The sequence below is a fragment of the Microtus pennsylvanicus genome, chromosome 4 (assembly GCF_037038515.1).
Source record: "Microtus pennsylvanicus isolate mMicPen1 chromosome 4, mMicPen1.hap1, whole genome shotgun sequence".
NCBI classification, from domain to species: domain Eukaryota; kingdom Metazoa; phylum Chordata; class Mammalia; order Rodentia; family Cricetidae; genus Microtus; species Microtus pennsylvanicus.
In genome coordinates this window covers 45,428,350-45,716,707 of record NC_134582.1, presented here as the reverse complement: position 1 = coordinate 45,716,707, position 288,358 = coordinate 45,428,350, and the positions used below count along the sequence as shown (strand labels likewise).

The 288,358-nt window shown below is 41.7% G+C and overlaps 2 protein-coding genes, 1 long non-coding RNA gene, 2 other non-coding genes and 1 pseudogene across 16 annotated transcripts; all 6 read left to right on the top strand.

The window, feature by feature from the left end:
• The first annotated feature begins 25,031 nt into the window (after positions 1-25,031).
• Positions 25,032-25,098, top strand: LOC142849109 (small nucleolar RNA SNORD63). Its single transcript, XR_012910513.1, has one exon. It is a non-coding gene; the product is annotated as a small nucleolar RNA SNORD63 (small nucleolar RNA).
• A 1,565-nt stretch (positions 25,099-26,663) lies between these two features.
• Positions 26,664-26,728, top strand: LOC142849110 (small nucleolar RNA SNORD63). Its single transcript, XR_012910514.1, has one exon. It is a non-coding gene; the product is annotated as a small nucleolar RNA SNORD63 (small nucleolar RNA).
• A 5,568-nt stretch (positions 26,729-32,296) lies between these two features.
• On the top strand, positions 32,297-33,711 carry LOC142848669 (uncharacterized). Its single transcript, XR_012910447.1, has 3 exons — positions 32,297-32,391; positions 33,123-33,217; positions 33,619-33,711. It is a non-coding gene; the product is annotated as an uncharacterized LOC142848669 (long non-coding RNA).
• Positions 33,712-80,611: 46,900 nt separating this feature from the next.
• Positions 80,612-287,663, top strand: LOC142847796 (protocadherin alpha-7). Of its 12 annotated transcripts, none has more exons than XM_075968847.1 (4): positions 80,612-83,134; positions 251,461-251,519; positions 255,326-255,414; positions 284,982-287,663. In XM_075968847.1, the coding sequence occupies exons 1-4, from the start codon at positions 80,747-80,749 to the stop codon at positions 285,290-285,292; spliced, it is 2,847 nt and encodes a 948-aa protein (XP_075824962.1). In that variant the 5' UTR covers positions 80,612-80,746; the 3' UTR covers positions 285,293-287,663. The 12 variants fall into 12 exon arrangements, with proteins under 12 accessions (XP_075824962.1, XP_075824965.1, XP_075824963.1 ...); XM_075968850.1 differs by lacking the exon at positions 80,612-83,134 and adding an exon at positions 95,981-98,512; XM_075968848.1 differs by lacking the exon at positions 80,612-83,134 and adding an exon at positions 102,603-105,123.
• On the top strand, positions 89,798-92,514 carry LOC142848529 (protocadherin alpha-2-like). Its single transcript, XM_075970777.1, has 2 exons — positions 89,798-92,295; positions 92,491-92,514. Exons 1-2 carry the CDS (start codon positions 89,905-89,907, stop codon positions 92,512-92,514), a joined length of 2,415 nt encoding a protein of 804 aa, XP_075826892.1. The 5' UTR covers positions 89,798-89,904.
• LOC142848528 (protocadherin alpha-12-like) lies at positions 161,291-169,803 on the top strand (annotated as a pseudogene).
• Positions 287,664-288,358: the final 695 nt, after the last annotated feature.

Below are 288,358 nucleotides of genomic sequence, written 5' to 3'. Positions count from 1 at the left end.
CAGTTAGTCTAGCAGAATGGGCGAACTCCAGTGTTACGAGGCAAGCTCAGGGACGTTCTTAAAGCCTGAAAGAAACTAACCAATTGACAATAAAGTAAAACATCTCGCAGACATGACCATATATATATTATATATTCAACCCCGTAGTTGCTCTAGGTTTATGTCATGTTGACATCTGAAGACAAGTATGACAATGCCTCATTCATGTAAGCAAGCACTCAACATCTGAATTATTCTCTTTTCTTTCTACACCACCCTGGTACTGGGGATTAAATTTGGGACTTCATGCATGTCAGAAAGTACTCTACCACTGAGCTATAGGTTTCAGACTGATAGGTTTGCTATTAACCTTCCTTGGTCATTAGTGAAGACTGTAAATCACCTTTAAGCACTGCTGAAAAAAACACATCAGAATCCCAGGGATCTTTGGGATTATGATCAAGTATCTAAATCAGGTATGGTGGTGCACACCTATAATCCCAGCATGAGAATGCTGAGGTTATACTGAACCTCTTAGCAAGTTCTAGCCTGGGATAGACATCAAGACCTTGTTTCAAAAATAACAGCTAACATTTATGTCATTAGTGTCTCAGGATGAAAAGACAAAGAACATGGCTGAAAAAGAATACTTGTAAAAATAATGTCTGAAAACCTCCTGACTTTGATGAGGCATATAAATCTACAGACACAAGAGGATAAATCAAAAGAAATTGATACTAAACCTCTGAAAACTAAGATCAGTATTGTGAGTGGTGGTAATGGAAAGATGGCATATGCAACAGGAAAACTAGAATGTCATTGGGCTTCCCTGTCAGTTGTTAGAAAGAATTGTCAGCCTGGATGGCGTGTAGCCATGATGTGGGTAAGAATGAAGGGCAAGGCAGGGAGCTCTCAAGTGAAAGAAAACTTGCTTCCAGCCTACCTACTCCCAAAGAATGGTTAAGAAATGTTCTCCAGCCAGGCGGTGGTGACGCACGCCTTTAATCCCAGCACTCGGGAGGCAGAGGCAGGCGGATCTCTGTGAGTTCGAGGCCAACCTGGTCTACATGAGCTAGTTCCAGGACAAGCACCAAAGCTACAGAGAAACCCTGTCTCGAAAATCAAAAAAAAAAAAAAAAAAAAAGAAAAGAAAAAAAAAGAAAGAAATGTTCTCCAAGCAATCAAGTGGCAAATAAGGAAAGCAAACACAGGTTTCAAAAATCTGTGATTCAAGCCTAAGGCCTTACACAGAGGGTAGGCAGTGTTCTACCAATGAGCTATGCCCCCAGCTGAATTAAGATTTCTGTGTGACAGGGTAAAAGGACCACAGTAGCATTGTGACAAAAGGAACAGCTGAAGAAAAAACTACAGAAAAATACATTGAAGACACAGTAAGTGCCACCGCTCTAGAGGTGGAGGTAGCTTTTAGAATGAACCTGAAAATGAGGTGGACCCATGTCTAAAACAACAGTCAACTTTATTTAGAACATCAATCTTTTTATACTCTGAGGGTTAAGAGAAACTGCATGAATATAGTTCTCATGCTTTCAAGCTGTATATACACAATCGCAAGGAGAAGCCACACATGGCAAAACCAAGTTTTTCCATAGAGAGATGTAAAGGCGTGCTGGCTAGTTTTATGTCAACTTGTCATAAGCTGAAGTCATTTGAAAGGAGGGAATCTCAGTTAATATGTCTGCTCTTTTCTGAAAGAAATGGAGGTGGAGTGGATGTGGGGAGGAGAGGGGCGGGAGTGACTGGGAGGACAGGAGGGAGGGGAAACTGCAGTCAAGATGTAAAATAAGGAAAGAAAGAAAGAAAGAAAGAAAGAAAGAAAGAAAGAAAGAAAGAGAAACAATGCACCCTGAAGATCAATCTGGAGGCAAGCCTGGAAAGTATTTTCTTAATTAGTGACTGACGGGAGGGAGGGCCCAACCCATTGTGGGTGGTGCCACCCCTGGACTGGTAGACCTGGGTTCTATAAAAAAAGCAGGTTGAGCCGGGCGGTGGTGGCGCACGTCTTTAATCCCAGCACTCGGGAGGCAGAGGCAGGCGGATCTCTGTGAGTTCGAGACCAGCCTGGTCTACAGAGCTAGTTCCAGGACAGGCTCCAAAACCACAGAGAAACCCTGTCTCGAAAAACAAAACAAAACAAACAAACAAAAAAAAAGCAGGTTGAGTAAACCATGAGGAATAAAACAGTTAGCAACACTCCTCCATGGCCCCTGCATCAGCTCCTACCTCCAGGTTCCTGCCCTGCTTGAGTTCCTTTGATGATGAACTGGTATATGAAACTGTGAGTGAGCCGGGCAGTGGTGGTGCACGCCTTTAATCCCAGCACTCGGGAGGCAGAGGCAGGCGGATCTCTGTGAGTTCGAGACCAGCCTGGTCTACAGAGCTAGTTCCAGGACAGGCTCCAAAACCACAGAGAAGCCCTGTCTCGAAAAACCAAAAAAAAAAAAAAAAAAGAAACTGTGAGTGAAATAAACCTTTTCCTCGCCAACTTGCATTTAGTCTTGGTGTTTCGTCACAACAGCAATGCTGACTAAGACAAAGGATAGTTTAAACATTTAATTGGTTAACAACCACAAGCAATCACGAATTATCTGAAGTAAATTCACTTCTATCCACCATACCTTGGAGGAGCACGAAAACGCAGTCCAAGAACAATTCGGTATTTTGAAGAAACTGAGGTCACAGACTCTTGTTTTCTCAAAGTGTTCTCACGAGCACTCAGGATTCTTACACGACTCCATTCCTGAATTGTGTCCCAACAATTCTTAGAAAATAGAATTCTAAGACAATATTGAGGCAACACGAAGGTAAAGAAGCTAAAACACAGAAACAAAGATCAGAACAGAAACCAAACTATAGCCTTTATTTATTTCATCTGTTCTCTTCAAACACCTTCTATCAAATTCTTTTTGCTCTCTTTTTTTTTGAGACAAGGTTTCTCTGTGTAAGGCCCTGGCTGTCCTGGAACTCCCTTTGTAGACCAGGATGGTCTCTGCTTCCCCAGGCTGTGATTACAAAAACATGCCAACATGCTGACTTTTTTTTTTTAAAAAAAGAGAACTCTTTATTTTTTTAAAGATTTTATTTATTTATTATGTAGACAACATTCTACCTCCATGTATGCCTGCAGGCCAGAAGAGGGCGCCAGATCTCATTACAAATGGTTGTGAGCCACCATGTGGTTGCTGGGAATTGAACTCAGGTCCTCTGGAAGAACAGTCAATGCTCTTAACCACTGAGCCATCTCTCCAGCCCACGTGCTGACTTTTTATTTAAGTGCTGGGAATTGAACTCAGGTCCTACTGCTTGCATATCAAGTACTTTACCAATTGAACTGTCTCCCTAGCTTTTATTCTTTATTTAATTTGGAGAGAACGTCTCATGTAGCTAGAGCTGATCAAGAACTCCTGTTTCACTCTGATACGTGACTATACTTATGCCACCAGCTTAACTTCATATTTGTTTTGTTTTAAATCTTTTAGAACTTTAAATTTCATGTGTATCAGTCTTTTGCTTGCATGTACATGTGTGTACCATGTGCATGCCTAGTGACCATAAAGAAGAGATCCCCTGGAACTGGAGTAACAGTTGATTGTGAACCATGTGGTAGATGGGAACCAAACATGGCTTCTTTGTGATGGATCATCCTGACTCCATCTTAAGGTTTGTCTTGGGGCATTTTATTGCTGTTATAAGGAAAACATTTAACTGGGTTGACTCACTTACAGTTTCAGAGGTTCAGTCTATTGTCATCATAATGATACACAGTAACGTGCAGGCAGACATGGTGCTGTAGCTCAGAGTTTTACATCTTGCAAGCAACAGGAAGCCACTGCTACACCGAGGGAAGTTTGAGCAAAAGAGATGTCAAAGCCCACCTCACAGTGGCATATTTCCTCCAACAAGGCCACACCTTCTAATAGTGCCATTTCCTTTGGGGACCATTTTCTTTCAAACCATCACAAGGTCAGGATAAGTTTATTTCTGTTCACTGTAATACCCAAGTTTGACTCTGCTTTCACCTATTTCTGGATTTTGAGATGCTCTGCAACCCACTCTATGAGTCTGACTCATCCTTTCCAAGGATCCTAAGCTCTGCCCTGATGAGACATTCTGCCAAGGAATCTTGAGATATTATGCCAAGATGATCTAGCAAATAATCTTATTGCTGTCTACTTCTGTAATTTGCTTGCCAAGTCCTTGTGCTACTTAATTCCTCTGAAAATCCCAACTTTGCACCTTTTTCACTATAAAAGGAGGCCTGAAAATTTCACCCTCACAGATCTTTCAAATCCAGATTTGGAGAGTCAGTCCTATGCATAGTAAATAAAGGCTTCATTGGCCTTAATTTGGGTGGAGACCATCTTTCTATCTCTGTGAAATCAACACTTTGCAGAAGAGGTAATTGCTCATAACTAGTGAGCCATTGTTCTAACCCCTGGATTTGTTTTTGTAATGAATGTCTCATTGTTCTCAAAGGTGACCTTTGGTGAATATTTATTTTTGTATTCAGAAAATGTGCTATTATTTTTAACTCTTTTCTTTTTTTTTAAAGATTTTATTTATTATGTCTAGTGTTCTGCCTGCAAGTACACCTACAGGCCAGAAGAGGGCACCAGATCTCATAGATGGTTGTGAGCCACCATGTGGTTGCTGGGACTTGAACTTAGGACCTCTGAAAAAGCAGTCAGTGCTCTTACCCTCTAAGTCATCTCTCCAGCCCCCTTTTATTTTTTCTATAGATTTTTTTTCTGGATATACTAATGTCAAAATCATTAATTCTAAGAAGTCTTTCAGAAGCTGATGACTTATGGTAAGCAAGCTTATTAAGAAGTACAGCATGGCATAAGAACAGACGGGAGGACCAATGGAACTGAATAGAAGACCTGGATATCAATCCACACATCTTCAAATACCTGATTTTTGACAAAGAAGCAAAAAATATCAAACAGAAAAGAGAAAGCATATTTAACAAGTGGTGATGGCATAACTGGATATCAACATGTAGAAGAATGAAAATAGACCCAAATCTATCACCTTGCACAAAACTCAAGTCCAAATGGATCAAAGGCCTCAACATAAAGCCAGCCACACTGAACCTCATAGAAGAGAAAGTGGGAAGTACACTTGAAGGCATTGGCACAGGGAACCACTTCCTAAATAGAACCCCAGCAGCACAGACACTGAGAGAAACAATTAATAAATAGGACCTCCTGAAACTGAAAAGCTTCTGTAAAGCAAAAGACATGGCCAACAAGAAAAAACGACAGCCTACAGAATGGGAAAAGATCTTCACTAACCCCACATCAGAGAGAGGTCTGATCTCCAAAATATACAAAGAATTCAGGATATTGGACACAAAAAGATCACATAATTCAATAAAAAAATGGAGTACAGACCTAAATAGAGAACTCTCAACAGAGGAATCTAAAATGACGGAAAGACACTTAAGAAAATGCTCAACATCCTTATTCATCAGAGAAATGCAAATCAAAACAACTCTGAGACTACGTCTTACACCTGTAAGAATGGCCAAGATCAAAACACTGATGACAACTTATGCTGGAGAGGTTATGGGGTAAAGGGAACACTTCTGCATTGTTGGTGGGAATGCTGGTACAACCCCTTTGGATGTCAGTGTGGCAATTTCTCAGAAAATTAGGAAACAACCTTCCTCAAGACCCAGTGATACCACTTTTGGATATATTTCCAAAGGATGCTCAATCGTGCCACAAGGACACGTGCTCAACTATGTTCACAGCAGCTTTGTTTGTCATAGCCAGAACCTGGAAACAACCTAAATGCCCCTTGACTGAAGAATGGATGAGGAAAATGTGGTACACAATGTACACAATGGAGTATACACAGCAGAAAAAAGATATCTTGAATTTTGCAGGAAAATGGATGGAGCTAGAAAACATTATTTTGAGTGAAGTAACCCAGACCCAGAAAGACAATTATCACATGTACTCACTCATAGGTAGTTTTTAAACATAAAGCAAAGAAAATCAGCCTACAAACCACAATCCCAGAGAACTTAGACAACAATGAGAACACTAAGGGAGACTTACATGGATCCAATCTACATGGGAAGTAGAAAAAGACAAGGTCTCCTGATTAAATTGGGAGCATGGGGACCTTGGGGGAGGGTTAAAGGGGGAAGGAGAGAGGCAGGGAGGGGAGCAGAGAAAAATGTAGAGCTCAATAAAAATAAAAAAAAGAAGCACAGCAACCTATATGCGATTTGCAGGGGCAAATGGTCAAGGTCAGTAGAGACAATGTTGGAGAACACAGGATACCTCAGACAGATCTGCCTTGGGATTAATAACCACAGCTCTGGCAGAAGAGTCGGATCCCCTGAACCTGCAACCCTGACTCCTCCAAGGCACTGGCTCAAGCCTTACACCTGCCTTGCCAAGTCCACTTCTGAACAAGGACACAGACCTAAAGTTCCCTCTGTCATTTCATCAGGGCCTCTGACAAAGTCTTGAGTCACTCTGGCTCCCCATAAAACATATAAAACATAAAACAAAATATTGGCATAATTTCTTGTATCTTATCAGATCATAAAGAATAAAACTAGAAATCAAAGGCATGAGAATGTACAAAAAAGACACAATCAATCAAGAGATTGAAAAATGTGTTTTTAAATGATTAGTGGTCATTGATAAATATCAGGGGAAGTTAAAAGCTATAGTCAAAAGAAAATGAAAACACTATTCACTGGAATCTGTGTAATGTAGTAAAGGCAAGTCTAACAGGAATTTTTTGGGTTGTTTGCTTTTTTGAGATAGGGTATCGCTCTTTAGCCCACATTGGTGTGGAATTCATTATATTGTCTGGGTTGTCCTCCCTCAGCCTCCCACGTTCTGGGATTACTGAAAACTATTGTGCCTAACTAAGAGGGAAGTTTATAACTGCTAGTGTTTACACTTTAAAAAAAATCTGAGCTCTCTCAAAAAACCTAATACTTAGGGAGTAGACTAGAAAGTTAAAATTAGTAAAGCAAAGGTATTGATTATTCAAATGAAGTGGAAATAGGGAAATGTAAAGAAAAAGAAAAGCACCGAGACAGGAAAGAGGGTAAAATATGAGATAAAGGTATAAGAAACAGCAGCAGCTATTCAGTAGTGGCACACACCTTTAATCCTAGCACTTTTTTTAAATATTTATTTATTTATTATGTATACAATATTCTGTCTGTGTGTATGTCTGCAGGCCAGAAGAGGGCACCAGACCTCATTACAGATGGTTGTGAGCCACCATGTGGTTGCTGGGAATTGAACTCAGGACCTTTGGAAGAGCAGGCAATGCTCTTAACCACTGAGCCATCTCTCCAGCCCTAATCCTAGCACTTGGGAGGCAGAGGCAGGCAGATTTTTTTGACTTTGAGGACAGCCTGTTCTACAAGAGTTTTAGGACAGTCAGGGCTGTTTACACAGAGAAACTCTGTCAAGAAAAACAAAAAAGAAAAAAATAGCAAGGGAAAACACTGTAAAATAAAGGAGAAAGATTCTCTCCAGCCCATGTTATTGTCCTGCTGAGGAGGAAAAGGAAAGGAACACTTCACTTTCTTTCTTTTTTTTTTTTTTTTTTTTGGTTTTTCGAGACAGGGTTTCTCTGTGGTTTTTGGAGCCTGTCCTGGAACTAGCTCTGTAGACCAGGCTGGTCTCGAGCTCACAGAGATCCGCCTGCCTCTGCCTCCCGGGTGCGGGATTAAAGGCGTGCGCCACCGCCCGGCAACACTTCACTTTCTATAATTTATCTTTTCTTGGTGTAGGAGGCAGCTATTTTCTTTCTGAAGTCCAAACAAGTTACACCACAGAGAGCTGTTTGCAGACCTATTTTTTTTTTCTGCTGGGTAATGGCACTGACTAATGTCAATGTTATCTGTATGTCAGTATGAAGAGTTTAAAATCTTCCTTCTAACTGCTCCTACCAGCTGAGTCTGAGCACTCTTGGTGGAAAGCATGCTTGTACCAGAAGTTATTTGCATGTGTGGAGCTTCCAGAGCCGTGACTGGGTCCCTAAAATTGCTCTGGCAGTCTGAGAATGCAAAGAAGTCATATGAAAGCAATCTGCCTTGGCAGGGCAAGGCATAGGGCACTGCGAGACACTTTGGCTCCCGGTTGATCCTTGTCATGGGAGGCGTTACAACAACTCGCAGGGTGAACAGAATCTCTATGTCTTCCCCTGCTAGATCATACAACCGTAACCCCCAAGTATTGTCTGTTAACAGTTAACTCTTTTTCCCTCCTTAGTGAAGGTGATTGTGATTTCAGATTCTCCTGGTGTGGTACGGGTGAAAGAGACTAAGTTCTTTTTGCTAACCCCCAACCAGGAGACACTGACATTGGTTTCACATCCCCAGGCAGCACAATAAAATACTTCAGCCTCCCCCCCTCCCCCACTGTCGACTTCGCTTACCCCGGGACAAATATACCATTCTGAATATCTGCATGCAGGATAAGAGTTTCGGGGGGGGGGGGCGGGGGGGGGCTGGAGAGATGGCTCAGCGGTTAAGAGCACTGATTGCTCTTCCAGAGGACCCGGGTTCAATTTCCAGCACCCACATGGCAGCTCACAACTGTCTGAAAATGCAGTTCCATGAGATCTGACACCTTCACACCAATGCACATAAAATAAAGTTAAATAAATCATAAAAAAAGAGTTTCCGGGGGTTCATTCAGTATTCTCCCAAGAGTCTTTTGCTAAAACACACAGGTCAAAAGTTAGCTGGGGCCGGGCGGTGGTGGCACACGCCTTTAATCCCAGCACTTGGGAGGCAGAGGCAGGCGGATCTCTGTGAGTTCGAGACCAGCCTGGTCTACAAGAGCTAGTTCCAGGACAGGCTCCAAAACCACAGAGAAACCCTGTCTCGAAAAACCAAAAAAAAAAAAAAGTTAGCTGGGGGAACCAGGTATCCAGGGGATGAACTCCAGTGACTAGCCTTAAGGCTTGCCCAGTCTTCAAAGTTAGTCAGGTTCCAGGTTAAGTCCTGAGGTGTATGGGAGTTTTTAGTACTATATGTGTACAGAAACATCAGGGCAAAAAATCAAGCCTGGCAGAATCAGGCCTACTTGACTAATCTCAGTTTTAGAGGATTTGGGGTATGCTGAAGCTTCCATTTGGAAGGTCCTGGGTTATCCTGTGGAGGTGCTGGCTTGACGTGAGATGCGTGGATCCAGGCTGCAATACCGTCCACTTTGAGGGCAGTAGGTGTCGTAAGAAGCATGGTGCAGGGTCCCTTCCAGCGAGGCTCAAGGTTCTGGGACCGGTGTCTCTGAACGTACACAGAATCGCCAACCTGGAACGGGTGCGAGATCTCTGGGTGCTCGGGCTGGTAGGCAGCAGCCAAGGGGAAGTCTGCTTCCGACTGTCTGTTAACCATCTCTGTCCGCCCTCCAGGAGGTAGCCCAGGTAGGCTACTTGCTTCTTGCAGATCTGTGCCTTTTTAGCCCTGTAGCCCAGTTTACCTAATCTGGTGAGTAGGGCTGAGTCCCTCTGAGGCATTCCTGCTCAGTCTCTGTGGACCAGCAGGAGGTCATCTGCCTATTGGAATAAGATTACCTCTGGATTGGTGGTGCAGAAGGACCCTTAGGACTTGGAGTGGGGCCCAGGGCCCTGGCAAGGGGGGCTACCCCGGCTGGCAATACTCAATCCAGTATTGATGCTACTGCTCTGGTGCAGACTTCCAAAATTCCACAGCACTTTGAAGAATTAAGAACAGCTACAGACGAGGACTTAAGGGCCCTAGAACAATCTATCTCCAAGCTTGAAATTTCAATAACCTCACTTTTTTTCTTTTTTTTCCTTTTTTTTTTCGAGACAGGGTTTCTCTGTGGCTTTGGAGCCTGTCCTGCAACTAGCTCTGTAGACCAGGCTGGTCTCGAACTCACAGAGATCCGCCTGCCTCTGCCTCCCGAGTGCTGGGATTAAAGGCGTGCGCCACCATCGCCCGGCAACCTCACTTTCCAAAGTAGTGTTACAAAATAGGGGTGGGTTAGACTTGCTATTTCTTCAAGAAGGAGGACTCTGTGCTGCCCTAAGAGAACAATGTTATTTTTACATAGATCACTCTGGGGTAATTAAGGATTCGATGGCTAAGCTCAGAGACAGGTTAGACAAGAGATGGAGAGACAGGGAGACACAACAAGGTTGTTTTGAAGACTGGTTCATTCGTTCCCTCTGGTTCATGACACTCATTTCTACCATCACTGGTCCCTTGATCATTCTGTTACTCATCTTAACCTTTGGGCTCTGTATCCTCAATCGACTCCTGATGTTCATTCACAAGCTTTGGTGTTGAGCCAGCAATATCATGCTCTTAGGGAAAATCCCTAAGAATCCCAAGATTGGGATTCAATCAAATCAGAGGCGGGGATGAAAGACTTTGTGGCACCTCAGCATTACTACATCCCCCCTCCCTGGGAACCAGGACCCTGGGAACCAACCACACGTGCACTGGAGCTTTGAGTACTTTCCATCCCCTTTCTTCAATAGACCCAGACTCTGGAACTTGGGTGCGAAAACTGGCCAGATCCTGGTGCAGGGCCTCATCGAATAGAGTTGGCGAATTCTTGAATCCCTGGGGTAGTCTCATCCAGGTGAGCTGACCAGAATCTCCCAAATCGGGATCCTTCCATTCAAAGGCAAACAATGGCTGGCTCTGAGGGCTAAGTCTCAGACAGAAAAAAGCGTCTTTTAAATCAAGTACTGTGTACCACACAGGGGTCGAAGGCAGGACACGTAAGAGATTATAAGGGTTGGGCACCGTAGGATGAATGTCTAGAGTGCGGTGATTGATTTCCCTTAAATATAGGACTTGTCTGTAGTCCCCTGTGTCTGGCTTTTTTACTGGGAGGAGAGGGGCTTTCCAAGGGGAATGGCAGGCCTTTAAGATGCCCAGTGTTAAAAGTCTCTGAATGTGGGGCCTGATTCCTTCTCAGGCCTCGCAGCTCATGGGGTACTGTTTTATGGAAACTGGCGTGGCCGATGGTTTTAATTCTATTGTCAGGGGAGGCTGATTGCTTGCCAGCCCCATACCTGCTGTTTCTGCCCAGGCCTGGGGGAAATCATGGAGCCATTCGTCGTCGATGGGCAGCTCTGAGGGAGGGGGCAGTTCAAACAGCCTATGTTTATCCTCTAATCTTAAAGTTAGAATTTGAAGAGCCTGGCCAGTATTGCCAGTGACTGACTGCTTTCATAGGTTTGGGTATGTTGTATCTTTATTTTCATTGAATTCGAGGAAGACTTTAATTTCTATCTTTAGTTCTTCCTTGACACAGAGGTGGTTCAGTAGTTGGCTGTTCAGTTTCCATGAGTTTGTAGGCTTTCTGGGGGTGGTATTGTTGTTAAATTCTAACTTTATTCCATGGTGATCCTATAAGACACAGGTGGTTACTACAATTTTTTTTGTATCTGTGGATGTTTTGTTACTGAGGAATGTGATCAATTTTCAAGAAGGTTCCATGAGATGCTGAGAAGAAGGTATATTCTTTCCTATTTGGGTGGAATGTTCTATAGATGTCTGTTAAGTCCATTTGATTCATTACATCTGTTAGTTCTCTTATTTCTGTCAAGTTTCTGTCTGGTTAACCTGTCCATTGGTGAAAGTGGAGTGTTGAAATCTCCTACTATTAGTGTGTGTGGTTTGATGTGTGCTTTGAGTTTTAGTAATGTTTCTTTTACATAAGTGGGTGCTTTTATATTAGTGGCATAGATATTCAGGATTGAGACTTCATCCTGATGAATTACTCCTGTTATGAATATAAAGTGGCCTTCTCCATCTCTTCTGATTGATTTTAGTTTGAAATCAATTTTGTTAGATACAGTATAGCCACAAGTATAGTATGCTTGTTTTTTTTAGGTCCGTTTGATTGAAAATCCTTTTCCCAACTCTTTACTATGAGGTAATGTCTGTCTTTGAGGTTGAGGTGTCTTTCTTGTAAACAGCAGAATGCTGGATCCTGTTTTCATATCCATTCTCTTAACCTGTGCCTTTTTATGGGTGAATTGAGTCCATTGATATTAAGCGATATTAATGACCAGTGGTTGTTAACTCCAGTTATTATTTCTTTTTGGTGGTAATGTTTGTGTGTTTTCCTTCTTTGAGTTGTGCTGGTGGAGGGTTGTCAGATGTCTGTGCTATTGTGGGTATTGTCTTGGGTTGAGGCTTTCCTTCTAGTACTTTCTGTAAGGCTGGGTTTGTGGCAATGTATTGTTTAAATCTGCTTTTGTCCTGGAATATCTTGTTTTCTCCATTGATGGTGAATGCAAGCTTTGCAGGGTATAGTAGTCTGGGCTTGCATCCATGGTCTCCTAGTGTTGGCAGCACATTGATCCAGGACCTTCTGGCTTTCATGGTTTCCACAGAGAAGTCAGGTGTAATTCTGATAGGTTTCCCTTTATATGTTACTTGACCTTTTTCCTTTGCAGCTCTTAATATTCCTGCTTTATTCTGTATGTTTTGATTATTATATGGCAAGGGGATTTTTTTGATCTAGTCTATACAGAATTGGTGTTCTGTATGCTTCTTGTACCTTCATAGGAATATCCTTCTTTAGGTTGGGAAAGTTTTCTTCTATAATTTTGTTGAATATATTTTCTGAGCCTTTGAGCAGTAATTCTTCTCCTTCTTCTACCCCTATTATTCTTAGGTTTGGTCTTTTCATGGTGTCCCAGATTTCCTGGATGTTTTGTGTTAAGAATTTGTTGGATTTGCTGTTTTCTTTGATCAGTGAGTTTATTTCCTCAAAAGTATCTTCAGCATCTGAGATTCTTTCTTCTATCTTTTGTATTCTGTTGGTAATACTTGTCTCTGTATTTCCTGTTTATTTACCCAGATTTTCCATATCCAGCCATCCCTTGGTTTGTGTTTTCTTTATTATCTCCATTTTATTCTTCTAGTCTTGAACTGTTTCCTTTACCTGCTTAATTGCTTTTTTTTATATTCTTGGGCATCTTTGAGGGATTTATTAATTTCTTCTAGCTTTTTGTTTGTCTTCTCTTCCATTTCTTTAGGGGAGTTTTTCACTTCCTGTTTAAGGGTCTCTATTATTTTCATAATGTTACGTTTAAAGTCAATTTCTTCTACTTCTTCTGGATTAGGATGTTCAAATCTTCCTGTTGCATGATTGCTGGATTCTGGTGTTATCGTGTTGCTTTTCAGGTTGTTGGAGGAATTCTTGCATTGGCGCCTGCTCATCTCTTCCTTAAAATTCAGCTAGGAGTCTTGGTGTCTTGGCCCAATCTTTGCTGTGGTGACTGTGTACTTGGCGGGGGGGGGTGGTATTCCTGACCTGCCCTCTCTTGGGTCCCCTCAGCACTGGAGTTGTCTCTCAGATCCCCTCCTCCCTGAAGCAGGCTGTGATGGTGAATCTAAGGACCCGGAGATGGAAAGGAGTTCTTGGGGGCAAGATGGGATGGGGTAAAATAGAGAAAGCCAATAGCCAGGGAGACGCCCCACTGAATGGCCAGAAACATTTAGGGAATTGGAGGGGGCCTGTACTCCATTCCTGGAGCATCCGGCAGGCTGGGCAGATACACACTTACCCCTCAGGACGGATCGTCTCAATACAGTAGCAGGGCCTCTTGCTGGCCAAAGACCTCGCAGACCCAGGTCCTATTTTTTGATCCAGGAATATCAGAACAGGATTATTTGCAAGGTCAGTCCTTCTAAAGTACCCTTTGGATGACCCTGATATGTCTATGTGTGCTCCTACCTGTGGTGACACTTACGTATCTATGTGTGCTCCTACCTGTGGTGACTCTATGTGTCTATGTGTGCTCCTACCTGTGGTGACTCTATGTGTCTATGTGTGCTCCTACCAATGGTGACTCTATGTGTCCATGTGTGCTCCTACCTGTGGTGACCCTGTGTGTCTATGTGTGCTCCTACCTGTGGTGACTCTATGTGTCCATGTGTGCTCCTACCTGTGGTGACTCTATGTGTCCATGTGTGCTCCTACCTGTGATGACCTGTGTGTCCATGTGTGCTCCTACCTGTGGTGACCTGTGTGTCCATGTGTGCTCCTACCTGTGGTGACTCTATGTGTCTATGTGTGCTCCTACCTGTGGTGACTCTATGTGTCCATGTGTGCTCCTACCTGTGGTGACGCTGTGTGTCCATGTGTGCTCCTACCTGTGGTGATCCTGTGTGTCCATGTGTGCTCCTACCTGTGGTGACCTGTGTGTCCATGTGTGCTCCTACCTGTGGTGACCTGTGTGTCCATGTGTGCTCCTACCTGTGGTGACCCTGTGTGTCCATGTGTGCTCCTACCTGTGGTGACCCTGTGTGTCCATGTGTGCTCCTACCTGTGGTGACCTGTGAGTCCATGTGTGCTCCTACCTGTGGTGACTCTATGTGTCCATGTATGCTCCTACCTGTGGTGACCTGTGTGTCCATGTGTGCTCCTACCTGTGGTGACCTGTGTGTCCATGTGTGCTCCTACCTGTGGTGACCTGTGTGTCTATGTGTGCTCCTACCTGTGGTGACCTGTGTGTCTATGTGTGCTCCTACCTGTGGTGACCCTGTATGTCCATGTGTGCTCCTACCTGTGGTGACCCTGTGTGTCCATGTGTGCTCCTACCTGTGGTGACCCTGTGTGTCCATGTGTGCTCCTACCTGTGGTGACTCTATGTGTCTATGTGTGCTCCTACCTGTGGTGACCCTGTGTGTCTATGTGTGCTCCTACCTGTGGTGACCTGTGTGTCTATGTGTGCTCCTACCTGTGGTGACCCTGTGTGTCTATGTGTGCTCCTACCTGTGGTGACCTGTGTGTCCATGTGTGCTCCTACCTGTGGTGACCTGTGAGTCCATGTGTGCTCCTACCTGTGGTGACTCTATGTGTCTATGTGTGCTCCTACCTGAGGTGACCTGTGTGTCCATGTGTGCTCCTACCTGTGGTGACCCTGTGTGTCCATGTGTGCTCCTACCTGTGGTGACTCTATGTGTCTATGTGTGCTCCTACCTGTGGTGACCCTGTGTGTCTATGTGTGCTCCTACCTGTGGTGACTCTATGTGTCCATGTGTGCTCCTACCTGTGATGACCTGTGTGTCCATGTGTGCTTCTACCTGTGGTGACCCTGTATGTCCATGTGTGCTCCTACCTGTGGTGACCTGTGTGTCCATGTGTGCTCCTACCTGTGGTGACCCTGTGTGTCTATGTGTGCTCCTACCTGTGGTGACCCTGTGTGTCCATGTGTGCTCCTACCTGTGGTGACCCTGTGTGTCCATGTGTGCTCCTACCTGTGGTGACCTGTGTGTCCATGTGTGCTCCTACCTGTGGTGACCTGTGAGTCCATGTGTGCTCCTACCTGTGGTGACTCTATGTGTCTATGTGTGCTCCTACCTGAGGTGACCTGTGTGTCCATGTGTGCTCCTACCTGTGGTGACCCTGTGTGTCCATGTGTGCTCCTACCTGTGGTGACTCTATGTGTCTATGTGTGCTCCTACCTGTGGTGACCCTGTGTGTCTATGTGTGCTCCTACCTGTGGTGACTCTATGTGTCCATGTGTGCTCCTACCTGTGATGACCTGTGTGTCCATGTGTGCTTCTACCTGTGGTGACCCTGTATGTCCATGTGTGCTCCTACCTGTGGTGACCTGTGTGTCCATGTGTGCTCCTACCTGTGGTGACCCTGTGTGTCTATGTGTGCTCCTACCTGTGGTGACCCTGTGTGTCCATGTGTGCTCCTACCTGTGGTGACCTGTGTGTCCATGTGTGCTCCTACCTGTGGTGACCCTGTATGTCCATGTGTGCTCCTACCTGTGGTGACCTGTGTGTCCATGTGTGCTCCTACCTGTGGTGACCTGTGTGTCCATGTGTGCTCCTACCTGTGGTGACTCTATGTGTCCATGTGTGCTCCTACCTGTGGTGACCTGTGTGTCCATGTGTGCTCTTACCTGTGGTGACCTGTGTGTCCATGTGTGCTCCTACCTGTGGTGACCTGTGTGTCCATGTGTGCTCCTACCTGTGGTGACCCTGTATGTCCATGTGTGCTCCTACCTGTGGTGACCTGTGTGTCCATGTGTGCTCCTACCTGTGGTGACCTGTGAGTCCATGTGTGCTCCTACCTGTGGTGACTCTATGTGTCCATGTGTGCTCCTACCTGTGATGACCTGTGTGTCCATGTGTGCTTCTACCTGTGGTGACCCTGTATGTCCATGTGTGCTCCTACCTGTGGTGACCTGTGTGTCCATGTGTGCTCCTACCTGTGGTGACCCTGTGTGTCTATGTGTGCTCCTACCTGTGGTGACCCTGTGTGTCCATGTGTGCTCCTACCTGTGGTGACCCTGTGTGTCCATGTGTGCTCCTACCTGTGGTGACCCTGTGTGTCCATGTGTGCTCCTACCTGTGGTGACCTGTGAGTCCATGTGTGCTCCTACCTGTGGTGACTCTATGTGTCTATGTGTGCTCCTACCTGAGGTGACCTGTGTGTCCATGTGTGCTCCTACCTGTGGTGACCCTGTGTGTCCATGTGTGCTCCTACCTGTGGTGACTCTATGTGTCTATGTGTGCTCCTACCTGTGGTGACCCTGTGTGTCTATGTGTGCTCCTACCTGTGGTGACTCTATGTGTCCATGTGTGCTCCTACCTGTGATGACCTGTGTGTCCATGTGTGCTTCTACCTGTGGTGACCCTGTATGTCCATGTGTGCTCCTACCTGTGGTGACCTGTGTGTCCATGTGTGCTCCTACCTGTGGTGACCCTGTGTGTCTATGTGTGCTCCTACCTGTGGTGACCCTGTGTGTCCATGTGTGCTCCTACCTGTGGTGACCTGTGTGTCCATGTGTGCTCCTACCTGTGGTGACCTGTGTGTCCATGTGTGCTCCTACCTGTGGTGACTCTATGTGTCCATGTGTGCTCCTACCTGTGGTGACCTGTGTGTCCATGTGTGCTCCTACCTGTGGTGACCTGTGTGTCCATGTGTGCTCCTACCTGTGGTGACTCTATGTGTCCATGTGTGCTCCTACCTGTGGTGACCTGTGTGTCCATGTGTGCTCCTACCTGTGGTGACCTGTGTGTCCATGTGTGCTCCTACCTGTGGTGACTCTATGTGTCCATGTGTGCTCCTACCTGTGGTGACCTGTGTGTCTATGTGTGCTCCTACCTGTGGTGACCCTGTGTGTCCATGTGTGCTCCTACCTGTGGTGACCCTGTATGTCCATGTGTGCTCCTACCTGTGGTGACCTGTGTGTCCATGTGTGCTCCTACCTGTGGTGACCTGTGTGTCCATGTGTGCTCCTACCTGTGGTGACTCTATGTGTCCATGTGTGCTCCTACCTGTGGTGACCTGTGTGTCCATGTGTGCTCCTACCTGTGGTGACCTGTGTGTCCATGTGTGCTCCTACCTGTGGTGACCTGTGTGTCCATGTGTGCTCTTACCTGTGGTGACCCTGTATGTCCATGTGTGCTCCTACCTGTGGTGACCTGTGTGTCCATGTGTGCTCCTACCTGTGGTGACCTGTGAGTCCATGTGTGCGCCTACCTGTGGTGACTCTATGTGTCTATGTGTGCTCCTACCTGTGGTGACTCTATGTGTCTATGTGTGCTCCTACCTGTGGTGACCCTGTGTGTCCATGTGTGCTCCTACCTGTGGTGACCTGTGTGTCCATGTGTGCTCCTACCTGTGGTGACCCTGTGTGTCCATGTGTTCTCCTACCTGTGGTGACCCTGTGTGTCCATGTGTGCTCCTACCTGTGGTGACCTGTGTGTCTATGTGTGCTCCTACCTGTGGTGACTCTATGTGTCCATGTGTGCTCTTACCTGTGGTGACCCTGTGTGTCCATGTGTGCTCCTACCTGTGGTGACCTGTATGTCCATGTGTGCTCCTACCTGTGGTGACCCTGTGTGTCTGTCTATGTGTGCTCCTACCTGTGGTGACCCTGTGTGTCTGTTTATGTGTGCTCCTACCTGTGGTGACCCTGTGTGTCTATGTGTGCTCCTACCTGTGGTGACCCTGTGTGTCTGTCTATGTGTGCTCCTACCTGTGGTGACTCTATGTGTCTATGTGTGCTCCTACCTGTGGTGACAGCTAATGTGTCTATGTGTGCTCCTACCTGTGGTGACAGCTGGTGTGTACACGTTGTCTCCTACATAGCTCAGGTTCTGAAGTGTGGAGCAGAGTCACTAACATTTTTCCTTACTCAGACAGCTCTTGTCAACCCCTGTTAGTCTCATTTTCTTTCCTTCTGACTTTTTCATCAAGAGCAGCAGCCTCCTTGTTCCCATAACCTTTCTTCTCTACAAGGCCCTCCCAGCCCCAAGGAGGCCTGTAGCCAAGAGAGTTGCCAGACAAGTTTGGATCCCCAATGAGGAGGAGACTGTTCCACCTGCTCTGCTGCTAAAACTCCAAGCACCCTCACCATGCTCTCTACAAAGAGACTTTCAGACCTAGGAAGGACCAGCCTGGGCACTGGAGCACCTTCTCTCTGGCTTCCAGGACAATCTATCATTGTTAGGCCTTGGGTTATGGAAGTTCTCCTGCTGAGTTCTCCAGTTTACCCCTACTTCTGGGTTTAGGGCTTTTTGTTTGTTTCTTGGAGACAGAGTTTATTTCCAGACAGGGTTCCTTTATTAACCAATGGCAATAAAACGTATTCACAGCAGACAGAGGGGAATCCCACACTGGTAGACCTTGAACTCAGAGATCCAACTGCTTCTGCATCCCCAGTGCTGGGATTAAAGCTGTGCGCCACCTTGGCTGGCCTGGTTGAGGCTCTTTCAATGAAGCAAGTCATGTGGAACAAATCACAGGTCCAGGCAGAGGAGCAGCTTATTCATTTCTCCTCCTCTATGCTGACATTATGAGGAGATAGGAGAGAACTCCCCAATTCACTGACATCCTGAGGCTGGAAAGGCACCATCCAAATCCATAGTATTTGTTATGAGCTGCCATCTTCCATACGTTCAGCTATTTGGTGGATACTTATATCTACTAGCCCAAAGTCAGTTTCTTTCGTCCTTCCTGTCTGTCTTTCTTATTTGTTTCTGGGACAGAGTTTCTCTGGGCAGCCCTGGCTGGATTTGAACTCACAGAGATCTGCCTGCCTCTGCTTCCCGAGTGCTGGGATTAAAGGTGTGTGCCTTTAAGTTTAATTTAAATTGTGCTAGCAATTCTTGGTTTGTTTGTTTGTTTTTCCAAAGACAGTTTCTTAAGCAGTTTATAGATTTTAATAAGAGAACTTTTGGTGCCTTTAATTCTGGGAGGAGCAACTTTGGCCGATGGAAACTCAACTTTGCTGTCCATACTCTTCCCTTTGCTATGCAGCCGTTCCTCCAAGGTTAAAACCTTTCATCTTGGAGGACAATTTCTGAAGATATAGGATGCAAAATAGAAAACTGCTTAGAAGAGACATAGACCAGTTTGGAAGAAGCAGAGAGAAGCTGAGCTGCCTGTAAGAAGCTCAGACCAGCTGAGGCACCTGGGAAGGAAACTCTCCAATTTGTGGAGCTGCCTGCAGGCTGTGCTGTGTGCTCCAGGTCTTCTGCTTTTGTGAGCTGTCACCCATGCTGAAGTGGACTTTGGTGACGTAGATGTCTTTCCCTCAGTTGTATTCTAAATGTCACTTTTTTTTCTTTAATTTTTTTTGAGTCCTCCATCTATCTTATATAACTCTGTTCCCTGTTGGGGCCAGCCCCCACAGAAATGCCTTTCTTCAGAGTAGAGGCATGGGGATTTAGAAATATAGTAAAGAATATGAAGATGCGAATGAAAACAATAATATGGAGAAACATATAGGACAGTATCAGAAGCAAATTCCAGTGAGTACAGAAAATTTGCTGGCGTTTAATTTCCAACTGCTTAAAATACCCCTGGCCCCAAAAGGTAGAAGAAAGGCAAATGATTTCATTAACATAACCAGTTGAAATTCCTGGGCTACAATCGTAGTTAAACATTCTGTTGCTAAACAAAGCAAGCGGCCAAGTCACTCTTAAGCCCTAGACTCGTGCCTCAGACTTGTGCTCTAGACCAGCCACTCTGCAGATAAACCACTCCCTGGGTAGAATCCCAAGTTATTTCCATAAAGGGAACTGGAACTTAGTTGGACCCTTAGACTTTTGTTTTGGGTAGGAACAAACTAAGTCCCCAGTCCAGGAGCAGGAGGTACAGCAATTTGCCACACCTGTTGACAACAACCTTGAGGAAGCAGGACTCCAGTTCACAACTGGGGGGGGGGGCTGGCTTTGTACGGGGTAAAAGCACAACAACCTCGAAGGAATGAGAAACAAATTCCAAATCTCTGACCTTTGGCCTTTTTGGGCCTCCACAGTTTCCAAACTGAAGGAAAATACAGAGCAAGACTGACTCACACCTGTGCAGTGATGGCATTTTCCCTGCAACCTGAAACCTAGCTGTCAAAGGTAATCAAAGCAGCTTCTTTTTTTTTTGATGTATTATACTTCTTTTTTGTCTCATCAGAAGGCAGCCAAGTTGATGGGTTAGTAAGCATCTCAGAGAACAAAACCTACTAATTTAATACTCTCTATGTTTCACGAGGGAAGCTCAGGAAAGGGCATGAGAGGAACCAAGCTCTCAGGTGCTGTGTGGGCAGCACACGTAGGAACTGCCTCCTGAAATCTCTTACAGGAAAATGAAAAACTAAGAACCACCAAAGTGACAAATTCCTACAGCACACCACATGTTTTATTTCCTGAAGATGGGAGGTGCCACCACACGACATTTATCGTTGAGGACATTGAATAAAACGTCATCTCCATCACCAGCTTACAGAGACGTTGCTGTAAAAACCTAAAAGTAACCATGGATGGTGGTGAATGTCTGTAATCCAAGCACCTTGGAGGCTGGGGCATGATGATTCAAGTTTAGGGCCAGTTTGGGATACGTAATATAGCCCTGCTTCAAAAATATTTGTAGTTCTTACAATCCACAAGTTATAGTCTTGGACCCTAGCGTCCAATCACCAAGGAGGAGGAGGAGTCGCCCCAAGAGACCATCTCTCCCATCACAGCTGATGTAAAAGCATGAGGATTTTTTTTTTTGGTTTTTCGAGACAGGGTTTCTCTGTGGCTTTGGAGCCTGTCCTGGAACTAGCTCTGTAGACCAGACTGGTCTCGAACTCACAGAGATCCTCCTGCCTCTGCCTCCCGAGTGCTGGGATTAAAGGCATGTGCCACCATCGCCTGAAGCATGAGGATTTTATTAATTCTGTCATGACAGGGTCTTCCAGCAGTCGGGAAGCTAGAAGACCCCAAATGTCTGGTACAGGCTATTTTTAAAGGGAAAAACCACAGAAAGAAGGGGTGTCTGGGGGTTGTTCTTTAATATTATGATTGGCTTATTAAAAAATGCTGTTACCAATATTTGGCTGGAGAGTGGTTGCCAGATCAGATGAGGTAAGGGGAAACTTCTGAGGGTCTCTTTGCTCCTTCCCAGAGACTAAGTCAAAACAACAGTAACTGAGTCAACACCTAAGGGTTATCTTGCCCCTATTCAGGGAGATGGAAAGTTCCCAATATCACAGTATGTACACGCATAGCTGTTATGTCCTTGGTTCCCAGGGGAGGAGGGGAAGTACTGAGAGTTGTCAGAAATTGCTTTAGAATTGTCTTAAAGTTCTACAATAGTTATAAATCCTGTGTTTTATATCACAGATTAAATTTACTTTCAACCTTTTTAAAATGTTCTGTAGGGCTGGGGTATAAGCGCAGAGGCCTCTTAGTTACCTACATAGTAACCCCTGAATTACACTGTGGTTACCCTACAAATTTTAGACATTTTTTACTACTTTTTAAATTCGGCAACCTAATGTTACTGCTATTAAGAGTGGAGAAGGCCAGTATTACACTGCTCATCTCTTTATAGGGGAATACATAGGGAAAGATCAGATTTGCTTAGGGTGTATAATGCAGGTTCTGGATATGACAGACTGACTTGCCGGGCAGTGGTGGCACACGCCTTTAATCCCAGCACTCGGGAGGTAGAAGCAGGGTGATCTCTGTGAGTTCAAAGATAGCCTGGTCTACAAGAGCTAGTCCCAGGACAGGCTCCAAAGCCACAGAGAAACCCTGTCTTGAAAACAAAAAACAAAACAAACAACAAACCAAAAATTGTGAGGTTCACCAGATGAATATTAGATAAATGCGGAGGGAAACTAGTGGATAGTCAGGACTGTTTACTAATATAACTTAAAGGTTAGTAAACTTGAAGGTTGCATGCATCAAGTTAAGGGTAGTATAGTCTTGAGGTGCCTGGGAAGATGTTTATTCAATGAGCAGGATGCATTGTTGGTTTTCTTATTTTGGTTCCCAGCACCTACACAAAACAGCACTTTTGTTTATCTCTGGTTCACAGACTCTGACACCCTCCTGTCTTCTGTAGACAACTGCACATGTGCAGTAAACATTGCATTCATTATGGTATCACAACACTTCTGTTTGGTTTTTTGAGAAACAAATTAGATTTAGATTGTGTAGATCTGGCTGTTCTGGAACTCATGCAGTAGACCAGGTTGGTCTCGAACTCAGATCCACCTGCCCTCTATCCCCTGAGTGCTGGGATTAAAGGCGTGCACCACCACTATCATTTTATCTCTGGTTGCTGTTGCTTCTTTTGGGGTGGGGAACAGGGATAGTTTTGGAGAAGTTTGAGTGGGGCATTATCTAAGTCTCTGGGGTAAAGACCTGGGGAAGGGCTATAATAGGTGAGCACAGGCCAGGCATGGTGTCACACAGTTTTAATCCCAGCACTCAGGAGGCAGGGACACGTGAGATGAGCCTAGAGATGATAGATTTGGATTGGTGGTTTAAAGGGAGGTTAAAGAAAGGAAGCATTGCCAGTTGTATGTGGCTCACACCTTTAATATCCTTTAATATAGCACTTGGGAGGCAGAGGCAGGTAGATCTGAGTTCTGAGGCCACCTTGCTTTACATAGTGAGTGCTACATAGTGAGAACCTATTTTGAACCACCCAAGCAGAAATTTGGTAGTCCTAGAGTTTTAGATTGTCATTATAGAATTATGCCAGTGCAGTATCCCCATAAAGGTATTTGAGTTAATTAAATTGAAATTTAAACTTTTACTCATTTTACTATATAAAGTTCTTAGTAATTAGTTTCATGCTGCTAGTGATTGCGGAATTGATACTGTTTTTGTTGACAGAATTCTGCCAAATATTAATGTTACTTAATTTCATTTTTCTGATACATCACTAAAGTTTTCAAAGAAATTGCCAATACTCTTTCAAGCAATAGCTAACTATTTATAGATAGTGTGTTGATGAATAAGTATTTAATATTTAATGTCTATGGTACTTTGCCCTGGGAAAAATGTGATTAAGGACTCAGTTTCTCTTAGGCTGTGTATCGTATTGGTCTTTGACTAGAGCATAAGAGTAGATAAGTTATATCAAGATATTGCATACAAGTATTCAATATGTTTGCCATATTCAATTTCAGTATCCTTGACTGCAGAGATTTGACCCCAAGCTATAGGATTTGGAACGTATTGGATATTAGTTGTTACCTATTCTCTGGATGTAATGGCAGTACAAATCAGATGTCTTGAGTCAAACAAAGTCTCCTGCCACTCAGACTGGCCTTGAACTCACTACCTCTGAAGATGACTGTGTGAGTTCCTGAGGGCTTGGGCAGTGCCAGCACAGCCAGTGCGCATCGCTCCTGCTTTTTCTAGTAAGAGCAGAGGTAACACTAGTTCCTGGAACTCAGTCTGGGTATGTTAAGAGGTTGAGAACATACATTCTTTCTGTTTTTGGTTTGGTGTGGTCGTCATCCCCTCCCACACGCACACACACCCTGATTCTCTCTATAACAGTCCTGGCTGTTCTAAGGCTTTTTTGCAGACCAGGCTGGACTCAAATGATCAGATCCATCAGTCTCTGCCTCCCGAGTGCTGGGTTAAAGCATGCACTCCAGGGCTGGAGAGATGGCTCAGAGGTTAAGAGCACTGGCTGCTCTTCCAAAGGTCCTGAGTTCAATTCCCAGCAACCACATGATGGTTCACAACCATCTATAATGAGATCTGGTGCCCTCTTCTGGTCTGGTGGCATACATGCAGACAGAACACTGTATACATAATAAATAAATAAATCTTTAAAAAGAAAAAAAAAGCATGCACTCCAACCGCCCTTGGTGATTTCTTTTTTAGAGATTATTTTAATGTATGTGGAGATGATGGGAGAAGGTGGGTGCCCCTTCCAGTGAAAGCTAGAAGAGAGTATCAGATTCCCCAAAACTGTAACTATGGGCAGTTGTTAGCTACCCAACATAGGTGCTAGGAATTTAATTCAAGTCCTGTTAAAATAGGAAGCACACTTGAACTATTGAATGCGCACACATGGGCTATTTTAACTCTGTGAAAGACAACCACAAACACAGTATGTTTCTTAGAGATCTTTTTTGCTGCTATAAATTTGTCACATAGTAATGTCATCAGCTTTTCTGCCCCAGTCTTCATTGATAATGTGTATAGACCCCATTAAAGTAGATTTTAGTGTATTTCCACTGCATCACAGGATTTTAGTAAGGCTGATTTGCTGTGCTCCTTAGGTCTTATCCTAGTGGTGTGGTCTTAACCTTAATTGGAATCATAAAGATTAATTTGTAGTGAAATATTTTCTGTGTAGACAGACATCAACTTGCCATTTCTTACAACGGATGCTTCTGAACCCAAGCATCTGAATAGGATGCTAACTCGAACTGAGTTAGATCACATCGTCGCAGATGTAATCGTCAAAAGTATGGCTCTATGCCAGAAAGCTCTGCAAGATGCTAAAGTCAGCAAGCGTGACATAAGAGAAGTGATTCTGGTTGGTGGCATGATGAGGATGCCCAAGGTATGGACTCACGCTATAGTCTTTATAAGGGGGGGATCAATACATAATGCATTTTAATTAAAAGATGCAAAAAAGGGTATCAGGAAGAACATTAAACCCATTCTCGTAAAGATGATGTTGTCAAGCCTTGATGGTGGTCATTTCCCCAGGAGATGTTTTTTGGGGAACGTCTTCCCTGCATAGTGCTTGGGGCTTTTAGCATTTCTTTAACAAAGATCTTTGCAGTAATGCATTTTATTAATCAGCACATCATTCTGAAATCGGATGTGTAGAAATACTGAGCACAGACTGTTGAAGGTGCACTTGTTCCTTGGAGGCAGGTAGATTTACCTTGGGTTCAAGTTAATGGTGGAATTACTGCTTTTGGTGGCTTGTGTTGCTTGTGCGTGGTTTTGCTGCTCTGTTTTACCACTGGGATACTGGAAAATGGGTCTAGAATAAAGTTAGACCTAGAACTCGGGTTCTAGAGGACACATTGATATTAACAAATTATTCCAAGATGCTGTGTACTTTTTTGTTAACTCTTAGCACACAGGGTCAAAAACTATCCCATGGAATTGGTATTATTGCTTCCTTCAAATCGGCCTTTGATTAATTATGTCAAAATGTAGGCAGTATTTATAATCCCTTGTCTTGTGCTGTTTCCAGTGATGAATGTCACCTGGAAGACAGATAATAGAAGCAAATGCTTCTAAACTAAGTGGACAAAGTGAGTTGTCACGTGACCAAGAAGTCAGTCAGCATTGTTAGAGCTGAGTCCATCTGACTTGCAGTTGGCTGGCACTTTAGTGCTCTGTCTCAGTTCATCAGTGGCCCTGGGTTTTGGCTAAGAGGATCTTCTTTCTCCATAGATTCAGCAGACTGTGCAAGATATTTTTTTGGTTTTTTGAGACAGGGTTTCTCTGTGGTTTTGGAGCCTGTCCTGGAACTAGCTCTTGTAGACCAGGCTGGTCTCGAACTCACAGAGATCCGCCTGCCTCTGCCTCCCGAGTGTTGGGATTAAAGGCATGCACCACCACCGCCCAACTGTGCAAGATATTTTTTAAAAAATATTTATTTATTTACTTATTATACATACAATATTCTGTGTGTATGCCTGAAGGCCAGAGGAAGGCACCAGATCTCATTACAGATGGTTGTGAGCCACCATGTGGTTGCTGGGAATTGAACTCAGGACTTTTGGAAGAGCAGGCAATGCTCTTAACCACTGAGCCATCTCTCCAGTCCCTGTGCAAGACATTTTTAATCGGAACACCACTATTCCAGCCAAAAATAGCCAGGTAAGTTATCCTTCCTAACAAGTTTTATGTTCTATGAGTGTGTAATTGCAGCCACTTTATGAACTTTTAAAACGTTTTTCTAAATGCACACTAGCTGACCAGATGGTGAGATTACCGTGTTTTTTGTGATTTTTGTTTTCTTGCAGTTTCTGGAAAAGTTCTTAGATATCATTTGGCAGTTGTGATCAAGGGAAAGACAATGCAGTCTCCTAAAAGGGCTGTCGTCGTTTGCCATTGAATTCTCTGTGGTTTTTTTTTATTTTTATTTTTTATCAGAAACAAATAAAAAAGGTCTGGTGGCTAGCAACTTGGGAACTAGGCTTGACTTCAGTGTGAATGGTGTGGGCTGGGTTGTGTATTACCAAGCAGGGATATACGGGCATGGCTTAGCAGGGTCTTAGATGAAGAATTACTTGTGCCTGGTTGGATTGTCCCAAAACTTGGGAAGTTGAGGCATGAAAAAATGCGAGTATGAGAACTACCTGGATCATGTAGTGTGCTGTTTTCTCAAATGCTGTTTCCAGACTCAAATCAGTCTTGAGTTTTTCTAGAATCTCTCTCTTTGGTGTTTGTGCAGTGATGTGTGTTTCAACACATCATACAAAAGTATGTGATGACATCTCAGGACTGAGCGCATGGTACATCGCCTGTCTCTGGTCTTACAACCCTGGACTGGCCTCAAACTTCCAATCTTAAAGCTTCATCTCGTTCAACGGTCTTGTTTTTTTTTTTTTTTTCTTAAATGTGTAGCCCAGGCTGGCCTCGAACTCGTGATCCTCCTGCCTCTGCCTCCTTCAGCAAATCCTACCGGCGTGCGCCACCACAACCGGCCAACGGTCTTGTTTAGCTGAGACAATAGCTGCTGTGTGCCTTTATTTTTTTTCTTTTTCTTTTTTTAAATATTTATTTATTTAGTATACAATGTTTTGTCTGTATGCCAACAGGCCAGAAGAGGGCGCCAGACCTCATTACAGATGGTTGTGAGCCACCATGTGGTTGCTGGGAATTGAACTCAGGACCTTTGGAAGAGCAGGCAATGCTCTTAACCACTGAGCCATCTCTCCAGCCCCTGCTGTGTGCCTTTAATACTCATCCTATTCACCTGTGTTTGCAGCGCTAAACGTTTGTTCTGAGAGTAGTGTATGCTAGGAATGATCCAGTATTAGAATGTGACTGTCTCTAGTTAGCCTTTTTCTGTATAATACATGGCGGGGGAAGGAATGATAAATACAGTGAGTTATGTATGATGGATGAGCTGTGTTGAACAGAGCAAACTGTTACCTAATATGAAATCTCAGTGATCACAAATATTTTCTCAACAGATGACATCTGAACAGGAAGGTTCAGGAAGTTCTGGTACTGGGGAACAGCAGGAAGACCAGAAGGAGGAGAAACAGTAACAGTGGCAGCAGCGCACTGAGAAGCCAGGAGTGAAGGGACTTGGGTCTTTTACTGTGCTTTTTGAGTTACACTGTTTTGTATAACTTTTTCAATAAATGTCCTATGTGTATATGGGGTGACTTTGCAAGACAAAGCTACCTGTGCCGTGCATGGTCTGTAGGTACAGAAGCTAAGTCAGTGAGTAACACTGTTAGCCATGGCTTAAATAGACACAGGATAATGAATGATGAAGTCGTTTGTGGTCCTAAATCACACCTTCCAAGCTACCCTCTTGGATGGCCTGTGTCTGGCATCTATACCCTTGATGATTGTTATTTTTAACTATTCTGGAGGTGTTTTTTTTTTAAATAAAACTCTAAAAGCATCTTGATTTCTTTTGTGAATGGCAGTAGCTTCAGGACTGTGACTGTGCTACCAAGTTTTCAGGGAGAAATGAAAATGTCTAACCCTGGCTACGTTTGGACACATTGAAGATATGGAAAGGATAATAAAATACTGGCATGTATGCGAGATGTAGAAGCTCACTCAGGAAGCCAGGCAGGGCTACACAGTGAGACTCTCAAAGTGCTGGCTGGCAGACACAAATGTAAAGAAAATGACCCAACTAAGTGCTGTTTCCAGCTCCAACAAAATTGAAAAGTAGAGCTGGGTGTTTTTTTTGTCTGCTTTTGTTTTTATTTATTTTTTTTTTTGGTTTTTCGAGACAGGGTTTCTCTGGTTTTGGAGCCTGTCCTGGAACTAGCTCTTGTAGACCAGGCTAGTCTCGAACTCACAGAGATCCGCCTGCCTCTGCCTCCCAAGTGCTGGGATTAAAGGCGTGCGCCACCACCGCCCGGTTGCTTTTGTTTTTATTAAGGAATATATTTTTCTCCACTCCTTTCCTCTTCCCTCATCTTGTACCCTCTCCCTTGGTTTCCATGCTCCCAATTTACTCAGAAGATATAGATTAGACCCATATATGTCTCTCTTAGGGTCCTCTCTGCTATCTAGGTTCTCTGGGATTGTGAATTTCTAGGTCCATCCATTTTTCTGCAAAATTCACGATGTCGTCATTTTTTTCTGCTGTGTAGTACTTCATTGTGTAAATGTGCCACATTTTCCTCATCCATTCATCATCCGTGGGGCATTTAGGTTATTTCCAAGTTCTGGCTATGACAAACAAAGCTGCTATGAACATGGTTGAGCACATGTCCTTGTGGTAAGATTGAGCGTCCTTTGGGTATATACCCAAAGGTGATATGCCGTTCTGGTTTTTTAAATGTGTCCTTTGCTTTACAGAAGCTTCTCAGTTTCAGGAGGTTCCACATGGATGTTGGTGACAGACTCTAGGTCCTCTGATAAGAACAAACATTCTTAACCAGCCCCTAGGTTGTACTTTGTTTTAAACTGTGTTGGTTATCATTTTATGAGGCTGTCATTTTGTTCACTGGCTACTTTGCCAGAGGACTTAGGTTTTGATTCCCATCAGCCACACAGAAGCTCAGGACCATTTGTAACTTCAGTTCCAGATCAGAAACCTTAGACATCAGGAATGCATGTAGCACACTTCCATACAGGCAAAACACACTGTGGAGATTAAACCTACAGTGGAGTGGGTGCAACTTTAACCCAGAAAAGTCAAGGTTTTGACAGTCTTGCTATGTATTCTGGCAAATTAAGCTGGCCTAAAACTTGAAACACTCCTGATCGCTACGATTATAAGCATGTATCACCACCTGGTTTTATTGTCATTGGTGGCTTCAAGACACTGGAAAGTACATCTGCCAGCACATAAAGGTGTTGTATGTCTGTTGCTAAGGATCAAACCCAGAACTCTGCTGGGAGCAAGTTCTATTGACAGCCCAAGACAACAGATTTTTGTTGGTGTGTGTTTTGTTTGGGGGGACAGCTGTGCAGTGAAGGGTGACCTAGAATTTCTGACCATACACCCTTAATCTCACAAGTGTATATATGGTGCTGGAGATAGATCCAGCCTCATGTAGTGTTTTGAGACAGGGTTTCTCTATGTAACAGTCCTGGCTGTCCAGGAACTTAGTCTGGCCTCTAACTCACAAGAGAGGGTCTGACATCTGAAAGCCTCCTGGTCCTTTCTCCCCTTGTCCCTCTATACATCTGTTGTTGGAACAGGATCTCATCCTCATTCCAGGCTCACCTTGAACTCTTGTTGTTGCTGTGTTTTTGTTTATCAAGACAGTTTCTCTGTGTAGCCCTAGCTATTCTGGAACTTGCTCTGTAGACCAAACTGGCCACAAACTCAGAGTTGTCTTTGCCTCCCTAGTGCTGGGATTAAAGGAGTATGCCACCATTGCCTGGTCTCTTATTACTACCAGTATTAGAGAGATGAAATACCCTAAAGTGTTGAGAACTTAGTAATAGCTCAAGTTCACACAGCTACAGGGGACATGACCAGGACCTGAACTCAATACTTTGCTTCTCCCAGTCCAAGAGGCTGCCTAGTATACCCTCTAGTGTGGCCTCTCAACCCTAGACTTCACAGACTTCTACAAACCTGGACCTTAGTAGCCTATACTCAGTTTTGTGGCTTTGTGGGGAGGCAGCACCCTGAATAACTAGCTTAGATTTTGAAAGTGACTTTGAGAGTAGGACCTGGTAGAAGCATTCAGGTATGCCAGGAGCAGACACATGGAGGGGAGCTTTGTGCCTGCTTTGTCACATGTTTGTCTCTTGGGAAGTCCCCAGCAGCTGGGATATGGTAGGGTTCAATATTCTGCCCTAATGTGGTTTGACAGCAGCTAAAAGGCTGGAATGGGGAGATACCGAAGCTGAAATCCCTCGGTGGATCCCTCTTAGTACCTTGCATGTCCTTTACGTGCCAGGGAATGGCCGTGTCTCCGGCCTCACAATGATCTGATATTTTGGGTGTCAGGCATTAGCCATGGTCTGAGGGATTTCTTCCTTTCCTTGCCTTCAGTGGGGGGGAGGGGGCTGAACCCAAGTACTCCCTGGCAGACATTGAGTTGGCCTGGTTTGATTCCCTCTTTAGATCTGCAGCGTCTCTCTCCTGAAGTAGCAAGCAGTTTCTTCTTTCTCACAGCCCTGCTCCCGTGTCCTGGGACTTCCCTTCTCTCCTTGCCCTCTCCTCTCTGACCAGCATCATTACAGAATCTCTCAGAGATTCCTAAGGGTCCTATTTTTTTTGTCATGCTGTGATTCAAACCTAGGGCTCACAGCTGCTAGGCAAGCACAGTGTCACTGAGCTATTCTCCACTCACCCGGTGTTTATATAATAGAACCAACAATTTGTTCATTACAAGGGGAAACGGTGAAGTCCATTTTATTCCTCCCCAGCTTGTGGAGCTAAAAAGTAGGTAATCTGAGCCCATCTTGTTATGGTAAAAATAAAATGCTGTGGTTCCCCAGGGGGCAGCAGTGGGCAGCCAGCCTTAAGGGGCAGTGTGTCCCAGGTATGGAGCCTCACAGCAGGTCAGCCAGTCCTACAGAAACAGACAGGCAGGCCATGCAGACAAAGTGGGTATTTATTTAGTAGGTAATGGAGGGAGAAGGGGAGAAAAGGGAAGAGCAGAGAGAGGAAGAGAAAGACAGGGAGAGACAGAAACAGAGGGGAGGAGAGAAGCTAGCTCTTCTGGACAGGGACAGAAAGGAAGGAGCTCAGGCTGGAAGGGGAAAGAAGATTGCTTGACTTGGCAGATGGGGTGTGGGGGTGGGGGAATAGGGCGGGACTCTTGTCTTAAAGGGACAGGACAGGCCATTACATATCTTCTTTCCCATCCAAATTGCCACCTAACCCAGCTCTACTTCAGTTGCCAAAGCCAATAATGGTACACAGTGTATGGAGCCCATAAAATATACTCAGGAAATAAAACTAAAACAAAAAAGTTAAATCTATAGATTCAGAATTGTAAAATAGAGAATCTAAAAAAAAATATAAAGGGACATTCCTATTTATTAGGCTTCTTTGAGTCAGGGTCTCATATAACCCAAACTGCTTGTAACTTTCAACTTAGCCAAGTATGTCTGAACTGCGGTTGCTCTTGGGCTCCAGAGTGCTGGGATTATAGGCATACACTGCCACAAGTGGTGTGATGATGCATTTCAATCTCACCCCCACCCCCACCCCCACCGCCCTCTCCACTTCTCCCAAGGGAAAAGCTAATGGAGTTGTCCAGGAAGAAGATAATCAGGTTGGCCATTAAAGTCACAACTGCACGAGTGGTGTAGGAAGTTCTTTCTATGTAGTCACCTTGTTTCAGTATCAATTGTTTTAGCAGAGCCTAATTCATAGCATGCATGTTTACCAAAGTGAAGCATTAGCAAAAAGGAAAAGCATTTTTGTTATTGTTTAGACAAGATCCCACATAGTCAACCAGCCTTGAACTATGTAAAACATGTGGTCAAGAATGACCTTGAACTCCTGATGCTCTAAGTATAATCTGATGCCTCCAAGGGCATATGCACCCCCACTCCACGTATACATAATTAAAGTTAATAATCTTTTTGAGACAGGGTCTTTCTTTGTAGCCCTGGCTGTCCCGAAACTCACTTTGTAGACCAGGCTGACCTCAAAGTCAGAGAGATCCACCTGCCTCTGCCTTCCAAATGCTGGGATTAAAGGCGTGTGCCACCACTGCTTAGCAAAATATTTTTTAATAAAAATAAATCATTTTTAAAAGACCACACAGGGCTGGGTAGTGGTAGCACATGTGTTTAATCCCAGCATTTGGGAGTTTGAGGTCAGCCTCATCTACAGAGCGAGTTCTTAGAGAACTCCAAAGCTGCTCAGAGAAACCCTGTCGCAAAAACAAAAAACAAAACAAAACAAAATGGAGTCCCTCAGATTGAAGTTACATTTGACATTGATGCCAATGGTATTATACACGTTTCTGCCAAAGATAAAGGAACAGGACTTGAACAACAGAGTAAGTATTCAGACTGTATGAATGAGGTATGACGCTGAGAATGTCGTCCAGCAGTAGAGTGCCCTCCAGCATATGTGATGCCCTGGGTTTGGTTACCATCAAAGGAAAAGTAAGGTGGCTGTTATTAGGAACTACATACTCTGTTTCTATGCCTCTTCTCCCCTGGGATGGTTGCTACCACACTGCCCCCTTTTCCAGGTATCAGAGATAGGGGTGCTTCACTTGCATGGTTTTTGTTTTTCTCTTGGTTTTCTGAGACAGGGTTTCTCTGCATCCTGGAACTAGCTCTGTAGGCCAGGCAGGCCTCGAACTCAAAAATTCACCTGCTTCTGCCTCTTGAGTGCTGGGACTAAAGGTGTGCACTACTACCACCCAGCTAGATGTCTGAATTTTCATAAGTTAACATTAGGAGTGAGCAAACAGGCATCCTGGCCTTGTGGATTGCTGAAGTTTTACTAGAAAGGCAGGTCACTTGGTCTTTTTATACAACTCACTTGTAAGACAATAATGTTCAAAAGTGGAATCATTTAGATTAGTTACTATAAATAGAGGCAGCATTTATTTACTTGTTTGTTTATTGTGGGGGCTGGGTCTTATTTTGTAGCCGTGGCTGGCCTTAAGCTCAGAGTTGCCTGCTTCTTGAGTGTTGGCATTAAAGGTGTGCACCATGTAGTGTAATGTTATTAATATAGTGAAGGAAGAGAACTAAAGAATTTTTTAATTAACTCCAGTTGTGAGCCAGTCTTCTGGTGGATTAAGCAAAGATGACATTGAAAATATGGTTAAAAATGAAGAGAAGTATGCTGAGCAAGACCGGAGAAAGAAGGTGATTACTTCTGCTGAATGTGTTAAAGCTGACAGACTGGGCAGGTCACTGCTGTTAAGTTTCTCATCTTTATTGTTCCCTTTCATTAATTTATATGTTGTTTAATGTGAGATTACACCCTGTGGTCAGGATGATTTCCACAACCCTCCCATTTCTCAGCCTTCACTAGTACCTGGGACTAAGGGCACATACTGGGTTTGGAATGTTCTCTTAGTCTCCCCGCTATCAAAATTCCCAGGCCACAAAAGCCAACTCAACTCTTTCTCAGGGTCATCCCAAGTACGTCTGATCCTAGCTTTACTGTTAACGGTGTGGCAAGTAACTTACTGTCTCATGTGATATAGACCTTAATGAAACTTGTGTTGACTGGAAAGTCAGTTATGTTAAACTCATAATTAAAGGAACACGTGGAAGCAGTTATCATAGCTGAAAGAATTATTCATGACACAGAAACCAAGATGGAAGAATTCAAGGGCCAGTTACCTGCTGATGAGGTAAGTTATTAGAAACAATCAAAGAGAATATTTGCTGATACATTGAAGGTCATTTTTATTTGGGTTTGATAGTGATTTGGGTTTTTGAAAACATGAATAAAGGGCAGAGGTGGGAGAATTTGAATAGTGCACTACATGTAATGAGACAGAAGATTCTAGAAATTTTTTTGTTTTTGTCTTTTACAGTGCAACAAGCTAAAGGAAGAGATTTCCGAAATGAGAGAACTGCTTGTGCGGAAGGACAGTGAAACGGGAGAAAACATTAGACAGGCAGCATCTTCACTTCAGCAGGCATCACTGAAGCTCTTTGAGATGGCATATAAAAAGGTACAAGGGCCAGAGGGGTATTTGGTCGAGATTACTGGGAACAGAATGTTACAGGGAAAGACATAGGAAATAGCGATGGTTTACAAGGGCCGGTAGAAGGAATCATAAATGGAATGTGAGTTATGTATGAAGGATGAGGTTAGACCTAATGTAAATCTCAGTGATCGCAAATATTTTCTCAACAGATGGCTTCTGAATGGGAAGGTTCTGGAAGTTCTGGTGCTGGGGAACGGAAGGAAGATCAGAAGTAAGAGAAACAGTAACGGTGGCAAGGCATTGAGAGAGGCCAGAAGGACAACATGAAGCTTGGGAGTAAAGGGACGTCCTGAGCAGAAAAGGGTCAAACTTCAGTTTTTTCACTGTTTTAGCAGTAACCCATATAATTTCCCTAATAAATAAATGTAGTGATTATAAGCATGTATTCCCACACTTGCCTGATTTTGTTGTCACTGGTGATTGAACCTAGGGCTTCAAGCCACTAGACATACATCTGCCAGCAATAAAGGTGTTTTGTTAGTGTCCCTGTTGCTAAGGATCAAACTCAGAACTCTGCCTTGAGCAGAGTTCTATTGACAGCCCAAGACTACAGCTGTGCAGTGAAGGGTGACCTTGAATTTCTGATCTTCCATCAGTCTCACAAGTGTTCACCCCCATACCCGGTGTATGGGGTGCTGGGGATGGAGCCAGCCTCGTGTACACTAACAAGCACTTTACCAACAGAGCTGCACCTTCATTGGTCTTCCTGCTTCAACATCCCAGGTACTAATGCACACTACCCTGCTCAGAATATCAAAGCTTTGTTTAATACCTGAGACATGGTTTTCTCTGTAGCCCTAGCTCTCCTGGAACTCGCTCTGTAGACCTGGCCTCAAACTCAGGCCTGCCTGCCTCCGAACTGAGGAGCTGGGATTAAAGGCTTGAATGCTGCCTCCTTGGTTAAGGGAAAAGTTCCTAATTAGGAAAGGAATATAAAGAGGAATTAAAACCACAAGCACAGGTGATGCTTTCTGAGCCACACAGTTTGAATGGCCAGAATAAGCAGCAATCCTGTCGGTCTGTTTGGTGCTGCTGTTTGGCGCCACGTTGGGCGCCAAAATGTAGCGGCGTAAACGAATGCAGACAGTTTGTAAAAATATATATAGTTTTAATGTAGAAATAGACTTACAGAACCACCGTTCCCGCGGAGACCAGGAAAGTAGAAGAGACAGCTCGGAGCATGCTCGCCAAATTTATAGGCAGACATTAGCCCGAGGCGAACACGCCACCTAAGGGGCGGGACTTATCCCTACATCTCCCCTTTTTGTCTAAATAAGACAGAACTAAACCAAATACAACTACATACAATAACAACAAATAATAAATATAACAAACATATTGAGAACAAAAGCTTTGCTAAACATTCTATCTCAAGGAGTCCAAATAATGTAAAGAGTAACTACAATTATATAATCTTCAACTCAGTCAAAGATCTGAGAAGGGAATAAACACTACTCAACAAACGAGATATATCCAAAATGTGCAACAATTGACAGAGACAACTGACTACCTGGGCAATCACCCAAAGTCTCGTTTGCAATGTTGAGTCAACCAATTTTGGCTAAGGCCTAACATAACTGACATACCATTATTAAAGGCAAGGAACTTTTCAAAACTATCTTACCCTGTCTTGGCAGGATACGACAGTCCTGTTTTATCCATTGATGCACGCTCTGTATCTGTGTCAGTGGTTGAGGTATAGGCATATCTTTGCCCAAAGGCCAGTTCTGCCAAATAGAAAGGCTCCAGGTGGAGTGTCTTTGGTGCTCAACATTCTCTCGGGAATGGAGTGGTGTTGCCAGGAGCAATTGTGTCTCACTATCACGAAACTCTGAGTTAGATTAAAGGCCATTTTCTACAGCTCTTTGAAGAGGTTGAAGATTATCTATCTATACTGAGTATAATCTCTATACATCTAAAGAACCTGATTAGTCTGATTATAAATGACAAACTTAGATGACTATTTATCTATATAATTTTCAATATCTATCTAACTTAAAGACTAAGACAATAAACAACTGTGTAACAAATGAGGATAATGACCTCCAAATATAAACACTGTACAAATATACATTGCAATATGGTAAATATATGTCAATGCACAAACATTATATAAGTATCTTAATCAGAGGTAGAAATGTACATTGCAATATGGTAAATGTATACAATATATATATCAATACAATATATGTCAATACATAAAAATGTTTTAAACAGACATAGAAACATGCATGCATACAATAGTCAATATAATTTAACTTTGTTTCACTGGGTGGCTAGGAGAGCCCAACAATTGAGGTCTGAGAAATCTATCAGATTTCCTGATGCATCATCCTGAGACTAGTAGAGTAGGCAAAGGATTGAGTTTGCAGCGTCAAGCAATTTTATATTAGCATTAGTCTACTCAGGAGGCCAAAACCCTCATCCCCTTTTAGGACCTCAAAGACTTGACAAGTGGGAGATCTATTCCAGCCACAACACTCAACTACTTCCTAGGCAGATGAGGAATCTGTAGTTTCCTCTGTTCTATTTACAACTTTAAAATCTTCAAGTCTCTTAAGCTGTCATGGAACAGGGCACATAATAGCACCGTGGAACACTTTTCACACAGATTTGATTAACGTCTTGTTATCTTGCACAGTCCACACCTGACGCTTAACCCTAAGTATTTCAGCATCCACTTTACACTATTCCCACAATTATCAAGGTCAGGAAAATTAGCACTGAAATAACATTTTTTTTTGATTTTTTCGAGACAGGCTTTCTCTGTAGCTTTTGGTTCCTGTCCTGGAACTAGCTCTTGTAGACCAGGCTGGCCTCGAACTCACAGATATCCGCCTGCCTCTGCCTCCCGAGTGCTGGGATTAAAGGCGTGCGCCACCACTGCCCGGCTAATTATTATTTTTTTTGATTTTTTCGAGACAGGGTTTTTCTGTAGCCTTTGGTTATAAAGCTACAATATATAATTCATATTAAAACTCTGTCAAGTATCTTGCTCACAGCTGAAATCCCAGCACTTAGGAGGCTTGAGGCTGGGGGATTCTCCAAGTTTGGAGACAGCATAGATCACAGTGAGACCAGTTTTCTGTCTTAAACAGTAAACAATCCCTTTGATCAGAGCACAGGACATCAGTCCTCAAGTAAACTAAATCTGAAGTTCTTGAAGTTTTTGACTCAGAAGTTGGAGATTAGAAACAATGGTGGTAGTGGTTGTAGGTGGAAAACTCTTTGCAAGGTGGACTTAAGCCACTCCTTGGGCACTGAATGTTTGTAGTGTAGTCCTGGTTGGCCGGGAGCTCGCTCTGTAGAACAGTCTGGGCTCGAATTTATAGAGATCCACCTGTCTCTGCTCAGTGCTGGGATTGAAGGCATGTGTTACCATTGCCTGGCTCACACCGGACGTTTTAAATTATTCAAGACAGGGACTCACACAATCCAGGTTTACTCTGCAGCTTGGGCAGCCCTTGAACTGAAGATCCTCCTGCCTCATTCTTTGAAGAATAGGACCTTTAACCGTGTATCATTGTCCTACCCTCCTCTTGCTTTTGTTTGCTTGTTTAAGATGGGAGTCTTATGTTCCCCTTCCTGCTCAACTCAGCTGACCACCTCAGTACCAGAGCAGCTGTGACTGGCTGTACTCTAGCCAGAACCACAGGCATGCACCACTCAGCCAGTTTTCTTTTTCCCCAGCCTGTGATACAGTTCAAATTGAGAATTTTGTCATGCCAGACAAGTATTCTTCCACTGAGGAATATCACAGTTCAAAGCAAAATTTATTATGGGGCTCTGGTTGGAGCAGGAAAACCAAAAAGTCCAAAAACATTTAACCCTAGGAAGGGTTGCAGATAATGGATATAAAGCAGGTGTTTCCTATCATCCTCAAAGACAGGGTAATAGGCATGCATTTTACTAACATACTTAATGATGAATTGTTCACATTCAACCTCGGTGGCCAGAGGTTTTGTTCTTTTCCATACTGGGTACCTGTATGTTCAGTCCTGACACCACCGGGAGTTAGTATTAGATCCCACAAGTTCAGCATCTGTAGGTCTACTTTGGATGCCTAGTAAGAGTTCCAGGCTGAACCTGACAAATGGGACCTTCTTGCTGGGTTTGACAACTTGCTAGAGTGACACACCTTATCCATTCCAGAGGATTGTACAGCACACTGTATTGCAGCTCCTCAACCATGTTAGGCCCCTAATTTACTCAGCCTTCATATTTTATTTCAGAATAGATTCCTTGTCATACACTCATAATATCTGTCAAATTATTTTAATACACAACATATAAAGATCAGCTGCCCATCATTCGGAAGGCTGAGGCAGGAGTGTTGCCCAGATTTTGAGGTCCTATCTCAAAGATCCTGTCTTAAACAAATGAAACTACAAAAATTATGAACAATCCTTTGCAGTGGTGGTGCACGCACACCTTTAATCCCAGTAATAGAGATAGAGGCAAGCGGCTCTCTGAGTTCGAGGCCAACCTGGTCTACAGAGAAAACCCATCTCAAAAAAAAATTACGGCAGTTATAAACTCAATTAGATTGTGAATTCCATTAGAGTTACATTATTTACTCAGTTCACCTCTATTTCAAGAAAAACAAGATCTAGCACTTGCTCGGAGTTCAAATCTTTGATTACACACAATTCGTGATGTTGGGAGACAGACAACTGGAAAGCTTAACTAGTTGACAGTTCTAATGTTTCCAACATTCTCCCCACCTCCACGCTCACAGTTAACAAAATACGCATTCTCTCAGATACCTTGGGTCTCCAACCTCAGACAACCCTTCAACTCCCAGAAGTCCCAGATCCACAGTAAACCCATAGTAGCACTGAAACCCTCCTTCACCACTGCACAGCCAATGGGCTCCAGGTAAATTATTTGTGCCCAGGCCATAGGAACACTGAATACAATTCTCATATGATAAAAGCTGGAGACCACATCCATTTATCCCATAAAGAGTTGGAGGCCCCTCTTCTGAGACAGCTTATTTCTGATTGACCAGTTTTTCCTGTCAGACTTGTGAATCCATCTGTAGAACTACTACCTGTTATCTTTCTCATTCACAAGACAGGAATCCATATGACACAGAGAGAGAGACCAAAATATCTGGAGAGGAAATTGACTAGAGCCAGAAAAACTGGAGTGTGTGGAGGGCATGACCGCATGTGTGTGTTGAGGGGTGTGATCACACAGGTGTGTGGAGGGCGTGACCGTGTATGTGTATGTTCGTGTGTGTGTGTGTGTGTGTGTGTGTGTGTAGGGTGTAACCACACATGTGAGTGAGGCTAGGTACATTGGAGATAGGTTTTAGGATACATAGTTTGAGTCAGCAGTATTACAATAGAAAGGTGCTCCCTGACCAGGCTGGGACATCCAACAGGCCAGATATCCAGGTTAACTCCTTAATCTGTGACTTCTCGCTTTTAAAGCTCCAACAAGTCAGTCCCTAGTGTCACTTTGGTAAAGATCTTGACATTTAAAATCTCTCATAAACTCTTCTAGTCAGGCTTGGTGGCATCTGCTCATAAGTCCAGCGACTGTGAGGGCTGAGGCATGAACTCAAGGGTTCAAGAGTAGCCTGGGGAACATACAAATCTGAGGATTCCCTTTTAAAAGAAAATATTTTCTTTTTGTTTTTATTGATTTTTTTTGTTTGAGACAAGGTTTCTCTGTGCAACCGCCCTGCCAGTCCTAGAACTCACTGTAGACCAAGCTGACCTAGTTTTTTATTTAGTATTTTTTACATGATATTTATTGATCTCTACATTTTTCTCTGCTCCCCTCCCTGCCTCTCCCCTCTGCCTTCAACCCTCCCCAAGGTCCCCATGCTCCCAATTTACTCAGGAGATCTAATCTTTTTATACTTTCTACTTCCCATGTAGATTATATCTTTGTAAGTCTCTCTTAGTGTCCTCATTGTTGTCTAAGTTCTCTGGGATTGTGGTTTGTTACTACAATTTCTTTGTATCTATGGATGTTTGCTTTGTTGCCAATTATGTAATCAATTTTTGAGAAGGTTCTATGCGATGCTGAGAAGGTATATTCTTTTCTATTTGGGTGGAATGTTCTATAAATGTCTGTTAAGTCCATTTGGTTCATTACATCTGATAGTTCTCTCTCTCTTTTTTTTTTGGTTTTTCGAAACAGGGTTTCTCTGTGGTTTTGGAGCCTGTCCTGGAACTAGCTCTTGTAGACCAGGCTGGTCTTGAACTCACAGAGATCCGCCTGCCTCTGCCTCCCGAGTGCTGGGATTAAAGGCGTGCGCCACCACCGCCCGGCTCTGATAGTTCTCTTATTTCTCTGTCAAGTTTCTGTCTGGATGACCTGTCCATTGGTGAGAGCAGAGTGTTGAAATATCCTACTATTAGAGTGTGGGGTTTGACGTATGCTTTGAGTTCTAGTAATGTTTCTTTTACATATGTGGTTGCTTTTATATTAGGGGCATAAATATTAGGGGCAAAAATAGAGACTTTTTCCTGATGAATTGTTCTTGTTATGAGTATAAAGTGTCCATCTCCATCTCTTCTGATTGATTTTAGTTTGAAATCAATTTTGTAAGATATTAGTATAGCCACACCTGCTCTTTTCTTTGGTCAATTTGATTGTAAAACCTTTTCCCAACCCTTTACTCTTAGGTAGTGTCTGTCTTTGAGTTTGAGGTGTGTTTCTTGTAAAAAGCAGAATGTTGGATCCTGATTTCGTATCCATTCTCTTAACCTGTGCCTTTTTATAGGTGAATTGAGTTCATTGATATTAAGTGATATTAATGACCAGTGGTTGTTAACTCTGGTTATTTTTTCTGGTGGTAGAGTTTGTGTTTTTCCCTTCTTTGAGTTGTGCTGGTGGAGGGTTGTCAGATGTTTATGTTATTATGGGTGTTGTTGACTTCCTTGGTTTGTGATTTTCCTTCTATTACTTTCTGTAAGGCTGGGTTTGTGGCAATGTATTGTTTAAATCTGTTTCTGTCCTGGAATATCTTGTTTTCTCCATCAATGGTGAATGCAAGCTTTGCAGGGTATAGTAGTCTGGGCTTGCATCCATGGTCTCTTAGTATCTGCAGCACATCGATCCAAGACCTTCTGGCCTTCATGGTTTCCATTGAGAAGTCAGGTGTAATTCTGATAGGTTTCCCTTTATATGTTACTTGACCTTTTCCCCTTGCAGCTCTTAATATTTGTTCTTTATTCTGTATGTTTTATGTTTTGATTATTATATGGTAAGGGGATGCTTTTTTTTGATCCAGTCTATTTGGTGTTCTGTAAGCTTCTTGTACTTTCATAGGAGTATCCTTCTTTAGGTTGGGAAAGTTTTCTTCTACAATTTTGTTGAATATATTTTCTGGGCCTTTGAGCAGTAATTCTTCTCCTTCTTCTACCCCTATTATTCTTAGGTTTGGTCTTTTCATGGTGTCCCAGATTTCCTGGATGTTTTGTGTTAAGAATTTGTTGGATTTGTTTTGTTCTTTAATCAGTGAGTTTATTTCCTCTATAGTATCTTCAGTGTCTGAGATTCTTTCTTATATCTCTTGTATTCTGTTGGTAATACTTGTCTCTGTAGTTCTTGTTCATTTACCCCTATTTTCCATATCCAGCCTTCCCTCGGTTTGTGTTTTCTTCATTACCTCCATTTCATTTTTCAAGTCTTGAACTGTTTCCCTTACCTGTTTGGGTATCTTTGAGATATTTATTCATTTCCTCTACCTTTTTGTTTGTCATCTCCATTTCTCTATGACAGTTTTTCACCTCCTGTTTAAGGTCCTCTATTATTTTTATAAAGTTCCATTTAAAGTCCATTTATTCTATTTTTTCTGGAGTAGAGTGTTCAATTCTTCTTGTTTCGAGATCCTTGGATTCTGGTGATGTCATGTTGCCTTTCAGGTTGTTGGAAGAATTCTTGCATTGGCACCTGCCCATCTCTTCCTTCAAATGGAACCAGGAGAGTCTTGGTGTCTTGGTCCAGTCTTTGCTGTGATTGACTCTCTGGGTGGATCTCCTCAGTGCAGGAGCAGGAACTTTTCCTGTCTGGATGGAACTCCTCAGCAGTGAAACAGGGATGCCTGGTAGTCCAAGGACACCGCAGACAAAAGGGCAAGTGTGGGGGCATTTCCTTAAGTGTCTTTCAGCCATTTTAGATTCCTCTGTTGAGAGTTCTCTGTTTAAGTCTGTACTCCATTTTTTTTATTGGATTATGTGATCTTTTGGTGACCGTTTCTTGAGTTCTTTGTACATGTTGGAGATCAGACCCCTGTCTGAGGGGGTTAGTAAAGATCTTTTCCCATTCTGTAGGCTATCATTTTGTCTTGTTGACCATGTCCTTTGCTTTACAGAAGCTTTTCAGTTTCAGGAGGTCCCATTTTTAATTGTTTCTCTCAGTGTCTGTGCTGCTGGGGTTATATTTAGGAAGGGGTTCCCTGTGCCAATGCATTCAAGTATACTTCCCACTTTCTCTTCTATAAGGTTCAGTGTGGATGGGTTTGTGTTGAGGTGTTTGATCCATTTGGACTTGAGTTTTGTGCATGGTGATAGATATGGGTCTATTTTCATTTTTCTACATGTTGAAATCAAGTCATGCCAGCAGCACTTTCAAAATATGCTTTTTTCCCCATTTGAAATTTTTTGCTTTTTTTGTCAAAAATCAGGTGTTCAAAGATGTGTGGATTGATATCCGGGTCTTCTATTCAGTTCCATTGGTCCTCCTGTCTGTTCTTATGCCAATACCAGGCTGTTTTCAGTACTGTAGCTTTGTAGTAAAGTTTGAAGTCAGGGATTGTGATGCCTCCAGAAGTTCTTTATTGTACAGGATTGTTTTGGCTGTTTTGGGTTTTTTTCTTTTCCATATGAAGTTGAGCATTCTTTCGAGGTCTATGAAGAATTTTGCTGGGATTTTGATGGGCATTGTATTGAATCTGTAGCACAGATATTTCTCCAGCCCCACTGCCTCCCAAATGCTGGGATTAAAGGTGTACACCACTCCTGCACAGCTACATTCATTTTATTAATTCGTTTTATTAGTCAATTTGTTTGTCAAATAATGGAGGAATTTGACTTCTCTTTTTCTGAAGTACCAATTTCATTTGATGGTAGAGTAAGCCTGATTAACTAGCTTTTCACATTTCTGATCTGTTCTTCTCACTATTATCTTGGTTATTTATTCCCTCATGTAACTCATAGTAAACTGCTTTTGTTACTGGGTCTTAAAGCCGGAAGCCCATGCCTTCATGGGTGTTAGTTCCAACCACAGGGATTCCTTTCCATGGTTCTGGTTTCTTCCTTCCTTTGACTGTCTCTCTGTTACCCAGTCTTAGGGCCTAATGGTTTGTGCCATCATGGAGGGAAGTCATGCGGCCAGGAATCTGGGGATGCTTCTAGAAGACTCACATGATATATAACAAACCTGCTTGCACTTTCTCCCAAGGACAGTGCATGGAGGTGGTTACCTGACTCTACTGTTCTTTGTTCTGCCTTCTGCCTGTAATCTGTATAAAAGTAAGTTCTGAAGTAAACAGGGCTGGTTGGTATTTACCAACAGACCTTCTGAATCTATCCTGCATTTTCTGTCTCAATTTCTTGCAATCTGCCATCTTGTCAACCTCACACCCCCTTCCAGGTACCCTAGCTGACTTGGTTGAAGCAGGCTCCAATATCCCCCAAAGATAACAGCACCGACAAACAACAGGAAACAGTCTAGAGAGCAACATCCACATTCCCAAAAGATTGGTTGTGGATGTCTCTCATCATTTAAGAAGGGTTAATTACAAATTGTTATTGGACATAGTCAGTAAAAAGCTAAATAACAGAGTTAAATTCAAAGATCACTTTCCAATGTAAAAAAGGGCATAGCATATAGATATGGTAGTATAAGAGGCTAGATTATTGAATATACTTTTAAACAAAAATATTAATCTCAAAATACTTTACACTGGTATGGCTTCTGGTTGACTAATATAAATTTAAAGTTAATTTTGTTATACTGTGTATATGTTTCTACTCTTGTTTGGGGTATTGTGTTCATGCAACTCATTAAAAACCTGATATACCTCAGGGCAAGATTCCACCCAGCTAAATTTCCAGTTTGTGAAAAAGAATTAAAGGAAAAGCTTAGATACAGGTGTGGTGGTACATACCTTTAATCCCATCACTGGGGAGGCTGAGACTTGAGGATCTCTGAGTATAAATCCAGCCTGGTCCACAGATCAAGTTCTAGAATAGCCAAGCTTAGACAGTGAAGGTAAGTATCACACACAAACGCGAGAGAAAGAGAGAGAGAGAGAGAGAGAGAGAGAGAGAGAGAGAGAGAGAGAGAGCTGGTGATGAGGGTGAAGATGTAATTGAAAGATCTCTGAGCTCAAGACTATCCTGCTCTGCAGATCCAGTTTCAGGACAATTAATCTTAGGCGGTGAAGGTAACTATGGAAAACACAAAGCTGACACATATGTAACTAAACAAGGAGGCCATGTTCTAGTCCCAACAAGTAGCAGAAATTTGCAGCTTCGGCCATGTGGTTCTAGCTTTAGAGTCAAGGACAACGGGTTATGGAACCTTCCTCTGTGACTAAGGAAAGCTGCTGAAGCCAGGTATGAATCAGGGGTGTCCTTGAATTGAGCCCCAGAGAGGCCACTGTTTGAAACTTTGAAGGGGAAGCCTGGATTTTCTGAGATCCCAAGATGTTAGAGATGCCAGGGTTATGGGATACCTGCCGAGAAAGCTGCTAACAGGGAGTAGAACCAGCCCAAGAGAAGGAAGTATGCTGTCAGTGAGTGAGTGTGGCAGCAGCCGGGAACAGGGAACTCAGACGTTCCTCATCGCTCCTACACTTCCTGGTCATCATGTAGGGGCTATACTGCCCAATACCTCCTCTCTATTCCTATCCCACCCAGCTTACATCCAGATCCTCCCACCCCCGGTCTCCCTCCTTCCCTCCCCTCTTTGTCGGCATAACATCCCCCAGCTCAGCCTGCTCGGGCACTGGGATGAACCGGAATCGGGAGGGCAAACGGGAGGGTGGTAGTTCCTTTGTCTCCATAGCCTGCCTGCAGCAAGCAAGGTAGGCCCTTTGTTTACGAGCTACCCAAGCAGCACAGAGTTCTGATCTGGGCACCAGGAGAGTCATCATTGGGGTGAGTGAGTGCGGCAGCAGCCGGGAACAGGGAACTCAGACGTTCCTCATCCCTCCAACACTTCCTGGTCATCCTGCAGGGGCTGTACTGCCCATTACCTCCTCTGTATTCCTATCCCACCCAGCTTACAACCAGAACTCCCCCCCACCCCGTCTCCCTCCCTCCCACTCCTCTTTGTCGGCATAACATCCCCCAGCTCAGCCTGCTCGGGCGCTGGGACGAACCCGAATTGGGAGGGCAACTGGGAGGGCAGTAGTTCCTTTGTCTCCATAGTCTGCCTGCAGCAAGCAAGGTAGGCCCTTTGTTTACGAGCTACCCAAGCAACACGGAGATCCGATCTGGACACCAGGAGAGCCATCACTGGGGAGTGACATCACTGGGAAGGTACATCAGTGGGCAAGAAGACCTGATCCTGTAAAAGAAGATCCATAGGGGAGCATTCGGAGGAAGAGATGGGCAGGTGCCAATGCAAGAATTCACCCAACAATCTGAAAAACAACATGAAACCACCAGAACCCAGGGACCTCACAACAGGAGGACATGAACACGTTAATCAAGAAGTAGAAAAAACTGACTTTATGAAAGTGATAGAGGCCCTTAAACAGCATGTAAAAAACGCCCTTATAGAAATGGATGAGAAGTATAACAGAAAGCTTGAGGAATTGAGTAAATCAGTGAATGATACCCTAGGAAACCAAGGAAAAACAATCAAGCAGATAATGGAAACAGTTCAAGACTTGAAAACTGAAATGGAGGCAAAGAAGAAAACACAAACAGAGGGCTGGCCAGACATGGAAAATCTACGTAAACAAATAGAGACTACAGAAACAAGCATAACCAGCAGAATACAAGAGATAGAAGAATCTCAGATTCTGAAGATAACATAGAGAAAATAAATGCACTGATCAAAGAAAACAGCAAGTTCAACAAACTCTCATCACAAAACATTCAGGAAATATGGGACACAATAAAAAGACCAAACCTAAGAATAATTGGAGTGGAAGAAGGAGAGGAAGCACAGCTCAACGGTCCAGAAAACATACTTAATAAAATTATAGAAAAAAAAACTTTCCCAACCTAAAGAAAGATGTACCTATGAAGGCTCAAGAAGCATACAGAACACCGAATAGGCTGGATCAAAAAAAAAACATCCCCTCACCATATAATAATCAAAACACAAAGCATACAGAATAAAGAAAGAATATTAAGAGCGCAAAGGAAAAAGGCCAAGTTACTTATAAAGGTAAACCTATCAGACTTACACCTGACTTCTCTATGGAAACCATGAAAGCCAGAAGGTCCTGGATAGATGTACTGCAAAAACTAAGAGATCATGGATGCAAGCCCAGACTACTATACCCAGCCAAGCTTTCGTTCTCTATAAATGGAGAAAACAAAATTTTCCAGGATAAAAACAAATTTAAACAATATGTAGCCACAAATCCAGCCTTACAGAAAGTAATAGAAGGAAAATCACTAACCAAGGAGTCCAACAATGACCACAATAACTCAGATATCTAGAGACCCTACACCAGTGCAACTCAAAGAAGGGAAACACACAAACTCTACTACTAAAAAAGTGACCGGAGTTAACAACCACTGGTCATGAATATCACCTAATGTCAATGGGCTCAACTCACCTATAAAAAGGCACAGGCTAAGAGGTTGGATACGAAAACAGGATCCAATATTCTGCTGTTTACAAGAAACACACCTCAACCTCAAAGACTGGCACCTACTCAGAGTAAAGGGCTGGGAAAAGGCTTATTAAGCAAATGGACCTAAGAAACAAGTAGGTGTGGCCATACTAATTTCTAACAAAGTTGACTTCAAACTTAAATCAATCAGAAGAGATGGAGAGGGACATTTTATACTCATAACAGGAACAATTCATCAGGATGAAGTCTCAATCCTGAATATCTATGCCCCTAATATAAAAGCACCCACGTACGTAAAAGAAACATTACTAAAACTCAAGGCAGCCATCAAACCACACACACTAATAGTAGGAGACTTCAAACACTCCTCTCTCACCAATAGACAGGTCAATCAGACAGAACCCTAACAGAGAAATTAGAGAATTAATGGAGGTAATGAAGCAAATAGACTTAACAGACATCTATAGAATATTCCACCCAAAGAGGAAAGAATATACCTTCTTCTCTGCAGCTCATGGATCCTTCTTGAAAACTGACCACATACTCGGTAACAAAGCTAACTTACACAGTTATAAAAAAATATCAGTAACCACCTGTGTCTTATCAGATCACCATGGATTAAAGTTAGAATTCAACAACAATGCTACCCCCAGAAAGCCTACAAACTCATGGAAACTGAACAGTCAACTACTGAACCATACCTGGATTACGGAAGAAATAAAGAATGAAATTAAAGTCTTTCTTGAATTCAATGAAAATAAAGAAACAACATACTCGAACTTATGGGACACTATGAAAGCAGTCCTAAGAGGAAAGTTCATAGCACTAAGTGCCCACTTAAAGAAAACAGAGAAAGCACATATTGGAGACTTAACAGACCACCTGAAAGCTCTTGAAAAAAACGAAGCAGACTCACCTAGGAGGAGTAGAAGACTGGAAATAACCAAACTGAGGGCTGAAATCAACAAAATAGAAACATAGAAAACAATCCAAAGAATCAATGAAACAAAAAGCTGGTTCCTGGAGAAAATCAACAAGATTGATAAACCCCTATCCAAACAAATCAAACAGCAGAGAGAGAATTTGCAAATTAATAAGATCAGAAATGAAAAGGGGGACATAACCACAGACACAGAGGAAATTCAGAGAATCATTAGATCTTACTACAAAAGCCTGTATGCCACAAAACTGGAAAATGAAATGGATACTTTTTTAGATAAATACCATATACCAAAGTTAAACCAGGACCAGGTGAACAATCAAAATAGACCTGTTAGTTGCGAAGAATTAGAAGCTGCTATCAAAAACCTCCCTACCAAAAAAAGCCCAGGACCAGATGGGTTCAATGCAGAATTCTACCAGAACTTTCAAGAAGAGCTAATACCTATACTCCTTAATGTATTTCACAATATAGAAATAGAAGAGGCATTACCAAATTCCTTTTATGAAGCTACAGTTACTCTGATACCAAAACCACACAAAGACTCAACCAGGAAAGAGAATTACAGGCCAATCTCACTCATGAACATCGACGCAAAAATCCTCAACAAAATACTGGCAAATCGAATCCAAGAACACATTCAAAAAATTATCCATTATGATCAAGTAGGCTTCATCCCAGAGATGCAGGGCTGGTTCAACATTCGAAAATCTATCAATGTAATCCATCATATAAATAAACTGAAAGAAAAAAACCTTATGATCATTTCATTAGATGCTGAGAAAGCATTTGCCAAATTCAACAACCTTTTATGATAAAAGTATTGGAGAGATTAGGGATACAAGGGTCATACCTGAATATAATAAAAGCTATATACAGCAAGCCGACAGCTAACATCAAATTAAATGGAGAGAAACTCAAAGCCATCCCGCTAAACTCAGGAACACGACAAGGCTGTCCACTCTCGCCATACCTCTTCAATATAGTGCTTGAAGTTCTAGCAATAGCAATAAGACAACATAATGGGATCAAGGGGATTCGAATTGGAAAGGAAGAAGTTAAACTTTCATTATTTGCAGATGACATGATAGTGTACATAAGCGACCCCCAAAACTCCACCAAAGAACTTTTACAGCTGATTAACACCTTTGGTAATGTGGCAGGATACAAGGTCAACTCCAAAAAAATCAGTCGCCCTCTTATACACAAAGGATATGGAAGCAGAGAGGGAAATCAGAGAAGCTTCACCCTTCACGATAGCCACAAACAGCATAAAATATCTTGGGGTAAATCTAACCAAGGAAGTGAAAGATCTATTTGACAAGAACTTTAAGGCATTGAAGAAAGAAATTGAAGAGGATACCAGAAAATGGAAGGACCTCCCTTGCTCTTGGATTGGGAGGATCAACATAGTAAAAATGGCAATTCTACCAAAGGCAATATATAGATTCAATGCAATCTCCATCAAGATCCCATCAAAATTCTTCACAGATCTTGAGAGGACAATAATCAACTTTATATGGAAAAACAAAAAACCCAGGATAGCCAAAACAATCCTATACAATAAAGGATCTTCTGGAGGCATTACCATCCCTGACTTCAAACTCTATTACAGAGCTACAGTGATGAAAACAGTGTGGTACTGGCATAAAAACAGAGAAGTCGACCAATGGAATCGTATAGAAGACCTGAATTTTAAGATCACTGTAGTAATAAGAGCGGTGGGGCCGCGTCCCCAGCACCCCAGCTGCCTGTTAGCTTATGCCCCAAAATAACAACACACAAATTGTATTCATTTAAACACTGCTTGGCCCATTTCTATCTAGCCCTTACTGGCTAATTCTGATATCCCGATCAACCCATCTCTAATAAACTGTGTAGCTCCGGTCTTACCGGGAATGATTCAGCATGGCTGACCTGGCGGCTTGCTTCATCGCGTGCATCTTCCTGGGAGCAGGGAGCATGGTGTCTCTCTGAGGCGTCTGCTCCCAAGAGGAGAGATGTGGAGTCTGAGCTCACTTCCTCTTCCTCCCAGCGTTCTGTTCTGTTTACTCCTCCCACCTATCTTCTAACCAATGAGGGCCAAGTAGTTTCTTTTTATTTAACCAATGACCTTCCTCCATCAGATCACCTCATTTTCAATAAAGGAGCTAAAAGTATACAATGGAAGAAAGAAAGCATCTTCAACAAATGGTGCTGGCACAACTGGATGTCAACCTGTAGAAGAATGAAAATAGACCCATATCTATCAACATGCACAAAACTCAAGTCCAAATGGATTAAAGACCTCAATATCAGCCCGAACACACTGAACCTGATAGAAGAGAAAGTGGGAAGTACCCTACAACAGATGGGCACAGGAGATCGCTTCCTATGTATAACCCCAGCAGCACAGACATTAAGGGCAACATTGAATAAATGGGACCTACTAAAACTGAGAAGCTTCTGTAAAGCAAAGGACACTGTCACCAAGACAAAAAGGCAACCTACTGACTGGGAGAAGATCTTCACCAACCCCGCAACAGACAAAGGTCTGATCTCCAAAATATATAGAGAACTCAAGAAACTAGACTTTAAAATGCTAATTAACCCAATTGAAAAATGGGGCACTGAACTGAACAGAGAATTCTCAACAGAAGAAGTTCAAATGGCCAAAAGACACTTAAGGTCGTGCTCAACTTCCTTAGCAATCAGGGAAATGCAAATCAAAACAACTTTGAGATATCATCTTACACCTGTCAGAATGGCTAAAGTCAAAAACACCAAGGATAGCCTTTGCTGGAGAGGCTGTGGAGGACGGGGTACCCTCATCCATTGCTGGTGGCAATGCAATCTTGTGCAACCACTGTGGAAGTCAGTGTTTCGGTTTCTCAGGAAATTCGGGATCAACCTACCCCTGGACCCAGCAATACCACTCTTGGGAATATACCCAAGAGATGCTCTATCATATGACAAAAGCATTTGTTCAACTATGTTCATAGCAGTATTATTTGTAATAGCCAGAACCTGGAAACAACCTAGATGCCCTTCAATAGAAGAATGGATGAAGAAAGTATGGAATATATACACACTAGAGTAGTACGCTGTGGTAAAAAACAATGACTTCTCGAATTTTGCATGCAAATGGATGGAAATAGAAAACACTATCCTGAGTGAGGTATCCCAGACCCAAAAAGATGAACATGGGATGTACTCACTCATAATTGGTTTCTAGCCATAAATAGGGGTCACGGAGTCTACAATAGGTGAACCTAAAGAAGCTAAGTAAGAAGGTGAACCCAAGGAAAAACATATAGTTATCCTCTTGGCTAAGGGAAGTAGACAAAATTGCCGGGGAGAAAATTGGGATTTTGGGGGTGTGGTGGGATGGGGGTAAGAGGAGAGGGGGAGAGAAAAGGTAGAAGGGAAGGAGGGGGGGGACTTGGGGAAACAGGAGGATTGGGATAAAGGAAGGTTGGATAGGGGAGCACGGAACCACAATTCTTAGTTAAGGGAGCCACTTTAGGGTGGGCAAGAGACTTGACCCTAGAGGGGCTCCCAGGTGCCCAAGCTGAGGTCCCCAGTTAGTTCCGTGGGCAGTTGAGAATAGGGAACCTGAAATGACCCTATCCTATAGCAATACTGACGAATGTCTTGCATATCATCATAGAACCTTCATCTGGTGATGGATGGAGATAGAGACAGAGACCCACACTGGAGCACTGGACTGAGATCCCAAGGTCCCAATGAGGAGCAGAAGGAGGGAGAACATGAGCAAAGAAGTTGGGACCACGAGGGGTGCACCCACCCACTGAGACAGTGGAGCTGATCTACTGGGAGCTCACCAAGGCCAGCTGGACTGTTACCGAAATAGCGTGGGATAAACCTGGACTCTCTGAACATGATGAACAATGAGGGCTGATGAGACCCTAAGGACAATGGCACGGGGTTTTGATCCTACTTAATGTGCTGGCTTGGTGGGAGCCTAGCCAGTTTGGATGTTCACCTTCCTAGATATGGACGGAGGGGGGAGGACCTAGGACTTACCACTGGGCAGGGAACCCTGACTGCTCTTTGGACTGGAGAGGGAGGGGGAGAAGGGTGGGAGGAGGGGGAGAAGAGTGGGAGGAGGGGGAGGGAAATGGGAGGCTCGGAGGAGGTGGAAATTTTTTTTATTCTCCTCTTATCAATAAAAAAGAAAAAGAAAAAAAAGAAATAACAAGTTTAACTAGGAAAGAGCATTACAAAAATAAAAAAAAGGAATAATAAATTCGACTATAAGGCTTCCATGCAGTGGTAGTTGTGATACGGTGTTTGAGTGGCACTGAAAGGCTCATATATTTGAATGCTCTGTTCTTGGTTGGTGGAATGATTTGGGAAGGATTAGGAGTCGCAGCCTTATTGGAGTCACTCCACTGGGTGTGGGTTTTGAAGGTCTCAATGACTCACATTATCAATTTTGTGCTCTATGAGTCTTGCTTATAAATTGAGATATGAGTTCTCTAATGTTCCTCCTGTCATGCCTTTGCTCAATCATCCTGGACTCCAACTCTCTGAAGCCATAATCCCAATTAAAGAGTTTTTTTAAACAAGTTGTATTGACCATAACATTTTTATCACAAGAATATAAAGGTAACTAGTATGCTTTTAAATGAATGAAAATAGGTGTTGGTTAGGTGCACCTGTAATCTCAGCATTTTGGAGGATGAGAGAGAAGGATAAGAAGGTCAAAGTCAACTAGGCTATATATCAAGACCCTAATTTAAAAGAAAAAAATAAATGATTGAAATTGTATGAACATGATTCAGATGAAATGATTTACTTTTAATTATCCTCTATAATATTATATGATCACTCATAAATATTCTGTATTCTTTTATGTAATTCATAATTGAATGTCTATGTGTGTAATATCATGCATCAGATTCTTCTAAAAATATGGAAAAATCCTCTGATCAAAAATATTGTGAATATAAATAATTTGAGATGAACTGTAAGGCTAGAAATGATTTACTCAACATCAGAGAACTCATACTGGCAAAAACCACAATGACAGCAAAGAATTTGAATACAGGTTTAAATTTAACCTTTCTTTACCACACCATAATACATTTATCGTAGTGAGGAACCATACCTATCAAGAATGTGAGAAAAATGTTATCATTATTGTTGGGGACCAACAAGCCCCCGACCAAATATACTGGTCAATCTTCCCCATTCTCTCTGCAAGGACAGCTTGCTGCAAGAGCAGCCCGCTGCTGAAAGCACATTCAGTTGTGACACAGTTCTTGGAATGGCTTAGCCACAAGATGGTTCAGAAAGATACAAAACAATTACTTCCCCTTTGGCCAAGGGCGCAATAGTTCCATTCCCCTCTAACCTTACCCCTCCCTGCCAGAACCACTCTATAAGAATAAACCCCTACTTGCAATAAACGGAACCTAGACGCATCTCAGACTGACTCTGTCATTCTTTATACGCGCTTGGTTCTCTTTCTCTTTCCCCCCATTCCTACCCAGGTGATCCTGAACTCGAGGCCCACGAATTACGTGGCCTGCTGGACAGGTCAAGTGGCGCCCAACATGGTGCAGCTCGAGGATCGGTGGTCACTGGACAGCCCCCAATTGAAGAAAAAAGCGTTCCGGAACGTGCTTTGGTAGAGACGTCCTGCATCGCTCGTGCAGCGTCTTGAGGTAAGTTCGGCTGTCCTTATTAGGATGGGTAAGTCGGCTTCTAAAGAGGCCCTCTTTATAAGAGAGATAAAGAGTACATTACGGGAGAGAGGAATAAGAGTTAAGAAAAAGGACCTCCTACAATTTTTCTGTTATACCGAGGAGAAATGTCCTTGGCTGATCTTGAATGGCCCGGACATTCAGCCCCTAACATGGAATAGGGTAGGCAAAAGTATTAATGAACTTCTGAGAAAAGGTGAGGAGGTCCCTGAATCATTCTTTAGTTTTTATGGTATAATTAGAGACATTCTTAAAGATTCTGAAAAGGAGGGGAAAGTCTCACATCTCCTGGCACTGTTTGAGGATTTCCTTAACGAGGACCAGAAATCGAATGAGACTGCCCAATCAGACTTAATGACTTCCCCCAAAACCACGTTTCAAAAGCCAGACACCAAGCAGGTTGCGTCTATAGATAAATCCACCTCTCCAACACCCTCCCTCTTAGATGAAAAGATCCCCAAGAATCTTAAAAATCTCCATTTGCCCTTGAATGAGAAATCACCCGCAGAGGCTGCATCTTCGCCTTCTCTCTACCCGGTGATTCATAGTACTGATAATGATGGTGGGCTAGACACCACTGAGGAGATAGACTTGGAGGAAGAGGCTGCTGCTTATGAGAGGGAAAAGTATGATCCGCCTCTTGTAGCTCCCATAAAAGCCCAGGAAAGAAACCACAGTCCTCGGAGACTTATATGGTCTCAGCCACCTCCTTATGCACCCGTCCAAGATTATCGGGCTCAGCCATCAGCCCCTCCCTTCTCAATGACTCTACCTTCCCACACCATGGAGACTCCTGGCCTGGATAACCTGTTGGCCACTAAACGGTCCCTTGCCAGTCAAATATCCCAGTTGAGAGGCGTTATTTCCTTACAAAAAGAACTTAAAGATCTAAATACCCAGATTCAGACCCTACAAATTGATCTATTGACACCTCCTTCGCCTCCTGTGTTGTTAAGACCTCCAAATGCTGGAGCCCATCCATCCAAAACTCGTTCCACTTCTGTTAATCATCGCCTTACCTTCCCGGTCATGACTAGATCAAAGGGAACAGCAGCTAATGCCCATGATGAGTCCTGTATTATAAATACAACAGCTAATGCCCACAATGAGTCCTGTATTATAGATATTGGGGATGCTGTGGGGGAGGAAGGGTCCCAGTCTGAGGGAGAGGAAGAGGGAGAAAGTTCCCGCATCATCAAGACTCTCAAAATAAAACATTTAAAGGAGTTGTATTTTGCAGTTAAGAACTATGGCCCAGCAGCCCCATTCACCTTGTCTATTCTCGAAAACTTGGGGCAAGGAGGAAGCCTCACCCCCATAGAATGGACAAAGGTTGCCCAATCAGTACTATCCCGTGGCCAATACTTAACCTGGAAGGCGAAATTGTTAAAAAAAACTTGAGGACCAGGCAAATGTTAACAAACAAAACACGGCAACAGCCTCATGGACTCTAGACAAATTGACAGGTCGAGGGAAATATGCGGTTGAAAAGAAACAGCAGGCACTGCCCGTGGGGTTGCTCAATCAACTAACACAGGCCGCATTGGCCGCCTGGCGAGCCATTCCACCTCCCACTTCAGTGGGCACTTCCCTTTCTAAAATTATCCAAGGCACCAGCGAGCCCTATGCCCAATTTGTAGCCCGGCTCCTAGAAGCTGCAGAAAGGATCCTGGGAGAAAATTGCACTGATGATCCCATCATAAAACAGCTTGCCTTTGAAAATGCCAATTCGGCTTGTAAGGCTGCTTTAAGGGGCAAAATGAAAACCTTAGACCTCCACGGTATGATTAGGCTTTGCAATGAGGTTGATTCCTTTGAACATAAGCTTTCAAAATCCATCAGCCTAGCTATGGGCGCAGCGCTCCATCCCATGAATACCAGACAGGTTACTTCAAGATCTTGTTTTAGATGCGGAAAGCCCGGACATTTTGCAAAATATTGCACTGAGGGAGCTAATAACCCAGACCCCTCCCAAACACAAACTGTGCTTAGACCTCCCTTGCTTGGACTCTGCCCACGCTGTAAGAAAGGAAATCATTGGGTCAAGGAATGCCGCTCCAAGTATGATGTTGATGGACAGCTCCTCCCTGCGGTTCAGGGAAACGGGCAGGGGGCCCCGCTGAGGGGCCCCAACCTTTTCTCTCAACAAATCCCTCAGAGACAGACGAGTTCCCACAACCCGTTCATCCCACCGTCCGACCCAAGCCTTTGCAGAGCCACAGCAGGAAGCGCAGGGTTGGACCTCTGTTCCTCCACCACCCGAATTATAACTCCGGAGGAAGGAACTGTTATTCTGGATACTGGAGTTTGTGGTCCTCCGCCCCCAGGCATGTTTTTTCTAATCATAGGGCGAGCCTCAAGTTCTTTACAAGGACTCTCGATAATACCCACCCTGGTTGATAATGATTATCAGGGCGAAATAAAAGTTTTAGTCTCAGCCCCTAGAGGACCCCTTATGATATCACAGGGACAGCGTATAGCACAGGCACTACCCCTTCCCCTCTGCGGAGATTATCCTTCAGTTGCACAAACTCGAGGCCAGTCTCAACCAGGATCCTCAGATATATACTGGGTTCAAAAATTGACAGAGACTAGACCCACTTTGCAATTATGGCTCGATGGAAAACTCTTCCTTGGTCTGATGGATACGGGGGCAGACGCTACTGTCCTGTCTAAGACTCATTGGCTACAGAATTGGCCCTTAAGGGCTACAGCCACACACCTTCAGGGTATTGGACAAAGCCAAAACACTCTCCAAAGTTCTAAAGTTCTACAATGGAAAGACAAGGAAGGCAATACAGGCACAGTTACTCCTTTTGTTGTGGAAGGCCTACCCATTAATCTTTGGGGAAGGGACATACTTACCCAGATGGGGGTTATTATGATGAGCCCCAATGAGACTGTTACTAAGATGATGCTAAAAACAGGATTCCTACCAGGAAGGGGACTAGGGAAAGGGGAACAGGGAATGATACACCCCATCATCCCTATACAAAAGATGGATAGACAAGGACTTGGAAAGGATTCAAAAACCAGTACCCCTATTCATTCTTTTTCTTGAGGGCCATTGCTCCTCCTGCACTTCATGCTGAGAAAATAACTTGGAAGTCCAATGACCCAGTATGGATAGATCAATGGCCCCTATCTCGAGAGAAGGTTCAGGCAGCCCTACTGTTGGTGCAGGAACAGTTAGATCAAAGACACCTTGAACCATCTACCTCTCCCTGGAATACGCCAATATTTGTAATTAAGAAAAAATCAGGAAAATGGAGACTCCTTCAGGATCTCCGAGAGGTTAATAAAACCATGGTCCCTATGGGAGCAGTGCAACCTGGAATGCCCACACCTGTGGCCATTCCTCGGGGCTATAGTAAAATTATTATTGATATCAAAGATTGCTTTTTCTCCATCCCGCTTCATGATGATGATTGCAAAAGATTTGCCTTCTCCATTCCCATTACTAATCAAGTAGGGCCAAATCCTAGATATCAATGGAGAGTCCTACCTCAGGGGATGGCAAATTCACCTACCCTCTGCCAGAAATATGTCGCCCAAACCATTGACCCCTTTCGCTTGAGATTTCCTGAAACGTATATTGTACATTACATGGATGATATTTTGATAGCCACCAAGACCCCTAAAGAATCTCATACATTAGCACTAATGATAGTTCAGGCATTGCAAGAGCGAGGATTTTGCATCGCTCCAGAAAAAATTCAAACGCAGTTTCCATTTCTATTTTTGGGTTTTGAACTGTATCCTGACCTTTTATATACCCAAAAATTTCAAGTTAGAAAAGATTCCTTAAAAACATTACATGATTTTCAAAAGTTATTGGGCGATATTCAATGGTTACGGCCCTATTTACAACTCACAAAAGGTGATATTCGTCCCCTTGAAGATATTCTTGCTGGTGAATCAGATCCCTTGTCCCCTCGGATACTCACCCCAGAAGCCCTCTTAGCCCTTAAAAAGGTGGAAAATGCCATTTTAAAACAACACATAGGATATTTCTGCCCTGACCAACCCCTACAGTTAATTATTTTCCCTACAGAATTTTCCCCGACTGGCTTACTCTGGCAAAGCTCAGTTCCACTCCTCTGGGTCCATCTTCCCGTTGCCAAACGAAAAGTGCTCCCTATTTATCCCCTTTTGGTTTGTCAATTGATTATGCTGGGTTTAAAGACTGCGACCAGATGTTTTGGCAAGGAACCTGATAAAGTTATACAACCTTATGATAAAACTAATTTAGAATGGCTAGCCCTTCATCATCCTGAATGGGCTGTTCTTGTCTGCTCATACAGAGGAAATTTTGATACGCAATTGCCTAGTGATAAATTGATTCAATTCTTTTCCCATACTCCCTTTATTTTCCTTAAAAATACAAAATCAGAGCCCATCCCAAATGCATTGACAGTTTTCATTGATGGGTCAAAAAATGGACGGGCTGCATATGTTCTTGATGGCATAACAACTGCCATCGACACCCCCTTTTGTTCTGCACAATTGGTGGAATTATATGCGGCGCTAACATTGTTACAAAAATTTAAACATTGTCCTGTTAATATTTATTCTGACAGTCATTATGTGGTTAGAGCATTACAAAAGTTGGAAATGGTCCCCACTATTCAACCACAAACACCCACTTTTGATATGTTTCATAAGATACAAAAACTCATTAGACAGAGAGACCACCCCTTTTACATTGAACACATCCGTGCGCATACAGGTCTCCCAGGCCCCTTGGCTTCAGGGAATGAGTTAGCGGATGCAGCCACCAAAATACCACAAACATTTTTCTCAGAAATAAAAGGAATAGCGGCTGCACAAGAGGCCCATCGGCTCCATCATCTCAATGCTCAAACATTGCGCCATAAATTTCTTATTACAAGAGAACAAGCCAGGGAAATTGTCAAATCATGTAAAAATTGTTTGCCCTACTTACCAGACCCACATTTTGGGGTAAATCCACGAGGCCTTATGCCTGGACAACTCTGGCAAATGGATGTGACACATCTCCCTACCTTTGGGAAACTCAAATATGTCCATGTTACCGTGGATACCTTCAGTGGATTCATTGTTGCCTCCGCACATACCGGAGAGGCCACTAAGGATGTTATTAGCCACATGATGCAAGCTCTGGCTACCTTGGGTCAACCGACGTCTGTTAAAACAGATAATGGCCCTGGATACAGTAGTTCAAAATTTAAACAGTTCTGCACAGCATTGGGAATTGAGCATGTTACCGGAATCCCTTATAATCCTCAAGGACAAGGTATTGTCGAGAGAACCCACCAAACTTTAAAGAATACCATTAACAAATTAAAGGCACAAGAGATATTGTTCCCTCACAGAGGCAATCAAAAATTGGTACTTGCACAAGCCCTCTTTGTTCTAAATTTCTTAACGCTCGATGAACAAGGGAAATCGGCAGCAGACAGACACTGGCATCCCAAAACTCATCAGGGATATGCCAAAGTATTATGGAAAGACCCTATGACGGGGCTATGGAATGGACCTGACCCAGTTCTAATCTGGGGTAAAGGTTCTGCTGCCATATATGATACAAAAGAAAAAGGAGCTAGATGGCTCCCAGTCAGGCTGGTTAAACCCTTCTCTGACACCAAACAGGCCCAGGGATATACCCCCTGAGGAAATATTTTTCTGTTTATATTTGCAGAAACGCAAGGCTTGAAAATGCAAGATATATTCTCCAAAAGTATAGAGCCGCTTTATGGAGCCCTCGCCATAACCTTGATGGTCTTGATTGTTCTTTTCTGATGTTTTTGCCTTCGCTGTCACAAGCCAGGTCAGGAATGCGCTTGGTAAGGTCATACATGGTAAGGATGTTATCTTTAAGAGCGATCTGGCTTGGTTGCCTACTGTTTTTTAGCCTTAAAGCAGGTAAGACTCCCTCAAATCACATCCCTATCCCCCAAAAATGGGTAGTTATTAATCTTTCAAACGGAGAGGTTGCCGCTTCCAATTCCTCCACAAATTATCCCTTTGGAAAATGGTTCCCGGATCTGTTTGTAGACTTATGTGATATAGTAGACAGATGGACTAATCCATCCGAATGGGGATGTAACTCCCCCTGGGGCATGGCAGAGACCAGAAAGACACAGTTCTATGTTTGCCCAAAGCGCACTGGCTCCAGATATAAAGCTGAAACATGTGGAGGAGCCTCGGAGGCTTATTGCAGAGACTGGAGCTGTGCTAGTACAGGTGACATGGGTTCCTGGAAGCCCCCCATAAAGGATGATTATATCACTGTCAGTCCCCATGATCGCAGTGATCCAGGCACGTCCCGCTGTGAAAGAAATCAACCTTGCGGCGCTTGCTATGATTCCCGCTATTATCCCCAGCGAAAATATGCAAGGCCAGGGGGACGATGTAACATACTCAAAATTTCCTTTACTGAATTGGGCAAACTACGTGGCACGATCTGGACAGGGGGAAGAACTTGAGGAATCCGCCTTCATGTAAAAGGCACAGATCCAGCTGCCACTTTCATGATTCAGCTCCAAAAAATGGCACCCCCTTCCTCACCTGTGGGTCCCAATCCTGTCCTTCCAGATCAAGAAAAGAGCTATGCAGGAGCCCCAAAACCGCGCCCTGCCACTCCGACACCTCGATCGATGGTTGCTACAAAACCTCGGTCCCCTCCCTTGCCCAGTCAGGATGTAAATTCTTTAACTCCCCCGCCTGATTTAATCCCCAAAACAGCGGATAGATTGTTCAATCTTATTCAAGGAGCCTATTCTGCAATCAATATGTCCAATCCTAACCTTACAGAAGCTTGTTGGCTATGTCTATCAGCAAAACCCCCCTATTATGAAGGAGTAGCTACTACTGTCACCAAGGTGACCATACATGCTTCACCCCCTCCCCAATGCCGAGAAAATCCACACCAACTCACCTTATCTGCAGTCTCGGGATCAGGATATTGCTTGGGTCAGGTTCCCTCATATTTTTCCCAATATTGTTATGAGACAGTTTTTCCCTCTAAAAGTAACACTTATCTTGTGCCCCCTAATGGAACTTATTGGGCCTGTAACACTGGCCTAACATCATGTATATTTGCTAACAGTTTCACCCCTGAGGAATTTTGCATCTTAGTACAACTTTGGCCCCGTATTAGCTATTATTCAGAAGGCATTTTTTTGGCACAAATGTCACAAAGAATAAAAAGAGAACCTACGACTATGACCCTTGCCTTACTATTGGGGGTCGGCGGCATTGCTGCCGGAATTGGGACTGGAACAACTGCCTTATTGCAAAATAATCAATTATGGGAATTACAAAAAGCCATGACAACGGATCTCGAGGCCATCGAGAAATCCATTACTGCCTTAGAGAAGTCTTTAACTTCGCTCTCTGAGGTAGTCCTGCAGAATAGACGTGGACTAGATCTCCTATTTTTAAAGGAGGGAGGCCTTTGTGCTGCCCTACGAGAAGAATGTTGTTTTTATGCCGACCATACAGGTGTTGTCAGGGAATCTATGGAGATCTTGAGAGACAGGCTGGATAAACGTAAAAGGGACTTTGATAAAGAGAAATCATGGTTCTCTACTTGGCTGCAAGGATCCCCTTGGCTATCCACCTTACTCCCCACTGTTATAGCCCCTTTGGTAGTGTTTCTTATTCTCCTTTCCTTTGGGCCATGGGCTTTTAACCGTTTAACGCGTTTTATTAAGTCTCAAATAGATTCTGCATTAAAACCTGCTGAGGTTCATTATCATCACTTAGCTGCCAATGAAAAAGCTGCCAATGAAGAAGCTGCCAATGAAGAAGCTGCCAATGAAGAAGTTGCAGTGATCGAGCTACAGAAGACTTCCCTTCCCTCCCCTCAACCCTTTTCCCACTCCCCACTTAGATTTCATACCCCAAGCCCAGGCCCAGGATGGAAATTCTGGACAAAGTTTTAAAATTTGGCCTTATTTAGATCTGTCCCCATGGTGCTGTAACTCTAAATGTCCCATGAGGAAGAAGACTGGAAAGTCAATAACGGAAGAATTGTTTAAGCCTAGGCCCACCTAAGACAGGGCATTCTTAATGGGGAGGATGTCCCCAGGACGGGTAAAGGTCTAGCATCAGTCTTCTAACAGGCTCAGTCTCTCTCATGGCCCTGACCTTGACACCAACTATAGAGTTGCAGAACACCCACCGCCGAGGCCTTGCACGCTGAGGGCTAGTTCCCATTGCACCAGCTTAGGCTCGGATCAATTTTGTGTCTGCTTCAGCTACAGAGTCTTTGGTCTTGAAATTATCAGAGTAGCACCCAGATCCTAAATTCTAATTGGCTCATTTATTTATATAGAGAGGGGGAGATGTTGGGGACCAACAAGCCCCCGACCAAATATACTGGTCAATCTTCCCCATTCTCTCTGCAAGGACAGCTTGCTGCAAGAGCAGCCCGCTGCTGAAAGCACATTCAGTTGTGACACAGTTCTTGGAATGGCTTAGCCACAAGATGGTTCAGAAAGATACAAAACAATTACTTCCCCTTTGGCCAAGGGCGCAATAGTTCCATTCCCCTCTAACCTTACCCCTCCCTGCCAGAACCACTCTATAAGAATAAACCCCTACTTGCAATAAACGGAACCTAGACGCATCTCAGACTGACTCTGTCATTCTTTATACGCGCTTGGTTCTCTTTCTCTTTCCCCCCATTCCTACCCAGGTGATCCTGAACTCGAGGCCCACGAATTACGTGGCCTGCTGGACAGGTCACATTATAAGTAATCAGCATCTGAGGATTCATACTGGGTAAGAAATTCCATGAAAATACAGAACAAGGAAGTTATTTTCAGCTAATTAAATTTGTTCTGAAAATGAGAGAATTCATACTGTGTATTCTTATGGATGATAGCTATATGAGAAAGCCTTTATTGTATTTGAGGAGTTACTAAATATTAAAACCTTCATACCATTGAGATAAATAATGAATTTAATATGCATATATGTTAAGGATTTAGTTTTTATTATGTGAAAGAGAATTCATACTGATAAGAAGACTCATGAATATAAGGAATACAGCAAAGTTTTAATGAATTGTAGTCCATTTATTAAGCACCATAGTTTTCACACATTTGAAAAATTCCATGATTGTAAGCAATACATAACAGTCTTTATACATAATTTAGTTCTCCCCAAAACTTGATTAAATTATACTGTTGATAAAACTTTTAGTGTATTGGATATTTAACTGTCACTATTCTTTGTGGACAAGTTGCTTATAGAGAATTCATACTGCAGAGAACCTAGTGACTGTAAGAAATATAAGAAAATATTTTTACTTTATTTTGTCCTTAATATATTCCAGAGAAGTCATACTGGTGTTTTTGTATATTATTAACAAAATGGCAATAAATCCCTACTGTGATTTATCAGGTTCAGAAAATTTGAACATATATATATATATATATATATATATATATATGATATATGTTTTGAGATTTGTTATAAATAAAAGAAAATTAATAAGACTACTAGTGTATATTGACAAATGGCTAAATCAGAATATTTCTATTGTTGAAATGGTCTTTATATGTAGGAAACTCAGGACCGATTTCAGTATTTATCAGTGAATTTATACTTATACAAATTATCCATTTATTCAAAAAAGAAAGGGTAAATATTAGTATATAAAAGAGAATTCATACTGATGAAAACTCCTATAATCACTAACACAATGGAGAGATGTGTTAGCAAAAATATTTTTCTGTGATCAAATACCTGAAATAAATAAGTTAAAGAGGATAAACCTATGTGGGTTCATGATTCATGGAGTCATGGTTTTAGAGGTTTAATTCCATAGTCATCGGGTCTCTCGTGGTGTCATGTTGTTAGGAATATCTGGAAGACCAGAGGTGTTCACTTAATAGTGGACATAAATTTGAAATCATACTAGGAGCCAGGGAAATGTGTTCCATGATCATATACACAGACCCTATTTCCTTTTGCTGAGTACTACCTCTTAAAATCTTCATAACCTCCTAAAACAGTGACATTCAATGGTGCTAAAGACACCCAGTACATGGTTCCATTAGAGGCATTTCAAGTTCAAGCAGAGCAAATGATAATAAATGAACATCAATGTGCTCAATGTAAGAGAATTCATATAGGATTGAAAACATGAATGTGAAGTATTTAATTAAATAATTAACTATAGCAAAAATGCTTATAAGACCCACAGGAAGGATGTTGAGTGCCTATTACACAGCATTAGAAATTCATGACATATACTGTGTACAATAAGTTACATAGTCAAAGAAAGAAATAAACAATATACAAAAGAGAATTCATACTGTTGAAAATTCTGTGTTTATATATTCTGTGCTGTGTGATATTAAGTTAGTCATGAATTCTTTTTTTTGAGACAGGATCTCACTATGTAGACTTGGCTAATTGGAACTTGATGCTTAGGCCAGGCTGGCGTCAGACACACAGAGCTCCACCTGCCTTTGCCTCACCCGTGTCACAACTAAAGTTGTGCACCATCATGCCTAGCCGAATGTTGTGCACCATCATGCCTAGCCGAATGTTGTGCACCATCATGCCTAGCCGAATGTTGTGCACCATCATGCCTAGCCGAATGTTGTGCACCATCATGCCTCGCCGAATGTACTTTTTATGTATGTATTTGTGGAACGACATAATAGCTATCCTCAAGACTATGTGGAGAACATATAGTCTTAAGATTATATCTCTAGGTTACATCGTTTTACCATGTAAAGTTTAGACTCATGGAGGTCACTATGGAGGATATTTGACAACCTATTAACTGCCTTTCTCATTGCTATGATAAAATTCCATGACAGAAAGAAGTGGCTCACAGTTCAGACTCCAGTTCATCATAATATAGAAGTCATGCAACAGAAGTAGCTAATCATATGTCATCAAAAGTCATAACACAGGGGCAAGTGAATGCCCATGTTCAGCAAGCTTTTTTTATTTTGTGTAATTTGCTACTCAATCCCATGGTATGCTACTGTCCATATTTATGGTGGGTTTTTCCCACTTACACTAACTTAATCAAGAAAATGTCCTACAGGCATGTCTGGAGTCTCAAGTGATCTAGCAAATTTATTTCAGGTGTGATCAGAAGCTGGTTGAGTGGTTAATTGTAGATTGTATCTATCAAGTTGACAATATTATTCATCGCAGGTCTACCTTTTGTTAACATGACATACAAATACATCATACTTAAGTCATAACTTCCTCTCCTTGACCATATAGACTTAAGGCCATGTCATAATGCAAATATACATTTAGTCTAATTTTCAAATCCATGTAGTTTTTGACAGTACCAATTCTTTAAAAGGCTTGTCTCTTTTCAGACTCAAAGCAATCTCTCAAGGCCTTTATAACACAAAAGTTATAGGATATGCATGATAGCACATGCCCATTAATCCCAGCACCTGGAAACCAGAAGTAGATGATATCTAAATTCAAGGCCAACTTGGTATACAAAATGAGTTCCAGGATAGCCAGACTACGCAGAGAAACCCTGGTAAAAACAACAGCAACAATTGGGGAATAGCAAGGCAAAAAGGACCAAAGCAATACCGAAAGTCCCACCTGGAAAACACCAAATCCTTCAGCTACATACTTAGCATCCAGGGTTTGTGTTAGAATAATTTGGGCTTCAAAAACACTAGGACATCCCACCCAACCAGATGTAGTTCCTGAAGCACACACAGCCTTTAATTTAGGCATGGTCTACTCTATCCATGCAGCTTTCTCTGGCAGACATCCCATAGTCTGGTACCTTCAACTTCCTGTGATCTCCACTTCAATGTCGGCTTTGCTTTCATAGCTTCTCACAATGACCTCTCAGGGGAAAGACCCTAATAGGCTCTCAGTCTTGCTTCTTTTAATGCCTGTGAACTGATACCATGTGAATGACTCCCACACTTTTTTGCTGCCAGCATAAGATGTAGCTTGGCTACCTTGAGCTACAGTTGTTTCTACTTCTGGGTGATGACTCCAAGGGGAACACTTTTCTAGGCATCCAATTTCAAGGTATAAGAAGCCCAATCAGTTGCATTCTTAGTTCAGGTGCTCTCTTCAAATCAGTTCGTATTTTTACAACCTGAAGGCTTTGACGGATGAACTTTCCCCCTTAGCCACAGTTCCTACTGTCTCAGTGCAGGGGACAATGTTTTTTTTTTAATAGTTACAACTTCTTTTTTTTAAGGATATTTATTGGCTGAAAAGTTTAACTCTTCCTGCTTTTTTGCTCACTGACAAACCGTTTTTTTTTAAATATTTTCTGTAGCTATGTATAAGCACAACAAAAAGTAGTCATGACACAGCCTGAGTGTGGTTAACATTTCCACTACCAATAAAATTCATCCTTTATTATTAAACTCAACTACATGGAAGTTCTCAGGATATGTGCAGAAATGAAGTTAGATTCTAAACCTAAATATCACATGAATGGCTCCAGCTAGTGATAAAGTCCCTTTTCCTTATGGAAACCTTATAAGACAGTCCTTTACAGTCTGCATTTTTCTTGGCCTTCTGGTATACCTGATTTCTGTCACTAATGGTCCACAAATCTCTGCTTATTGTATTCAAATACTTCTATAATTCACAGTTCCAAATTCTTCCATACCCTCCCCCAGTTCCAATAGATTACATAATCAGGTTTATCATAGCCATGGACCCCCTTCTTAGAACCAGTTTTCTGTATTAATTATATTTTTTGTTGCTGTGATAAAATACCTTGAAAGAGCAACACAAGGAAGGAAGGTGTTCATTTTGGCTCACAAAAAATTTCATACACTTTGAAACTCAAGCTAATGAAATGGCGCTGTCCAAATTCAGTGTGGATTTTCCCACTCTAATGTGAAGATCCCTCATAGGCATCCCAAAGAATAACCTGATATAGGTAGTCCTTACATGTGTGCCTGATATCTGATAGATTGTGTCAAGGTGAAACTTTTAACCATCACAGATATGGAGTGGGTTGTAAAATTTAGAGGAAACTTGGAACTAACAGGAAATAAAATTTCTCTTTTCCATTTGATTTATTTTGCTTATTTTGTGAAAGAGGAATGAAATAAATATGTAATATTCAAGCAAAATATGAACTTCAATTTTCAACAAGTTTTTCTTTAGACTAAAGCAGTTGAAAAACATGTGAAATTTATAACTGCCAAATTTTAAATGCAGGAAAACCCATTGTATTCATTTCCTATGCAGCCTACATTTCTCTTATTCACTTCCAAGATCTCACTGAACCTTCACTAGTTCTTCACTTTACTCTTTCTTTTTACCCCTATGCATCATAAAATTGATGTGTGTGAGGCTCTGGAGAAATGGTTCGATGGCTAAAAATACTTCCTGAAGACGTAGGTTCAATACCCAGCACTCACACAACAGTTCACAACCATCTGTAACTTCAGTCATAGGAGATCCAATAACTTCTCCTAGCCTCCAAAGTCACCACGTGCATGTATGTGGTACACAGATATACATGTAGCTATATATAAAAATAAATGAAAAATATTATTTTAAAATTACATTTGGAATATCACATGTCATATCATTTAGATTTTGGGGACACTGCTTCAAGTTCATACGTACCAAAATAAAAATACAGAAGTATCAAAGGAAGTGACCTGCATGGTTTTATGTTTATGAGTGTGGATTATTTTATTAATATGTTTTAGAGTGTTAAAATAACTTTGAATTCCCATAATCTCTTGGTCATTGTCGTAGATATTTTTTGTTAAATGTGGTAAGACACCATGACCAAAGAAACTAGTAGAAATAAGAGTTTATTGGAACTTATAGCTTCAGAGGGTGAGTCCTTGAACAACCTGGCAAGGAAGCATGGCAGCAGGCAGGCAGGTACTGCACTTCTGTTGTAGCTGAGAATTCACATCTTGAGTCACAACCATGAATCAGAGAGCACTCATGTTAGCACACTAACTCCCAGAACTACATGACTCAATCAATCCTCCTGTTTCATTCTTCAAGAATGGGACTCCGTGCATACACCATGCTCAGAAGTTAAGAGTACTTTCTGATTTTACAAAGGACTCAGTTTCAGTTTTCAGAGTCCACATGGCTACTCACAAACATCTGTAACTTAAATTAAAGGGGTTCCTTGTAGCAGGACTTTCTTGGCCCCCAAGCCCCTAAATGATGACATGTAGACTTATTGCTAATTATGGTAACTTGGACATTAGCTTAGGCTTGTTCCTAACCAGTTAACCTAAATTAACTTGCTTCTATTAATCTACATTCTGTCATGTGACTTTTAAACCATTCTTCCATTTTGTATGTCTCACTGGTGTTTCTGACTCGCTTCTTCTCAGAGTCCTCTCTCTCCTCTGAAGTCTTACCTATTCTCTCTTGCCTACCGACTGGTTATTCAGCTCTTTATTAAACCAATCAAAAGGTGCCTTAGGCAGAGACATATTTTTACAGTGTACAAAAATATTATCCCACAACATTTTCCCCTTTTTGTCTAAGTAAAAGGAAGTTCTTAAACACTAACCATATATATATATATATATATATATATATATATATATATATATATCACAATTATCTGCTAAGAATTATATTAACAGTGTCTAGTACAGGGGGCTGGAGAGATGGCTCAGCGGTTAAGAGTATTGCCCGCTCTTCCGAAGGTCCTGAGTTCAATTCCCAGCAACCACATGGTGGCTCACAACAACCATCTATAATGAGGTCTAGTGCCCTCTTCAGGAATACATGCAGACAGAATATTGCATACATACATAATAAATAAATAAATATTTAAAAAAACAGTGTCTAGTCCATTAGTATTTGGAAATTTTGAAGCGACTATTATCTATTCTATCTTGATGAATCTAACATTTTATACCTAAAATCACTTTCTTAACTAGTATTACCATCCTGAAAATATCTTCTCAGCCTTAAAATATTTTCTTAGATAAACAATTTAAGCTTTTATGTCTCTCAACCTTATAATCATTTCTTTTGTAATTTTTTAAAAAAAAATTGGTAGCAAAAAACAGTATAACTATCTAGTCTTCAATCCCCATCAGAAACCTGAGAAGGATAAAATTTTACCTGAGTAACCAGGAAGAACAGAACAAACAACTTCCAAAACTATAGAAATTACAGGAACTGCTGGTTACCCAACAGTCACCCAAGTTTCCTCTGTAATGTTGGGGCATGCATCTTCAATCTACAGGCCTAGAATATCTGACAGACATTTTGGCCTAGAATATCTGACTGACTTTTCTGTGAAGCAGGAATTTTGAAGGACTGTCCTACTATGTCTTGGAAAAGAGTGACAGTTCCTTTCTTTTATGCCCTGCTTGTCCAACATGGAAAGCATACCGTCAGCAGTTTAATCAAGGGCAGTTTCTCACCCAGTGGCTAGGTTTTGTCATAAAGAATGCAAACTCCATATGGAGGTTCTTCAATGCCTATTATCCTTCTTGAAGTAGTTTGGTGTTGTCAGAAACAGATGTATTTCACTGTAATAAATAGTCTTATGTTATTTAAACATCTTAAATTCCATATTCTGTAAGTTTCTGAGATTTTTGAAGACCATATATCATCTAAAATATATCTGTTTAACCTTGAAAACATATCTAACATAACTATAAGTTTGGTTGTTATACAAACCTGTATTTTTATTATTCTAAACAATTTGAAGCAATAGCTTTCCAGGACTACAACTATACATTACATTTTTAAATGAGTTGCATAGGTACAATATTTAAACTAGAGTAGAAATATATATATATACATATATATATACAGTATGTTCTAACAAAAATAAACTTAAATTTGTATCAATACATAAAAATCTATACTAATTCAAAATATTTAAGATTAATAGTTGCTTTCTAGTTTAAAATTAGATTTAACAATCTACCCTTTTATATTATCATTTCTATATGTCTCCTTTTTTCTTTTCAGAAGAAGATCCCTGGATCTAATCTACTTTGTTTTGTTTCTTCCCTGACTATGTCCAATAACAACTTACAACTATTCCCCCTAACCAATAACAACCTCACCAAATTAGCAATAACCACCCACCCTACCTCTTGGGAATGTAACTGTCATGTTTTCTAGACTGCTTCTGGTTGTCTGGGGATGACAGAATCTTTAGGGGGACACACAAAAAAATTGAGAGTTAGATGTTGTCCAGGCTTAGTGGGATGGGAAAGTGCAGGGCTTATTTAAAGTCCTCGTTGGAGTAGTCTGTGAGACTGGACCCTCTCAACTAGAAACTTTAAAATTGTTCTAGGTAGAGATTTTGGGGGAGACCATAACAGAGGCATTCTGAGAGGCTGAATCACTTGGTATATATGCCTTTATTGACATCTGGTCCTTTTGTTATGTCTTGTAGTTTACTTGATTTTTTCCCCTTCATGTCTGTATCCAAGATTTTTCAGGTCTTCCATGTCACATATGATCTTTATTAATTTTGAAGAAATCCATAGCTTCCTCCATCCCTGCCATGAAAGAAAATGCATAACCTCTCCCCTAACGTAACACATTTTTGTACTTCCATTCTAACGTTAAGACATACTTGAAATATATAGGCTGAGTTAATTCATCAGTTTTTTTCCTACAATCCAATGTCTCTCAGAAGCTGCCTTTTTGTTCATTAGCATAATATTTAAAAAAATTCAAATTCAACAAATCACCATACAGGATCCGTATGTACTTCCCATTCATATGTGGCTTATTTTTCTTATACTACTTTACTCTTTCTTTAAGGAATTTAATATTATTTTAAACTATTTTTATGACTGTCTATATCCATTTTCTTTTTGTTCTTCAACACCTAAGTACATTCAAAACTATTTTTCATGTTTACCATTTTTTTTGGTGGTCTGTAGCCTTCCCTGACTATGTGAACCAAACCTTAAACTGCTAGGCTGTGGCTAGGCTACCTGTCAATTAGCACAAGGTTGCTTGCTAGGCCCTCTTTTTAAAATTGCTTTTATTGAGCTATATATTTTTCTCTGCTCCCCTCCCTTTCTCTTCCTTCCTCTTCTACCCTCTCCCATGGTACCCATGATCACAATTTACTCATGAGAACTTGTCTTTTTCTGCTTCCCATGTACACTATATCCATGTTTGTCTCTTAGGGTCCTCTTTGTTGTCTAGGTTCTCTGGGATTGTGAAATATAGGCTGTTTTTTCTTTGCTTTATGTCTAAAAGCCACTTATAAGTGAATACCTCTTATATTTGTCTTTCTGGGACTGGGTTACTTCACTCAATATGATGTTTTCTAGATCCATCCATTTACCCACAAAATCCAAGATGTCATTATTTTTTCTGCTGTGTAGTACTCCACTGTGTAAATGCACCACATCTTCCTTATCCATTCTTAGGTCAAGGGGCATTTAGGGTATTTCCAGATTCTCACCATGACAAATAATGTTGCTATGAACATAGTTGAGCACATATCCTTGTGGTATGATTGAAAATTCTTTGGGTATATACCCAAAAGTGGTATTGCGGGGTCCTGAGGTAAGTTGTTTCCTAATTTTCTGAGAAATCACCATACTGATATCCAAAGTGGCTGTACCAGTTTTCACTCCCATCAGCAATGCAGGAGTGTTCCCTTTACCCCACATCCTTTGCAGCCTAAGTTGCATTCCGTGTTTTTGATCTTGACCATTCTTAGGTGTAAGATGGAATCTCAGAGTTGTTTTGATTTGCATTTCTCTGATGGCTAAGGATGTTGAGTATTTCCTTAAGTGTCTTTCAGCCATTTTAGATTCCTCTGTAGAGAGTTCTCTGTTTAGATCTGTACCCTATTTTGATTGGATTATTTGTTCTCTTGATGACCAATTTCTTGAGTTCTTTGTATATTTTGAAGATCAGACCTCTGTCCAATGTGGGGTTGGTGAAGATCTTTTCCCATCCTATAGGCTGTCATTTTGTCTTGTTGACCATGTCCTTTGCTTTACAGAATTTTCTCAGTTTCAGGAGGTCCCATTTATTAATTGTTTCTCTCAGTATTTGTGCTACTAGGGTTATATTTTGGAAGTGGTCTCCTGTGCAAATGCATCCAAATGTACTTCCTACTTTCTCTTGATCTGCAGGCATTGGCATTAGCCACACCGAATTGTTCTAACTGTGCCTAACTGTCCCAGGTTTTAGAAGTTGCTGAGCCCACTTTATGGAGTCCCTGTTAATGACATTGAACTGCTTTCAGTGCTCATGGAAAGAAGACACTATCTGGCACACCGTTTTTCCCCTGTATGGTCATGGCCCATGTTGCACAGCAAATGTAGTCAAAATTTCTTAGTTCACCAGCCCCCCAATAATGACATGGAGCCTTACTAATACGAAAACTTGGCCTTTAACTTATGCTTGTTTCCAACTAACTCCTATAACTTAAATTAATTGTTTTTATTAATCTATGTTCTGTTATGTGTTTTTTAACCTTTTTTCCATTTCATATGTCCAATTTGCTTCATGTCTTCCTAGCATCTCTGTCTCTCTCTCTTCTTCTCAGAGTCCTCTCTCTCCTTGTCTATTCTCCTGCCTAGCTCTTGGTCAGTCAGCTTTTTATTAAACCAATCAAAAGGTGCCTTAGGCAGACATACATCTTTATAGTGTACAAAAAGTTTATCCCACAACAGATTCTATGCCCCTTTCTCATGTTCCAGAGCACCAGACACAAAAATGCAGTCATAACCCTCATACCAATAGAGTAAAATATTTTTTTTTAAAAAAATGTGAGTTCTCAGTTTGCTTCTCCAGTCACAATCCTGACTGTTGCCATAGTTCCTCTATCATGATGGTTATGGACTCTTATCCCTGTGGTACAGTAAACCCAAATAAACGTTTTCTCTATAAGCTGCCTTGTTCGTGGTGTTTTATCACAGCAATTGAAAGGTAACTAATACAGCTTTCTATCTTATTTTTTGAGAAAGGGTCTCTCATTGAATGGTGATTAACAATTCAGCCAGGCTGACAGGCTCATGAGTGCTAGGGAGCCTCTTGTCTCTGCCTCCTCTGTTCTGAGATCTAATCTCATGCCACCATGCTTGGATTTGTGTGGTCACTAGTCCTCTTTCTTTCATGGCTTATTGACTGAGCCAGCTTTCCATCCCTCAAACCATTTGTTTTGACTCTCTTCACATTTTCTTTGTGAATAAGATGAGGATAGTGGGAGAGTGTGAAACATCTGGTCTGTTGTGAATGTGTTCCTTAATGTTTATGTTACAAAGTTAATTTACTATGTTACAATGTTGGGTATAAGAAGAAATTCATCCACAAAGACTTTTATATAATGAATAATCAATACTATTATCTTTGAAGTGTGCTAGTTATTACAAGAACCTGCTTAAACACAACTTTTTAATTTCTGTTATCTGTCATAATATGATGCACAAAGATCCTCAAAAAAATGATAGCAACTTGGTACTTGACATTTTAGGCTCCAGAGCCAAGAGCCATGGAAATTTCATTTGCATATAAATTACCCACTGTTGGTATGATGAAACACGATGCCCAAAGGTAAGTTGGGGAGGAGAGTTCTTTTGGCTTGTGTTTCCACATTTACCCTTGCCCAGTCCTAGAAATAGTGCTGTCCACATTCAAGGTGGATCTTTCATTCTCAATTAATTCAGTTAAGAAAATCCCTCTCAGGCGTTACCATAGGCCAAACAAATCCAAACAGTTCCCCACTGAGAATCTCTGAACAAATGATTCTAGATTGTGTCAACCTGACAATTAAAACTAACCATTACAATTGTACTCTGATCAAGATGTTTTATCAATTAATGTTCTCCGTTCTCAGATGACCCTTGTGTCCAATTGACAAAAACAATCAAATAAACAAATGAATAACAAAAAAACCTAACCAGAACATCTAGCTTTTCTAATTTTTCAGTAACATTTTGCATTTTCCTTCCATATCTTGATAGATGCCTTTTATACCTCATTGCAATTCTAATTTGTATCTCTGGTAACTACTGACATTAATATTTTCTTGCATCTTTGCAATACTCATATTTTCTTTGGTAAGGTATTACTTCCTGTCATTTTTTCTAAACTCTTTTGTTAATGTTGAATTTTTCTTTTTTGTTTATTTATAAGTAGCAACTAGGTGTTAGATATCACCTTAGTATTTGAACAAGGTGTTTTAGTAGATTATCCTTTTCCCTATGGATCTCACACTTAACCCTTGCAACATCCTCCATACTCCTTTCTGTTCTCATATCACATGTACCTTTTCCATCCCTTCCTTTCCATGACATCATTTTTACACTTTCTTGTTCTCCTTTATGGTTTTGTAGGTTCTACCCATATTCATCCCCATTATGCACACAAACGACAAGCTAAGGTCTGCATATGAAAGAGAACATGGAGTTTTTGTCTTTCTGAGTTTGGGTCACTTTCCTTAATATCATACTTACCAGATCTGTCCTTTTCCTGAATTTTGTTTTAGCTTTTTTTAAAAATATTTATTTATTATGTATACAGTATTCTCAGTATTCTGTTTGCATGTATGTCTGCAGGTCAGAAGAAGGCACCAGACCTCATTACAGATGGTTGTGAGCCACCATGTGGTTGCTGGGAATTGAACTCGGGACCTTTGGAAGAGCAGGCAGTGCTTTTAACCGCTGAGCCATCTCTCCAGCCCCCAATTTTGTTTTTCTTTACAGCTAAGTAAAATCTCATAGTGTGCATGTACTTCATATTTAGTATCCATTAAATCAGTGCAGAGACACCTAGGCTGATTCTGTTTCCTAGCTATTGTAAATAGTGCAACTATCAGTGAACGTGAATTGCAAGTATGTCTGTGTTAACTTATAGGCTCCTTTGTGTATCTGCCCAGGAGTTTAGAACTTGGTCATATGGTAATTCCTCTTTAATGTTTTTGGGATGTTGCCATACTGCTATCCTTATGGCTACAAGCTAAAACAACCTAAGTGTTGTACTACTTGGTACTTCCACAAACAGTGAACAAAGGTTCCTTTTCCTCTCTCATCACCAGCATTAGTTGTAAGATTTCTTGGCAGCAACTACTCTGACAGAGGTGAGGTGGTATCTCAAAGCAGTTATAATCTGTATTTGTTTTATGGCTAGGTATACTGGACATACTTAAAGGCATTTATTAACCATTTGTGCTTCTTAAGAATTATCTGTCAATTTCATTAGCCTATTTGCCAACTAGCAGGTTTTTTTGGTGTTTAATTTTTTCAGTTGTTCATAAATTCTGGTTATTAGATCGTCTGAGTGGAGCCAATAGATTTCCCCATTCTTAACACTTTCTTCTTGCTCTGCTGATAGTTCCCTTTGTTATGTAGAAACCATTTTAATTTCATACTGCACCATACGTTAATTTTTATGCTATTTCTTGAGCTGTTGGACTTATTCCCAGAAAGTTCTTTACCATACCTATAGCCAAGTTTTCCCCTGTATTTTCCATTAGTGATTTCAATTTTCCATATTTTAAACAAAGGTCTTTGATCCACTTTGAATTAATTAATTTCATATGGGATGAAATACATGGATATTTCATTCTCCTGCAGGTGAATATCCAGTTTGTTGGCATTGCTTGCTGAATATTCTTTGATTTTGCTACCGCATGACTTTGACACCTTTGTTAAAAAAATGGTGGCCATAGATTTATCAGTTTATTTCTAGATATTCTATTTCTCTATTGGCTTACCTGTCTATTTTTATGCCAGTATTCAGCTGTTTTTGTTACTATAAGGCTGCAGTATAATTTGAGGCCCAGTATTGTGATACCTCTATCTGTGTTCCTTCTCCTTAGGATTGCTTTGATGATTTATCACCTTTTGTTGTTCCATATAAATTTCTAGATTTTCCTCCCAATTCTGAAAAGAATGGCATCAATATTTTTAATGGAAATTTCACTGAATATGTTGACTACTTTTAAGAATATAGACATTTTTGGGCTGAAAGACACTTAAGGAAATGTTCAACATCCTTAGTCATCAGAGAAATGCAAATCAAAACAACTCTGAGATTCCATCTTATACCTGTAAGAATGGCCAAGATCAAAAACACTAATGACAACTTATGCTGGAGAGGTTGTGGGGTAAAGGGAACACTTCTGCATTGCTGGTGGGAATGCAAGATGGTACAACTCCTTTGGATGTCAGTGTGGTGATTTCTCAAAAAATTAGGAAACAACCTTCCTCAATATCCAGCAATACCACTTTTGGGTATATATCCAAAGGATGCTCAATTTGACAGCTTTGTTTGTCATAGCCAGAACCTGGAAACAACCTAAATGCCCCTCGTCCAAAGAATGGATAAGGAAAATGTACATTTACACAATGGAGTACTACACAGCAGAAAAAAATAATGACATCTTAAATTTTGCAGGAAAATGGATGGAGCTAGAAAACATTATTTTGAGTGAGGTAACCCAGACACAGAAAGACAATTATCACATGTACTCACTCATATGTGATATTTAAACATAAAGTGAAGAAAGCCAGCCTACAAACCATAATCCCAGAGAACTTAGACAACAATGCAGATCCTAAGACAGACCCTCAAAATTCCCTCACCCAATAAAAAGCAGGATGCAGTTTGGAGAGAACTATGGCCAAATTCCCTAAATTATTGTTTATAAATGTTTGTTTACATTTAAAGGGGGTATGCTATATATATGAATAGTTTGCATTGGTATGGATCTTGGTCTATATATACAAATTTAAGGACAATTTTGTTATACTGTGTACATGTATTTCTGCTCATGATTAAGGTATTGTGTTTATCCAGCTCATGTAAAAATGTAATATATAATTAATAAATAAAGGTTAAAATAATCATCTATAATAGTCAAACTTTTAGTCATGTTAGTTAGATTTTCTAGATGAACAGAGATGTATTTCAGATGGATAGGCATTCTTCAAACCTTTCAGAGACTATAGAATATGGCATTTAAAACGTTTAAGAACTTAAGACTTTTCATGACAGTGAAACACATTTGCTCCTGGTAGCACCAATAACTTCAAGAGGAAGATGGGCACCAAAGAGGCTCTTTATGGAGTTTGCTAGCCATTTGGACAAGAAACTGCTCTTGCTTAGACTGCTTAATGTTATGCTGTATGAACTGTCCATATAGGACCCACAGAGAAATGACTGCTGAATTTGCCTAAAGGTGAGATGATCCTTTGGGGTTTCAGCTTCATGAAAGAGTCTGCCAGACATTCTGCAGGCCACAGAAAAAAGCAACTGATGGACTTTGCCATTACAAGGCAGAACAGTACTTCAAATTTCCTGCTTCATAGAAAACTCTGTTGGATATTATGGACCTGTAGGCTGAAGATGGATGCCCCAATGATACAGAAGAACTTTGGGTGACTTTCCAGGCAGTGAGATGTCTCTGTCAATTCTAGAGTTTTGTAAGTTGCTTACAATGCACTTCCCGTTAATGTAGGTAACATTATATCTTTCTCGATATAATGTTATATATATATATATATATATATATATAGTCTTTGATGGAGTTGAAGAATAGATGATTATAATTATAGTTTTCCTTATTTATGATAAAAGATAGAGTAGATACAAATATCGTAACTGTAATTCTTGCTTGATACCTCTTTTGTTATATGTAATTTTACTATGTTAAAGATAAAACCTATTTTATTTAAACAGAAAAGCGAAAATGGGATGGGAAGTCCTTCTGTATATGTGTTGCTTTCATTGGTTAATGAATAAAGGAGCTGCTTTTGGCCAATGGTGCTGGGCTGTAGGAGAAAACACAAGCTGAGATCACCAGACCCCCACCCAAGAACAGATCATTCAAAGGAAATTCCTGGAATTCCATGTATTGTACATAGAAATACCTGCCAGTGCACAGTCACCAGGAAACCTTAGACGAATGTTAGCCAATCAGGGGTCTTAAAACCTCAGAAACCCCTCACCCCTACCTTTACTACTATAAAACCCTATTCTAATTGAGCTTGGGGCTCTCCAGATATTCTAATTCATTGGACATGTGGAGAGACCGAGTTTGCAAAGATGATTAAAATAAAGGCTCTTTGCTTTTACATATGGGACTCGGTCTCCTTTGTTGGCTTTTGTGAGGACTCACGGATTTGGGCATAACAGAGCTTGCTTGGTGTCAGAGGGCAGAGCCAGCTACTAGTTGACCAAAATTAACTATAGAGGTTTGAAAGACTCTAGGCAGAGAGGAGAGGAGACAGGAAGTAGTAAGGCAGGTCTGAGACAGGATCTCCACCTTTTGGGTGGAGGAACATTAGAGGTAGGAAGTGATTGGTGGCTGCTACCCGCTTCTCTGGTCTTTCAGATTCTTACCCTGATATTTGACTCCCAATTTTTTATTGATAAAGATTAATTAGATTAATGTTTCACTTATTTGTGTTCCCATTTAAGGTATAAACATTACACTTTTAAACATACAGCTTCCGTTCTCTAACTCTTACTGCAGAAGTTCCTCTTTTGTGAGGCTAGGAATATAGTTCAATTTTTGAGTATTTTTAAAAATAATTTATTTTTATTTTATGTGCATTGGTGTTTTGCCTGCCTATATGTCTGTGTGAGGGAGATGGATCCCTTGGAACTGGAGTTACAGACAGTTGTGAGCTGCCATGTGGATGTTTGTAACATGAGAGGGTCTGCTTGTTGGGGTTTCTGTCCCACCCGGTACCCCACAGCTGGCAAGCCCCAAAGAAAATCACACAGAGATTTCTATAAGTTATAAAGCTGATTGGCCCATTTGCTCAGACTACTTATTAGCTCTTGTAGCTTATATTAACCCATTATTCTGATCTATTTTTGCCATATGGCTTGGTACCTTTTTTCAGCTGGGGCAGATCACATTTTGCTGCTTTGGTGGTCTGGGCAGGAGTGGGAGGAATCAGCTTCCTCCTTCCCAGAATTCTCCTGTTCTCTTTGCATCATTTCTACTTCCTGTCTGGTTTTCCTGCCTATACATCCTGCCTGGCCAATCAGCGTTTATTTAAAACATGATTGTCAGAATACAGACAATTCTCAAGCACCAGATTTTGGGAATTGAACCCAGGTCCTCTGAAAGAGCAGTCAGTGTTCTTAACTGCTGAGTCATCTCTCCAGCCCTGTACAGTACTTCTTAATCATGCTCACATTCATAGGTTCAACTACCAGAGACTAAAAGCATTGCTTACCTTTCCCCCCATAACTTTCAAGACTATTTCTGTGATGTGTTTGTTGGTTTCTTTCTGTTGCCCTATTTGAAACTCTTTCGATAATTAACTGAGATAACTGAGTTGAATGAAGAATTCTATACCCTTGAGACAATTTTCAGAGACATTAAAGCAGTTGTTATTTTACAGTTTCTTGTAACTTGGGAGAACATAGGTCTGGGGAGATCTCCATACCTTCATGCTTAGGCTTACACCAAGAAACACACACACACACACACACACACACACACACACACACACACACTCCTCTATATCAGTGGGTTCCACCTCCAGGAGAATAATCAAATGTAGATAGAAAAGTTTGTAACATTGTATCTGTGATGAACATGGGAAGGATTTGCTTTTTAAGCAATTCAGTATAACAGCTGCTTACATTTTTTAAATATATCCTTTGATATTGTGAGTAATTCAGAGGTTATATAAAGTGATTTGGAAGGCATGCATAATCATATACAAATTCTGTGCCAATTTTATAAGAAGGACTTGAGCATCTATAGATGGTAATCAACTTAAGGGAGAGGGATGTGTCCTGGAATGAGCGCTCTGTGACTCTAAAGGACTTCAGACCTATTTGATGTAGATATGTAATGGTTATAGTGTGGGTAGTGACAACTTGCAGTAAACAAAATTATATGAAAATATGAATCACTTTATGATGGTTATTTTATTTTCTATTCTAAAAATTTCTTCTGTTACCTGTATCAGTTACTTATTTGCTAAGACTTTCTATTTCATTGATGAATCATGGTATTGTAATTTCAGATATATTGGAAATAACAAAAGAAATAGCTTGGTGATGAAATAGAAAGTCTCAGAAACCTTTATTAGTGAACACCAAAGGTTCTATTATTTCAAATAACCCAGATACATTTTTTGAGACAGGGTCTCACTTATGCATCCCTGACTAGCCTGGGATTCATCAAATAGATCAGTTTGGCCTGAAGCTTACATAGACTGGTCTACACAGTGAGTTCTGAGTCAGTAAGGGCTACAAACACTGAGATCCTGCCTGAAAAAAAAGCAAATCAAAAACAATCAAAGAAAAACTAAAAAGCAAAACAAATGGGATATCATGTTGTAAAAATTAGCAAAGGTAAATTCTCAAATATCTTCACTTAACATTTACAGTATTAGAATATGAAGTTGTTCATAGTGAAGAAATATTAAGTATATTTCTAACATTTCTCTAAAATTGTCATTAATATGTATTTGGTAGCTGTACTTTTATAAATCCACATATAAATTATCATATAGTTTATAAATAAATCACCAAACTGTCTTCGGATAAAGTAGACTTTAGTGGTAAAAATGAATTTAACTTAAAACTTCAGCTACAATTATGAATATCTAGTAATTGAAATTCATGAGCCAATAAGTCTCTCTCTCTCTCTCTCTCTCTCTCTCTCTCTCTCTCTCTCTCTCTCTCTCTCTCTCTCTCTCTCTCTCTCTCTCTCTCACACACACACACACACACACACACACACACACACACACAGGTTTTCTCTATTTAGCTCTGTCTGACCTGGAACGCACTGTGTAGACCCTAGAGATCTACCTGCCTCTGCCTTCACGCTGAGTGTTGGGATTAAAGGAATGCACTATCATGCCCCACTTCCTAAATCATTTAAAATACAATGATAAAGAGACGATTAAAGCATATCTTTAATTTTCTCAAACCCAATTGTACTGCCTTTACCGTTATAGTTCAACGAAAACATTGGATTACATACTCGCAAATGACATTCAAACTGCCTTGGATCTTCATACTACGAAATCTATAAACCATTGTATTGAGTACTTTGCGAATAAATACAGAAGCTACTTTGAAAGACAAATGAATGCTTGTCAAATCCACATTGGCCACATGGTGTCGCTGTACACCATAAAGTCTTGAAGCTGGAAATGGGGGATTGATAAAACCGAAGGGAGGAAGCTTCATTTCGTCATCAGTAGAGAAAAGACAAAAATGGTGAGGAGACAAACGACTGAAACCATGAAGTTAGAAAGTATGGTCTTGGAGTGACAGTTGTACGAAAGGTACAGTGCTTTTGCGATGCTCTTTTCCAGGCTCCGAGGCCTGAGAGCCCTGCGCTTGCTGTTGCTCTCACTTCTGCTCCTCGCAGCCTGGGAGGCAGGGAGTGGCCAGCTCCACTACTCCGTCCCCGAGGAAGCCAAACACGGAACCTTCGTGGGCCGCATCGCTCAGGACCTGGGGCTGGAGCTGGCAGAGCTGGTGCCCCGCCTGTTCAGGGTGGCGTCCAAGGACCGCGGGGACCTTCTGGAGGTAAATCTGCAGAATGGCATTTTGTTTGTGAATTCTCGGATCGACCGGGAGGCTCTTTGCGGGCGGAGTGCGGAGTGTAGCATCCACCTGGAGGTGATTGTGGACCGGCCGCTGCAGGTTTTCCACGTGGATGTGAAGGTTAAGGACATTAATGATAACCCACCGGTTTTTAAAGGCTCAGAACAAAGGATATTTATTCCTGAAAATAGACAGCCAGGCTCGCGATTTCCACTAGAGGGCGCTGCGGACGCAGATATTGGCTCTAATTCTCTTCTAATTTACACACTGAGCCACACTGACTACTTTTCTTTGAAGGTAGAGACGACTGACGAACTCAGTAAATCCCTTTCTCTTGAGCTGAGAAAATCTTTGGATAGAGAAGAAACACCAGAACTTCGGTTATTACTGACAGCCACTGATGGGGGCAAGCCAGAACTGGAGGGAACAGTCCGGCTGCAGATTACTGTGCTGGACGTTAATGACAATGCCCCACTGTTTGACCAGGCCGTCTACAGAGCCCAGTTAGTAGAATCTACAGCGAATGGAACTTTAGTGACCACATTAAATGCCTCTGACGCTGATGAAGGCGTAAACGGTGAAGTTGTGTTTTCCTTTGGCAATGATGTTTCTCCTGACATTCAAGAGAAGTTCAAAGTAGATTCTATTTCTGGAGAAATTAGAGTGATTGGTGACCTGGATTATGAAAAGATAAAATCTTATGAAATTCAAGTAAAAGCAGTTGATAAAGGGACTCCCCCGATGTCAAATCACTGCAAGGTTTTGGTGAAAGTGCTGGATATAAATGATAACACTCCCAAGCTGGAGGTCACTTCCTTATCTTTGCCCATCAAAGAGGATGCTCCACTTAGCACTGTCATCGCCCTCATCAAGGTGTCCGACCTTGACTCGGGGGTCAACGGGCAGGTGACCTGCTCTCTGGCTCCTCACGTCCCCTTCAAGCTGGTGTCCACTTTCAAGAATTACTATTCGCTCGTGCTGGACAGCGCCCTGGACAGAGAGACCACTGCAGACTACAAGGTGGTGGTGACAGCCCGGGATGGGGGCTCGCCCTCGCTGTGGGCCACAGCCAGCGTGTCCGTGGAGGTGGCTGATGTGAACGACAATGCGCCCACGTTTGCGCAGCCGGAATACACGGTGTTCGTGAAGGAGAACAACCCGCCTGGTGCGCACATCTTCACGGTGTCAGCCATAGACGCGGACGCGCAGGAGAACGCGCTGGTGTCCTACTCACTGGTGGAGCGGCGGGTGGGCGAGCGCTCGCTGTCGAGCTTCGTGTCTGTGCATGCGGAGAGCGGCAAGGTGTTTGCGCTGCAGCCTCTGGACCATGAGGAGCTGGAGCTGCTACAGTTCCAGGTGAGCGCACGGGATGCTGGTGTGCCTCCCCTGGGCAGCAATGTGACTCTGCAGGTGTTTGTGCTGGATGAGAACGACAACGCACCCTCGTTGCTGGGACCTCAGGCGGGCAGCGCAGTGAGCGAACTGGTGTCACGGACAGTGGGTGCAGGACATGTGGTGACAAAGGTGCGCGCAGTAGACGCCGACTCTGGCTACAATGCTTGGCTGTCTTATGAACTGCAACCTTCAACAGGTGGCGCACGCAGCCTTTTCCGTGTGGGACTGTACACGGGTGAGGTCAGCATTACACGTTCCCTAGATGAGGCTGATGCTCCACGACAGCGTCTGTTGGTGCTGGTGAAAGACCATGGCGAGCCGGCGCTGACTGCCACTGCTACCGTGTTGGTATCCCTGGTGGAAAGCGGACAGATTCAGAAAGCCTCCTTGCCTGTATTAACCGGTTCAGTGGGCTCTCAGGCATCGCTGATGGATGTCAACGTGTACCTGATCATCGCCATCTGCGCGGTGTCCAGCCTGTTGGTGCTCACGCTGCTGCTGTACACCGCGCTGCGCTGCTCGGCCACGCCCACAGATGGAGCCTGTGCTCAGGGGAAGCCCGTGCTGGTGTGCTCCAGCGCGGTGGGCAGCTGGTCATACTCACAGCAGAGGCGGCAGAGGGTGTGCTCTGGAGAGGGTCCGCCCAAGACCGACCTCATGGCCTTCAGCCCTGGCCTCTCTCCAGGTTTGAACATATCGGAAAGAAGTGAGCAGCCAGAAGGAAATTCGGATCTTTCTGGAAATGTAAGTCCAAATTTGAGCTATGACTTCAAATTCTGTTTAGATTTAACTTCACTTTTTAAATCATTTCAATGATATTTAATATGTATTCAGGGTGTTTAATGACTTTTAACAAACCATACCTTTGCAAACACTCTCTTTGCAGTAGCATAATGAATGAAGCTAGGAAGCAACATAGATGCAAATTTTTGTATTCTTTTATTTATATGGTAGAAAGCTCTAACAATATTTCAGCATTATTAGTGTTAATTTTGGCACTATTGATGGTAGGGATAGAGCTGAGGGCCTCATGAATGCTAGCCAAACACAGCGCTGGCCACCTTTAACGTGGGCTCTCAATTCTTGTGACGTGTCTTGCTTTGCAGAAATAATTGTAGGAAAAGTTACAGAAACCATCTGCTTTCTCTCTACATTGCTAAATTTCAAAGGGGGCAAATAAAAGATAACTTGAACCACTGTGACTTAATATATATATATGTATATATATACATAATATATAAACTGTAATATGTTGTTAGTACTTTAATTTTCACAGTAAAATATCCAACTAGTTCCTGGTGCTGTTCCCTGGTTTAAAAGACTAATTATTACATGAACTTGTGTCTTACATGATCCAGTCAAGAGACACTTAGTGACCACCTCACACTTACTTTTCTTTTCTTTTAATCCTTCTGATATTTATTTTATTAGGTGAAGCTTTTTCCCTTTATAGATGAAATTGTTGAGGCCAAGAAAAATTAAATTCAGGATAATTACTATTTTTTTCAAAAATGATATAATTATCTATTACAGTCTATTGCACTTGATTAAATATTTAAAGTTGCTTTCAATGGGAGAATTTTGCAGGCATTCAATGTTAAATTCCATTTAAATTCAAAGTACAAAAGCAAGAGAAAGATGGAGTAACGTTTTCCAAACAAAATGGTTCTACATAAAAATCCCTGATGCTTGCTTTTCTAGAAATGAATATAGAAAATAAAAAAGAAAAGAAAATTCTTTACACACGTTGTTCAGAAGAGGAATAAAGACCTCTTCAAATTTGATTCATCATCATTATGTTGATCAATAATGAGTAACATATTATTATATACAGTATATTACAGAAGTTTAACAACCAGCTGACACACTTTCAATACAGGTCTCTGTGACTCTTCTAACCATATAGTCAATAGTTTGTTAAATCTGTGTGTGTGAGGGGTACATGTGTCTATGTGTGTGCGCTCTCCTGTGCACGCAGATGTGGAGGGCAGTAACTAATGTTAGGTATCTTCCTCAGTTCCTCTGTACCTTTTTTTTTTGGTTCAGGTAGTTCATTGTTTTGTCTAGACTGGCTGGGCATGAGAATGCTGGGTATCTGAACGCAGGCTCTCAGGCTTGCACAGCGAGCACTGCACCCGCTGGGCCATCTCCACAGCCTCTGGTACAATGTTTTATTTCTTCTGAAGTTACACAAGTATTAAGTGAATGCACCTTGTTGGCTAAACATTCAAATGAACACACAGAAAAAGACCCTTAAAGCTCCCCTTGTAAAAGGACAGCACCAATAGATGTGCTAACCTGGAAGGAAGAAAGCCCAACAGGTCTCAACCCTAGACAAGAACTATGGGCAACTAAGGAATACTGAGAGCAGGAGATATAGTCTTCCCCAGGGAAGAGCACATCAACTAGTGATCCAATACCAAGTGCTCAGCCCTAAAAACATATACACAAGTAACATTATACACACCGAGCATGCAGTTATTAGGTACACCTGATATATATGCCTGTGTATGTATGTATGTATACCTATATAATATACCTGATACACACACACACGTCTGTATAATATACCTGCCATATATCAGGTATACCTAAATACTACATGCTCAATCTGTAATATATATATATATATATATATATATATATATATATATATATATATATTTGTGTATATAGACAAAGAAAAAGAGCCCATAAATTTGAAGAGCAAGGGCAAGGGAGAATACATAAAAGGGTTTGGAGGGAGGAAAGGCAAGAGGAATAATACAATTATATTGAAACTTCAAAAAACACTTGTAAAACATTCTACAAATATGATAGCAAAGCTTTCTGAGATTGGGGTGATAAATTGACAGAGTATCGTTTAGAGCATTGTAAGACACAGGCCAAAGCATGTGCCTGCAACTTTCTAAATATTAATATTATTATACCAAGTCTTTGGGCAAGAATAACCACAAAATAATTTTTCGAATAATAATGCTAAAAAACACCTTTTAATTTTCTCTAAATGTGAGATAAACCTGAAGGATTACACAATTGGAGAGAATACATTCAGAAATCATACCTTAGTATGTCTCCATAGCTCTGTTCATTAACTATGTGAATATTGGCTTGAGAGAGACATTCAGTATTTACCATAATTCACTCAAGAACATGTCATATGAAGAACCCTGCAATAGAACCCAAAACACACAGCAACAGGGAGTGTATATTCAAGTAGACTGTTTACAGTAACAATTGAGTTATAAAACGTGTTGAATTTGATGTAATAAACCCTTTCGGTTTTCACTGTCAAACCATCACACCCATGAAAGAAAACATCATCCTATGTGTGACTTAAAAAAATAAAATAAAATGTGATGCATAGCCATAAACCAAGGACATTGAGCCTATAATTAGTGATCCTAGAGAGGCTAAATAAGGAGAACCCAAAGAAAAACATATAGGCATCCTCCTGAATATAGCGATGAAAGGAGACAGAGATAGAGACCCACATTGGAGCACAGGACAGAAATCTCAAGGTCCAAATCAGGAGCAGAAGGAGAGAGAGCACGAGCAAGGAACTCAGGACCCACACACTGAGACAATGGGGATGTTCTACTGGGAACTCACCAAGACCAGCTGGCCTGGGTCTGGAAAAACCTGGGATAAAACCGGACTCTCTGAACAAAGCGGACAATGAGGACTACTGAGAACTCAAGAACAATGGCAATGGGTTTCTGATCCTACTGCACGCACTGGCTTTGTGGGAGCCTAGGCAGTTTGGATGCTCAACTTACTAGACCTGGATGGAGGTGGGGGTTCCTTGGACTTCCCACAGGACAGGGAACCCTGATTGCTTTTCGGGCTGAGGGGGGGTACTTAATTGGGGGAGGGGGAGGGAAATGGGAGGCGGTGGCGGGGAAGAGACAGAAATCTTTAATAAATAAATAAATTTAAAAAAATAAAAAAATGTGATGCAGATCATGTTTAACCAATTTTCTAGAAAGAAAGCGGTACAAACGGGACCATTCCTTTTTTACGCAAATCATTCTTAAAAACCTGAGATTCTCGTGACAGCAACTCAAGCCTAAAACTAAAGGAAACCCACGGAAAATATTCTGAAAATGGAAATTAAAATGGTAAAACAGCCAGGTGGTGGTGGCACACACCATTAATCCCAGCACTCTAGAGGCAGGTGGTTCTCTGAGTTGGAGGCCAGACTAGTCTACAGAGTGAGTTCCAGGATGGCCATAGCTATACAAAGAAACCCTGTCTCAAAGAACAAACAAACAAACAAACGATAAAACATCCAGGCGTGGCGGTACACACCTTTAATCCCAGCACTCGGCACTCGGGAGGCAGAGGTGGTGGATCTCTGAGTTGGAGGCCACCCTGGTCTCCAGTGCAAGCCAAAAGCATCCAGGGCTACACAGAAAAATCCTGTCTCAAAAAAAAAAAGGAAAAAAAATTTGGGAGGGATAGAGATAATTTTTTGAAGCTAAACTAAAAAAAATTGTAAGTAGAAGATAAACAATACTGTCTTTTATTTAAGTCAGAAAAACTTGAATTGGTTGGCATTTGGGGCTACAATGTCATAACTCACTATATTAGAACATTTATATAGATTTGTGGGCTGGAGAGATGGATGAGTGGTTAAGAGATCTTGATGCTCTTCCAGAAGACCCAGGTTTGAATTCCAGTGCCTACATGGGGGTTCAAAATCATTTGTAACTCTCGTTCCAGAAGATCTGATGTCCTCTTCTAGATTGTGGGTGCTAGGCATGTCTGTGATGTACAAACATACATACAGGCAAGACACCTACATACGTAAAATAAAATTGAATAAAGGAACTAGTATTGATGGAAAATGTAGTTATCTCAGAGTGCTTTGCTTAAATATTAATCATAAAATTATAAATAGAACCCATCATTTTTTGATAATACCAATAACCTTTCAAATTTGTTTGGAAGAGCCCAGTCTGGTGGCACATACATGTCCTTGGGTTATGGGGGCATGAGGATCTGAATTTTTTTGGCTTGTTTTTTTTTGAGACAGGGTAGCTTTGGACCCTGTCCTGGAACTAGCTCTTGTAGACCAGGCTGGCCTCAAACTCATAGAGATCTGCCTGCCTCTGCCTCCCAAGTGCTGGAATTAAAGACGTGCACCACCACCGCCCATCAAGGATCTGAATTTAAAGGCCATCCTCTGCTACAGACCAAGTTTGAGGCTAGTCTGAGCTGTAGGCGAAATGAAGAAACAAAACCCAATAATAATAATAATAAACCCCAAACAAACGACCTTAATGTGTTTGGATAGGCCTTCATATGACTACATTGTGATCACAAAGTTTAAGATAGTTACATTGTAGATAAAAGATCAGAGCAACTATTCTTTCTGTGCCATGATGGTTCTTATAAAGTGTAAAAGTTTTCTAGAATAACTAATTATATTAACTTGGGGATGAATCTAAAATATTAGTCACTATTATAAAAAGATATGGGTTTAGGATTACAAAGTTTGAAAAGTGGTTGTAGTTTATGGGATTCTATTATAGAATGAAAGGAAGACCAAAATATGGAGTAGCGTTGTGAATTAATATTTAACATAAATGTGAAAGGAATTTCCGTTGATTGTTGATGTTCTTGTCTCCTCAGAATATTTCAATAGTTTTTTTCCTTTTTTCACAGCCGTTTAATAAAATGCTCAGCCGGGCGATGGTGGCACACGCCTTTAATCCCAGCACTCGGGAGGCAGAGGCAGGCGGATCTCTGTGAGTTCGAGACCAGCCTGGTCTACAGAGCTAGTTCCAGGACAGGCTCCAAAGCCACAGAGAAACCCTGTCTCGAAAAAAACCAAAATAAATAAATAAACAAATAAATAAATAAAATGCTCATTCCACTAGGCCCCTTTGTTCCTCTACATGGCTTGTCTCTATTTTCATCATATATATATGTATATATGTTATATATTACATATATGTGTATTTATATCTGATTTTATCTAACTAGCTATATAAAATCTAGAAACCATGATTAAAAGAACACATGGGATATTTTTCTCTCTGAATATATTTTTCTTTAGTTATCTCCAGTTGCATTTATTTTACTGCAAGAGTAAATAAGTGGAATAACTTTAAGACATTGGAATCAAGAAAAAGTTATTATTATTATTATTATTATTTTACTTCAAGATAGTACTTTTCTATTTAGTCTTGTCTGTCCTGAAACTCTCTTTGTAGCCCAGATTGGCCACAAACTCAAAGATCTACCTGTCTTTGCCTCCCAAATGCTGAGATTAGAGGTGTGCACTACACCCAGCTCAGAGAAAAGTTATTAAAGCATCTAGATTCAGGAAAATCTATCCGTCAATGCTGTTTTAAATGGATACTAAATTTTGCAGTTCATTTTGTTTTCTTCTAAGAAAAATAAGAGCAGTTTTTTGACATACATGAAGTAGCAAGTATGTAACTTGATATGAACTTTAATAACTGACGCATTCCTTCATTCATTTAAAAAAACCCAATACCACCTTTATTTAAGTTTAATGTTTTTGCATGTGAAGGAACTAGCTAAAAATTAATAAATAAAAGATACTTTCATGTAACTAACACTGAAACGAAATCAGTTTATTCTTTCTTGCATGAAGATTCAAATATAAAAGAAAAGAGAATAATCCTAAAATAAATTTCTCATATGACAAGCTAATGTAACCCGCAAACAATTCAAAACTCAAGATTATAAATATCAGGAGTGTATTCAAGCATATTTTCATTGAATGAAAGTACTCTTTGATTCCGGTGTGTTTGCTCTGAAGAAGTGCTAAAAAAATTTACGAAAGAACTGAAAACAAGATATCCAAAAGATATTTGTGCATTTGCATTGGTATCAGCTCTATTTACAAGAACCAAGAGCCAGAGGAATCCAAATGCCCATGGATGGTTGAAGGGACTCACGAAATGCAGCGGGTTTACACAATGTAAACATTCAGCAATAAGAAAAGAAATCCTGTAGCATGCTACAACACCGATGAGCCTTCTAAACATTATGGTTAAGTTGGAAAAGCAAGTCTCAAAACACAGCAAAAACAAAGAACTCAACCCCACAGCAACAAACCCTTACAAATCCTGTATGATTTATAAGTGGTGAAACTTATAGAAAACAGAAGTAGAATGGTAGTTACCATGGGCAAAGATGGGATAATTGGAATTGATGTCTAATAGATACAATTTTTCATCTTTACAAGAAGAAAGTTTTCAACACTGAATACACTTAGCACTACTGAAGTTTACATTTGAAGTTAATACGGTAAACGTCTCATTTACAGTTAATACGGTAAAGTTCGAATCAGATTAGCCACAGGGTGTCGCTGTCCACCAGAGAATGTTCTTCTCTAAGAAGGCAAATACCCAGAGTCTCTTTGTTACTCCAGAAAAAACGACAGGAGAAGCAGCAGGATTTAGCAGGTGTTAGACTATTTCATTTCTTTTAAACATGATCATTTAATTTGACCAACTCACGGAGGACTAGAGGTGATGCCTTCTTTGAGAGGGGGCCCAGACGTCAGGCAGTGTCTGCTGCTCTGGCTTCTGCTCCTCTCAGCCTGGGAGGCAGGGAGCGGCCAGCTCCACTACTCCATCTCCGAGGAAGCCAAACACGGAACCTTCGTGGGCCGCATCGCTCAGGACCTGGGGCTGGAGCTGGCGGAGCTGGTGCCCCGCCTGTTCAGGGTGGCATCCAAGGACCGCGGGGACCTTCTGGAGGTAAATCTGCAAAATGGCATTTTGTTTGTGAATTCTCGGATCGACCGGGAGGCACTGTGCGGGCGGAGCGCGGAGTGTAGCATCCACCTGGAGGTGATCGTGGACCGGCCACTGCAGGTCTTCCACGTGGAGGTGGAGGTAAGGGATATTAACGACAACCCGCCGCTATTTCCAACGACAGAAAAAACTATCCAATTTCATGAATCGAGACTGCTAGACTCGCGGTTTCCTTTAGAGGGAGCTTCGGATGCAGATATAGGAGTAAACGCTCTTCTGTCCTATAAGCTCAGTCCTAGCGAGTTTTTCTTTCTAGATGTACAAACAAATGATGAACTCAGCCAATCGCTGTTTCTTGTGCTGGGGAAATCTCTGGACAGAGAGGAAAATGCTGAGGTGAAATTGTTACTGGTAGCTACGGATGGAGGAAAGCCTGAACTCACAGGTTCTGTTCAGATACTCATTAAAGTGTTAGATGTGAATGACAACGAACCTACTTTCCCCAAATCCGTTTACAAAGTTCAGTTGTTAGAGAACACCGCAAACGGAACCTTGGTGGTGAAATTAAATGCGTCTGATGCAGATGAAGGACAAAACAGTGAGATTGTGTATTCACTGAGTAGTGATGTGTCTTCTACCACACGGACCAAGTTCCAAATAGACCCTACCTCGGGAGAAATCAGAACGAAGGGGGAATTAGACTACGAAGAAAGGACATCCTATGAAATTCAGGTCATTGCATCTGACAAGGGAACCCCATCAATGTCAGGACATTGTAAAATTTCAGTAAAACTCTTGGATATCAATGACAATACCCCAGAAGTCTCAATAACGTCTCTCTCACTACCAGTCCAAGAAAATGCTTCACTGGGCGCTGTTATCGCCCTCATCTCAGTGTCAGACCGTGACTCAGGAATCAACGGACAGGTGACCTGCTCCCTGACCCCTCAAGTCCCCTTCAAGCTGGTGTCCACATTCAAGAATTACTATTCGCTCGTGCTGGACAGCGCTCTGGACAGAGAGACCACTGCAGACTACAAGGTGGTGGTGACAGCCCGGGATGGCGGCTCGCCCTCGCTGTGGGCCACAGCCAGCGTGTCCGTGGAGGTGGCTGATGTGAACGACAATGCGCCCATGTTCGCGCAGCCCGAATACACGGTGTTCGTGAAGGAGAACAACCCGCCTGGTGCGCACATCTTCACGGTGTCAGCCATAGACGCAGACGCGCAGGAGAACGCGCTGGTGTCCTACTCGCTGGTAGAGAGACGGGTGGGCGAGCGCTTGCTGTCGAGCTTCGTGTCTGTGCACGCGGAGAGCGGCAAGGTGTTCGCACTGCAGCCTCTGGACCATGAGGAGCTGGAGCTGCTGCAGTTCCAGGTGAGCGCGCGGGATGCTGGTGTGCCTTCCCTGGGCAGCAATGTGACTCTGCAGGTGTTTGTGTTGGATGAGAACGACAATGCTCCCACGCTGCTGCCCCACGGAGCCGTGGGAGCGGGAGGGGCGGTGAGTGAGTTTGTGCCTAGATCAGTGGGTTCGGGTTATGTGGTCACCAAGGTGCGAGCAGTGGATGCGGACTCTGGTTACAATGCTTGGCTCTCTTATGAACTGCAGACGTCGGCAGGCAATTCCCGAAGCCTGTTCCGCGTGGGCCTATATACCGGTGAGATCAGCACCACACGCACCCTGGATGAAGCGGATGTGCTGCACCAGCGCCTGCTGGTGCTGGTGAAGGATCATGGTGAACCTGCGCTGACTGCCACAGCCACAGTGCTCGTTTCTCTGCTTGAGAACAGCCAAGCTCCAAAAACCTCATCCAAAACGTTGGTAGATGCCATTGGCCGAGAGGCGTCGCTGGTGGATGTCAACGTGTACCTGATCATCGCCATCTGCGCCGTGTCCAGCCTGTTGGTGCTCACGCTGCTGCTGTACACCGCGCTGCGCTGCTCGGCGACGCCCACTGATGGAGCCTGTGCTCCGGGGAAGCCTGTGCTGGTGTGCTCCAGCGCGGTGGGGACCTGGTCATACTCACAGCAGAGGCGGCAGAGGGTGTGCTCTGGAGAGGGTCCGCCCAAGACCGACCTCATGGCCTTCAGCCCCAGCCTATCCCAAGGTCCGGAATCAGCAGAGGAGAGACAGCCGCCCTTAGAGTCAGAATACTTAGCAAAGGTAGGCTTAAGATTTTTTTTTTATCTTGCCAAGAACGTTACTATTTTTGTATTATTCATGATTCCAGTTAAATATTTAGACCTAACGCTCCGCCTTTATTTTATATCACTGTGCTGTTGTGAGATACTTGTGCATTAGGTATCAAATTCCTGCCCGTAGAACAATTCTCTTAAATAATCTTACTTTCATTGTTAGTGTCATGACAAAATCTCTGTGTGAGCGATCAGACCTTGAATAATTGGGAAAAAAAAACACCCAGGAAAACCTGCAATTTAAATATTTATTTATTTATTATTGTGTGTGTGCATGATTCTGGTGTGTGGCTGTAGGTGTATGGAGTGAGGTCCTACAGTGTGTGGACCTCAAGGGACACTTTGTGTAGTTGGTCTCTCTACTTTTTATCTGGGCTGTCGAGAGCTAAGGCAGGTCACCAGCCTTGCAAGGCAAGACTTTTACCTGCTGAGCCAACTCATTGGCACCAAAGCGTAATAATTCAATATTACTCCTAAATGTTTTCCTTTCAAAGATGTAAAATCCCAAATTAGAAAGTTTAAAAGGGCTTTAAAATTTAGGACATTTCTAAACATAGATTTCTACCCATTGTATCAGAGTCTGTTTAGCATAATATAATCTTTACTCTGGAAATTTTCCAGATTTTCTCTTTAAAACATGAATGCCAGGCTCTATATATCATTGGCCTTTACAATACACATCAGCATCAAGGAATGCTGGGTAACTTATTTGTCCTTAATAAGGAAAATGACCAAAATTGGGCAATAAAGATGAACTATTACAAAAATCTTTGGGTTTTCAACCGAAAGAGAGAGTGTACTCAGGAAAGAACCCTTCAGATTTAGACATTTAAAGATTACACTGGGGTGGGTGTGGTGGCGGACACCTTTAATCCCATCCTTTAAGCAAGAGGCAGAGGCAGGTGGATCTCTGTGAGTTCAAGGCCAGCCTGGTCTACAGAGTGAGTTTCAGCACGGCCAAAGCTACACAGAGAGAAACCCTGTCTCAAAAAAAGAAGTAAAGAAATAAAAGAAAAGAAAGAAAAAGAAAAAACATTGTATTGGACTGGGTGTGGTGGTGTATGCCTTTAATCATAACATTTGGGAGGCAGAGGCAGGTAGATCACTGTGAGTTTCAGTCTAGGCTGACCCACATAGCAGTTTCCATGCCAACAGGACTGAAGACAAACTGGTTTGGCCAAGCAGCCACATCTTTCCCTTTTCTTTGTACAAGTGAAGGGTACTGTGACCTAGTCTTCAGGCTAGTGCTCAACGGTCATCAACCCAGGGTTAATAGGCTAACTCATGCAGGTTTCCTCCTGTGAAGATGCCGGCCACTTCTCACTCTTTGCCAGTTTACACTTTTCTTCATCCTGAGCTTACCCTGTTACCTAGTTTGTGAGCATGTTACTTGTGGAACTGGGGTTTTTCCAAAGTGCAAGGCCCAGCATGGACCATTGCATTTCCTCTGGACACCCCTACAGTGGGTGTTTAAAACAATGGAAGCAGAGGTAGGTGGATCTCTATGAGATCTGGTCTACATAGTGAGATCACATAAGGCTATACAATGAGGCCCTGTCTCAAAACAAAACAAGAACAATAAAAGCCCTATAATGGATGAGAGGCCCTAGGTTCAATCACCAGAACTGAAAAGAACAAACAAAGCATACTAAGCATTTATCTAATTCTTTATGAGCTATCACAGCAGAGTCTCTTAGAAATTATCTGTTGATTGTTAACAGTTATTATTAATATAACTCTTCACTTATCCTTATTTGAAAAGTTAATTTAAAATGTTCATTTATTTATTCAGTGTAATATTTGTAATTTATTTTATTTTAATTTAAACATAGATGATAAAATGTGAGTTAATTGAATATTGGATTTTAGTCAATGAAACACAAGAACCTGAACCTTCTATAAAATCTTTTTCTTCTAATACTTAAATTATGTGCTAAATTTCTCTTTAAACTATTCTGCCTACAAGTCAAAGTCTGGACAGTTTCTTTTTCTGCATGAATATCTAAACTTGCCGTTTCCATGAGTATTCTGGTCCAACTTTAAAATGCTTAGAGGACTCATACCTGGTGTTTATTAGTGAATTCACAGAGATCTTTAAAATATTTCATCACTGGGGACTGGAGAGATGGTTCAGTAGTTAAGAACACTGTCTGCTCTTCCAGAAGTCCTGAGTTCAATTCCCAACAACCACATGATGGCTCACAACCATCTGGAATGGGACCTGACTCCCTCTTCTGTCATGCAGACATACATGCAAGTAGAACATTCATATATATAAAATACATTTTAAAAGAACATTTCATTGCCCAGTCTTATAAATATTGCCTAGTGACTCATGTTCCAAAGTTAATTTTCTCTTTGTCTTCTTTTTTTTTAAATTGACAATGTTTTCAACTTTTCTTCCTTTTCTCTCTTAACACTTACGTTTTGTGGATGCATGTGTGTGAGTGTGCATGCACACCACGATGTGAGTGTGCAAGTCAGAAGACAAATTTCAGGAGTCATTGTGTTGCAGGGATTGAAATCATGTTGGCAGGCTTGACAGTATGTGGTTTTACCCACTGACCCATCTCTCAGATCCTGTTTGTTTGGGTTGGGTCCTGATTTTAGGCTGATCTTCAGCTCATGATCTTCCTGCCTCAGCCTCCTATGTCCTAGGATGACGGGTGTGCATCACAACCCTTAGTCACATGAAACCTTTTGAAGCTACTTGGTACAGAGAAGAGGAGGTCGCTAGAACTGTAATCATTTCATTTTATAATATACATGTAAATTGTAATGCATACACAGTGTTGAAATTTAAAAACAATGTTCTTATTGGTGCAATGTGAGTATACCAAATATCCAAACCACACAGTGTTGTCTTGCGGCAGAAAATACATCTACAAAAGAACTTCACTGAGAAAGACTAACTCTGGGCTGAGGTTACAGCTCAGTGGCAGGGCTCTTGCCTAGGTGCTTGAGGCATTGGCTTCAATCCCCAGAAAGTAAGAAAATGAATGAATGCGACCTGACATTTTTATATAAATACTAGTAAAGACAGTTAACAAAGACGCTATGCTTGAATAAAGGACCTGGGGGCGATTTACACATGTTCTAAATTAACAATTGCAAGTCAGACTATTTTTCAGTAAGTTGGTAATGCCAAAATTATATAAAACATGTATTAATAGATATTCATACATTTATTACTTATTTTCATACCTTATACCTTCATTGTCACAGATATCAAAGACTTATCTTTCATTTTTGTACTTTGAGACTGTAATTCTGAATAGGATTTTACCCTGACACCATAAGTTAAAGCCCCTTTTAATTTTAGTCTGTATGTACTTGTAATCAATGACTCATATTAAAATTCATCTTAGAAGATTGTTGTGAAAATTTAATGGGAAAACTCCGTTGAGAGCAACTGTGTGCCTATCATACAAAGAGCCCATTATTAGCAGTGAAGCCATGAATCGGAGAGATTTTATAAAAATGTAAGGCTATGTTCTGGTTAAAAACAAACTCTTTGGTGACTACTTGAAGGAAATCACAGGTCAAAACACAAAATCTGGGGACAATTCAGACATATAAGAAAATAAACACATTAATACTTACACATTTAGCCACTTGGTGTCGCTGTCCACCACAAGTTCCTTCATTAAACGCAGCTGGTTTTGCACATTCACATGATCCTTTTCGTCGCAGTCTCAGACAAAATGGTAACGGTATGGGGTTTAAGATGTGAAGAATAAAAAAACTGAGAATATTTAAGAAATTCTGGATCAGTGTGAGAGCGACCAAACGTTTGGAAGGGGCTTGCGATGGTGTTTTCTTGGAGAGAAGATCAGCGTCTGCTGCTCTGGCTTCTGCTCCTCGCAGCCTGGGAGGCAGGGAGTGGCCAGCTCCACTACTCCGTCCCCGAGGAGGCCAAACACGGAACCTTCGTGGGCCGCATCGCGCAGGACCTGGGGCTGGAGCTGGCGGAGCTGGTGCCCCGCCTGTTCAGGGTGGCATCCAAGGACCGCGGGGACCTTCTGGAGGTAAATCTGCAGAATGGCATTTTGTTTGTGAATTCTCGGATCGACCGGGAGGCGCTGTGCGGGCGGAGCGCGGAGTGTAGCATCCACCTGGAGGTGATCGTGGACCGGCCGCTGCAGGTTTTCCACGTGGAGGTTGAGGTGAGGGACATTAATGACAACCCGCCGGTATTTCCAGTGGCCACAAAGAATCTGTTTATCTATGAATCTCGTCAGCTTGGCTCTCGGTTTTCGCTAGAGGGCGCTTCAGACGCAGATATCGGAACAAATTCATTGTTGACTTACAGTCTTAACTCCAGTGAGTATTTTACTTTGGACGTCAAAAGAAAAGATGAGGAAGTTAAATCCCTGGGTCTCGTGTTGAAAAAACTTTTAAATCGAGAGGACATTCCCGAACATCATTTACTGATAACGGCAGTTGATGGCGGGAAACCGGAGCTAACTGGCACCACTCAAGTGAAGATCACTGTCCTAGACGTGAACGACAACGCCCCCGCATTTGAGAGGACGCTCTACAAAGTCAGATTATCCGAAAACGCACCAAATGGTACCTTAGTAGTGGATGTCAACGCCTCTGATTTGGATGAAGGAGTAAATAAGGACATTGTATATTCTTTCCACACGGATATGTCAGCTGAGATCCTGTCAAAATTCCACTTAGACCCGGCTAATGGACACATCACTGTGAAAGACAACATAGATTTCGAGGAAACGAAATCTTTTGAAATCCAGGTAGAGGCAGCAGACAAGGGAACCCCTCCAATGACAGATCACTGCACGGTTCTCGTTGAAATTGTGGATGTTAACGATAATGTGCCTGAATTGGTCATCAAATCACTATCAATTCCCGTGTTAGAAAATTCTGCACCTGGCACCGTGATCGCCCTGATCAGTGTGTCAGACCGTGACTCTGGAGCCAATGGGCAGGTGACCTGTTCCCTGACCCCTCAAGTCCCCTTCAAGCTGGTGTCCACCTTCAAGAATTACTATTCGCTCGTGCTGGACAGCGCTCTGGACAGAGAGACCACACCTGACTATAAGGTGGTGGTGACAGCCCGGGATGGCGGCTCGCCCTCGCTGTGGGCCACAGCCAGTGTGTCCGTGGAGGTGGCTGACGTGAACGACAATGCGCCCGCGTTCGCGCAGCCCGAATACACGGTGTTCGTGAAGGAGAACAACCCACCTGGTGCGCACATCTTCACGGTGTCGGCCACGGACGCGGATGCGCAGGAGAACGCGCTGGTGTCCTACTCGCTGGTAGAGAGACGGGTGGGCGAGCGCTCGCTGTCGAGCTTCGTGTCTGTGCACACGGAGAGCGGCAAGGTGTTTGCTCTGCAGCCTCTGGACCATGAGGAGCTGGAGCTGCTGCAGTTCCAGGTGAGCGCGCGGGATGCTGGTGTGCCTTCCCTGGGCAGCAATGTGACTCTGCAGGTGTTTGTGCTGGATGAGAACGACAACGCTCCCACGCTGCTGGGGCCTCAGGCGGGCAGCACAATGAGCGAACTGGTGTCACGGACCGTGGGTGCAGGACATGTGGTGACAAAGGTGCGCGCAGTGGATGCGGACTCTGGCTACAATGCTTGGCTGTCCTATGACCTGCAGTCGGCCACAGGCAGCGGGCGCCTTCCGTTCCGGGTGGGTCTGTACACAGGTGAAATCAGCACCACTCGTGTCCTAGACGAGACAGATGCGCCTAAACAGCGCCTACTGGTGCTGGTGAAGGACCATGGCGAGCCAGTGCTGACAGCCACAGCCACCTTGCTAGTGTCTCTGGTGGAGAGTGGGCACACGGCAAATGCCCCATCACGGACTTTGGTGAATTCTGCGGGCAGGGAGGCATCGCTGGTGGATGTCAATGTGTACCTGATCATCGCCATCTGCGCGGTGTCCAGCCTGTTGGTGCTCACGCTGCTGCTGTACACCGCGCTGCGCTGCTCGGCGACGCCCACAGAGGATTCCTGCGGTCCTGGGAAACCCGTGCTGGTTTGCTCCAGCGCAGTGGGGACCTGGTCATACTCACAGCAGAGGAGACAAAGAGTGTGCTCTGGAGAGGGTCCGCCCAAGGCCGACCTCATGGCCTTCAGCCCAAGTCTTACACCCTGCCCAGTTAATCAGGAGAAAGAGGACAAACTGGTCTCAGACATTGATTTCTCCGTCAAAGTGAGTAATTTCCCCCTCTAAATTGGTCTCGTTTTATATACATTTTAATCCTTGGAGATGGGTTAAAATTATTTTATTCACGTTCTTTCTGTTGAGCCCTTTACACTTACTAATTTTGCCACTAAAACTGTAGGTTCTTGTCTAAATTGTGTGCTGAAGTGACAAGTGTGTTTGTTGATAAATACGGTGATAGGGTTATTTTCCCGCAGTCTGTGTACAAATTGGAACCATTCTCTTCTTGTGTGAATGGCATCACGTAGAGCCCCTGGCTCCAGCTCCCTGTCACTAACCCCTGTGCAAAGCTTCAGCATCTTTTCTTCTTTTTCAAGGATTTTTAGGAAGAACTAGTAGAACAGTCACTGGCCCACTTACTGAACCATTCGTTAATCATGGTTGGTATTCAGAGATGGTCACCAGTAAGAATTTTATTTGACTTATCACTCACAGGACATTAGGATCCTTTCAACTACAAGAAGGGGCTAACGCTGAAGAAATTTTACTGGGATCATAGTTTAAAAATTATATACAGACTTGTTTTTTAACAAATTACCCAAATTGAAAATAGTTTTTTATTAGATTAAAAATATTATTTTGAAAACATTTGAATATATTGTGAGAGTATTACATTTTATTCCACAGTGATTTCAATTAAAAATTGAAATTATGTATGTGTTTGGTACATGCACATAGGTGCTCTTAACCACTAGCTATCTCGTCTCTTCATAGTGACACTTTAAGTGTTACATTAAAAATTATGATAATCAAAGTGAAACAAGGCTCTGAAAACACCTTTCATAAAAGCGCATTTCATATGTTATCCTCCTATTTTTGCCCTGAAGATTGAAACCTATCTTTAATATTGTGAAGTTATTTTCAGTTTGGGCCATGAATGTCTATCTGCTTTGCAATAAGAAACCTTCAGATAATTGATAGCAAATAAAACTTAAGTGGGACTATTCTTCAGTTATTTTTGCAATGCATATGTCCATTTCTCTTACAAAGTACTTGGACTCCCATCCAGGTCCCCTTGTTTCCAGAGAGAACTAATACTCAAATAAAACCTGATTAGCGCTTCATACATGTGATTAGTCCAACATATGAAATATGTTTTCTTTCTCTTTTCTCTTTCCCATTTCCATTTTCTCTCCCAGAATTATCCTTCTCTGCTCTTTCATTCATCACGTATCTGCCGTGGCACATCCAACCTCAATTCAATACTTTCTTTATCAGTTTGTTATCATCCTGCTGTAGGTCACAGGGTCATCCAGAGTTCCTCTTCCTTTCATCTTCTAATCCAGCTCTTCTTGAAACGCTTGATTAAAATACTTCCAAAGATACACTTTTTTGAATAATTTTGAGATAGGATTTCAAACAGTCCACTTGGACTTGAACTTCAGTGAAGATGGCTTGAATAAATTTGAAGGGTTTCCTTTTCTCTATAGCTATGTATTTGAGCTATAAAAGAGAATAATTAATTAATTTGTTGACCAATTAATTAATGCACATGTGTGTCACACATATAGAGATCAGAGGGCAAGTTGTGGGAGTTGACAACTATCTTTCCTCCATGTATTCTGGGGATCACACTCAATTGCAAGTTTTCATGGCAACTGCTTTTTACCCCCCAATTCTTTTCATTGGCTGCAAAGTGAGTATTTATTTAATATGTATTTGTTTCAAATAAGTATTGTATTAGTTATTTATCTTGCATCTGTGACAAACTCCTGATAAAATCAACTTTGAAAAGGAAAGGTTTGCTTTTGCTCGCTGTTCCAGGGTACGGTCCATCCTGACGGGGAAGTCTTGGCAGCAGGTCAGCTTGTGCCTGTGGTCAGGAAGCAGAGAGTGTTGAACACCAGTGCACAGCTCTTTCTGCTTTTGATTCAAAGCAAGAACCCAGCTGTGGGATGGTTTTGCCCACTTTCAGAATTAATCTTCTCACCTCAATTAACATACCCAGAATATCTCTCACGGATACACTCAGAGGGTGGCTGCCATTAGGGTTGTTGGAAATCAAGTTAACAATGAAGACCAACAGTCACAAATATCCATTCCTATTCTGTTGCAGCCTCAACCTACACATCTACAGGCTCTGTAAATAAAACAAAGGGAATGTACTTCTTGTGGCTTCTTCCAGGATGTTTTACATCTTTGATAATTTGAAAAAGAATCCTTTGGCCATTCAGTGAGAGTATGTTTATTTCTGTTTAGATTCAGAAATTAGTGTTTATGTGAGTGAGAGAGGAAAGGATAGAGGCTCTTCACAGAGAGGGAGGCTTAAAATTATTTTTTTGATAACTTGATTTTTTTAAAATCTAAACAAACTTGGAAGAAAGAAACTTATGAATTTAAGATGCAAAAGTAGTCTGCAGAGGCACCTCCACCATCTCCTCCTTTGCTAAGGCTGTATAAAAATAACTTTATTTGTTGGGAACTCTCCATTGTCCATTAAAACCCTGAATGAATCAAAGATCATGCCTGGCAAAATGTGGCATGAAGATTAAGGTAAAACCCAGACTTCTTAAATTGAAATATATCCTATTCAGGTCAGTGTCTTATAGATTTATATCTTCTATAGATTTCTATCTCTAGAAAATTAAAGTGTTGAGACCCATGAGTTTTAACCTTTCATTAACATATTTTATTAAGAAGATAATAAACGAACCGGGACTGGGGATGTAGTCCCCTTTCTAAAGGGCTTGTCTAGTATGCAAGAAGCACTGAGCTCTGTGCCCAGCACCCCATGAAACTTTTGGTGGTTCATGCCTGTGATATAGCACTCGGGGCAGGGGAGTCAGATATTTAGGGTCAACCATGGCTACACTGTGAGTTCAAGGATATCCTGGGGCAAATAAAACCCTGTCTCAAACATGAAGAGAAAAGAAAACCAGTTGTGTTGGGTAAATATCCGGCAAAACATCATTTGAATACCTCTGAGGTACTAAAATTAAATATAATACTTAGCATTAAAAGTATTATTTCAAAAGAGGACACACATACTTAAAGGGTTGTGAAGGAGAAATTAAAGTAACGAATGAGCCAAACAATGCAGTCTTGGTGTTGCAGATCATCAAAGAGGGTAAAATAACTGTCCAATTGCTTTAATCATAAAATGTCTCATAATTTGGGGAGCTTTTAAAATGGTTATAAAGGGTGTGAGATTGGTTTGTAGAGAGTTAAATTTATGGAAACAAATTACACAGAGACTCTTATTTTCTGAACCCATTACTTAATGGACAAAGAGGGTGTGTCTGTTTGCTAATGAATGCTTTTTCAGAGGTAAGAAATTATCCTCTTTTACTAAAATACATGAGAACAATGTGAGGAAATAGAAATCTAGGCAGTTGAACTCCAGAAAGCACCTGAAATTTACAAACTTTGAGAAGACAAAAGAGACTACCACATTTGCTCATAGGAGGTGAAGTTCCTTAGAATAAAATAATGTGGAAAGTTCTTCAACACGAACTACTTACTACCTGTTTCAAATTCCACATTAAATCTCCCATGGACATCAAGCCCTTCAGTGATTCCAGGAAGAAAGTCAATCGAACGCTAACAGACTTTGATTGCTTAAAACAGTATCTGCAAACTTCCCTTTGGATGACTTATTCTTAGAATCAGTGGTTCCGTAAATATTGCTTCTCTCAAGATTCAGAACCAACACTGCAAACCCAAGGATGAACAGAGTGTCATTAGCAATCATAACCCAGCATTTGATGGTGCACGAGGAATCTGTCATGAATTTCCCTAATCTACACCTCACCACTGCATGTGTACAAAGTTTATATTAATGACAGTTGGGTCTCTGTAAATACTTAAAACCTACATGAAAAAAGATTTCTATCGTATTAGAAGTTGATGTTCTGGTAAAACAAAAGATCACACACATTTAATCACTGGTACAGAACGCATACCTGAAAAATATAACTCTATTTTGCAAAGCGGAAAAACCTATTTGAGAGGCTGAAGGAATAAAGAAGGCAATTTTTAGTGTTGTACATTCCAGGAACTCATACTTACAGTTTGGGGCCACATGATGTCGCTCTTTACCATAAAATAAATCCGACAGGAAACAGACTAAAGGAAAAACCATTTCCATTCTTCCCGGAAAGCTGTATACACCATCCCGGATCTGGACAATGGAGGATGCAGTGGCGGTGGACTGACGGATTAGACTTCTATTTCTGAGAGGATCCCTGATCAGAACAAAGGATTGTGCACTTGAGATGGAATTTTTCTGGGGAAGTGGCCAGGAATCACGGCGCCTGCTTTTCTCTTTTTTGCTTCTTGCAATCTGGAAGGGAGGGAACAGCCAGCTCCACTACTCCATCCCCGAGGAGGCCAAACACGGAACCTTCGTGGGCCGCATCGCTCAGGACCTGGGGCTGGAGCTGGCGGAGCTGGTGCCCCGCCTGTTCAGGGTGGCGTCCAAGGACCGCGGGGACCTTCTGGAGGTAAATCTGCAAAATGGCATTTTGTTTGTGAATTCTCGGATCGACCGGGAGGCGTTGTGCGGGCGGAGCGCGGAGTGTAGCATCCACCTGGAGGTGATTGTGGACCGGCCGCTTCAGGTGTTCCACGTGGAGGTGGAGGTGAGGGACATTAACGACAATCCTCCCATATTCCCTGCGACACAAAAGAATCTGTACATTGCAGAATTAAGGCCTCTTGACACTTGGTTTCCACTAGAGGGCGCATTAGATGCAGATATTGGAACCAATGCTCTGCTGACGTACAGGCTAAGTCCCAATGACTATTTTTCTTTGGAAAAATCATCCACCGATGAACGGGTAAAAGGTCTTGGACTTGTATTACGAAAATCCTTAGACCGAGAGGAAACTCCAGAGATTTTTCTATTGCTCACAGCCACCGACGGAGGCAAACCCGAGCTGACCGGCTCTGTTGAGTTACTCGTTACAGTGCTGGACATCAACGATAATTCTCCAGTTTTTGACAGAACCCTCTACACGGTGAAGTTACCAGAAAACGTCCCAAATGGGACACTGGTAGTCAAAGTCAATGCCTCTGATTTAGACGAAGGTGTGAATGGAGATATTATGTACTCATTTTCGACTGATGTTTCACCAAACGTGAAACGCAAATTCCACATAGATCCAGTTACAGGACAGATTGCTGTAAAGGGATCCATTGATTTTGAAGAATGCAAATCCTATGAAATTCTCATAGAGGGCATTGACAAGGGACAAGTCCCGCTTTCCGGACACTGTAAAGTTATTGTAGAAGTTGAAGACATCAATGATAACGTCCCAGAGCTGGAATTCAAATCTCTTTCGCTTCCAATCCTAGAGAATGCTCCAGTGGGCACCGTCATCGCGCTCATCAGTGTGTCTGATAGGGACATTGGTGTCAATGGGCAGGTGACCTGCTCCCTGACCCCTCATGTCCCCTTCAAGCTGGTGTCCACCTTCAAGAACTACTATTCGCTCGTGTTGGACAGCGCTCTGGACAGAGAGACCACACCTGATTATAAGGTGGTGGTAACAGCCCGGGACGGCGGATCGCCCTCGCTGTGGGCCACAGCCAGCGTGTCCGTAGAGGTGGCTGACGTGAACGACAATGCACCCGCCTTTGCGCAACCCGAATACACGGTGTTCCTGAAGGAGAACAACCCGCCTGGCGCGCACATCTTCACGGTGTCGGCCACGGACGCGGATGCGCAGGAGAACGCGCTGGTGTCCTACTCGCTGGTGGAGAGGCGGGTGGGCGAGCGCTTGCTGTCGAGCTTTGTGTCTGTGCACGCGGAGAGCGGCAAGGTGTTTGCACTGCAACCTCTGGACCATGAGGAGCTGGAGCTGCTGCAGTTCCAGGTGAGCGCGCGGGATGCTGGTGTGCCTTCCCTGGGCAGCAATGTGACTCTGCAGGTGTTTGTGCTGGATGAGAACGACAATGCGCCCCTGCTGCTGGAACCCGAGGCGGGAGTGTCTGGTGGAGTGGTGAGCCGGCTGGTGTCAAGGTCTGTGGGTGCGGGCCATGTAGTGGCGAAGGTGCGCGCGGTGGATGCGGATTCTGGCTATAATGCATGGCTGTCTTATGAGCTACAGTCGCCGGCAGGCAATTCCCGTAGCCCTTTCCGGGTGGGTCTGTACACGGGCGAGATTAGTACCACGCGCATCTTGGATGAGGCGGATTCGCTGCGCCAGAACCTACTGGTGCTGGTGAAGGACCATGGTGATCCAGCAATGACTGTTACCGCCACTGTGTTGGTGACGCTGGTAGAGAATGGCCAGGTACCAAAGACTCCATCGCGAGTGTCCACGAGTGTCACAAACTCGGAGGCATCACTGGTAGATGTCAACGTGTATCTGATCATCGCCATCTGCGCGGTGTCCAGCCTGTTGGTGCTCACGCTGCTGCTGTACACCGCGCTGCGCTGCTCCACTGTTCCCAATGAGAGCGTGTGTGTGCCTGGAAAACCAGTAATGGTGTGCGCCAGCGCAGTGGGGAGCTGGTCGTACTCTCAGCAAAGAAGGCAAAGGGTGTGCTCTGGGGAGTACCCACCTAAGACTGACCTCATGGCCTTCAGCCCCAGTTTATCTGATTCAAGGGACAGAGAGGATCAATTGCAGCCCACAGGGGATTCCTCTGGAAAGGTCAGTCTTACTATCGTCTTTAATTTGAATTTTCATATGTGGTTTTTCATTTTCTTCACAGTTTTATTGATTACTGGACATGGGATTCTTGCTCGGTGGTCGTTTTCCTTCAGGACTTTGAATATATCTTCTAGCGTGTAAATTTTTCGCTGAGAAATCTTCTGATAAGCTTTATCAGTGTTCCCTTGTATATGTTCCTTGCTGCGGTCAAAATTCTCTCTTCATTGTCGACTCTTAGCAATAAGCATGTAGATGAGGCTTTACTCAGCTTCATCCTAGCTGAACTAACTTAAGGTTCTTTGTTCTGTCCATTTCATGCCCAGATTTGGAGCATTTAGGCCATACATTCTCTAAGATTTCTGCTTGTTTTCCTCTTCTCTCTGTGAATCACAGCCCACATATTGGCTCACTCTTTAGACCCCGTAAGTCTTAGTCCTTCTTCGGTCTTTAAGGTTCTGTTTTAGTTTTTACTCTCTTCCTGAGTAAATTCAAACTTTCCACTTTGAAGCTACTGCGTCTTTTCATGGTAATGTGTGCTGTTGAATTGCATTAAGGCAACGACTCCGTCTCTGTTGAAATTCTTTTCTGTTAATGTTCTATTTTCTTGAGTTCATTGGACATTTTGTGTTGGTTACTTAAACACTGTCAGAATTCACTGACCTCTATGTCTTCACACTTGCTTTTTGTAGATAGCAGAAATTCTTTTGTGTTGTCTTGTTTTTTCCCCTTGTTGTTATATGGTCTTGGCATTCCCTTATTTGTAGAAGAAAACCCAGCCACCTCTCCCAATCTCTCTGACCTACCTTTGTGCAGGTAAAGGCCCTTATTCGTCAATTGTCTAAGAACCTGGGCTCCATCCAGCCATTTGGACAGATGTATATTCTCTGTAGTTTTATGCCCAAAGTCCTAGCAGGAGCAAGCCACTGATTGCTTTTTTCCTGAGCTCATAAACGCTGCTCCCACTGGTGTGGGTTCATTGCACTGTGACTACCGTGGAGTGGCAGTGTCTCCTCTCCTCTTTCCTCTTTTCCACACAGGGTCTCACTAGAAGGCCTGGCTGCAGGGAACTCATTAAGTAGGCAAGGCTGACCTGGAAATCACAAAGATACTCCTACCCCTGCCCGCAAGGGCCGGGATTAAAGGTGTGCACCCACACCCAGGTGCAACATTGTGTTATTGTTCTGAGTCATTTCCAGGCACCTAAAATCTTGTGTGCTCTATCAGGGTGCTGATTTGGGTGAGACAGGAAAGAATTTCTTGATTTTCCCGCTGAGATGTCATGACATTGGGTCCCTGCTCCACTCTTCTCTTCTCCTCATGAGAGAAGCTGCTAGGGTAGGGCAGGTGAACTGCAGGCCCTGTGATGCATTGACTGCTACTGCTTTCTCTCACTCATCCTGCAATACGCTGGCTTACAATTGTGCTCTGAGTCGTGAGAAAGAGACCAGCCCTTCAGGTAGTGCTCTGCCCCCTGAAATGTAGGATGTAGAACACATGTCCCACTCCTTGGAGAGATGGCAGAAGCTGTTGCTTCTCCCTGAGTGAGTGGTACTGGGCTGAGAGAAAAGAATATGATGAGAAGTCCTTGCGTTTCTCATCTGCTTTGGAATGAGAGCTTTGAGCTCCTCTGGAGGGCAGAAGTGTCTTGCTTCATTTTTAGGTTTCTCTTGATTGGCACAAGGTGGTGTAGACTTGGCACAGTGTCCTTTTTTAGGCAAAGAAGGGTCTGGGATCTCATACAACCTCTTCCTACTGATGTCTGTAGCTCTAAGGTGTATCTTAAACTCATATTTTCTTTTAGTTTTCTCTTTGGTTTCCTAGAAATTATAATGCTCACTATGGACTTGTTAAAGCATAAGCCAATACTTGTAATGTACAGTAACTTTGAGTGGGCCTTGGGAAATCATACGGTTCATCTGCTCCCACTTCATGCTTTTGAATTGGATACAGATCCCAGACATAAAATGATCACTTTTGTACTGTTAATGTCCATTTATGCTCGTGTTTCTTCTTAAAAAGTTGTATTTCTTCTGAAAAAGTTCTTGAATATTTCCTTTCCTATGGTTTGATAATGAAGAAATCCCCATGTTTTGCATGTTCAGATATAGTATTTCAATTCCACCTTTGAGAAATAGTTTTGCTGGGTATTTAATGCTGAGTTGGCAGTTATTTTCCCATAACTTTCAAAATAACTTTTTAATAGTTCTTTCTTAAGAATATGACAACTGAATTTATTATTGATAGAGTGTGATTTTTCCTCTTTTTAAAGCTCTTTTTAAAATTCTTTCTTTGTTTTGAAATTGTCAATAACCTTACATTACCTGATCAGCTTTGATTTACTTTTAAAATCTTCTTTGAAGTTATCACAACATTTTGTATCTGTGAGTTGATACTTTATCAATTTAAAATTAATATTTATTAGTATACCTTCAAATATCGCTTCTACCTTGCATTACTCTCCTGGGAATCACAGCATATGTATGTTAAATCTTTTCTCCATATTCTTCATTTTACATTGAATTTGTGCTTTGAAGTAACTGATGCTCTTTGCTTCATGATTCTTATGTATGTTATTGCAACTTTTCCCTTACTTAGTCATTTTTTCTTCTCCTCTTCTTCTTCTTTGATTTTTTTTGAGACAAAGTTTTTCTGTGTAGCCCTGGCTGTCCTGAAACTTGCTCTGTAGTAGACCAGGCTGGCCTCAAACTCTGAGATCTGCCTCCTCTGTCTCTGGAGAGTTGGGGTTAAAGGTGTGGACCACATGCCTTACTATTTTCTTATTAGTCTGGGCTACCACCCATGTCATCAACTGAATTCTTCACTTCCATCAGTGCCTTTTCAGCTTTAAAGCCTTGTTTTCCTTTTTTAAAAAAATTTGTTACTTTTGTGAATTTAATTAACACAATAATTATAGTTATTCGTGACCTCTCAGGTCATTGAATCATCTGTCACCCCATGTTTTTCTTCTCATAACCTTCTTATTAGGTCCGATAATATTTAATTGAATTCTAGATTGTACATGGAAAGTTGCAGTTGTTCTGAATGATAGTTTCTTTCAGAGAAGGATAACCTACTAAAATATTTGCTTGATGTGCAATTAGGAAATATGCCTGTCATTATTGAGAACGATTGAATGGAAATAAATAGTAGTTTATTTTTCACTCCTGTGCTATCTGTAATGATGAGTGTTATGAACATTTAAGCTGTGTGTCTCCTATCATTACTTTTATTATACTTTGTCGGGCAACACAGAGTAAAGGGAATCATAGAGTGCGGGGGTAAAGGCATGCTCTACCACTCTTGACTACTACCAAAATATCCAGGAAAAGGACCAGTGAGTTGGGCCAGCCAAGACAGTATTCTTTAATAACTGACTGAAAGAATGACTTAGAAGATTTAGAGGCTCTTTCCTTCATGTCTTCTGTGGGATTTAGAATGTAGTAACTGAGAAAGAAATCCTCAAATTAAGAATCAACTACAAAATGATAAATACGGACTTGATTCCAAGAGCTACAAAGATGAGCCAAATGTTAAGAGACTTCTGTCTTCCACACATCTGTATAAAATGTAAACTCTGTTCCATATTAGCAATGCCCTTTCTCCATTGACTATACCATTGCCTTTACTGGATCCTAAATATTTTTGTGGCATGCTACTTCTCAATCAATATTAGGATTCTATTTGCTGAATAGATGTAAGATAGGTGATTATACAATTTACATCTTAATAGCAACTCGAATAATTGCTACTTGGATGCTGTATCTTGAAAATGGTGTGAAGTTGCTTACCAAATTGTATGACATCTGGACAATTAAAGTCTTCACATTAGAGCAATACAGCATAAAAATTGGTAGGTGTTGAAAAAGATTAAAGGGCTAAATACTCACAAATTTGGATAGATTTCAAAAAGGAGCCCAAGTTAGTATCATATTTAAACTCTTAATTATTTTAAAAGATAGCATCAATAAATCACCAGTATTAAACACTGAAATTTAGAAAATTTTCTTCAATTAATACTGAAGCAGTATAAGTCCATTAAGAGGATACAGAAAATTTTTAAAAAATTAGGTGATAGATGAATATGAAAACAACACTACTCAACAACTAACCATTGAAAATAATAACTATTAAAAGATTTTCTTTGATCAGTTTCAGTATAAACTCCTCTATAACAAAATAGGTAAAACAAATTACTTTGGGTGTCTTTACTGAAGATATATCGATATGTAGTGGTATAATCTTGTTGATGTTTTGCTTTAGGTTGTCTTTATAAAGTTAAGTCCAATTGGAAGACCATCAGCAGAAAATCTGGGGATTGGGAAATAATGCAATAAATGCAGAAACCCTGGTTAATAAAGTGATATTTAAATAGAGAAGAGTGTTATACGGAGGCATAGAAAACATGTAATTGAAATTGAGTAGTATTGAGAAATATTTCACTAATAAAAGGTAAGTGAATAAAACAGACCAAAATAAAATACTTACCCTTTTAGCCACATGATGTCGCTAGACACCACGATATTTTCTTCTCTTCCAACGTCAAAAGGAAACGGAGAATACGTTTTACTTAGAAAAAGGGCCTTCCATTTTCGACCTTGCTACAGAAGCTCACACACAAAAAGCGAGGATATTAAATTGGAATTAAGTTTTCAAAGGATTATCTTGGTGCTGCAATAAAGACTGGAGAAGTGGAACAAGACTGCGATGCTATATTCCCAGCAAGGAAGTCCGGGATTCCGGCGCCTGCTCATCTCCTTTGTGCTCCTCACAGCCTGGGAGGCAGGGAGCGGCCAGCTCCACTACTCCGTCCCCGAGGAGGCCAAACACGGAACCTTCGTGGGCCGCATCGCTCAGGACCTGGGGCTGGAGCTGGCAGAGCTGGTGCCCCGCCTGTTCAGAGTGGCGTCCAAGGACCGCGGGGACCTTCTGGAGGTAAATCTGCAGAATGGCATTTTGTTTGTGAATTCTCGGATCGACCGGGAGGCGTTGTGCGGGAGGAGCGCGGAGTGTAGCATCCACCTGGAGGTGATCGTGGACCGGCCGCTTCAGGTTTTCCACGTGGAGGTGGAGGTGAGGGACATTAACGACAACCCGCCTAGATTCTCCCGACCAGAACAAAGATTACTTATTTTAGAGTCAAGAATGCCAGACTCGCGGTTTCCGGTAGAGGGCGCATCTGACATGGATATAGGAGTCAATGCAGCTTTGAGCTATAAAATAAATCCTAACGAATATTTTGACTTGGATGTTAAAAGAAAGGAAGAGGAGACAAACGTTTTACAGCTAGTTTTGAAGAAACCCCTAGATAGAGAAGAAACCCAAGAGCATCGTTTGTTACTGATTGCTACCGATGGAGGGAAACCTGAACTAACAGGTACTGTACAGTTACTGATTGATGTGTTGGATGCAAATGATAACGCTCCAGAGTTTGATGAATCTATTTATAACGTTAGATTGTTGGAAAATACACCCAACGAGACATTAGTAATTAAACTCAACGCTTCAGACGCAGATGAGGGAATTAATAGTGAAATACTGTATTTCTTCAGTAATCTTGTTCTAGATGATGTAAAATCTAAATTTACAATAGATTCTACAAGCGGAGAAATAAAAGTTAAGGGGGAGCTGGATTACGAAGACCGCAAATTATATGAAATTAATATTGACGCCGTGGACAGAAGTGCATTCCCACTAGCAGGACACTGTAAAGTTATAGTGAAACTAGTGGATGTAAATGATAACGTGCCCAAAATGGCCATAACATCGCTGTTTGTGCCTATCAAAGAGGATGCTCAGTTGGGGACTGTCATTGCCCTGATTAGTGTGTCTGATCGCGACTCGGGCGCTAATGGCCAGGTGACCTGCTCTGTTATCCCGCATGCCCCCTTCAAGCTGATGTCCACCTTCAAGAATTACTATTCGCTCGTGCTGGACAGCGCCCTGGACCGCGAGACCACAGCTTACTATAAGGTGGTGGTGACAGCCCGGGACGGCGGATCGCCCTCGCTATGGGCCACAGCCAGCGTGTCCGTAGAGGTGGCTGACGTGAACGACAATGCACCCGCCTTTGCGCAACCTGAATACACGGTGTTCGTGAAAGAGAACAACCCGCCTGGCGCGCACATCTTCACGGTGTCGGCCACGGACGCGGATGCGCAGGAGAACGCGCTGGTGTCCTACTCGCTGGTAGAGAGGCGGGTGGGCGAGCGCTCGCTGTCGAGCTTCGTGTCTGTGCACGCGGAGAGCGGCAAGGTGTTTGCACTGCAGCCTCTGGACCATGAGGAGCTGGAGCTGCTGCAGTTCCAGGTGAGCGCGCGGGATGCTGGTGTGCCTTCCCTGGGCAGCAATGTGACTCTGCAGGTGTTTGTGCTGGATGAGAACGACAATGCGCCCACGTTGCTGGGGCCTCAGGGTGGCGGAGGGACCATTGAATTGTTGTCCAGGACAGTGAGTTCAGGCCACGTAGTTGCAAAGGTGCGTGCAGTGGACGCAGACTCTGGCTACAATGCGTGGTTGTCCTATGAGTTACAGCTGGCGGCGGGTGCTGCGCGCAGCCCGTTCCGCGTGGGGTTATACACTGGTGAGATCAGCACAACACGTGTTCTGGATGAATCGGACATGCCGCGCCAGCGCTTGTTGGTGCTGGTGAAGGACCACGGTGAGCCAGCACTGACCGCCACAGCCACCTTCTTGGTGTCTCTAGTGGAGAACAGCCAGACACCGAAGGTCTCATCTAGGGTTCTGGCTGGAACCTCTGGTTCAGACTCCAAACTGATGGATGTCAACGTGTACCTGATCATCGCCATCTGCGCGGTGTCCAGCCTGTTGGTGCTCACGCTGCTGCTGTACACCGCGCTGCGCTGTTCGGCGGCGCCCACAGAGGGCGTGTGTGGGCCGGGGAAGCCCGTGCTGGTGTGCTCCAGCGCGGTGGGAACCTGGTCATACTCACAGCAGAGGAGGCAGAGGGTGTGCTCTGGAGAGGGTCCGCCCAAGACCGACCTCATGGCCTTCAGCCCCAGCCTACCTCAGGGCCCCAGCTCTACAGAGAATGTGAGTTTCTTAATCAAACTGTAATTTTTCTCTTTAACTCTTCTGCATTGAATACCTGAAGGCTTTTTGAGAGAAGATTTTAGATTTAAGAGTTAAATGTTACACATACAATTAACCTAACAAATTCATAGTCTACTTTTAGCTGTGCCGTTTCCTGTTCTTTAAAGTACAATTTTTTTTAAAGTACAATTTTTTTAAAGCTATATTTTGGGGCCTGGAGAGACCCCCAGGCTTAACCCCATTGATTCAGTGGTTATGAGTACTGGGTGTGACATGAGTTCAATTCCATCTACCTACAGGATAGCTCATAACCATTTGAAACTTCAGTTCCAGGGAGCCAACACCCTTTGACTTCCATGGGCACATGGTGCACCTACATATATGCAGGCAAAACATTCACACATAAAATATTTAAAGTGATATCTTTGGACATATCTTCACACTGAATAGATTGCAGTCACTGTTATTCCATAAGAGGTTTTAGTAGTTGATGCAGCAACCTTCTATCTTAACCTAAAATAGTTTGAAGTCTTTTGTGGACATGAAGTATATGTATGTGTGTGTGGGTGTAAGGCCTGCTCATGCATTATTCTCTTGAGACGCAGTCTGTCACTGAGCCTGGAGTTAGGCTAGCAGAGAGCGACCTCCAGCAATCCCTGTGATCACCCCTGCATGGGCTGGGGCTAGTCAGGACCATATGGGACTCATGGGTTCTTGGGATTTCAATGGGGGTCATTACGCTTGCATAGCACGGATTCTTTTTGTTAAGCCATGTTTGTCTTCCTTCCTTCCTTTTTCTTTTCTTTCTTCTTCCTTCCTTCCTTTTTTCTTTTGCTCTTTATTTTTTTGAGACCGAGCTGAGCTATGTAATCCAGGCTAGCATTGATATCATAATTCTTGGCTGCCCTCAAACTCTGAATCCTCCTGTCCTAGGCTCCCTAGTGGTGGTTTACAGGTATGAGAGACTGCACTCTGCTTGTAAAATGTTTTCATGATTTCTTGTCATTTAAGCATACTCACACTTAATCTAGGGCATATCATAGCACAGAGTGTAATGCATGCTTTTAAATGTTTCTTTCTGTCAGTTTAGAGACAGGATCATACATGTAGCCCCTGTTGGCTTGGGACTATTTATGTAAACCAACTGAACTGGAACTCACATATATCTATCTTGCCTCTACCTCCCTAGAGCTGAGATTAAAGGTGTGAGCCAGAAAACCTAAGTTAAATTATTTATTCTTTATAAATAATTATTTTTAATTATTTTAATAAATAATTTTATATATAATTATTTTATGACTACATATCAATATTTTTACAACAGCCCATCAACTATGCTTTTTTCTTTCTGTTGAATTGCAACTATTTTATTTTATTTTATTTTTTATCTATTTATTTTTTTTAAATATTTATTTATTTATTATGTATACAATAGTCTGCCTGTGTGTATGTCTGCAGGCCAGAAGAGGGCACCAGACCTCATTACAGATGGTTGTGAGCCACCATGTGGTTGCCGGGAATTGAACTCAGGACCCCTGGAAGAGCAGGCAGTGCTCTCAACCACTGAGCCATCTCTCCAGCCCGCAACTATTTTATTTTTATATGAAAGTTTAATTTCTTTTTTCAGTCATATTTCTGTAGTAAACAATTAATTTAATCTTTGCCTAAATAGATTATCACCCCTATGGCTTCATAATTAAAAACTTTATTGTTAAAAATTTTATTTTATGGCTGGGCGGTGGTGGTGCACGCCTTTAATCCCAGCACTTGGGAGGCAGAGGCAGGCGGATCTCTGTGAGTTTGAGGCCAGCCTGGTCTACAAGAGCTAGTTCCAGGACAGGAACCAAAAAAGCTATGGAGAAACCCTGTCTCAAAAAATCCAAAAAAAAAGTTATTTTAGTAGTGTTTTCACTTGGATATATAGCTATTGTTTAAAATTCTTGAAACAGAAAGAATTACAGTTAAAATTTCCTTTCGATTCCCACAACAGAATATCATCTTAATAGAGAATAATTCATTTCCTCCTAAAGGTTAGCATTGGAATTTTGAGGAACAATTCAGAAACTTGGGTACAGTTTCACCTTAAATTATTTGTGTTGACAGAAAGACAATTATCACGTGTACTCACTCATAGGTGGTTTGTAAAGAAAGCCTGCCTACAAACCACAATCCCAGAGAACTTAGACAACAATACGGACACTAAGAGAGACTTACATAGATCTAATCTACATGGGAAGTAGAAAGTAGAAGAAGACAAGATCTCCTGAGTAAATTGGGAGCATGGGGACCTTGGGGGGAGGATTGATGGGAGAGGGGAGAAGCAAGGAGGGGAGCAGAGAAAAATGTAGAGCTCAATAAATATCAATAAAAAGTTATTTGTGTTGAGAAGTCCTTGTGAACCCCTCTGCTCTGAAAAAATCCCCATGCATTTGGTCAGGAAGCATAGTGTTTGTTGCTATGCATTTTCAGATTAGGAAGTAACATAAAATTACTATTATAAAAACTCTTCTCTTGGGTTTATTGTTTACAAACATAGGTAAGAGTTCTTGCCATTGCAAAATAAAAATTCTCTTGCTCCTCTTTTTTCTATTTTGGGCAAATGTGTGAGCTCAACAGGAAATAACCACTGCACACCTAATGTAGGAAATGTTAGGTCCCCTTTTCTGGCATTGCCGATGTTTAAAATTCACGTGTGCATTTCCTTCCATAGTTACCCCTTCAATCTAATCCACATGTGTGTTTCCTTCCTTCCATAGTTACCCCTTCTGTCTTTCTCTTTGGATATTTATAATTCAGTGATCAACTTTAGGGAGGTCTTAGAATTGAGAATAGCTTTTGCTACACTATTGGTTAATTGCAAATACCTATCAACTGTTAAAAATCAGGTTCAGTTTTGAAAGATAAACTTACTGCTTTATTTTTCTACAAAATTATCCATATGGTGGAGGGAGCTATTTGTTTATAAAGAGATCGACTAATCATCTTCTCATATAATCTTCTCCCTCAGCTGGAATAAACTATTTAAATAAATAAAATGAGAATCTGTAAGCTATCTGTCAGCAAAAGATCAGCATTTTTCTTTTCATATAATTTTATTTTACATAAAGAATTTCAGTAACGTTTAATCATTTTTTAAACCTGGAAACAATAAGATTATTACAACAATTCCAGTTGGATTGTACAACTAATCTTCAGAAGATTTTGAAAAGTAAATATGATGTTTTTTTTTTTATTTGTCGAGACAGGGTTTCTCTGTGGCTTTGGAGCCTGTCCTGGAGCTAGCTTTGTAGACCAGGCTGGTCTCGAACTCACAGAGATCCGCCTGCCTCTGCCTCTCAAGTGCTGTGATTAAAGGCGTGCGCCACCATCGCCTGGCTTAAATATGATGTTTAATGTTTGCTAATTTTTGCCTCTTGACGTTTCCTGTAGGAAGTAGACCTTACTTAGACTAATATATATATGTATTGGTTACTATAGAAAAGCTTTGCCAAAAAGACTAGCTCAATATATATTTAATGTGAGGATTATATTATTCTAAGTAAAAAAATGCTTTGTTTGTTATTGCTTAGCAAATGATGTTTTTGTTGGCACAAATTACCGTAAAGGAAAGTCTTGGGGACAATAGCTAATATATCTGGGTTAATTATTTGAATATAGCATCTTGCAAAAGGAAGAGCTTTGTATTATCATTGTGAGGCTTAATGTATGTCAGAATAGTGGAAAAGGGTGGGACACTGTGTTTCATTTGGAAGTCTTACTGTTGACTTGCTAAAGTCTGAAAAGAAGTTCAACCATCCCCAGTTGGCAAATTAAGGATGAAATAACGATAAAGTTTATATTTGACTGACTTTAATTATGAAGATAATATTTTTAAGGAAGAGATGAAACTATTAAAAACCCGCCTTAGGCTGGCGTTCTGCACAGTGGTAGAGCACTAACTCAAGACCTTGAATTCACTCCTCAGCCAAGAAAAACCAAGTTTAAACTAAGGTTACTTTTAGGAGGCAATTGCAAATATTTTATATGCTCTACAAAATATGATTCATACTGAAGAACTATTGAAAATAATTGCTTGGCTTATGCATTTATCATCAGCAACCTATGCCTAGAAACTAACCACATACCGAAGATGCTTTATAAAATACAAACCTTACAAAATAATAAAAAGTATTTATTAGCAAGGAGAAATTTTTGAGAAACAGAAAATGTTATGATTAAAATGAGAAGTTGGCTTATGATCAAGCTGTAAGTCTCCTAGAAGTAATTATAATATTAAATTTCTAGTTTTAGTAATTTAATGAAATTTATACTCATAATGATAAACATGGTATATGTGAAAGATAGAGAATCTGTAGGCTGACTTTGAATAAGATCAATAAGGAGGCAGAGAAATAAAAATCAAAATTACTATAGGTGATACAGAGAATGTTTATGTCATTAAAACAAAATGTTAATTTTCAAGACCTGAATCTACTAATTCTCTAATAATTGCTAGCAATGCTTTCATGTTAAACAAATTGCTTTCTAAGAGTCATATATAAATGGAATTGACAGAAACATAGAAGGGGAGATGCCGATGTGGTTTGGGGGATGTTCAGAAAGGTATCACAAGAATGAAGGGAAAGAGGCCCTCTGAAGGGAAAGAGTATAGGGTGAAATTGAGGTTTAGAGAAAAAGATGGAGTCTTTCAGAATAGCAGACAAGAGCAACAAAACATAGCAGGAATAATTTCTGGCAGAAATTAATGTGGTGAGATTGGGAAGTTATCACTATAAACTGAGCATCGATGGAGAAATGCCGTAGCGATAGGTCCACTGGCATGTTCCTGTGTCCCTGCTCTCAATTCTGAGATGCAAACATTTTGAGTTTGAGAACATCCTGGGCTTTACAGTTTAGGGTGAACCCGATCTTCAGTGAGAACACATATAAATTTAAAATCTTTCACACACTATGCATTAAAACCATGCTCAATTATCACAAGAAGGAGCCATAAGCATGTGTGATACGAGGAACAAAGTAATAATAAACATTAGCAATCTTTTAAGATTTAAAAATTTAGACATGACAAAATGTTAAAACGTTTAAAATGCTAAAAATGTTGCTTCCCCGCTAATAACTAAAGGCCATTTTCATTCTAAATTACAAAAAAAGAGAAAAACAAAGAAAAACAATACGAAAAGAATTGGCCCTGAAAATTATAAACACCCGGAGGATTTGCTATCAAGGTAAGTGAGGGTATACGAATTCGTGTCTTACCCTGTGGAGCCGCATGGTGTCGCTGTCTACCACGGAGTTACATCTAGCCAGCACACAAAGCCCTTTCCTCTGGTAGCTGAAATTTTCCATGACTGCTGAATGATGGCGAATGCAGAAGAACTGAATCGATAGACTTTGAATCATACAGAATTTTATGCACAGAAAAAAATCTTCTAATGGAAATAAAGCAGGAAGCATCTGACATGGATTTTACCACTGAAGGCAGGCTGGGAACTCGGTGTCTGCTGCTGTCACTTCTGCTCCTGGCAGCCTGGGAGGCAGGGAGCGGCCAGCTCCACTACTCCATCCCCGAGGAGGCCAAACACGGAACCTTCGTGGGCCGCATCGCTCAGGACCTGGGGCTGGAGCTGGCGGAGCTGGTGCCCCGCCTGTTCAGGGTGGCGTCCAAGGACCGCGGGGACCTTCTGGAGGTAAATCTGCAGAATGGCATTTTGTTTGTGAATTCTCGGATCGACCGGGAGGCGCTGTGCGGGCGGAGCGCGGAGTGTAGCATCCACCTGGAGGTGATCGTGGACCGGCCGCTGCAGGTTTTCCACGTGGAGGTGGAGGTGAGGGACATTAATGATAACCCTCCTGTCTTCTCTGTAAAGGAGCAAAGAATTTTAATTTATGAATCCAGGCTGCCAGATTCTTTGTTTCCACTAGAGGGCGCATCAGATGCTGATGTTGGATCAAATTCTATCTTAATCTATAAACTCAGTCCCAGCGAATACTTTGGGTTAGATGTGAAAACGAACAGTGATGGTAACAAACAAATTGGACTCTCGTTGAAAAAATCCTTGGACAGAGAGGATGCTCCTGAGCATAAGCTGCTGCTGACAGCCACGGATGGAGGCAAACCTGAGCTCACAGGCTCTGTTCAGCTGCTGGTCACTGTGCTGGATGTGAACGATAACGCCCCTATTTTCCAGCAGTCTGAGTATGAAGTGAGAATATTGGAAAACTCACACAACGGAACGACGCTTATTAGACTGAACGCTTCTGACAGGGACGAAGGAACCAATTCAGCAATTTCTTACTCTTTTAATAATCTGGTCCCGCCTATGTTTCTTGAGCAGTTTAGCATAGATACAGATACAGGAGAGATCATAATTCAAGGGAACTTGGATTTTGAACAAGTCAATGTCTACAAAATCCGCGTTGACGTGACGGACAAAGGACACCCTCCGATGGAGGGTCATTGCACTGTTCTAGTGAAGGTATTGGATGAAAATGACAATGTACCTCAGATCACATTGACTTCCTTATCGCTGCCTGTTCGAGAGGACGCTGCACTGGGTACTGCCATTGCTCTAATTAGCGTTTCGGACCTGGACTCCGGAGCTAACGGGCAGGTGACCTGCTCCCTGACCTCTCATGTCCCCTTCAAGTTGGTGTCCACCTTCAAGAATTACTATTCGCTCGTGCTGGACAGCGCTCTGGACCGCGAGACCATACCTGACTACAAGGTGGTGGTGACAGCCCGGGATGGAGGCTCGCCCTCGCTGTGGGCCACAGCCAGCGTGTCCGTGGAGGTGGCTGACGTGAACGACAATGCACCCACGTTTGCGCAGCCCGAATACACGGTGTTCGTGAAAGAGAACAACCCGCCTGGTGCGCACATCTTCACAGTGTCGGCCATGGATGCGGACGCGCAGGAGAACGCGCTGGTGTCCTACTCTCTGGTGGAGAGGCGGGTGGGTGAGCGCTTGCTGTCGAGCTTCGTGTCTGTGCACGCGGAGAGCGGCAAGGTGTTTGCTCTGCAGCCTCTGGACCATGAGGAGCTGGAGCTGCTGCAGTTCCAGGTGAGCGCGCGGGATGCTGGTGTGCCTTCCCTGGGCAGCAATGTGACTCTGCAGGTGTTTGTGCTGGATGAGAACGACAACGCACCCACGCTGCTAGGACCTTGGACGCAAGGATCCGGTAGTGTAGTGAGCGAGCTTGTGTCCCCCTCAGTGGTTCCCGGCCAAGTTGTCACTAAGGTGCGCGCGGTAGATGCGGATTCTGGCTACAATGCGTGGCTGTCTTATGAACTGCATCCTTTAACGAGTGGAACGCGGAGCCTGTTCCGGGTTGGTCTGTACACAGGCGAGATAAGTACTACACGTACCCTGGAGGAGGCGGATGGACCGCGTCATCGCCTATTAGTTCTGGTGAAGGACCATGGGGAGCCTGCGCAGACGGCCACTGCCACTGTGTTAGTATCTCTGGTTGAGAACAGCCAAACTCCAAAAGCCTCTTCGCGGGCGTCAGGCTCCACTGGCCGGGAAATTTCTTTAGTGAACGTCAATGTGTACTTGATCATTGCTATCTGCGCGGTGTCCAGCCTGCTAGTTCTAACCCTCATGATATACACTGCACTTCGGTGCTCAGTGCCGCCCACAGAGGGCGTGTGCGGGTCTGGAAAGCCTGTGCTGGTGTGCTCCAGCGCAGTGGGAACCTGGTCATACTCACAGCAGAGGAGACAGAAGGTGTGCTCTGGAGAGGGACCACCCAAAACCGACCTCATGGCCTTCAGCCCGGGTCTTCCTCCTTGTCCGGTAGTGGACGAGCGTCCGGATTTAAATGAAGAGCATTGCTCAAGAGTAAGTCCAAAATTCATATTTGTCTTTACAATTTAAATTTTGTATTGTTTTCTGTACTCAGCTTCATATTTTCTCACTCTTTAAATTTCTATTCATTTCACTGGGCTAAGTACTTTCATTTTATTATTTTCCTTATAATCTTCATTTGCATCATTATGCACACTCTGCACTCCATAGTTTTAAAAAGCAAACTCAAAATGTTGTTACACTTGTCCTTTTCTGCCACTTTGTTCAGGTTAGTGTTAATATTTTCTTAAGTAAATACATAGGGTGTTTGCGTTTTTGCATTTTAACACTGGGAATACTATTTTGAATATTTTATAGAACATTGAAATCATAATACAATTAGGTCACACATTCTTTTCTATTTGCTTTTTTGTTTTCTTGCTCTGTGTGTGTGTGTGTGTGTGTGTCTGTGTTTGATGAGACCAAGGATATGCCAGGCAAGCGCTCTGTGAATGATCTCTATAAAACTTTATCCTCCTTTGAATGAACACTCATAGTATGTTATTTTCTGTATTCTCTCCCTAGTCATTGTTATTCCTAGAGGAACTTGAGCTCTTTTATTTAAAGTTATTCTTGAACCATTTAGCAATAAAGGACAATGACTAGGTTGCATGATTCTGGAAAAGGAGATTTCATAGTCATTAATAGACTTGCTCCCTCTGTAATTATTACCCAGTTTATTAGTGGTCCAGATGCTTTAGAAACAGTAGTTGGAGGGAACTCAGACTTTAATCCAGAAAACTCACATAAAGTCAATAGTCCATTGTTGGGCTCAGTAGTTGCTCCCTTGTCTAGCAGGTATAAGGCTCTAGGTTCTATTTACTGGAGGGAAAACCACAAAGAAACAAACATAAAGGCCAATGCACTTCTGTGATGTTGCAATTCTCTTATCTTTGGAATTCATTTAATGGGTCTCTTATGGAGTACAAGCTTATTCCCTTTGTTTCTCTGTGTAATTATTTGCACTGTTTACTGGTTCTCTACAAAAAGGCAGCTAACTGTGTCTCAGCTGTGCATCTTCAAGACATCTTCCCTTGCCAAATTCCATCTATGCCTTTTATTTTTGAAGCCTTACACAGGCTGTTTATCCGTTTAGTTCTCTGTTTCAAATCTACAAAATTTAGAACATAAATAATAGAATCTGTTATGCAGATTTTTTTAAAAAATTTGTAACTTGCCGCCGGTTGGTGGTGGTGCGTGCCTTTAATCCCAGGACTCGGGACGCAGAGGCAGGCAGATCTCTATGAGTTCGAGACCAGCGTGGTCTACAAGAGCTAGTTCCAGGACAGGCTCCAAAGCCACAGAGAAACCCTGTCTCGAAAAACCAAAAAAAAAAATTATAACTTGTTACTTCTCAGGTGCTTATAATAGTGTTTGTCAAGGAGTGGCTGCTTGATTAGTGTGATTTCCATATTATTTTCATTTTGTGAAAAGTTATTTGTTTTGTTATTCTGGGAAGGTCAGAATTATCGAACTATTCTGACATACGGTTAACATTTTAGTGCCATGTCGTACTTTGAGAACAATTATTTTCCGATGTTAACTGTTCAATTAAAACTTCAGCAATAGAAAAGGTTTTCATTTCAAAGGACATTCGAGACAAAGAAGTGACTCCCCAAGATAGCCTTACCTTTTTGTATTGTGTATTTTTCCTAGAAAACAGACCATCGTAAGCTCCATATCATATTTGCTTTCACTAAAACTGGTCAGTGTCAGTAAGAGGACTAAGTTGGAGTTCGTGCTTCTATTGTCTTCATATTTTCATTCTTGAAATGGCATAAATAATTAACCCAGTTTCCTTTGTTCTTCAAAAAGAAGTGCAGACTAATTTTTTAACACATACTTTATATAGTAACAAGATGAAAAATTCTCTACACTCTCCTATCTACTTAAGAGTAACAAATTTACTTCTGGACACACTAATCAATAAACAACACAATTTGTGTCAGATGGTGATGACACACACCTTTAATCTCAGCACTGAGTTTGGGACCAGTCTGGTCTACAGAGTAAGTTTTAGGATTGCCAGGGCTACATGGAGAAACTCTGTCTTGAAAAATGAAGAAGGGGGGGAGGAGGAGGAGAAGAGGAAGGGGAAGAAGAAGAAGAAGAAGAAGAAGAAGAAGAAGAAGAAGAAGAAGAAAAACAACAACAACAACAACAAGAACAAGAAGAAGAAGAAGAAGAAGAGGAAGAAGAGAGAAGAGGAGAAGGAGAATTTGTATGGATAATTATATCTAGCAACCTGAACACCTCTCACTGTTTTAGAAGTAGAAAAAAAATATGGCCATATCCACCAAGTAAAGCATTAACAAAAGTATAGGAGGACTTCATAGACCAGTATCTGCCAAAAATCACTGAGTCAAAGCCCAACCTTCAAGAATTCCATATAAAAATAAAGATGTACTGTATATAATGTTACAGTCATAGAAAGCAGAATGTTATGAGACACAAGAAAGGTAAGTAAATCACAGCGTGGCTGAACATTACTGTCCACCCATCTCACTAGCTGAAGGGAATTTCTAGCTTATTGATGAGTTTGGTGGCTATAAATAGAGAAGGTCCCTTGGGAGAATATTGACAATAACCAGTATTTTGGGGGGAAGAAATGACTTGAAGTAAATGGGTGCACAGCAAAATTCCAATTGAATCTGAAATCAGGAACAATCCATTTGGGTTGAAGGGTGTGGTTCTCGTATGAGCTAAGACAGGAAAAGTATTATAAAGAGGATTTTCTTGGGTAACTATTAGAATAATTGTTTACTCATCTCTAAAATCATTTGAAAAGTACCAAACATTTGAGGCAATGGTAATAAAGGTTCATAAAGTCGATCATGAGGTTTAACTAAGGAATGAAGGAAGTGTAATGAGAAGCTTTTACAATAGTTAAGCAGAGTGCCGATCATTAAAAATTGATATGGTTCATTATCAAACCTGGGAAACATTAGAACACAGATGTAATTTTCTTACATGCATCTGGGAACATTGGGTGAAACATTCAAGAAAACGGCATTTGTGAAACAAACCCCAAAAGATAAAATATTCAAAGACGTTAATAATAAATTGTGGAAAGCAAGATGGGTAAGCAGCAATATTTAGCTAATATAACTGATATATATTATGAAGAAATAACCACCATAATGTTGGAGACTGAAAACAGGCATGTACTCATGAAAACAAGACGTGGAAAGAGTAAATGAACACAAGAACTATGAACTCCTATAATGGAATATATAATCATGTAAAGAGAATTTCACAATATTGTTCTGTAAGAAGTTACTTTAATACAAAATCTTGTCCCAAAGATCCCCAAACTTTCCATATTTTTATTCAATAGAGATATATGAAAATTGTTTATCAACTCTCCTTCTTGACATTAAAAAGATTTTTTAAAAGTTTGTCTTAAATTAAAGAGATCTATATGTCAAACTGCCTGGGGACAAAAGTCTTCCTAATAACAAAGAAAAGAAAATTACAGTCAAAAGGAAATAAATTCAAATGCTACTATTCAGCCAAGAATTCCATGAAGATGCATGAGAAATGTTGCTCAACATGTTGACAACAAAGAAGAAAATTTTCAATTTAAAATACACCTTCCATTGCATAACTGTAAAGTTAAATTTTGTAAATTCTACTTACTACTTCGGCCACATGATGTCGCTCTTAACCACTAAATGTCACGAAGCTAAGCCATTCATCTTCCTTCAGAAAGACTCCACTAGGCTTCACTCTTCGGTTGCTCAACAATGGCCAGCATCGTGGAATTGGAATGAAGAAATAAAAAGAAATCTCTAAAATCTTATATAATCGTCGTGAATGAGAATAAGACGTCAGTAATTTGAAATGGTAAACCTGAGAGGATACAACTGGAAGAGCCGACAATTACTCCTGCTCCTGATAATTCTGGCAGCCTGGGAGGCAGGGAGCGGCCAGCTCCACTACTCCATCCCCGAGGAGGCCAAACACGGAACCTTCGTGGGCCGCATCGCTCAGGACCTGGGGCTAGAGCTGGCGGAACTGGTGCCCCGCCTGTTCAGAGTGGCGTCCAAGGACCGCGGAGACCTTCTGGAGGTAAATCTGCAGAATGGCATTTTGTTTGTGAATTCTCGGATCGACCGGGAGGCGTTGTGCGGGAGGAGCGCGGAGTGTAGCATCCACCTGGAGGTGATCGTGGACCGGCCGCTGCAGGTTTTCCACGTAGAGGTGGAGGTGAGGGACATTAACGACAATCCTCCAGTGTTCCCAACAGCACAAAAGACTCTGTTTATCCTGGAATCCAGACTGCTTGACTCGCGATTTCCACTAGAGGGCGCGTCAGATGCAGATGTCGGTTCCAATGCTCTGCTGACTTACAGACTGAGCACCAATGAACATTTCTCTCTGGATGTACCACCCGACCACGAACAGGTGAAACTTCTCGGGCTTGTTTTGCGGAAACCATTAGACAGAGAAGACACCGCAGAGATGCGCTTATTACTCACGGCCACCGACGGAGGCAAACCCGAGCTGACCGGCACCGTTCAGTTACTCATCACAGTGCTGGACGTCAATGACAATGCTCCGGTTTTTGACAGATCTCGCTATACCGTGAAATTACCCGAGAACGTTCCAAACGGGACGTTGGTAATCAAAGTCAATGCTTCAGATTTGGACGAAGGCGCGAATGGGGACGTTATGTACTCATTCTCTAATGATATTTCCCCAGATATAAAATCCAAGTTTCACATGGATGCTGTGAGTGGAGAAATTACAGTTGTAGGAGTTATTGATTTCGAAGAAAGTAAAGCTTACAAGATTCCATTAGAGGCGCGTGATAAAGGCTTCCCACAACTACCTGGACACTGTACAGTTCTTGTGGAAGTTGTAGATGCTAACGACAACGCTCCACAGCTGACTGTCAGTTCCTTGTCGCTCCCTATATCTGAGGACAGCCAACCTGGAAGAGTTGTCACCTTAATTAGTGTATCTGACCGTGATTCTGGTGCCAACGGACAGGTAACCTGTTCTCTGACTCCTCATGTCCCCTTCAAGCTGGTGTCCACCTTCAAGAACTACTATTCGCTCGTGCTGGACAGCGCTCTGGACAGAGAGACCACACCTGACTATAAGGTGGTGGTGACCGCCCGGGATGGGGGCTCGCCCTCGCTGTGGGCCACAGCCAGCGTTTCCGTGGAGGTGGCTGACGTAAACGACAACGCGCCCGCGTTCGCGCAGCCCGAATACACGGTGTTCGTGAAGGAGAACAACCCGCCTGGTGCGCACATCTTCACGGTGTCGGCCACGGATGCGGATGCACAGGAGAACGCGCTGGTGTCCTACTCGCTGGTGGAGAGGCGGGTGGGCGAGCGCTCGCTGTCGAGCTTCGTGTCTGTGCACGCGGAGAGCGGCAAGGTGTTTGCTCTGCAACCTCTGGACCATGAGGAGCTGGAGCTACTGCAGTTCCAGGTGAGCGCGCGGGATGCTGGTGTGCCTTCCCTGGGCAGCAATGTGACTCTGCAGGTGTTTGTGCTGGACGAGAACGACAATGCACCTGCGCTTCTGGGGCCTTTGGCAAATGGGGCTGTTAGCACAGTGAACGAGGTGGTTACTCGCGCTTTAGTGCCTGGTCAAGTTGTGGCAAAAGTTCGGGCGGTAGATGCGGACTCTGGCTACAATGCTTGGCTGTCCTATGAGCTTCAGCCAGCTGCGGGTGGAGTTAGTTGTCCTTTCCGCGTTGGCCTGTATACAGGCGAAATCAGCGCTACTCGCTCCCTGGAGGAGACAGATGCATTGCGACAGTGCTTGTTAGTGTTGGTGAAGGACCATGGAGAACCTTCGCTGACCGCCACTGCCACGGTGTTGCTTTCTCTGGTAGACAGCGGCCAAACACAGAAGGTATCAGCTAAGGTGTCTGTTGGAGCCTCCAGCCTGAATCAGGGGCTAGTGGATGTCAACGTGTACCTGATCATCGCCATCTGCGCGGTGTCCAGCCTGTTGGTGCTCACCCTGCTGCTGTACACCGCGCTGCGCTGCTCGGCGGCGCCCACCAATGGAGCCTGTGCTCCGGGGAAGCCCGTGCTGGTGTGCTCCAGCGCGGTGGGGACCTGGTCATACTCACAGCAGAGGAGGCAGAGGGTGTGCTCTGGAGAGGGTCCGCCCAAGACCGACCTCATGGCCTTCAGCCCCAGCCTACCTCAGGGCCCCAGCTCTACAGACAACGTGAGTCTTAAATATTTATTTCCTCAGGCTTGAAGATAGACGTTTAGCTGTTTTTTTTTGAAGCACCACATTAATTCCAGCACCAGGGAGACTGAGGCAGGAAAACACTTGATTTTGAGTCTAGTCTGACTTACAAAGGGAGTTTCAGGCCAGTTTGGGGTTCTCTTTCATAAAGTTGATAATTTATGGTGATCTATAGTTTTGATAAATAATTTGCTAATATGAACAATGTCCTTACATAGCAGATTTCCAAAATTAGTGTTTGCATATCTAGTGCGTTATTCATTGCCCACACCTGTTAGGATAGGTGCCAGTTCCCATAGCATGATAAGCAAGTACTCTTAGTAGGTTCCATCCAATTCTATCTTTATAAATCCTATAGTAAAGTGATTTATTACATATGTAGACCCATTGCTCATTCTCTGTATTGTGCATATTCTGCCACAGTGTGTATTTCGACATTGTTGCTGTAATTTCTTTACCCTAGAAGTTGAATTATTTCTATTTCTTACTGCAACAATTTATATTCTCCAATCATATTTGTGAAGCGCTTTCTTTTTTATCTTATTCAAAGGATTGTGTTTGCCATGTTTGCAATTATTAATATTATTTTAAAATATAGTCTTAAATGGACTTACATATTGATTTATTTGACTCCTTTGTATAGGAAGTTTATTCACATTCAAAACAGAAGAATCACCTCTAGCATACAGTGAAAGTCTTCAGCTTTTACACTAAGTATTTATCTCTCTGAATTCTGGGAGGTTTTGGTTTCTGTTGTATATTCTAAAACTATTAATACATATATAATATGCCTTTCTGTTGGAGAAAAATAGCAACCAAAACCATTTCTGCAGTTTTGCAGTTCTTCTTTTGTAAATCATACGTCTTCTTTTGTTTCTTCTTCATGTAAAGTACCTACATCTAATCTCATTACTCACATTTGTCATGATTTACTAGTTCAATTGTCTCTTGTGAGCATCCATGGAGAACAGTGTTGGTTATAAAACTCATGTTATAAAAAAATCTAAACAAACAAAAAATCAAACCAAACCAAAAAATCCTTTTGCTGGGCAGTGATGGCACACACACCTTGGAATCCCAGCACTTGGGAGGCAAAGAATGGTGGATCTCTGAGTGTGAGGTCAGCCTGGTCTACAGAATGAGTTCCCAGACAGGCAGGGATACACAGAGAAATCCTATCTGAAAACAAAACAAAATCTCGTGTTGCTTTCAAATTTTCAGGTATTTGTGTAGTTAGCTCTGACTGTCAACTTTCGAAGTTGGCTCAATTCTAATACATGTCATGAGATGATTTTAGAACATCTTGTTCTTGTTTTCAGTGTAAGTGAAAGCAAAGGTGTTTGATTCATGAGCAGCTCCTGTAGGATTTACCGTAGAGCACTACCACGAGCATACCAAATTCTGCTTCTGTTTAACTATTATAGAATAATTGGGGAATACTTGTGATTGTTATAGAGTTTTAGTGCTGGTAATTTGTAGTTGTTTCATTGCTTTCTAAAGATTTGTTTTATCTGCGTATGCCATTTTAAAGCCTTAGCAGACTACTTAATAGAAATTAAAATCATTCATCTTTGGATGCAGTAGATGTTGACAGGAGTCATTTTTACTGCCACCTCTATATTCCTGAGTTACCATGAGTTTTGGTTGTGAAATCACTTATGAGAGATACAAACTTTTTCAGGTTCTTCTTTTCTGGCAATGGGATATATTTGTTGTTTGTAAAAGTTCTAAGAGAATCTGGGAGTCTATTTTCTTCCTAATATCTTTAATGGTATTTATAGAGATAGCCCTTTTTTTTTAAAAAAAAAAGTAAAACAAGGGTAAATGTAATTGCTTCATAGAAAATTCCATTATCCATCTTTTCTGATTTACTATCTTGTCTGTGCATTTTCGGCCCACTTATCATCTGAAGCTAATGAAGTATTCTTATCCCAAGGGCTAAGAAGCAGTTAAGATATCCCGTGATTACATGCTTATTGTGTCCCCAAACATCCAGATTTTTAAGAACTTAAGTAAAATGTTAGCTTTACTTAATTTTAGAAAAATGAAATGCTTTAGTTAGGAGTACATTTACCAAACAAAACAAAACAAAAAACCGCTAGAAAACTTCAATGCAATGCATCTCTTGTAGGTACTTCAAAGATTGCAGGGATAGGGAATCTAGAAAACAACAACATTTCTTGGAGATGATCAGAGATTTAGTGAAAGGCCACTAGAGGAATTCCAGCGAACATGCATCTTATTGAATGCAATGTAAGAAACACAGTGGATTCTGGGAGAACTGATTTTGGATGTAAACTTGGGTGGTAGAAGAAGACTTGGATAGAAGGTATTTAGGAAGAGACTTGGAAAGTGGTCAGAGACAACATGAAGAAGATTGACTATGATGTCTTTGATATGAGTCTGAGGTCCTTGTACTTGTTAAATAGAAATCAAACGCTAGAAGTCTCAGTAGATGTTGTAGTCATACATACAAACAGTTATGATATATAAAATGGGAAGAATCTAGGGAAACTTTAAATATTGTATGCAAGGGAAAACCAGTGATGTGTGGTTTGGGAATACAAAGGTTGAAGAATTAATAAAGTATAGAAATTGGAATGTTCAAATGTTTAGATTTGGGGGTAAGTATTGAAATTTATTTGGACATTTTTGAGACAGGGTCTTACTGTGTAGCCCAAGCTGTTGTGGAATTCCTTGAACTCACAACACCCGTCCTGACTCTGCCTCCCTAGTACTGCGATGAACAGCATCCACCACCATGCCTGGCTTTGTCATTATAGATTTAAACATGCTTCAAAAGATAAACTAGTCTAAAGACATTGAAATAGACAAGAATCACATTCAAGAACTATGAAGCAGATAAAGTCATAATTTTGGAAAATATTCATATTTTGGAGCAGCAGAAAGATCCAAATCTAGCAAAGACCAGTAATTGAAAACGTTTAGGATTTATAGTGGCCGAGAAATCCACAAAGGAAATGTAGTAAATGGCCTTTTGACACATTACACATACATTGAAGGAATGTTTAAAAAGTACATGTTTTCATTTTCCAAGATTTAGTAAGCAAAATAGTTTAAGAAGTTTTATGTTCACCGAATAAATCAATTAGAAATTTAAGAAGAACTCACAGGAACACATATGAAATTAAGAAAAATTAGAATTATATTCTAATATATAATAATGTATTAAATTGATCAGAAACGAGTGAATAAATTCCTTTCACACACACGTGAGGAAGGCAGTTTATACCTGTGATGTCCATGTTATTCCTAGCCCATAATAGATATTGCAGAGAATGTTAACATATGCTAAACTAGCATTTAAAGTATTGAGAATAAATATTTTTCCTTATGAAGAGAACTCTCACTGAAACTAACTTTCTGTAAGGAGACAGAATATAAACGTACATTCACTTGTAATGCTAAGGATCTGCTACTAAAAAACGAAAAATGAAAAGAAAATATTTAGTCATGGAGGAACCCAACGATTGCCCCGTTCGGTTAAACCTTTGGAATCATTACCCTTTGGAGCCGCATGGTGTCGCTGTCTATCAAGTTCTGACTAGCCAAGATCCCCAGCCATTCCAGCAGCAGAATGTCTCTTAAAACCCGAACAACAGCAGTTGCAGCACAACTGGATTATAGAATTCCTAACGCACAACAGTAGACCTTGATATCAAAACCGGATTTCCTCAAAAGAACAAAACGAATACCTGACATGGTGTTTTCTTGGCGAGGAGGTCCGGATTCCCGGCGGCTGCTGCTCTTGCTTTTAATCTTCACAACCTGGGAGGCAGGGAGCGGCCAGCTCCACTACTCCGTCCCCGAGGAGGCCAAACACGGAACCTTCGTGGGCCGCATCGCTCAGGACCTGGGGCTGGAGCTGGCGGAGCTGGTGCCCCGCCTGTTCAGGGTGGCATCCAAGGACCGCGGGGACCTTCTGGAGGTAAATCTGCAGAATGGCATTTTGTTTGTGAATTCTCGGATCGACCGGGAGGCGCTGTGCGGGCGGAGCGCGGAGTGTAGCATCCACCTGGAGGTGATCGTGGACCGGCCGCTGCAGGTCTTCCACGTGGAGGTGGAGGTGAGGGACATTAACGACAACCCGCCTGTGTTCCCGGTAAAAGAACAAAAGCTGCGTATTTCAGAATCCAGAATGTTAGACTCTAGGTTTCTGCTAGAGGGCGCATCTGACGCAGATATTGGTGCGAATTCAATGTTAACCTACAGACTTGACTCTAATGATTACTTCACACTAATTGTGAGTTCAAAGAATGAAGAAAACAAACAGGTTGAGTTAGTATTAAGAAAATCCTTGGACAGAGAGGATGCTCCTGAGCATAAGCTGCTGCTGACCGCCACGGATGGAGGCAAACCTGAGCTCACAGGCTCTGTTCAGCTGCTGGTCACTGTGCTGGATGTGAACGATAACGCCCCTACTTTCCAGCAGTCTGAGTATGAAGTGAGAATATTGGAAAACTCACACAACGGAACGACGGTTATTAGACTGAACGCTTCTGACAGGGACGAAGGAACCAATTCAGCAATTTCTTACTCTTTTAATAATCTGGTCCCGCCTATGTTTCTTGAGCAGTTTAGCATAGATACAGATACAGGAGAGATCATAATTCAAGGGAACTTGGATTTTGAACAAGTCAATGTCTACAAAATCCGCGTTGACGCGACGGACAAAGGACACCCTCCGATGGCGGGTCATTGCACTGTTCTAGTGAAGGTATTGGATGAAAATGACAATGTACCTCAGATCACATTGACTTCCTTATCGCTGCCTGTTCGAGAGGACGCTGCACTGGGTACTGTCATTGCTCTAATTAGCGTTTCGGACCTAGACTCCGGAGCTAACGGGCTGGTGACCTGCTCCCTGACCGCTCATGTCCCCTTCAAGTTGGTGTCCACTTTCAAGAATTACTATTCGCTCGTGCTGGACAGCGCTCTGGACCGCGAGACCATACCTGACTACAAGGTGGTGGTGACAGCCCGGGATGGGGGCTCGCCCTCACTGTGGGCCACAGCCAGCGTGTCCGTGGAGGTGGCTGATGTGAACGACAATGCACCCACGTTCGCGCAGCCCGAATACACGGTGTTCGTGAAGGAGAACAACCCGCCTGGTGCGCACATCTTCACAGTGTCGGCCATGGACGCAGATGCTCAGGAGAACGCGCTGGTGTCCTACTCGCTGGTAGAGAGACGGGTGGGCGAGCGCTTGCTGTCGAGCTTCGTGTCTGTGCACGCGGAGAGCGGCAAGGTGTTCGCACTGCAGCCTCTGGACCATGAGGAGCTGGAGCTGCTACAGTTCCAGGTGAGCGCGCGGGATGCTGGTGTGCCTTCCCTGGGCAGCAATGTGACTCTGCAGGTGTTTGTGCTGGACGAGAACGACAATGCTCCCACGCTGCTGCCCCACGGAGCTGTAAGAGCTGGCGGGTCAGTGAGCGAGCTGGTGCCTAGATCAGTGGGTTCAGGGCACATAGTCGCGAAGGTGCGAGCAGTGGATGCGGACTCTGGTTACAATGCTTGGCTGTCTTATGAGCTGCAGTCGGCGTCAGGGAGCATGCGCAGTCCCTTTCGCGTGGGTCTGTACACTGGCGAGATCAGCACAACGCGTGCCCTGGATGAGGCAGATGCCGCTCGACAGACTCTGTTGGTGCTGGTGAAGGACCATGGAGAGCCTGCACTGACAGCCACTGCAACTGTGTTAGTGTCTCTAGTGGAAAGCGGCCAGGCGCCAAAGTCCTTTTCACAGACATCCGGGCGTGCTTCAGTCTCAGAGACGTCACTGGTGGATGTCAACGTGTACCTGATCATCGCCATCTGCGCCGTGTCCAGCCTGTTGGTGCTCTCGCTGCTGCTGTACACCGCGCTGCGCTGCTCGGCCACGCCCACCAATGGAGCCTGTGCTCCGGGGAAGCCCGTGCTGGTGTGCTCCAGCGCGGTGGGGACCTGGTCATACTCACAGCAGAGGAGGCAGAGGGTGTGCTCTGGAGAGGGTCCGCCCAAGACCGACCTCATGGCCTTCAGTCCCAGTCTTCCACCGCGTCCAGGATCAGAGGCCATTGGTGAAGGGCAAGATTTAAATGTTGACCATGGTTTTCAAGTAAGTCCATTTATACTTAGAAATATTTAATATGTAGAAACTTTGTAATTATATTCATGGTAATCCACATTTGCAAGTTATTGGCAACATTCAACATTATTTTAGTTTAAAATAATTTTACCTGGTTTATTATCGTTGTTGGTTTATCGAGACAGGGTTTCTCTGTGTAACAGCCCTGTCCGTCCTGGAATTCACTCTGTAGACCAGGCTGTTGAACTCACAGAGATCCGCCTGCCTCTGCCTCCCAAGTGCTGCAATTAAAGGCGTGCTCCGTCATTGCTGCTGCTGCCTTCAATGCTGCCGCCGCCGCCACAATCATCACCAAGCTCTTGTTTAAACCTTCTATCTTGTATACTTTAATTTTTTTACATCTGAGATTTTACTTTTTTAGTTTGGCCGGATACTTTTGGGTTCCACTGACATGTCACACACAGATTACCTATATGCCGACTCTCTTCGCTTCAAATTGTCACAGTTTCTTATGTGCGGGATGCCGATTTTAGCCTTCATATGATTTTAATCTTCTAGGGCAGAACTTTAGTGAGGTCAACGGAAATGCATTCCTCCAAACATTTAAATTTCATGGTTATGTTCGGAGCTTTTAATGTAGTCTGTAGTATTATTGGAAAGGTTTGTTTTAAACACTATCATCTGTTTATACTTACATTAATTTATTTCATGGTTTATTTTTCATTTTATCTCTAGTAGTTTCAAGATATTGTAATATTTATTCCTCTTTTGAACCTTTTAGTCATAAAATGCAGAGTAATTTCCTTTCCTATGTTTAGCTTTCACTGTCTCCTTCATCTTTAATAAGCCAGACAAAAGTAAAACAATGAGAAGACAAATGTATGAGGCTGATATCGATAAACCCTCAATTTATTAATTTTAATTTTCTTTTTCTTCTTTCTTTCTTTTTTTTTTTTTACAATAGTGTCAACCATGTATCTCCAATTTACCTAAACCTCATAATCCTTTTCTCTCAGCCCCATGTTCTGGGATCTGACAAATTTCACCATTTCAGGTTTTATTTATTTATTTTACAGGTACAGAAATTTTACAATATTTTTAATAATTTAATATTTTTTGATCTTGGCTGATCCATAGCTGCTCTTCTTCTGATAAACATCGGCTAAACTTGAATCAGTGATACAGTAAACTTGTGTTAATCTTTTGTGTATGAGTTGGCGTATTTCATAAAAATGTTCCATAGTATGTTCAAGGGTTCTGTTCAAACTCTAGCACCTTTCCCCCAGACTCTACATTGAGTTTGCACTTCATATGATTTAACAAAACCTTAAATAACAAGAGTATTGTATGCAGTAATTCCAATTCCATTGTTGTAGATAGATGCATAACATATTGGAGAGATGGCTCAGTGGTTAAGAGCACTGGCTGCTCTTCCAGAGGTCCTGAGTTCAATTCCCAGCAACCATATGGTGGCTCACAACCATCTGTAATGAGATCCGGTGCCCTCTTCTGGCATGCGGGCATACATGGAGGCAGAATATTGCATACATAATAAATAATAAATAAAATCTTTAAAAAATCACTATAAAATACTCAAAATAATGAGGATTCTTTAGTTCATGTAGAAATATTTTGCTTTTTGGAAGTAAATCATTGAAAAGTCTAAGATACTTTTCTCGTCTTTAATGTGTAAGTTCTAGAACTTCTCTCTTAGCTTCTTGTGTCTGTTTCATTTGCCCCGACATTGCACACTAATTGGCCATGGAGCACATTCCTTAGAAGAGAAAGGTTAGACTTAATGGAAGTGAATCAGGGGTTTCTGGGACTCTGGATTCTTGGAGCCTGGTAGAGACATAATAGCACCATGTAATCATTTATGACTAGATTTTATCCTTCTTTCCCAAATGAAAGGTATCAGAAACAAGTTTCTTTTTATGGTTGGTTTTACATTTGTAAATAATTCCTGTCTAGGTTTATCATCTTATTTGTCTATCAAAATGCTCTACATAAACAAACTACTTTAGCTCTCAGTTTTAAGGACTTTTGGATTTCTGTATGTGTTTGTCTATTTCACTATTTGAATAGAATGTGCAGCCTTTTCTTTGTGGAAATGACTTTATTTTTCCTATTGTGTTGACATCTCCCCGACTCTCAGATGTGACTTCATCATAGCTTTTTCCTCAATTTTAATTGGTTTTACAAAGGCCAAATGGTGTTGAAGACCTTTTATATCATCTAGCACTGTATTTGATGACCGATCATTTCAATCATTATCAATAATGCCTGTGATTTTGACTTTACACCTCAAAAGGACTAACAATAGATTTAATTACTCGATTTTCATGTTTGAATGAGAGACTAGAACTCAAAAGGGGGTTTCTCTTAAGTAGAACCTATGAAGAAAGGAATCCTAGCTTTAAAGGTAGACCTCTCCCTAAATCCGGAATGAATGATACTGAAATTGAAATATACTATGGAGTGATATAATACAAGCTGGAGAAGAGAAAAAGAAGAGAGATTGCTATTTGCATATAACAGTGGTTAAAACCAATCACAATATGTAGGTGTAGGAACAAAACATGATGGTGGGAACAGTTATATAAATATTAATAAAGTGAAATATATACATATATAACATTTTCTCTCTAAGAGGGATATTTAATTAAATTATACTCTATAAATACACATTTAGAATTCAGGAAATTACTTCAGAAAACTACTTCATAAATATATTTACTGATTACTTTCATCCGGCATGAAAAAGTTTGTTTTTGATCAATACATTTCTGGCCACCTAGTTTCCCTAGGCATAGTGACCCACAGCAGTCTGTAACATCAGAATCTCAAATTTAGGAATATGGATGATTTTGACTTACAGAACAAAATGATTTTCAAATTTAATATTTGGGATTGTGTAACTGATCATTTTTAATCGCCACTCCATTTTCATCAGTATTTTAAAGTTATGTGGACAGTTTTCTCAGACACAAGAGAACTATAATTATTGTATTTTGTAGTTTTAAATATCAGTAATCTAGTAATACCTGCAGGAAGAGAAAGGTGGTTTTCTATTTCAACAATGATAAAATTTAGAGAGTAAAGTAAGATTTGGCAAAGTCTATGGTCCAATGTCTATTCGCCAAATATGTACTTACTCTTTGGGCCACCTGATGTCGCTCTTGGCCTTCTTATTCGTTCTAATTCAAGACAAGCACAGCCATCCTTTTTCCGGGAGAAAAGACGCTCCATTCTTTGTCACTCGGTGAGCAATGGTGAACTCGGGAGGGTGGAATTGAGAGAACCAGATAGATGGCTTCTCTTCATTGGAGGTAATTTAAGCGAACTGGAATTATCAAGCTCCTGAAATGCTGTATTTAGGCGGAGCAGTCCCAGAGGGCTGGAGTCTAGGGTTTTCGCTACTGCTCCTCACAGTTTGGGAGGTGGGAAGGGCCCAGCTCCACTATTCCATCCCAGAGGAAGCTAAACACGGAACCTTCGTGGGTCGCATCGCGCAGGATCTTGAACTGCAGTTGCCAGAGTTGGTGCCGGGTCTGTTTCAATTGGATTCCAAGGGCTTTGGGGACCTTCTGGAGGTAAATCTGCAGAATGGCATTTTGTTTGTGAATTCTCGGATCGACCGGGAGGCGCTTTGCGGGAGGAGCGCGGAGTGTAGCATCCACCTGGAGGTGATCGTGGACCGGCCGCTGCAGGTTTTCCACGTGGAGGTGGAGGTGAGGGACATTAATGACAATCCACCGGTGTTCCCAACCACACAAAAGACTCTGTTTATTCCGGAATCCAGACTGCTTGACTCGCGATTTCCACTAGAGGGCGCGTCAGATGCAGATGTCGGTTCCAATGCTCTGCTGACTTACAGACTGAGCACCAATGAACATTTCTCTCTGGATGTACCACCAAACCACGAACAGGTGAAACCTCTTGGGCTTGTTTTGCGGAAACCATTAGACAGAGAAGAAACTGCAGAGATGCGCTTATTGCTCACGGCCACCGACGGAGGCAAACCCGAGCTGACCGGCACCGTTCAGTTACTCATCACAGTGCTGGACGTCAATGACAATGCTCCGGTTTTCGAAAGATCTTTCTATACCGTGAAATTACCCGAGAACGTTCCAAACGGGACGTTGGTAATCAAAGTCAATGCTTCAGATTTGGACGAAGGCGCGAATGGGGACGTTATGTACTCATTCTCTAGTGATATTTCCCCAGATATAAAATCCAAGTTTCACATGGATGCTGTGAGTGGAGAAATTACAGTTGTAGGAGTTATTGATTTCGAAGAAAGTAAAGCTTACAAGATTCCATTAGAGGCACGTGATAAAGGCTTCCCACCACTGATTGGTCACTGTACAGTTCTTGTGGAAGTTATAGATGCCAACGACAACGCTCCACAGCTGACTGTCAAAACGCTTTGGCTTCCTGTTAAAGAAGACGCACAGCTGGGGAAAGTTATAGCCTTGATCAGCGTGACTGATGTAGATGCAGGTGCCAACGGGCAGGTGACCTGCTCCCTGACTCCTCATGTCCCCTTCAAGCTGGTTTCCACCTTCAAGAATTACTATTCGCTCGTGCTGGACAGCGCCCTGGACAGAGAGACCACACCTGACTATAAGGTGGTGGTGACAGCCCGGGATGGGGGCTCGCCCTCGCTGTGGGCCACAGCCAGCGTGTCCGTGGAGGTGGCTGATGTGAACGACAATGCACCCACGTTTGCACAGCCCGAATACACGGTGTTCGTGAAGGAGAACAACCCGCCTGGGGCGCACATCTTCACGGTGTCTGCCATGGACGCGGATGCGCAGGAGAACGCGCTGGTGTCCTACTCGCTGGTGGAGCGGCGGGTGGGCGAGCGCTCGCTGTCGAGCTTCGTGTCTGTGCACGCGGAGAGCGGCAAGGTGTTTGCTCTGCAGCCTCTGGACCATGAGGAGCTGGAGCTGCTGCAGTTCCAGGTGAGCGCGCGGGATGCTGGTGTGCCTTCCCTGGGCAGCAATGTGACTCTGCAGGTGTTTGTGCTGGACGAGAACGACAATGCGCCTGTATTACTTGGGTCTGGGACGGGCAGTGCAGATGGAGTATTCAATCAGTTGTTGCCCAGGTCTTTGGAGCCTGGTCACGTGGTGGCGAAGGTCCGCGCTGTTGATGCTGACTCTGGTTACAATGCTTGGCTTTCTTATGAGCTGCAGTCGTGGCCAGGCAGTACACGCAGCCCATTCCGTGTAGGCCTATACACCGGCGAGATCAGCACCACAAGGGCCCTGGACGAGGCAGATGGGACTAGACAGCGCCTGCTGGTGCTAGTAAAGGACCACGGTGAGCCTCAGTTAACTGCCACGGTCACTGTGCTGGTGTCTCTAGTGGAAAATGGCCAGGCACCAAAGACCTCTTCGAGGTCCTCTGTAGGTGCTCCTGTGCCCGAATCATCTTTAGTGGATGTCAACGTGTATCTGATCATCGCCATCTGCGCCGTGTCCAGCCTGTTGGTGCTCACGCTGCTACTGTACACCGCGCTGCGATGCTCCATGGCGCCCACGGGGGGCGCTTGCGGGCCGGGGAAGCCCGTGCTGGTGTGCTCCAGTGCAGTAGGGACCTGGTCATACTCACAGCAGAGGCGACAGAGGGTGTGCTCTGGAGAGGGTCCGCCCAAGGCTGACCTCATGGCTTTCAGCCCAGGTCTACCTCCATGTCCTGGATCTGCAGATGGATCTGGAGAACCATCTGTTTCTTTGGACTCCTATGAGAAGGTGAGTTGCTGTAGAATTGCATTTATTCGTGTACTTATTTCTTCGTGGAAGAATTTCTTACATTATTTATATACTGTTTTTCATTCTCTACAATTCTACCAGAGGTTTTAAAATTGCAGACATCTAAATTAGGACAAGACTTGTGTTTGCACACTCCTATTAGAATAAGTAGCTACACTTGTTGCTCAATGAACAGCTAATTTTAATTAAAGCATTACTATAATAACATAATTTTATTTAAAAACCATAAAGTGTGAATCAAATTGCTAATGCTGAGCTTCAACAACACTTGAAAGGTATTTGTTGTGAAAAACAAAAACTAACCAAACAAGAGTAGCCACAACAAAACAACCCACAATGGCTTAGTAGTCATTCAGTTAACATGAATATAAAATTCCAGCTGTTCTATGGATGGAGACACAAAACAACCAGGGAGTCATAGAAAACCACTTCTCTACTTAGAAACCTAATTCTAGACTTGGCATGGTTGTGCACACCTTTAATCTTAGCATAGAGGCAGAGGCAGGTGCATCTTTGTGAGTTCAAGATTAGCCTGGTTTACATAGTGAGTTCCAGAACAGTCAGGACTACACAGAGAGGCCCTGCCTCAAAAAAGTCAAAACAAACCAAACCACAATGATGACAAAAACAATCCCCCAAATCAGAAATATAATTCTATTACAAAGAGTATAAATAAGACTCTCATTTCAATGAAAGTAAAATATATCCATAAATTTCTTTTAATGTAAATATAAGAAAATGTTTACAGTGATTTCTATAATGTTAACTATTCCTCTTGTGATATTAGAGAAAACACTCTCTCCTAGTAGTTAAGAGTTTCTTTCTTCGGAAAGGGATATTTCAAATTACCTTTTTTTTTTGGTTTAGTGATTAAAAATTTGGGATGTAAAGATTTAAACCGTTAAATTCTCTTGTAATTAATAGCCTGAAAGTTAGAAAAAAATTTCCTTATGATGGATAAAAGTTTGCTTTTCTCTTATTATTCCACAAGACGAGCATCTAACGTATCTTCAATGTCCTTACATGCTATACTTAACACCATGAAACTGTAATTTGTGCCTTTTGTGTGGTTGTTCTTTAAATGTACCTTTAGCCCAAGTTATGTTTTTTAAATTTTTTTCATTTGCACTTAACAAACTAAAATCCCAGGAAGAACCAGAATAAAGGACACCTCATTTTTGGTTTCAAAATTCCATCTTAGATCAAGTGAAGCTGGTATAGGGGCCTACACTGTTAGCTGTTAGGCAAAACATGTGTTTTATCTCCACATCATTTAATTTCTCAGCCTCTTAAAAGTCTTACATCCTTGGATTCCTTATGCTTAAGTTTCCTTATGTACTCAAAGATAAATTAACCCCACAGATATTTCACAAATTCTGAAATTTGTATATGATGGCAGCCTGTAAGCTGGGAGACAATGTGGATTATTATAAAAGGCTAACTTGCTGGTTGCATCAATGTAGACATGAGTGAGAAGGAATGCATCTTAGAGTTACCAAGAACAAAGTAAGCACCGAAAGTATTAGCTCCAAAAGATAGAATTGTCTCAGATGCAAATGACACCAATTGCTCCCCTCAGTCTATACTAAGTATTCAAATAATTGAACCTGCAGGGGGTGGTGGTGCAGGTCTTTAATATCAGAACTCTGGAGGCAGAGGCAGGCAGATCTCTGTGAGTTTGAGGCCAGCCTGGTCTACAAAGTGAACTCAAGGACAGGCAGGGGTATGTAAAGAGACCCTGTCTCAACTCTTCTCTCAATGAAACAACACAAAAAGCAAACACTGAACCCAAGCCTAACGAATGCATGGAATGTGAAAAACAACTTCAACCGAAACATTTGAAGGTATAAGTCCGAATTCAAGGTAAGTTGTGTTGATGGGGATACACTGGATGACAGAAATGCAGAGACTACTTAAAAATTTGAAAAGATGGAAACGCTTTTCTTGTGGCAAACTCTGAAAGCAAGTTATGAATTTGTCAATTACTTTACTCAAAATGAGATTCTTTAGTCAATATAAGGTGTAACTGATGTAACCGATTTTCAGTTTCTTAAATACAATAATCATCCCTTTTAGTCCGTGTACTAGACAGAGTTTAGACACTGGAGAGTGACTGTTTTCCAAAGGAAATTCATGTTTTTTCCTCCTGAGGAGCCTGATTTGGTCATAAGTATCAAAAAAATAAATGCGTCCAAACTGGAGTCTGAGGATAGTTCATACTCATGAAGGGCTCATTCTCCCAAAGAAACTCCCCAGACTTTAATAATCTATAATTTACACATTGTTTTCTTACTATTGAGATAATATTATGAAGGTGGGAAAAGGCATACGGAGAGTTTGCATGGATGGGAAGCCAGGGTTGCATGGTTGCTAGGAACATGTATAAGAATGTAAGTGGGAGGATGGCTGATGGGGACGTTGGCGATCTCTACACGCTAGTGTTGACTTCGGAGTCACAAGCGTCTAACACACAACTGGATCAGTGTCTTGTAATTGCTGTCTAAATGAAATTTGCTTAACCTTAAAACAATGCCAAAAGTAATTGAACTGAGTATTACAACTTGAAGGAGCCTACACCCGTTGCACAATAAATTATCAGCCCTCTTATTATTTCATGACTCTTAAGGGCATGTTAAAATTTAGCTGATAGTTATCACGAGACCCAGGAAAGAATCACTTCTTGTGGTTTCACCTTGAAGAAAAAGTTGTACTATGGATCCCCATTAAATATTAAAACGTGTTAGAGATGTAATATGTGGCACTAAGTGTCCACAGAGATAATAATCCACAGAAATAAATCAAAGATGTAAATTAAAGAAAAATTGCGCTCATAGAAATATACTTACACATTTAGCCACTGGATGTCGCTGCCGTCCACAAAATAGTAGCTTTTAGAACAAAGACAATTCGCTGTTTCTCGAGGGTTAGGAAGTAGCTACATTCAGAAATCTCAGCGTTTCCATTTTCAAAAAAATGAGACTAGGAAATCGACCAGAAGATATTAAAACGTGTGCGCATTCCACACGCCATATTCATGGAGTTTTAAGACAAGAGAATGGTTCTGTGGTGATGTCCAGATGCTGGAGCCATGGAGCTTGGCGTCTGCTGCTCTGGCTTCTGCTCCTCGCAGCCTGGGAGGCAGGGAGCGGCCAGCTCCACTACTCCGTCCCCGAGGAAGCCAAACACGGAACCTTCGTGGGCCGCATCGCTCAGGACCTGGGGCTGGAGCTGGCGGAGCTGGTGCCCCGCCTGTTCAGGGTGGCGTCCAAGGACCGCGGGGACCTTCTGGAGGTAAATCTGCAGAATGGCATTTTGTTTGTGAATTCTCGGATCGACCGAGAGGCGCTGTGCGGGCGGAGTGCGGAGTGTGGCATCCACCTGGAGGTGATTGTGGACCGGCCGCTGCAGGTCTTCCATGTGGAGGTGGAGGTGAGGGACATTAACGACAATCCTCCAGTGTTCTCTGTAGCAGAACAAAAGATCTTGGTATTTGAATCTAGACTGCTTGATTCTCGATTTCCACTAGAAGGCGCATCTGATGCAGACGTTGGCGAGAACGCGATGCTTACTTACAAACTCAGTTCCAATGAATATTTTGTCCTTGATATTGTAAACAAAAAGGGCAAAGGCGAATTCCCAGTGCTTGTTCTTCGAAAACTGATAGATCGGGAAGAAAATCCTCAGCTAAAGTTGTTACTGACAGCAACGGATGGAGGCAAACCCGAGTTTACCGGATCCGTTTCTCTGTTGATCCAGGTGTTGGACGCTAATGATAATGCTCCCGTGTTTGACAGATCTGTTTACGAAGTTAAGATGTCTGAGAATCAAGAGAATCAAACCTTAGTAATATGGCTGAATGCTACTGATGCAGATGAAGGAGTAAACAAGGAAGTGGAGTATTCATTTAGCTCGTTGACCCCATCTAGCATAAGAAAGAAATTTCGAATAAACGAAAAAACTGGAGAGATAAAAGTAAATGGCGCTATTGACTTTGAGGATAGGAACAATTATGAAATTCATGTGGATGCTACAGATAAAGGACATCCACCTCTGGTTGCTCACTGCACTGTACTTGTGGAAATCCTGGATGAAAATGATAATTCTCCAGAAATAGTCCTTACTCCTTTGTCGCTTCCGGTGAAAGAAGACGCTCTTTTGGGTACTGTAATTGCCTTGATCAGCGTGTCAGACCAAGACTCTGGAGTCAATGGACAGGTGACCTGTTCGCTGACTCCGCATGTTCCCTTCAAGCTGGTGTCCACCTTCAAGAATTACTATTCGCTCGTGCTGGACAGCGCTCTGGACAGAGAGACCACACCTGATTATAAGGTGGTGGTGACCGCCCGAGACGGGGGCTCGCCCTCACTGTGGGCCACAGCCAGCGTGTCCGTGGAGGTGGCTGATGTGAATGACAATGCGCCCGCATTCCCGCAGTCCGAATACACGGTGTTCGTGAAGGAGAACAACCCGCCTGGCGCGCACATCTTCACGGTATCGGCCATGGACGCAGATGCGCAAGAGAACGCGCTGGTGTCCTACTCGCTGGTGGAGCGGCGGGTGGGCGAGCGCTCGCTGTCGAGCTTCGTGTCTGTGCACGCGGAGAGCGGCAAGGTGTTTGCGCTGCAGCCTCTGGACCATGAGGAGCTGGAGCTGCTGCAGTTCCAGGTGAGCGCGCGGGATGCTGGTGTGCCTTCCCTGGGCAGCAATGTGACTCTGCAGGTGTTTGTGCTGGATGAGAACGACAATGCGCCCACGGTACTGGGGCCTCAAACAATTGGAACTGCTGGCGAATTTAGTCAACTTTTGTCGCGGTCAGTGGGTGCTGGACACGTGGTGTCAAAGGTGCGCGCAGTGGATGCAGACTCTGGTTACAATGCGTGGCTGTCTTATGAGCTGCAGCCCGCTGTGGGCATGCGCAGTCCTTTCCGCGTGGGTCTGTACACGGGGGAGATCAGTACGACACGCGCCCTGGATGAAGCTGATGCGCCGCGCCAGCGCCTATTGGTGTTGGTGAAGGACCATGGTGAACCCACGTTGACTGCCACTGCCACCGTGTTGGTGTCTCTGGTGGAGAGCGGCCAGGTGCCAAAAGCTTCTTCCCAGAGCTTCTCCAACTCCTCAGACAGGGAGGCATCGCTAGTGGATGTCAACGTGTACCTGATCATCGCCATCTGCGCGGTGTCCAGCCTGTTGGTGCTCTCGCTGCTGCTGTACACCGCGCTGCGCTGCTCCACAGTGCCTATGCAAGGTGGGTGCGGGCTTGGAAAGCCGGTGCTGGTGTGCTCCAGCGCGGTGGGGACCTGGTCATACTCTCAGCAGAGACAGCAAAGGGTGTGTTCTGGAGAGGGTCTGCCCAAGACTGACCTCATGGCCTTCAGCCCCAGTCTTACACCCTACCCAGTGACCGATGTGGGAGCCGAAAACCATTCTGCTGGAGGAGACGTTTCCGGGCAGGTGGGCTATTACTTTTTTTATTTTCGTGTTTTGCTTGATAAAATAGATTTTCTCTCTCGCTTTATTCTGTGACAAATATATATCCCCGGCTATATTTTCTTTGAGTACCACTATGCCCCAAAATTTCTAGTGATGCTTTCAAGTATACTTTATTCTAGAAGTTTATTTATGATGTTTGTCTATGCAGTATGCAATACCCTGCTTGAGATGTGTAATTTTAATATAACTATTATGAACACAGAAGCTTTCACCAATAGAATTCTTGTGTTAGCTGTTACACAGAGAAACCCTACCTCAAAAAATTCAAAAAAAGGAAAAAAGAAATATGAAATTAAAAGTGTTGCTTTAGTCTAACTTAGTATTAAAATAGGAAAAATTAAATTATACTCAAAATATTTTTTCTGTGGTGTATGATTTAGTTTAATAGCCTCTATTGTTATCTTAAACAGAGTAGAGATGGGTTTTTATATATAACAAGATATACAAGATAGTTAAGTTACACGGTGCGATGACTGTTCTTGGTTGGAACATCTGGAATTACTTAAATTTTCATCAATTTGTTACACCTGTAAGAGATTTTTTTCTAAATTAAATTCTTTAAGGTAGGAAGACCCAATTTTAATCTGCATCTTTTGAGGTGGTTCTGTATACCTTTAATTGAGATCTTTTAAGGTGGGAAGAGCCACCTTTAGCTTAGGACACACCTTCTGGTGGCAGCCTATATAAAGGGTATGGAAGAAGGAAGCTTACTCTCTTTGCCTGCTTGCTCTTGCTCTCACTTCAAGTCCATTCTTTCCCTGGTGTTAGAATCGACTTCTTTAGGATTCTAGTGCATACTAACGGCCAACTGAGATAGATTTAACAACTACTGGATTCTAGGACTCCTCATTGGTAGGCAATCATATTGGACCAGCTGGACCACAGTCTATAAGCCATTCTAATAAATGTTCTATAAGTTCTGCTCCTCCTGAGAACCCTGAGTAATAGCAATGGTGACAAAAACACCCAATCAATTGTGCTTTACTGAAACTAGTGGTTATCTGATAAACAAATGGTTTCAGTTTTCAAAGTAATTCCAACATCACCAAGACAATCAGCATTTATCATTTCAGTTCTGGTCCCTAGCAATTTCTTGTCCTTTCCCATTTACTATGATTTTTTATCCAGACTGTGTTTCACACCCAAATTCCATCAAAAGTTGACATCATTAAGCAAGTTTGACAACACAAAAATCAGGGCAAAAATGCAAACACAATATTGCCTTCAATTGCCAGCTTTTCATGGCTGGTCTCAATGCCAAGTTTTAGAGATTATTGATAATAAATGCATGTTAAATTAAAAATTTATTAGCCACTATATCAAGTATACTTATGAAATATATCCCTTTTCCCGTAGTCAGAGCTCATATTAATCAAATGTTTCAGCTATCCTGAGTTTGATCTCCAATTATTTATTTTATTTTGTGTTTTTGAGGCAGAGTCTCACAATAGCCCAGGTTGGCCTATAATTACTATGTAGTTCAGGCTAGCCTCAAAGCCTCCTGCATCAGCCTCTCAGGTGCCAGGATTACAGGCATGACCTATTCATTACACCTTGCTTAGCTGCCAACTTTAAGAGGAGAACCTGTTTCTGGTTCTATCTCTCTTCTGTGTTTCTTCTCTCTCTCTCTCTCTCTCTCTCTCTCTCTCTCTCTCTCTCTCTCTCTCTTTTCCTGAACATACATATGTTTATATGTATAATATTTATAATAGTAGATATCTTTGCTTTTATATTTATTTGATATATCTAGTAGATATAAACTTACTGAGTTATTGTGTATTTTTTAGGTTGGTGACTTTGCTATTACTTTTCACTCACTTTTTCATGTTGTCATTTTTTTTACAAGATCATCTGTGAATAAACTCAGAACTAATCTAGAGTACACAACCCAAAGAAATACAGCTAACAGTTCAGTTAAAATAAATGCATAGTTAAGTCTTTCCCTTTTCTCTTAAGTACCTATTAGGATTTCCCCCATGAAACTTAAATCATGTCTTTTATTATTTCTCTCTTTTCTTTCCCCACCCTCCTCTCACATCATCTTGGTATAGTTCCTGAATTCTCAGTCCCTCTTTTGCTTGTTGAATGTAGGGATCAGGGACCTGCACCATCATACCTGGCTTGATAGTACTTGAGATGTGTTACTAGCAGATGGATTTACTGTTATAATTGTTAGATTCATGGAAACCTTGTAATGTCAAGACATTGCAAATTGCATTTTAAGTTTTTTAAAGTCAGTTTTTAGGTTAGCATTTACAGTAAGGAGCTTTGTGATGACATTGTCACACATCCGTCATTACACTCCTGCCCTTCATTCCTCTTCCTCCCACCTCTCTGTCTGTCTGGTGCCCTTCTCTGTCCATAGTTTGCCTGCCTTTTTGTTTTCTTGTTTCATGTTTTCCAGTACCTGCTCGATCTCTCACCTCTTGAGAATTTTTCTACCTCTCTCATGATCCCTTAACTAGTTCTGCAAACCCCTATGCACACAAATCTAAAAATTACTCTTTATATGTATATTGGTAACATATTCCTCCAATCCAAAATAGCGACGGACCTTCATTTAGTATGGAGTCTTTCTGAAAAACATTGCGTATTTCACTCAGTAAACGAGAGATTAAAAATTTTCACCATGATCTTTTTTCTAACTCTAATCAGATCAATAGGCTAATTTTTTCTCTTTTAAACAGTGCAATGTATTGGTTTAGGATTTGTGTCTTCAATCACAAAAACAATTGCAGACAATGAGAACTATCTTTCTTTGGTATAGATTCATAGTCATTAAGTCACTATTGGTGTGTTCAATTGAAAACTGAAGTTCATATAAAGAAAATAAACTCGATTATTTTGGGTATCCACTTACAATCACTTTTTAGTGGGGGAATATTTGAGTTTTTCAATGACTTAATATTACTGGCAAGATTCAGATGCTGATTAACTGGTTCCATATAGTCTTGAGATGATTAAAATATTTTCTTCTTTAACAAAATGCTGATGAACTTCATTGCCATTTATAAGTGTTCCATATAAATTCCAATATATTTTTGTATCTCAGGTTAAATATGATAACAAAATTGAGTGAATGAGATTTAGAATAACTTTTATATTCTAGACTCTTCACATAGTTTTCTAAGAAAATACTATAAACAGATAAATATAACTAGAACTCCTGACATTATTTTTGGATGAAAATTAATTTTTCTAAGTAAATAATAAGTATAATTGACATTGAAGTTTTTCAATATGAAAGAAATAACCTTAATCCTGAACAGATATAATGACTGAACAAAAACTTTAAAATTAGATAGCCTAAAAAATATGCTCTAAATTTCCCACAATCTGTGCTGAGTAAATTTATAAATATCAAATAAAGAATTATTCGGATAAAATAGTAAATAACTTATTAGTATTGAATTGAAATCCCATTGTGTTCCGGTGGTAACAGAAAATCTGCATCTTCAATTATTTTCTATAGAGTTAAATCAAATAATCAGAATAATTTAGTATTTTAAAAGAGTCAGCAGAACACAATTACAAAGTTATAGGAAGAGGTTGGATACACGGCGTTCGAATATGTTATATTTCTTACAAATCTCTTAAAAAGCGGTATCGCCAATAAAAATGTAATTTGTCCACATACTTTTTTACATGATAATACAGCTTGTGCAGTAGTATGTTCTTAGATGTCTATATAGAAGATGAAACTACTCTAGAAACTGTAAGTCTAAGATAAAACAACCCTTAATCAGCTACCGGCTGTTGAAATGTGAACTAACTAGAAACCTACAAAGACAAGCATTCTGAAAACCTACAAATGGCATTCCTAAGTAAGCTTAAATCGCAGAGCGCAAATGCACTTACACTTTGAGCCACAGGATGTCGTTGTTCTCCAACAAGAGCGCTAACGGAAGAAAATCAGATCATCTGCAGACCGGAAAGAAGCTGGCCCGGTGCTTTAAAGATTATAAACAGCACCTATATTGTTGCGATTATCCTGCAGCAAGAACACTACTACTACAAATAATAATAATAAAATAAAATCTCAAAGAGACTAAGTCTTTTGTCGCCATGACATACTGCCAGGGATCCTGGTGCCTGCTGCCCTCGCTTCTGCTGTTCACAATCTGGGAGGCAGGGAGTGGCCAGCTCCACTACTCCGTCCCCGAGGAGGCCAAACACGGAACCTTCGTGGGCCGCATCGCTCAGGACCTGGGGCTGGAGCTGGCGGAGCTGGTGCCCCGCCTGTTCAGGGTGGCATCCAAGGACCGCGGGGACCTTCTGGAGGTAAATTTGCAGAATGGCATTTTGTTTGTGAATTCTCGGATCGACCGGGAGGCGCTGTGCGGGCGGAGCGCGGAGTGTAGCATCCACTTGGAGGTAATCGTGGACCGGCCGCTGCAGGTTTTCCACGTGGAGGTGGAGGTGAGGGACATTAACGACAATCCTCCAGTGTTCCCAACAGCACAGAAGAGTCTCTTTGTTTCGGAAACAAGAGCTCTAGACTCTCGTTTTTCACTAGAGGGCGCTTCAGATGCAGATATTGGAACCAATGCTCTGCTGACTTACAGACTGAGTTCCAATAAGTATTTCTCTCTGGAAGTGCCAAGTACAGATGAGCAGGTTAAACCACTCGAACTAGTGTTAAAGAAACAGTTAGATAGAGAACGAGCTTCTGAGCTTCACTTAGTGGTTAAAGCAACGGATGGGGGCAAACCCGAGCTCACAGGCACCTTGGAACTACATATCACAGTGCTGGATGTAAATGACAACGCACCAGTGTTTGACAGAGCAGTCTATCGGGTGAAGCTGGTAGAAAATGCAAGAAATGGTACGCTGGTGGTTAAACTAAATGCCTCGGATTTGGACGAAGGTTCGAACAGTCATATTCTTTATTCCTTTGCAACGGATGTTTCCACTAAGACAGAAGCTACTTTTCATATTGATTCAGTCAGTGGAGAAATTAAAGTCAGTGGAAAAATAGATTTTGAAGAAGTTAGTTTATGGAAGATTCAAGCAGAAGCAGTGGACAAAGGCAGTCCTCCAATGTTTGGTCACTGCACAATCTTAATTGAAATCCTGGACATCAATGATAATGCTCCCGAGTTAATAATAACATCATTATCACTCCCTGTACGAGAGGATGCTCCATTGGGGACAGTTATTGCCCTAATCAGCGTGACAGACCGTGACTCTACTGTCAACGGGCAGGTGACCTGCTCTCTGACCCCTCATGTCCCCTTCAAGTTGGTGTCCACCTTCAAGAATTACTATTCACTTGTGCTGGACAGCGCCCTGGACAGAGAGACCACACCTGATTATAAGGTGCTGGTGACAGCTCGGGATGGGGGCTCGCCCTCTCTGTGGGCCACAGCCAGCGTGTCCGTGGAGGTGGCTGATGTGAATGACAATGCGCCCGCGTTTGCGCAGCCCGAATACACGGTGTTCGTGAAGGAGAACAACCCGCCTGGGGCGCACATCTTCACGGTGTCGGCCATGGATGCGGACGCGCAGGAGAACGCGCTGGTGGCCTACTCGCTGGTGGAGAGGCGGGTGGGCGAGCGCTCGCTGTCGAGCTTCGTGTCTGTGCACGCAGAGAGCGGCAAGGTGTTCGCCCTGCAGCCTCTGGACCATGAGGAACTGGAGCTGCTGCAGTTCCAGGTGAGCGCGCGGGATGCTGGTGTGCCTTCCCTGGGCAGCAATGTGACTCTGCAGGTGTTTGTGCTGGACGAGAACGACAATGCGCCAACGCTGCTGCCCCACGGAGCCGTGGGAGCGGGAGGGGCAGTGAGTGAGTTTGTGCCTAGATCAGTGGGTTCAGGTCACGTGATCACCAAGGTGCGAGCAGTGGATGCGGACTCTGGTTACAATGCTTGGCTCTCTTATGAACTGCAGACATCCGCAGGCAATTCCCGAAGCCTGTTCCGCGTGGGCCTATATACCGGCGAGATCAGCACCACACGCGCCCTGGATGAAGCGGATGCGCTGCACCAGCGCCTGCTGGTGCTGGTGAAGGATCATGGTGAACCTGCGCTGACTGCCACAGCCACAGTGCTCGTTTCTCTGCTTGAGAACAGCCAAGCTCCAAAAACCTCATCAAAAGCACTGGTGGATGCCATTGGCCGAGAGGCATCGCTGGTGGATGTCAACGTGTACCTGATCATCGCCATCTGCGCGGTGTCCAGCCTGTTGGTGCTCTCGCTGCTGCTGTACACCGCGCTGCGCTGCTCGGCGGCGCCCACCAATGGAGCCTGTGCTCCCGGGAAGCCCGTGCTGGTGTGCTCCAGCGCGGTGGGAACCTGGTCATACTCACAGCAGCGGCGGCAGAGGGTGTGTTCTGGAGAGGGTCCGCCCAAGACCGACCTCATGGCCTTCAGCCCCAGCCTATCCCAAGGTCCGGAATCAGCAGAGGAGAGACAGCCGCCCTTAGAGTCAGAATACTTAGCAAAGGTAAGATGGTCTTACTCTCAGCAAAGGAGGCAGAGAGTATGTTCTGGAGAAGGCCTACCAAAGACAGACCTCATAACCTTCATCCCAGTATTCCCCCTTGTTTGGTTTCTGGAGATAGTGGAGTCCAACAAGAGATCTTTGAGAATGTAAGTACCAAAATCCAGGAATACAGTCCATGCCTGGTGATGTCATGGATATTTATCAATTTACGATTCTATCTTCAGCATTAAATTTATTTGTTTAATTTCTCATGGCAACTCATTTTAAAAATACTGGAGGGACTGGAGAGATGGCTTAGAGCTTAAGAACACTGGCTGCTCTTCCAGAGGTCCTGAGTTCAATTCCCAGTACCAACATTGTGGCTCACAACCATCTATAATAGGATCTGATACCTGCGTGTAGGGATGCATGCAGAGCACTCATACAGAAAGTATAAATCAATAAAAAAGAATGCTGGAAAACTAGCCACTTCATTGCCTTTCACTCTTGTCATCATGGATATGATTTAGTGATGCTTTCAGTGTGCTATGTATATAATAACAGTAATAGTAGTAGTTGCAACACTAGTAAAAATGATTTAGAATGAGCCAATATTTTCTTTAAATTAAGCCGGTAAGAAGTCAAGGACCATAATGGGAAATACAGAGCATAGGCAAAGCTCAAATCTAATTTTCAAACCTGCAGCCATTTATTGTTCTAACAGGTGCCCTCCGCCCTTTATTATGCTTGTGTATCATTTAATTTTTGAATTTGATTTCAATTCTCAACTTATTATAAACTATGAAATTGCCTCTTACTGATGGAGATGGGCATGCTTGAAGTACCTTATTTTCGATGTGATTTTTATATTCAGTAGCATGTTTTGTGAGCTGACAGCTGAAGTGGGTAGAGTTTTAGCACTGCCTTTCAAGGGGATCTTACTTTCTACTCTCTTACTCGTCTTGCTGTATTTTCAAGGACAGTTTCTTCAAAGCCCTCGGCCGCTTCGGATAGACAGCATTTTAGATACTTCCTAACGTGATATGAATTCTCTTTATCCACCTGCCAAACTTACTGCTGTTTTCTCAAAGTTTTTAACTTATTGAGTCTTCTACTTACTTGATAAATTTCTTCCACTGTGAATTAGCATTATTTTTCTTCAATTCTTGGTCCTTGTCAAGAAGCTATGTGAAAGTATTTTAGGGAAAGGGAATCCTCACTTCTTTGTGCTTTGAGTTTGAGAGTCTTGTCATTTGTGGTGAAGTCCAGCATTATGGTCTGTGCTGGTCAAATGGCAAAAAACATGCCCTTTAATTCTACTGAAGACATAAATCATATATATTTACACACAGAAAGTAAACCATGTTATAGAAATATAAATCCATGAAGGTGTGAGCAGGCAAATCTACCTTAAATGATGAGTTGTGGAAAAATGATTTTCATGAAAATAAATATTAGAAAAATCATACAAAAGGTAACCATGAGGTATGCCCTATTTCGTGTTGCCCAATGCCTGTTTTCTTTGAGAAAGATACTGTGTAGACCTGGCTGGCGTGGAACTCACAGTGTAGAGCAGGTTGGCCTGGAAATCCCAGAGATCTTGTACCACGAATTCTAATTGATCTTAATAATAAAAACTCAGCCGGGCGGTGGTGGCGCATGCCTTTAATCCCAGCACTCGGAAGGCAGAGGCAGGCGGATCTCTGGGAGTTCGAGGCCAGCCTGGTATGCAGAGCTAGTTCCAGGACGGGAACCAAAAAGCAACGGAGAAACCCTGTCTCGAAAAATCCTAAAACAAAACAAAAAACAAAAAAAACCCCAACAACAACAACAACAAAAAAAAACAAGTCAGAGTGAGATATTAGGGGGTGAAAATGGAGAGATCAGAGAAGTATTTCAGCTAGCCATTAGAGAAACCTTTTGTCTCTACCGAATCCTGAGACCGAAGGGACAATCTTGTTTCTGTGAAGACTCAGACTGAATCTTTTCTCTATGAATCCTCAGACTGCACTTCTGCTTCTGTCTCCTCAAATCTTATATTTCTCTCTCCACCCAGCCATATCCCTCCTGTCTCTACCTCCCTAGTGCTGGGATTAAAGGTGCGGGATCCCAAGTTCTGGGACCACCTTTGTGTGAGCTCTGATTCTCTTTTAGACAGATTCAACCTGGTGTAGTTCAGGGTGGCCTTGAACTCACAGAGATCCGTCTCCCTCTGTCTCTTTGGGGTTAAAGGTGTGTGCCACCACTGCCTGGTCTCTGTGACTAAATGGTGGTTTAGCTTTGCACTCTGATCTGCAGGCAGGATCATTATTTGTTAGATTACAAACAAAATAACTCTACAGATCTGCCTGTATCTGCACCCTGAGTGAGATTAAAGGTGTTCACCACCATGCCCTGCCACACTGCCTACTTGTATAGACTATATACAATATATATAGAAAATCCTGCTTGGTGTATGTTCAACCACACTATGTGAATTATTTCAATTTGTTAGGCTTGCTATGAGGGCCTACGTACATTATTTCATTTAATTTCTACAGTAATTTATGAAGTTATTAAATTTATTTGTCTTGTCTCTCTTGAGATGGCTCATTTAAAACATTCTGGAAATCTAGCATTCTTTATTGTCTTCATTTTTGTCATCATGAATATTATTTAGTAATTCTTTCTTCATTCTATGTATAATGACAGTAGTATTACCTATGACATCTGGATTATAAAGATAGGATATGAGAATCAGAGGTATTTGTCTTGTCTAGTGGTGACATCTAAGTAGAATTTTCAGAATCCAGAGTCACTCTTGTCACCACAATGCTGACCCTTCTTCAGTAAACCTCTTTTCTGTCCAATGAAAGTGGAATATGAGGTGTGTGCACATGAGTCTTTTTTGCCTTGGTTATAAAAATTCTCCATGATTATATTAATCATCACTTTTGCATAAATGCTGTATTGAGATAGAGTTATACTTTTCTATATTGAGTGATATTTTTTAGTTGTGTTCATGAGTTAAATTAACTTGTTTTAATCAATACCACATTGAGAGAGACATTTATTCAGTGTACTAGTCAAGAACTACTATATAAGAACTATCGGTCAGTCATTCAGGAATGATGTAAATAGGAATCATTTAAAACGTGAGAAAAAATCTGGACTTTGGCCCACAATATTCCTGCAGAAGAGCAGAATACCATAAATAACTCAGTCATATATCATAAAAATGACCTCCTTTTGTTTGTGAATAATAATAGTGTTTTAGGCAAATATAAGTGGTGATGATGATAATTTGAGGATTCTAAATATGGCCAAAAGATTTGAGTACATTGAACAGCATTGTATACTTCATTAACATCTTCAAAGGAGTTGGTTTCCTATGAAAATCTTTAGATGTGTACAAGTCTTTATGGATGCAGTCTTTTTCATTGTTATTATTATCATTTTGGTTTTTCATAGCAGGCTTTCTCGGCATAACCCTAGCTGTCCTGAAACTCACTCTATAGATCAGACTGGCCTCGGACTAAGAGATCAGCTTGTTTGACAATTTTCCTCTGAAGCAGGGTCATTGTTATTTTTGATTGAAAAGCTTCTGCAAACTGAACAAATGATTGAGAGAAAATTGCTCTGTTTCCTTTAGTAAACCACAATAGGGCAGAGTTAGCATTATTTGGTAAATCCTATAATTTTGTTAGCATAGTGTTTGGAAAGCAAATTTATAAACTGAGTTTGAAATTTTTCCCAGGGTTCAGAGAATGGTTTTGAAATTCTTTTCTGTGGCTTACATTTGCAAGGAAGAATAACATCAGATATACAAAATAACACAGGTTAAGAGGACATAAAACTTTGCATTTTAATATACAATTCGTGTGGTGTGGAGGTAGAATTTACATCTAATCAAACTAAGCTGCAAAAGTAAAGCACACAGTTCATGAAATCTTCAATTGATTTTCACAAACTCAATGCTAACAATGATCTTGATATGATTTCTTGAGATTAATCTACAGCTAGATGTTGAACCCCTCCCAACAGGTAAGTTTAGAGTGAGTATAATATGTTCTCTATCAATGATTGAGATGTTTATACCTCAACAATTTTAGCCAAAATACAAAAGATGTGACATTGGTTTACACACGCAAGCAAACATTTTTGAATTGGAGTTTACTCAGGACAATTTTATACACCCCAAATTATGCATTATTGGAAATAAACACCGAAGTTAGAATATAAATATGTGATATCATCATCTCTCCTGGGTAGGATTTTTATTTTTCTTTATTTTGGAAAAGTCCACATTGTATCTCAAACACTATTTCCTATAACAGTGTGTGTATAGAGACCTATTGCTTTCTTTTGTTCACTATAAATCTGGCACACTTTGCATATTGTGTTCAGTTTATTGCTATTTTGTATAATGTATCATATTGATTTACATGATTATATTATTTTACAGGTGTATAATAGAATTCACTGTTCTTGTCATGCAGTAGTAATTCATGCCTTTAATCTTATCATTTGGGAGGCATGGGTAGGCAGATGTCTGTGAGTTCCAGGACAGCCTGGTCTATAGAGCAGGTTTCAGGACATCCAGGAATACACAGAGAAAGTCTGGCTCAAACTCCTGCGCCCTGAAAGAAGAAAAATAATTCACTGTTCTTAGAGTTGGTGGATATTTTTCTTGATTTTTTTAAACATAGAAGCCTACTTACAGTTACCTTAGAGAGTCCCAGTGCTGCGACAGCCCTGGGAGAATGGTAAGCAGAACAGTAGCAGAGTGGCATTAATGGCGTCTCTGTGTTAATAACGTGTGTATGCTTGTTTATAAACTCATGATTCAGAAAAAAGTGACAGTTTATGGCATTTTCATATGTTGTTGCAATGGTTGTAAGCTGCAGAAGAACCCTGAAAACCATTTGTCACTGAAGTAGGAGAACTACTTGATCCTGCTAGCTCGAAGTCAACTTGGGTCTTTGTTTCTCAAAGAATTCCTTTATAACAAAAATACTGTTTCTTTTCTGAATGATTTTCTGCTCCAAATTTGTGTTGTCTCATCTTATTTGCCTTCTAAATTGCCAGTATGTATAAAAAGATAGAGAAAACATAACTACATCTTCAAGAAAAGAAAATTAAAGCCTAAAGTGTTGGCATAAAGCCTTCAATGGCAGCGCGTCAGAGGCAGAGGCAGGAGGATCTCTGAGCTCAACTCCAATCTAGTCTACAAACTGAGTTCTAGGACAGCCAGCCCTACACAGAGAAATGTTGTCTTGAAAGAAAAGGGAAAAATATCCTCAATAATTCCCATTTCCCACTAAGTATTGTAGGAAATTAAATCTTCAGACTCTAAGGTCATTTGTCAGTTCAACTCTTTGAGTATCTTCTGTGTTTCAAACACAATTTCATTAAAAAAAAACCTTTTTATGACTTATAATCAAAATCCCCAAATTCTGCACTGCAGCTATTTTCCACAAATGTATTTTTATTGTGTTTTTATTTATATAAAACTAATATTGGTTACATGGAAATACCAAACTGGTGTAGAGATTTTCCTGGTAATTTTATTTATTTCAATTACTAACAATTCATTCTGTGATTTAAAAGACTGCCTTTGTCATATTATTGATGATTACAGGAGTAAATTATTGCTATCCCATTACCGACAATATGGTTTGTGTGAGAAATCATATAAGTCAAATGCAAAATTCATCTATGTCAACAGACTTTTCTTTTGTGAATTCTGTTTCCAATTATAAAACTTGAAAATATTTGTTTTCTTACTCTGCAATGAACATAAAGTCAGTAATTTGTTACAAGAAAACAATGAAATGTAGAAAGATAAAGGATCAGAGCTGAAGAAATTGGAATGATATCGTTGATAAAGGGATATTGTTGCTATGAACTTTGATAGTTTCACCAACAAGAAATGCTGAATATTTGAGATGTTGGATGTATTAAGTCTGATTTGATCATTACACAGAAGATGCATGCATCTAAACTTTATAAATCTTCTCAAGAAGATTTAATTTTTTAAAGAAATATAAGAAAATGCAAATCTACATCGCTAAGGGTACAGTGCAGAACATTGTTCTTATGGAATTTCAGAGGCTGAGACTTGCCTAGCACCAACAGACTCCAAACCACAAATAGCAACAACAAACTAGACCCAACCACTGGAAAAGCTATGTCTTTTCCATTGAATTTCCTGGCAGCCTAAGTAGTAAGAGAGGCTGTGACTAGAACAGTTCAAATCTGATAATATTTTTATGCAGTAGACAAGATGTTAAGAAAATGTTTAGGCTTTCAAGTTTACCTAAAGAAGTGAGCCCTCTTTTTCTTCAAGTATTTAGAAAAGATTACGATTTTGTAGATATTTAATCTGATGTTATTCAATAAAAGTACCGCTTTCACATACACTCCACTTTAACGTGACTTAAAATCAGAATGTTCAATAAATGTGCATTTTGGAATTGTTTTGGGCAAAGTATACAAAACGTGAAGTTCTCCAGTGGTGGATGCGCACAAGTACTCACGTTTTCAGGCACAAGGTGTCGCTCTTTACTCAGTGAAAAGAGTTCATTCATAAATTGGTCCAAAGAGTCCCGCACTCCGTGTACAAAACCGACTCCATCACGCTGAGTTCTGCTGTCAAAAGGAGCCTTTAAAATTCCTCGAGAATTCAGCGGCATTTGGATCTGAAGACAAGTGTCCGATACAGGCAGCGAAGGGGGACATTTTGGAGGCCGATTTTATATGCAATGTTAGGTTTTCAGAGAAGTGGATCCTGCACTCAGCAACCTCTGCTCTGGCTTCTGCTCCTTGCAGCCTGGGAGGTAGGGAGCGGCCAGCTCCACTACTCCATCCCTGAGGAGGCCAAACACGGAACCTTCGTGGGCCGCATCGCGCAGGACCTGGGGCTGGAGCTGGCGGAGCTGGTGCCCCGCCTGTTCAGGGTGGCGTCCAAGGACCGCGGGGACCTTCTGGAGGTAAATCTGCAGAATGGCATTTTGTTTGTGAATTCTCGGATCGACCGGGAGGCGCTGTGCGGGCGGAGCGCGGAGTGTAGCATCCACCTGGAGGTGATCGTGGACCGACCACTGCAGGTTTTCCACGTGGAGGTGGAGGTGAGGGACATTAACGACAACCCGCCAGTGTTTCCTCTTAGAGAACAAAAGCTGCTGATTTATGAATCCAAGCAACCTGACTCGCGTTTTCCGCTAGAGGGAGCATCTGATGCCGACATAGGGGAGAATGCTGTATTGGTCTACAGATTAAGTCAAAACGAGTATTTTTCTTTAGAATCACCTACCAATAGCAAGCAGACTAAAAGACCGTCACTTATATTAAAGAAGACGCTGGATCGGGAGAAAACCCCGGAACTTAATTTGCTACTGACAGCCTCAGATGGGGGAAAGCCGGAACTCACTGGTACAGTTCAGCTTTGGGTTCGTGTTTTAGATGTTAACGACAATGACCCGGAGTTCGATCATTTAGAATACAAAGTAAGAATAATGGAAAATGCTGCTAACGAAACTCTTGTCATAAAGTTAAACGCCACAGATAAAGACGAAGGTGTAAACGGGCAACTGGAGTACTCTTTGATGTCAATCAAGCCCAGTGAAAGGTCTTTATTTACACTGGATGAAAACAGCGGAGAATTAAGGGTCAACGGAACTTTAGATTATGAAGAAAACAAGTTTTATGAAATTGAAGTGTTGGCCACGGATAAGGGGACCCCCCCAATGGTAGGTCACTGTACAGTCTCGGTAGAAATCTTAGACGTCAATGACAATGCCCCTGAAGTGACACTGACTTCCCTGTCCCTCCCAGTAAGAGAGGATGCTCAGCCAAACACAGTCATTGCTTTGATTAGCGTATCCGACCTGGACTCTGGAGTTAACGGCCAAGTGACCTGCTCTCTCACACCCAGTGTCCCCTTCAAGATTGTATCCACCTTTAAGAACTATTATTCCCTGGTATTGGATAGCAGCCTGGACCGCGAGAAGGTGCCAGCCTATGATTTGCTTGTGACAGCCCGGGATGGGGGCTCACCCTCACTGTGGACCACCGTCAGCTTGTCGGTGGAGGTGGCTGATGTGAACGACAACGCGCCTGCGTTCGCGCAACCCGAATACACGGTGTTCGTGAAGGAGAACAACCCGCCTGGCGCGCACATCTTCACGGTGTCAGCCATAGACGCAGACGCGCAGGAGAACGCGCTGGTGTCCTATTCGCTAGTAGAACGGCGGGTGGGCGAGCGCTCGCTGTCGAGCTTCGTGTCTGTGCACGCGGAGAGCGGCAAGGTGTTCGCACTGCAGCCTCTGGACCATGAGGAGCTGGAGCTGCTGCAGTTCCAGGTGAGCGCGCGGGATGCTGGTGTGCCTTCCCTGGGCAGCAATGTGACTCTGCAGGTGTTTGTGCTGGACGAGAACGACAATGCTCCCACGCTGCTGCCCCACGGAGCTGTAAGAGCTGGCGGGTCAGTGAGCGAGCTGGTGCCTAGATCAGTGGGTTCAGGGCACATAGTCGCGAAGGTGCGAGCAGTAGATGCGGACTCTGGTTACAATGCTTGGCTGTCTTATGAGCTGCAGTCGGCGTCAGGGAGCATGCGCAGTCCCTTCCGCGTGGGTCTGTACACTGGAGAGATCAGCACAACGCGTGCCCTGGATGAGGCGGATGCCGCTCGACAGACTCTGTTGGTGCTGGTGAAGGACCATGGAGAGCCTGCACTGACAGCCACTGCAACTGTGTTAGTGTCTCTAGTGGAAAGCGGCCAGGCGCCAAAGTCCTTTTCACAGACATCCGGGCGTGCTTCAGTCTCAGAGACGTCACTGGTGGATGTCAACGTGTATCTGATCATCGCCATCTGCGCGGTGTCCAGCCTGTTGGTGCTCTTGCTGCTGCTGTACACCGCGCTGCGCTGCTCGGCCACGCCCACTAATGGAGCCTGTGCTCCGGGGAAGCCCGTGCTGGTGTGCTCCAGCGCGGTGGGGACCTGGTCATACTCACAGCAGAGGCGGCAGAGGGTGTGCTCTGGAGAGGGTCCGCCCAAGACCGACCTCATGGCCTTCAGTCCCTGCCTACCCCCCCACCTGGATAGAGATGAAAGGGAAAGACAGGAATCTGAATCAAATCACAGTGGACAGGTGAGTTTTTGACAAATCCCACCTTTCCGGTAAATGCATATGAAGTGCAGAATTCAGTTTTAATGGAAAAACTTAAGGCAAATATTCCACATTTTGAGTGCTGTTTCAAGGAATAACCTCTGTTAGTAAAACGCGAGATATGCATATATTCAGCCTTTAAATCGTATAATCAGGATTCTTCAGGTAAGAAGTGCCTCATTTGTTTCAAGATTTGGTTATAAAACATTAGAAGGTCCCAGGATGACTTCACCTGAAATAATCATTGTTTTACCTAAGCTAAGTGATATCAGTTCATATCTAACTCTCAGTGAAGTGGATCAACAGAGCAGGTTACTTAGATTGGCTCCTGTTTGTCTATTAGCAGTATTAAACAAATCCTCCATTCCCGATTTTTCCATGAAAACACAAGAGATTTATTAAGAAGGCTGACTTGTGCTTCCAAAGTAAACTAAGCAAATAAAATTGTTCCATCAAATCATGCACACTTGTTAGTTGCCATCTCATATGCGTATGAGCTGCTCACTTGCATCCTTTCCTGAACTTTATATTTTTCCAGAAAGGAAAAGTTAAGTCTATTGATGTGCAAGCATACTAATAATTATCATTTCATTATTTTCACCTTTTAAATCCATTGTAAACACCTCATCACTAATATCGTAATTTTGCATTTCTCTAGCCACATCTAAAGAGTCTAGTAAAGACCATTTATATCCTTGCGAATCTTCTAGCTCTGTGCTTCTTACATAAGTGCAGAAGTGAAGAGTCAGTCATACATTTGGGGCTCATTCAAAGCACTCTCTCCTAAACTGTACAATGTATCATTTGGCACAATATTCTGGAGGAATTCATATTGGAGATCATTCTTGAAACTTGGATTAAGAGCTTTTATTTTATTTTAGAAGTATTACATTTGTTTATTTATTTGTGTGTGCACATGCCATAGCATGTGGAGGGCATTTGCAGGAATCCATTCTCCCCTTCCACTGTGTGTGCTCAAGAGATTTACCACTATGTAAAAGGACCGGCAGTAAATTACTGGATTAAATATTTTGATGTGGAGGTTGGTGAGATTATAAAGTCCATGCTAACTGTATTATTATATTGATATGCTCTTAACTGTTTATATATAAGGCAATCTTTAATTACTGAATATAATTATGAAAGGTCTTTAATCCCTCCTTTCCTCACTATCACCATTATGACTTTCTGAGAACTATAAACTAAGTAACTACTAACAGGAAATGATTTAGAAGCAAAAATGTCATTATCAAATTCACACTTTTCCTTTAGTCAATAAAATTAGGACCCAGCAAAACACCCCCCAACAGTCTTTTGGATATTAGCATTCTATTGTCATGTCAAAATATTGTGGAATTTAGAGACTTCGATTCAGCATTTTAGTTTTTTGAGACAGGGTTTTTCTATGTATCAGAGACCTAGCTGTCCTGAAACTTGTTTTGTAGACCAGGCTGGCCTCGAGCTCACAGAGATCCGCCTGCCTCTGCCTCCTGAGTGCTGGGATTGAATCAGGCACCACATGCCCAGCTTGATCCAACATTTTAAATGAAACTGCTTTATTCTTGCCATTAGTCTGTTCATGTGCTTTGCTTTGAAGTGTGGGAGTCATAGCAGCTGCATTAAAAGCCATTACATTTAAGCAACAAACAGCAAGAGCGACACCTCTCACACTCATGATGAATTCTAATGTTCTCTAGGTTCGAATAAAAGAATTTTTATACAGAGTATTGTTGAGTTTCAAAACATTACTAGTTTCTTTTTATGGAATGATGGAATCCTTCACTTTCTCCAGAAGTTCCCAAGAAGAGCTATGAAGAAAAATCACATTGTCAGTTGTAAGCCATGAGAGGTCAGGGGTGGGCATACTACCTATCCTTCCTTCTCCATGGAAAAGACACATTAGAGTAGTTTGTCACACCTTATCTCAAAGAGAATTTTCTGATAAACTTTGAAAAAGAAAATATTTTAAAAACACAAAAGAACTACAACACAACAATTAAACAGCATTCACAAATCATCCATGGGAATATTTAAAAGTTGAACGAGAGCGGACCAGGAAACGGTGATCCAAACCAAGAACCCAAGGATCTTTCTTGTATTTGCATAACCAGTCACATGATGTTGGTGTACGGTCAGAGGAAGAAGAATGTTTTGGTTCGGGATCCCAGAGTCCATCCATTCACAGAACAGACCCAACTGCATAGAAACTAGAATAACCCCTGAAGCTTAGTAAATAAATACAGAAAAGACAGACTGCTTATAAAGTATCTCATGAATGCTACCTTAAAGCCGACAGTTCCAACCAAGAGGCCCCCAGTATCTAAGATGCTGTTTTCTTGGTGAAGAGGCTTGAAATTGTCTGCGGCACTCCTGCTCTTCTCCGCCCGGGAGTCAGGGAGCGGCCAGCTCCACTACTCCATCTTCTTGGAGGACAAACGCGGCACCTCCGTGGGTCGCATCGCTCAGGACCTGGGACTGGAGCTGGCGGAGCTGGTGACCCTGTTCAGGATGGCGTCCAAGGACCGCGGGGGAACTTCTGGAGGATGGTTTTTGTTTTTGTTTTTTTTCTTTTGGTTTTTCGATAAGGGTTTCTCTGTAGCTTCGGAGCCTGTCCTGGAATTAGCTCTTGTAGACCAGGCTGGCCTCAAACTCACAGAGATTCTCCTGCCTCTCTGCCTCCCAAGTGCTGGGATTAAAGGCGTGCGCTGCCACATCCAGGTCAGAATGGCATTTTGTTTGTGAATTCTCTGACCCACCAGGAGGCACTGTGCATCAGCCTGGAGGTGACTTTGGACCACCGCTGCAGGTTTTTCTTGTGGAGATGGAGGTCGTCGAGAATATCAATGATATTTCTTCCATGTTTAGAGAAAGAGAACAAAAGATGCCTATTTATTTTCTTTTTAAAAATGATTTATGTATTCTTATTTTATGTGCCTTAGTATTTTGCCTGCACATATGTCTGTGTGAGGGTGTCAGATCCCCTGGAACTGGAGTTACATAGAGTTGTGAGCTGTCATGTGGGTCCTCTAAAAAACAGCCAGTACTCTTTACTACTGAGCCCCTAAAAGTCTCCTGAATCTGCACCTCTGTGCACTCAGTTTCCTCTAGAGGGCGCTTCTGAAGCTAATATTGACATACATTGTCTTCCATATAATATAAGATTGAAGAGCATTTTACGCTTAAAATAATGATTAACAAAAAGATAAAAGAATACCGCTTGTACTGATTCTTTGGAAGTTGTTGGACAGAGAGGAAACATCAGTGCTTTCTCTGTTGTTAAGTCTTTGATGACAGTAAGCCAGAGCTAACAGGATATATTCAAATGCAAACAACCATTCTTAGCCTGGCAATATTGGCGCACACCTTAAATCACAGCTCTCTGCAGGTAGAAGCGGGAGAATCTCTGAGTTCAAGGCTAGAGTAGTCTACAGATTGAGTTTCACGGCAGCCAGGGCTACACAGAGGAACCCTGTCTCAGAAAACCAAACCAAAACCAAACAAACCAAAAATGAAAAACAACAATGAACCAACCTGGATATGAATGACTCTGCACCGGAGTTTGATAAACCCACTTGAAATGGCAAAACAACACCTGAGTAATTCAACTAACCGCTTCCGATCTAGATGAAGGCCAGAATGGAGAAATTTCCTATGGGTTCTCAATGATTCAGTCTACTAGTGAGAACTTTAAGTTTTAAATAAATCCAGACACACGCCGAAATGTGGTGGTACTTTCTTGTCATTCTCTGTCTTAGAAGATGCTCAGGTGGGAACAGTAATCACGCTGAATAGATGTGTCCGACTTTGACTCAGGTGCCAACGGGCAAGTAAATTGCTCTCTAATATTCACGTCTTTTTAAGCTGCTGTCCCACTTCAAATATTACTGTTCGACAATTCTGGGCAGTTCCCTGGAACATGAGACCACAACCGCCTATAAGATGGTGGTCACCTCCCGGGACTGGTCTCGCCCTCGCTGTGGGCCACCTCTAGCGTGTTTGCGGAGGAAGCTGAGGTGTACTACGATGCTCCCGCGTTCGCGCAGCCCCAATACAGGGCGTTCCTGAAGGGGAACAACCCGCCTGGCGCGCACATCTTCACGGTATCGACCATGGATGCGGATGCGCAGAAGAACGCGCTGGTGTCCTACTCGCTGGTAGAGAGACGGGTGGGCGAGCGCTCGCTGTCGAGCTTCGTGTCTGTGCACGCGGAGAGCGGCAAGGTGTTCGCCCTGCAACCTCTGGACCATGAGGAGCTGGAGCTGCTGCAGTTCCAGGTGAGCGCTCGGGATGCTGGTGTGCCTTCCCTGGGTAGCAATGTGACTCTGCAGCTGTTTGTGCTGGACGAGAACGACAATGCTCCCACGCTGCTGCCTCACGGAGCAGTCGGAGCCGGCGGGTCAGTGAGCAAGCTGGTGCCTAGATCAGTGGATTCAGGGCACGTAGTGGCGAAGGTGTGCGCAGTGGTTGCAGACTCTGGTTACAACGTGTAGCTGTCTTTATGAGCTGCAACTGGCCGTGGGCACACGCAGTACCTTCCACGTGGGGTCTGTATACGTGTGGGGTCAGCACCAGGCGAGTGGTGATTCACAGCATCAGTGCCTGGTGGTGATCATGAAGGACCATGCAGAACTGGCACTGACTGCTACAGTCACTGTGTTAGTGTCTATAGGAGACAGTGCCCCAGCACTAAAGACCTTGGGGTGGACCTTCGTGGGTGCTACCATGCCAGAAGCATCGCTAACGGATGTCCACGTGTACTTGACCATCGCCATCTGTGCAGTAATACCCAGCCTCTTGGTGCTCTTGATGCTGCTGTACACACATTCTGGTGCCTGTGGGCTTGGGAAACACAGGCTGCTGTGGTTCAGTGGTATGGGCAGCTGGTTGAACTTGCCACAGAGGAGATGCGGTCATGTTGTGGAGTGGTGCTTTCTAATCCAGACCATATGGCCTTCAGCTCCAACCTTCTGCTTAAATTCTTCAATCGAAGCAAGGCACTGATAGCACATCGGTACTTTTGCTTTTCTTAATAACTAGACTTTAACTATATTATTGTTTCCTTAATTTTTCTTTCTAATTTTGTGTTTTGAATCATTGACTGTCTTAGGTTCTCTGATTTCATTGTAGTTATTTAGAGTTTTTGTGTATCATCCGGTGAATAACGTATATAGACATGCAATGGAAAATTTATTTTCTTTTTGTATTTTTCTTGCTATTTTTGAATGATTAGCATTGAAAAATATTAATGTATGTATGTATATATACATATATGTACATGTATCATATATATATATAAAATCTTTGACCTAGGTCAGAATTACAGAATTATATGCATATTACAAGAGTAGGTCAAATATATACATATATATATATGATCAACTAAGGAATATATATATATACACACATATATATATAATCTACTGTTAGGAAAATAGCCTTATCAATAACTATACTAATCTTTTGAAGCAAGTTTTATTAAATACTGGTCAGAAAGATGGACACTGGCCAAGTCCATACCGGGGATACCCAGAGAATGGTGCCTAACTACGTTGGACAGGGGTTTATAAAGGAAAACCCCATAACGCTACACACTTCCCGCCTTCACCCAATCAGGGGCAAGCATATATCCTGACATAATTGCTGTCTACCTGTCTCCTGCTTATTTGTGATCAAGAATATCTTGTGAATTTGGAACAATCAACTTTATTTACCGAAGAGAAAACATGAGGCTTGTTATATTACATAAACAGACTCCAGCATTCCAGGAAGTGGTCTGTCTTTGGGCAAGTAGGGCTTATAGGTTAGAGGCCCTACAGGGACTGAGTACTAGAGTCTAGGCAACATTTTCTTCAGGAATAGATAACATATCAACAGTAAGGTTTCACAGATGGAATATAAGTATGAACAAAGGAGTGTTCTCTTGAGAATGTGACCTTGAAAGATCAGTGGTTGGAAGATTACAAGATGGGAAAACTTGTAGAGGACCTTCCGCAAACACTTAAGTATCAAGCAAATAAACAATCCCCCAAGACAGGGTTTCTCTGTGTAGCTCTAGCTGTTCTGGAACTTGCTCTGTAGCCCAGGCTGGCCTTGAACTCAGAGATCTGCCTGTCTCTGCCTCCATCTAAAAGCTGGTTTTAAAGTCAGGAACAGCTAAAACTTGCTGAGCAATGGAGATTTAAATAATTGTGGTAGACATGGATAGAGAGAACCACATGCTAATCCAGGCTAGTGAAGAGAACCATTCAGATAATGATTGACTCAATATAAATGATAAAGCCAGTCGTGGTGGATAACACTTTTACCTCCTGGAACTCCCCAGGCAGAGGCAGGAGGATCTCTGTGAGTTCAAGGTCAGGCTGGCCTACTTAATGAGCTCCTGGACAACCAGAGCTACCTATATAGAGAGACCTTGTCTCGAAAAAAAAATGGGTATAAATGATAAGAGAAAGAAAAATGAAGTAGAATAAGACTGAAAAGCCCAATACCGATTTATTGATTAATTTAGTGGTTTACTTAAAGCACTGCTTACTGCTTGTTTGCCAAGCATCTGTTACCCAGAACAGAAAGCCCCGAAGAAATGGCTGAAACAATAGGTGTTTCCGTTAACAATCTGCTGGCTGCCACGTATGCTTCTGTGAAGTCTCACTTGCTTATTTGCCCTCCTTTGTGGGTTTGGAGTATAAAATAAGAATGCAAACTGGACCCGTGACCAAGGCATTTTGGGAACTATCCTGGCTTTTGCCACATTGCTATCTCTCATTGGTGTGGGAATGCTTATGCTAGGAAGACTCTCACAACAAAAGTTCAGTGACATCTATATATTTAGGTTGGTGTACTGGGGAAATGGCTTGTATGTGTTTGAGCAAGTAGGAATTGAAAGGGATACTTAAGAACCTGTTCCTAACCAAAGAACCTTTGTACTGGAATAGCATTGTGATTCAAAAGATGATTCTAGAACTCATAGTGGGTGGTTATACACACACACTGAGGACTGATTCCTCCAGAAAAACATACATTCATGAAAGGACAGAAATCACCGGGACAGATGGAAAAAGGAAATACTGAAGAAATTGAAGAATTAGATTTAATATTGAAGAAAAGGATTTTGATAGGCACACATGCTAATTTCTAACAGTGCTGTAACAAATAATCACAGATTGGGATGAGACATTTGTTTGTCTCACAAGTTTTGAGGCCAGAAGTCCACAGTGAAGACATAAAGCATTTGTAAGAATTGAGGAACTGTTTCCATTTCAAGAGTAAAGCATGTTAGAGATAATGGAGCAGGAGAGAAAAAAAATCTATTCTTTGATTCTATTGGTTTCTGGTGGTTGTTGACATTCCTTGGATCTGACTACCTCACTTTCAATTTCTGTCCTTAAAGTCATATTGCTTTCTCTTCTTCATGTTTTCTTACCCATGTTTTTGTATAATAAGGACACATATAATAATAACCCTTATGACCGACCTGGAGTCTCAGGATAAATTATTCTTAATTTAATTACATTAGTTACTATGTAGAGTTATTTCCATGAGTCTTAAGATATGGGTGTATCTTTTGAGGTACCATGATTCAATGGTAGTCTTAGAAAGATGAAAAGTAGATAATGCCTCTGCCATCAAGGCTGGGTCCTGGAAATCTCACCGGGGGCAATGTGAGATTAAGAAAAACAGACACAAAGTAGAAGCCAAAATGGGGTGAGGTGGGCTGTATGCTTGGATGAAGACATGGCAGCCCCCTCACCAATACTCAGACTTTTACTTTATCCTGGGAAAAGAAAGGAGTGATTAGGTAATCTTATTGGGGAATCTCATGTTGGGTGATAAATATGTAGTCTTCTGGAGCAAGGAAATTGTGAGTGGAGCCTTCTTCATGGCTGCCTTCTTAGTGAAAAGGGCAACTCTTACACAAGCATCCTGCTTCAGCAAACATCCTAGTCTCAGGCATGGAGGAAGCATGCCATTCCCTTAGCTGTGAGACCTGTAGACATGGCTGTACTCTTGTCTAGAATGCACTCCCAGGACTTCAGCTGATCTTTGCAAGGTAACCAAGATTGAAATTCAGAGTGTGATATATCAAGTAAATGTTAGGAGTTAGAAGTGAAGAAAAGAAGAGGGATAGAATATTTTTTTCTACAAGTTAGAGGTGTTTGAACATTGTAGCTGTGTGAAGAAGGAACAATGGAAGGCAACATTAGAGATAAGGAGCATGGAAAAGAAGATGGTGATAATAAGACTAAGAGAGGAAAACAAAAATATTATTGTCAGAGCACAGGGCTAGCCAACATTTAAGGGGCAGATGGCAGAGTGGTTAAGAGCACTTATTACTCTCATAGAGGATTCATAGTGGCTGCCAATCACCTAGGGAACTTAACGCCCTCCTCTGGCCTCCATGGACACCAGGCACACTCATGTACACATGCCCACATGAAGACAAAATACACACATTAAATAAAATAAATAAATCGATAAATGAATAGATATTGTAAATAAGTGATGCTGTAGGAAGAAAGTCCTTGATGTCATGCTTGATGATTCATCTTAATGGAAAAAACATCAAGTCACATGGTAGGAATGAAGTTGAGAAGTTGAGAAACAAAAGAAAATATGAAAAAGATATCTGTAGGTAAGAAGAGTACATTTGAGTGTCCAGTTAGGTAAAGGGGAATGCCAATATCTAGAGTCACCATAGATAATAAACAGCTTTATACTGAAGACCAATAGGAAGAAGAAATAGCGAACTGTGTTGGAAACTGAAGAGGATGTTTGAGAAGTGAGATAAACAGAAGGTTGATTCTAGGGTGTCTACAGGGCATACTGCGAATGGTTGACTTTGTGAAGAGGTAGGTGATGTGTTATGTGTACAACTTTAGACATGAATCAGGAGGAGCATGTAGTAGAAATGATGGAACAGAAGAGGGTTGTGTGGGCAAGAGAATACAATGCTCCACATGGACTTCACAGGTGAGTGGAGGTAGAGAAATGAATCCAATGGTCATTCACTATATAATTATTTACAGAGTAGGCAATGTAATACTTGGCTATACAATTTATAATATAAAATTGGAGTCATATATAATTTGCGTTTATTTTAAGGTTTTGTTGTTTTCGTATTTTATGTATAAGAGTGCTCTGTTTTTCTGTATGCCTGAACACCAGAAGAGGGCATTAAATCCCTTTATAGATGTTTGTAAGCCAACATGTTGCCAGGAATTGAACTCAGGACCTCTAGGAGAGCAGTAAGTGCTCTTAACTGCTGAGCTATCTCTCAAATCCCTACATTTATATCATATAAAATATATCTTTCATTGTACTCTTTGGCCTGGAACTTTATGGCTTGGTTTAGCATTAATTTTAATTGTTCTTAATAATAATAACTTGGAGTCAGCTATTGGGGGGAGGAAGCTGAAGGATCAGAGAAGCAGAGTCATAAAGTTCCAGTCCAAACCACTAGACCTCTTACCTCTACCAATGCTCAATCTTGTCTTCTGACTGTTGTCAGACTGCAATGGGCTCCTGTCTCCTCCTGCCTTATATTCCTCTCTCTGTCCAACCACATCACTCCTTTTATCCCAGCACTAGGGAGGTGGAGACAGCTCTGTTTCTCTCTTGGACAAATTCAACCTTGTATATTCCGGGGTCCCTTGAACTAACAGAGATCCCTCTGCCTTTGTCTCCTGGAATTAAAGCTATGTGCCACCACTGGTGGTGTCTAGTGACTTCGTTCTGCACTCTGATCTTCAGGAAAGCCTTATTTGTTAAAGCACAAACAACATATTACTACAACTCTGTAGCTATACTAACAGATAACAGGAATACTCTTTTGCTAATACTGTATTAGCATCATCGTCCAGCTACTGTCACGTACTTGGAAAAATTAGAGTTAAACAATACCAGGGTTTCTTCTACTGCTGATGGAATTAAGACATTGTAGGAAAAAATATTATCCCACTGGTAGTAGCTTAAATTATACTAAATAATAAGGTGTTAGTTCTTGGTACGTTCTCTACAAGGTGAACTGAAAACAGCAAAACATTGTTTTAGATAGATTGTTGTGTGTTTATGCACACACAAACATACTACACATAGATGCATCCTTTAAAGCACAAACATTTCATCCACTCTTGGACCTACTGAACACGGTGTATTGTTTGAAATCTGGTATGTAGCTGCCCATGTGTTTAATGTGATTGTTATGTTTCCATTTGGAATCAATGACTGTTAATGGGAGAAGATCTTAAAAGATGAGAGGAAAATGAAATTGCCAACAAAACTCGCAGGACTGTGAGAACTAGAGATCAAAGCCAAATTATAATGTTCACTGATTTAAAATTTCATGCACACATGTTTAAGTTTTTGGAACACTGCAAGACGTATACCAATTGTTAATTGCACCTGATGCTAATAGAGGAAATCATTTACTGTTCCTGGAAGAACAAATATTTAACTCCTAAATACATACTTGCCATGGAAAATTCAGAAAGTGTAAGGAAGTCAAGGCTTCTATCAATGGAAAATATGAAGCCCCCGTGATCGCTGCACTTACACATTCATGCCTCATGATGTCGCTCTTCACTGAGAACTTTTCTTTTGGCAAAGAGTCACTTCCTTCAGAGAACTCGTTGTGAATTCTTCAGTACTAGGACGTCGTCAAACCAGTTTTTGAGAGGCAGTTTCAGGTAAGGTATTCTGTATAACGTAGCTTTCACTGCATCTTTCTGGGTGTACCATGTTGTTATCCTGGCGAAGAAACCCAGGATCCCGGTGCCTCCTGCTCTGGCTACTTCTCGCAACCTGGGAGACTGGGAACAGCCAGCTGCACTACTCGGTTCCGGAAGAGGCCAAACATGGAACCTTCGTGGGCCGCATCGCTCAGGACCTGGGGCTGGAGCTGGCGGAGCTGGTGCCCCGCCTGTTCAGGGTGGCGTCCAAGGACCGCGGGGACCTTCTGGAGGTAAATCTGCAGAATGGCATTTTGTTTGTGAATTCTCGGATCGACCGGGAGGCGCTGTGCGGGCGGAGCGCGGAGTGTAGCATTCACCTGGAGGTGATCGTGGACCGGCCGCTGCAGGTTTTCCACGTGGAGGTGGAGGTGAGGGACATTAATGACAATCCGCCTGTGTTCCCCGAAACCAACAAAAGCATCGTGATTGCAGAATTAAGACCTCCAGAAACTCGATTTCCACTAGATGGCGCATCGGATGCAGATATCGGAGTCAATTCCGCCTTGACCTACCGATTGGATCCCAGTGATTATTTCGCTTTGGACACGCAGAACAATCGTGAGCGAACTTCTTCATTATCACTTGTGTTAAAGAAATCATTAGACCGAGAAGAAATTAAGGAGCATAGATTACTACTAACAGCTAGTGATGGAGGCAAACCGGAGCTGACTGGCACAGTTCAGCTGCTGATCACCGTCCTCGATGTGAATGACAATACTCCAGAGTTTGATCGGTTCATTTATAAAGTTAGAGTGTTAGAGAATGCACGTAACGGAACACTGGTGATTAACTTAAACGCCACAGATCCCGACGAGGGTACAAATGGAGATATAATTTATTCCTTCAGACGGCCTGTATCCCCTGCGGTGGGGTATGCATTTTATATAGATCCCAGCAGCGGAGAAGTTAGGACTAAAGGCCAATTAGATTACGAAGAAAATAAATTATATGAGATACCCGTGGAGGCAGTGGACAAAGGGAATATCCCAATGACGGGCCATTGTACCCTTCTGGTGGATGTACTAGATGTAAATGACAATGCCCCAGAGGTCACGATTACTTCCCTGTCACTCCCAGTCAGAGAAGATGCCCAGCCAAGCACTGTCATAGCTCTGGTCAGTGTATCCGACCGTGACTCTGGTGACAATGGGCGGGTGACCTGCTTCCTGACACCTCATGTCCCCTTCAAGCTGGTGTCCACTTTCAGGAATTACTATTCGCTCGTGCTGGACAGCGCCCTGGACAGAGAGACCACACCTGACTATAAGGTGGTGGTGACAGCCCGGGATGGGGGCTCACCCTCACTGTGGACCACCGCCAGCGTGTCCGTGGAGGTGGCTGACGTGAATGACAACGCGCCCGCGTTCGCGCAGCCAGAATACACGGTGTTCGTGAAGGAGAACAACCCGCCTGGCGCGCACATCTTCACGGTGTCGGCCACGGATGCGGATGCGCAGGAGAACGCGCTGGTGTCCTACTCGCTGGTGGAGCGGCGGGTGGGCGAGCGCTCGCTGTCGAGCTTCGTGTCTGTGCACGCGGAGAGCGGCAAGGTGTTCGCCCTGCAGCCTCTGGACCATGAGGAGCTGGAGCTGCTACAGTTCCAGGTGAGCGCTCGGGATGCTGGTGTGCCTTCCCTGGGCAGCAATGTGACTCTGCAGGTGTTTGTGCTGGACGAGAACGACAATGCGCCAACGCTTCTGCCCCACGGAACTGTTGGAGCCAGTGGGTCAGTGAGCGAGCTTGTGCCTAGATCAGTGGGTTCAGGGCACGTAGTCGCGAAGGTGCGCGCTGTAGATGCGGACTCTGGTTACAACGCATGGCTGTCTTATGAGCTGCAGTCGGCGTCAGGGAGCATGCGCAGCCCGTTTCGCGTGGGTCTGTACACTGGCGAAATCAGCACAACGCGCTCCCTGGACGAAGCAGATGTGCAGCGCCAGCGTCTGTTGGTGCTGGTTAAAGATCATGGTGAACCCGCATTGACTGCTACGGCCACGGTGCTGGTGTCTCTGGTGGAGAATGGTCAGGCACCCAAAATCTCTTCCCTCGCTTCCGAGAGCACTGCGTCGTCTGAGGCATCGCTTGTAACAGTCAACGTGTACCTGATCATCGCCATCTGCGCGGTGTCCAGCCTGCTGGTGCTCACGCTGCTGCTGTACACCGCATTGCGCTGCTCGGCGGCGCCCACTAATGGAGCCTGTGCTCCGGGGAAGCCCGTGCTGGTGTGCTCCAGCGCGGTGGGGACCTGGTCATACTCACAGCAGAGGAGGCAGAGGGTGTGCTCTGGAGAGGGTCCGCCCAAGACCGACCTCATGGCCTTCAGCCCCAGTCTCCCTCCTGTGCTAGGCTCTGCAGAGGAGACATGCCAGAGAGAAAGGCAGGTAGAAAATTTGAAAGAGGTAAGTTCATAATATAAAGCATTAATTTCACTTATCTTCCTTCCTTTTTTTTCTTTCTTTTTTTTTTGGTTCTTCGAGACAGGGTGTCTCTGTAGCTTTGGAGTCTGTCCTGGAACTAGCTCTTGTATACCATGCTGGCCTCGAACTCACAGAGATCTGCCTGCCTCTGCCTCTGCTGGGATTAAAGGCACCACCGGGCTCCTTCCTTTATTTGTGAGACAGGGTTTCTCTGTGTGTCTCTGGCTGTACTGGAACTCACTCTGTAGACCAGCCTGGCCTCGAAATCACAGAGTTCGCCTGCCTCTGCCTCTTTCTCTGCCTTCTGAGTGCTGGAGGCACTGGGCCTACTCCAGAGGTGTGGGCCGCCATCACCCCGCCTATTTTTAACCTTTCTAATAGTTGCTCATTTATGATGTCTTTCCTCTCAGTCTTTAGTCCAATTAAAATATTTCATTACTGGCATTGGATTGGACACTAAGTATTGAAACATTGTCAGAAACCATACTGAAATGTCTCAATCTGGAAAAAAAAATGTTCTTCTTGTGTTTCTTTTTCTTTTTTCTTTTTGGTACACTTAATAGCTCAATATGTTTATTTTAGCATTTTAAATAAAATGGAATGTCTGGAAATATTTTACAAAATACAGTGATACAAAAATACTAAATCATTTAAGTTTTAGTCTTAATGTGTTGAGATAGCCACATATTTGGTTATTTTGAAAGAGTTCATAACTTTTCACTTCTGGATGCCTTTTGTTTTCTTGAGATAGGATCTTGCCAGAAAGCCAAAGTTGGGCTCTCGTTCTTGGTCCTTGTCTGTGCTCCTGGGTGCAATTTCCGGTGCAATCCACCACATCTGGAAACAAATACCTTTCTCCCCCTCACAGTGCATTCTATTGATCGATTGAGTGATTGATTGTGACAGGTTGTCCCCGTGTAACTGTGGCTGGTCTGGAACTATGTAGACTAGGTTGGCCTGGAACTCACAGAGATTCACCTGCCTTTGCCTCCTGAGTGTTGGGATTAAAGAGACATACGCCAGCATAGCCTATTTGTTTTTTTTTTTTAAAAGGACTTTTCTAGTTGGTTTTTCATTTGTCATCCTCCAGAGTCCTTGGTGCTCAGCTCTCTATGAGAAGCACTTAGTGAATTTAATTTTCAATTTCAGTATATCAAAAACTTGAGCATAAATATTTATAGTTACTTGACCCTGACATTCATTAATTTATTATTTAAACTCTGGCCTGTGTTTTTACTGAAAAAAAACCCACCATTTATTGCGTTTCCAAAAATTATTTTATTTTCTTATGGGTTTTGCCAGATTATGTCCATGGCTCACATGCATTTCATGTCTGAAGTAACCAGAAGAGGGCATCAGAGCCCCCAGACTTGGAGTTAGAGGAGGTTGTGAGCCTCCATGTGGGTGCTGGGAACTGAACCCAGGTCCTCTGGAAGGGCAGCCAGTGTCTTAACAACTGAGTCATCACTCCATTGTGCTGTTTTTAAATTTAATATTAATTTTTTGTGTGTTTTAATTTTGATAAACTTCTATGTATAAGTATTATTGCTAACCATTTAACACATTTCCCTCTAGTTTCTATGAATTGACTTGTTTTGCAATAATAATAATAAGCATTAAAAATTATGTATTAAAATATGCCTCTCATTTTTTTCTTTTATGGATTTTAAGGTCTATAGGTTCAATTTAAAAGGTTCTTAAATGTTGGAAAGAAATTCATTGGATTGGAGATGCGGCTCAGTGGATGGATATAGTGTATGACACGCTCAGCTTCCTATCACCAGTGCCAGAAAAATACAATATTTTACCAATTAAATAGTTATTCAGTGTCCTATATGCCAGGCATACTCTAGATGTTAGCAGTTTTTCAGTGAAGTTCATTGTTTTGTGTAACTACAAATATGCGTTCGGTATTATTTTCCCTGTGCCTGAAGGTTTTCTCTAATACTTACTGTAGTGTTTGTACTCGGCCAATGAATTCACTCAGAGTGTCCTGAGAAAAATATTTATTACCACTCATTTATGAGAAAATATCTTTACCAGGTGTAGTTGAGCAGAGCACATATATATGTATATATATGTGTGTGTGTGTATAATATACATAATATACATATATATATATATATATACATACACACATATTTCTATTTTTCACATTGTCTCTTGGCTTGTGCGACTTTGGGTGAGAAAATTGCTGCCATGTCCCTGTATATGCATATTATTTCTGGATTCCTAGGGTTATTTTCCAAAGTGTCTTTTTAAGATCACTGAAGTCTAAATATTTACTGTATACTCCTTAATATGGTTTTCTCTATTTTTCGGGGGGAGGTTGTTGATGGTCTAGGATCTGTGGACTTATCATTTTCACCAAATCTGGGAAACTTCAGCCATATTTCTTCCAATATTTTCCCCTCTTCCGTCCTTTGTGGGACTCCAATTGCACAGTGCACATATGTTGGACTACTTGATATTGTTTTGTAGGTGTCTGAAGCTTTGTTCACTTTCCCTGTTCCTCACTTTGGAGAGCTTTGATTAGTATATCTTCAAATTCACAGATCTTTCTCTTTGTATTGCTATTGCTATTCATCTTAATCAGTATATTTTTGCATTTCATACACTGTATCTTGTATTCATGTAAGATTCTATTTGAATATTTTCAGTTTTATGATATTTACCTCCATATCTTCATATGTTCATTTTTTGATCTCTATGCTTTAAACAAAATATTGCTATTGTATGTGTATTTGTGTGCATGGTGTGTGTGTGTGTGTGTGTGTGTGTGTGTGTGTGTGTGTGTGTGTGATTGTTCCATAGCGTACATGTAAGGATTAAAGGACAACTTTTCTGGAGTTAATTCTCTCTTTACATTCTTTTTTGTTTGTTTGTTTTGTTTTTTCAAGACAAGGTTTCTCTTTGTAATGACTGTTTTGGAACTTGCTTTGTATACCAGGCTAGCCTTGAACACCACAGAGATCCCCCTACCCTCTGCCTCCTGAGTGCTGGGATTAAAGGTGTGCACCACCACTGCCTGGCATCTCCTTCCATTCTTTAGGCAGACTATAGGGATCAAACTCATGTTGCCAGAGTTGAACCAAATTGCCCTTTCCTACCAAGTCGTCTCGCTGGCCCTGCCTCTGTTCTTGAGTATATGTGTATTTTCATAATAAATGTTTAATTCTCTTATTTTGAGACAGGATTTCTCTGTGTAGCCCTGGCTGTCCTGGAACTCACTCTGTGAACCAGACTGGCCTTGAACTTAGAAACACACCAGCCTCTGTCTCCTGAGTGCTGGGATTTAAAGTTTGTGCCACTGTTGCCCTAAAGCCTTAACACTGTTGTCTGCCTATCTAACATTTTGTCATTACTTGGTCTGCTTCTTCTGTTGTTTTCTTTCCTGCATGAATTTTATTTTCTTCTTTGTGTAACCCGCCTATTGGTGGCTGTTATATCTAGGATCCCAAATATAGTGGCATCTCGAGACCTAGGATAGGAATGCCACAGTGTATCTTATAATTGTCACTAAGCATTCTTCAAACCACAGCACAGCTATTCATAACGAAGAACTACCATCTCAAAGTGTCAATCATGCTGCTTTAAAGAATGCTGGACTTGGTGCTTTATTAATCCTTTATTAATCCAACATTCTACTGAAGACATTGTCCAGTGCTCTGTGTTTTAGGTTGTCTGTCTTCCTTGACTAGTGGAAGCTTGAAACATTCCCAGCCTATGTGAGTTCTCTAAATTATTTTACTTAGACATTTTCAGTTATTGTTTCCATGGCTTTGTGGAGTTTTACCCACCACACATACATATTAATATTCAACCAAAGATTAGATTAGACCCCACTGCTGATGCTCAGAGCTCATTCCTATGCAGTTTTTAGTTCTGTACTCTTCTCTGCAAATTCTATTTTCTGGACATTTGTACATTTGTACTTGGACTTCTGCCTCTCCTTCATAGTGAGGCTACTGGGCTTTGTTATTTTTCTTCTTATGTAGCAAGAACTGTCCAGTATTAGAAACAAAACCAATACTTAAATTTCTACAATTAGAAGGAGGAAGATAATAGGTAATCATTGAATCATATCATCAAAACCAGGAAAGTTAGAAAAGGGAATAGCAAAGTAAAATAGTAAGTTTTGAATAAAATGGGAAAATGTGATCAAACATATTGGACATTGTACTAAACATAAATGATATAAATTTTACATGGAAATAAAGTTATCTCATTAAACTTAGAAAACAATAAATTCACTCACATATTTTTTTTACTAAGAATTGTATTTCATGTAATGAATAAACATTGAAAGTATAGATATAGACAAAAATATCTGAACAGATTCTGATTTTAAGATAACTTCACTGTCTTTAATAGAAAGAATTTAAAAGAAAAAATATGGTAAAGAGCTATTATGCAATGATATATAACAATTTATTAATTTGATAGTTATCCCAATACATACATATATACATTCATGTATACATATATTTCCCATTATAACAAAATCTACTAAATCTATAATTTGCCTATATATGTATGATTTCAGGGCTGAGCATTTGGTTTTGGATAACTAATTTGGGGGAAGATTATTTTCACCACTCTCAATATTTCTTAATTGATTATAGTTCCTCATCTAGGGTTGAGGCCCCATAAGATTTCCCCCTCCATGTTAGCATGTTTATTAATGAAGTTCTTGTTCAGGTCTTGTTTAGGCAGCTATGTTGATAAGATTTCATGAGAGACCTTCTCTGATGTTTCTAGAAGACAAAATCCTACAGCAAACTTCTGTTCCTCTGGCTTTAACAATCTTTCTGCCCCTTCTTCAGGTAGGATCTCTGAGCCTTAGATATAGGAGTTGTGTATCAGTTGGATCTGGACACCACATAGTCACTTGCTATCTGCATTTTGATTGGTTGCAGTTTTCTGTACCGTACCATATCTGTTTAAAGAAGCCATTTCTTTGATGAGGGCTAAGACCTATATACCTTATCTGTGAGTATGAATATAAATATAATGTAGTTGTGAATTATGCTTGTTTAGTGAAATGACAGTTGTATGTTGGAGGAGGCTGCTTATTTCCTCCTCCAACTGCTCAAAGCCAAAATAATCACACAGAAAGCTATATTAATTAAATCACTGTCTAGCCCATTAGTTCTAGATTTTTATTGGCTAACTCTTATATATTAATTTAAGCCATTTCTATTCATCTGTGTATTGCCACATGGCTGTGGTTTACTGGCTAAAGTTCCATCATCTGTCTCCAGTGGGGCTACATGGCTTCTCTCTGACTCTGCCCTTTTTCCCCAGCATTCAGTTTAGTTTTCCCTGCTTATCTCTGTTCCCCTATAGCTCTGCTAGAGGCCCAAAGCAGTTTCTTTATTAACCAATTGTAATCACAGCATACAGAGGGAAATCCCACATCACCTCCCCTTTTCTGTTTAAATAAAAAAGGAAGATTTTAACTTTAATATAGTAAAATTACATATAACAAAATAGGTATCAAGCAAGAATTATAGTTACAATATTTATATCTACTTTATCTCTTATCATAACTAAGGAAAACTATTATTACTATCTATCCTTCAACTCCATCAAAGATTCCAGAAGGATATAATATTGTCTAAGTAAACAGGAAGTGCATTATAAACAACTTCCAAGACTCTAGAATTGACAGAGATATCTCACTGCCTGGACAGTCACCCACAGTTCTTCTGTGTCATTGGGGCATCCATCTTTAGCCTACAAGCCCATATTATCCTGCAGACTTTTCCATGAAGCAGAAAATTTCAAAGACAGTTCTTTCTATATTGACAGTTTGTCGGTCATTTTCTTCTGAGTCCTTCAGAATGTCTAGCAGACTCTTTCATGAAGCAGAAACTCTGAAGGATCTTCTCACCTTTAGGCAAGTTCAGTAGTCATTTCTCTGTTGGTCCTGCATGTCCAGTTAAGTAGTCTAGGCAAGAGCAGTTTCTTGCCCAAATGGTTAGCAAACTCCATAAAGAGCCTCTTCAATGCTCATCTTTCTCTTGAAGTAACTGGTGCTGTGAGGAGCAGATCTGTCTCTGTCATGAAAAGTCCTAATTTCTTAAAACATTTTAAATGCCATATTCTGTAGTCTTTGAAAGGTGTGAAGACTACCTATCTATCTGAAATATATCTCTGTACATCTAGAAAATCTAAATAACATGACTACAAGATTGACTATTAGAGATGGTTACCTATTAACCAGTATTTCTTAATTATACATTACATTTTTAAATGAGCTGCACAAACACTATACCTTAATAAAGAGCAGAAATGTACATATAATAATTGACCTTAAGTTTGTATCAATAAACCAAGATCTATACCAATGCAAATCTCTATAGCATATCCCCCTTTAAATGTAAAAGAACATTTATAAACAATATTTGGGAAAATGGGCACAGTTATTTTCCAAACTGTTTCCTGCTGTTTATTGGGCAAACTATTTTTGGGGGTGTTCATGGCAGCCTTTCAGGGTGTCTTGGTGCATCAAACCATATTAGTCTGGAAGCAATCCACAAGTTCTTATCCTCTGTGGAAACAAAAGAAAAACCTCTTTTCCAAAGCAACATAAACTTAGACTCAAATTTTAAAGTCAAGATACCTTTATGTTGGTGTAGCTTAGTAGCCTGTACAATGAAATGTCTTTCTGTATTTAGCTCCTTCACAGTAAAAAAAATCAAAGAAGATACAATAATATACAAAATCCAGACTCTCTGAGTATAGTCCTCTTTATATGGCTTGTTTTTACTCTATTAGTTTTTAATATTTTATTATCTTTACTCCTTTAATCTATGACTGTCTGTACTCTATCTATTTAAAGACTGTTTTTTAAACAATTTACTTCTTTTATAACTCTTTATACTCTTTTTCTTCTCTCTCCCAAGCCTATGTACATTTATCCAACATTGTGACCCATTTAGAAGTCTTTTATGTCTGAATATGTCCTATTGTGTATCTGTAATTCTTTACTGTCCAGGAGCACTTGGTAAAATGCTAAGCCCTTCTTATGAACTTAAGAGGCTGCATTACGAGGGGAAATACTGCATTTCCTGCTTGCCCCACTCAGTCCAGCATGGTAGAGCTGCCTCTGAGAGACATGCTCATAACACCATTTTTAGGTACACAGCCAGTCTATGTTCCCATTAAGCAAGTTGTAGCAGTCCGCTCACAGACCCCACTCAAATGCTCTGTAGCTGGACCTCCAGAAAGTCAGAGTTTATGCTGGCAGCCCAGCCCAGAAAGTTGGCATTTCAAAACCACTGCTTTTTTCCTGCTACTGCTGAATCAGGAAAACCTCTCTTAAAGGAGCCATGCCTCTGCCTGTTTCTAGCAAACCAACCAAGAAAATGCCACTACCAAACCAAGTTTAACTCTGTTCTTTTGTGTCCAGGATTCCCCTTCAAGCCCTCCCAGGTTCTACATGGATTTTAGCTAGCCATGTTGGTGCCAATTTGTTGGAGGAGGCTGCTTGTTTTGTTCCCAGAAGCTCGGCAGCTCAGACCCAAAATAGCCACATGGAAACTATATCAATTAAATCACTTCTTGGCCCATTAGCTTCTTATTGGCTAACTCTTGCATGTTAATTTAACCTATTTCTATTAATCTAGGTATCACTACTTGGCTGTGGCTTACTGGCTAATGTTCGAGCATCTGTCTCCAGCAGAGCTACATGGCTTCTCTCTGGCTCCACCCTTCTTTTTCCCCGGCATTCAGTTTAGTTTTCCCCCACCTAGCTCTGTTCCCCTATAGCTTTGCTATAGGCCCAAAGCAGTTCCTCTATTAACCAATGGTAATCACAGCATACAGAGGGCAGTCCCACATCGGTTGTAGGTTCTTCTCCAAAATCCATGATTTCAGTAGACACCAGGCATGGTTTCTCTATTGTTGAGTGGGTCTTAATTCCAATTAGAAAGTGATTGGTTACTGCCAAGTATGTTTACCACCTTTGCAGTTTTAGGGATATTGCACCATGATGGTCATTGTTTTAATTCACAGGCATAATTTCTGGGTAAGGACTATTGGTTCCTTCCCACCTTGGAAGCTTGCATGGCACCTTCTGGTACATGAAAGCTAATCCTCAGGGAGGAGGCTTTTAAGTCAGAGCCAGTTCAGATCCTCCAGGCCCTGTATACAAAGTATGTGGTGTCTTCAGCAGTAAGAGCTTATGTTTAACCCCTGGGAGGCAACCAAGGGCAGCAATAATAGTCTATGTTTGAAATTCTCTTGGAAAACCTTGACCAAAAACTTAAAAGGGAGTATCTCTTGCTTAATGCTGGAAATTTTTTAAGCAAGTCTATGGCATTTGGGAGGAGCATTGCCAGCCCAGATGAGAAAATGTCATTTAAATTGTATTTGTGTGTTTTTATACAGGCTTATATATTTAGATGTAATTTTAGGCATCTAGAGAATAATGTGATTCCTTATGACTCAGACATCCTTACTGTTATTTTGCTCTTCTTCTGTATTAATCTCCTTCCCCTTCCCTAATTAAAGACCCCATTTCCTACTTATCCCTCTATATAACTTGTACCCTGATATCTTCCCCTCTATTGCTTCTCATGGTCACTTTTTACTTTCCTGGTTTCTGCAGCTACTCCAGCATTATATGCTCATATCTGAAGATTTAGAGCTAGGAACTTCAGATGAGAGAGAATATTTTATGTCTGCTTGGTTCTGGATCTGGGTTTGGAAATAAGGGATTTTTTTCAATGAGGGATTAACTAGATAAGACCAGTGAACATGTTTATGGGAGAAGGTAGGTAGACTTCTCTTTCCCATCTGCCTGTTTTCAGATAACTGACACAGGGAATTAATATTAATTGCAAATCTTGGTAAAAAGACTAAGGCTTATTATTTGCTAACTCTTAGATTTATGTTAACCCATATTTCTTATCTATGCTTTGCCATGTGGCTTGGTATCTTTTCTCAGTACCACAGGTCCATCTTGCTTCTCTCTGCATTTGCTAGATATTTCTGATTCTACCCTTATTCTTCCCATAATTCTCAGTTTGGCTCTCCAATCTAACTTTATCCCATTCAGCTATTTTATTAAACCAATCACAGCAACATATATTCACACAGGGCAGTTATCTTGATTATTTTAATTGAGGTGGGAAGATCTACCCAGTGTGAGCAGCACCATTCTGTCACAGGAGATTATGAATTATCTGAATGGAGAGAGCAAGCTGAGCACTAGCAAGTCTTCTGACTGGGGATGTAACAAGACCATCTGCTTCAAGCTCCTGCTGCCTTGACTTTGCTGCCATGATGGTCTTTATACAGAGTCCCAGAGTCCCTGCACATCCTTTTTAAAATTTTATGTTTTCTTTAACTGGTTTGTTCCCCTACTTTGTCTTCCGGACATGATGATCGCTCTTCAATTTATTGGTGAGGTTTCTTCTAATTTTTTGTTTAAATTTCTGAAGTTTTCACCACATTTTCTTTCATTTTGGTTTTTCTTTATATATTTTATCTCTCTATTGAAATTCTATTTTTATATATTGAATTGTTTTCATTGTTTAATTAAGTTCTTAGTTTTGTCATGGTCTTCATGCTGGAATTTATTTGCAACTTCTTTGAGTTCATCTTTATTATAATTTTTAAAAAATGTTTTGTGCACTATCTAAACCACTTTTGGGGGCAATCATTGCTATGGGAGAACAAATTGTTCACAGAGACCTGTTGTGTTTTAGTAATGGGACCTAGGTATTTGGAGTTAGATCATTGGTAGTGTTTCTTGGTAAGGACATCTTTTCTTCCCTTCATTGACTGGGCATTTTGATTTCTGTTTCCCATAACCCAGACTTTCCAGGTTGTACACCAGAAGTATGGAGTATAGGGCTCAGTTTTGAACAATTCACTATTGATGTTCCAATGTGGTATAAAAAGTAGTCCTAACCCAGCTTGAGCTAAGTTAAGTTTCTAAGCCCAGTAACCGATCTGTAAAATTGGAAGATTTTCACAGGCAATCTTCAGGAGTATTTATTGGGAGGTGCTTAGGACTTCTCAGGCAGATGGTGCTGGTAAAATTAGTGATGCAAGACTAGGATTTATACCTGGATTTTGGTGGCAACTGGGAGGGTGAGGAAATAGGCGGAATTGACAGTGTGAGTCTAGGGTACTTAACTGAAGAGTAGGAGCCAGAGGGAAGTTCCAAGGAAGATTTGGGACACATGGTTCTAGGCAGGCTGTAGGAGTGAGGGTAGTTGATGATGTGAGTCTAGGATCCCTACATAGAGAGAGCTATACAGAGGGCTGGAAGAAAGGATCAGTTTGAGTTGGCAGTAAAAGTCTAGGGTCCTTTATTGGAAAGGGGCAGCTCTCACGCCACCAGGGTATTTGGAGTTGACTGTGTGAGTCTATCATCCCTGCCTAGAGACAGTCTGTGATGGCTGTGATGGCTGGAGTTTGCAGATTGAGTATTGTTTCCCTGAAGAAGGGAAACTGGGAAGTAGGCACAGGACATATGATCAAGCAGAATATTGGGGTGGGTGGAATTACTAATGTAATTCTGTAATCTACCTAGAGATGGGTAGCTAGAGGGCAGGCTGAGGTGTCAGCTGCACGGGTCTAGAGTCAACTGCCTAGAGAGGCTGGTGGCCAGGGGAACTAGGGCGTTGATGGGTGGTGGTGACAGCATTGGTTAAGGGTCCTTGCCTAGAGGTGGGGTGAAAGGGCCCAGAGAAGGGTGGATGGAATTGGTGGTATGAGTTTAGCAGCTCTGCCTAAAGACAGCAGCAAGATCTCATGTAGCAGGGATGATATTCAGATTATTCAATTTTTAACTTAATTTTAGTATGAATAATTCATGTCTTTCTAGGAACTGTTCTATTTTGAATAAATTATAAACTTTTGGAGCATGGGATTGATTGTTAATAGTATTATTTTATTAGAATTTTACTAAAATTGTCAGTAGTGGTGACTCTTTTCAAATACTAATTTTGTCTTTTTGTTTGGCTAGAAGTTTATAAAAGTCTTTATTGACATTTAAAAAAAAGCAGCTCTTGGGTTTAACCATTTCTTTTGTCATTTTTATGTTTTCAACTTGATTGATATTTGCTCTGTTTTTATATTTTTCTTATTTATAATTTTTGTTACATGTTTTTGTGTGTCCTGGGAATTAAATTTAGATTGTAAGCTTGGTGGCAGGTGCCTTACCTACTGAGCCATCTCACTAGCCTCTGTTTTCTTATTGCTTCTCTCTTTGCCTTTGTCCTAAATGACTGTTATTTCTTCATTGTTTCCTAAAAGAGAAGTTTATTCATTTTAGATTTTTTTTACAATATACAAATATAAAGCTACAAGTAACCTTCCAATTACTATTATCTGTGCACCCTGTGAATATTGTGTGTAGCGAGTCTTTCTCTGTCTCACCAACTAATTCCCAAATGATGACACAGAGACTTATCATTAATTATGAAAACTTGACTGATAGCTTAGGCTTGTTTTTAACTAGCTCTCATAACTTAATTTTTTTTTGAGACAGGGTTTCTCTGTAGGTTTTTTTTTTGGAGCCTGTCCTGGAACTAGCTCTTGTAGACCAGGCTGGCCTCGAACTCACAGAGATCCGCCTGCCTCTGCCTCCCGAGTGCTGGGATTAAAGGCATGCGCCACCACCGCCCAGCTCTTATAACTTAAATTAACCCATTTCTATTTATCTATGTGCTGCTCTAGGCTCGGTTAACTCTTTCCTGCTTCCTTTGTGTTTCCTCATGACTCTGCCTTTCTTTTTCCCAGAGCTCTCTGTCCAGAATTTCTACTTATACCTCCTGTCTAGATATTGCCCATTTAGCATTTTATTAAACCAATCACAATGACACATCTTCACACAGTGTAAAGATATATTGCACAACATTTTCCTCATTTTGTATAAATAAAAAGGAAAGGTTTTTTTTTAACTCTAACACATTAAAACTAGACACAATAAGAACAATTATCAGATAAGGATTACAAGAACAATTATCAGGTAAGATTTACATTCACAATGTCTATATCTACTCTTTTCCCTTCAGAAAGAGATTCTGAATCTAATATCTGTTGTTTAGCTTTTTCCTGACTATGAGCAATAACAACTTGTAACCAACCCCCCAAAATGATGATGAACATCCATAACCCATTGAATGACCAAAAACTATCCACCCCACCTCTTGGGAATATTGACATCATGTTTGCTAGACTGCTTACTGTCATCTGGGGTGATGATATTTTTGGGGAACCATGAGAAAATTGGAATAATAGTCATGTCCTAGAAAAACTAGCCATAATATTTGTTGTCTAGTCTCTGTGCAATGGGAAAGTATAAGACTTCTCTGTAGTCCTGGCTAGAGTAGCCTATGGAGTCAGCAGCCTTGAAGCTGCTCTGGATGTAAAACCCTGAGGAAATTGCACAGAGGCACTTGGAGAGGCTGAATCACCTGGGTCACCTGTTTTCATTGATGTCTGGTCCCCTTGCTCTGAAAACACATAAATTTTCAAAGGTTACATACATATCTAGATTAAAACAAGTGGAATGTTCAGTGTGTACAGATCAGTTAAAGGTGATTTTCTTTGCTCTATATTTGAGCAGGTAAAAGGCATCCTGTCAACTTTAGAAGTCTATCGGGACTATATAACCAAACTGCAATACAAATCTTTAGCCATGCCACATGAAAGGATGGCATGTAATAATAAGTCATGAGAATTCTGTAGCCAACAGGATTTATCATGTCTCATCTCATCTCCAAGCTGTTCACATCCAGAGGGATCAGCTTATGCATTACCTGCCCTAGTCTTTCTTTGTTCCTCCCACATGTCTGTAGCCAAGATACTTCAGAGGTCTTCCCCAGTCAAATCTGATCTCTCTTAACCTGGAAGAAATACATAACCTTTCATTTCCTATAGAAACAAAAGCATAACCTCTTCCCCAATGTAATAAATTTTTTCACTTCCATTTTAAAGTTAAGACATTCCTAAAGTATATTGGATGGTTTAATTCAGCAGTTCCTTCCACAATCCAAATTAATAAGGCACCATACAAGGTCCAAACATCCTGGGTTATAATAGTTCCCTACCTTATGTGACTAATTCTTTTTATTACTTTTTTCTCTTTAAAGATTTTATTATTTTTAAGTATTTTTATAATTGTCTATACCCTTTTTTCTTAGCACATTTTCAAACACACTGCAACCCATTGAGAAGTTTTTTTCCATTTGAACCTGCTATATTAAATATTTGTAACCTTTTCTGTCAGCATGAGCAAAGCCTTAAACTACCAAGCACCTTAGCTCATGGTGTCCTGGCAGCTCAAGCCTGCAGGCAGTGGGCAGGATGACTCTGTACCACAGCCCTCATGAGACTTTAGGACTAGGAAACAGTGCTTGGTTCCATCTTTGTGTGTTTGGAACTTTTTTTTTAAAAATAAAGCTTTCTCAGGTCTTATGTTGAAATACATGTCCAGACGTTGGACACCATATGTAGCTAGTCTTTCTTTGTCCCACCAGACAGCTCCCAAATCATGACATAGAGACTTAGTATTATTTATGAAAGCTTGGTCACTAGCTTAGGTTTGTTTTTAGCTAGCTTTTATAACTTAACCCATTTCTATTTATCTATGTGCTGCCCAGGCTCATTTACCTCATCTATGTATTGCCCATCCTGCTTTCCTGCTTCCTCTGCCTCCTGAGTGCTGGGATTAAAGTTGTGCACCACCACCACCCAGCCATTTAGCTTTTTTATTAAACCAATCATAGTGACATATCTTCACACAGAATAAAGGAATATTTCATAACAATTTTGATAGTCTGTGCTTTTATTTTTACTTAGTTTATGTGTTTTATATAAATTTCCCTCACTCATGTTATTTTGAAATAGGTTTTTTGATTTCTGAGTATTTGGAAATTTTCACAACAATACTGAGTTTCGCTTTAATTTCTTTTTTGGAGAACATGCTTTATATGATTTCTGTTTTTCTCATTTCTGAGGTATTTTTAACCACTTGGAGTATGGTTCATCTAGTTAAAGTTCCACGTGAACTTGAGAAGACTGTGTTTTCTGGTGTTTGTGAATTACCTATTCAATAATCTTCAATTAGATCCAGTTGATTGATCTAGCTATTTAGGCCAACTTATAAGTTTTCTGCCTGCTTGACTTATCATTTACTGAGAAGTGGTTTGGAAATCTCCAAGTATAGTTACATAACCCCCCTGCCCCAAATTAAAAGCCTCTTTTAATTTGACTCTCCAGTTTTTGGTGTTTTAAATGTATGATTCTTAAAAATGTGTGAGTGTGTGTGTGAGTGAGTGTGTGTATGTACACCCATGTGGGTATGTGTGTCAGGGGCCATGAGAGATGCAGTAGGTGTTAACAAGTGCTCAAAAGGCCAACCTACCAGATGAATGATTCTCTGATAGGAAGCCCCACCTGGCTAAGTCATGGAGTTAATAGTTGTGGAAACCAGTTGCTCCTGTCTGTAATTTCTCTCACGAGTCACTCCATTTCTCCCCTAAGAACTTTATTTCTTCCCTAAAAATAGCTTTGTGTGTTTTTCCACTGTTTGTGTCTTTACCTCATGAAAAAATATTCCATCTACGGGGCACATATATCTGTGGGTGGTCAGGAAGATGACTTTTCATTTGGCTGTATAATTTTGATATATAGGATACATACTGGGACATGCTTCATAACTGGATCTATTTTTCCCACAAGGAATGTGAGCTCTTAAAAGCCTGCCTTGTTCTTTTGCTCAGACTACTGCACACAATTTGCTCACTTTCACCTCAAAGCAAGTTCAAGCTAGACTAAAGACATTTTGTAAATAGATCATACATTTGAAACCTTACAGCTATGTACATGGTCACAACCACAGATGTCCAATCAATGCTAATAAGGAAAGCATACCTTTCTCCTCTGTTAACATGCTCCTCTGTTAACAAAAGACCCATGTCTCAAAGCTTATCCCACTGTGCCCCCCCCCCCCCACACTCTGGTCATAGTCTCACTTGGACTAACCTTGGACCCTTGTGTTTCCATGGCAATGGCTCAATTCTGTATTGCCTGCCCTAGGAATGTGCTCTTAACCAATGAAAAACAACTCTTGTAATTTTTTTTTATCACTCCTGAAGGAGAAGAGTTTTGAGAATAGAGGGAAAAGAAGCTAGGAGAAGAGCTAGGAGGAATTAGAGATAGGAAAAGAGAATTAGAATAGAAGCAGAAGAATAAAGAGGGAACAATAAAAGGACATGCCAAGAAGAAGACTTGTGTGAGCCAATTCATTCCTTTGACCTCAGATGTTTTAGGTTTCCCTCACTGGCTGTAGCATCTTGACTGAACCCTGAAGGAATCTAGGGGGCTGGCACCCAAAGGACCCATTACTTGACATATATGCAAGTGTATATGCAAGTGAATGCAGATGCCCACAGAGGCCAGATGTGTCAGATCCTCTGGAGCTACAATTAAAGGCAGTTGTAAGCTGCCTAAGCTGAAAACCAAACTCAGGTCTTCTACAAAAGTAGTATGTGCTCTTACCTGCTAATCCATCTCTCCAGCTTCATTTGTGATATAGTCTTAGAAATTATCTCTTTTGGAATATAAAACGGAATTTTTTAAAAAATATTTATTATGTATACAATGTTCTGTCTGTGTGTATGCCTGCATGCCAGAAGAGGGCACCAGACCTCATTACAGATGGTTGTGGGAATTGAATTCAGGACCTTTGGAAGAGCAGGCAATGCTCTTAACCACTGAGCCATCTCTCCAGCACTCTAAAATGAAATTTAAAAAACAAATCAATTAAGAAATACACACATATGAAAGCCATATAGAGTTATGGTATTATAAAGGGAGAAAAAGAAATTGGCTTTTTTTACCATTATTTTGTGTACTTTATCAATAATAATTTTCTTAATTCTAAGCTGGATTTCTGTGGTAGTAATATACTATTCAGTCTGTTTTCGGGGATTATGCTAATATATCTTTTTCAAACTCTATAACTTGTCATAGTTCTCATATTTAAGATTTGGGTTTTTTTTGAGACATAGTCTCACTATGGTTGATCTGAAGCTCAATATATAGACCATGCTGGTATCAAACTCACAGACATACATCTGACTGTGCCTTTCAAGTAATGGGATTGAAAGTGTCCATCACTAACTTGGCCAAGGCTGGATTCTTGTAGGTAACATACATGTTGTAGTTTGGATGTGAAATGTCCCCCATAGGCTTATATGCTTTGATACTTGGTCACAAGTTGGTGATGCTGCTTGGAAAGGCTGTAGAACCTCTAGGAGATAGAGCTTTGTTAGAGGAAAGAGACCATTGAGAAGTGATCTTGAGGTTATAGTCCTGTCCAATTTTCTGTTTCTTGATGGGACAAGCAATGTGACCAGCCAGTCCTGCCACAATAGAATGTATCTCTACAAAGCATATGCCAAAAGCATACCCTTATCCTTTATGTTGCCGATTGCCAAATATTTCTCTACAGCAATGAGAAAAGCAGCTGATGCAGAAAATTGGAGGTGGAATATTCCTTTTCACTGTGTGAATATATGCCACTATGTTTGATTTAATAAAGGAGTCGACTAAGTAATAGCTGAATAGAATAAGTCTAGGTGGAAGAGCCAAACTTTGAGTGCTAGGAGGAAGAAGGACAGAGTCTGGAGAGTTGACTGAGACACAGAGAGTAGGAGGATGGAGATGCCATATTGAGAAAAGGTACCAAGCCACATGGCAAAGCATAGATAAGGAATATGGATTAATTTAAAATATAAGAGCTAGTTAGTAACAAACGAGCTATTGGCTAAGCAGTTACAATTAATATTAAACTTCAGAGTGGTTATTAAAGTGAATATTAAACTTCATGAATGGATCGGGAGACAGAAACTTTTGACAACAAATGGTGTTCGATGTGGGGCATTCAATTTAGGCATGCATGCCTAGAATATCTGACAGACTTTTCTCAGAAGAAGGAATTTTTGACGGACTGTCCTACCCTGTCTTGTCAAAGTTTGGCAGTCATTTTTCTTTGTGTCCTACTTGTCCAGTTTAAACAGTATGCTGTCAACAATTAATGCAAGGACAATTTGCATTTCTTGCTCAAATGGCTAGATTTTGCCACAAAAAGAAAGTTCCATATGGAGTTTCTTCAGTACCAATCATCATTTTTGGGGGAATTTTTTTGTTCCAAACATTTGACATAGCTTTGAAGATGATGTTTTTCTTAGCTTTCCCATGTATGAAAAAGCTATCATTAAAGTATGACATGGAGATAGAGAGATGATTCAGTGGATAAGAGCACTCACTTCTCTTCTATAGGACTCAGATTCAATTTCCATTACCTACATGGAGGCTTCAACGATCTGTAACTCCAATTCGAAGGAGTTCAATACTATCTTTTGGCCTCTATGGGCATCTGCATGTAAACAGTGCATAGTTAAGTCTCCAAGCAAAACACCATACATGTTAAACTGTATGACCTGTTTGCAGAAATTAACTGATTTCAACAGAGACCTCTCAATGGAAGATTCACAAATAATTGAAGGACATTTAAGGAATTACTCAACATCCTTAGTCATCAGGAAAATGCAAATCAAAATGACTCTGAGATACCATATTATACTTATCAGAATGACTAATATCAGAAACACTGATGACAGTTTATGTTGGAGAGGTTGTAGAGTTATGGGAATATTCCTCCACTGCCGGTGGGAGTGCAAACCTGTACAGTCACTTTGGAAATCAATGTGACAATTTCTTAGAAAACCGGGAGTCAATCTATCTCCAGACTGAGAATTACTACTCTTTGGCATATACCCAAAGGATGATCGATTATTCCACAGAAACACTTTCTCAACTATGTTCATAGCAGCATTATTTGTAATAGCCAGAACCCAGAAACAACCTAGTTCCCCCTTAATGGAAGAATGGATAAAGAAAATGTGGTACATTTACACAATAGAATATTATTCAACTGTAAAAAAAAACAATGACATCATGAAATTTGCAGTCAAATAGATGAAACTAGAAATCATCATGAGTGAGATAACCTAGACCCAGAAAGATAAATACAGTATGCACTCATTTATAAGTGGATACTAGATGTAAAGCAAATGATAATCAGACTATATTCCACAGCTCCAGAGAACTTAGGTAACAAGAAGAACCTGAAGAGGGACAGGTGGATCTCCCTGGAAAGAGGAAATAGATGATATCTCCTGGGGAAATGGGGTAGGGGATGGAGGGGAGGGGAGAGAAATATGAGGGAATGGGGTGGTTGCACTGGGAAAGGGATGGAGTGGGAGAGCAATGAAAAAGATATCTTGATAGAGGGAGCCATTATGGCGTTAGGGAGAAACCTGGTGCTAGGGAAATTCCCAGGAATCCACAAGGATGATCCCAGCTAAGACTCTTAGCAATAGTGGAGAGAGTGCCTGAACTGGCTTTCCCTGTAATCAAATTGGTGACTACCCTAACTGTCATCACAGAACCTTCATCCAGTAACTGGCAGAAGAAGATCTATAGCCAAGCACCAGGCTGAACTCAGGGAGTCCAGTCTAAGAGAGAGAGGAGGGATTATATGAGCAAAGAGGGTCAAGCTCATAATGGAGAATTCCACAGAGACAGCTGAACTGGGTTTGGGGAGCTCATTAAACATCCCTTTAGATTGGTGCCACCAGGAACAAATGTCAAGAAAAGCCTTAATTATTAAAACATTTTAAATGTCATTTTAAGTCTTTGAAGTATTTGAAAATTATATCTGTCTAAAATAGATCTCTGTATGATCTTGAAAATATAGCTAACATGACTAAAAGTTTGATAGTTATGAGTGACTATTAACCTGTATTTCTTAATTATGTTAAATAGTTTGTAAAGATAACTTTCAAGGATTAGAAATTTACATTATATTATTAAATAATCTGCATAGGTACAATAGCTTAAATAAGAGTAGAAACACATATTCAGTATGTTCTAACAAAAATAACCTTAAGTTTGTATCAATATACAAAAATGCATACCAAGGTAAAATACTTAAAACTAGCAATTGCTTTTTTTTAAAGTTTAAAAGTAGATTTAATTATCTACCCTTTTATTCTGTCATTTTTACACCCCCTTTTTCTTTTCAGAATGAGATTCTTGAATCTAATTTTTTTGTTTGACTTTTTTCCTGACCATACTGATAACAACTTGTAACCAACCCCCCTAAATGCTAACAAATAACCATCCCTCAGTGAAAGATCAAAAACCACCTATCCCCACCTCTTGGGAATGTGAGTGTTGTATTTTGTAGATTGCTTCCTCTTGTTTGGAGGCAATGGCATCTCCAGTGGACCCTGATAAAATTGAAATAGTAGTCAAGTTCTTGGAGAGCTAGCTGTATCATTTTTTGTCAGTCTCTGTGTAATCAGAAAGTATAGGGCTTATCTGAAGTCCTGACGGAAATAGCACAGAATAATAGACCATCTCAGTTAGCCACCTTGAAATTGTTCTGAGCAGTCTGTAGTTCAAAGTTTGTAGTTCTTTGGGTGGTGTTTATCAGCTTAGAGGCATTACCACATACAGGTAGAATTGTCATTGTGTGGTACCATCATCCTTTTGGAGACATCAGAGATTGCTGTTAGGAATGTTTATCACTAAAAGCAGAAAAAACATTAAATGTCATATGCTGTAAATCTTAGAGAAGTTAAAGGACTATGATTTATTAAATACATCCAAAATGCTCAGTTTTTAAAATTTGACAAAAAGGGAGAAATGTGGAATATCCCTTTACATTGTGTAAATGTCGCTATGATTGGATTAATAAAGAAGCTGACTGGACATTAGATGAACAGAAAAAGGCCAGGTGGGAGAGCTGAACTGAGAATGCTGGGGAGAAGAAGGGCAGAGTCTGAAGAGTCACCAGCAGACACAGAGGAAAGCAATACGGGCATGCCATATCGAGAAAAAGGTGCCAAGTCCATGGCACAGCATAGCAAGGAAATATCAGTTAATTTAAAATGTAAGAGTTAGTAAGTAACAAGCCTGAACTATTGGCCAAGCATTTATAATTAATATTGTGTCTCCGTGTCAATTATTTGGAAACTGGCAGGTGGAAAATAGTCCTCCAACAATTGGTGTTAGAAGTGGGGTCATTATTATGATAAAGATGGACCATGTGTTTTTTTAAGCATTTGGAATTGGTTTATCAGTGGAATGTGGAAGATTTTGGAGCTTTTGGCTAGAAAACGTCTAGAACACTATGAGTAGAGATTAATCTGGAATTCTTTTGGGAATGTGGAAGATCAGAAGATCAAGAGAAACACAGACAGTGGCAGCACAGCTCATGAAGTTTCAAAGCAGGACAAGGATGTTGTTGGGAACTGGACTAGTTTATATTCAGTTTACATTCTGAGAAAAATCTGACTGCAGTCTGCCAATGTCCTTAGAACCCCAAAGAATGGAATTTAAAAATAGTAGTGTTGCCCCAAGATAGTTTATGCTATTTGTGGCTATTGTGAAAGGTGACATTTCTCTGATTTCCCTCTCAGCTTCTTTATTCTTTGTGTATAGGAGGGCTACTGATTTTTTTTGAGTTGATCTTGTATCCTGTCACATCACTGAAGGTATTTATCAGCTGTAAGAGTTCTCTGGTAGAGTTTTTAGGGTCACTTATGTACCCTATCACATGATTGCATTGGACCTCAGAAAAGACTTTGGAATTTTGAACAGTGTTGGGATTGTTAAGACTATGGGGGCTTGGAAGTTGGACTAAATGCATAGCATGAGGGGCCCATGAGCCTACAGAGGTCAGCAGCAGAAGGCTGTGGGTTGAATGTGCAATGTTCTCCATCAGTCTTTTTGTTTCAGGATTGGTTCCTGGGGGTGAAATTTGGAAAGGTTGTAGCACCTGTAGGGAGCAGGCTTTTGCTGGAAGGAGCTGCTCACTGGAGGTGGGCCTTGAAGCTTTGTAGCTCAGCTCTGCTTCCTGTTCTCTGTCTACTCACAGTCAAGAAGCACAAAGAGATGCTCATTCTTTCTCCTCATTCAGCCCAGGACCCTGTCCCAATGGAACAGTGCTTCCCATATTCAGAATGAGCCTTCCCACCTCAGTTAAACATCTCTGGAAATGCCTTTACAGGCACTTCATAAGCCCAGAAGGTTTATCTCATGGATGATTCTAAATTTAGTCAAGTTCACAGTCAAGGTTAACTCCCACAAGGACTTTATGACAGAGTAGCCAATCCTTGGTTGAATTGGCGCCATTCATTTTTGCCTATCCAACAACTAGAATCGTCTCCTGTATTACTATCATTATCTGAAAAGAAATGGAACAGGAGTGGATCTGGGGGAGAGGGGAGGGGAGACTAGGAGGAGTGGAGAGATGGGAAACTGCAAACCATATGTATTGTAGGAGAGAGTAATAACTAAGAAAGAATAATAACTAAGAAAGAATTATGTTCTAATATAGATACATTGTCTTATCCCCGGGAAATATAGTAGTATCCCTTGTCCATGGCTTCATTTTATGTTGTCTTAACAGCCCCTGGTGAATAAATATCAAATAGAAAATTCCAGAAATAAATAATCTATAACTTCCTAACTATTTCCCATTCTGAGTAGTGTAACTAATTCTTGCACCGTTCTGCTCTATCTTGTCTTGCTCATAAAGCATAATTTTGTCCATTTGTTCCCAGTATCTAATATTGGCCATTTCTTGGCATTGTCATCAGACTTTCTCTCTTGCTGTCACTCCTTTTCTCTAACTTCTTTCCCTTGGTCTTGCTTATTTCATTCATGAAGAAACTGAAGTTAGGACTGGGGATGTAACTCAGTCACTAGAGTTATTGCCTAGCACCCAGGAATCCCTGGGTTTGATCCCCAGTGGCACATTATGCCAGATGTAGTGGCACATGTCTGTAAGCCCTACACTCAGGAAGTAGAGGCAGGAGGATCTGAAGTTCAAAATCCCCTGAGCCATATATATAAAGAACCAGAAATCTTTTCCAAGTGGCTCTTTGAGTTTGAGATCTCTGTCCCTGTCTTCTGTCATGTCCAAGAGCCGCGATTCCTACCTGTGGACTGCTGCCCTGGAGCACCAGGGGCTGGTGAACATGCTGGTGTCTCTTCCTCTCCCCAGGTCCTTTGTGTTCAAAGCTGTCACTGTCCATGCTGTGTTAGAGTTGGCAAGCCATGGCTGACTAGAGGTGGAAGGATATATATGCATCATGCATCTCCTTCCTCGGAGTGCCGTACTTGTTAGGTGAGGTGTCAATCTTGCTGAGGAGGTGACTGAAAAACAATATAACCTTCAGAAAGACTCTGAACACCTAGAAGTGGTTTTCTGGAGTTTTTCTTGCTGCTTCAGAGGCTGCTCACACTAGCATCTTAGCCTGAAGATGGAGATTATATCACATCTACCAGGTGCTCATGCATTGTCAGATTATCAGATGCAAATCTGTGAAAAACAATCCCCTGTCCTTCTAGTACCTATAATCCTTATGATATACAGGTTTACATTTATAATCTTTAGGTAAACATTTTGGATGACACTGGACATTTTAGTGTTTTTTTATGATTCTTTTATTTTTGTATAAAGAAAGCTCGGGGGGGGGGCTGGAGAGATGGCTCAGTAGTTAAGAGCATTGCCTCGTCTTCCAAAGGTCCTGAGTTCAATTCCCAGCAACCACATTTGGTCACAACTATCTGTAATGAGGTCTGGTGCCCTCTTCTGGCCTGTAGGCATACACACAGACAGAATATTACATACATAATAAATAAATAAATATTTTTAAAAAACAGAAAGCTCAATAAAAAGAAAGGCTGCAATTAAGTTAAAATCTTTGGATATGATTATCCTTGATTTTCTAGGTAAATGCTAATTCTCATGACAAACACATTTCTAAGAGGCAGAGGATGTGGGGACACAGGCACATACACACACATGCACACACATAAAGAAGAGAAGGTTATGGGAAAATGGAGTTAGAGTTTGAAGTATCCTAACAGTCATCAGAATTTGATAGACACAAGGAATGGAGTCCTCCTAAGACTTCCAGACAGAATGCAGCTCTTCAACCACCTGGAGTTTGGACTTCTTTAGAACTAGAAGGAAAACTATCTTAAGCCACCCAAAATGTGGTTATTTGTTACAATATATGCCAGTAACTAACCAAAATACACTTCTTTATATATTATAAACCCAACAAAACATTGTTATAGGGTTTATGATATAGCTCAGGTGGTAGAGTGCTTGGCTAATTTGCATTTGGTACTGAGTTTTATTTCCAACACTGCATAAAACTGAGTATGTTGATGCACACTTGTAATTTAAGCACTCAGGAGAACGGGGAGTTTAAGGTCATCTTCAGCTACATCATGAGTTCAAAGGCAACCTTGGCTACATATGTCCTTGACTCAAAACTGAAAATAAAATAAAATACGTTATTATAAAAAATGCTCTGCTTATCTGATACACTTTAAAGAGATAAAATGGTTGATATAAAAGCCAACTATACGTTTATAGCAATTCTTTCTTACCGTCTCTGGCTCTATTTCTTTCTTTAAATTTGAATTATCAAATAGTATCATTTCCATATCTGGTACACATGTTCTCTTGCCTCCTTACTCCGTCCTATGTTGGTAAATTTGTTACATTTCTAAATGGTATGGATTCAACGACATATTTTAATATCTTATTTTATATAATTGGTTTAAATATTTGCTTTCCAAGTGTAATCTCCATAACTGAAAGTCATTCTTTGTTTGTCAAATTGGTTTCCTGAGGAAGAGAATAAGGACGTCTGGTAGTACTGTCCCAAATTACATTCCATAATTTGACAACCATGTTTTTGTCTCTGAAACAAAATTACCAAAGACTGGGTAATATGTAAGAAAATTTTTATTTTGTCTTAAAGTCCTGGAGTCAGGAAAGTCAAATAACACGCTATGAGAACCCAATCAGCTTCCATAATGTGCTGGATTTGGAGTGCACCGGGGACGCTACCCAGAAAGAGAAAAAGGAAGGAAGTGAGATCATGAAGTCCAACACAAATTGGATATCCAATACCAAATGGTCTGAAAGCATTTATGTACAAGTAACATTATACGACTTACGGGTTGTATTTATATATTTAGAAACACATGCATGTGACAACAGTTTTTAAAAGTCCATTAATTTGAAAAAGAATGAGGTGTGTGTGTGTGTGTGTGTGTGTGTGTGTGTTGGATAACACTGGTTGGTTTGGATAGAGATGTAATTATATTTTAATCTAAAATAATACTTAAAGTTCTGCTCTTATGGGAAGCATTCCAGTTCCAAGAGACCTAACTGCTGCAACACTAAGATGGGCATTAATCACCTTTCCCAAGACCTCACCTTATAAAGGCCTTTCACTGCTAGGTGTGGCGGTACACACCTTTCATCCCAGCACTCAGGAGGCAGACACAGTGGACCACTGTGAATTTGAGGCCATCCTCGTCTAGAGAGCTAGTTCCTGGACAGTCAGAGGTACACAGAGCAACCCTGTTTCAAAAACTGGCTGTATAATACATTAATATTTTTGTATTGGGGACAAAGCTCTCATTATATAAACCTTTGAGGAGACAAACTATATTACAAACAGATCATGTGACTGAGCAACATGGTGTGACTCTTAATACTCTGAAATTCCATGGATTTGAGTTTAGGAGAAGTAATAAAACTTTTTAACTTTCTGATTTTGCCTTAATATTGTGTAATAAAAAGACATGAGTTTTAATTTTTTTAATTCTTTTTTTGTTTTTCAAGACAGAGTTCCTCTGTTTAACAGCCATAGCTATATTGAGACTCTTTTGGTAGACCCAGGCTGGCCTTGAACTCACATAGATCTACCTTCCTCTGTTTCCTGAGTCCTGGGACTAAAGGCGTGTGCTATATTTATTAGTTTCTTGTTTGTTTGAAGACATCTAATAAGAGTTTAAAGAGGCTAGCAGTTTCCTGGATTTATGACTGAAGACCAAGTTAAGGTGGATGGGTTTGTACTAATAATTTGGACAACAGAGCCCAAGCAGAAATCAAGATTCTGTTCTTGCTTATTTTCCATGTTAAGTTATACTTTCAATTGAAAAACAAAACCTTGAAAATATTTGGATCAGGAGACACTGTGGAGAACATTGTAAAGGGTTTGCTAAAGAGAAATTTTGTCAATTCAGGATTTCATGTCTGTTTGGTTATGCTATCGAAAGTGCAAATATAAGGGTTCCTCAGTGGTTACAAGCACGGGCTGCTCTTCCAGATGATATGGATTCCACTCCCAGAATCTACATAGCAGCTGGAAATGATCTGTAGCTCCATTCTCAGGGGATCTGATGCCCTCTTCTGGCCTCTGCAGGCACCAGGCATGCATGCGCTGTGCAGACATACACATAGACAAAACATACATGCACATGAAATAATAAGCCTGAAAATTTAAAGGGGCATGTATGTATGTGTATATATATATATATATTTGGCTTTCATTATTGGGCTATCCTTTCTCTTAACCATTGCTCCCCCCCTAAAATTCTAGTTTATTTCAACAAGAATGCAATGCTGTGCCGAGAGGCATATAGAGGGGGCAGAAGTCACTTAAGTGCTATCTACTCATTCGTGACACAAATGAGATCCTCTGAAAGTGGATGCCAATGGCAGTTTAAATGAGCAGATAGGAAAAGGAGAAGTAAAATGTGATGTTTGCTATGGAGATTTTTCTATGCTGATTCTCTGTATGAGTCTGTTCCTCACACCTTAGTCTACACCCCACGCTCTGTCCTTCCGGACACGGCTCAGAATTCCTAAACCTGATATAATTGCAGGCTTTACTTCAGATCTGAAACTGAGGCGGGCTTCCCAAATGGGTTCATCTTTCCAGCAGCGTCTCTTCTGCTGTGGACAAATGGAGGAATGGAGAGAATATTTGTTCATACCACAGTAGGCAGTCTAGCTAGGCTAAACCAGGAGGGGAAAGTGCAAACCCTACTCCCTAGCAGAGAAACAGGCAACTCACTTCACTTTGGAAATTGGCGAGGAACAGATTCAGTTTTACAGGCAATTTCACATCCTATGAAGGTCTGTTAACAACGTCCACGCTGTTGCTCCCTAGTAGGCCGGTGCGTTTCTTGCTTTATTTTTGTCTCATACTTGGTAAAGTTTTCTTTGGTTGGTAAAGGCAAGCTAGTGAGGACCCTTCTACCTTTTTCATTGCCCTGTGTTGCTTTCTATTATTTCTAGTTCCCCGGTGAGATGGGGAATCTGCCTGTGATGCTCAGGGGAATAACTGGAATTCAGTGAACAGTGCACTTAGTAATTCCACTTTGGGTCTTAAGAAGAGGACGTCGGGGTTTCCATTTAAACTGGCAGACTGAAAACAGAAATTTTCACAAAGCTAAAAGTGAAGAGAAATGTGTGATTAACTTACACATGCAGTCGTCCACATTCAAAAATTACCACTTTTAGGAAACTTTCTGGAAATACAATATTTTGTGAACTTCTGTTTTTTTTTAAATCCTATTCAGCTTTTGCTTTTCAAATTTTGATCCATAGAGGCTTTGAGCAACTCCATTAAATGAAAGATTTGAATGCTCAATTTAATGTTTAATATTTAATCAAATCATTCTTTTCAGCTCACCCCTTAAGGGGAAAGGAAGACTGCAGGGCGCTAGGTAGAACATGGACTTGTTTTTTGTAGCTTAAACAGAGATGCTTCTCGTAAAACCAATCACTGTTCTCTCTGCAGAAGAGCGTATTGAACGTGAAGCTGCTTTCTGAATGTTTCCAGGGAGTGGATTTAGGGTACTGGGCACACTGTGCTAAAGAACGCCAGTCAATACTTTCTTTTTTTTTTTTTTTTTTTTCATGAAATTTGTTTTAATAACACAGTTTCCATCAGATCATCTTATCCTTCATCAGGATTTGTATTACATAGTATTATCTATTTAAAAACTGGAAAAATTTCATTTAAATAACCGTCTATCTTGACATGATACATTTTATATGTATCTACTTTCTTTTCCTCCACACGGTCATAGATCCTCTTTGGGGACAATAGACAAGCCTGCTTTTTTGATTCTCGGTTTTGACTGGTCGATGACATCCTATTACACATACTCTAGAGATTCGGGGGAGGCTTGAAAAGGAGGGTTGCTAGTTACTCTTCAGGATAGAGAAAGACGGGTTCGCTGAAAAATCAGAGCACAGAATCTTGCTCTCTCTGCCTCCTCTGTCTCCAAAAGTCCGAGTCCGGAGGAAGTTTGAAATGAATACCATTCACCAGAGACTCCACCAAGTCGCCCCGTATTGAACCATCAGTGGTTGTCCGTGAGCTCAAAAACCATAGGGAGTTGACCTAGAAAACGTCACTGGCAGGAGGCGTGTCAGTTCAGCATCTCACTGGTTTAAGCAAGCAGCCTGAGTCAGGCGCTGGACCTTAGTTAGCCCCAGGAGAGTGCAGATCGAGCGTACCCACCCGGGCAGTTTACCTCTGCACCCCTAGGCGGCGCTGTGCTCCTCCTCACCCGGCACACCCTGCAGTCCAACCCGGGCGGAATGCGGGTGGCCTGGCACTTCAAGCTTGCTGTGCTAGCGGGTGGAGCAGTTCGAGCTTTTCGAGGCTCCTTCTCCTCGGGAGTTCGGAGCATGGTCCCAGGTGGCCGCAGCTGGAGCGTGGACGCCGAAAGGGAGGATGGTGTGCTGGGGGATGGCAGTTCTCTGTTGGTGGGTCTCTTGTGGGGCTACAGCGGGACAGCTGGTGTACTCGGTGTTGGAAGAGACAGAACCCGGAGTCGCTGTAGGCAATATCGCCTCGGACTTGAAGCTGTCAGCAACTGTTCTGTCCTTGCGGAACTTTCGCTTCCTTTCCAGCTAGAGCGAGCCCTACTTCGGGGTGGATTTAGTCAGTGGTAGCTTGGTGGTTTGAGAGCCAGCGGACCGTAAGCGGCTGTGCGGGGCCAAAGCTGCTTGCATGCTGACATACGAACTAATGTTCGATGACTCGCTGGAGCTACATAAGATACGTGTTCACTTCCTGGACACCAATGACAACTCACCCCTCTTCCCTGCTGGAGACGTGCACCTGCACACCCCCGAGTTCCTGACACCAGGAGCCTGGTTCACTCGCCCCAGTGCCCAAGATGCTGATGAGGGAAGCAACGGGGCGCTAAGTTACATCCTAAGCTCTAGTCAGCATTTTCGCCTGGACATGGGATCGCGGGTCGATGGCAGCAAATATCCGGAGTTGGTGCTGGAGAAAGTCCTGGATCGAGAGCAGCGGGACACCCACCTACTGGTGCTCACTGCTCAGGATGGTGGCCTGCCTGCACGCTCCGGAGATGCTCAAGTATCACTGTGGTAGATACCAACGACAATGTGCCTGTATTTGAGTATTCTGTGTACAGTACCAAGGTTCCAGAGACTGTCCCCAATGGGATTGTGTTATTCCACGTTCAAGCCTCGGATCCGGATGAAGGATCCAATGGGGATGTCTGGTACTCCTTAAGCAATAGCACACCAGCAGAGCTGAGGCACCTCTTTCGCATACATCCTAAAAGTGGGGAGGTTCAGGTAGCTGCTCTGCTAGGTCCGCTGGACACGTTGTTGGAAGCATATGTTGAAGCAACAGACAAAGGTGCCTTTAGTCTAGCTAACACTACTAAGCTGCTTGTAGAGGTGACTGATGTGAATGATCATCCCCCCCAGGTGGACTTCATGACTTTCTCCAGCCCGGTACCCTAGGACGCAGCTCCTGGCACAGTGATTGCTCTCCTTAGTGTAAAGGATGAGGACCTGGGTTCCAATGGTAAGGTCACCTGTAGCTTGTCCAGCGAAGGACCCTTTCAGTTGAAAGCTTCCTTTGACAGCTATTACAGATTGCTGACTGATGGGCCCCTGGATAGGGAGCAAGCCAATGAACACCAGGTCCTCATTACTGCTTCAGACGGGGGCTCACCCCCACTAAGCACCAGAAGGACACTCACTGTGTCGGTTGCGGATGTGAATGACAACACACCAAGATTTCCTCAACCACAACAGGAACTTTTTGTGGCTGAAAACAATAGCCCTGGAGTTTCGTTAGGCCGTGTGTTTGCTCAGGACCCAGACCTGGGGGAGAACGGCCATGTCTTTTATGAGCTATTGGACGTCATTCCTGAAGGGATGCCGGTTTCCTCCAGCTTGGTGGCAGTGGAACCAACTAGCGGTGTTATCACCGCCAGCATTTCCTTTGACTTTGAACAGCTCAGGGGGCTTGGCTTCCACGTGGAAGGCCAAGATGGTGGCATTCCTCCCAGAAGTTCAACGCTGACTGTGAACTTGTTTGTGGTGGACAGGAATGACAATGTGCCAACATCTTGTTCCCCTTGCCTAGAAATGGCTCTATCCCAGAGGAAAGAGTGCCCCTCTCTGCTCGAGCTGGACACCTGGTCGCAAAAGTGGTAGCGGAGGATGCAGACAGTGGTTCCAACGCGTGGCTCTCCTACCACATCTCTCGGGCTTCTGACTCTAGTCTTTTCAGCATTTCAGTCAATATGGGAGAGCTTAGGACTGCGGGGTTAGTTTCTCCCACTGACGCGGTTGAACAGAGGGTGGTGGTAGTGGTTCAGGACCACGGAGAGCCACCACTTTCCTCTGTCACTCTGGGTGTGCTATTGAGCAACTCAGCTCCTCAGGTCCTTCCAGACTTTGAAGATACCTGGGAACCCAGAGCCCAACTTTCTGCCCGGAACTTGTGTTTGGTAATAGCCCTGGTCTGCACTTCCATTTTATTTATGGGGTGCTTGCTCTTCTTGGTGTGCATCAAGTTGTGCCAGAGCCCACATTGTTGCTCTCAAAACGGTTGTCATTCTCCAGAAATTACGAGACGTGAGAGGACAACGGCTTCTAGTCCTTGGGTGACATCAGTCACGATAGATGTCACTACAGTTGAGAGACTTTCTCAGACTTATCTCTAGCAAATCCCTCTGGGACATGGCTCTGGTAGTAACAGCTTGCTCTTGCATGGGAAATACAATGCTGATGATCTGAGAAATATGGCCACTGGTGTGGGACTGAATTTGCCAATATCCTGTGCTCAGATTCTGAATAGGAAAGGGGATCATACAAATGTAGGTGCCATGGTAAGCTCAATCTAGGGTGTTTGACTCCTCTGACAAGGAGATAGCTGCTAACTGTGTCTTAGACTCTTTCTTAGAGGAGCTTTTCTTTGATTTATAGTAAATCATTTGAATATGTCTCAATATGTTAAGAATTCTGGGAGTATGCATTAGAATATTGTTCTAGACCTCAAGGAACTTGGTTATTTTTTTTAAAATTAGTTTTTAAAGGTTGATTGATTGAGTGTGTGCACACATGCATGCACATGCATGAAACATGGTGTGCCTGTGGATATCAGAGGAGCTGGCCTTCTCTTTCTATCCTGTGGGTTATGGGTACTGAACTCCAGTTGCCAGGCACGATTATCTGCTGAGCCATTTCACCAGCTCTTATAGTTTATTTCTGAGAAACAATAAAGCATTAAAACTCCTTAAAGTCCATAAAAGTAATATGGAATAGAGGTCTAAAATTAAAGATAATGTCATGCTGAAGTGTTTTTTGGGCAACGGATATGAGAAAGATGCTCAGATACCTAAAGTGAGAATGCAGAGATGGACAAAATGTGGAAGAAGGAACACTCAGGTCACTATGATAATTGACAAAAAGATGATAATCACTGGGGATGTAAAATAAATTGCAGTGGATACTCATCAAAGACAGAGACAAATCATGAGTGAGTATCTGGATGGAAGGAAGGAATCCAAGAGATTTGTAATTGAGACATTTGACTTTGTCTTGAAAGAAATTTAACTAAATGTGGCATATTCTGCATCCTATACTTTTTTCTGAATCTCTCTGTGGCAAGTACTCTTTGAGAAACGCATGCCTGAACGTAGCTAATAGCTTCACAATACTTTGTAAATGTACAAAAATCACAAGCATATATCTCAGAATACCTTCCCCCCCCCCAAGACAGGGTTTCTCTGTGGTTTTGGAGCCTGTCCTGGAACTAGCTCTTGTAGACCAGGCTGGTCTCAAACTCACAGAGATCCGCCTGCCTCTGCCTCCCGAGTGCTGGGATTAAAGGCGTGTGCCACCACCACCCGGCAGAATACCTATTTGTATTGTTTTAACACTGGTGGGTGAATGAATTGCCAACTTTTATTTTGTTTTTATTAAGCATACTTTTTCCAAAAACTAAAATGAGTGATCTTTTGCCAGACACATACGTGTCTTTAGAGTTATATTTATTTTTCAAAACTCATTCCACTTGAATTCAGTTTTTCTTATTATTTTAGAAGCTGCTCTACTTGAAAGTAATGCACCTAATACAAGTTAAGTGATTCAAATACTTCAGTGGCTTTGGAAATTTGGAAATTTTTGATTGGAGTTAGGAGAGTATATTTTACACAATTACTATTATACATTATTGTTTTATGACCTCTCAAAGTAATCATCGATACAAGAAGTCATGGATGTAGAAATCGGAGAAAGAAAACAAAGCATTTCTTCTTTTACCCTTCTAAAAAATAAGAGGAAAATGACTCATGAATTATTCTCCTCATATAATGATGGGGCTGCAAATATGAGAGACTTAAATTTACTATAATGTTATATACTTACTATTTTCACATGCTATGATAAAACCTAGTATGTAAACTATACCTACAGAATGAACTAATAATGTGTAAACTATGGATTGGAATGTTAACACTTCAACATGTTCTTCACATGTGTATTTGTCATTAATAGTGTAGTGGCCATTTTCAGATATAATGGTTCAATGATTATTTACTTCTTCATGACATACACAACAAAATAGTCTAGCAGAGGAACTTTCTGGTTCTAAAACTATTATGAAAACACTTCAGTGCTATATTCTGGGATAAGCCCGACTCCAGTTCTTTAGATGGCAAAGGGATCAATAGAAAACATATTACTACATTGTGAAATTTGCATAAAATGCTACCTACAAAATCAATCTCAGTGTTAATGGAGGATATTGGTGTGTTCCAACGTTAGCAATTCAAGCATCAAAGCACTTGATATGTTATTACCTTTCATTATTTCTGGTTTTTGCTTTGACAGTGAGTTTCACCATGTAACCCTGATCTGGAACTTACATGTAGACCAGGCTAGCCTTTAACTCATAGAAATCAGCCTGACTCTGCCTCCCATGTGCTGAAATTAAATGCATATGCCACCACTCGCTGATCATTGCCTTCTGTTAAAAAGAGGAGTGGGGATAGGGAGAGGTTGGTGAAAGGGATAGTTTGAGAAATGGGTGTTACTAGAAAAAAAGAAATGAAAATAAGTCATCATAAAGCCCAATGGATATGAAATTTAAAAAGGAAAGTATGATCTTTATTTTTAAAAAAGCTGAGCAGATGTCTCAATGGATAAGATTGCTTGCTGTGAAAGCATGAGAAACTGAGTTTGAATCTTTACTATCCATGTAAAACACTGGGCAAGCCTACAAACTGGGCGTGACTGTACCTGTCTTGGCTGGCAGAGACAGGCTGACCCTGGACACTGCAGGGCTAACTAGACAAGCCCAACTGTGAGCTCTGGTTCAGCGAAAGCCCTGTTTTCAGTAAAGGGTTGAGCGATAGAAGACCCCCCCCCCCGGTCCTTCTCTAGCTTTCACATGTGGAGCATGGGTGCACACACCTGCAGATTCACATGCATGCATCACCTCCCACTAGTTAAAAAAACAGCTAGCTGAGCGGTGGTGGCGCCTTTAATCCCAGCACTTGGAAGGCAGAGGCAGGCAGGTCTTTGTGAGATAAAGGCCAGCCTGGAACAGAGTGGGTTTCAGGACAGCCAGGGCTACACAGAGAAACCCTGTCTCGAAAAACAACAACAACAACAAAACCTAAAAATAGTAGCAGAGAAGAAAAATGCCCCTCATTCACAGTTTGATCTTATGTGAAAGATATAGTGGCAGGGATATCTGGAGACACCTGTTGATATTTTGTTGAGTTCTAAGTTGCTTTCTCGTTTTAGTTTGTTTGTAATATGTTACAAACAAAATAAATTTTGTTATTATATCAAAAATTATCAGCTTAAGAAGTCCAGTCTAATGTAGATTTCATGTGCATCTCTCTTATTTTTTTAAATTTATTTATTTGTTAAAGATTTCTGTCTCTTCCCTGCCACTGCCTCCCATTTCCCTCCTCCTCTCCCAGTCAAGTCCCCCTCCCTCATCAGCCCAAAGAACGATCAGGGTTCCCTGCCCTGTGGGAAGTCCAAGGACCACCCACCTCCATCCAGTCTAGTAAGGCGTGCATCTCTCTTATTGAAACTGTGTAACGGAAACAAACAAAACTGACCTGCTGTGCAACAAATAATGTACCTCATGTCCCTGTTTTTTTTTCTCTTTTTTGAGGTAGTCTAATTTCTTAAGTTGGTATCAAAGAAGGTACATCTGGTGGGTAAGTTTCTACCGTTGGATAGGTATTTTTTTTAAAAAAAAATGAGTTAACATTTGGATTAATTATGGTTTTCTGTAATTGTTTTCTTCTGTTGCAAAGAGAAGTTTTCTTGATGAAGGGAGAGAGCCACACTTACCTGTGAGCATAAGGATATATATTTAGAATGTAGTCAGAGATTATGCTGACTTAGTAAAGTGGCAGTTGTAAGTTCTCCTCCAAGCTCCATGGCTTTAACAACCCTGAATAATTGGCTAAGTTTCTGGTACCAAGCATGATTTCCCTCTTGGTGAACAGGTCTTAAGTCCAATTAGAGGGCTGTTGGTTACTGCCAAGGAATGTGGACCACTATTGCACCCTTAAGGTTTTCATGCCAGGCTGGTCATTGCTGTGGTTCATAGGCATTACAGCTGGATAAAATTCTTGGTTGATTTTTCTCCTATGGAAGTGAGCAGAGTTGTGTAGCCCAGTCCCAATGGATACATCTCTAACTCATCTCCTGTATCTAGAGCTCAAGGGATCATTGTGGAAGAGAAGGAGAAAGATAGTTAGAGCCAGAGGATCAGGGAGTTTGCCCCTGGGAATGTCAGAAGCTATACCCATAAAGTCTCACCAATATGGTTGCATAAATAAGATCTGAACAAAATGACACAAACATGCTAACATGAAAGGTGGTAGTCTCTCGGGGCCTCAGTCTAACACAAAGAATGACAGACAACTAAGGAATTCTGGAGGGGAAGAGACTTCCTTAGGAAGAACACACCAATTGGTTATCCAATACCAAAGGGTTGTTCCTGAAAACATATGTACTAGAACCATTATACAAACCAAGCAGGTCATTGTTGTGTTATGTATTTATGTATAAAGATAGTATAATGGTACTTTTTATAAAACAGAGAACTTCTGCAGGTAAATATATACAAACAATTAAAGAAAAACAGGCCATTAATTTTAAAGAGATCTAGGAGGGACATATGTAAGGTCTGGGAGGGAATAAAGGGAAGGGGTAAATGATATAACTATATTATAATCTCAAAAAATATAGAGAAATAATTTTAAAAGAAAGATGGCATTATAGCTTTAGTGGACAGGCAAGAAAAGCAATACCCAGGGATATGTGAGTAGGAAAGTATTGACAATATGTCTGATATGTTAGTGATTTATTGATTTTGTTGCTGTTGCCTTCAGATTTGCAGTGAAAGGGAAACAATATACTCACTTATATGAGTTACATCAAGAACTGACTAATTGCTAAAAGGTCTTGATTATGTTGCTCAAATGCATATCAGAAATATTAACATTTGTAAGAACATCAAATAAATATGCACCACAGCCCAAACTCTTGACTACAGTGTTATGGGTTATAAAGAATTTGTTGATAAGAGTAATTAAAACAAACAAACAAACAAAAAGGCACTACAAGCTAAATGATGAAGGGGATCATTTGTGTTGTTCCCTGAGTGGTTTTTTTTATGTCTTTGTTGTTTTTGTTTTGTTTTGCCACATGGCTCTTTTTTATTGAAAAAAATTTCCCAGCCAGTTGTTCTGGTTTTTTGCCTTTATTCCTAGTACTCAGGAGGCAGAGGCAGGTGGATCTATGTGAATTCAAGGCCAGCCTGGTCTACTGAGACAGTTCCAGGACAGCCAGGGCTATACAGAGAAACCCTATTTTGGAAAACAAAACAACAAATCCCCTCTCAGTTCCTCTCAAATGTTCCCCACTTCTTTACTCTGACTTTGTTCTTTCTCTTCTCTTTCAAAAAAAAAAAGCAAAAATACTCTCAAGAAACAAAAACAAAAAACCAAACAAAGCAAAATGAAATAAAAAGTTCAAAATGTCAGTGAGACTCCGTTGAAGGAAGCTGAGTTTTTTTGTGGCCAGTGGGTATTAATTGAAGATGGTTTGGGATTGGATTCCACATTCACTCACTCACTTCTCTCAGTGCTGGGACCTCATATGGCTTGAACTTGTGTGTTCTTTCAGTCTTTGAGTTTACATGTGCAGTAGTCCTGCTGTGTCTGGAGGACACTGTTTCCTTAGAGCTATGCATTGCCACTGGCTATGATAATTTTCCACACAGATCTCTAAGTCTTGAAGGGAGATGTTTGAGTGCTTCAGTCTTTAATGCTGTTTGAGTGAGGCTCTAATCGATAGGTGTAGCAATATCCCTAGCAGTCATTTTTATTGCTGTGTTCCTTTTTGCATCATAATTTTGTAGGTTTTCCTCTTTGCTCATGACTTATCTAGTCTCAGGTTCTTGGACACATTAGTAGTGTGTCAGGTATGGGTTCCATGTCATGGGATGGGTCTTAAATCCAGTAAAAAAAAAAGTGGCTGGTTACTCCCATGACATTTGTGCCACTATTGCATGAAAATATCTTCAGACAGGTTGCTGTTGTAGCTTGCAGGGATTGTAGGTTGGTGTAGTGATAAGAGCGGCGGGGCTGCATCCCCAGCACCCCGGTCGCCTGGCTAGCTTATGCCCCGAAATAACAACACACAAATTGTATTCACTTAAACACTGTTTGGCCCTTTATCTCTAGCCCTTACTGGCTAATTCTGATATCCTGATCAACCCATCTCTAATAATCTGTGAGCACCAGTCTTACCGGGAAGATTCTAGCCTACGTCCATCCTCGGTAGGAGCTTCATCGCGTGTGTCTGTCCGGGAGCGGGGCATGGCATCTCTCTGAGGCGTCTGCCCCTGAGAGGAGAGCTGTTGAGTCTTAGATCACTTACTCTTCCTCCCAGCATTCTGTTCTGTTTACTCCTCCCACCTATGTTTTAACCTATGAGGGCCAGCCAAGCAGTTTCTTTATTGCTTAACCAATGAAATCAACAGATTGATATATGACACTCCCACATCACTTCCCCTTTCTCTGCTTAAACAAAAAAAGGAAGGCTTTAACTTTAACATAACAAAATTACATATAACAAAACAGTTATCAAGTAAAAATTACAATAATCTTTATCATAACTAAGGAAAACTATAACTAACTATTCTTTAACTCCATCAAAGACTCCAGAAGAATACAATATTACCTAAGCAAACAAAAAGTAAGCAACTTTCAAACTCTAGAAATGACAGAGACATCTCGCTGCCTGGACAGTCACCCAAAGTTCCTCTGTACCGTTGGGGCATCCATCTTCGGCCTACAGGCCCATAGTTTCCAGCAGACATTTCCACAAAGCAGGAAATTTCAAAGGCAGTCACTATCTGCTGTGTCCTGCAGAATGTCTTGCAGACTTCTTCATGCATCAGGAACCCCGAAAGATTATCTCACCTTTAGGCAAGTTCAGTAGTCCTCTCTCTGCGGGTTCTCTGTTTCCAGTTTATGCAATAGTCCAGGCAAGAGCAGTTTCTTGCCATAATGGCTATCAAACTCCATAAGGATCCTCTTCGATGCCCATCTTCCTTTCGAAGTAGATTGGTGCTGCTAGGAGCAGAGTGTCTCATTGTCATGAAAAACCCTAAGTTATTAAAACATTAAATGCCATATTCTGCAGTCTTTGAAAGATATGAAGAATGTCTATCTAACTGAAATGTATCTCTATATATCTAGAAAATCTAACTAACATGACTACAAGCTTGACTATTACTGATGATTATCCATTAACCTATATTTCTTAATTATACATTACATTTTTTAATGAACTACACGATCACAATATCTTAATCAATAGCAGAAAAATGCATATACATATAACAAAACTGACCTTAAATCTCTGTCAATAAAGCAAAATCTATACTAATACAAATTATTCATATCTATATCATATCCCCCTTTAAATGTTAAAGAACGTTTATAAACCATATTTGGAAACATGGACGCAGTTTTTTCTCTCCAAACTGCTTCCTGCTGAATGGGGGCGTCGTTAATTAGGTCTTTCATGGTATAACCTGTGTGCTAGTTTCATCTCAGTTGGCAGTTGAGCGAAGCAATTTTCTGAAGATGTTCACAGCAACCCTTCAGGAGGGCGTGGTCCATCATACCATATCGGAATAGAAGAAATGAACAGGGTCTCATCCTCTGTGAAAACAAAATAAGAAACTCCTTTCCAAAGCATCATGTCCTTAGATCCAAATTTCAAAGTCAAGGCATTTTCAAAATATCTATGTTGGATTAGTTCAGCAGCATTTATAAATAAATATCTTTTAGCAGCTGTTGCTCCTTCCTCAGCATTCAGACAATTCAAACAGAGCATAATAGCATACAGTATCAAGATTCTCTGTGTATTTTCCATCTTTGTGCACTTTATTTTAACCTCTATTTTGTTTATTTTTTGCTTTTTGAGACAGGTTCTCTGTATCTTTGACCTGGAATAACTCTGTAGACCAGGCTGTCCTTGAACTCTCAGAGGTCCCTCTGTCTCTGCCTCCCAGGCATTGGGATTAAAGGTGTACCTACTACACCTTGAACTCACAGAGATCTGTTTGTTTCTGCTTTCTAGGCACTGGGATTAAAGGCGTGTGGTACCACACCTTGAAGTCACAGAGGTCAATCTCCCTCTGCCTCCCAAGTGTTGGGATTAAAGGTGTGTACTACCACACACAACAACTCTCTTCTTTTTTTTTACTTTAAGAGCTTCAACTTTTAGCTTGCAAAAATTTTTAACACACTGTAAACCATTTAGAAATTTTCTTTGTCTTTGAATCTCTCTTTACTGTATATCTCCTTTTTCTGACCACATGAGTCTTTAATTTACCAAGCAATATCAGTAGGACTAAAGCCGTGGCTTTGCCGGCTAGATGTAGCCCATTCCTTAGTTTTCCAGCCTCATGGATAAGGTACTGGCTGTAGCCATGTTTACTGCCACAACTCTATGGCATTTCAAGGTCCCTGCCAGCAAGTAAGTTGCAGCATTATGTCCACAGACAACACACAAGTCCTCTCTCTGTAGTCAGCCCTCCTGCCTCAAACAGTCAGAGTTTGCCCTGGCAGGATGTCCCAGAAAGCCAGCATTTTCAAATGGCGCAGCTTTTTTCCTGCTATGGCTGAAAACCGAAAAGCATGCGTTCAGCTTTTCGTCAACACCATTTAAGTGTTTCGTGGCAGGACCTCTTAATGAGCTGCAGGGTTTTGCAGCTAAAGCTGAGTCAGGAAAGCCTCTCTTAGATGAGAGCTCTTGCTTGCATCTAGCAAGCAGAGCAGACCCAAGAAATTGCCACAAGAAACATGCTTTACTCTATTCTTTTCCAAGCTTTCTCAGGCTTTCTGTGGACTCAGTTATCCACACGTCTGGGAGCCATTTTGTAGTGATAGGAGCGGCGGGGCTGCGTCCCCAGCACCCCGGCCACCTCACTAGCTTATGCCCAAAATAACAACACACAAATTGTATTCATTTAAACACTGCTTGGCCCTTTAGCTCTAGCCCTTACTGGCTAATTCTGATATCCCGATCAACCCATCTCTAATAATCTGTGAGCACCGGTCTTACCAGGAAGATTCTAGCCTACGTCCATCCTCGGTAGGAACTTCATCGTGTGTGTCTGCCCAGGAGCGGGGCATGGCATCTCTCTGAGGCATCTGCCCCTGAGAGGAGAGCTGTTGAGTCTTAGATCACTTCCTCTTCCTCCCAGCATTCTGTTCTGTTTACTCCTCCCACCTATGTTTTAACCTATGAGGGCCAGCCAAGCAGTTTCTTATGGCTTAACCAATGAAATCAACAGATTGATATATGACACTCCCACATCAGGTTGGTGATAGTGATGATTACTTTTCTCCTCCAGTAAATGCAAAGTACCTTCCAGTAAAAGCTTCTAGATAGGCACCAACTTAAATTCTCCATGTTGGATGATAGAGATAAATATTGTCTTCAGCAATAGGGTCTTACCATCAGGTTACAGAGAGTAACCAATAACCCTGGCAATAACCTGTGATGTTTAGAGGTTTCCATAGGGCTGCTTTGGCCAATGACTCAACAAAATATAACCCATTTTTGGAACCAGAGGTTTTACTTGGTGGCATATGGTATCTAATTGGGACATTCTCTCTCCTATTATTTGGTAACTCCATATAGATTCCTATTAATATATCTATACATTTTAGTAAGCTTTATAATAGTAGGTTTCCATATAGTTTTTCAAATTGCTTTTAGTGTTAATTGTTCTTCCCCCAATTCCCCCTTTTATCATTCTCTCCCATTCTCCTTCCTATTTAATTCCCCTGTTCTAGTTTTCCCTTTGTCTTTCCATAATACTATATTGTGATTATTCTACCACGGGGCATCTTCTTCTTGCCCCTACCTACTCCCTTATTAGGTCCCCTAACCTCAGTGGTTATATGCGCTGTAAGCACGCATAACACCACATATCAAAAGCTTAAAAGCTAACATTTTCATATAAGAGAAAACATATAATATTTGTCCTTTTGGGTCTAGGTTACCTGCCTTAGGATGATTTTTTTCCTACCTCTATCCATTTGCCTGTGAATTTCATAATTTTATCTTTCTTAATAGCTGAGTAATAGTCCACATTTTCATTATCTATTAATTAGTTAATGGGCATTTGGACTGTTTCCAGTTTCTGCTATAGAGCAGCAATGGATATAGATGAGCAAGTATCTCAGTAGTAGGATAAAGAGAGTTCTTTGGGTTTATATATGCCCAAGAGTGATATGGTTGGATCTTGAGGTAGATCTATTCCCAGGTTCCTGAGGAATTGTCACACCAATTTCCATAGTGACTGAATAAGTCTATACTCCCGTCAGCAATGAGTAAGTATTCCCTTTACCTCACATCCTCACCGGCATGTGCTGTCATTTGTTTTATTGATCTGTCCTTTCTGACTGGAGTAAGATGAAATCTCAAAGTAGTTTTAATTTGAATTTCCCTGATGGCTAAGGAGGTTGAGCTTTTTTTTTTTGTTTCTCAAGCATTTGCGTTTCATTCTTTGATAACCCTCTGCTTAGTTTTGTGCCCCATTTCTCATTGGGTTATTTGTTTTCTTGATGCTATATCTGTTTTAGTTCTTTATATATTTTAGACACTAACCCTTGGTCAGATGTATAGATGTAAAGAACTTTTCCCATTCTGTAGGTCTCTGTTTTCCCAAATGATGCTGTCCTTTGCCACACAGAAGTTTTTCAGCTTCATGAGGTCCCGTTTATCAATTATTTATCTTAGTGCCTACATTATCAGTGTCTTGTTCAGAAAGTCCATTCCCATGCCAATGACTTCAGACCTATTCCCCACTTTCTCTTCTGTCAGAGTCAGTGTGTTTGATCTTATCTTGAGGTCCTTGATCCATTTGGAATTTAGTTTTGTGCAGATAGATGTGGATCTATTTGCATTCTTCTGCATGCTGATATCCAATTTGAACAGCATCAATTATTGAAGATGCTATATTTTTTCTAGTGTATATTTTTGTTCCTTTGATTAAAAAATATCAGGTGTGGGGCTGGAGAGATGGCTCAGAGGTAAAGAGCACTGGCTGCTCTTCCAGAGGTCCTGAGTTCAATTCCCAGCAACACATGGTGGTTCACAACCATCTATAATGAGATCTTGTGCCTCTTCTGGTGTGTGTATGTTAATATAACATTGTATGCATAATATATAAATAAATCTTTTAAAAAATATATCAGGTGTTCATATTGTGTGGACTTATGTCTGAGTATTTAATTTGGTTCCACTGATCAATGTATCTGTTTTTATACCAATACCATATTGTTCTTATTACTATAGCTCTGTAATATAGCATCAGTTCTTTTATTATTTAGAATCGTTTTAGATGTCCTCTAAAAAATGTTTCCATATGACACCAGGCAGTGATGGTAGGCACCTTTAATTCCAGCACTCATGAGGCATAAGGCAGGTAGATTTCTGTGAGTTGGAGGCCAGCTTGACCTACAGAGTGAGTTCCAGTACAGCCAGAACTACACACAAAGAAACCTTGCCTCAAAAAACAAACAAAACAAAACAAAAAATTTCCATATGAAGTTGAAGATTATTTATCCAATTTCTGTGATGAATTATGTTGGAATTTGGATGGGGATTGCATTGACTCTGTAGATTGCCTTTAATGGAATGATCATTTTCACTATGGTTTCCTACTGATTGATAAATATGGGGGCTCTTTTCATCTTCTGATTTCTTCTTCAATAGCTTAGGATCTTTCCTTAATTAGAATTATCCCAAGGCATTTTTGAGGCTTCTGTTAAAAGTATTATTTTCCTGATTTATTTCTCAATCTGTCATTTGTTTATAGGAGGGCTACTGATTTTTGTGTGTTCATTTTGTATCCTGCTACTTTTCTGGAAGTATTTATCAACTATAGGAGTTTTCTGGTGGAGTTTTAAGGGTCAGTTATTGTAGTAATAGGAGCGGCGGGGCTGCATCCCCAGCACCCCGGCTGCCTGGCTAGCTTATGCCCGAAATAACAACACACAAACTGTATTCATTTAATCACTGCTTGGCCATTTCTATATAGCCAAGATAGATATCCGGATCAACCCATCTCTAATAATCTGTGAGCATCGGTCTTAGTGAGCACCGGTCTTACTGGGAAGATTCCAGCCTACGTCCATCCTGGGTCAGAGCTTCATCACATGCGTCTGCCTGGGAGCGGGGCATGGCGTCTCTCCTGCGTCTGCCCCCAAGAGGAGAGCTGTCGAGTCTGAGCTCACTTCCTCTTCCTCCCAGCATTCTGTTCTGTTTTCTCCACCCACCTATGTTCTAAGCTATGAGCCCAAGCAGTTTGTTTATTACTTAACCAATGAAATCAACAGATTGATATGACACTCCCACATCAAGTTATGTATTCTATCATATCATCTGCAAATAAAGATACCTCGACTTCTTCCTTTCTTATTTGTAGTTCCTTGATCTTCTTCAGTTGTCTTATTGTTTTAGCTAAGACCTCAAGTACTATATTGAATAGGTACAGAGAGAATGGATATCATTGTATTGTTCTTGATTTTAGTAGAGATGCTTTTCTCTCCACTTAAGTTGATGTTGGCTATGGGCTTACTGTTAACTGCCTTTATTATATAAAGGTATATCTCCTGAATCCCTAGTCTCTCCAGGATTTTTATAACGAAGGGGTGTTGGATTTTGTCAAAGGCCTTTTCTGTATCTAACGAGATATGTTCATGTGGTATTTTTCTTTCAGTGTGTTTATGTGGTGGATTATGTTTGTTGATGAATGTTTGTTGAACTATTCCTGCATAAGACAACTTGATCATGGTGGATAATCTTTTTTATGTGTTCGTGGATCCAATTTGCAAGTATTTTATTGAGAATATTTATATCTCTGTTCATAGGGATGTGGGTCTATAATTTTGTGGGATTTTTTAAATTATTTTGTTTTGTTTATTAAGGCAGATTTTTCTCTGTGTAGCCCTGACTCCTGGAACTCTCTCTGTGGATCAGACTGACCTTGAATTCACAGAGATCTGCCTACCTCTGCTTCCTGAATGCTGGGGTTAAAGGCATGTGCCACCACCACTTGGCTTATATGCCTATCTTTGTTGTTAGGTTTTTGTGTGGTTTTGGTATCAGGATAATAAGGGCTTTGTAAATAGAATTAGGAAATATTCCTTCAGTTTCTGATTTGTGGAATAATTTGAGAAGCATTGCATTAATTTTTCTTTAGACGTCTGGTAGAATTATGTGCTGAATCAATCAGCCCTGGGGTTGGTAGTTTTGGTTTGTTTTTTGTTTTTTGCTTGTAATACTTTAATCACTTCTTCTATTTCACCAGGAGTTATAGGTGTGTTTAAATTGATTACTTAATCTTGGTTTAACTTTGGTAAGTAATATAAGTCAAGAAATACATTCATTTCTAGGTTTTCCAACTTATTAAAGTACATATTTTCAAAAAGTGTCCTGTGATTCTCTAAATTTCCTCAATGTCCTTTTGTAATTCTCTCTTTGTTTCTAATTAATTTGAATCTTTTCTCTCTGTCTTGTAGTTAATTTGACCAAGGATTTGTCGTTCTTGTTAAATTCTTTTTTCCATTTCATTGATTTCAGCCCCAAGTTTGATTCTTTCTTGCCATATACTCTTTTTGGTTTTTATTTCTTCTTGTTATTCTAGAGCTTTCAGGTGTTTTGTTAAGTTCCTAATTATGTGATCTTTCCAGGTTTTTGATGTAGATATTTAGTGCAATGAACTTACCTCTTAGAACCACCTTCATTGTCTCCCATGGGTTTGGGTATGTTCTGTTTTCATTTTTGATTCTCAAAAGCCTATCAATTTCCTTCTTGATTTCTGTGGGTTTATATAAACTTTCTGCTGTTATTGATAGCCAACCTATAATCCATGGTGTTCAGATAGGATGCAGAATATTATTTCAAATTTCTCTCATCTGTTGCTTTTTGTCCTAGTGTTTGATCAGTTCTGGAGGAAGTTCCAGGAGCAGCTGAGAAGAAACGTATATTCTTTCATGACATGGGATTTTCTGTAGAAGTCTACTAAGTTCTTTTGATTTACGACATTATTTAATCCAAACATTTCTCTGTTGAGTTTTTATATGGGTGACCTGTCTATTGAGAAGAGCAGAGTACTGAAGTCATTTACTGTGACTGTGTGAGGGTCAGTGTGTATGTGCATGGTATGTGTTCATGTGTGGGTGGGTATATGAGCATGGAAGTCCATGGTCAAGGTTGGGTATCTTTTCTTGATTGCTCTCCACCTTTATTTTTAAGATATAGTCTCTCACTGATCTTGACACTCATTGATTTATCTGGAATGGCCAGCAAATCCCCAAGATCTGCCTGTTTTTGCTCTCCAGTGCTAGGGTAACAGGCATATGCTGCCAAATACACTTTTTAATATAGGGACTGGGGATCTGCACTCGATCTCCTGTGCTCTCATGGCAGGAACTTTACTGACTGAACCATCTTAGCTCTAATGTGTAATTTAAATGTATGCTTATTGGTAATTTCATTCACTGGGGTATGCAAAAGAGCCAGGGCTGTTCACACTGCCAGTACAAATCAGGAAACTATTTCTTAAAGGAGCTGCACCTCTGTTTGTGACCCCAAAGCAGAGCCTATCTGAAACAAAATAAGGCTACTAAGAAGCTCCCATTGACCCTCATATTTGTGGGTCTAGAAGTTCCTTTTTGCACTTTATTGATTGATTTTATTGAGCTTTACATTTTTCTCTGTTCCTCTCCCTGTCTCTTCCCTCCCCTTCAATCCTCTCCCATGGTCCCCATGCTCCCAATTTACCCAGGAGATCTTGTCTTTTTCTACTTCCCACATAGATTAGATCCATGAAGGAACTTAGACAACAATGAGGACCCTCATAGAAGCCCTTTTTTAAAAAGAAAAGTTTTCTGAGGCCTTATGTGGATGTATGTTGCCCTATGTTGAGCATCATTTGGTAAAAGCGGACTACTGGTTTGTTTCCCGCCCACTCAGACCCTAATAATCACAGATAACCTATATTAATTACAACACTGTTTGGTCAATGACTTAGGTATATTACTAGCTAGCTCTTATATCTTGAATTAACCCAAGTCTATTAATCTGTGTATCACCATGAGGCTGTGGCCTATTGGTAAAGTTTCAGCATCCTTCTCTTTTGGAAGCTACATGAAGTCTTCTTAACTCTGCTTACTCTCTCTCTCTGTTCAGATTTCCCCCTGGTTTCACTCTGCTAAGTCATTGACCAAAAGAGCTTTATTCATTACCAATGAAAACAACAAATATACAGAAGAACGTCCCACATCAGTTGGCTGTCCCGGATCTCTATCTGTAGACTAGGCTGGCCTTGAGCTAAGAGATTTGCCTGCCCCTGCTTCCCTGGCAACGGGGATTAAAGGCATACACAACCACCACCCAGCATAATTATTAGTTTTTAATGTTCTATTTGGGTTTTGTTCAGTGGGATTCTGTTTAGGTGGGATACGGAGTCCATACATATGTATAGCTCCTTTTAAACCTTTCACTTTGAAGTAATTGTGGTTTCAGTTCCATGAGCTATGCTGTTACCTTTTCTAAACCTGTAATTAGTCATTCTCTAAGATTCCTTCAGTTCTTTTTAGTACATGATGTTTAAAAATATAATCCAGAAAGCATATGTGTTCATTGTAATTGTCAGCTTTTAAAGGCATTGTTAATTACTGAGTTGAGAGATTTAAATTTTAGCCAGGCGTGGTGGTGTACATCTTTAACCCAAACACTTGGGAGGCAGAGAGATTTCTGTGAGTTTGAGTCCAGCCTAGACTACAAAACAAGTTCCAAGGCTATGTAGAGACATTCTGTCTCAAACAAAGCAAAACGAGAACAAAACAGCAATAGTTAAACATTAATATTTTAAAAGATGAAACATACAAGTTCATATTAATCTCTCTAACTCAAGTTAATCAGTCTGAGGTTTTTATTTAACTTCATCAATCTTATATTTATCCTAAACCTAAAATTTTAAATTTCAGTTATATCGACAAGGTTAATCATTTATTACCATACACCATTCAAACAATGGACTTAGAAAATAATGTTACCACTGCACTAATGATATGGACACTATAATTGTCAATCATTTTTTATTCTTGCTACTTTTAAGGTCAGATAACAATAGTCACACTCAGGGAAGTTACTAGTTTTTACTGTTTCAAAATGTCTTTGAACTTTTAAAGTTTAAAGTATGTTTTCAGTGATAGCTAAGCTATCCATTATGTATAAAAATCAGACTCATTTATTTCAAGTTGCTTTCAATTTTAGGGACTGCTTTTTACATTCTATTTTCTATTTATATAAAATATTTACATATCTCTAAAATAAATTTATGGACAAGATGTATTTAAAGTTATAATATCCTTTCCATATAGTGTGCATTCTTCACTTAATTTTTCCACCTTTAAATATAAATTCAACATTATTCCAGAGTAGTATATAGAAATATCCATTGCTTTTTAATTCCTTCCTTTTTTATTCAAAACATTTATTTACACTGATTGATGGGAGTGTGCCTGCACCACAGCATGTGTGGGGAAGTCGGAGAACAATTTGCAGGAGTTGGTTCTCTTTCCATCATATGGGTTTTGAGGACTGAACTAAGGTACTCAGGCATGGTAGCAAGTACCTTTGCCCACTTGTCTTAGTTAGGGTTATTGTTGCTATGATGAAACACCATGACTAAAAGCAACTTGAGGAGGAAAGTGTTTATTTGACTTACTCTTCCACATCACTGTTCAACACTGAAAGAAGTCAGGACAAGAACTTGAGCACAGCAGGAACCTGGAGGCAGGAGCTGATGCAGAAACCATGGAGGAGTGCTGCTTACTGGCTTACTACCCAAGTTTTGCTCATCCTGTGTTATCAAAGAATATGTCACCACAATGAACTGGGTCCTCCCATTTCAATCACTAAGAAAATGACCTACAGGCTTGCCTTCAGCCCCATCTAATAGAGACATTTTCTCAGTTGAGGCTCCTTCCTCTCCAATGACTCTAGCTTGTGTTAAGTTGACATAAAACTAGGCAGCACATCACTGAATTATCTTGATGACCTCCTGGCTTTTGATGAATAGATCTCTCTCTCCTTTCTACTTGCTAGTTCTTCTATCATTTTAATCATTAGTGTCTCCGTGTGTATATGTATGTATTGTATGTGCATGTGCACATATGGAGGTCAGAGGTTGCAGTTGGATGTCTTCTTCTACTGCGCTCCACTTAGGTTTTGGAGACAGAGTCCATCACTAAACCTGAAGCCCAGCAGTTGACGAGGCGCCCGTTTTCTTGTAACGGTCACTGGGTTGTTGTCATGGGTGCTGCTGCCACTGTGCCTTACTTTTCTATAGGTTCCGGGTTCTCAACTCAGATCCTCATGCTTACCCAGTGAGCATTTTATGTAGACTGAGCCCTTTTGACAGCTTCCCTTCTGTTATTTAAAAGCAAAAGTAGCTTGCTTCAAAGTTATGAAGCTACTATGACTCCTCATCTGCAAGACTATTCCTATTCATCAGAACTTTCAAATACGTTGACTTTTTTTTCTCTATCTGCTTTTTATCAGATGTATAGTTACTGAGCATACATACTTGAAATTTGATTGGCCAAATAATAGGATTAAGTTGATATAATTGGCATTACATTGAATCTATGGACTTCTACTGACACTATTTTATTAAGGTATTTATTAACTTTATACGAATGTAGGTTTATCAGCAATAGTGAGGAATTCAGTTCTTTCACAAAGCACATTTTTTTCATTTACTTAACTTATTTTGCTCAATGTGGAAAATTTTAATAAAGCTTAAATCTAAATGGCTACATTTAGGTGGTAAGTTCCAGAAGCTTTCCTGTCTTAACTTGAACATTTAGATCTTAAATTATCCGGTGCTGTTTTTAGAGTAAGGCATAATGAGAGAGTCAATATCCATTTTTCCAGTGTCAACTCAGTTGGATTTTATATAGTCTCAACACTATATAATTGGTGTAATTCAAAAGGGTCCCCCTTTTACTATGCACTTTTTAGTGCTTACATTGTTATAAGCCAAGTGTCCATAAACGTTGGTTCTGTTTCCAGACACTTCTATGTTTAATTTTTCTTCTTGTCTATTCTTGTGCCGGTCTTATCCTGTGTTAAATATAGTCGGTTTAAATTTGTGTTGTTGTGCAGTTGTATAAGTTCTCCCACTTCAAGATTAATTTAGCTATTTTTGGCCTTTCTCTTTTCTTATATAAACTATAGAATAGGCTTAATGCATTTCTACCAAAAATGCCTTGCTTTGAGTTTAATTGGTATTACATGAACCTATAGACAATTGGGCTCATAGTGACAATATTTTATTCATGACTTTTAATCTATAAAGACATTGGGTTTAACAGCAACAGTGAGGAATTCAGTTTATTCACAAAGCAAATTCTTTTGATTATTTCCCTTATTTTCTCAGTATTTGTCTGTGTTTGCATAAGTGTGCGTGAAGAACTATTGCACAAATTTTATTACATAACTGACATTGTTGAGCTACTCACATGGTTGCTAATTTTTTTATTTTATAATTCTTCTTTATAGGTATTTGGAAATAAAACTGATTTTCACATTATTTTGTACTAACATCTTTGCCAACTTTAGTTTGTCAAATTTAGCCTAAAGTTTTATTATTTCAGATTTTTATTTTTAAAATAAATTTTTAACTTTTATTTAAAATAATTTTCGGTGGATGGGTGTTCTGCTTGTATATATGTCTTACGATGTATGTGCCTGGAGCCCACAGTATTTGAATTCCCTGGAACTAGAGTTACAGATGGAGGTAAGCCATCATGTGGATGCTGGGAGTCAAACACATGTCCTCTGAAAGAGCAGTAAGTCCTAAACACTGAGTCATCTCTGCAGCCCCTATTTAGAGTTTTCTACACATACTATCATACTATCTCCAAGTAATACTAACTTGTTTTATTTATTTACCTTCTAAACATATATTTTGCTTTAAGGTATTAATAATGAAATCTATCATCATTCTGAATAGAAATGATGATAATGGGTAGTTTTACCTTATTCCTAATCTCAGAGAAAAAAATTAATATTTATTATGAAATATGTTGTCTGATTTTTTTCAAAGGCCCTTTACCAGATAAAGGAGATTTTGTGTTTTTTCTAGTTTACCAAGAATTTTAAAAATCATTAATGGATCTTAACTGAGTCACATATTTTTCTGTTGTGAATTGAGGTCATATGGTTTTTTATCATTTTATTTATTTATTTATATAACAACTCAGATTGATTTATTATTGACATACTAATTCAATATTGCTTTGTTTGAAATTCAAACCAAACTTAGGGTAAATTCAGGCTGGTTGTGATACATTATCCTCCTATATATCATCGACTTTAGTTTTTTTTACTATTTTTCTTAAAAAGTTTTAAATCTATGTTTATAGAAATTGATTGTTGCTCTCCATTCTTATAATGCTCTGTCGGAGTTTTCTATCAATGTCATACTGGCCTCATAAAATAAGTTGAGACAGGTGACGTTCTTTTTAACTCTTTGAAAGAGTTTGTCTTGGTCCATTTGGGTTGCTACAACAAAATGCCATAAACTATGTGGCTTTAAAACCACTTAATTAAAAACTATCTTTATATTAGCTTACAAAGCAGTGGGTTTCTATGGGGACTTTTCAAACATCCTTTGATTTGGTTAACCAATCTCACCACCACCACCAGCACCACCACCACCACCACCAGCACCACCACCACCACCACCATCTCATTTTTCCTCTACCTCATCCCAGTTTAGACCTTAAACCTCAGGTACTGCACCCCCTCTCTCCCTAAGACCTTTCCCCTCTAACTCTCATGGGCCCTTTTAAGTTTTCCAAACTCTACAATTTTTTTTAAATTAAATACATAAACTTAAAGATTCAACACCAGAATTTACATATAAGGGGAAAGATAAGCATTTGTGTTTCCGGGCCTGCATTACCTCACTTAGTATAATATTTTCTAATTCCATCCATTTTCCTGAAATTTTCATAATCTCATTTCCCTGTATAGCTGAACAAAGTTCCACTGTGTGTATGTTCTACATTTCCATTATCTATTCATCAGCTGATTCATTTCCTAGCTATTGTGAACGAACAGTGATGAGCGTGGATGGGCAGGAGCTCTTCTGAGTGTTTTCCCAGAAGTGGGACAGCTCGATTGTATGGTACTTCTACTTTTAGCTTTTTGAGAAACCGCTACATCAGATCCCATAGTGCTTGTACAGTTTACACTGCCGCCCACAGAGGACACTGGTTCTTTTTCCTTCACATCTCTGCAGCATTTGTTGTCTTTCTATTTCCTCATTTTTATCAGTTCTTTGAGAATTTTCTATAATGTATTTTGGTAATATTCCCTCTCCTCCAATTTGTCCCAGATCCCACTTTTACTACCCACCTTTCTGTGTTCCTATTTTTTTATATATACATACAAGATCTCTCTATATAGCCGTGGCTGTCCTGGAACTCACTATATAGACCAGGCTAGCCTCGAATTCACAAAGATCCACCTGCCTCTGCTGTAGAACAAATAATAAAAACCCAGAGACAGAAATTGGGGTTCAACCTGAAAACCAGAGAAGCAAAGCAGTCAAGCCACTAAAGAGTCTTACCAAGGTTGGACAACCGCAAACTAAATAGACAGCCTCTCTCACCTCTCATTTTATATTCCCTCTAGTGCTGGGATTAAGGGCATGTGACTCCCTAGGCCTGGGATTATAGGTGTGAGCCACCACCACCGGGATTTGTTCCGGCATTGGTCTTGTGTAGCCCAGGGTGGCCTTGAACTTACAGAGATCCATCTGCTTCCCAAATCCTGAAATTCAAGGTGTGTATGAGCTATGGCCTATGACCTTCCTAGCCACAAGTTCTTTGCTCCAATAGCAATGCCAGGTATGCGTTTCCTTGTTGAGCAGGCCTTAAATTCAATCAGAAATTGGCTGATTATACCTATAAACCTCACACCACTAATGCACCAGTGGGAACATTTTGCCAGCCTGGGCATTGTTGTAACCTATAGGTTTCCCAACTCATTAAGATTGTTAGGTCACCCCAGATTTGTCCTGCAGTTCCCCCATTGTCTTGTCAGGCTTCCAGTCCTTTTTAAGATTTAATATTTAATCCAGAACATTTCTGTGCTTTCAGTAGGATGGCTGATGTGAATAATTTAGGTTGCCATTACTTGAGATTCCCTACCGTAAGTTCTATCACCAGCAGACTAACATCTATGTAACATCGAAGTGCTTTTATGTATGTCCTAAAATATCTGAATTACATTTTCCTTGAAGATGAGTACCTTAATTTTCTCTAAACCTTGATAGGGAGATTTATATTTCTTCTAAATTTGAGAAAAATAATTTAATAATAATGATTATTTAATTATTGAACAAAATAGCTTTTACTTAAAATTTTCATTTAGCCAAACTTTATTAAAGTAGTATTTGTGGCTTTGCTTGACATAAAATATTTCCAATCAAGATGGAAGTTGAGGCTAGATATCAAAAAATAAGATTTAGATGATCCTTCAATGCAGTCCTCAGGGTTTTAGGTTTTATCCTAAGACGGTGGAGAGCCAATAAGGATGAAATGATCTCAAAGCCACTTTCCCCTTAAAATGTACCACAGCTACATCATAGACATTTAGTAGGAAAAAAAACCCATCTGTAATCCCAAGATCAAGCACAATTATAGTGATATATTTATGTATCTCTTTAAAGTTTTCCATGCATATTTAAAAATAATTAAAATCATTCATAAGCATATGGTATATTATTATAAAGTTAATGTATATTCATTATTAAATACAGTAAATTTAAGGAAATGTAGCATTTTACATTTGAGCAATAAAAAACTGTCAGCATAGTCCCCCTCCCTTTTATTTCCCAAGAGAGGGTTTCTCTGTGTATCTCTGGCTGTCCTGGAAGTCACTCTGTAGACCAGGCTTTGAACTCACAGATATCCATCTGCCTCTGCTTTCTGGGTGCAGAAAGGGACTAACGGTATGCGCCACCACCACCCAGCTTATAGGAATAGTTTTAATGACTATGTGCAATTTGTCTGCAATAATTTGGCTTGTTTCCAAAATGAAATGGTTGCCTAAAATTATGTTTATGTTAATATCTATAGACAACAAGAATGGAAAGTCACATACTTGGGAAATCCAAATAAGATGATCAAAAAAATAACTTGAATTGTCTTGAGTCAAATCATATAAAGGTGACAGGTTGAGTGTGGAGAATCTAAATAATTATAGTTTTTATATTTTCTCATGTAAAATAATAAATGGCAAAGTGATTTTTTTCTCAAAAAACAAGAAACATAAAAATCTAGAAATTGCTTTAATGATAATGAAGGAAAAGTGAAATTTTTGTTGAAAAGATTTTAAAATCTTTTATAATGTGCTCTTAGGTTAAATATTACCAAAATATATTTTCTCTGAATTAGTTGTGTTTGTTCTTGTGTCAATAAAAATTTTAATGGGATTGTTATTTTATTTTGACAAAAAATTTACTTTTAAGACTAATCATATAAATCAGGTAGTGGTGGCACACACCTTTAATCCCAGCACTCAGGAATTAGAGGCAGGTGGATCTCTGTGAGTTCAAAGTCAGCCTGATCTACAGAGCAAGTTCCAAGACAGTCAGGGCTACATAGAGAAACCCTGTCTTTAAAAACCAAAGAAAGAAAGAAAGAAAGAAAGGAGTAATTAAACAGAGTGGTGGGAAGATGGCTCGATGAATGGAAGTGTTTGTCGTGTAAGTGTGAGGAGCTGAGTTCAAATTCCCAGAACTCATGAAATGTCTGTAGTCCTAGTGTTCCTATTGGAAGATGGGAGGCAGAGTCAGAACTCCCACAGATCGGTGGGCTGCCCAGCCTGGTGTACAAAGTGGAAAGATAACAAAGGGACAGAATAAGGACAGAGACCTCTATATGTGTGCCACACAACTGTGAGTGTACATTCACACAGAACATACTCACACAGAAGAAAGTGAGAAGATTTGAAGTGTAGACATTCTCCTGCCGGAGTTAAACTTTGCAAGGATATTACTAGAAATATTGTGTAGTTTCTGTTGTTTAGAAACGGAGTGGAGGAAAATAAATTAGGTCACTATTAGTACGTACAAGTAGCCAGCCATGGAGATTTAAACTGATTCCAGGAGATAAGAACGTGGTGTGATATAAAGAGGAGAAATGACAGATTAGTAAGAGAATAAGTAGATCTTACCGAGGTTCATAGAAATGATATGTTAGTTTTGGAAATGTTTATCCAAGGAAGGTGGGATTCTGAGGACATGTTTTGAGTCATCTGCATTAAGGTGACCCTGGAAACTGAAGTGCGTATGGAATCATGAACAATATATAAAGTGAGGCAGGTAAGACCAAACTGTAAGGAAAACACTTTAAAATCTGAGAGAGAAAGTTCATGTTCCAACAGAGCTGAAACAGTAGGAGCTGTAGGGGAGTTCTCAAAGGTTACTTGACACAAATTTCAAGAGGAATCCTGAAGAATTAGAGTTGCTTGCAAATGTAGGTCATTTAAAAAAATCAAGCAAGAAGAGGTCTCTGAAGTATTCATTGGTGTGGTTATTGTGATGTCATTGCAAAATTAAAAAATAAGTTTTAAAGATAAAAAGACTGAAGTAAACATATAGCTAGTTGACAGTGGAGAAAATGCCAGTGAGGAGAGCTGATAAGGAGAGAAACACCTTTATGATTTAGAAGAGTGTGGTCTTCTCTACTTCTGTAATACTTGTGGGTTATGAATTTGTCTTTGGTAACCGTGTGTGGAAATGTTTCGGAAAATACTAAAAATACTTTGTATTAGGTCTAAGCCAGTTCGCCTCTATTCCTTAACTCAGTAACCAGAAATAATACAGATACCTAAGCAGTTATAAAGGGGCATAATGTTTGATTCCTGCTCAGTGTATGACATGGAGTAGAAAGAGGTCATTACTTTTGGCTTCTTCTCTTAAAAAGGAAGGTGTAGTCTGTATCTCCACCAAAGCTTTTAACAAGAGTCTGAGCAAGACAGTTAATTATTTATGTGCTCAAGATTAAATGTATCTCCCAAACACCTTTGTCATCAGAAGTTACTATAAGTCTTGGAGAAAGTACAGCAACTATAATTTTTGACTATGACACCTTTTGCCTTCTGTTCAACTAAAAAATCAAATAGATCTGGTTGTATCTCTGTGAAGAACATAGCACAGATTCCTCAGCTCTGAGCCTTATGCACTGTCCTTCTTCATCTGTCATCACTGGGTTCACAAATATTTTATTCATATCAGTTTCTACTGCCAAATAAAGTTTACCTTCTGTGTGATAAGAGTCAAGCTGAAGGCAGTCTGTGCTCTTATTTTTACCTATGAGATCCATTATTCAACCTATTTAGGTGAGCAGAGTGATGAATTGTAAATTTTTATATGTAATTTAGGCATATTTCAGCTCTCATATGCTTCATATATTTGTCTCCGCTTTGAATTGCATTATTTTTATACTAGAGTTTATTTTAAAACTAGCCAACATTTCATCTATAGTTCTTTAGATATACTGTTTTGAAGGTAGTAAATACTCAGACTAATTTTATTAAATTCGGGAGCTTTCAAACTGACGGCTAAAGAGTCTCCAGTCCATCAGGTTTATTAGTGGTTTTCAGAAGTCTATTGTGAAATCAAGACCAGAAGAAATGAAATGTCTGTATTTGAAGATTCTTCTTCTGTTTATAACATCAGTAGGTTTTACATCTAAAGTACAGAAACATTACAAAGAAGTAGTACGTCTCCAGAATTTCCAAAGATAGTAAATGATCTACATTCCAATGAGTGACATCACGTAGATGAAAAATGGGGATTTCCTTTCCCCATCTATCTTTTTTCCCAAATTTTAATATCATCTTTATTTATTTTTAAAAAGAAAACAAACTTCTTTTTTTTCATTATACATACCAATCCGAGTTCCTATTCCCTCCCCTCCTCCCATTCTCTCCACATACCTTCCCACCCTACCCCCATCCAATTATCAGGGTAAGGCACATTGCTTTGGGGAAGGGCCTTGAACTATATCTAGGCTGAGCAAGGTATCATCCAAAGTGAATAGGTTCTCAAAAAGCCAGTACAAGCAGTAGGGATAAATCCTCGTGCCACTGTCAGTGGCCCCTCAGTCTGCCCCAGCCATGCAACTGTCAACCACGTTCAGAGGGACTAGTTTGGTCCTATGCTTGTTCCTTCCCAGTCCAGCTAGAATTGATGAGCTCCCATTAGCTCAGGTAAACTGTTTCAGTGGGTGTACCCATAGTGGTCTTGACCTTTTTGCTCATATTCTCAATCTTCCCACTCTTCAAATGGACTTTAGGAGCTCAGTCCAGTGCTCCAATGTGGGTCTCTACCTCTGTTTCCATTTTACATATACAAGTCTTATATAAGATATATGTGTTGTAAATACTTAGTTTGTACTATATTTTTTGAAAGCCAGAAGTTTTAATTTTCTTTTGTTTTATTTTTCATTGTTGGGGATCAAACCAATGGCTCACAAATGCTAGGAAAAGTGCTCTCCCATTTAGCTATATCTTAGCCTGCAAATTTAAAATTTTTAATCAATATAAATTATTCTTTCTGTGTTTTGATTTATGACTTTACTTGAAAGACATTTCCTACCCCAAGTTAGCCAGGTGTTATATTTTTTTCTAGTACTGATCAGTGTTACCTTTTAGCTTTATGTTTACTTTTTTGTGAATGGTTTGAGGTAAGATTGAGATTCACTTTTTTCTACTCAAATATTGAGTATATAATTGTAAATGTTTGCAGACATGATGATATTAAATACATTTAAACGTCTACAAAAAAGGCCTGTTAAAAGTTAATCAGTATGATTCAGTGAAGTTATAGGACACACAAATACCCAAAGAACATATCTGAAAAATAAATTTTAAAATATTATTTACAATAGCTATAAAAATAATAAAAATGGCCTGGGAGTGAAGCTCAGTATTAGAACATTTTCCAAGCATGTGCACGGCCCTGGGTTCAATTTCCAAGGACTGCATAAAAATGAATAAACAAGTAACTAAATAAATAATTGCGATACAAAAAAAATAAATTTATAATGTATAGGAGCAAATTCATCCAAGTAGCTGAAAATTGGTACAATGAAAAGAATGAAAGAAAGAGAAGTCCCAAATAAATAGAAAGATATCCAATGTTCATGGAAGACTTAATATTGTTAGTTGCCTATATTCTACAATTTATAGATTCAGTGTAACCTCTATCAAAATTATAATTATATTTTTGACAGAAATAGGAAAAATATAAGGAAACACCTTAAAAACCAATATTCCATTAAGTCAGAAAACCAAAAAGAAATGAATAAATTTCTAGAGTCATCCAAACCACCAAATTTAAATTAAGAAGAAATCAGCAACTTAAATTGACCCATAATAAGTAAAGAGATCAGTAAAGTGATTTAAAAACCCTAATGACTAACAGATGTCCAAACCCAGATGGATACACAGCAGAATTAGATCAGACTTTCAGAAAAGATCTATAACCAAAAAATAATAGAATAATAGGAACAGAAGGTACACTTCAAATTCCTTCTATGAAACTGGTGTTGCCAGGCGGTGGTGTGCACACCTTTAATCCCAGCACTTGGGAGGCAGAGGCAGGTGGATCTCTGTGAGTTCGAGGCCAACCTGGTCTACAAGCTAGTCCCAGGACAGGCTCCAAAGCTACAGAGAAACCTTGTCTTGAAAAACCAATAAATAAATAAATAAATAAATGAAGGAAGAAAGGAAGGAAGGAAGAAAGGAAGAAAGAGAGAAAGAAAGAAAGTTTATACTTTGACCGTTTCCCCCCCAGAAGCTTGTATCACACCTTCAAGGACTTTGAGTTAGTTCTCAGAGCGGGAACTTTCAAGTCATATCCAGCTTGAGTCCTCCAATTCTTGTGTCCAAAATGTGGTGTCTTCAGCATTAGGGATTTACCTTCAGCATCTGGACAGCAACCAACTGCTCTCTATAGCTGTGGTCCATCCCTCCTCCCCAATTAAAGAGCCCTTTCTTACCATTTTCCCCATTTCCACTTTAGTGTGGTGCTCTACTGTTCTCTCTAGAGCCCCTTCTTCCACAGATTCCTGGTTTCTGTGGTTACTCCAGGTTACACATTAAGATCAGAGCTGGGAACCAGCAGTATTTACCTTTCTGGGTCTGGGTAATATTTTCTAGCTCCTTAAATTTACCTTTAAATTCCATGATCACAATTTTTTTCCTTTCCCCACATTCTTGCCAATATTAGTTGTCCCTCATTTTGTTGGTCTCAACAATTTTTACTAGGGTGAGGTGAAATCTCAAAGTAGTTTAGATTTGCATTTCCCTGATTGTGAGCCACCATGTGGTTGCCGGGAGTTGAACTCAGGACCTTTGGAAGAGCAGGCAATGCTCTTAACCTCTGAGCCATCTCTCCAGCACCCCCTCTGAGAGTTTTTTAAATAGAATAATTCACATTTAAATTTTATGCAGGCATACCAAAATGCTTCTGCAAATATCACACCTTTTATCATGCCTGTCTGTTGTAATTGAGATAATTCATTGACTTGGGATTTATCTACAAAATTTCTACTCATAGTATAGAAAAAAATATTCATGTTTATCACATTTTGTTTTCTTCAACAGAAGCTTCATAACCTAATAATACCTAAACGATCACTGACAAATTCAGCCCATTTGTTTGAATTTATTTCATTTCAATTAACTAATGGATTACAGTTTGAAATAATTTTTATTATATACCCAGTAGCGTCAAAGTCTGTATCTTTAAAAATCTGTGCTCCTTCCTAACTCTCCAGTCCTTCAAACTTTTAGGTAGATACTTTTTAAACTCTTAGATTTGATGCTGGGATAAGTGAAATATTTAAGTTTTAAAAGTTGAGGTCTGAAGCTAAATCCAGTATATTTAAGCTCAAAAAAGAGACAACAGATTGTAGCCTCTTGATGAAAGGAGGAGAGATCTGTTAGTATTTTCAAAGATCACAGGGGGAACTCTGGTGTTTTAACATACACTAGGGCGGCCATTGTTAACAGTAATTTTTTTTGGACACACATACACACAGCATATACACACACTGCATAATAAATAACGTTTAAAATGCATCAAACAACTATCGGAGAACTTGAAAATAAAACTGGGTAAAAATTTCTTTCTTCATCTGTGGCTTCATTGTCTTAGCTTCATTTTCCTGTTGTCAGCTGTGGACTAAAAAATACAATACAGAACAAGAAGACATCCAAGAGGTAGAGACTTTTTTTGTTGTTTTCTCAAGACAGGGTTTCTCTGTGTGGCATTGATTGTCCTGGAACTTGCTCTGTAGATGAGGCTGGTCTCAAACTCACAGAGCTCTACCTGTCTCTGTCTCCCAAATGCTGGGATTAAAGGTATATGACACCACTGTCAGGCTTGAGGTGGAGACTTTTAATGCAGAGTATTGTTACATCTGTCCTATTTTATTATTATACTTTTGCTGTTGATCACTTACTTGCCTAATTTACAAATTTAATTTTATAAGTTTGAATATATAGGAAAAGAATTTAGTATGATAAGACATATTTCACTGCACTCATTTTAGAAAATAATTTATTGTTCTGTTTTGTGTGTACAGATGTTTTGCCTGCTCTGTATACTACATGCATGTCTATTGTCTGTGGAGTAGAAAAGGATGTGGAATCCCTTCTATTGGAGTAACAGATGGTTGTGAGCTGCCATGTGGGTGATGGGCTTGAACCCAGGACCTCTGGAATTGCAGCCCACTGTGCTCTTAAGCACTGAGCAGTCTTTCCAACTCCTGTACTTACTGTTCTTGTGTTCTACAGATAATGCATCTTGTACAAATTGAAGGTTTGTGGCAACCTAAGATTTAAGAAAGCCTCTTAGCAACATCTTTACAATAGCTGAGATGATCATTAACATTGGGCTAAATATATGTTGATATATTTACATATTCATGGATTAAAGCCTGGAGAGATTTGTCAATACCAAGAAATGATTTTTCCCCTTTTTTCAAGATAGGATTTCTATGTGTAACTCTGGATATCCTGGAACTAGCTCTTGGAGACCAGGCTGGCCTTGAATTCACAGAGATCTGCCTGTCTCTGACCCCTGAGTGCTGGGATTAAAGGTGTGTGCCACCACCTCCCAACTAAGAAACAAAACTTTAAAAGGCTTTAATTTTTACTGCTTAAAAGAATTAAATAAGTTGAATTTGGGTAAATTTCTAAATACTGTTGGACCAAAATAAATAGAAAAACAGGAAAAAATAAAAATAAATCAAAGGAAATGTAGCTTAACTTTATCAGAATTGTTGTTATATTTTTAACAGGTTATCAGGTGTCCCTATGGGCCCTGGAAAGCATGATTTAAAAATCTCTCTTACTCCACAACTCTTGCCAGGTTGAGAAACACTAATCCACACAGCCCATGTGTCATGGCTGTCCAATACATCCTGTGTGCGCACTGATTTATGCACCAATAAATGTTTCATACATGGTTAGAATTCCAAATGAACTTACGACAATCGGATCACAGATGCATTGGTTCAGCCTGAGAGTACTACAGGATGTCAGTCACAGGAGGCTATGATGAAAATTTCATTACGGAGGATATTAAGATCCGAATGTGACGCTGCTATAATAGATGTGATACTGGATTAGAGAGAAGGAAAGTGAAACTTCCACCCACAGCTACTTGAAATCAAGTTCAAGTACCCAACTCTTCCATTTCAACTTTGATGTTTTAGTGAAGCTACCCCCATGTTATCTTGTATTCTCTGACTTTACTGGAGAATAGGCCAGTATATTGAGACAAAGAGAAATCATAAAATATTGATTTATTTGGAAGTTTTGTACATTTTTCCTCTTATACTAGGATTAGTTAAAGTTGACACCAGCTGAGGCATGGTGTTGAGGATGCACCCAGCGTGATGACTTCTGAGACCATTGGTTCAGTGATGCTCACAGAATCACACCATGGTTTTCTTCTCAATCTTTTCAGTACAGTGCACTTTATTCCCTTGTGGAAGAAAAGAATGGAAATGAAAAGTAATATGGAAGAATATGAATGTTATTTCTAAACACCTTTAACAAAATGAGCTTTGTTAAGGTAATTATCTCATCAAAATGTCTCAAGATATCTTTTAATATTCATAGAAAATTAAATTCATTTTACCTTGGCTAATTTTGATGACTTATATTTTATCTTCTTTCCTCTGCTGTATGCATAACTGCTAAATGAATTATAGTCAAATCCATCACTAGGAACATGAGTGGAATTTATACCTGAAAAATCAAAGTCATGTGCAAAACCCCAGTACTTACATGGAATATTTCAAGTGGGAAAATACTGCTTTTAGCAAGGGCAGAGAGTATAAGAAGAGTTTGGCTTATAGAAGATGAATCATTTTAATAGCATGATTTTGGTAAATATATTTTGTTTAAATATAGGTATATATGTGTATATAACAGATATAAATATATGTATATATAAAATATAAGTATATATACAGAAGATCGTAATGAGGTCTCTAAAAAAGAAGTTTATAAATGTGAAAAATAGCTTACATAGGATTCTATGTAAAATACTTAAAATGAATAGTTTCTGAGTAATAATAAGATTCCTGTTGGAGATGTGTGTGTAGTGGACAGATGTTAGATTACTAAAAATGATGAGGTACAGGAGTCTGGAACAGAACTCAGTAGTAGAGCATTTACCTAGTATGTGCAAGGCCTTGGGTTCAATTTCTGATATCCTCCCCCAAATATATAAATAAAGCAATGCCTCCAAAATAAAACTCAATTTACCCAAACCACAAAACAAAATGACAAATACAGAAAAGGAGAAGATAAGAGGTACCTGGCAGGGAAAGGCAAAAAAATGAATAAAAAAAGATTTTGTTAAACTAAAAATCTCTACAGCAAAGGGAACAGTTAATCCAATGAAGAGACAGCCTACAGAATGGGACAAAATCTCTGCAAGCTATACGACTGACAGAGGTGTAATATCTAGAATATACAAAAAAAAACTAAAAAAAAGAAAAACCTAAACAAGAAATAAAACCTGATCAACATATGGGTTGATGATTTAAGCAAACATTTCTCAAAATATGGCATAAAAATGGCCAAAAAACACGGAAAAACATTCAGTTTTACTAGCCATCGTAGAAATGCAAATACAAACTACCTTGAGACTCCATATTATCTGGTCTGAAGAGAGTCACTAAGCAACAAAATGACAGCATGCTGACCTAGCTGAGGACGAAGTGGGACCTTTGGACACCAATGGTGGGAATGAGTTACTCTAGCCACCAGACATTCCCTATGAAAGTTCCTCAAAAACTCAAGTAAAAATCTTCCACATGACCCCGCTCGAGTAAAACACAAATAGACAAAAATGCAAGGAAAGATTCTTCTGAGGAGGAAAAGAGGCCTGGGAGGAAAAAAGCTTTCTGGAGAGTCTGATAAATTCCTTTGCCTCTTTGTAATTGAGTTTCTACAACAATGCCAACCTCATTAGGATCTTATGAGAACTAAATGAGTTTAGATATGTGCAGAAGTGATAAACTGTCAACTCTTGAAGAATTGAGGTATAAATGGAACCCCAAAAGTCAACAGTTATTGCTATCTGGAAGCCCAATAGCATCCATATCTACGCATCTGTGTTATTGCCTGTCTGTTGACCTACTGTCTCTCTGTCTGTCTATTCATGGAAATCAATGACTGTTTTGGCTAAACCCCACTTAGGAACAAGAGTGTTCTTTAGTGCCAACTTCCCTCTTTATTTTATTCTGTGGCTAAATCCCAAGAATTGCAAAGGAGAAACGGGGCCAAACAAGGCTTTCTATTAAAATAAGAGGTCCAAAGTGATGAATGGAGCCTTGGAGCACGTTTTAATGGGAAATACGCAAGCCAGAAGTCAGCTTAAATACAAACTTATGAATTGGGGGCATGTACTGAATCTCAAGCAAAATATTGGTACTAATTTTGTGAATTAAGATGCATCTTGTTTTAGACAGTCATAATTCTTGTTCCAGAAGGGTTCAAGTTGCTTCTGGATTGGCCCGTACATTGCTGCCTACTAGCCTTGAGTCATTGAGAAAATGCTGACGAGGATGCGCTAGAGGGTAGATCCCTCATTAGAATTCCTCCAAGTTGAACCATTCCATTAATAAATCCCCTTTGGCACTGCTATTCAAAGAATTATAGAAAACCGCTTTAGCTATACTGTACTGCTGTTTTCTTACTTTATCTGTTTTTTTGTGGGTAAGTAGGAAACTGTTAAACTCTCCATGAATTTCAGGAAAACTGTGTCCCCCCCTGCCCGTCAATGATTCTATCAATGAAAACCCCAAAATGCCGGTTTGGAGAAAAACAAACAAACAGACTTTAGGTCTGTGTGATTAGTTTGAAGTTACTGGTTTTCAGATGAGCTAGAGTGGGTCCCAGCAAGAATGTCTTCATTTCTGAGTATTCAGTGATGACTTCAGTAATCTTGGGGTGTGGGAGGCATTTATATCAAACTCAAAGACTTTTAAAAATTAACATTTTGTGGTCCATCTGTAAGTTGTTTTAGTGCCTTGAATGATCATTCAAGCATCAAACATCATTTAGAATGTATCTATTATTGTGTGTGTGTGTGTGTGTGTGTGTGAGAGAGAGAGAGAGAGAGAGAGAGAGAGAGAGAGAGGGGTGCACATGCACACACTGGTGTGTGTGTGAGAGAGAGAGTGTGCACGCATGCATGCATGCGCATGCGTGTGTTCAAGCCTCAGCATACTTTCAGCACACCTAGATAGATAGTCAGGACCATCCTGGCGAGTCAGCTCTCTATTTCCACTCTGTTAAGAAAAGGTCTCTTCTGCTCTGTGTAGTCCACACTATCTGGTCTGAAAGCTTCTAGGTTCTTCTGTCTCTGGTCTCCACATACCTTTTATTATTGCTTTTATTCTTTCTCTCCTCTTAACCTTAGATTTAAGCTCTGTTTAACCACTGTATTTTATGAAATGAAGAAAATAAATGGTTTATGTAAGATTTCCCCTAATGAAGTTCAGCCTTCAATCTCTGATTCTTATTAGGTCACCTCAGTAGAGAACACTGGTGGAGAAGTCAAATTTAATTTCATTTGTTGGTATTAAGCTTGACTCAAGCCTTTAGCTTCCTTTTTATTGTTAATAACCTTAAGATGGCTTGAGTCTCTTGTTTATTCTAAACAATTATGAGCTGCCTCAACCACGTAGCTACAGCATATCAGTTTCTCAGGACTAAAGTTTCAGAGGATCCCTTCCCAAAATCCAGTTGTTAAACCCAAACATTTTCTTAATACATTCTTTCTGGGTAAAGAATAGATAAAAAATTCCACTATCATTTCATACGGAAAACACTGCCATCCCTCCCAGTCCTTAGACTAATACACATAATGACATAAACTTACTTACTTAGAGTGTTGTCCCCTAGAGAGGAAGATCAAGAGTCCTGTCCCTTCTTAACAAGATAAAGTTTTTGAAACAGTGTCTTACTGGCCTTGAATTCATGAGCTCGCGGCCTCTGCCTCTTGAGGGTCCGTATTAGTTTTATTGTGTAATATATGCTTAGTTTGTAGGGGAGCACTCATTCACTAGTTATAAATAAAAATTAGAGGCCAGGCATGGTGGTACATGACTACAATTCTAGCACTTGGGAGTTCGGTTTAGGATGATCAGGAGTTCATGGCCAGCCTTGGCTACACAGCCAACTCAAGGACAACCTGAGCTATGCAAGAAGCTGTCTTAAAACAACAAAGCTTAAAAAGAAAAAGAAAATTAGATCTTCCTCTCTGTGACACATATTCATAGCCTGATAAAACTGGTGACTAGACAGTATATCCTGTTTGCCCTATGCACCCAAACTCAAGCTGTTTGGTTACTCAAAGTAAAATGGTTTATAATTTACCGCCAGTAATAAAGGAAAATTGATGTGGATCAGGAGAAATTTCTGAGTTTGAATATTTTTCTTGCAGTCTCAATTCTGTTGTGATTGGGTTTTGTTGCCATGCTCAGTGATCTCATGGGAGATGTATTTTACAAATATAATTAAGAAATATAATTGAGGAATATGATTTTGAAATTCTTGTCTATCACAGGGGTAAACAAACACAATACTCTGTCTTATGGTTCTTTTTTTTATCATGTCACTTCTTATTAATTATATCTAGAAGCAATTTTATTTTGTGATTAATAATTTTACTAGATATCTGGGTATAAGTTTTTCCTGGGGCTGGTTTGGTGGCTAAGAGCACTCACAGCTCTTCCAGAAGACCTGACTTCGATCCTCAGTATCTACCTATATTGGGTAGATTATAACCACTTCTAACTCTAACTCCAGGGGGTCTGAGATGTGTTTTGGCCTCTCACATGTATCAGATGCTTACAAAGACACATAAAACAAACAGACAAAAAGAAGACATATATATATATACATACATACATAAATACATACGTACATATATGTTGTTGAAATGAAAGAGAGTTGCTTCTTTTTGTTTTTAAGATACAGGATAAGTTCTAGAAATATTTGAAAACTTTGGAAAGACTAGACCTTGAGTATACTCAACTGACCCCAGCCACCATTTTCTTCTTAAATATCACAGTTGCTTGTCTGTTTTTAAGGAGTCATGCTGCATACAGATGATTAGGCAAGATGCCATTTGATACCAACAGTTGTTACTCTTAATAAACACCACTACCACTACCAACAGCGGTGTGCTTGTCACATACTGTCCAAATAACATACTACTTATTCTAATCATAACAACAGCCTCATGGATTTTATTTTTGTTTTCTGTATTTAAGACAAGCAAGCTGAAAGTTAGGTGTTAGAAGACACATGGTCGTTAGCAGAGGTGCAACTACCTCTGTATTTTGTGTTCCCAATCAGTTTTATTCTGCTTTTACTGGAATTCTTAAAGGTAAAAAAGGAAGGATTGCACAATGGTGTGACTGAGGCATTAGTATGAATTCATATAAATGTTTGTAAATGAGGCACTTAGCGACAGTCTGAGCAATCACTTTCCAAACATTGGTAAGGTTGGCAGGAACTTCAGTATGATACTGTGAGAAAGGAAATCACGGTGGTGCCAAACAGAGAGAATACCATCTTTTTAGCATTTAGTCTCTGGAAAGGAGGCTAATTTTGCTGCTCTTTTGCTCTTTCGGTCACTGGGGGAGTAAATACTAGCTGGAGTTTAGAAGTCTGAAAAACAAAAATGGACATTTCAGCCGGTACTCTTGCTGGACGGTAATATGGCCGAAAGACAAATTCTGAGGCACAGCACTTGGGGGCTTCTGCTAAAAGCACCACAAAGTCCTTGTCACTTTTATCTCCTCCTTAAGTGCCTGTGATCTTTTCAGGGGCATAGGACCATGCATGGTCAACACCCAGTGGCTTTGAGCACTGGTGGCAGTGACTGTGAGGGCTGGAGGAGCTGAGGGGAAGAAAGGTCACTTTTCCTGACAACTTATAACTTGATTCCACTTACAGGCCATTTGTTTTCTGAAATAAGTAATGGGTGAGGACATAGGCCAGGTCTACAATTTGTGCTCTTGAGAGATTAAGGCTCCCTGAGATCAAATTACTACAGCAAACAGACAGAGCTACTGGGGGGTGTTTGGGAAGGATACAGGCAGTAGAGGGAGAAGCCAGAGACCTTAGAAAGGAGACAGGAATAGATTTTGATGGAAATTACTTCCCACTCTGCACCTTTGGTGGAACAAAGAGGACAAATAGGCAGGGATGGGAGGGAAACTAGCTTCGCTAGAAGAGCTAGGTTAGGTTGTGGACTGCTGTTAGTGAATGCTTGTAGCAGGTTGGAAGAAGGAGGATATGTTGGCGCTGGTCAGCTTGTCCTCTCAAGGGGGAAGCATGCCAAGTGTCAGGTCTCGCTGGGCTTCCTTCCAGTACATAGCTAGAAAGTTACCCAAGGGGCTAGGTATGTAGCACAAGGATACTGAGAGATGAGGGGGAAAAAAAAACAATGTTTCGGCGAATGGAGTTTGCACAGGGAGCTGTAGTTTCAAGCCTTCGTGGGGAGAGATGAGAAAACTGGGAAAGCTGACTGTTAGAAAACCGGGGAGGCAATGACACAGCACGGAACGGCCTTCTCTACCCCTTCAGCTTTCTTGCTCACTGAAGAGCAGTTTAACTGGGGTGGGGGGGGGGGGCGGGCACAAAGGTATAGGAGCCCACCGGGGCCGTGTATTTACAGAGGATGAAGTGTAACACAGTGAAAACTTCTGCTACTGAAAGATAAATCCCAGCAGCCTACATTTTGCTTAATAACAGCAGGGTAGTATCTTTTATTTCTTTCTGCGAAGCATTAACGAATTCAAATTCCAGCATGGCTGGGCAGACCGAGAGAAACTCTCCTGATTTAATGGCTTTGTAGGCTCTTGACGACATTGTCATCCATTAAAGAAAAAGAATTAATCATTTTTGAAAGAAAATGTCTTGAGCGATAAATGAGAAAGGGTTGAAGTAAGATTAGAGGAAACACGAGGGGAGAATCGCCTGAAATTTTACTAGATTTTTTTTCCTACTGCGACGGAACAGCTTGAATACGAGTTTTTCCTGAAGCTTTACGGAGTCAGTTGTAGAAGAAGAGAATTTTAAACCCTGAAATATTGGTTAATTGCCAAAATACACACTGAAAGTTAAGGCACGTGGCTGGGAGCTAGACAGAGTGCTGGATCCCAGGATGCTTGCTTTAGACTTGCTCCCCAGAAGAAGGCACCAGTCACTTCTTTGCCCTTTGCCCAAGGAGTTAAAGGCTTTCTGTACTTCTAAGAACCGTGCCTGGGAAGGTGAGGGGGTCAAGTAAACAAGGGGTCTGCATTTCAAAAGCCCCAAAGCACCTCCCCAGCATGTACTCCCTCTGACTGGTAAGGCACCGCCCAGGTCCCCCAACAGTTTATTTTCCTGGCTGGCGCTTTGAAATCTTGACTTGGAGAGCTGATAGTCAGAGTTCTAAGCTGCTTTTCTCAGGCTAATCTTAAAAGACGAGTTAAGCCTGCTGGGGAGCGTGGAGACTGGATGAACAGGACCGTGGGGGCAGGGAGAAAGGGAGTGGCCGTGTTCCCGCGGTCTGCTGGGATTCGGTGGATGGAGGATGAAGGAGATGGGGTTGGAGTAGGTGGAGTGGCAGGGCGGTGCACGGTCGCAGTCCGCCGCCACTTGGGTGCGGAATTCGAGCTGGACTTGCGGAGCACCCCTCCCCCTCCGCTTCTCCCTCCCTCTCCTTAAAGCATCATCTAAAGCATCATCAGCGGCGGCGGCGGCGGCAGCGGCGTAGTCGCAGAAAATCGAGATCCTTGGAGCGCCTGGAGGCGAGTGGAGGAGCTGGGGATATGGGGAGTCAGTGGGGGCGGCAGGGCTCGGAGCCCTTGAGAACGCCTGGGAGGGGAGCGGCCTCGGGCGTTTGTAGCGCGTGAGCCGTGAAGAGCCGCGAGGGCGGAGGCGGGGCCCGGCGAGGAGCAGGCTCGCCAAGCTGCTGCCTCCTGCCCTGCCCTGGCTGCCTCCGCCAGGGCCGGCGGCTATGGAGCTGGCGGGTACCAGACCTGGGGCGACAGAGCATCCGCGACCCCTGCGGCCCTTGCCCTGGTTGTTGTTTCTGTCTTTCCGGATGCTGCTAGTGCTGCTGCCAAGCCCAGCGGCCTCCCAGCTACGATACTCAGTGCCGGAGGAGCAGAGCCCGGGCGCGCTCGTGGGCAACGTGGCCAGAGCCTTGGGGCTGGAACTGCGGCGCTTGGGACCCGGCTGCCTGCGCATCAACCATCTGGGTGCGCCCAGCCCGCGCTACCTGGAATTGGACTTGACAAACGGAGCGCTCTTCGTCAACGAGCGCATCGATCGCGAGGCACTGTGCGAGCAGCGGCCTCGTTGCCTGCTTAGCTTGGAAGTGCTGGCGCACAACCCGGTGGCAGTGAGTTCGATCCAGGTGGAGATACTGGACATCAATGATAACTCGCCGCGCTTCCCGCGGCCGGACTACCAGCTTCAGGTAAGCGAGTCTGTGGCACCTGGAGCGCGGTTTCACATTGAGAGCGCACAGGACCCCGACGTTGGCGCCAACTCAGTGCAGACCTACGAGCTCAGCCCCAGCGAACACTTTGAGCTGGACCTTAAACCCCTGCAGGAGAATAGCAAGGTGCTGGAGCTCGTGCTGCGGAAGGGCCTAGACCGCGAGCAGGCTGCCTTGCACCACTTGGTTCTCACTGCGGTGGACGGGGGCATTCCAGCTCGCTCAGGCACGGCTCAGATCTCTGTTCGCGTCCTGGACACTAATGACAATTCTCCTGCCTTTGACCAATCCACTTACCGTGTCCAGCTGCGGGAGGACGCTCCCCCAGGCACCTTGGTAGTAAAGTTGAATGCTTCGGATCCGGATGAGGGTTCTAACGGTGAACTCAGGTACTCCTTGAGCAGCTACACATCTGACCGGGAGAGACAGCTTTTCAGCATAGATGCCGTTACAGGGGAAGTCAGAGTAAGTGGGACTCTGGATTATGAGGAGTCTTCCTCCTACCAGATCTATGTGCAAGCGACTGACCGGGGACCAGTACCCATGGCGGGTCACTGCAAGGTGTTGGTGGACATTCTGGATGTGAATGACAACGCTCCCGAGGTGGTCCTCACAGACTTGTACAGTCCAGTGCCTGAGGATGTTGCTCTTAACACTGTTGTGGCCCTTCTCAGCGTGAATGACCAAGATTCGGGCTCCAACCGGAAAGTGAGCCTGGGTCTGGAGGCTACGCTGCCTTTCCGACTCAATGGCTTTGGAAACTCCTATACACTCGTGGTGAGTGGCCCACTGGATCGGGAGCGGGTAGCTGCCTACAACATCACAGTGACGGCCACTGATGGGGGAACACCACCACTCACCTCTCAAAAGACACTGCAGATTGAGATCTCTGACATCAATGACAATCCGCCGAGCTTTCTGAAGGACTCCTATTCCATCTACGTCCAGGAAAACAATTTGCCGGGTGTGTTGCTTTGCACGGTGCAAGCCACAGACCCAGATCAAAAGGAGAACGCAGAGGTGACTTACTCACTCCTAGACCGGGAGATCCAAGGGCTGCCAGTCACCTCCTACGTCTCCATTAACAGTGCCAGCGGCAGCCTTTATGCTGTCAACTCCTTTGATTACGAGAAATTTCGAGAGTTTTTCGTGACCGTGGAGGCCCAGGACAAGGGGAGGCCACCACTAAGTAGCACTGTGACCGCTAATGTGTATGTGGTGGACGTGAATGACCACGCCCCTCATATTCTATACCCTACCTCAACTAATTCATCAGCAGCCATTGAGATGGTGCCTCGGACTGCCCCTGCTGGCTACCTGGTCACCAAAGTCATAGCCATGGATTCAGACTCTGGGCAGAACGCTTGGCTCTTTTACCATTTAGTCCCAACGTCTGACTCGGACCTCTTTAAAGTAGAACTTCACACGGGAGAAATTAGGATTACCAGAAAGATCGGAGATGAGAGTGGTACCACTTTCAACCTGACTGTGGTGGTTCGTGACAATGGAGAGCCACCTCTATCAGCTACTGTGGCCATTACAGTAGCTGTGGTGGACAGGGTTTCTAAAATGCTCCCGGACACTCAGAGACATATAAAGAGTGCTCGGACATACTCTGAAATCACACTTTATCTCATAATAGCATTAAGCACAGTGTCTTTTATATTCCTCTTGACAATCATTGTTTTGAGCATCATCAAGTGCTACCGCTACACTGCCTATGGCACGGCATGCTGCGGAGGCTTCTGTGGAGTGAGGGAGCGGTGCCCGGCGGAACTGTACAAACAGGCCAATAACAATATCGATGCCAGGATACCACACGGCCTCAAAGTACAGCCTCACTTCATTGAAGTTCGAGGCAATGGCTCCCTCACCAAAACCTACTGCTACAAGGCCTGCCTGACAGCGGGCTCAGGGAGCGATACTTTCATGTTTTACAACACAGGGGCCCAGACAGGGCCAGGACCTGGGGGAGCCCAAGCCTCGGTGACTGATAACAGGCATCTCACGGGTCAAAGTGGGCAGAGGCAGAGTACCGGGAACCTGATTATCCTAAAAAATGAGGCTGTCTCTCAAAATGAGGTGAGATAGTGATCAGGGTGTCTTCCAGAAAGGCCTGCATTTGTTTGTTTGTTTGTTTTCACATGTCCTTTTTCCCAACCCTCTGTGATTGGCATTAGTGACTTATTATCACCGACAAGGTTTATCTGGTAAATTGAATATTAATGGTATCTCTGATCTTATTATAACCTGCTCTTTGCTCTCTAGAAAATAAGCCCTGGAGAATTAGTTTACTTACCATTTCCTAGTGGCACATGTGAAAAATTAGCCATAAAAGTACTTGAGAAGTGCGGATTAGTCTTAGGTGTTTTTGGTTGAAGCACAGCTCTGTAGAAATAGAACATGTCTGGGAATAAGGGTGATCTACCGGGAGGTAATGTGAGGTTTGAAGAGAAATGACCTCTGCTATGTTAGCTACAGGGTAATTGCTTTGGACTTTAAAAAAAATCAAATATATATGCCCTCAGACCTCCAGAGATGTGTAGTTACCTCTGGGAACTGTTGCTGTTTTTAATCTTAGTAAAAAATTACTGACAGGTGGATCTCTGTGAGTTGGAGGCTAGCCTGGTCTACATAAAGAGTTCCAGGCTAGCTGGGGCTACATAGTATGAGACCTCATCCCTAAAACTTACTGAATTAATTACACAAGACTAATGTGATAGGCTTCTATGGACATTCACACTGAAAGGGAAAAGTGCAGAGTGCGTCCTCACTCTGAAACTCCAGTTTGCTGCGGCTGGATGATGCAGTCACTCTTGTGGAAGGCTGAGAGAGGAAATGAATGGTAGTAAGCCAGCATAAAGGAGTACACATTGGGCTGAGAGAACCCGGAGAAGGAATGGGCAAGGAGTCTGTGGGGATGGTGAAGACCAGGACAAAACTGGGGAATAAGGGACAAAGACCTCCAACCTAGCCCCCCTTCCTTAGCATGCTCTGATGTCATCTTAGGATCAGGTCTCAGCATTCGCCTTAAATATCTTTAAGATCAATAATCTTCTGATTCCATGTTAACAATTCCTGTGCTTTTGATGAAATGTAGGGTATAATTTTTAAGCCTTCCATGTTTTTAAGTTAAATGACAACACTCTGAAAGTGTGTGTCTATTTTCTGGATCAGAAATTAGTCCTGCAATAGTATAAAAGGCTTAGAAAGTGACTGGTTTGCTCTACACGAAGGCCAGTATATGTACTAGTTTTGACTTTTAAGTAGCCGCAGGCCATATTGCTCAATAAAATGAAGAATGCATAGAAATTATTGAGAAGTACATTAATGTGTAGGCATATTTGGGTATTTGGGTAGTAATTCTCTCTGCATGCTGGAAATAATACAGGCCTGTCTTGTGATCCTTTAAACTTGGATTTCAAAGCAAAATCCTGTCCTATAAATAGGGAGGCATTTACTTTCCAAATAACTACTTTGTAGCTAGGATTCTGAGAGTCAGCACTAAATGAATTAATAATATTTGCTTTTCCTATAGCTTGTGACTTTTCATTAGCATATTGGTATGGTTTACTAATGCCTATATTTTTGCATTCAAAGTTCACTGTTAACGAGAGTAGTGCATAAGCCCCGGAATCTCCCCTCTCGATTGCCAGGAGTTTGTATTTTTCCTTTTCCTCTGGCTATTCATCACTTATCAGAAGAGCCTGAAAATAAGTAGTCAATGCTGAGTCGTCAGGGAGGCAGATTGCAGAGGAAGGAAGGGGGGGGAGAAGGAGGGAAGTGGGGCAGCAAAGCATTTCTAGAGTTTTTACATTGTAGGTTTTGGAAGCCTGTAAAGATGATTTGTCTTTAAATAAGGATACTCTTTGACATTTGCTTAATAGGTTCAGGTGGTGTCCTTTGGGGCTGGGGCAGTCTGCAGGTAGTGAAGAGGCATGCACAGTCAGCCAGGACAGCTCAGCTCTGCCACCAGCTGTGTGCTGGAAGCTTAGGGAAATGACATGCTAGTACTTTCTCCATTGATCCAATGCTTGGGGCACTTTGATCCATGAACTGTTTCTGTCTTACACTGACCTGTATGTTAATAGTTACTGTGGTACACAAACCGTCGATGGAGGGATAAAATTGTGTCAGGAAGTATTTGCTTTCGTGGGACTTTGCCAGGACAGTGCTTGTTTAGTAAAGGCAAATGCTATGTGATAGACTCCTCTCAGAATTCAGTGATGTGCCCCCAGGTCTATAGCTCCTGAGTTCATTGCAGTTATGGAGAAAACGTCAGTCCCATTGCTCTAGCACGGCAAAATGGCGACAGAAGTCCATCTGTTTTGAAAATCATCGTGGCTAGGTCAAGCTGGCTTTCTCAGGTAGGGTTTTCTCTTTCCTCGCCTCGTTACTGCAGATGGCAGGAAGGTGCTGGAATGCTACTAATGCCACGTGCCAGCACTTAAATAGATGAAGACTGGACACGAAGAGTGAAGGAATTTGTACTCATTGACCACTCTGCTATTTAAGAAGTGCTCTATTTTGCAGTATGTGTTTATGGGATTTCATTGCTTCTTAATTTTACACAACCAAACATTATCAGAGAGGTTAGATAGCATAGCACACTGCTAGTTGTATTCTAAGTCACATCTGTTTGACTCCAAAGCCTATGTTTTCTTCAACAGTAGGAGTGGACAGAAATCCCAGTTGTACTTTTTTGCATGGGCTATTCGGGCAGAATGCTACAGCCAGCTATTTACTTATTTACTGCTGTGCTGTTGGCAACGCTTACTCGGAGCTTTTATCTTTGTCCTTTCACCAAGTAAGGTTTCTTTTGTTGCTTATTAAACATCATCACTTAGCAGCAGACTTTGGTCTTTTGGTAGACTTTGCAGGGTTTTTTGTTTGTTTGTTTGTTGTTTTGATTTCCTGAGTTGTGCGGTGATGGCTTTTGGCTACAGGGCACAATTTCTCTTCAGAGCCTTCTAGAAACCTCAAGTGAGAGTAGTTGGCACCTCTTTCAGAGTCTCCATGAAAAGAGCCTGCATCTAAGATTGATTGCTAATGAGTCACTTTGAGTGCTCAGTCACACAGCATGTGAAATCATAAAGGAAGAGCAGAGTGATTTCAGCTTGGCTTCACTTTTACGTATAATGAAGCAATTTGCAGTTATCAGATCCTTAGTTATGTATCCACTGTATGTGCTGACCAACTTAATCTAGACATGGAGACCTGGAAGAGTTAGTGTGATCTTTCAGTGTTACCAAATACATTTCCTCTAGGACTGACTTTGCCATCTGGTGGCTCTATCTTGGAATGATTTACATTCAAAGTACAGTAACGTGATGGCGTGTTTTTAAAACTGAAAAATGGTCAGAATAGACAAAACGGCTTTGTTGGAGACAGGGTCTTCTATGGTCTAGACTGGCCTTTAAATCAATATGTAGTTGAGAATGACCTTGAACTCCCGATCCTCCTGAGTGATTATATGCACGTGATACCACACCACATAAGATCAACAGATTTTATTTTGTATCCATTATTTTTATGAGTATGTGTGTGCCTACAACTTTATTTGCACCACAAGTGTTTCAGAGCCCACAGAGGGCAGTAGAAGGCATTGGATCCCCGGGAACTGGAATTGAGGCAGTCAGGAGCCACTATGTGGGTGCTGGGAGCTGAACCCTGATTCTCTGCAAGAGCAGCAAGGGCTCTAAACCACTGAGCCAGCTCTCCAGCTCCAAAGCCAAGAAATTTTAATCATTAATTTCTCCTCTAGTATTTCATCTTTGATGACAAGTTTTTAGTGGGTGGAGCTGTTTAGTGTTGCCATTTTCATATGGTCTATAGGGGCTGTTCTGGGGGGAAAGTTTACTGTCCTTGGTCTAATAGTACATACGGTGTTTTCTTCAAATAAATCCTTCCTTATTTTTCCCCATAGAGAGAGTTGAGCATAAAGGAGTAATGGCTGAGCTCTTCTTCGTCTCTTTAGCCATATTCATTTTAATGAAGAAATGTTTGACCTTGACCTACCCTCTCCCCTGACCCCACCATGAGCTATCACATGGGCATCTGGTCTTACTCAGAACACTGCAGGGGCACGACTTGGCATATTATACACTGTCTATTGGCAGTCTGTCTACCTGACAGAATAGCAGGTTCATTTCTGGATTCTTGCCCTGGTTGGCTATGAATTTTTGCTTTCAATGAGAGGTCAGAATGATGTCAGTTTGTAAGTATTTGAGGAAAATTGCCATCACCAAGATACTTTTAGGAAAATTTAATGGAATTCTTCCTCCTCCTTCTCCTTCCTTCCTTCCTTCCTTCCTTCCTTCCTTCCTTCCTTCCTTCCTCCTCTTCCTCCCCTTCTTCCTCCTCCTTCTGTTAGCATACAAAATGATAGGTTGCATCATGGCATTTTCTTACTTTCTTTTTATTGACTCTCCCTCACCATGGGGTCTCCCCCTCCTTTCACGTAGATCCCATTCTGATTTTCAGTCACATGTAGTCTATTATCACAGGTGCAATTATTTGGTTTTTGTTTTGATTTAGTTTTGGTTTTTGAGATAAGATTTCTCTATGTAGACCTGGCTGACCTCGAACTCACATAGGTCTGTCTGCATCTGCCTCCAAAGTGCTAGAACTAAAAGTGTGCACCACCACTGCCTGGCTTTTTTTGGTTTGTTCGTTTGTTTTTACAGGTGTTTTTAAATGTGACTTTTACAGACCCTCACTTGGATCAGAGTTTTCATGTATATTATAATATGAACATAATTTACCTGATTAATATAATACTTTGACCAGTATAATCTATAGCTATGAATTAAAAATTCAGAGGTCGAGAGAATTTTTTAGCAGTGTTTTAAATCTGCCAACCTAAAAATTATGCAAGCTCTTTTTTTTTCAAGAATTTGAACTTGGCACATGCAAAGAAATATCTGACATTGCAAAGGTGGAGAGAAATGTCCATTTCTTTCTGGCCTCGCTGGTTCCAGGGAGATGTAACTGTGTGTAAGAGAGTAGCTGCTGTTCTAGCAGGCTGTGCTTCCGGAATAACCGACCTTGCACTTTCTGTTGTACTAGATTTTATCACGCATATTTTAAAGTCATCTTAGTTTCCTTTCCCGCCCTGTAGCTTGGAGTTTACATGTTGTACTTGGAAGGCAATTTTTTACACAGAATCCTCAAGTTTATCCCCTTCCAATTTTGATTTACTGAAAAACCAATATATCATATAGTCATGATTATTCTCAGTGTTAGATTTTGGTTTTATTTTAATGCATTCCTTTCCCATTGCTTTGTAACAAATTACCATGAATTAGTGGTTAAAACCTCATCCACTTAGTGTCTCATAGTCCTGCACTATGTGGTTAAGTTTTTCACTTCAGTTTTCATAAAGCTAAAAAAACTCAACACATTGTATAGGTACTCTTTTGAAGGGTCTGAAGAAGAATCTACATGGACATTCATTGAGGTTGTTAGCAGAGTTCAGTTCCTTGGGGGACAGAATCCTAGCTGGCTTATCTCTTTTTGCTGGGGCCAAGAAAGAACATTACTCTCAGCTCAGAGAGGTTTCTTGTAGGTCTTGTCATGTGACTTGTTCTTAGGACTGGCCTTAGAGAATTTCTGTCACATGGAATTTTCTGTCTCATGTTTCACATCTTTGACTTCTGTCTGCGACTTCTAGACTTGAATGTAAAAGCCTCTTGTGGTTAGGATGGTCCTATCCAAATGAGCCCACTTTTTAAAAAAAGACAGCTAAGCTTTCTAAACACAATTATGGGGGTAAATCCACCACAGTCTGAGTCTTGGGATTACACAGGGCATGTGCCTTTGGTGTGGGGGTCTCAGGGTTATCTCAGCACTATTCCTATAGCAATTTAGATCAGTGTTTATTAGATAGCACTGTGAAAAATTGGCTGTGGAGACATTCTGAATGAAAAAGGAGATATTGCATCTAGTTTTGGGTTTCAAAAAGCAGTTTATTGACAAATCCAACAGCAGTTTGCATGGTAAGAAGACAGCAGGATTTTTTTGTTGCTTTGTCTAGTTGGTTGGTTTTTAGAGACAGGATTTCTCTGATTAGCTCTGTCTGTCCTGGAACTCACTCTGTCGATCAGGCTGACCTCAAACTCATAGAGATCCACCTGTTTCTACCTCCTGAGTGCTGGAATTAAAGGCGTACACCACTACCACCTGGAAGAAGTGTTCATTTTACTGAGTGTTCATGAGAGTTTATAAATAACGGGATATTTTAAACCTGTTTTACTTTAAACCATCTTAGGAGTGATTCATCCTTCTGTTGCTTAAGTATTCTATGGCATAAATCACAAATAATTCGTAACAGGATAAATTAAACTTTTGCTATAATTTTAGCAGGAACTCAAGTTGGTACTTGTTCTTCAGTAATATTACATCACTTACATGGATTACCTAATTGACTTTCTCTGCATCTGGAGTTCTGCGACTATTATTGTTTTAGAAGACTAAACTGGAGTTCTTCACCAATGGAAATTCAGCACACACAGGGTGTGTCATTAGTCTGTAATCCTAGCAGTTGACAGGTGGAGCTGGGTGAGTCAAGAGTTCAAGGCCAGCCCTGGCATAGTGAGTTTGAGCCAACATGAGCACATGATACCTTCTCTCGAACAAACATGCGAACAAAATCAAGAGATATGATATTAAAATGTTTTAGAGGTAAACCATCATAGTTAGTCCAAAACCTTACTGTCTTGTAGCAGATCCAGCAGCAGTCAGCCTTTCAACCTGAACTTTTCCCAAATTTATCCAAACTTTCTGTGAAACCCACATACATTTTTGGATTTCAATTTTGTATTCTTTTAAGATGAATCACTATTAGGAAAGTAGCTGTAACTGTATATTCACCAACCAGGCAAATTTAGTGTCTTTACAGATTACTATTTTTTATAATTTAAATACAATTGTCACAATTTGTGTGACAGTTTGTTTATTCAAAAATACTCTAAATGTCTGGGCGTGGTGGCACAAGCCTTTGATCCCAGCACTTGGGAGACAGAGGCAGGCAGATCTCTGTGAGTTCAGGGCCAGCCTGGTCTACTTGGTGAGTTCTGGGACAGCCAAGGCTGTTACCTAGAGAAACCTGTCTTGGGAAAACCACACAATAAAATAAAATAAAATAAAAACCTATCCAGTGTCAGATGTCTGCTACATTTTAAGGATATAGCCCTGCATTCATGAATATTGTAAGAAAATCTGTCTGTTTTATGAGTAAAACAAATACAATCAGTTTCACAGAATGTATCATCTGATTAGGAAAGTATTAGAATAAAAGTGCTTATTTCATTGTATAGCATCAGATTGCGAATTAAACTAACTAATTGCTTTCTTCCTTTCTTTGTCCCTGTCTGATCTTATTGCCATAAGAAATCTTGCAACTTTCATTCTGGCAAATAAATCTGAGGAGTATGTTGTTGCTGATCGACTGTTATTGAAAATAGCAACATGACAAATTAATTGTGTTGTTGAGGAAGTGAAATTGTGTAATAAAGTGAGTCTCCTGCTCAGTTCTGATAGAATTGTGCCTTTCAGCAAATTGAGGTTAGTGATTTCATCCCGAAGATCAAGTTGCAGTGATTTTCATCATGAGTGTCAGCCAATCATAGAAAAATAAGCAAGTTACTCAGCAGATGTCAGAATCTTTCTAAAAAGATTTTCTCTGTGGGCAAGCTGACACTGGTCCTACCAACGGCAGGAGAAGATGGTGATGCTGAAAACTTCATCAGATGTATTTTAGTCATGTTTTCAGGTTCATAAAATCGTGTGCAAACATTCTCTTTTGTTGCCTCTAACAATACTTGTAAAAAAATGGAAACTTGTTTTGTTTCGTCTGTGGATAATTTGTGCTACTTTATCTGGAACAATAATAGCATGTTATAGATTTGCAAACCAAGGATGAAACCAGTTACATATACGTTTCTTGCCAGCAGAATACAAGGGAATGGGGTGACAGCTTGTATGGGGTGAGAGACTTTGATACAGTAATCAGAGTCATCACTTTTCTAGGCTTTGATTTAGGTCTCTGGGTACCACTTAGCCATCCCTAAATCTGTTAGAAGGTTGGGATTCTGGCCCCATCACTTCTCTTATGAAGTGTGTTTATGAGAATACTTCACATTGCTTGCATGGACTGTATGAACTATGGGGTAAGAATAGCTGATTCTTTGATATAGTTTATTGGCATTGCTGCAGCTTTATGTTGCTAACTGTGATCACGTGACCCGGAGGAAAGCACAAATTACAACCGCCTTTCATTTTCGGGCTCCACCACACCTTGCCTGATTTTTTTTTTTCTTTAGCAATTCTGAGTATCTTCTAATACATAGTACGTAGCACCCCACTGGGTCTTCAGGTGCCCATATTTTCCTATTTACCAGCTCTACTTTGGAATGACAGTTTGTGGGCAGAGGGCACACAAAATTTCTTTCTGAACACAGATGGTGCAGAAAGCATCAAGGTCTTCATGGACTTCAGCTACTTCTTGCTAAAGCAATCAAGGCTGAGTGAAGAGAATTGAATGAGGAGGAAAAGCGTGAACAAGGAGCAGGGAGCCAGTAGAGATTTATGAGACGGTTTAAGTGGGAAAACAAGGTCAAACGGCAATGGTTTGTTTTCTTCTCTCTACAATCCCTCCTCCATCAGTAGAAGAGGCTGTTATCAGTGTCTAGTGTTATGACTGGGCACATCCTTCCCGGGACAAACATGCTGCAGTCTGCAAAGCCAGCAGTAGACTGCAGTCCTCTGCAGTCCAGCCAGGTCGGCAGAATTTGTGTAACCGTGTATTCTTTATAGCTAGACTACAAAATTGAAGGTGTGTCTTGGATGAGGCATTGGAGGGTAAAACAACGAAAGTTTTTTCTGTCATAAGACAGACCGCTCTAGTGTTTTAATAACATTTGGGCAGGGCAAAGCTAAACCTGACCCTCACATCACCCCTACATATGGACTTCCTTGATATTCAGTCTGAGTCACGTAATTTAATTTTCTCCTAAAAGTATTGTGTGTTATAGTTTCATTTTGTCATTCCATATGAAATGTCCCATTTGGTATTTTCGATTGGATGCATGAAAATATTTAAGGGACAACTAATCGATTGATACTATCCTGGGAGCACATTGATCTGCCATGCTAACAGTAAACTCCTTTTGTGATTTTTGCAGCCCCGACAGCCCAACCCTGACTGGCGTTACTCTGCCTCGCTGAGAGCAGGCATGCACAGGTATGTATGTATGTCCGTCTGTCCTTCCTTCCTTCCTTCCTTCCTTCCTTCCTTCCTCCCTCCCTCCCTCCCTCCCTTCCTTCTTTCCTTCACTTGGGAGTAACTTGAAGTGGGCTCTGTTAGATAAACTGTATCTCCTCAGGCCAGAAGCAGCTGCTTAAATTGAGATGCTTTAGAAACTCTGCCCGGCGAATGCAATTATTTTTGTCTCCATGATTATTTCTTGAAACATTGGAAGTAATTAGTGCCAAATGCTTATTGAGTGCTGGGAAATGAAAATGTCATTTGGAATCATGGGCAGGTTTCTGTGCTTTCATAAAAATTCCTACAAGGACGTGTCAGCTTAAAACCTTTATATCAACTTAAAACTATTTTAAATTTCCTGTGACAATTCCAAGCCCTTCATCCCCTCTCACCTACACTTCCATCTCTCTCTCTCTCTCTCTCTTTTAAAAATTTAATTAATACAGATTTAAGTACATTATAAATGTATGCACATTTAAAATACATTATAATGTGTATACATTATAACTGTACATACATTGTTTCCTGTTTCACATTCCTTGTTCTCCTGTCTCACCCCGACTATTACATACTGTTAGCCACAATAACTGATAGCTATTGTTGTTTGCGTTTGCCCCTGCCAGAATCTTCTGTCTTCTCCACCAGTTTGCTCTCTTATTTTTACCAATATCATGGGCTCTTTAGAGAGGAGCCATGTTCAGGACTTTATTGAATATCTGGAGACCAAATCTAGCTTGCTTTAGATCAACTTAGAGTAATAACATTACTCAAGACTCGGATTTAATATAGTTTTGTCTTGTCTACTTTGTCTCTTTGACAGTAACTGATTCCCAGAGCTGATGTGTCCATGCCATGGGGCCAAATGAAAGATTCATTATTTGTGACTGTCTTTGGAAACTAGATAGGGAGGCTCAAGAAACTAATGATTGTATTAGCAAAAGGATTTAACTTTGAAGAAGAAATGAACTCCAGACTTTAAGCCCCTCAGAATATCTGGGCAATTATTAATTGGGTCTTCATCAAACCTAGGCCAGTGTCTAGAGAGAAAGCTGTAGAGTAGTATGTGTAGAATTAATGAAAATATAATTTTAGCTCATTAAGCATGCATTAGATTAAAATAAATTAATGCCTTCTCAAGCTTACAAGTGATCAGAGATCATTATGTGGGTGCTATTTCTGAAGCAGGAGCAATCAGGGAAGGACTGAAGATTGGAGCTGGCTGGTTGAGATGTCATGCTGGAACCAGGGTCATGATTTTAAGCTAGAAGCACTCATGCAGATGCTGTTCTGTGAGGCATCAGTGGAATTCTTTCTACTTATTAGAGACGAGCTGTGCTTTTGTGTGCAGCTGAGATGTTTGTGGAGCTGGGCACTAGGTAAACCGAGCTCCTTTTACAGTATCAGCTTTTGTCATTGCAATTGAATGGAAGTTTTGCTTGAAAGGTACCAAAGCTGTGAGGTGCAACTTTTTCAAAACTGTTTAAAATGAAATATTAAAGGAATTAACACTTTATTGTTCTGGGAGGCAGAGGCAGGCAGAGCTCTGTGAGTTTGAGGCCAGACTGATCTACAGAGCTAGTTCTAGGACAGGTAGGGCTGTTACACAGAGATACTCTGTCTCAAAAAAAGGGGGTGGAGGGGGCATTTAAGTGGGTAAGGAAGGAAATACAATTTGAAACTAAAACATTGTGTCTTTTTCACAGTGCAGTGCACTGAACATGTATTAGAACCAAGAATGGAAAGAATGCCCGCTCTTTACAGCGCACTGGCTGCTTGGCCTGTCTAACCCACTCTTCACAGCGCACTGGCTGCTTGGCCTGTCTAACCTCGGGCAGATTTCACTCTTAGTTTCTTTTTTTAAATCTGCTTTGAGCTAAACTGGTTGCAGGGAAGTTATGTTTTTATATCCATATAATTTGTTGGTAGATCAAAAAGCTCCCAAAGGACATAAATACTTGGAAAAAAAAAACTTGGAAAATTCCAGGTTAGAAATGAAGGATAACAGTGTTAAGTCACAGCTCAGTCAGGGGATTTCTACCCAGTGTGTTTGGCGTGAAAGAGCAAGGGACTACTGGATGCATAGATCCCCTTTCTCTTCTACTTATGATCCACTGTCTCATGGGACTCCTTCAGTCACTGAGGTTTTAGTAATTTTTTTTGTTTTGTTTTGTTTTTTGAGACAGGTTTCTCTGTAGCTTTGGAGCCTGTCCTGGAACTAGCTCTTGCAGACCAGATTGGCCTTGAACTCACAGAGGTCCACCTGCCTCTGCACCACCACTACCTGGTTGAGGTTTTAGTAATTTAATTTGAGGATAAACAAAGATCTAATTTAAAAGTGTCCTCCAACTTGGGGGATTTCCCCAGATACTGGGTTGGGAGCTTCTTTTCCTTCTTCCTCTGTCTGGATACATTTGAAGCTCTTATACGAACTAACTGTAGACAAACATAAATAGATACAGTATTCTTCCTGCCCTTGGATAGCTTTATTTCTCTCTGCTAGCCTCTAAGAGTCTCTCAGGTTGTGTCCCAGCAGTGTTTTATGCTGAATTAATCTCTTCTGAATGTGGATCTATGAACCACTGGATTTCTCTGGTCTTAGGATATGTTGGGTAGGTCACCTATTTGTAAAACAATACAGAAAAAAATCAAAGTAATGCTAACAATTAGTCAGGGCTGGTGGCAGGCTGTAGTAAGGAGGCCTCTTGTTCATCCCGGCTGCTCAGAACCAAAATAACCACACAGAAGCTGTATTAATTAAATCACTGCTTGGCCCATTAGCTCTAGCTTCGTATTGGCTAACTCTTACATATTTATTTAACCCATTTCTATTAATCTCTGTATCACCACGTGGCTGTAGTTTATCTGCTAAAGTTCTGGTGTCTGTCTCCAGCGGGGCTACATGGCTTTTCTATGACTCCACCTCCTTTCTCCCAGCATTTTGTTTAGTCCTCCCCAGCCACATAGCTCTGTTCCCCTATAGTTCTGCTATAGCCCAAAGCAGTTCCTTTATTAACCAATGATAGTCACAGCATACAGAGGGGAATCCCACATCAGCAAGCGATACTTTTGTTACCGTCTGCCCATTCTACTGTTTCTTGTAGTTTATCAAATAAACTTTTCTTTCAGAAAAACTAACAAAATTGTTAGTTGGTCTGGGTATGGTAGCATATGCCTATAACTCCAATGACTTGGGAGGTCGCTAGAGAAAAACAACAACTTCAAAGCTAGCTTCAAAGCCAGTCCTCTCAATGATATGTTGTCTTTAAATTATGAAGGGATGGGAATGTAGCTCAGTGATAGAGATCTCGGCAAGCATGTATGAAGCCTAGAGTTCAGTTCTCAAGTATGCCCACCCCACCCTCCCAGGAATGAGTTGGGTAGCCATTTTTATTACTGCTGACGATACTAGTGTGTTTAACCTGAGCGTGGGTTGGGAGTTTGGAGAACCAGCTTCCCTCATCAACACTGAGGGACAGAAATGGCCTTTTTCCTCTTGTGGGTCTTTTGTTAGATTTAGTGGGCACCACAAGGCATTAATGAAAACCAAAACTGCCATCAAGACAGAACACGTTATTATCACTGTGGCACAGCAGGCGGTATGTCAGCAATGGTACTGCAGTTTTGCAAGGTGACTGCTCAGCAGTAATGGCTGCAGTTGAAGCATGAGCAGGGAGTGTTAGCTGCAGCCCTCCCTTTGTAGTGGAGACAATTTCTGAGGGCAGGAGGAGAGTTGGAAAAGCAGTCATGGTCTAACTGTTATCTGGGTCTCCATGTTTACTCAGCTCCGTGCACCTGGAGGAGGCGGGCATTCTTCGGGCTGGTCCAGGAGGGCCTGATCAGCAGTGGCCGACAGTATCCAGTGCGACACCAGGTAAAGACTCAGGATCTCTCTCCTCTGGCTCGGGTTCTGGAAATGGGTCAAATACCCTGGTTTTGTAAGAGACGGCTCCTTTTCTTCCATACAAACACTATATCTGTCTATACAAAGATGTTTTGATTTTTTTGCTTAGAGTTCTTCAAGAGTTGAAAATAGATAACCGTCTACGGCCATACCACCCTGAACACGCCCGATCTCGTCTGAAAATAGATAACCAAGAGCCTATTACACCTATTTTCATTTTAAAGACTGAAAAACAGAAGTTCAGGAATGAACTCACAGTCACACAGCTTCTGAGTAACAAGAGATAGGGTCAAACAAGGGTATCCAGGCATATGTGACACGGCTGCAAAGCACGGTGCCTCGTAACAATCCGCCCAGATTAAAATGCATACATGCACACACACCTAACAGATGACGTAAGAAGGTATACGTGGAAACTTCTTTCTAAAAATGACCTGATGCCTTTCAAATGATTAGCCTAAATAGCGTGAGCAGCTAAGGGCCTATTTTTGCCGGCAACTCTAAGGATTTTTCGTTTATTCTAATCAAGCAGCATTTGCTATTTATGAGTGTTTCACAAGTCAACTAAAGAGTAAGATTTGTTAAAAACGCACAAGTTGAACAATTTATCAGACAGTTAATATTACCAGATGGCAAGGATAAGAACATGTAAGAGTTCGTTGGACAGATCTGCAACCCCCGTTCGAATGAAGAAATGAGGAAGGAGTGTGTTCTCCGAATACTAAATGCTGTAGGATGAGAAGACACCTAGACATGTCAGAGCTACTCGAAGCCATACATGAAGTCATGCCTGGTCACCCTCCCTACCTTTAGTCCTAGTCTTGTTGTCATGAAGACATTATAGGTTAATTTGGTGAGCTAGGAGCTAGCTTTAAATATATCTTCTCATAAATGGCATTGGTTGGTGTAAGTTTTGAGTTACATGTGAAATGGGAATATTTATGGGTTATTTCATGTTTCTGACCCAGGTTTCTCCTTCAGGTTCAAAAGGATGTTAGGAATATATGTCCCTAATGCATACACACACACACACACATACACACACACACACTTACTATTAGTCAGCAAGTAGAATGCATCCAAGTTCTTTTTTTCTTTAATATTTTTTTTATTTTTGAGCATTTCATACACAAATACAATGAAATATGATTGTATCTAATCCCCATTTACCCCTTACAATTTTCTTTATATCCCCCAACATATCCCCTCCTAACTTCGTGTCATTTATTTTGGTAGACTGCTAAGTCCAGTTAGTGTTGCCTGTATGTGCGTGGGTGTGGGGCCAGGCACTGGAGAACTGGAAACCTACCAGTTGCCACATCCTCGGGTGGGGGGGGATCTCTCTCCCCCTTCATCTTTCCATTGCCAATAGCTTCTTCAGAAGGGGTGGAACCTGGAGGTCATCTAGCCCAACTGCCCATGACCCATGTCTTTGATGGAGATGGATGATAAATTTCCATTGCTCTCCTTCCTTGCTGGCTGCTGACAGATGACTCATAGCCCTCGTGAACTGGGTAGGGCTTACATTTTCCAATTACTCCGTGGTGACCTAACCATGCTCTTCAAAGTGCCTCCCCCCAACAATTACACAAATTTAAAAGGGTTCTCTTCTGCCTCCTGCCCTGTCCTTTGTACTTTTAGGCATTAGAACTCAAAATATGGTTTTTTGTTGTTTGGAGAGAAATGGTGCAAAGATCAAGATTGTGATTTAGAGTGAGAGGTGAGCTGCATTCCTAGGCCAAGACTATTGAGTGCACAGAGACAACGTTCCTGAACACGTATCTTTCAAATCGTTCTCTCTGTAAGCTGAGTATAACAACACCTTTGCTGTCGACTTGTCATGAGAGCGAAAGGAGAGAGAACGGCTGAGCACAGCGGTTGGCAGGCAGCATCAATGCATAGTAGTCAGTTTACCCCTTTTGGGGAAAGTACTTCAGTGGCGTGCAATCTGCTATCTGGCCTTGATTTATAGCCTCCTGATTAGAATTCAGTGGCTTCCATTTGTAGGCCCAGATATGGGTCCTTTGCGGTTACCTGGGTCATTCACACATCGACATTGTCCAGTCACCCACTGCTACCCTCCCGGGCATGGGGTGAGGAGGGCTTATTCGTTGGTCCCTGAAGAAAAGGAAAATGCTTTTCCAAACTTGGTTTTCAGTCCCAAACAAATCCTGCTTTTTGCTGGTTGTATCATTTTTAGTGCTTCATGGTGAAGGTGCAGTTGCTTCTGGAAGGTTTGTTTCTTGTGCTGTGGCCCCTTACACTTACGTCGGGGCTCTTCTTGTGCTTTTTATGCCGACACGGGCAGTGGCTGTGACCATATACATAAAGGAGCCTGGCCCTGCTGAGCCCTGCTCCTTATTCATGTGTGTGCTTCTTGGAGTTCTTCTGCTTTGTTGGTAAGCTGTTCATTTAATTTCACAGTCCGCAGAAGCCTAGATAAAGAAAACTGTATTCTGAGGGGATCGATGGAGGCATCATAGGTGATGTTTTCTGTAGGATAAACAAGTCAGGCATTAAATTGGTTAATTCTGATTACTGGCCCCTGCTCTTCAGCCTTGCTTTTTGCATAAGCAGACCTCCTTATTTCCCTCCAGCTTCCCACGAGACTGAGCACAGAGAAAATTAGCTCACCAGTGAACACACAAAGTACAGTTACAGCCCCTGCAAGGGTGGCGGAATGTGTTTTAGAGAGAGGGACATTAAAGGGTCAGACACGGACAGGTGGGATAACTTTTGAACTTTGCTTGGGCGAAAGCCCTGAAAAAGACTTAATGAGTATTCTCTTGGGATTAATTCCCAGAGGAGATCCCTGCCTGGCAGGAAACTGGTTTGGCTGTCTGCAGCGAGTCGGGCTGCCCTTACCTATCAGTTCTTCAAGGCTCCTCTTTGTCCAGTTCATCGAGTCTCAGAAGCTACCAGATGTGTGCAAGTGGATGTGATAGTGTACACATCGGCACAAGGGAAGCGGAGGTAGTAGCAGGATCTCAGACTGAGGCCAACATAACCTGCATGGGAGACTCTTTCTCTGAAAAAAAAAATCCATTCCAAACAAAACGACAATAAGATAAGAGGCAACTCTACCCACTAAAGCAACAGGAAACTGTATTTTAGAGTGGGAAGTCCAACTGAACCTGCAAGTGCCGCGTCCACGGAGTCAGCCGAGCGCACATGGAAAATGTGTGGCAAAGATGCATCTGCACCTGGCATAGGCAGGCTTTTCCTTCCTTGCCACTCTTCCCTAAATAGTGCGAGGTAAAAACGTAGAGAGCATGTTCACTGTGCTAGGCATTGCCAGTCATCTGCTGAGAGGACTACAGGGGGACTGGGACGTTACGGGCAGTCACTGCACCATTTGGTCTGTGACTTGAACATCAACTGAGCTGGTGTCTGTGGTGGTCCTGGAGTCCATTCCCCCATGGGTGACAGGGAGTAATAACTGTTCTATCAAAAGAGCTCAGGGAATTCCAAGGCACACAGCACTGCCAAAGATAACATTATAGCCTGTGAAGCAAGGCCCAGGGGGCCTGGGACTAAACAGTGAAAGATTAATTGGGCAAGATAGGCTCTTAGGCCATGAGGCTTAGCTAGAGGACTCGGGGTACTAGACTACTCAAAGTGTAGTTCCTGGGAGAGAGAATACCAACACCTATGGACTTGTTAGAAACTCAGAGTGTTCAGAAGAACTCTCTATGTGTTCTCAGGGCACCCTAAAATTTAGGAATTGGGCTAGAAGTGGGTTTGGTGATTCAGGTCTGTAACCTCTCCTACTCAGGAGGCTGCCAGCGGGGGGCTGCCAGTTCAAGGCCAACATGGACAACTTAGAGATATAGTCTCAACAGAAAAAGTGAAAAGAGCTCTAGAATGTGATTCAGTGCTAGGGCACTTACCTGTCACGTGGCACGTCCTGGGCTCAATCCCCAGTGCTGAAATCACAAATCAATAACAGCAAAAATAAATTAGGTTAGAGTAAATATTTCTGATGGGGCCTGTATGTTTAGAGGCTCGGAAACTGTGAGGAAGCCATCTGTTTATGATTCTTGTGGGAAGCCAGGGCCTTTCCCAGACCTGAGACATAATTGCTAAACACTGAAGCTCTGGCCTCAGAGCAACCTTCCGTGGAGTTTTTGCCATGCCAATGGCTGTTGTATGTCCCCAGGGCCTCTCCATGCTCAGTTTCTTTTTTTTAAAATATTTATTTATTATGAATACAATATTCTGTCTACATATATGCCTGCAGCATCAGACCCCATGACAGATGGTTGTGAGCCACCATGTGGGTGCTGAGAATTGAACTCAGGACCTTTGGTAGGGCAGGCAATGCTCTTAACCACTGAGCCATCTCTCCAGCCCTATGCTCAGTTTCTTTCTCAGAAAAAATGGACATAAGAGTCGTGACTTCCTTATGACATCATCAGAAGAATTAAATGACATAGTACACAGTGAAGAGCCCTTAGTCCATAGCAAATCAGATGACATAGTACTCACATAGTGAAGAGTCCAAAGAAAAACATTTAGTAAAAAAAACCCGATTTTTAATGATTTTTATGATTTCCCATAAAAGAGATGAATCTATCCTTTCTTTACCTTCAAAATGTAGACCCGAGTTTCTCTTCAGCGGGGCTGTGCTGCTGGGATTTTATTTAAGTGTCTGTCTCTCTATTTCTTTGTAGGATTGCTTTTGTCCTGGTTTGTCACATCTCTTTACCCTGTGGGAAATGGACACGGTTGTGTGTCCTACTTTTACAAGGGGATCCAAGCGCTTATTCATTTTGTAGATTTTTTGCCTTTCTGACCAGGCCAAGTCCTCAAGGAAGCCTCCCATCTCTAATCAGTCCCTGAAGAAACCATGTCCTGGGAGTTTTTTTTGGAGTCCATTTAGGGACGCTGTCAACATCTTTTATGTCATGAGTGAGTGCAGCCCCGCCTTTGGGGAGACTTTGGAAAGCATGCTGTTCCACTAACCTGCTCACCCTGGACCTCAGCTGTTGTCATGGCAATGCCGGCCCTGGGAGGTGTGTATATGTCCTTATTAGGCTAAAAAAATGATTTCAGGGATCTCGTGAGTGGAGCAGCTCCTCTCTGTGTCCTCTGCTGTCCCCTTCCGTTCGACAGTCCAAGAAAAGAGCTCTGTGCAGTGACCTCTAGCTGGGGAAAGCAAACCCTTGCAAGGTGCAATTTCATTGTCTGGGGGTGCAAAGCCCATTATTCTTAGTGGAGTTTTCTATGTAGCCCATGATATGCAAAGATGTGCTGGTTCTGGACTGGCCTGGAGGATGGTATCAAGGTGGCACGGGAAGAAGGATTAGCCCAGGAGAAGCCAGGAGGTTTAAGTCTTTGCTACTCCTGTCTATGTGTCCTTTCTTTATCTCCTGCTTGGACGGACACTCCGCACCTTCCATTTTTATTGACTATGTAGGTTAAAGGACAAAGTATTTTGGGAATGTGCTGGTGTTATCAAAATGTTTTGTGTATAGTAAATAGTTTTTTTTAGATAGTTCTATACCCCGTGTGTTTTCAGTATATTTCCTTTATACCAGTTTTCTCCAGGATTGGTAGCTCAAGGCAAAAATATAGCCAGGGTTGGAACTCTGACATACGCTAAAAGAACTCTTCCTTCTCAGTGACCTCAAGTGGAGACCCTAAGTCTTCTGGAAATCACCCAACCTTGTATGCACCCACGTGTGCTTCTTGACACACATTTTGAGGACATATACAGAGAGGGGAGATGGACATCAATAACCGTCCCCAAAGGCTGCAGTTCCTTTGGACCCTGCAGATGCAAAGCTGGGCAAGAAGCAGGACCTCATTATAGTTTCTTTGGTTATCACTGGTACATTTAATGTGTTGATTACAGTGGAGCAATAGAGTATGGTCCCTGAGGAACTTCCTCCTGAAAAATTTTGACTATGATTTGGGGGGGAAAAATCATATATTTTTTCTCTTGTTCAATACTTGTGTGGAGCCAGCTGTGATGATACACACAAGTAATCCCAGCACTCAGAAGGAGACGTAGGCAGAAGAATTGCCAGGAGTTCAAAGCTGGCCTGGTCTATATACTGAGTTTCAGGCCAAGCTATATAGCAAGATTTAATCTCAAAAAAAAAAAAGAAAGAAAGAAAGAAAGAAAGAAAGGAAAAGAAAAAGTAAAAAAAAAAACCATGAAATACTCTCTTGATCTTGCTGTGTTCTTTCAATGTTTTTGTTGGCTTTTTAAAGCCCTTTATCGCCAGAGTCAGGTTTCTGCTAGGGAGATCCTAATGTTGCAAAGAGCCTTAAAAAGGGAGAATTTAACCAATTTTCCTCTTGACTCAGCTCGGAAGACTAAAGACAAGAGGCTGCTTGTTGTTTGAGAGCTTTGTGGGGAAAAGGAAACGGAGGGTGGAGTCCGCACTTCCTTCTGTGAAGATCACTAGGATTGTTTAGATTGAGGGTCTGGGAACTCCTGTGTGGAAGGCACGTGGGCCAGAAAGGTCTGCTTCTGACCCGGTTTACAGTACAATTATCACGACCATTCAGAATGACCTTAAGCGTTGCCGTTCCAGAGCCTCTTGCTTTTGGCCTCACCCACACTGGCAAGCTACACGGCCTGCCATGGAAATAGAAAGGTACTTTTGTGGCAAGAATTTTTGGAGACGGTCAGCCAAAGGAACTTGAAATATTTGTCTTCCCAGAAGCAGTCAGCTTTGCTGTTGAAAAGGTCACTGCCTAATCTAGAGAAACACATGCAGTTCAAGCATTGGCTATAGACCAGGGGTCTCTTGGGAAGGGTCATCAGGCTTCCGAGAGCTGGGAATGAGCATGAGGATCGCAGAGGGGATTTTCTCCGCCTTGGCACTCAAAGTCTTATTGCTCTCAATCAGGAGAAGGGGAGGAGGCGGGGCTGGAGGCTGCTCTCCCCTGTCTACCTTCTGAAGGCAGGCAGGGTCTCGGCAGCAGCCTCGGTCACCTTGAAGAGAGAGGACTAGGCAAAGGATGGAGGATCAAGTACTAGAGGGGATATTACCAAAGGAAATCCAGGCCAAGGAATGTTTGCACTCCTACTTAAACAGGAAATGGAGAGCTTTGTAGAAGATACACCCAAGGGGTGTAACCACTGAAATCTGAGGTATGCAAAAGCAGCTTTGGGTGGCCAGATTTGGGTCTGCAAGAGAAAAGAGACGATGAGAAGTTTATTGTTACTTGAGTCATATCTCTTACCTGCTGTACCCCAAACCCTCAGTCTGTCGATCAGAGGTTTCAACATGTGTTAAAAAGAAAGAAAAAAAAAACTTAAAAATGAGTGAGGGTTGTTTTGTAGACAAAAGTCTAAACAAGCAAGGACAGTGTTGATGATCAAGAAAATTCAACAGTGAGTTTATGTCCAATGAAAGCCTACCCTGTGTTCAGAATTGTTGTTCACATGGCCTGCTGGACCAAAACTAAGTGATGAAGTACAGTTCCCTAGGTCTTCTCATTTGTATTTTTTTTAACTCTACAATGTAGATATTGTCTTGCTTAAAAACACAACTCTCTCATTTCTGTTCCCTTAATTACCTGGAGTCAGATGGATACCCCAAAACCCATGAAAGGGTGAGCAACTTAGAATAGATGCTCATTCACCAACCTGCATGAAGAGAGCCTGGACGTGCGGGGAGATCACTAGGTGTGTAAGCAGTTCTGAGGAAGGCCCATGTAAGTCTGTAAGTTTGATGATGAGCCACAGACTACAGAATTTGCCAAAGTCTACTAGGAGAGCAGTTCCCTACCCCCCATCCTAGGACTGGATATAGAACTCAGCACCTGTGTGTGCAAGGCAAGTGTTCTGCCAACTGAACATATTAGCAACCCTTCTTAGGAAAACAAAATGAAGCAAACAACAAACCCCAACAACCCGGAACCACAGAAACAGCTGTAGGGAGGTTTTCCTAGTGAATGTCTGAGTAGGAGGGTGTGTGTGTTGTGTGTGTGGAGGTCAGAGGACAACCTCAGGTGTCATTCCTCAGCTGCTTTCCACCTTTATTTAGAGACAGGTCTCTCACTGGCCAGCAAGCTCTAAGGATCAATCTGTCTCTGCCTCCTCCTCCGTGAGGATTATAAGCACACAACACCATGCTTGACTCTTTTTCACTTGACTTGTTTTTATAAACATCAGTCTGGGGGATCGAACTCATGTCTTTGTGCCTGTAAGACAAGCAGTTTACCAACTGAGTGATCCCCCCAGTCCTTACACTACTTTAAGAGAGACATGCATTATATTCCCTTGCTTCAGAGAGGAAAACGGGGGCTGATGTGAAGTCAGTGATGTCCTTACATCGCACAGCTGATCAAGGTGTTCAGCTCACTTTCATAATCTCAGTCGAGTGAAATGCCTACACACGCCAATGCTTAAGAAAAATTTGTTGAATTCATTAATGAACACAGTGTCCCAGACATGTTTCAGCCCACATCTTCCTGCCACCAAATCCCATTCACTTACCATGTTTCTGTCATATTGTCCCCATGGCAGGTGAAAAGCATAGTTTGATGGCTTCATTGTCCAAGCTTTAGGCCAGTCAGTGGCCTGTACTGGTTTCATGTGGCTGCTATCTCAAGCTAACATAAATTTTGTGGCTTTAGGCATCACAGATTATTATCTTACAGTTTTGGAAGTCAGAGTCCCAAATGCGGCTAAATCATGGTGTGTTCCAGACACTCAAAGCAGGACACGCTTCCCTCCAATCGCCAATAACTCGTTTCATCTTTCCAGCTGAGTACCCCTCCCCCACACATAATGCCCGTATTTGCACAACCATTTAGGTATTCTCTAAGAAATATATGATTCCTTTGTCATGTTTCTAGTATCTTTATATATCTTCCCTGGCAGAGTAATAATAGCCTTTCTATTACCGGCCTGTCTAAAGTAGTTGAGGACCTTTCTATCCTATCTCTCAAAATTCTTCCAGTGTCTACCCATTGCCCAATCCCAAAGCCCCTTTTACATTTTTAGTTACTTGTAACAGCATCATTCTGCCTAGGGGTACAAATTGCCCCTCTATATCCAAAGACCACCATAGCAAATGAACACAAAATAGGTAGTTTACAACAATGTAACTTGATTATCAAATAGTTTTGAAGATCAGAAACCCAAAGTAGGCTTCACAAGTTGGAAGGGTTACATTTCTTTTAGAGGTTCTCTAGAAGGTCTCCTGAAAGCTGGGCATGGAGGCACATAGCTGTAATTCTAACGCTGTAATGCTAACCACTGGGAGGCTCAGGAGGGAAGAGTAGAGTTCTAGGCCTGTGTGGGGGCATAGTATGGCACTGTCTCAAAAGTCATTAGAAAAATAAATAAGGGGACCCGTGTTTTTAGAGCTTTTAGAGACTGTCTGAATTTCTAAGCTTTTGGGCCCTTGTTTCAGCTTAAAAGCCAGCAATGTAGCATCTGCAAACTTTTCTCTTTAATTTCTAAGGACATTCTAAATGCACTGAGCTTGCCTTGCTAATCCATTATAATCTATCACAAGATCTTTAATCATATATGATTAAGATCACTTTTATCATGCAATATAATATATTCACAGGTCCTGGACATTAGGCTATGGACCTCTTTGGGATATAGGCACGGCATTTTCCCTACCATGGGGTCTTTGGTGTTCAGGCAGAGGCATCTGTGTGTGTGTGCATGTGTGTGTTGATAGTTTAATAAAGGTGAAAGTAAATTAAGGTACATATTAGGAACATAAAGTGGGTATAGTAATTACAGACTAGACTTTAAATCCTTTTTGAAAGCTGCTAATTGCACTTGAGACCAATTAATCATTTTTCCTCTCCAAGTCTTAACTAATTAAAAACAGATATGAGGTTGGTATGATGGCTAATCAGGTAAAATGCCCATCTTGCAAGCCTGACAACCCAAGTTCGATTTCTGGAACCCACCTGAAAGCGGAAGGAGAGAACCAGCTCCGCAGAGTTGTCCTTTGATTTCCATATGCTCACCATGAAATGGGCGCTACCCCCACATCATATACACAATAGTAAATAAATATGTGCAATTTTGAAAACAGATGCAAGGAACTGAATGGTCAAAGTTAGAATGATTATTGCTGACAAAGCTAGTCTGAAGACTATCATCAGGGCCTCCTTTTTCCAAAACAAAAGGGATGAAAATAAAAAAGTTATCTGTCTTCCCTGGTGGGAAGAGAGAGCTATCCTGGTTGATGCATTACTCGGCACAGGTTGGGAGACTAGGAAAGAATTTAGGTGAGGTATATTGTGACTAGGTAGCAATCGCTGATACGTGGCACAATCTATTTAAAATCAGGCTCTCCATGCCCCTCCTCCCCAGATGGGAGAAATAGTTATGTCCTAGGAACAGTAAACAAAGGAGTAGCAGTCAGGGTCTTTTCCCCCCCTGTTCTTTCCCAAGCACATCACCCAAATGATAAGAGAGTTCACCTGGTGGAAATTCCCCTCCCTGTGGACATGGAAAGGGAGTCGTTCCCACTACACTTTCATGTTAAGGCCTAAGTCTGACTGCTGTGTTCCTGCATTAACCTTGTTCTAAGGACTGGGGAGAGGCAGGAGAAGACATACCCGAAATCATCTGAAAGCTTGTCTGGAAGACTAATCACAGGGCATGGTAGCTGCTGAAAAAGGTCACTGTCCACGAAGAGATGCCAGGAAGCAGTCAATGCATGTGGCCTGTCTTCCCTGCTTTTACCATCTGTGCCTAGGAGGAAGGAATTAAATGTACAATCAGGATTTACTTGAAGAATGGAAGAGTAAGAATTAAGAGCCTGATTTGTGTGTGTGATGTGTGTGTGTGGTGTGTGTACACACACACCACACACACAAACACACGCACACGCACTGGCGGTTTGAGGAGTAGGAAGTGCTTTTGCCAGTATTCATTATCTTTCAGGGTTTCCCTCAAAGGTATTCCCTACATTAGAGACAGGAGTGGGGTCATTTGGGCCTAATACTCTGGGTTCATATGTGCCCCAAGGTTTGATTCTTAGGTGTACTTTGCATAAGAGCCTGGGTTGACACCAGCTTCCTCCTGAGATGTAACAGGCAAGGCACCTCAGAGTCTCTCTTCACTCCCCCTCACCCCATCCTCCCATTGCTGATGGTGCTAAGGCCTTGGGGCCCAGGAGAGAGCCTCCTCAGGGGCAGCATCCCCTGTTAGCTCTGCCTTCTAGTGCTGTCCCTGAGGTCTGCTGTCCTGGGACTGCTTCAGTCAGTGACCAGTGTCACTTCGATTTGCTTCTGTTAGACTAAGAATAAGTTGATTCCACATAATTGCCTCGGGGAAATTTCTTTCAGGAGGATGGTCTTTTTGGTGTGTTATCTGAATCTGGGGTTGTAGAGGTGTACATTAGCTTCTGTGATCTTTCTCACTCAGGGTCACAACCTTGCCTCCAGGATAATAGCCTCTAAGTGGCTGTGATTTGAAAGGCGCTAGGAAGATCTTCACACAAACCAGGGCCCAGGCAGGTTTTTACCATTCCCTGGCTGGCTACCAGCCTCAGCTCTTCTTAAAACCCTCATTCTTCCTGTTCTCTCTCTCCATCTTCCATTGTTCCCACACAGAAGTGAAATACCGCTCTCTTGCTAGAGCCACTTCCTTTGGCTTGGTTTCAATATTAAGTTTGGTTGGGACCTTCTATAGAACCATCAGCAATCGAGTAAGCCCTTATATATCAGAGCAAGTTCTAATTCAGGTGATAGGATTAAACTGTGGATGTGTAACAGTTCTGTCCTTGTAGTTAGTAGTGGGGAGCAGAAATGTAAAAAGAAGACAGAAGTACGATAGTGACGTGGTACAGCCCTGTGGGGCCTGGGGGTGGGCAATGCGGAGTGTGTGTGGGGGATGCTGGGCTCTCAGAACGCCTGACTCTGCTGGACTCAGTGAGCTCACCCATCTTCTCTGAGAGGACCCCCAAATTATTTACAAACCCTTCTTCTACAGCCATAAATGATGGGTGTGTGGAGGCCTGGAGGATGGCATTGGGAGTCTGGAGATTCTGTCTGATATTATTTGGCATTTAATATGATATGTAGCAGAATGGAAAGTTTGATGCAGAAAGGAAGAAAATTCCAGGCAAAGGAAACAATACATGGAAAAAAAAACAACAAGAAGTAAATAATCTTGGTGACTAGGAGGCCTGCACTTGGTGGGTGGGGTAGGAAAGCGAATGGGGAATGATTTCAGAAAGGCAAACTCCAGCCAGTTTTTACAGGTCTTAAATACTCCGATTTAAACAAAACAAAACAAAACAAAAAACCTGGTAGTTTTACTCTCTGGCAGTAGAGCCCCAGGGAGTTGTTTTTAGGAAATGCTTTAAAGCTCTTTCAGCTCTTCCAAATCTTCAAATACCAGCCTGTGAGGTGTGAGGCTGAGATAATAAGCTAATAAGAAAAGCCTTTGGCCTCTCTCAAACTGTACTGGCTGGTTTTGTGTGTCAACTTGACACAAGCTAAAGTCCCCAGAGAGGAAGGAGCCTCCACTGAGGAAATGCCTCAGATCCAGCTGTCAGGTTTTCTCAGTGATCAGTGGGGGAGGACCTAGCCCATGGTAGGTGGTGCTGTCCCTGGGCTGGTGGTCCTGGGTTCTCTAAGAAAGCAGGTTGAGCAAACCGGAGCAAGTCAGTAATCAGTACCCTCCCTGGCTTCTGCTTTAACTCTTGCCTCCAGGTTCTTTCCCTGTTTGAGTTCCTGTCCTGACTTCCTTCAGTAATGAACAGCAGTGTGGAAGTGCAAACCAAATAAACCCTTTCTTCCCCAGCTTGCCTTTTGGTCATGGTGTTTGGCTGCAGCAATAGAATCAAACCCCAAGGCACAAACCAAGTTTAGGAACTCTAAGATGGGGAAGTAAAGGGGAGGCAAAAGCAACATTACCCACCCACCCCCATACTCCCATGCTAATACATAGGGCTGGATTAAGAATGTTCTCAATCAATTTAGGGGAACCTGGTAGATAGTGTTGATAGTGAAGGCAGGTGTGTTTAAAGCTGACTTTATATGACCACAGTTTACTGAAATAACACTTCACAGTGCCAAATTTTTTGTACCACCAAATTGTGCAGCAATGTGTAAAACGGGGGAGACTGGATAATGCATGAATATTGCTCTGCATGGTTTGTGTCAAGCATAGAAAAAATGCTACCAGCACTCTTCACTAAATTTAAAACTCTTAAATTAGCACAATGCCTGGCACACACAAAGTAGACTTGAAATATTTTTTTGCCACGTCAAATGGCTGCCATTGAAGCATGTAGGTCAAGGTGGTGGCGGTGGTGAAAGTCTTCCTGCTCCTGTCATCTTGCTGCTGAGGTGTTCTGACAGATTCTCCATTTTATGTCCTCAGTGCAGAGCTATCACTACCCCTCTAGAAATGGTTGCTTGAGGCTGAGAGGTGACACGGCAACGCTGAGCCTGGGATCGCTGCCAGATTCCAAGAAGCACAGATTGGGATGTGAGGGGGAGGGGAGAGGAGAAAGTTTGAAAGCGCAAGCAGAGGCTGTTTTATTGGTGGTGGTGGTGGTGGTGGTGGTGGTGGGGGATGTGTGTGCACTTGGGGGGGGCAGGGAGTGGGAACACTGCAGGAAGGGATTGTCGAGGGGCTGAAGGAGGATGCTACCTGTGGGATCTAGGGCCAGGCTAGGATGGTTTCACTCTTGGCTGGCTTTGGCCTCTTTGTCCTTTTCGCTCTCTTTTCCTTCTCTTCCTCTCTCATTTTCCCCCATCTCTCTTCTCATGGCTCAGTTCACTCTGGACCCTTCCAGATGCCTCTAGCTGTTCTCTCCCTCATATCGCCAATAAAATTGTTCTCCTCAACCATACCTAGAAGCGAGCATGTCCTCATTTTCATATAATCACTATCTTGAGACTCTTAATTTCTTATTACCCTCCTCTCCCCCATTTTCATGAGGCGTTGTGAGATATGAAGTGGGTCCTCACTATCCACAATAATGACATAGTGTCTTGAGTTTTGAGCTGTGCTGAACTTGTGTTTGTTTCAATCTTTTTCTCTGTATTTAGTTATGAAACAAAAATTATGAAAATCAAATCTCTACTGAATTGAAACAATGAGTAATGCCTCGTTCTCTACCAGGCCCATAACAAGTGCCATCAGAAGCATAGTGGTCATCTCTCAGAATGCCCGTAAAAGTTTTAAAGATAAAATATAGTTATATTATTCATGTATAGTAACCAGTATCATACTATTTGCATAAAAATGTCATTCTCTCAACTATTTCCCTTCAGTTAGGCAGCCATTATTAGCAATTATAACTGAGCATTATCCTCCAAATAAGCAAGCTAGAACAGGAAGTCTGGGGGCCCCTCCCACATGCACAAGCGCTCCTTCCTGTGAGTACTCTGGTCCACGGTGGTAAATCAGTTATTGTTCGCAAAACTAGACTGGCTAATCCTTATCACCCACAGTAGTTCATATTAGAGTTCACGCTATCAAACCTTTAAAACACCTATCTCGTTCTATAATGTATACAGTTTTCATAAATCAGAGTGGGATTTGCTTTGCATAGCTGTGTATAACTAGGCATATGTATACCTTTTAACTTTCTTTTTATTCTTTGCATCTTTCACAGCCTGCATCTCAACCCTATTCATTTCCCTGTCCCTTTTTATCCAACCTCTGCCCTTACAAACTTTCCCCCCAAATAAAATAAAATTTAAGAGAAGAAAAAAAAAAGCCAGAAGAAAAAAAAATCTCATGGAAGCTGTAGGAAGACACAGTGAGTCACACAGTAACCCCTTTGTCCACGTATCTTTACTTGCAAGTGTTCGTTGCAAAGAGTCCCTATTCTGGTTCGAGGCCCCTGGTTTCTGTTTCATTATCTACACTGGGCCCTCACTAGGACTCTTCTTGGTTATCCTGTTGCTGCCCTGTGTTGTGGAGATCCTGCAGCTTTAGGTCTATGGTACTGGCTCCTTCACATACTTTAGCAGATCACAGATGGGGGGGGGTAGATACTGGGGTGGGTCAACTCATAACCCTGGCTCTGGGCTTGGATAGTGGCATGATTGTTCAGTCCACCAGCTGTTCCCTGTCCTCACCGCCAGGGCACCAGGGCATGCTCTCCAGCATTGCCCTGGCTAGTTCACCTCTTGAAGGGATGAGCAAGGGGTGGGACCAATGCTCCTGGTTTCATACCCTCAGGGTAGGCTTTCCCACACCAGCATCAGCAGAGCCAGATCTCCCACGCTCGTGGGCCGGTTCACCCACCCACACCCTCAATATTACCCCCCGCCCCCTCCCGTCAGTCAATAGAGTCAGCTCTCCTGAGATGTCCAGGTGTTTTTTTTATACTTTTTTTTGTTTGTTTGTTTCATTTTGTTTTTGTTTTTCAAGGCAGGGTTTTTCTGTGTAACATCCTGGCTGTCCTGGAACTCACTTTGTAGGCTGTCAGAGACCAGCTTTGACAAAAATACTACTTACCTGGGTAGGGGCATAGGATTAGAAAAATAGTAAAAGATACCAAGATACAAGCGAATAACAGAAAACCTAGGATAGTTCCGGGAGGGAGTTCCAGTGAGTACTGAAATCACCCGCATTTAACTTCTAATTGCTTAAAATACCCCTGACCCCAAAGGGTAGGAGTAAGATAAAAAACTTTGTTAACACGATACAAGGAAATGAACATACCACTGTTGAAGGTTGCGGGCTACATTCTTAAACATTCTGTTGCTAGAACAAGACAAGTCATGCTCACACCCTAGAACAAAACATTTTGTAGGCAAACCACTCCCTGGGTGGAATCCATTGTTATCTCCTTAAGGGAGTAGGAACTTTAGATCCACAGACCTTTGTTTGGGGGTAGAAATTATATATACGCTTCTCTATTCCTGAAATACAGGTTCTGGATACTAGCCACACTTGTTGACAGTAACCTTGAGAGGCCCAAGCTCTCTGTTCTAAAATCTAGGTGGGACCTCTGTTTGAAGTAGAAACAGACAATAAACTTGAATGAATAGAGGTAAGTTCCAACTCTCTGACCTTTGGTCAAGGTAGAAACAGGCTCACATTTTTTTTGGGCCTCCTCAGTACACCAGGCTGGCTTTCGAACTCACAAAGATTTGTATGTCTCTGCCTCCTGAGTACTGGCATTAAAGGTGTGTGCCACTACCACTTGGCTATTTTTTTTAATACTTTTTTTTTCAAGACAGGGTTTCTCTGTACCTTTTTTGGTTCCTGTCCTGGAACTAGCTCTTCTAGACCAGGCTGGCCTCGAACTCACAGAGATCCGCCTGCCTCTGCCTCCCGAGTGCTGGGATTAAAGGCGTGCGCCACCACCGCCTGGCTTTTTTATACTTTTAAAGACATGTTTGTGTTTAACAAACACTAAGGCAGTATAAATTGACCCATGTCATTCTTTAATAAGGAAGATAGCACTACGCTGTAGGCCTATAATTCAATTTATTTGTATCCAGTTTTCCTTTTAGTATCTTCATTTGTAAACAATGTAATATATGTATTCTTATACATATTATGTCTTATACATTTTCATACATATTTGTGTAAGTTGTACTTCTAGAAGTAGGATTGTGAGGCCATAGGGAATGAAAATAACCACTTAGTGTCCTCTTACCTGTGGTTGTACAGCAGAGTGACACCTTCGCCTCTGACCCCACCCCCAGCCTGTCCTATATGTCCTTTAATACAGTAACACTATCATTAAGAGTCTTAGCCTCCACATTGAGAATTCCAGAGCAGAGAGAGGAGAGAATTTAATTGTAAGTGACCATAGTAATTGTTAAAATGTACTCAATGTTTAAACCATGTACCAGGTACTAACCTAAGCATTTAGTTCATTAAGCCCATTATGATGACTCTTTTTCTGCTTAGGAACTTGAAATAGTTAGAACTTGTAAGGCCACACATCTAAAGAGAGGAGTATAGGTACTGAAGCATGGCTGTTTCATGGTCTGAGTGGGGTTTTAATGTATCGTGTCTACTGTCTCTAGGAAGGTCAGCGCTAGCATTATGCCAGTTACTCATAATTCATTTAGTTGAGGGTTGGGGATTTAGCTCAGTGGTAGAGAGCTCTTGCCTAGCAAGTGCAAGGTCCTGGATTCTGTCCTCAGCCCCTGGGCTGATCTCTGTGAGTTTGAGGTCAGCCTGGTCTACAAAGCAAGTTCCAGGATGGTCAGGGCTACACAGAGAAACCCTGTCTTGAAAAACAAACAAAAAATTCATTGACTTAGCTATCTGCTCTATTGTAACTCTTCAAGAATAGGACAGCTGCCCATATTCACTTTCCTGATTCATATCCATATATATATTCACACACACACACACACACACACACACACACACACACACACACACATTGGCTTTTTGAGACAGGGTTTCTCTGTGTAACAGTCAAGGCTGTCCTGAAACTCACTTTGTAAACTAGACTAGCCTGAACTCACTGAGATCCACCTGTCTCTGCTTCCAGGTGCTGAGATTAAATTCGTGGTGTGCCACCACTGCCCTATGCCTGTCATATAATGACTATTTTGTTGTAAATAAATAAATTTAGTGACGTTGAGTAATACAGCTCCTGAGGAGAAGGTATTTTATGCGTTTCACAGATAGAAACCAATGTTAGCGAAATAGTATACAAGAAAAGAGAAGAAAGCAGACACTGGAGATGTTTGAATCCAGGGCTTTTGATACGTAATATAGGGTTAGCTTTCTACCATGTCTAACCAGGTTATCTCTTCCAGAGCACCAAGAATCCTTCCCTCTCTCCCTCTCAACCACTTCTGTGCTGTAGCTTCACTGTGGGTGTCACTGAGGACACCTGGGAAGGGTGGACCCGCTGAGAAGTCCCTAGATTTCCTGGAAGTACTGCCCACAGAAATAAGTTTAATAGCGGTTCTGTGGTCCTAAAGGAATTGTATGTACAAAGATAACTATTCTTTATTTCAGAGTCTCCTCCTGCCAGGCATTATTCTCTGTAATTTATGAGCCTGGACTCTTTTTAGTGTCTCCAACCCCCTTAGGTGGATACAGTTAGGGAACAGCATTGTTAGGTGACTATGTTTTGCATATGAAAAGATAGGTACCTAGAGGCCAAGAGAAAGTGCAGGGTTTCACAGCGGGTGAGCAGTGGAGTGGAGGTGGCGTTCGAATCTGTGACCCCTCCTGCAGAACCTGAATTCTAAGCATCCTGTTTAATTCAGGTGTCATCGCTGCCACAGAGGAATGGGGAGTGGGATTTTTGGGAAGACTGTATAGGGAAATTCCTTTATCTAGAGGACCTAAGCAACCAAGAAACAAACCAAAAAACAGGCAGCCTAAGCCCTGGCTGTGTTGTGGGGGACACTGAAAGAAGTTTGCTTTGTGTTTTCAAGCTACAAGGTAGGAATGAGACCAGTCATTCCAATGTTCGAATCTGGGCTTGCAGCACATGGTGCCTTTATACTCTTAACCTAGAAATGGCAGAGTTATTTTGGGCACAAAGCGAGAGCTGTGGCTTTAAAAATATGCCAACTGTATTTCTCTCTTCCGCTCCAAGATTACTGAAAATTAGCCCAGCTGTGGCCCAAGGCACCAGACAGTCACAGAATCTTCTCCCAGATCGGCTCATCCCACCCAAGGAGGGTGAGACACCAGGAGTGGCGGTTCTGGTGACCCCCGGGGATCATCATTCCACTTGCCCAGTTTGATTTTCAGTCAGAGGTGAACCCCCCACCCCCCATCTACCCTCCAGAGCAAAAGCTAGGCCAGCGAATCTAGAGTGAGTCTACCCCTCTCCACCCCTCCCCCCCTCCAGGCTTTCCAAGGTGCCTGTGTTCAGAGAGGAGTAACCGTTGTCTTACTGACTGAGCCAAGAGCCTATGAGAGAATAATTCTTCAGCTTCATTATCAAATCCCTGTGTGATTCTGAGCAAATCAATTTGCTGTAATTTAAGCCTTCAGATTTTTCTCTGAAAAATAAAAATTATTTAAATCCAAATTCAAATAAAGTTAATTAATTATAATAACTTTAAATTAGCCAAATAAATATACATATGCAAAACATGCAAATAAACTACCTGGCTCAAGATAAGCATTCAACAGTCCTTTAATAAGTGAGTGAATCCTCCGTTACTAGGAAGTAAGCTAACGAGGTTACTTTGTGCCAGGCAGGTGCTCCTTAAGAAGAATTACATTTAATCTCGTAACAACTGCTGTTACCTGTTTTATACACGAAAGCAGGGGCCTTAAGATATTAAATGCTATGTGGAACATTGTGATTTACACGGTGTAGCTAGGCTTAAGCCTTGGTATCCTGGTAACAAAGTTTCAAGCCTCGTAGCGCTGAGCGAATATATGCTGACTTTTGTTCGATTTTATGGGATTTTTTTCTGTGCCGGGTGTAGAATCCAGAAGCAGCAAGGAAATGAAGAGTGTGGTTGGTTGGGCCCCAAGAAGATGTAGCCTTTTCTGTTAACTTTCTAATCCGAGGCAGGATTCGGATTTCAGACCCGGTTTATTGTTTTGTGAACAGCAGTTTAGGTTTGAGCAATTGATCAGCGGCTGAGGGGCGGTGCTTCTCCATTCAGACTACTAGGAAAGGTGGGAAGAAGCAAGGTGGGCGGGACAAGGGAGATGATTTACTTTTGTAGCCTGTTTTGTTTTTTAGCAGTTTGGTTGTGGATTTTCTCTTTTGCTTTTCCCTTTAGCCAGAAGGAACATGTATATAATTCTAAACTCTTGCTAAATTCCGATTTTTTTTTTTTTTAAAAAAAAAGGGCAGGGGCAAGGGGCCGTTGCTCAAAACTAGAAAACACAAAGAAAATCAGAGCCCTTAGAGAGACTTCAGTGGCACGGGTGGCAGAAGCAGCAAAGGAGAGGCCGAGTGGCAGTGAGCACGCAGCAAACCTCTGGAGGTGCACATGCAAACCCAGAGCCTTTGGTGACCAGACTCTTCCCTCAGCAAGATCAGCAGTAGCAGCAGCAGCAGCAGCAGCAGCAGCCCACCCCCGAGCAGCAACAGTCCGGGGAAGCTAGCTAGCTGGCTGGCTGGGCCGGAAGCGCCTGTAATCATTTAATAGCCTTTGCTGGGTGCACTGACGGATCAGAGTGGGCGGTAGGCAGGCTCCAAAGTGCTGTCTGGCAAGATAGTCCTCGGCTTTAATCACAATGATGGGTTTTCTGGAAGCTCTTTATTAACCTCGGCACTGAATCCCAGAGATGGTAACAAAGGGATGAATGGGGAGGGAAGGGGGGCGGGCCTGAAACCTGGAGGCTGATCTGTGATTTTCCTGACTCCTCGCTCTCCCATTCGCGCCCCTCCCCCACCTCCGTTCCTTTCTGCAGATTCTAGCTCGCAGGCCTCATCCTGCCTCTCTTCCTCTCCCAGGTGGCTACAAAACAGATAGCCGAAACAACTCCTGTACTAGAGTCATATTTTAGGTTTCCAAAGGACCTTGATACACAATTCAAGATGTGCTCCAGCAGTCTGCCTGGATCCTAGTTCCAGGCGGCACCGGTTAGTAGGAAATTGGTCCTTAGGCCCCTCATCTACAAAACAGACACACATGTTAGCAGTTTCTGTTTCTTAGCGTTCTCTTTGCCTTTTATTTCTTGCGGCTCGGAATAGGGCCTTAGGGAACCGTTTACAGGCCTAGCATTTACCGAACCATCTTCAGAACCTCCCCTGGCGTTTGATTCCGCAGGCATTCCTAGTCCCTGAAGCACATCCCGAACCCATGCAGCCAGGCATAGTTTAGCCAGAAAGAGGAAAAATAGGAATTTTGCTCAAAGACCCCTGGGTAGTGCCCAAGTGGCTTATAGGATTACATGAAGTTGCCAGCTAGCTACTTCCAGAAAACAGTATTGGAAGTGAAAAGTGAAGGTTTATACTTTCGGAAAATGCACGCTGTTCTAGTTTTTTTTTTTTTTTTAGAAGAAACTGGCCAATACAAAAAGAAAAAAACAAAAGCATTTTTTTCATAATTGTGATCCAACTTTATTAAAACTTCTAAATCTTGAGTTGTCATCTGAATATCTGGAAGGGCTCTTCCTAAGGACCCAAACTCTTGTGGGCTTAGTATTTTCTATATCCTCTTCCTCGGATCTAAGAAGCCCACTTATTTGCATTTGTGGGGTGCACCTGATCCTGGGACTGAACTCAGGGCCTTCTGCATTTTAGGCAAGAAATCGATCACTCATCTATATTCCCAGACTTTTCACTTCTTAAAAACTGTGGACAGGGTTTCACTACATGGCCCAGGCTGACTTTGAACTTGTAATACTTCTGCTTCAGTCTCCAGGACCAGCTCTCCGATCTTGATTGTGTCTCGGTCCCTGGGAGTAATGGGAGGGGCCTGTGGGAGCTCTAGGGAGGAGAAGAGGCATCTCTTGAAGAAGAGAGATTTCCTCTGTGGACCATTCGCTAGGAATGGCTTGCTGCTGGAGCTTGTAGCATCTTCCCTTACCATCTTCTTCAAATGGAATTAGATTCGTGGATCTGCTCAAAAGGCAGAGCATTTAACAGGCAAAATTAGCCGTCTTTCAGGTCTCTTAGTCAAAGAACAATTCTGAGTAGGAGGTCAGGAAATGCTGTCTCCTCCGATCCCTAAACTGTGCTTTCACTTCAGTGAGTCACAAGGCAGATGCAGCTGAAGCCCTCAGAGGTGTTTTGCAGAGACCAGAATAGGTTAAGTAGCAGAGAGTCTAGGGAGTACTGGAGAAACCACAGCTCCTCCTGCTCCACAGAAGCTGAACATATGGGGGATGTACCTGGATGGCTCTCTCACCGCCTCTTCAGAGTTTAGCCTGAGTCAGGTAAAACCAAGGCTGCAAGCGAAAGCCAAGGAAGCTCCCTGACCTTTAAAAGGTCAGTTAGCTGCTGGCAGGTGGGCCTGCTGTAAGGCTTCCCTAGGCCAGTGTGTGAGGCCCCCTGTGTTCTTTTACTCCACAGAATGAAGGCATCTCTGAGCTCTGCATCTCTGCAAGAGGACCCTCATGTAGAGTCCAGACTATGGTCAGAAATTTTTCTGTTCTGAGCTTTAGTAAGGGTAACTAAGGCGCTCAGGTGGTGCTGAAACCTAATTTCACCAATTCTGGACACCAAATTCTAAGTTTTTTTTATGATTTATTCATCTTTACTTTATGTGCATTGGTGTGAAGATATCAGATCCTCTGGCTTTTTCAGACAATTTTGAGCTGCCATGTGGGTGCTGGGAATTGAACCCGGGTCCTCTGGAAGAGCAGACAGTGCTCTTAACCACTGAGCCATTTCTCCAGCCCCAAATCCTAAGTTTTTAAACACTTTTAAAACATTCCTTAGGGCTTAGGCTATAGCCCAGTGGCAGAATGTTTGCTTAGCATGTACAAGGTCCTAGGTTCAATCCCCAGTTGTTCTGTTCTTTTTGTTTTGTTTTTTAATTAACATAATTTTTATTGATTCCTCAGGAAATTCCTGTCATGTGCCCCAATCCTGCTCCTTTCCCAGTCCTTCCATATCTGCCCTCACCTTCATAGTGTCACCCCAAAAGAAAATTAAAAAATATATGAATTAAAAACAAAATGAAATCAAGTCCACCTTGCTCCTCCTCTGTCTTTCCTGCCTGTCCAACAGCTCTTCATTCGTCTTGATGGCATTGGGAGCTGCATTGTGTGACACAGAACACCCTTTGTCCGTTCAGCTTTACTTGCAAATGTTCACTGAAATAAATCCGTTGGTCAGGTTCAAGGCCTCTGGCTTCTGGAACATCATCAGTACTGGGCTCTCACTGAAACTCCTCTGGGATATCCTGCTGTTGCCCCAGCCATGGAGATCCTGTGGCTATGGTACTGCAGGACCAGCCCCTTCACACACTTCCGCAGGTCATAGGTAGGGTAGATGTTGGGGTGGGCCAACTCAAAGCTCTGGATATGGGTCTGGGTGGTAGCTGATTTGGTCAGTCTGGGCTGCTGGGACCAACCCCTCCCTGCCCACCAGCTGAGGGGCAGAGCCAGCTCTTCTACTGGCCCATGCCATCAGGACCAGCTCTCCTAAGCCCTGTTTTTGTTGTTGTTGTTTTGTTTTGTTGTTGTTATTGTTTAAAAGTACTACAATTGTCCAACTAAAATAAATGAAAAAATGATTTATCAAATTAATAAAGCAGATCATGTGACCCATTTGTAGAGCACTTGCTAAGCATATAAAGGGCCTTGGATTCTAAACAAAAATGGACACCTTCCCTGCTCCTCCTTTCTTTATTCTAAGTCTTTCAGAGTTGGAGGCTGTTTCTGAAAGCTTAACAGCTGGATTCTGACTGAACTAAGCAGAGGACTGGATTATTTTATAGGAAAGGAATTAGTTTTAGCCTCAGAGGAGCAACAATGTCTCTTGCCCTGCCTCTGGAGTACTGTAGCATTAACTCTGCCAAGGGAGTTGAGCTATGAGAAAAGGGGCTTAGGAGAGAAGGAAATTTCCTATTCCTCTCTTTCCTGCTTGCTGTAATCTCACTCCTTATCTGCTCCCCCCCCCCGCCCCAAGCACTGTATGTATATAGTTACCCGTATGTGGTACCATTTATGGAGCTTCCATTGTGCTGAGCATCAGGATTGCCGCTTTGTATGCATTACCTTACTTTCTTCTTGTACTTCAAAAGCATCATCAGTATAGAGTTGTTTGGTCTACCAGAATGGGTACCGCTTCTGCTTTTCATAACAACCCTTTCATTCATTAACTTAACAAATAATTTTTTTGTGTTTATTTATTTATTTATTTTTATTGAGAAAAGGAAAAAAAAGTATCCGCTTCTTCCCAGCCTCCCATTTCCCTCCCCCTCCTCCCAGCCTTCTCCCCTCCCCCAAACTCCTCTCCTCCTCCCTCTCCAGTCCATAGAGCAGTCAGGTTTCCCTGCCCTGTGGAAAGTCCAAGGTCCGCCCCCCTCCGTCCATGTCTAGGAAGGTGAACAACCAAACTGGCTAGGCTCCCACAAAGCCAGAACATGAAGTAGGGTCAAAACCCCGTGCCATTGTTCTTGGCTTCTCATCAGCCCTCATTGTTTGCCATGTTCAGAGAGTCCAGTTTTATCCCATGCTTTTTCAGTCACAGTCCAGCTGGCCTTGGTGAGCTCCCACTAGATCAGCCCCCTTGTCTCAGTGGGTGGGTGCGCCCCTCGTGGTCCCGACTTCCCTGCTCATCTTCTCCCTCCTTCCGCTCCTCATTGGGACCTTGGGAGCTCAGACCAGTGCTCCAGTGTGGGTCTCTGTCTCTATCTCCATCCATCACCAGATGAAGGTTCTATGGTGGTATGCAAGATATTCTTCAGTATTGCTATAGGATAGGGTCATTTCAGGTTGCCTATCCTCAGCTGCCCAAGGGACTAACTGGGGACATCACCATGGGCTTCTGGGAGCCAACTTAACAAATATTTATATACATGAGTGGGCTGGGAATTATACTAGGCATTGGTTATACTGGTGAATGTATCTTTGCCTATATACCTTGGCTTTGAAAATCTTGCAGAATTAGATTCAACTAGGTAAAGAAGATACTAATTACTAGGTGCTTGGCCAGAATGATTATAGAATACTTCTTTGCAGTTGGAATTTTCTTGGGTCGTCAATGAGCTCCCAAATAAAGCCACAGAGACTTATTATTAATTATGAATGCTTGGCCTTAGCTTAGGCTTGCCCCATTAGCTCTTTTAACTTAATTTAACATGTTTCTATTCATCTATGTTTTCCCTTAGGCCTGTTTACCTTTGTTTTATTCTGTGTGTCCTTCTTTGCTGCTTCTTCCCTGTCTGGCTGACTGGCCCTTGGTGTCTCCCTGCCATCACCTTTTCTTTCTTCCTGAGACTAAATTGCTTCTTCTACTTACTGTTCCTGCCCAGAAGTCTTGCATATCTGTCCTCCCTTGCTATTGACTGTTCAGATTTTTATTTTTATCAATCCAGGTGCCTTAGGCAGGTAAGGTAAAACAGCAATATATCTTTATATAGTTAAACAAATGCAACACATCTTTACATAAACAAATATTCTACATCATAAACAAATGGAACATATTTACATTGCTAAATGCAACACATCTTTGCACAGTTTAACAGATATTCCATAACATTACCCCCCCTTTTGTCAAAATAAAAAGAAAGGCTTTAGCTTTAACATATATACAGAAAGAAGAATTATCAAGTAAGAATTACTTTTACAATATCCAGTCCATTTGCATTTGGCAAATTCAGAGAAAATACTCCATTATCTATCCTATCTTGGTGAGTCCAAAGTTGTGCACCTAATTTGCTTTCTATCCTAACTTGTATTACCAACCCAAATATATCTTTTTAGACCTCAAAACATTTTCTTAGATTAAACAATTTAAGCTTTCATGTTTTCCAACCTTATAAACTTTACATCTCTTATATAAGTTTCTATTCTGAATTTGGTAAAAAGGAAAACTGTAACTATCTCATCTTGAACTCCATCAGAGACCCAAGAAGGATATACTATTACCTGAGTAAACAGGAAGTGCAGAGCAAACAACTTCCAAAACTATAGAAATGACAGAAGCAGCTGACTGCCTGAACAGTCACCCAAGGTTCCTTTGCAACACTGGAGCATCCATATTCAGGCTATATGTCTATACTTCCTAACAGACTTTTCTGTGAAGCAGGTCTTTTGAAGGACTGTCCCACTTTACCTGGCAGAGTTGAGCAGTCTATTTCTTTTGTGTCCTGCGTGTCCAGTTTGTACAGTATACTGTCAGCAGTCGAGGCAAGGACAGTTTCTTGTCCAAATGACTAGCTTCACCACATTGGAAGTGATCTCCATATGGAGTTTCTTTGGTGCCCATCATCCTTTTATGAAGCAAATTGGTGCTTCCGGGAGCAGATGTGTCTCACTGTCATGAAAAATCTTAGGTTATTAAACATCTTAAATGGCACATTATATAGGTCTCTGATGCATTTGAAAATCACCTATCTATCTAAAATATGTCTGTTTAGCCTTCAAAACATACCTAATATGACTATAAGTCCTTGAGAGGCAAGCCTTAAGCACACAGCACTGACTGAGAGCTGTGTTTAACTGAGAGTTGCATTTAGCCTCCCCAGCTCTAGGAAGTTGGTGCCTGCACTATGGCAGGTGTTTTTACTTAGCTTGCTGCTTCAACTTAGCTTGCCAGCTGCTCAAGTGCTTGGCTGCACTAGCAGTGCCTCTTTAGGAGCCGTATTTGCTTTTGTTTTGTTTTCAGCTTTCTTAGGCCCTATGTGGAAATCCAGGCCCCATGTTGGGTGCCACTTCTCTGAAGCGATAACATTTAAATACAGACTAAAAGAATGGGGACACAATAAGAATGGAGGGAGGGGCTAGAGAGATGGGTCAATAGTTAAGAGGAGCAACTGCCCTTCCTGAGGACCAGTGTTCTAGAAGACCAGATTCCCAGCATCTACATGGCAGCTCATTCATAGTCATCTGTAATTCTAGTTCCAGGGGATCCAACAACCTCTTTTGGCCTCCTCAGGCACCATGCACACACATGATATACAGATGTCCATGGAGGCAAAATATCCATATACATGAAAAAATAATTTATAAGAAAAGAATGGAAGGGAGATCATTAAAGATGCTCTGGCTTCATTTCTAAAGTAACCATTACACATTATGGTGTGTCTTCCAGCTAGAATCTTGGAGAAGTTTTGCACTGAAAAACCCTGATTTTCTCAAGGCTTACTGCAAATCTTACACCTTCAGAATCTACCTAAAGTTCTCAAGAGCTTGAGGCAAAACAACCCCAGGGATATTTTGAAGAACTGAAAGTACATCTGTGAGTCTGGAATAGAGTGGTGTGGGGAAGATTTATAGAGGATGGAGAATAAGAACATCACATTAGAGGCTATTCATGGTTCTCACATACAATAGTAAAAGAATTTCTCTTTTTCCTCTCAAGATGATAGAAAGATTTTGGATAATTTTAAGTGGGAGAATGATCTCATCTGATTTCTATTTTAAATAATTTTACTTCCACTTTTAAAACTGGAGGACTTTAAAGAATAAGGATAACTCAGCCTCTGTGTGGGCAACCAGAGAGAGGCCAAGAGGAAGCAGTGAAGCAATGGGAGAAGCGATCGCTCTGGTTTGTGTGAGAGATTCTGATGTTCTGAAAAGAATGAACATGGGGAGAACACAGAGTCAGATACACGTAAGAGGCAGAAATAGTAAGTCTTGGCAGTGTTGTAAACAGAGAGTAGACAATAATGGAAAACGAAGGATAGTGCTGTACTTCCCGACTTGAACAACATAGTCAATGAGAGCTCTCATGGGCTGGGACTGGAAAGATTTAGACAGAACTGGAAGGAAGGAATCCAAAGTTTGATTTCAGACATCCTCAGTTTGTCGTTTCTGTGAAATTTGCTATTAGAGGCATCAGAGAGGCATTTGGATATAGGAGATTATAGCACAAAGGGATAGGAACCTTGCATACAAATCAGTATCTCATTAGTGTATTTACTTATATGTTTATATTTTATTTTTGAGATGGTTCAAGGCTGTCCTTGAACTTGTTATGTAGTCCAGGCTGTCTTTGAACTTCTCCAGCCTTCTGCTACAGCCTCCTGAGTGCTGGGATTATAAGCATGTGCCACCATGCTCAACTTTATTATCACATTTAGATGGTCATTTATGCCCTCAAACAGGGCTGAGACTCTTAAAGGAGTATGTGGAGATAATAAAGAGAGTCACAGGTCAAATCCTTCACACACATGGGTGAGGAGGACGACATACAGGAAGCTGGGCAAAGGCAAAAGGAAAGGGCAGGAGAATGCCAACTGCCTTGGCCTGGCGACACCTCTGCAAAATACAGAAGGCAAGAGGAAAAAAATCTCTGACTCCTCTTTTGCTTTTCTAAAAGTGAAACATAGATTTGCAAAAAGCAAACAAAAAATGCTCATACACACACTAGGGAGAACAAATTATAGAAGACAGCTAACTTTGCACTAGGCCTGGACTTGAGTCTACAGTGTCTGAAAAGTTTCTACACCCCATAAGCCTGTCTGCAGAGGCAACAATGCAAGCTAGAGCAAACCTGTACCAACCAGTTGCCATCTGCCATTTAAGCTGCTGTCCTTGGGGACTAAAAAGTTCATTCCTTTGTCTTATCACTTGTCTGAAAATTCACTGCTCTTCATGGAACCCTATGAAATCCCATTAAAGCCACCTCTTTAGGAACTGTCCATTCCCGTGGTGTTTCTGTGTGTATATGAAATGCCTACGCTGTCAAGCTGCTTCCTTTCAGGTTAAGCTGTCATGTTACAGGAGCCTAGTCCTACGCAGAGATGGGGAGGGGGAGAGTGTTTATTATTCTCCTGCATGACAAAGAACTCCTGAGTCACTGCTTCAAGAAGGAAGTTACAACAGTTCTGAGGGTTTGAGTAGGATAGGAATTGAAACATGACCATTGGTTTGGGAACCCGTATAGAGAACTTGGTGCAGGCATCGCTCAGAATGGCAGTACTCAGGGACACCTAAGAAACTGTAGGAAGCAAGGCATGGAAATACCAGATGTGAGTGGGAAAGAAAGCCTCGGCTGCAAGTGAACACAAGCAAGCTGTCTGGCTGAACTTTCTGCCAGTCTACCAAAAAGCACAGCCAGATGCATAAACCCTCTTGTGCTGTCAAAAGGTTCCAGTGTCATGGCCCCTGGGGTCACTTTTTCAGGTAGACCATCACTCTTGTTCTCCAGCTATGGCTTCCCCTCTAAAGCTGCTATGGCATCTTATGGAGTATCTTCCAACTTGAATGACTCTTGGAGAAGTTTTGCAGAGGAGCCCTGTGGATACAGCAAACGTCACCTCACCTCTAGAGCCCCATATAACCTCCACTAAAATGGATAATTTTCTCCTTGGTAGTTCTACAATACTTTGCATATACCTTTGTATAAACAGACTGTGACCACTCTGGAGAAGGAGGCTTAGTTTAGAAATGAAATCGACTTGGAATGCTTTATTCATACAAATCGATTCAACATGCAGAAGAAGTCTATCCTCTTCTATTATGGAGTGACGATCTCTGTACCCCACTCCTTCCCATCTCATCTCTCTTCTATCCATAGAATTAAGATGGATAATTAGTTCAAAGAGTTCATCTGTAGTTTGACATGAATTAAGGGTGAAAATAAGCTGGGCAGTGGTGGCGCACGCCTTTGATCCCAGCACTCAGGAGGCAGAGGCAGGTGGTTCTCTGTGAGTCAGAGGCCAGCTTGGTCTACAAAGTGAGTTCTAGGACAGCCAGGGCTCCACAGAGAAACCCTGTCTTAAAAACAAAACAAGCAAAAAAAGAGTGAAACCGAATGATGATAATCCATACACTGAAAGTAGCTTGTCTGCTCTAAGCCTGGATAGTTCCTGCCTTGTTCCCAGGAAAGCTACCACAGCTGTCTTATTTAGGAGATTCTTCCCAAAGAGTTAAAACCATGCCATTAGAGAACTAGATGTGTGGGCTTTGTGGTAAGAAGATCTGCCCTGCTGATTGTTTCCAGACACCGGCTTCCCCCTCAGACTTGAGGGCAGTTTGTCTCACCTGTGTGTGTCATCAGGGAAAGCATCCATTCGCTGTTGTTGACTTGTGATGTTTTGTCTTCCAGAACCTGAGGCAGGAGAGGTGTCCCCTCCAGTGGGTGCTGGTGTCAACAGCAACAGCTGGACCTTTAAATACGGACCAGGCAACCCCAAACAGTCCGGTCCCGGTGAGTTGCCAGACAAATTCATTATCCCAGGATCTCCTGCAATCATCTCCATCCGGCAGGAGCCTGCTAACAACCAAATTGACAAAAGCGACTTTATAACCTTCGGCAAAAAGGAGGAGACCAAGAAAAAGAAGAAAAAGAAGAAGGGTAACAAGGCCCAGGAGAAAAAAGAGAAAGGGAACAGCACGACCGACAACAGTGACCAGTGAGGCCACCAAACGGAAACAAGCCACTTAGCCAGTTTTTGTAATAATGGCAAATCTCTCCCATGTAGCAACTCCCTGCTCCTTTCTCCTATGACATGAGCCCTCTTAGAGACCTCAGAAATCTGCAGAAAGTTCCCTGTGTCTGTCTTGATTGCATTGAACAGGTTTTGTCTTAAAAGCTTTCCTAAGTCTGGTGTTAACTCTCTCTCTCCGCTCTGGCTTGTTTTCAGAACCTAAAAAGCAGACCCAAGTTTCCTTTCTCCTGCGCCGCAAAGGAGAGGCTTCCCAGCCCCGCCAGTGAGAGTTGGACTCTCTGCCCTGTGCTTCAGGCATCTTGATGACATTTGCAGGGCAGGCTGAAAGGTATTCAGGTTGAGCAGCCTGGGTGTTTGTGGTCACTGGGTGTGTGGCTGGGGTGGTCCAGATTAGACTAGTTAACACAAGAAGGGATGGGAAACAAAGATACAGAAGCAGCGGAGTCTTTGGTCTGGAGGGGGAAATGTGAAGTTAAAAGGGACCAGACTTTCTCAGTTTCTCAACACAAGGTGTGGTGGGCATCTTCTAGCTGACGAAACCACCCCCACTGACAAAGCTTTGGGAGCCCCTCAAGTCTGTTGGCTGTAGTATCTCTCTCCTCCAAACCTGCTTTACTTATGCAGACAAGCCAGCAGCTCAAGTGTTGAACGGAGGGCCAGCCAGGGCAACAGATGCAGATCTGATGTGTTTCCTGTACACGTCCTTGTGCTCACGCTATTAACAATTCTTTTGCACACAATGTTTATGAAAAGGACACATCCTTTTCCAACAACACATATGCAAAAGCAAAAGAAGAACCCCAACACCTCACTTTATGCTGTTTGTTGTTTCATAGATTTATTAAAAAAAAGAAAGTCTATAGCTATAAATCTTTAAAGAAATATGATGAATACAATTTCCCCCAACTCCCCTCAAAAGAGAATCCAGTCTACAGCCATTGAAAATGATCATTGCTGCTACAGAAGTGCTTTAAGAGAATTGCCTGGAACATCTGTATTATACCGGCCACCTGCCAATCACAGCTTTACTCTTTCAGGTCACTCTGGGGCTGCCTCTTGCATGTAGTAATTCCTAAATAAAAGGATCTTTCTCTCTCTCTCTCTTTTCTAAGAAAAATGATGTGCACTTTGATTACACAACCTTCTCTAACCCACTATCTCAAGGCCCAGAAACTGAAGAAAAATATTGTTTTTCTCATACAGTGAGCAGACTTTTCATTCCTCTGATCCTGTGATTGTCTTGGTGTGCTAGCCTACACCTTCGCCTTGTTTAGTTTTCCTTTTCTATAACACTCTGAATTGCTAATCTTACTAACACCTATGATGTTACCCGAATCGATCTCCCATATGTATGCTGTATGCTATTATAAGACTCCTGAGATATACTTACTCTGTGCTTGTGTATGTGAATGTTAATGCAACTATTACCTAGAGTGAACTTTAAGCTTTATTGTTGAATGTAAGCCCATTATATTTCCTTTTGTACACCTGTGGAACAGTGAAATAGTGTTTTTTTTTAAACCATTGTTAATCAGCTTTTTCTGTATGAAAGACACAGTAAAATTTCTTTCTTAAATCAAGATGCTGGTGATTCAAGGAATTTTATTTATGGTCAGCCAAGGGCTGTCTCTTGCCAAGATTCCTGCTGGCAAGGGAATGGATAAAGCTGTTTTTTTCTAGTAACAATTCTGGAATAAATGCCGAAGAAAGTCCCTGAGGGTATGCAAGCACAAAATTGTACCAATCTGACCTCTTTGAATTTGCAGATTGCTTTGAAATGCTATCCGGAATATCAGCTCATAGAAAGTAATAAAATTTACTGTTACCATAAAGAAGACATTTTTAAGTTTGTTGTGTACAACTTAGAAGTTTAATTATATTTATCTATTTAAAGTTACTATAAAAAGAAGTAGGAGTCTGTTTTAAAAGGTATAAAATCTAAAAAAACAAAAAAAAACTTGTCTTGTCCACTTTTAGCTTCATTCTCCCATATTTTGAAGGGTGTGTAACTTCAGCTCTGCAGGATTGCATGGGGTAAAACTTGTGGACAACACGTGTGAACCATTGCTACATTGTAGGTTGTGATCATTTTGCCCCACTGAAGCCCATGTAACTGACCTTACGTGCCTTTTGAACTAGGAGAATCGGGCTAATTTATTAATGATGATAACTATAATGTATATGTACAGCACTTTTAAATTTATGAAGTGCTTTCCAGTTCGTGTTAGTTACTAGTTATTACAGCTGTAAGGATAAAACACGTCATGTGGATTCATTTTTAATTGGTGCTATTGGTATTTCTTCTGTTATTGCTAATAAATGGACATGGTGGTGTGAGAGCAATGGTGGTCATTTCTAAGTATAAGAGGAGGAGAAAGTGGGTCACCGCTGATCCTTAGCTGTTAGTGCGGAAGAGGATCTGGCTTTCACCCTGGTTTTTATGTTTATCACTGGGGCAAACAAGGATGGAATCGAAAATCATTCACAGCCCACTTTACTATGTTAATCTGATGAGAACTGCAGCAAATCAGTTTCTATCACTAGAGGCCCCTACCCCCAGCATCTCATTTGCTTGTTTAGCCTTTGTATCTCACTCTGATTAGGAAGCCAAGTAATGAGGCTCACAGGCTCTCTCTCTCTCTGTCTCTCTGTCTCTCTCTATCTCTCTGTCTCTCTGTCTCTCTCTCTTACACACACCCACACACACACACACACACATGCCCTGCCCCACAAATGAACTTTTGTTGGCTATAGGGTACCCTCCTGGGCAGGTTCTGCCCATGCAGGTATGTTCCATAACAGGTAGATAATTTTGAAGTTAAATTTTGACAAGCTTTAGAGGTGGTATTTCTCAGTACGGAGGAGTTTTACCTCCAGAGGATATCAGTTTATGTCAGGAGTCATCTTTGTATTTGGTACTTGGAGGTGAGGCTGCAGCGGCTTTTAGTGGGCAGAAACCAAGGACACTGCTCAACACCCTACAATACACAGGAGAGGCCCCCACAAGAAATGAGATCTCTAGCCCAGAGTGTTA

Bases quoted from the DNA above. Each gene is read 5' to 3' on its own strand.
- LOC142848529 (XM_075970777.1), top strand. From the start codon at position 89,905: ATGCCTTCTTTGAGAGGGGGCCCAGACGTCAGGCAGTGTCTGCTGCTC. The intron at 92,296-92,490 runs GTAGGCTTAAGA...TTTCATTGTTAG, and splicing joins AGTCAGAATACTTAGCAAAG to TGTCATGACAAAATCTCTGT.
- LOC142847796 (XM_075968840.1), top strand. From the start codon at position 239,792: ATGGAGCTGGCGGGTACCAGACCTGGGGCGACAGAGCATCCGCGACCC. The intron at 251,520-255,325 runs GTATGTATGTAT...ATGTTTACTCAG, and splicing joins CTGAGAGCAGGCATGCACAG to CTCCGTGCACCTGGAGGAGG. The intron at 255,415-284,981 runs GTAAAGACTCAG...TTTGTCTTCCAG, and splicing joins AGTATCCAGTGCGACACCAG to AACCTGAGGCAGGAGAGGTG.